This window comes from Spea bombifrons, chromosome 5, assembly GCF_027358695.1.
Source record: "Spea bombifrons isolate aSpeBom1 chromosome 5, aSpeBom1.2.pri, whole genome shotgun sequence".
NCBI lineage: Eukaryota > Metazoa > Chordata > Amphibia > Anura > Pelobatidae > Spea > Spea bombifrons.
In genome coordinates this window covers 23,203,034-23,491,391 of record NC_071091.1, presented here as the reverse complement: position 1 = coordinate 23,491,391, position 288,358 = coordinate 23,203,034, and the positions used below count along the sequence as shown (strand labels likewise).

Below are 288,358 nucleotides of genomic sequence, written 5' to 3'. Positions count from 1 at the left end.
CTGCGCGTCTAAAGCAGTTCCTAAGTACTAGGGATGTAGGGGACACAGCTCCTATTTAAAAGAATAAATATATATTTTGTATAATCATGATATAGGCGATATCCCTGTGTCCTATGAAGAGCTCTCCTTTCCATGCAGTTTGCTGAAAGACACACATCAGTGTTATGAATAATATTTATAATATACATAATATGTATAATTTACCTAGTCTTATTCTGTATCAGAACGCTAATTTTTGAAAAGAGGGTCAGAAGAGGGGGACCAGATTGATTTTAGGTTTAATCAGAGATTCTTTGAATTTTTCCATTAGAAGAATCCTAACGACTTTCGAAAAGTTTAAACTGAGCATGTTAAAATAATTTTAACTCTTTTAGGTCATAACCCTGGTTTATCATCCCACTTTTCTTGTATTGGGTGTTTGTATTTTCCCCCAACCGTGTTGATCAGCCAACCATCAGATCTTCAACTTATTTAATAGTCTTGATAGGGTCAGGCGATTATGACCATTTTTGAGTTGCATGTTGGGTTATATTTAAGAGCAGTTATTATCCAAAGTGAAGGAATCCACTGGAACATTGCACCATTTTTCCCAGTTTATTTCAGAACTCATCTTTATGTGTATCCCCTACAAAGTATCAGAAGCTTCTAAACGCAGAACAATAGCTGGGTAGCACATATGCATTTCCAACTGTGGTACAGCAATGAACCCATCCTCAGAGAGCAGTACATAATAACACCATATACCGTCCCAGAGTACATCATCTATAATGGCAGGGCCTATTCCAAGCAGCAGGCGAAGAGGCTGGACCGTATATATTGCTCTAACTGCCCTCAGAGGGCCTGTTACCTGATGTATTTACAAGCTTTGCAACCTTTCACATCTGTGCACAGGGGATGTTGGTTGCAGTTGGTTGCTGTGACTCCAGGTAGCTTCTGATCTTGGGGAACATGTCGGGATGTTAAGCTCTCCCCACTCCATCTCGTTCGGCCCACTTACCTCCTAACACTCATTCCCAAGCCCTGCCGAAGAGACTCCTAGGCCAGCATACCCGGGATTCTACATACTCATTTACACAACATTTTGTGGCCTCTCCACCAGTGCAAAGAGTTTTTTTATATGACTTGGCCACCTTAAATGCCATATGGGACTGCCTTGAGCTACTCCTATCTACGCAAACTGACACCTCATTAACTTTAGTAAAAATATAAGTGTTTTCATACAAATTGTCATAAAATGCTGACAGGGAAATCAGAAAATAAAGCTTAATTAAGTACATCATAGATAAATTACAGGAAACCCAGACCTAATTATTAAAGCATTTCAGAACTTTGACTCTAATTCATGTTTTCAAAACAAAATTTCAAGCCCTAGGGACATAATGTGTTCCCTACACACTAAATGTACTTAGACGACTAACCAATTGCCTTAAATTATGAAATACTCCAACCCAATGATGGTTCAAATGGTACTTGTTATCAAAAACACACAAGCCATCAGGCTCAGTCTTATCTTGTGTGTAAGTAAGAACCTACTGGAACCCTAGTAACTGTATCATGAAAAATGAGATAACAAGTAATTTTAACATAGATAAAGTAGACCAAAATCTACAAATTAAAAACAGACCTCTTGGAACTTCGGACAACTGGTGTGTATAAGTGTATGTCGTTGATCCGATGCCATAAAGCAATAAAACCTACATTAATGTGTTTAAACGGCAGTAAATGTGAACATTAATTCATTTACGGAGATAAAACACTTAGCCTTTGTCTAAATGATGTCCTTAATTACATAAACGGTTATGAATAGATTACAAACTCACCTAAAAATGGTCAGTAAGGCCAGGAGAACCAGCTTAAAAATTATTAAAGGGATAATCTTTCAAAGAAATGTTTTTGTAGCACAATGTGTGCATTAGGAATTCTCATAGAGCTCTATTTATACAACCATATGTTCACCTCATTGATGGTAGACTGTATATAGAAACACATTGCCTCTCATGAGCGGTGCCAGGTATTAATAGGAAGGTTATTGGGGTACCAGTCAACAGACAGTGTTATATTCTGGCCCATGCTAAAGGCAGCAGGTCCAGTAGCAGTAGCCCTTTTGCTGGGCTCCCCTGGGTGTGATAATGGGTCAGTTTGAGAAATCAAAGACCACCCTTTAAATTGTCCTTACACTATGGAGGTTTGTGCTGTAGTATATCTTCTATAGTATATCTTCTCATACTCTGTGTGAAGAGTTGGGTTATGAGATCATCTCCTGACATGGACCTCAAAGCAGGTCTCGGCAGGGTGCACTGCCCTGGGTTCTGTATTTTGGCCTCATATGGACACCATGGCCAGGGCCCAGCAAAATATGGCATTTCCAGTCTATGGAAAACTGAAACTATGCTTTACAATATCTTTTTTAGAACACCCCCCCCCCACAGTGGCATATAAAGCGGCCTTCATTTATTATATTATTTTATTTGCAACGTATACACTGTAGTCTTATCCACCTTACCAGGGGACATAGCACCCTAGCATACAGAATAAAGGCACCATGGTTTACAATTATAGTAAATTCAAGAATTTCTCTGGGCAAGATCCTGTAAAATGCAAAGTTACAACGCAAAGCCCCGCATTAAAAACCTCTATGCAGTGTTTAAACTTTACAATTGAAATAGTGACGAGAAACACATGAACCAAAAGAGGAGCTCAAGTTTTAATCATGGTAAGCATTGGTGCCTAAGCAAGCTATATACCGGGGAGGAATATCATGTTACATGTTCCAAGGGCATGCATGAATTCTCTGTGGGTTTAGCTGCAGGTATTTACATTGTAAACTGAGCAACACTTCATATTTTGTGACACTAATTACACTGACTGCTTTGTAGCTACAAAGAAACTGGAATTCCCTTTTCACATTAATGACCTTTGGAATCCACAAGAAAGCAGTCGCTTTAAATATTTTCCAAGGTAACCCCTGTGCCTGTGAGAGCCATTTATGCGATTTACGTGTAATTACTGTACTTTGCCAATATGATTTTTACCTATGTTATACCAAATAATGAGGCTGTGGAAGTGTAATATTATATGAGGTTTCCTTTCGCAATGAACAGACATAAGATTTAATTTGCTAAGCGCTAGAACTGTATTTCAGGTACACTTTCTTATGTTTTATTTCACAGCGGTGTTATTAGAAAGAACCATCTGAGGAGTGTGGAGCTTTAACTCAGATACTGCAACGGTATGTTTTTGTCTGATTTGTCGGCATTTTAAAATTCGCCCCAGGCGGCATTTTGCCTTGGGCCGGCCCTGGGTGCTAAACATAAAAAGAACCCTTTCAACGCAATATAAAAAGACTCTTCAGTTGTCATGATTATTCTACATGGGCTTTTCAGTTCTCCATTTGAAAACTTTTATCAAGTTGATATATCCCCACAAACACACTTTTTATAAGAAGACCCCAAAGTCCCCATTTATTGATTCTTTTTGTAAGTATGTATGTAGTATGTTGTGTATGGCGCTATATAAAACGATAAATAATAATAATGTGCTCGTCATGCACATTTTTCTTTTTTCTCTCTCTCACTCTCTCTCTTTCCCCAATTTCTTTTTTCTCTCCGTCTTGCTAATTCTTTCTCTGCCTTTATTTCTCCCCTTTCTTTCCTTTCTGTTCCATTCATTCTTTGTCTTCCTCTCTTCACTATCTCCCTCTCTTTACTCTCTCCCTCCCTCTTTTTTCCTCTATCTTTCAGTTTCTTTCTTCTATGATAGAAACATATACTGCAAGTTACCTACATCAATGTGGGGGTTTCCGGCGATGTCCTTGGCTGGTAATGTCATCTGACAGTAATGGAGACCTTCCGTGACTTCCTCCATCATGTGAATCTTCTGAGGAAGTGGGTAGCTGCAGGACATGCCCGCTACTTCCCAGAGACGTATTCTGGCCTAGCATCTTTTAAGGCAGTGCCGACTCCGACGAGAAGGTGCAGCTGTGGGGGGTGCTGGCCTAGTCTCGGCCTACCCTGCAGTTTGCAGCCACAAGATCTTGAATCAGCTTGTGTATGCAACAGGTGCACCCACATGACGTCACTGACCCCTGGTTTACCTTTTGTACCTTTGGATGACCTAGTTTTTCACCTGATTTTTTTGTCCTATTTTAACACTGGGCCTTCTGTATCAGTCCGCCCTTTGTTCATGTAGCGTTGTTCCAGCGATGGCAAAATAGTGATAGCAAAAGGCAAGATCACCTGGAGAAGAAAGTCTGGCGACATACTCATGGATGATCAAGGTTGTGTAGTCAAACATTAAGCTAAATAAACTGTATTTGGTCAGTGTGTTGCTGTGGTTTCTTCTCTGATTTACATAGGTACATGGTTTATGTAATATGTAGGTAAATGGAGAAGAACACATTGGGTAACAAGGAGCTTTTAGTTCTCTAGAACTTCATTGAACCAAAAGTTCCACATTGTAGCTTTCTTTCAAACCCTAGCTACATCTTCTTTCCCTCATGTTTCTCTTTGGGACATAGTGGGACCTAATCTTGGCCAGGATATGTCAGTGACCCAAAGGGAACCCACCTTAAAGGTCGAGAGAACAACTAATCTATACATTCCATTGAGAACATTCAAGGAAGACCACCTTCTAGTTGGATTTTAGAGGGTAAACTGTTAAGATTGGGGGGGTGATTTGGTGGCTGTTATATTTATTTGTGTTTGAAGATTGTTGGTTCATTGTTGGTTCATTTTGCAGTAGTAAGGCCAGGGATGAATTACTCTTTGCATTAGAGCATGTCTGATATTGAGTTTGTTTCTACATATAATGCATAGTATTTTTTTACATGTAATGTGTGGGATTATTGGTGACCTAGACAAATTAAGACTTTTCATGCACGCTTCTTAATCGTGAACCTACACAAATATAAAAAGATTCCCATACAATGTCCTGTAAGCTATACAATCTTGAATTGAGTAATTTAGCCTGTTCTGTTATGGTTATGAGACAATGGGATGTGTATTGAGCTAGTGAAAAGCAACGTCTACAAATTCAGATGACGGGGGTTAACATGTTAAAGCAATTCTGGCAACCTTCATTATTAAGGTGATATGGCCACTTTTCAAACTGCGCATCAGAATCACTTTTTATAGTAGTAAAGTTTAATTACGGAAAAGAGGATACAATCAGATGAGGTTAGTGGCACAATGGGATACATCATACTCCCATTAGAAGAGGCAAGTAAACTAATATTTTATGCTGCTCCAAATATCTTTAAAAAATCCCATACAACGAGTTAGAATGTTAAACTCACAATTAGGCTTATTATTAAGCTTTTGGTTAATACTAAGTTGCTTCTTAGGTGACAACCACTTTAACACCATGGTAAAAATTCTTGTGATAACTATTTTTGCATTTACTTATGAAAGTCTATTTATATGCTTGAAGTTCTCAACCATATAAACCTCGTTCTTCTTCTCTTTCCTCCAAGCTATACATATTGTATCACCAAATAATCCTGCTTACAAACCACAACAACCCCACACATGGGCCAGAGGGCTTTTCCTTCTACAGTATAGTAGGTGTGAAAAGGTCAAAGGTGACCAGGTGAAAAGAAAAATGTTTTTTTCAAGGATACAATGAGGAGCTTGATCAGAGCTATCAAGTGTCACAAAAGGAAATCTTCTGAGATAATTTGTCACTGGACACTGTCGTAAACCCGAGGAAAAAAAAAAAGTCCAGCTAGTTTTGTTATAAAAATAAAATGCAGTGTATGAGGCTAGGAACAAAATGTCTATTTCATAGTGTCTTTTGTACCTAGACCACATTAATATGTAATATATTTTAATATTTTGGGGACATTTAAAACAAAACAAGAAATAATTGGTGTAATGAAAAAAAATCTAAAGAATAACGTATAGAAAGTGTAAATGAACATGTATAAACTTGTATGGTCTGATATATATCTGTAACTAGGGAATGGTGTATATAATATTATGGTATTTAAAGAAAAAATTAGCCAACTTTTACATTTTCTTTGGGGTTTAGGGGATCTTTCCTCAAGCACGATACTTGAAAATGGGGACATCTGTCCACCCTTGGCTAGCCTACATTTCTTGGATACTTACTAATGATCTTTTCCCAATTTATAGCTGCCAGCATTCTAAATTAGCTGGAACAATCCTCTTAACTATACTTGTGCCTAGACTGATGGTTAGTATAATCAGGCTCCAACTGTGCATGTGGAATAGTCACATTGGGTACGGCATACATGTAGAAGAAACATTTTTCATATGTTCTGCATGAGGAACATACCTTAACATCACTTTAGAAACGTGTATTGAGAATTAACCAGAAATGAGAAAACCCTGTATGAAACTGTTGGGAACCCTGTGTATTTGTTATAGAGTGTAAAGATATTTGACCTAATCACAGATGGATTGTTCGTATTTGTAAATGTGAACATAGTTTCTTAGTCAATATGTCCTCTAAACAACCAATGCTGGCACACAGACTGAGAAGAAGACATCATAGCTGCATCCTGGTTTAAAGCCACATGAGATTATAGGTTACCCTTAAAAGTTAAAGTTTAAGATCCTGATCAAACAAAAACAAGTAGAATGATCTTCTGATTCAAAGCTAAGTTACAGCAATTTCTCAATGAATACAAATATCTCATCAGACAATATATAAGAACTATTCTTGCAAACACATGGTCTTTGGTTAAAACAGAACATCTCTACGCCCCTTGGTGTCCAAACCATTCAAAAAAAATTAGCAAAAATTGCATCTGTTAATCGCTAATGGTCAGAGGTCAGTCCTTCCTAGCTGTTAGCATTCATTAAGTTCCTAATCACAGCGACTAAGCAGTGCACACCTGGAATCAGCCTTTTTTGGAAAGAAACAGGTGTTTTTCTTAAACTAGGAATTCTTTTTAGATGTGTGTTTCTGAAGGTGTATATATAAGTATATCATTTCAGATTATTCTTATACTGCTTCTCACTTAGCTATACGATACTCACATACATATATTTTTACCATACAGTTAAAAAATACAGATGGCTCTATTATTTTTTTAACTAGCCTTGTATGAACAAATTGCAGAGACTTAATTGTATTTTTTTCTTTTCAAGTCATTTTTTGAATCCTTGCTAACAAAGAAATATATATTGTATTTTATATTTAATGAACGATATTATAAAGACGACTTTTTAAATCCTGGGTTAGCAAACAAATGTAATATCTTATAACTACTGACTTGTACTCGTTATAATCCTGCTTGCCTAATTAAAACGTGAACACCAATTTATTTGTAAATTGGCTAAACAATGTTTTGTTTTATTCTTCCCCAAACATTAAAATCTGAATTAAGGCTGCCAAAAATGCTATAAAATAAAAGAAATGTGAATAGAAAATGTTGAGTCAACTATCTAAAAGTTTTAAGAGGTAATAATTGAACTTTTTTTCTCCGTGAAAATGTTGTGAAATAAAACACACCTGACTCTAACTGAAAGCTGAATAGCTCCATTACTTCTCCCGTATTTAAGTGGGATCGTTTGTGAAAACACGTGTACATCTGGTCTGAAAAAATAAAACACCGTCGCCTTGTAGGTTACTTAACGGGATTTATGAGTTTTAGATTAGGGCCATATCCAAAAATAAACCCGGTCATACAAGAAAACCTACAGCTTATTTGTCCAGCCTAATTTTCTTGGGGAGAATTTTACTTTTATATAGGTCAATATCAATGCTATTTACCATCTCATTTACCCTCAAATTTTCTTGGGGAAAATTTGACTTTTATATAGGTCAATATCAATATCAGTTACCCCCAGAGCTATATCTGTTCTAGATGCCTGTTAAACTTGTTGTGTATGTATGAGAGGAAGATATAGTAACTTACATTAAGATACAAAGATACATTGGTTAAAAAACGTTTTCATTGGATTGTTACAAACAATTACTTATTACTTATTTATTGTTTAGGCTATTATATATATATATATATACACACAGTCATGTGAAAAACAATGTACACCCTACAATTAGGCAAATACAACCTCAGATGAACAACAACACATGACATATTACACAGTGTCAAGTTTTATTCAACAAAAATAAAGCCAAAATGGAGAAATCATGTGTGAAAAACTAAGTACGCCCTTACTGCTTCCATACGAATTAAGACAGGTGGTGCTAATCAAATGCTCTTGATTAACTGATCTTCAGCAAGTGTGACCACCTCTATATAAGCCATGCTGGTCTGGAGCATTCAGGTGTGTTTTAACACAATGCCAAGGAGGAAAGACATCAGCAATGATCTCAGAGGAGCAATTGTTGCTGCGCATCAATCTGGGAAGGGTTATAAGGCCATCATTCCACAGTAAGAAAGATTATTCAAAAGAAAACTTTCAAGACCCATGAGTGGATAGTTTGTTTAGAATGGTTGCCAGAAAAAAAGCCTCTTCTCTCTAAAAAGAATATGGCAGCACGGCTTAGGTTTGCAAAGTTACATCTGAACAAACCACATGACTTCTGGAACAATGTCGTTTGGACAGACGAGGCCAAAGTGGCGATGCTTGGCCATAATGCACAGCGCCACGTTTGGTTAAAACCAAAAACAGCACATCAGCACAAACACCTTATACCAACCGTCAAGCAAGGTGGCAGAGGGATGATGATTTTGGGCCTGTTTTATAGCCACAGGACCTGGGATCCTTGCAGTCGCTGAGTCAGCCATAAACTCCTCTTTATACCAAAGTATTCTAGAGTCTAGAGCCATCTAGAGCCATCTGTCCGACAGCTAAAACTTGGCCAAAATTGTGTCATACAACAGGACAATGATCCCAAGCACACCAGCAAATCTACAACAGAAAGTCTGAAAAAGAAAAGAATCAAGGTGTTGCAATGACCCAGTCAACTTGATTGAAATGCTGTGGCAAGACCTTAAGAGAGCTGTGCATAAACAAATGCCTGCAAACCTCAATGAACTGAAGCAACATTTTAAAGAGTGGGCCATGATTGGTGGCATAAAAACATAATGTGGGTCTGGTTGGTATCAATATGCAAGGGTGTGGGGGCATTAATTCACAAGGGGGTGCTGGCATCACATAAATCAATACTAAAGGATGGCTGGCTGGGGGCATAAATACACAATGGGGGGCTCACTGGAGTGCAAAAATACACGTGGGGGCTGGCGGCATCAATGCACAATGGGGGCAGCTGGGGCCATCACATAAAACAAAACAAAAGGGAGGGGCAGACTGGAGGCATAAATACACATAGGGCTGGCTGGGGGTGATACACAAGGGGGCAAAAACACAAAAGACATAAGCAGTGTGGAAATTAAAAAAAAACCATATATATTGTTAGCTTAGCGCGTCTGGATGTGGGTGTCAGTGTGGCAGAGCCTGTCCTGGTGTGTGTGTTTGGATTTTGGTGTGGCAGAGCCTGTCCTGGTGTGTATGTTTGGGTGTCGGTGTGGCAGAGCCCATCTTTGTGTGTTTGGATGTGGATGTCAGTGTGGCAGAGCCTGCCCTGGTGTGTGTGTTTAGGTGTCCGTGTGGCAGAGACTGTCCTGTGTGTGTGTGTGTTTGGGGGTCGGTGTGGCAGAGCCTGTCCTGGTGTGTGTCTTTGGTCCTCTGTTTCCTGGCACGCCCTCCTGAATTTGTAGTCACTTTAGAGGACAAAACTTTCTAGGCCCAAAAATTAGTGAGAGGAAAAGTAAAGGTTTTGTATTATTTAATCTATTTCAATCTGCATATTTTATTAAAAATGAATAGTGGCACTAAATTGTGGCTTCAGGCATCCCGTGTATGATTACTTTTAGTTTTAGTGTACTGATGTATTACCAATCCCATCACATAAGAATCTATCTTATACTATCTGCCGAGCACTGATGTTCTCTTTAACACTAAAACATAGAAAATTATAAATTAAATTGATTATATAAAATAAATTGCATTTTCTTCTTCTATACATCTTAATTTTCTAATTGGCTGCTAATAGGCTACAATGTCACATTTTCACACCTTGAGCCACATCCCTTAAACTAAAATGAAAATGTTGGTATATAGAATAATTCATTTACCATTTTACAGCTTTTTCTTTGATTTAATCAACCCCTTAACAACCATATGTATTATTATATATATAAACTTCAACAACAACCATTGGCATGTAATTTGTACTATGTGTATAGGGTATTACTATACGCTAGGAATTTTGCCAAATATAAATAGCTTTTTTTAGCAGTAGAACAGTTTCCATGAAAGAAACTCTTACCAATATTGTGTTTCTTTTCAATTGTCATACAGTTTTTTTAATATAAATATTATGTTATATGTATGTGTAGGAATGTAGCTTAAAATTAAAGTCTTACTAGTCCTTAAAAAAACAATATACTAAACACGAAAAAGGGCAATTGTGGTTAAATACAAATTGCAAATAAAGCTCCAGTATTCTGGGTGTAAAGTACCCTTGGTCTTGAAGTGGTTAATATATCAAAGTCAAACAAACATAATTAAAAACAGTTTGCCTTTCATTTTGCTGCAATCTGATAGTAAACTTTAAGCTTTGAGAAGTGTTGTGGAAAATGTAGCCAACAACCTCATGTATTAAATTCTACAATTCTACATAATAAAAGAGTTCCTGTAGAATATTATTATTATTATTATTATTTTAAAACGGGTGCACTTTGCAGTAAACCGTCTTCCATTGTGCATTCAATGGACATTGAATAAAGATATTTATTTTCCTTGCTAAACTTGAAAATGGGCAACTTTCGAGAGATTTCATTAAGTGTACTTTGTTAATAAATTGACACAAAGAGGAAGTGATTGTCAGTGTCATTGCATTGTGATGGGATAATACTAGTCTCCCGCTTTGAAAATAAATGGCCCAGCCATTGCTCAGCATTTATTTTCTATAAATGCCACAGCAGGAGACCATTAACTTGTCATTGTGCTCTGTTCGAGCAGTATTATCTCTGAATTCTTCCAGGTGCAGTGTTTGGCTGCGGATCAACAATCCAGTGTCCTGACGTTTGAAGGATTACTTATTATATTATATCTATCACTTTAAAGGCAAAGCAAACATATTTAAGTCAAATGTAGAAACCACATGAAAATAAACTGGAAATATTTTTTTAAAGAAATCCACCAATAATGTGTTACAAAATGTGTTATAGGAAATTTACTTTAATATGTACTGTATGCTTACAAAATTAAAATTAATAATATTATGATATAATAATAACCGCCTTATGCGTTTACCTTGAGAGCAGATATTTTAGCCTCCTTTTTTCAGGATTCACATAAAAAATATAGCATGTGGCTGCACACATGGCTGGCATTCTGATGGACCCTGCACCAATTGCTCCAGGACTCTGGCATTCTGATTGGTCCATACCTATCATCTGTCCCAAGAAGCGACAATCCAATTGGTCCCGCAACTTGCGCCAATCATTATCCCTCAGTGACACTGCGGGCCTGGAAATGACACCTTAAAGTCTATAGCAGAGGCTTTTAGACTTAACCTTAATATTTTCTCAAATTGAGCCATCATCAAACATTAAAGTATAGCATTTGGTTTTTGATACCCCTAGTAACCCCACCAGAGTATGTTTACACAAGATGCAGACATCTGTTCTGGTGTAATTTTATATGTTGTATTATTCTTAGAAGATTCGGCTTAACACATGTACCCCATTGAGACTAATTTGTTCTTTGAATTGGTCTAGAAATAAAATAAACAAAACTAATACGTAATAATAAATATGAGACAGGTAGTTCATTTAAATATAACCATTATTCTCCCTGAATAATTTTTTGTACTCTACAGAACCAGTCAAAGGTCACTATATATTCCCATTACGTGCATGCATTATGCAAAATGCCTAAATATATTAATGGTTTCCTTTACTTATGTCTACATTTTCATTACCCAATGGTTAAAAATGATCTAATAAATTACTTATGTAAATTACATGTTTGTTAAAGAGGCAGTTTACTGTCCCTAACATCCCCACTTAAAAGAAAGTATTTTGTGAGGCCACCCACCTCCTCCATGGTCTATCCTGATTCTGCTCTTTTTGCACATGCGCACTACTTTCCCTTTGTTAGTCTATTCTACTCTTTCTCAACTAATTGTATTAACCTTTAACTGTTACAACCATGTATTAGGCAGCCACACAGTAGCTCAACAACTGTGAAACTACAACCTTTAGTTTTATTAAATTTAAGAAAGGGGTCCATTGTATATATTGTGGTTCATTGCGTAAATTCCCAGAAACATGGGGTTATGGACAGTTTCTTGATCTGTTTTTGGCAGGATTGAACCACTTCATCAACTTGACTACCAAGTTCCACTGGGAGAAAGGTGCTATATAAACATACAACGTGTCTGCCATCTTACAGAGAGTTAGTTTGAAAAACATAGTATCTTACCTATTCACAAGAATTTGAGTCAAGTCAGTAGTTGAGCTGAAAAAGCACTCCAATTGAATTGTCTCAGAAATCATTAAACTCAAATAGACTAAAAGATTCAACCATCAACTCAACTTGAATTATATCACCAACTTGACTGACAACCAACAGCTATTCATCAACAAATAATCTCAATGGAAACTCGCTAGGTGAAATGATTCAAGTCCCCTTTGTCACGCCTCTGACATCTTAAATTATACTTAATAGACCTTGATGTAATAACAACAGTTTACCCATAGCTGAGATCTTGGGTGCTGCTGTGATTTTATTTCATTTAATGTAGGTTACTATTTTGCCTGTTGATAAATGCAAACAGAAACATCCAAAGAACCAGAATCTGGTTTCCTTATACTGACTCTATGGTAATAATAAGGAACGACTGTAGTGCTGATAATATCTTTAAATCCCAGACATTACAATGGGGGAAGGAGAAATTTTCTCGATGAACATTGCATTATAATAATTTCTTGAACTAATGAAAATGTTATCAGAATGGGTTAATACCTTCCATTTCAATAAAATACTTTTTTCTTTATATTAAACTTTTCGGCCGTGTATAAGGAACTGACCGTAAAACCTCACACCCTATAACATAAAAGTAAACATACCCAGTCTGACTCAAGTTATTTTATGATAACTTCTGAAAAGCTGGTTTTCATCACAAAGAACGAGAATAAAATTAATGGGGTATTAAAAGAACTGTAATTCATAAACATTTTCTTTCTTGTAGTTAAAGTATGTTCTCCATATGCCCCTTTGCAATCCCACTGGTTCATCTGGTTAATTACAAACCATGATTGAAAATGTTCTCCAATCACACAATTTTTTTTAATAGTAATTAATATCAATAGTAATTAAAAATAAAAAAAATAAAAAAGCATGAACGAAAACAACAAAAGCCACTTGAAAGAAACTCTGTCAATGTAAACATTACATGGGAACGCCTAACAGCGTTGGCAGTATACTGATTTACTAAAGTCATTTCATGAAAATGTTGCAGACATTTGTTGACTCTATTCCCAAACTTGTGGCTCACCCACAAAAGTAAATATTCTCAATTCTAGTAATTAATATACATATATTGTCACATTATAGTATAGCTTATAATTAAAGGAGGAGTTGAATGTTTTCTATAACATTCTTTGTTACATGCACCATGCGGAAGCCACTATTCCTTAAATTATTTTTACTTCATCAGGGACCAGGTTTTCAATGTTTATGTACTGTGCTCTGCTCTATATATAGTTATCAAATTATTTTAATCACTGAAGTTGTGTTATATATTGTATCTCATTAAGTAGACAGTATCTGACTATGAAAATAACATAAGGAACGTTGACTATATTATGCATAAGTAACTATTTGTGGTGCTTACATGAAGGTGAATCACATACAAGGTGAAGATTAAGTGTGTTGGTTGTATTTTAAATAACTTTTTTTATTTTTGTCTAGGAAAACATTGTTGGGAGGATTAAGTGAAGCAAAAGTTTAGGCAGAGAAGTAGAAGAGAATAAACCTGGTCAGTGCTGTATTATAATGGACACCACCGGCTCTTGACAAAAAAGATCCCTCAGGCAAGATGCCACTTTGTTGCCTGCACTCCACGTGCCATGTATCTTTCGGATTTATATAGGCATAGACCACTTGTCAACAACGGAGCTGTCCCTGGGCCATCCAAAACTTGGACCAGTCCACTTTCAGAGGAGGGAGCACAGTGGGGTCACATTAATGCGACATTACATGGCCCTACGATAAAAGTTCGGCTGCTTCCACAGTGTGCCAGCAGGTATAAGGAATGGCTCTGAATAAGGGTACCAAAATTGTACCTGTTTCCTGGGGCAGAAAGTGGCAGCCTTCTCTTGTGTGCAGTCTTTAGTTACTACCCAGGTCAGGGTTCCTTAGACAGTTTCCAGAGTTGCCTGACACTAAGAATGGTCTTCATAAATGGCATATAGAAACCAGAGTTGGGGTACTTTATTTATGGATGACTCACACTTCGTCTAAAATGCATGTAATTAGCCTATGTTAACAATTATGTCCTCTGCTGCAGCCAGGGTTACAGAGAGAGGGAAATAATATACAAATATTTTTTTCATTAATTTTGTTATACTCAACTGAAAGAAACAATGAAGCAATAAATCCCTTCTATATGCTAAGGCTTGGATTTTATTGCCTGTAATAAATGTATCACTTATTTTATCTCAGATTACTCCCACAGGTTATATTGGGCAGTTTGAGATGAAAAGCCATTGTGTTCCCTGTTCATAAAATAGTAAGTGATACAGTTGAGGCATGTGGGTGCATCGAGCTTCTATGCAGAATTCAGTTATCCACTTCAGAATTAAAAATACGTGTGTCAGAAATGGTTATTGTTTCATGTTTAACATTTTTTTTTGCACAAGCTGCTTGTGGCAGTTGTCAGGAAAGATTTGGATGTTTGTGTATCAGGTACCTAAGTGCCTCATTGCCATTTAAGATTTCAATTTGTTTCACTCCTTTGTGGGCCTGCAGCCTTTTATATCAGATCACATTAAATCTGTCAGAGGACATCATATAATTCTCATATTGGTTGGAGTTTTGTCTAGGAATAAGCATTATCTGTGTGCTAAGAAAATTGTTTAACAATGACCAAAATAATAGGATATTCTACCAGGAGTCCTCTCGGTGTCATATGTTTACAAACCTGTCTTGCCCATCTTCCAAAACAAAAAGGTCATTTCTCATTGCTTATTATATTTGTAACGACTTTGACACTGGGGACCTGCCCCTTCTCCTGCAAGGCGATTGTTCTCAAGGCATCTGTGACATGGTTCTCTCCTGGCCCAAATACTACTGTTCTCTATCTATACCTCGTGTCTTGGATAACTAATCTCTTTTTGGACCCCAATACAATCTCTATGCCCAGGATATATATTAACCTATCTTGCATCTCTTGACCTCCTATCTAAATGGCCCTACTTACTGTCTCTAAGATCTCACACCCAGGATGGGATTCCGCTACCTAAAGCTCAAAATCTCCCAGACGGAGCTTCTTGTTATTCCCCCATCTCCTCTATTTGGATATCTGCAGACCAAGTTAGCTGTCTTTGTGTTACACACGGTTCTCTCCTTCATCCCTCATATCCAGTCACTCACTGTTATGACTGGGACCAAGAAGGTTCTGTAGCCCCTTCCCTTGTGTTTACCCTGTGGTAGTGGAGGTACTGTACCACTCTGTTGCTTTATGTGTCACGGATGTTGGTGGCATATGTCAATATAGGATGTTGGGATGACACATTAATTTAAATGCATTGCTATGTAGTAGATAAGAGCCAACAAAAAAGGTAATTAATCAGATGCAAATTGTGTTTCCCTTATGCCTCTCTCCTGATTATGTATTTTCCTCTTTTGTTCTCCTTTTAAACATTTTTAAAATGATTAATAATAAACAGAAAATAGGGAAAATACGTTATTTGCCATTTGGTGTAGAATACAATACCTGCAGTCATGCTGTAATCCAAACCCCATTATCTGGACTGGAAATGGCTGATGGTGATTCTGTGGACTTCACGCTGTGTCTATGGACCCATTGTCTCAGGAATGTGTAATATATCTGTCTATTTTAAGAATAATGTACTTTATTAAATATTTTTAACATGAGTAAGTTCTACTATTTTTTCTTGTCTTATTCTTTAGAGATTTCCGAATAACAAAGCCCTTATTTGATGATTGATGCTTTGAGCATGGGCAAGTAACCATTTTGAAATACTGGGCTATTGCTGCTGTTACATGAGCTATTCATGTAACATAGAACTGACCTAGGATGACTTTATTGCCCCAGCCAGTTCCTCTTCCAATTTGTTTTAGCTTATAGTTTTTATAATGTTGGATATTGTAAGGTCTGCAGGTAGATCTGGAGTTCAGATGCAAGAGAGATGCACACCTGTACAATATTCCACTATAAAAGAGGTCAATAGGGGATCAATGTCTCGAGTAGCAGATAATAACGTAGCTGCAAATCCAAACAAGGTATTGTTAAGGAGAATCCACAAACAATGTCAAACACAGTCCAAAGGTGAGAGCTGGGTGTGCAGCTTCATATATGATGAGAAAGCCGAGGTCAATTATCAGGTTGAATAGCTCAGGGGAACAGGAGACGTATGGTGGGACCAGAGATAAACAAGGAATTTGCACAAACAGGTAAAGTTGAACTATAAGAGGACTTGACTATATATTTCATGCAGCTTGACAAATATAATACACCTGAACAGAAACACCAGACACATGAGGTTGTTGGAAAGTATAAGGCCAGAGCGCTTTATTACTGTGACAAATTAGAATAAAACAAATAGACTATTACACATGCATATAACTTGTTCTTATAAAACAAACCTGACTGAAATCTGGAAATGTAACTGACAGGCAGGTAACATGAGATAGGCTATACTAGTATACTTGCAAACCATGTCAAACAGAAAAGACACAACATTCTGTAGGGATATCCAAATGCCAATGGTATCCATTGGGTCGGACTCCCTACCCATAGTAAAACAAAGAAGAAAGCTTACCAAACTTTATTTTCTCGCCCTACAAATCAGTCATTAATGGTGTCAAACCAGAGTGTATTGGTTCTTCAGGATGGAGAGCTAAGTAAAAATAGCTATTGTTCACACTTAAGAGAATATTTATATGTTGTAAACAAAGATTATTAAGGCTCCAGCTGGCCAACCTAGTTCCCTGTTGAAGGAATATGTCTGTAATTATACCTGCCTCTTGTATTGATACATTTTCTTTTTTATGAACAAAATAAAACTATAACATACATAAACTTTCATCTCACTTTATAGATATGTACTCGTAAATATTTGCCCCGCCAGCCACCTTCAACACCTTGATGTATCTCTCAAGTGAGGCACTTGAGGCACAAGCGAGGAAGCTTTTCAGTGAAGGTAGAGTAAAGATGAGCGCCTCTTACTGCATGGACCTATATCATTTCCTCCATTGTGGTTCCTGCTAGCACTAAAATCATACAAACATCATATCACAGCTTTTACACTATATGTGATGCACACGGATTACAGGTAAGAAAATAGAAAGACAATCAGTTCTGGAAGAGATCTTCACCGCCAAGCCCAATATGGGGCAGTTATTGAACTGCCGCCACTCTGATCTGCCGTACCTGACTGAAATATTTTATATATATATATACATATAATAGTACTGCATTAAACTATTTTTTTGGTGGCTCTGTATCGTAGGTTAGTGTAACAATATATTCATATATATTCAATATAATCAACCAGATGCCCCCTGATACCTCTGTGCAGTTGTAATAGTGGCTCATGTTACTTGGCTTAGAAATCTGTAACATATTACATGCCATGTATCGTGATTGGTCCAGATAAATATATGGGTCATGCTCATCAGAACTCAGAATTGATAAAAACATTTTTGAAATAAATTATCTTTGTAATCCTTAGCCTGCAGCACATATTTCTGTATTAAACCAAAACTTGTTTTATAAATGTTTGTTCAGCTTTCTATAAACACAAAAATATTTTTCCAACAATTACCTTAAAATTGGTTAATCGCGACTAGATAACTGATCAAAGACACTGTAAATGTGACTCATTTGGAGCAGCTGGTGTTTAGCAGTCCAATGTGTTAGATACCAAGGGAACCTTCAAAACAGGAAATCAACCACAACTCAAGAGAGAATTACTGCAATGGATTTGTACTCTACTGATTTGTACAATGAATTACAGATGTCCTTTTCACATTGTGGCCAAATCAGAATTGTTTTGAACTCCTTTTGCCCTTAATGTAAAGAAGACCTGGTGAGAATGGATAAATATAGTAATTTTTACAGTTTTACCCACAGAAACTATTTTTTAGGATTATTTATGCCAACTACCTGGGACGGAGTGGGAATTGAACTCCACCCTGGCTCTTTAAGGGCAGTGGCCAATAAATGGTGTAGGTGTGAAAGCCTGATTGATACATGTGGCAGTATGCTAGGATCTTGCACATTTGCAGTATGCAGCTGAGCGTATCCAGCCAGTGCCGTACCCTAAAGGATGGGATCTTTCGACAAGTGGAAATATCAATTGGGTACCACCCTATCGAGCAAAATGCCCAGTTTGCCTAGTGGCCAATCCAGACTTGCCAACTTTTTAAATGACTGATATATCTAGCCAACATAGCTTAATGCTTGTTGCTAAGTTGATTTGTGGATTCCTACTCAACATGAAGCGTAATTCAAGTGTTTATATAATGTGGTTGCAATATACTAAAAAATAGCAAGAAGCGAACCGTAAATCTGTAGGCACCTCATTGATACAGCAGGAGTCCAGCATTCTGCTCATTGTAATCATGTCATTCTGGTGCATCTTTTGGAAAGTAGACCAAAGTGGCCACCAGTGGAACAGTCTGACCATCAGGTACATTTTATTGGCTTCCATGGTGATGACCAGCATACCTGGGAATGTCCAACCAAAGGCTACCCAGAGCTTCCCCTCTTCTGGGCCAATGGCTTCACATAGAGACTAGCCCAGTGTGAAGGAGAGGCTAGTCACACAAGAAAAAACTTGCTTCACAAGGGGCTAGTATAGTTCCTCTGTGGAGATGGGGCTATGCTCGGACACCCTTAAATTAACTAGGAGTAGGAAGGAAAGGGCAGGGGGTGGGCATGGCCAAAATGCTGCTCCTCTACCCAGATAGATGGAAAAATGCTAACTTCAAAAGAACTTCAGTAGTACCGTATTGGCTCGGATATAGGCCGCCCCCGTATATAGGCCGCACCCTAAAAGTTTGGTGCTTTTTTAAAGAAAAAGTTTTTTTCTTTAAAAAGCACCAAAAAAAAAAACAAACATTCTGCCACTCTCCCTCCCCCCCCGAGATATGCTACCACTGTCCTCCCCCCCGAGATATGCTGCCACTGTCCTCCTCCCCCCGAGATATGCTGCCACTGTCCTCCCTCCCCGAGATATACTGCCACTGTCCTCCCTCCCCGAGATATACTGCCACTGTCCTCCTCCCCCCGAGATATGCTGCCACTGTCCCCCGGTGACCGTCCAGACGATGCGCTTAGACAACCTCCCGTGCCGGCACCCCCCCCCGTGGAAAGTGCTGGCAGGGGAGGCTGTCTGAGGACATCCGAGAGTAGGATGCAGGTCCCCTGCACCGTTGCGGGGGATCTGTATCCTAACCCCGCTGCCTGCCCGGCGCCCGGGACTGCATGTCCCGGGCGTCGGGCACTAGACCGCGAATATAGGCCGCACCCCCACTTTAAAGTCTTAAAGTGGGGGAAAAAAGTGCGGCCTATATTCGAGCCAATACGGTATTTTTCTGTGTATTTTGCAATAATCCAAATGGGAACAGTTAACTTTTTGATCAGTATTAGAAGTTTGAGGTTATACATTTCAATTTACATAACCGTGTTTGATTTATGTAAAAGACACTGGTGAAAGAATGTCCAAAGTTATAAATCTGTATCCGATGACGGATCGCAAGAGATTGAAAACCCTGGTTTAATAAAAACCTTATTAAGGTTCATATCAAGACAAAGTGATTGAGGATTATACGATGCCGACTACAACATTCCATTATTATGTAGATTATGACTGCTTTATTGGAAATCCAGAAAATGAACCCTGATAGAAATCATTTTATTTGAGGGGCCTGGGTTACATTACTTCTTATGAGCTATATCATTTATAATGTTGTCTCTAAATTCTATATACTGTATTTTGGAGAAACATAGAAATATTTCACAGCAGATAAGAACCATTCAGCCCATTTAGTCTGCCCATTTGTCCTGATGTCGAGACTAATCAGTCCTTGGTCTAGCTCTATGCCTTTTCCATGCATGTTTAAATGCCCTTGCCCTATAAGCCTTTACCACTTCTGATGGGAGGCTGTACCATTTCATTTTAGTAAAGTAAAAGTTCCTTACATTATATGTAAACCTCTGACCTTGAAGAAAATGCTATGCTGCACATAAGTGAATAGAAAATAAATTTTGACCAAAATATTCGTTCTTACCAATTTGTATACGACTTTTGTTTCTCACAAATGTATATGGTTATAGTTCTGTTTGTCCTAGATGCACTATGAGTCTCGATAATTCGTATAATTTGACATTAGGAACACTGTGAACTGCTATAAAAGCCACAAAAAGATCAAAGGTTAGAAGAGAAGGCCTATGAATCATAAAGTACTGTGCTGTATAGAGTTAAGACATTCTATAGAGCTGTGATTTGGGTTTACTTTTCCTGCTCCAACATCACACTGGAGTGCTAAGTAGTCCTATCCCTCACAGACTTTCATTAGTCCAGCTGGGTAATTAATCGTGAGCCACTGTAATGTTAGCCACAGGCAGTATGATAAGGAGTCAGGGTGTTTGCCTAGTAGTTTGGGCTAAGATAACAGAGCTAGAACACATACAAGTGGCTAATATCCAGATGTCTGAAAACATTATATTATGGAAAAGCTAGAAATGGTTAAAAACACAGTATTTTGAAACATATTTTATATGGGATACTTGTAATAAATACATTTGGTTGGAGCCGCTCTTTAGACCTGTGAATATCCATGGTGTAAACCAGGGCTAAACTATGAAGACTATAACTTGGCCAAATAGGGCAACAGCGGTATCTGACATGTTTTGGTCTGTTCCTTCTGGATTCTGGCTCTTATCACCAAGAATGTGCTTTAGAATTATCCAGTATTTTGGAAATCTCATTTTGATCAGAAGATTAATTCCATGGCTTCCTTTATTGTAGTGTAACCCCTTTTTTTTACCTTGCTCCGCTGTTAGGCTGGTAGTTCCATATTTCAGTGACGCTGGTGACAGAAAACCTGAGCCTCCGCAATTGCTGGGAGATCGGGACATCTTCTTTCTTTACACAGTGCCTCCACTCAGTGATTTGTACTATGTTGAGTAGGGGAACCCACCCACTTAGAAATGACCCCTTTCACACAAGAAAATAATACACACAACCAAAATTCAAATTATATATATAATATATTGAAATAAACAGGTATTATAATATAAGCACCCAGCTGTTGTGCCTATGCAGTTCAGTTCTAGCAGTGGGTGCACAGTCCTGAGAATATATAACACAGACAACTGATTCATTTGCAACCCCAGATGTCCCAGTGTTGTTGCACTGTTGAGGCCCTTGATGCATGTAGCGCTACCTGGGGAGACAAGGATATATGTGTTGATATATATATATATATATATATATATATTAGTGAAGTACCTCTCCTTAATGTCTTCAGGCAGCTCTGGGATGCTGCCCCTTTACCTTCATGGCTGAGAGTAATAACTGTCTTCCCATACAGATGTCTGTCTGTAGCTCTGCTTCCACCTCAAATGTACAGGATGCAGGACTTTGACGCTCTGGGTACTTGCAGTCTCTCACACTCACTCAGAAAGCATACACACACTAAAGGCAGCAGGCTTACTTCAGGCCTGCTTACAGGGAGGGCAGTCTGCCTCTCTTCCTTCATTCACTCCCCTGCTTAGCTCTGCTCTTCCAGAAGCTTCTTCCTAGATCCTCTACTCTGATAGGCTGAGAAACATTTCCCTAGCTCAGGAAGACTGACATATGTCCCAAAGACATCCTGATTGGCTCACAGGAGACAAGTGACCTGGTGCTGGAAGGGAAGGTTAGTATCCATGACAACCCAGCTGCAATGTTATTAGACAGAATGACTGCACTGGGTTACAGCGCACCCACTGCAAGTGGAAGCAAGTGAATTATTACTATACACTCTTGCTTTATATAAGTCAGTACATTTTTTTCATAGCAATTATGATTTAGCAATTGTGATTGATTTAGCTAAAATTCTGTTTCAATATTCTTCAAGCTTCTTGTATTAGTTTTGATTTTTGTGGCTTATGACCTAGTTTAAACTTGTAGGAGGTATTGGAAAATGTTTGCATGACATGAAATATTGTTCAATATATTGTTTAAGCTATTTGTGCTTCAAATAGTGTTTTTAGTAAAGTATGAATAAGTGAAAAAAGGATGAACAATTATTCTGAATGGTATTGTTCTACTTTTTGCTATGTTGGGTGTAGGATAATGTACCTTATGGGATCCAGTGTTTACATATGCAGGTACAGATAAACCCTAAATAATAATAATAATTTGTTAAATTTCTGATATTTAGTATGGCTTGGTCATTTCTATAGCTAGACTTTGCCTCGGTGGCGGGGACCATTCCAACAAGACTTTTGTATAGGACAGTAGAAAAAAGTGGATGATAAAGCTCTGGTTTTAGTTAAACTCTAGAATGGTGCATGAAGGTCAACACTTATTAGATGTTTCTAAACTTCCCAGGACATGCACCATAATGGTACTTTAACGTGGAAGTCTGACTTCCTAAGCCAAAAAAAACCCAATTAATATTTTGACCCCAATTGGTTAAATACTGAATGTAAGATAAGTTTAGTTGAAAACTTGGCTTTACTTTCCCCAAAAGGTACAAGATACAAGTGGGGAAGATACATTTCTGAAGGTTGAACTGTTGGTACCAAGCCTTTCTGGTTATAGTTCAAAAGAACAACATGTTGGACTGTTTGAAAAAAGAAAATGGAATTGCAGATCACCAGACTAAATGAAAATGATTTTGGATACATATCTTGTCTAATTAAGCTGGGCTGCAAGGTTTCCAGAAAATAATGCAAGGCTGACTATTAATGTAATCGGTGAAAGAGTAAAATAAAACACTTTGTGTGACAATTATGTGTCTAACTTTTCACTGACTGCAAGCAGAGATGAATACTTTTTTTTAAAAGATAAAAGTATGTCCTAGTTTATACTGTTGATCAATTCATTGAAGCTGTCAGTTTACATTGTGTGTTAATTGTATCTGATAATTACTCAATGTGGTTGTAATGTAAAGTAAGGTATGTTGCTTGCCACGTGTTACAAAACATCAGAATCAATATCCTTGACACACGCTTCATTGTTTCCAATGTTATGAGCCCTGGTTTACTCCAGAACCAGAAACAGGAATTCTCTCCATGATACTGTGTAACTCTTAAAAGGGGTGTCAAGGGAACGTCAGATGTCATTGAAATGTCAAATATATTTTACTGGTGCAAGGGAAAACAGCAGCTGTGTTTTGTTTCCATATTGATAGCTTCCAGATTATCACTTCTATATTCTAGTGAATTAAACAACCAGCCCCGTCAAGCTTTGAATCCTGACATATTTGATTAATTCCCAGATGGATGGCATGTAAAAGATTCTGTAAACTCTGTGATCTCAGGAGAGAAAAAAACTGGAAAGAATACAAACGAATTGCTGTTCTGTCCAGATACGAGCGTTAATATGATACGTCACTTAGTGATACATCACAGGCAAATACTCATTTACAGGGGGGGGGTGTTTTATTAAATAGTACTGTCTTTCTATGAAACCTTAAATCTCATGCCTCTTTGAATAGTGTGAATATATGGAGCTCTCATTAATATGATGTCGATTTGGATCTATAATACAGCCTATTAGCATAAGCGTCTTTTATTTTTGGAAGAACACTGAATTTGTATAAACTTTCCAAACCAATGCTCTCACTTTGACATTAATCTGAGTGACAGTTGCAAATCTCTAGATAAACTATACACAGTCATTGGCGTCACTGGGCCGTCCTGGCCACATCCCGCAAGTGTAGGCTCCGGGTAGCCGGAGTCCACAAGTTTCCAGGTATGAGGATACTAAGCACATGGCTGCCTCCAGTGCTTCAACCTCTGTCTGTACTGGTAGAGATAACATAAAGGGTTAAACCATCCCTCTGCAGGGAATCATTAGAATCTCTGCAGGTTTGCCTTGATGAGCATATAATTATTATTATTATTATTTTATTTATATAGCGCCAACAATTTACGCAGCGCTTAATGCAATACATATATTCAAGGGGTATGACAAGACTAAAATTGACAGACTAAGACAAACCGATACATTAGGTGGAGAGAGCCCGGGTCGCAAGCTAACAATCTTGAGATCTCTCATATCTTCATGATTAGCTCGTCTTGCTGGCTGTTTAGACTTCATATTTGATTTTATGGGATTACAGACGCAAATAAAACAGCAATTTTTACACAGTGTGTTTGAGTCTTGATCTTGTCAGCGTTGCCAGTGTTTATTTGTTTTGCTGCCCTGATAAATGTGGCCGAAAATAGCAAGTTCCTTTTATCCATATGTATGATAAACATCTCCTATAGAGTTTTAGGTAAGTGACAATTTATCTGAAGCAACACGTTATAGCACAACTTAAAAGTTTGCATATAGATTATATTATAAAATATTGGTGCGTATTTGGAATGGAAATGGGCTAGGTAGTGCGCATATGTTACAGCCTATTTTAGAGGCCATTAATAAGCTTTCAATCAATGTGCAATATAAGTAAATGGTTTTAATGTCCTGATGTGTTTTCACTTAACCCCAAGCCATTCACCTGAAAAGTACAACCTCACACATATAGATGATTCTGTGGCTGTATGAGCAGAGCAATATTCATACATGAGTGGTGGAACTTTCCCCAAGTGTAGGTAATCCTTCTGCTTGATGTCCCATGTAATAGAACAAGGCCTAGGCATGGATCTCAGGGTGGCCATATTAAACAAAGTTGTGCTGGACCTTCTAAGGCTGGAAATAAACTAGTCCAACAACTTTGGAAGGCCACCAAGCTATGGATCCTCAAGATTGTTAGCTTGTGAGCAGGGCTCTCGCCACCTAATGTATCGGTTTGTCTTAGTCTGTCAATTCTAGTCTTGTCATACCCTTTGAGTATATGTATTGTATGAATCACTATTTAAAATATAATAATAATAATAATGTATTGCTAGAAACTTGAAATTGTTCTTCCAGGATATCCTTCAACTGTGAAAATATATATATATTTTTAAATGGGAGAGTTACTTGCACACATGGAGGAAAATCTTGAATTTCTTGAAATTGCTGGACTGCTTGGGCTGTCTGGGGGTGCCATCCCATTGCTAGTCTAGTGTAAAGCTAGTTGATATTTTCTGGGTGATTTTGAGTTGGCCCTTGTTGAGCTGACCAGGGTGTAGTCATAATATTTGAGGTACAGCTTGCAATTACAAGTTAAACTTTTCAAGCATCTTAACTGTATCGTCATGGCTTCACTGTTAAAAAGCTGGATATACATTTATATCCAATATAAATGTACTCTGTACGCCTTATAATAGCCATAAACAATGGAAGCAATACGGGTAATCAAAACAAAATGATGGCAGAATATAACCTTGTGTTTTATATAATTGGTGCTGCAAAAGAAATGAACCGGGAATCCCATTATTAAAAATTCAGGTTATTATAAATATTGTGAAGAATATTTTATTGGGATTGGAACTGGCTTTTGAGACAGAGGAAATCAGGGATATATGCCTCTAGTGTTTCACATCTTTGAGGCTATTTCATCTCGTTGTGTACATTGCCAACAAATTAAAAATTTGCAGAGAACTAAAAGTGGCAGACATTTGGTATTATCTGTTAAATAACACTAAACTTAATCTTAGCAATCAGACTCAATGTTTTTAGAAATGGAGGTATGAACATATATTGATAATTATATTTCAGAATCTGGATCAAGAATTTATGCACATTAACAAGCATTATACACCTGCTAATCGTAACATGTGTTTCTCCGTTTAAAATGTAGTTCTTTAAGCATTATGTTAAAATATCAGCGTGCCCTGAGAATTTAACTTGAGAACCACAACCAAACTGAATTATGAGAAAAATAATTTACATTTCATACGCACGGCCCTTTTGGCACAGATTACAACTGACTGCTTGCCAACACCTTGCATTCCGGACTAATATGGGAGGTAACCCTGTTATTTTCCAGAAAACAGATGAGAAAACATATAAACAAGTCACCAGACGACTGAAAATAATCCACAACAGGATTGAGCAACATGGAATCCATCAGATGTTCCTGGACTCCAGTTCCATTAGGGCCAGTTTCAGGTTGATGAGAAGAGAAGCCCAAAAAACAAAGACACTAAAGGGACATTTAGTGAGTTTATTTTGTAAATTGTCATAACAAATGTATAGCTATAGCATATAAAAATCGAATGATCGTTATGTTTTAGATGAGGTTCAATTGTTTTTGCCTTGGCTAACTGATTAAGTCAATAGTCACGAAACAGCATTATTTAGGTGAAAAGGCTATAGGGTTTGAATCTTACCCAAAAATGTTTGATTTTCTTCCAGCAAACAAAGGCTGAGTTAAGATCTTGTTCCAGTGATTTACATTTCGAAACAAAGCAGCTCACTAGGCTGCTAAGGCCAACACCATAGTATTAATAAATAACATAGAATATTATGGCTATTCTTCAATTCTGTATTCCTTAAAATTCCTTATTTTAATTGGAAAATCTACATATATTAAACAATTTGTATTACATTTTATTTATACACTTGGGAGGCAGGTTAAGCTGAGGATATTCCCCTGGGTAACTAGCATAGTTCATATAATTCACACACTCACTCTAACATACACATACTAAAGTATACTTACAGTATTACCTCTCTCACACATCACACTCATCATACCTCACTCCATTACACCTCACACTTATCACACCTCACTATGTCATACCCTTGCCTGGAGCTTTTACATGATAGCTGCTTGCAAACGGTGTGAGCGGCCACAATATTATCTCACTGTGCTCTCATGAGCGGGTTGGTTCATGGCCGGCCCAGCCTGCTCCTGATATAAGGAAAATTCCCTGCAATGAACGGAGAATGCAAAACTTTACAATAACATGATGAACACATATAATACACATTGGAACAGAAAGAAAAGACAGTCTGCTCTTGTGAGCTTATAGTTTATTATGAGGTTGAGGGGGAAACAAGATACTAATTGGACAAGGATTTGATATGATGCAAAAGTCATATGCAAATATCAGTGGACTAGAGATCTCAAATATGGGGTTGTAAATGGTTTTATTGCATAATGCAGGTTTTGGGTTATTAAAAGGATGGACTATATACTGAACGAGTAGACTACAGTATGTAGGGGAGAGTCTGGCAGATCAAGGTAGAGAATTCCAGAGAATAGCTACAGCACAGGTAAAACCCTGGATATGTGAGAAGAAAGAAGATGTAATAAGAAAATGTATTTTAGTATTTTATAAATGTCAGACAATTTTAAGAGATATTTTACAGGTGAAACTGGCAGATTTTGGCCAGTAATTGGCTGTGAGGCATGAAAACTAGTATTGGATTCATTGACGCTAATAGACTTTATTGATTTCTACTAATATTGTCAACTATTAAAAACTTGTTTAAATGTGTCTAATTGAGTCCAATGAGCTATGAAGTTAATTTGGATTGGTTTAAACCAAGGTTAGTGACCTATTCTGCCTAGTGAGGTAGATCTGTGGGGACAACCCAGGGGCAGATTGCCTGTTGGGCAATCAGATTCCCTGATCCGCCACTGCTCAGTGGAACGGTTCCAGATCTCCCCAACCAGCCCAGTTACATTATGAAAGAGTCTATAGCACACTGTACCGAGTGCTAAGGGTCCTAAAGGCAGTGTCCAACACAAGTAGGTATCTGCTCTAGGTCCAATCAAAATCAAATGTTTATATGAAGAATAATCATTTCATGCAGAAAAAAACATTATTATTAATATTGTTTTATGTAGCGCCATCAAATTCCGTAGCGCTGTAAATACAAAAGTTTTTTATGAAAAAGACTGAGATGGGCAAGCACTGCCCTTCTGAAGCCAAAATGTAATGGACGATAGAGAAACAACATCGTTAAACAATGACTAATGCAGTAAGTACCAATTATAGAATAACAAAAATAATAAATAGGGGCAAAAAACATAAACCCTGTTATGGTTAAAATCTAGCACACTGAAGCATCATTTGTAAATAATTATGTTGTCCTTTATTAAGGGTGGCATGCTTTCCCAAATATGGCACTTGCAAATGGGGAAAAAAATTGTAAAGATGGTAACAGACGACCACAGTGGCATGTATTCTGGCTAAATGTATCTAGGTGAATGTGGGGGGGGGGTATGTATGTCTGTGTATGTATGTATGTATGTATGATATATGAAAGCTATAAACCTGAATAAATTAAAAATGGTGCAATGATAAAAACAATAATAATACAAGGGTTGGTTGGGTTTCGTGGATTGAACTCCAATGCATTTTATTGCATGAAAACATTCTTTAGTCACTGAAGTTACAAATAAACAGAGGGAGCATTTCTCAGTATGTTTGTTGCATGTGTTCAGTAGAACTGATATCATAGACAATTGGAGTAGCAGCAGAAAATTACATATTAGCTATCTGAACACTAATGTTTTGCTAGCATACATGTGATGATATGTGCGAGAAGCTTCTTGTTTCAGGGTACTAGACGTGTTCCTTTAACTACGCTCTGAATGTTGTAATACACCAATGGTGTGTGGAATATAAGGGGTTATTTGGGTCTAGTACTTTTAAACTATGCACATTTGAAATAGCTACATAATTAAGCAAGTTGACCACATCTTTCGATTCCCCGACGTAATGAGAAAAGGCTCTAGGTGGAGCTGCTGCAAAATAGTTTGGCCCTTCTACGTCCCAGTAGAGCACTCAAATGCTTCGTCTGTTCTCTTTTAGAATCCTAAGGCTCAGTGTAGCAATACTAAAAAGCTAAATAAACTGCATCGTGATCCTAACCATGCATTCTTTATAGAAGCATGTCAACAATCTTAAAATTATGCAGTCAACTTATAAAAGAAAGAAAAATGTTAGGGCATGCTAATTAATTACAGCAGTAAGCAAGCTGAAGAAACACCCTTTACATAAGTAGAGAAGTGAAAAAAACAGTAAGTAGTGAAAATAGAATCCTTTTAATGCCAACATATGGACTGTACCATATAAAAACACTTTATTACGAGTTACATGCACTTATATATCATTATACCACATTAACAGCCATTTCCATATGGATGGCTTCTTATCCAAACATATATCCTAATATTCAAAAATTCCAAAAAGGGGTTGGAAATACATCAGGAAAATAAAATACAGAAAACAAAAATGTCATAACACTGACGATAGTTAATAATACACTCACAAGCCTTATAAAATTAGAGCCCAAAACTAAACCAAATTAAATGACAGACTATTCACATTTACATAAATTGTGGGGAAATAATGTATATATAATACTCAACATACTCAATATATCTGTGCATACAGCTGTATATATATATATATATATATAGTACACAGACATCAAAACAAACATCAGTAAGAATTAAAGTAACTGTAATGAGCTTCTGCTGTGGCAACAACCTGCCCTAACATCCCTAACATAAGGAATCAGTGCAGACTGGACTGTGATTATGAGATACACTGAATAAAGATCCTGTTCCACCTACTAGTTTTTTGAAATGTGCTTACTCTTGTTTTAAAAGACACTAATGTTTTTCAGTAATTTGCTGAGCAAATACATTTCTGTGGGAGGAAACCCATCAGCTCTAGTCTGCTAAGCCCGCCCATTTATGACATCATAGAAGGGCGCTTGTGATTAGTTTCAGATAGTGACACGCAACGCTATTAAGTTCATTTACATTCTATTGCTGCTTTTATGAAATTGGGATTGTGGAGAAAACTAAATGAAAATAAGTTTTTGCTTATTTTCCCACTCTCTACATAATGCAACACTTATCTAGTAATATTTTATTCTGCCACACAAGGTAGAACAGAGCCTAAAATATGTATGTGCATTTCAGCATTTAGCTTTTCATATACCCTGGGAATTACATTTCTTATTTGCGAGTGTGATCGTAGCAGTCTTCATTTTCAGCTAAAGTCAGGCCACTGAATTAAAGTCCACTATAACGGAACTTGTGAGGCAGTTTTAAATCACCATTTTCCACCCCTAAAGACATAGAAAATTTTATTTTGATTTTAATATAGAATCCTCTAGAGTGTAAGTTTGCAAGCAGTGCCCTCTTTACCTTATGTATGGCTTGGTCCATATGAGTAAAATGAAACATTACCAAACAAATACTACCAGCCAGTTTCATTAAGGGTAAGCAGTTAACTGGGAATTCTCAGGCATTGACCCAGAGTCTCTGGGTGAAATGCAGCTTCCCTGGGTCTTCGGGTCAGTTTGTTCTTTCTCCAGGTAAGGAAGCAGTGTTCTCGCCCACTCCCCACCAACTCAATGCTGTATGGGCTAGCTCTTCCCCTACGTATAGCTAGCCCCATCTACCACACAGCTAGCCCTGCCTCTTCACAAAGCCACTGCTTTAGAAGAGGGGGAGTCTGGGTAGCCTATACTTGGATGTTCCCAGGTATCTTAATATGTTAAAACGATATAACATACCTCTAGTCCGAATAAGAATGCTAAATGCCATTTTCAGTAGCTGGTTCACATTGCTAGTATTTTCTTAACTGTTTCTGTGATATTTCTTATTGTGCTTATTGTGGTTTTCATTTGCAGGCCTAAATGTATTAATGTATTAAAAATGATTGAAATAACCATAGGATGTGGTGTTGTTATTGTTATATATGTATATATGGTTGTGGTTTTTATTTTATGAAAGTCACATATGTTGCTAAGTGTGACTTAAAATGTAAAACACGCAAGTGACCTGCGATATGTTTTATGGGAATTTTGACAGATTCAGAAGCTATATTTAAAATGAAAATAGCTTAAATGAACAAGCATGCATCTGTGTAAATGTGACAACTTTGTATGATGCTGAAAATGTAATAAATAGGTACAGTGCCATGAATAAGTATTTGCCCCCTTCCAGATTTCTTTTATTTTTGCATATTTGTCACACTTAAATGGTTCAATTAGACAAAGACAAATGTGAGTAGACACAAAATGCAATTTTAAATGATCATTTCATGTATAGAAGGAAAAAGGCTATATTTTCTACTAAGCATAGCACTATAAATTTTGATGGATGCTGAAATTGATCTTGGGATATATTTTTATAACAATCTCTCTCCTCTCTTTATTCCTATTGTTTTGTTTTTTTTTCTGTAGCCATTATAGTTTATTTTCTTTCTCTCTACTCTCTCTTTCGAATCCCCATTTCCCTTCGATTTAACCGTTCTTTAAGACATGTTATTAATGAGTTTCCGCTTGGCAGACATGCTGGTAATAGCATGGTTCTCTGTGCGGATATGGTAGCCCTTACTTCCCATGAGCATGAGAGGTTGTGGCTTCCACTTGTTCTTTATCAGTCAATATATGATGGACTAGCATGCATCAGTATATTTCACAGCTCTAAGCATGACCCAAGGCAGTGTCCTCAGTCACCCCGCCAGTGGCTGCTGTCCTTACTGTTGTGCGCTTACAAGATCTCACTTGTAATGGACCCATTGAGCAGCTGTGCGCTGAGGAGCATGACATTCCTATATGTTAAATGGCATAGGGGCTGCTGCCCTCCTGAAACTACCACCCTAGGCCTAGTCTGCAACCCCTGTGGCATGAACATGCAACCAAGTGCTATATACTGTATATATCCCAATCATGCATTTGTAGCACACGATATGGTACATTCACATGTTAGCAGTTTTCTGCAGAACACAAGTAGAATAATTCTGATCAGTTATACCTGTATAGGTATGTTATCCTCCATCTATGAACTACATATAATAATAACGCAATGTTGCATAACTAAGTAAAATGCTCTATTAATTTTAGCTGGAAATATAGAAACGCAGCCAGGTTATACTGCTTCGCACACAGACCAGCCTCCTTGTTCTTACAGATTTGCTACTCCTTTTTCTCATGCACCGTGTTGGAATAATTTCTCAGGTAGACAATTATCTTATTTAAGATATTTAGCTTATAACAGTAATTATCACATTCACGGTGACACCGTTTTAAATTCCATTGCTGTCTTCCAGCTAAACGCTGCAATTGCAGAATTTATGGGTGCCAGGATGTGGAGCTAATTCTCTTTCTATTATTATAGAATTTCACACGTCTCACAGAAACACATACATTCGCGGCGGCTTCCAAGCATCTGCACGATAATTCTTCCCAAGGTGCATTTTGAACTTTTATTAACTATGAAATTGTTGTTATTTCAATTGAATTCATATATCTATCAACAAGAAATGCTGACACCGCTTCAGACCTGGCAGATTTTATCACCAACTGCATTTCTGAAAATGGGGGGAAAAGGCTTGTGAAAAATGGCATGTTAATTACAAAACTTGCGGAAACTAGCATTTTTTCCCCTTTAATGTCTGTTAGGAAAATAAAATTAATGAAAATAATGGTAAACTATATTTTTTAGGTAAACACAGTAGATTGGATTAAAATTACAGGTGGATATTTTTTATGAAACAATTAATATCCCATGCATTATTTCTGTGCTAACATTATAAGGAATATTATATGTTTGAGTATATTAGCATGTGTTTTTATATAAGGAAGAGGCACAGTTGTAAATATGGGAAGACAGCATGTAGTTATATGTATGTTCTACCTCTCAATTACATTTTTTAATCATTTTTCTCAGAATTAAGGCTAGTTTATATTGAGATGTGTTACAATTGTTTTAAGTGTATTTTTTGTTATTTTGTTAATGGAACTTTTAATTCAGGCCAAATGTATAACTTAGTTAATTTAAATATCAATATGGGGTTTTTTATCTATTTTATGGAACATTTGGCTGTAGTAAATTACAGTTATTTCTACCAAAATACAGTGAAAAATGTATTAACTGTGGATAATCTGATAAGTTTAAATTTAAAAACACACTAGAAACCCCCATTCCCACAACCAGACATTCACACTAACACACATGCACACAGACACCCACACTAACACACCCAAACACTTACACTAACATACACAGTGAGACACAACAACACACCAAGATACACTAACACACATGCACTTAGACACACATACTAGCATACCCAAACACACAAACATACAAATACGCACGCACACACACAATCCAAACCCAATTTTTAGATATATTTTTTAACCTAAAATTCTTGGCTGCATGAGTATATACGGTACAAATATTTATTTCCACATTTCTACATTTTACATGGCCCTCTTTATATGCATCAGTTTTCATTAGTCTCTTTGATTTGTGATTTGTTTTCTCTGTGTATTCGGTAAAGAGCTTTGTAAATCATTGGCATTATATAAAATGTGATATTATTTGTCACTTTAATGCGACAATAAAGAAAATGATATTGCATTTTGTCATTTTATAATATAGTTCAATAAAACATTGACATTAAATGCAGACTTTGTAAGTATATATTTACAGATACATACACAATAGAATTTTTTTATTTTGTATGTTTTTTTTCTTTGTTTCGTCTTGATGAAGTACATCATAATTTCTCAACCAAACGAAATGTCTCACTCCAAACTTTGACAAAAATACTTTTCATTGTAAAGCCTGCCACCTAGTGTCTATTTGCATTAAAGAGCCATTTGCCAGAAACCACTTGTTTAAAAAGTATTTATCGTTGATAGAAGTTAAAAGTATCCCTCAACAAGTGTTATTTTTTTAAAAAACAGTTCTAGTTTTACATAATAATGAAAGCCTATGGAGGAACGGGCTTCACTAGTTAACTTAATTAGCACTCCCATAAAAAATCAGCTCAATGTGGTGTTCCGGCAGGGAAAGTCATCCAAAATATCATTACTGCATACAACGGCTGACTCCAGGTCTAAAGGAAGCTTATTGTAATAAAATGTATTGTATACGGTTCTGTATTTAATGCTCAAAAGACAAATACTTGTTTTTCTATTAGCTTTTCTCCTTTTACGATATTCCGCATGGAAGAATGTAATTCCTTCTGTTAAATATCACAAAAAGTATAGTTTTTTCATCTTAATTATTCCATGATCACTTTTATGTGAATACTTATTTTGTACTTGTATGGGAGACATTTTTTTGTATTTGCCCAAAGTACCTTTTTTATGCAGATCTTCAAACCTCTAGAGATCCATGGACTTAAGAATTGCTAAATATACTATATAGGCCAGCATTACAAATGAAACTAACGATATACAAAGATACCACTGATTTTGAGAAATATAGTTCTGTAAATCACATATATAATATAAAAAAGGAACTTCCTATTTAAAAAAAGAAATAATGTAACAATCTAGAATGTTATGTAGGTTCCATGTAATGTTCCTATCATTATACCTGGTAATTTACCGGGGAGCAGATGGGGAGCGCGCATGGCCACACACTGCTCCCCTGACCAGAAACTGAAATAAAGAAATCATTTTAAAGTTAGATTAACTATAATTTGGACAAGATCTTGTCTACAAATAATGGCTAGTTGTTTCCAAATGTGATCCACCCCCTATCAGAGGGTTGAAATCTTTGCATTAACTCATAGCTCATTCTTAGTTAGATATATATATATATATATATATATATATATATATATATATATATATATATATATATATATATAAAATTACATAACTACAGGTGCAGAATGTATTTATTGGTACTAATAACTAGACATAACAAGACAATGAAGACAGACTACAGAGACTTAATGACTGTCTTGTGGATGTTTGAAAAATACATATGAAACCATTTAACAAATGTGGTTATGAAGTGTGCGATTATGATGTAACATAAGCAACAGACAAGTCTAAGCAACAGAGAAGTAACATAAGCAACCCAACGTTGTCTAAACAGAATACATGTGAAATAAAATCAATACCCTATGCACGTCATGAAATTCCTTTGAAATTATTTGCACTTTATTTCATTTAAAATTTCTGAGTTACAAAAAAGTTAAATGTTAAACTACTGATAAGTGGATTCAAGGTGTTTAAAATCATTGTTGAAACTTTAGTAGTGATTAGTAAATTGTTGGTCCCGTCCCTTGCTCCAGTTATTATGGTACATATTATGGTATTAGCCCGGGGCCGACTGGCGATGATTGGGCAGGCACATTAAGGTCAGCCTGATGATGTCATTGTGGCTGATGGTTGGATATGCATGGGCGTATGCCACAGTTGTATGTAGCAAGCATATCCAACTGCTGGCCACACGCTGCAGCACCCGATCCACCACTGGCACTAGATAGCAAATCCAGGCCTGGTACACTACCTTGGTGTGTTACAAAGTCTACTAAATGTAGTAGGGCAAATGGCACACACTTGGCTGACAAGTCACCCACCACCAGCAAGCAAGCAAGTCTAGTCTATTCATCCATTTGCTAGTATAATTTTTGTTGATTTGGTATATTTATACATTTTTAATATACTAGAGTTTAATTTACTGGCTGTTAATGTATTGTGTCTCAGATGTTAACATTATTTTTTATTTTTTTTAACAATGCTTGTAATGAAGTAACTTGATTTTATGAGAACATGCATCTGTTCTTTGTGAACTGTGTAGCTTTCATGTCCAGATGTTCTTTGTGTATATTTCCAGTATTAGTTTTCTTCATAAATTAAAAAAAATACTAATAAAATGTCTACAGAGATCATTTGTCACATGCCATCTTCCATTTTTCTACCCTAAGCAATAAAAGCTTTGGTAATTTTAGTTTAACAATTCAGTTAAATGTTTGTGCAATTTTCTGCATTTCGTTGATATTTTCAGATATTGCAAGCTCAGGAGATGTTGATACTTTAGTGTGGTACATATATAATCCAGATAAAAAGGCGGTAAAAATAATCCAATAGGCAGCCACATTTCATTAGTTACCATGGTGATTATATCACTGTAATTGTCTTTATACATACTCCCCCCCACGCTTCTGGAGGCCATCCTTTTAGGTGTTGTTGCGGGCTCAAGGGGCAACTGATTTCGGCCCAGGCCTGGCCCAAGACATTGTGCTGCCTGGGTTTAAGGATATAATGCTGCCCCCCCCCATACATTTAAAAAAATTAAAAAAAGTAAATATGTCAGCCTCAAAGTCAAGCAAATAAATTAAATCAAACAATATTTTTTATATCATCTATCCTTCTTTCTCCTAATCTCTTCCCTATCTCTTTTCTTTCTCCTCAGGTCTTTTTACCTTTCTTCTTTGTTTATTTCTTCTTCTCTTTATCTCTATCTGTTCCTCGTTAGTTCTCCCCTTCATCCCCATCTCTCCTCTTTCTCATTATCTCTCCCCTTTTTTCCCTATCTCTCGTCCTTTCTTATGCACTGTGGTGGGAGTGCGAGGTTTGTTCCTACAGTGCTCCATTGCAGTGCACTCGGCTTCAGTGCTAAGCGCTGGGAAAATGCTTGGTGAGGAAGCAGTGAAACAGAGGTCTGTATAGACTGATTTTGCACTTTTTTAAAATTTTGGGCTGGTTAGAGGTCCCTCTAGTGGTGGGAAGTCCAATCCACCTAGGGAAAGAGCTGGAAGGCTGGCGGACACCTGACGACCCCTAAGTGCCTCATCTGTCAAAGTGCCACCTGGGTCCTTTGGGCCCCCCAGGATTGACTGGACCCGGGCCAAGTGCCCCTTTTGCCCTGCATTAAAGACAGCCCTGGACCACAGTTCAGGTTTGGCTGTTTTTAATTAGTGAAATTAGAAGAATGCACTGTGCATTTCATATCTCATGTACCCCTAGACCAGCATCTCCTTGTACTACACACTTCTTAGCGTAGACCACATTATCCCAGAGTAGAATTCTACCATTCTATTATTTCTTTAGAATACAAAGCCACAGACAGAAAACGAAGGCAATTCACAGATTTTTTTATCTTAAAGTTTGAGATGTAATCGTGAAGTGGAAGTAACTATGAGGGCTTTTAGGGCTCTCCCCTGCTGCCCACTCCCACCCTTTCAGGTTTACATTTTGCAAATACATTTTAGACTGAATACAGTGGAAGTGAGCAATGAGATGTTTTATCACTGAAGAAAGGTCTTTTGTCTGCTGCACCTGCCTGGTCTTTGTAAGGGTGAGCACATGTCCTCATTTTTCGAGGTCAGTTCCCTGATTGAGACATCTGTTCTCGGTTTCTGTTTGTCCCTGGAATAGTCCTCTGAAAGCAATTAAAGTCTAAAGGATTTTTTTTCATGTAAAGTGCTTGCTTTGCTTTAAATACCATTTAAGATGTTTACTATAGTGAATGACTTTTTTGTTTATTAACAATGCAGTTATTATTGCTTACATAAGAACATAACTAAAGAAGTACTCTTCTCTTAAACAGGAAGAAAGAACTCGTCTCCTTGATATTTGGGCAGCCCATGACATGGATATCAAGGGCATCATGATAGGGGTAGGAGCTATGTTTAAAACGGACATGCAGGTGACATTCACCCACCTCACCTCTGTAATTGCTATACTTGCAAAGGTCACTGGGACGTTATGACCAAGGTGGCAGGTAAAGCTGAATGTCCCTTGGCCTATTAACCCTCGAGTAACTAACATATGCACCAGCACACACACTTACACACATACTCACTATAATACATATTCATTGTTCCTTACGTGATTGGGTTATGTGACCCAACTGGACTCCTGACTCATTGAGTGGACCACTCCAAGTAGGACTGGTCCTGTAAGAATAATTTGTCCTCCTGGACATCCTTGTATACTAAAACACACGTTAACCTTTTGGGGCCCTGAGAGAGAAACATAAGGGTACCATATTACCATGACATAGAAAGTGATAGGTGCAAAGTTCAAATGTCTGCAAATATGATTTTTATTCTGGAGTTATACACACCTTCTAGACCAACTACAGACCCATTGTTGATATCTCAAATCTTTCCAGACTATTATGCAGAATTGTATAATGGCAAGAAAGTTACTGGATCAGTAGGGATGGAGGCCCTCCTTCTTGCACACTTGCAACTTACCTATTTCATTAGGACTCTCGAACTAGAACATTAGAGTTCTCCAATTTCAGAGGAGGAATGCTATGAAAGATGCAAAAACTAAAACGTATTGGTTCCCCAACTCTTAATATAAAACCTTTAAATAATTGCTGGCCACTTGCTAATTGCATTTTTTGTGCTATTTTAACAGCCCACTGCACTGCGAGACCTCTTTGCTGCCTTCATTGTCAAGATCCTCAAGCTGGGCAAGGATCACAGATACTGCCATAATTACCAACCATCATGTTCTTTAATGAATGGCATATTAAACTGCTAACTAAAATTCTGGCCAACAGATTGAGCCCTTGTACTTATACCAGAGCGGATCCGACCTGAACTGGTTGGGTTTGTGAGAGGTGAAGCCTCAGGTAGAATAGAATGTTTTTTCTACCTCACCCATTTTGTGCTTCAGAAAAAAATCCCTGTGATGCTATTATTTTTGGAACATGGAAAAAGCCTTAGATATGGTCTTATGGTCTGAAAGGGTACAAGTTTGATTCTTTATCTTTGTTTGGTTTCATTGACCTTTCATCTTAGGTCTTAGAGCCATTTATACTCACTTTTCAACAAATATTAGGACAGCAGGGTATCAGTTTCCTACGATTTAAAATCTTACTAGACACCAGGTCTCTATATTGAGCCACTGGCCATGCATATTAAGCAGTATAAGAAAAGTCAATATAGGAATATATATATATATATATATATATATATATATATATATATAGTGTCACAAAACGAGGGCTGCAGAGGACTGTTTACTTGGTTTAGAGTTGTTTTTTCCAATGTTTCCCTGTTCCCATAGGAGTATAATTGCACCTTTTTGTTAGAAACCCGTTGGATCACAATTTCCCTGTCCCTGCGCCTAACCAGGACCTAGACACAAATCCATGGAACTGTGCGGTGGCTAGGAACCGACATTTGGAATGGAGCTGCTACGGACACCTGTTCTCCCACCACTCTTTTGGGGTTTACTGTGCTCGTGTTGGGCAACAATCTGAGGTGGTTACAGAGAAGGAGCTCATTTGGGAACCCTGGTTTTATTACCTATCTTTAGGACCGGGGTTTACCCAACCGTAGCTATGGAACTCTGGCCCGGCTAACGTGCAGACTATTCCCAGGGACATTTCCGACGCTGTCGCTCAGGGTCCCAACGTCGGATCAAGTCGCTATTAGGAATATAACATCCTTGGACCCTGAGCTCTCCATTGGTACCCAGGATTGACGCCACTCCCTCTGGATCACCCCAGAATAGTGGCTCCGTGTCCCAAACTCATTTGCGCTGGGCAAAAGTGCAGCTCGCAAATTCACTAAAGCCATCTCATACAAACTTAATAAAATACATTAATATTTTCAAAGAATAATCTACAAAAATGAAACAAGCGTCCCCAGGACCCCCAATTAATGTGGGGGTCCATGATTGCTTCTCCCACCCTCTGTGCAGTGGAGTGGGAGGTAATGAGATAAGCTTTCGGGAGTTTAGACCATACCTACCCCCAAAGGAGTAAGATGTCTATCTTTTTGGGTGACAGCAACTGTCCATCATCTTGGCATCGTAAAGTGGCCGCTGGTTGTGTATATGTATATTTGGTCCATTGATTGGAAGACTCATTGCATTTTCCACTGTGTTCAGTGGGTCCCAATCAAGTCTAAGGACCCCTTTCATGTCTATGGGTACCCCATTGTCAATGGAGTATGCAGTGCATCTTTTAATCAATTTGGGCTGCTGGTGTATGTTAACATAAAAGAAAGTGGTAAACTAAATTCTTTCTCAGTGAGGAGATATCTTCTCCAATTCACCTCTCCGGCATCAGATAGACGTCACAGAGGGACGTAGAGCACACATTATGGGCTTGCAATCTCCTTAGATCAGTTTGGGGATCCATTAATGGTTCATTTAGAAACTCTGATACCCAGGCTCACAAATAGGGCAATAGATTAGCCACGTCGATATACCTATACATGGCGAGGTAGTGGAAAACATCATGTCCTTTACTCCAAGATATTATAAGGAAGGTCCAATTCTGGATAACAGTGATAGCTTTCACACGCTATGGTATCCCTAGGTAGAACAGGCTTCGCACACTGGCATGAATAGGTTGGGAAGGGAACAGATTTGCTTTGGTGCTTCACGAAACACTCACAGGGAATCAGGAAAAATGACCTCTGTGTTTAGAGAGAACAGCTCTCTGTGTTCTTTACCAGATCACTGAAATCGTCACAGGCAATGCATCAAACATGCCTCTGGCCTATAACATCGAGATCTCTACACATAAAAGTTGCAAGACCAAAAGACATCACAGATGGTAGTTCAGAGTCTGCTTATATTCATTTATTTTTACTGCGCTTTGCTAGAGATTGATTAAAATGTGAGATGAAAATGCCTATAATAGAGTAAATAAAGGGAATAGTTAAAGATAAAAATAAATCATTTTTAAATCTTCCTTTGCACAGCTGCAATAAAGGAAGGGCTTATATTTACATAATATATGCCTCTTCCTCTCTATTTCTATAGAAATTGGCTCCACACCAACCAAGAAAAAAAAACATTTCAATTGTGAATGAGAGGACAGAGCCTGTGTGGGCATGCGGGGGAAGGCACTTCATACAAAACCCATCAAATTAAACATCTATGAACAGGACAAAGACCTTACAATATCTGTAAAAGATGCTTGTTAAACAGCCATCCGGAAGTCTGAGACAGAGGCCTTACTGGCGACGGTAGAACTAGGGATACTGTATTATTGCCACTTTATTGGGGTAGTTTTATCTACTGGATACTCCTATGGAAAATAATATAAGATCGCCCAAAATACACATAAAGGTGCTCTTTGACATACTTTAAGCAATGTAACACTTTTGTAACTAAATGCAACATTACAATCAACATTCCCAGTACTAGTCATAAGTTTAAGAAACACTTAATTGTTTGACACAAATTTGGGTTTATTCACAGAGTTAGTTTGCAGGAGAGTTGCAGTTTCACCTATCTTACTTTACATTACGAAGGACCAGCGCCAGTGAGCTTCAGCTCCAAGAATAGCTTGGATCGCTCTGTATAAAGCATTTTTAAATCAATGAAATTTCTGAAAGTTACATCACTGGTTGGACTATGCATTATTCTGGGCAAGATAAGCCCTTCCAGAGAAAAAAACAGGGTATGGATCATTATACTGTATAGAAAATTCAGCAAGTTGAAACCACAAATCCCCTGCAAACTCTACTTTTTACTTTAACGGAAAAAAAACCCTCAAAAAGTAGACTCTGATTTTGCCAAAGAAATGGAAAACACTTCTTAAAAGTTTTGTATCTGTAAAATGACAGATCTACTATGATTTATACGCGTAACATACAAAAGAGTGCAATTAATACATTGCAACCAAAGAATATTGGTTTTGAGGACATACATTAAATGTCAAAAGGCAATAACCCATTCATGGTCTTGTCTTACATGTGTTTGTTGGATGTTGGATTTTGACATCCTTTTAACAGAAGAGTATTTCTGGAACACTGTCAACGTTCTATGTAAAGAATTGGTATAAACTTGTAACGTGCAAATTACCTGTATCATTAGTTTTTAAATCCTTTACTAGAAACTTAGAAGTTATTTGTTTAAAAAAATCGTTTGAGTCGAATGGCAAGTAACGCCTGGCACACTGCCAAATACAAATCATTCTGGAAATCCCTACTGACCTCTACTAGAGGCAAACGAGAAGATAATTACTGTGATTGACATAACCTGAAAAGTAAAATCCACCTCTGGCAATTTGCAGATGTAATCAGTTGTAATTATTGAATACTGAAGGAAGACTGTTCTAGGCTCAGCTCAAATGGTTCTTTCGCATTAGTGCATCGACAGGGCCGAGCAATTGTTGTTTTGTTTGTGTTGTTTTTGTCCTTTGGTTATTTGCAGCACCTCGAATCTAAGTTCTGTGTTTATTAAAGTTCCTTAATATTCAATGAAAGAAAATATTTATTTATTCATTTACCATTAAAGGGCCTTTTTGTCTAGTCTCCATCGCATTTAACCCCCCCCCCAGCCCCTGGACTTGCAGGAAATGTGTTCGGCCTAACATCTCCTGCTGCCTGGGCTTACTTGGATTACTCAACCACCAATCAACCCTAGCGCTGGCTTGGTGAGTATTCTGGGGAGGTCATATGAAACTCTGTATGCTCATGTCATCATGGCATGGAAATTGGACCATGGAGAGTGAGTTGGACTGCAGATCTGAAGCTGCAGCTTCTCTTAAAGATAAGTAATGTAATGTTATTTTTGCAGCTTAAATTCATGAATATGAGAGTACTTACAAAGTACTATACCACTTAAGGAAATGTATCCAGATATAAAGAGTGAATATATACTTAAAAAACACCATAGAAAATAAATAAAAATGTATGTACCTTCAAACAAACACACTACCTGCACAATAGTGTACCCGGTCGGGAAACACAAAAGACTGCTTTAAAGAAGGATAATGTATTGTATTTACACTATTTCGTTTATAAACACATTTCTTGATGTTTCTATACCGATTATTGTGACTTTAGAGCTGTAGGTATATCATACCTCCAAACATCTACCCCTGGGATGCTGGGGGACAGAGCTTGGGAGGTGAAGTGTCAATGACACTGACAGCATTACTGTCCATGCGCACAACTATGCACATGAACAGTTTGCATTCTCCAGTGTCCCAGACCTTGGAGAATGAAATCAGGAGGGCATGACTGCTTTTTGGGACACAGGTAAAACCTGACATGACAGCTTTATCAGGTACAGCCATACCCATGAAACATTATGATGTATGTAAGATACATTGGAATGGGGGATTACAAGCCAAAAGTTGGACTGTCCCTCCTAAAGAAGGGCACATGGTAGATATGGAAAGTAGTCCATTTAGTGAGATACACCATAGGCATAAGAAAGTTTGTATAAGATCTGTACAAATTTCATGAGCACTATAATTTATTAAACAAGACAAATGATTTGTTTTCAATTTGGTTATGCATTTTAACCAATAGAAATCATATAGGGAAAAAAATAACCCAATGGGCATGCTGGCTAATGGATCTTGGCACATCTCTTAATATATCCATCTCTGCTCATTAAAAAAAAACAAATAATAGTGTTTTACTGTTTGCCGCTAAAGCCAATACTTTTTGCTTTTTTATTTATTTAAGTTTATTGTAAATAATAACTCTTCTACTGTTTTCTTGGTACAATTTTTCATTGAAAGATAATGTCATGAAACGTTAACCTATCATTTGGAAAAAATGTATTAAAGAATTATGTGTTGAGCAAAGAAAATTGTCTAATTCAACGAACCAGTGATATTCAAAACCTTGTTGGTGGTTTTCTTTTGCAAGTATAAAATGATAATGAATAGAATAAGTATGTTTTTGCAACTGGAAAATATATATCACAAAACCAAAGTTTCATTCTAATGAATCATACATTAGAAATTGGCCAAAAAGGGATCATAAACAAACATAACCCTAAATGGGGCATGCTGGATTCTCAGAATATCTTTCTTTTCTCTGCATTTTTCTATTTTATTTTTGTATTATATTAAATGTATTAACTGAACTAAACTAAAAATAACAAAAAAGTTCCCTAATACAATGAAATGCATAGGGCATTAACAGCATAGACAAGTATAATTTGTCACAAAAAATAAACATTTGGACAACTCTAATTCTGTACCAGGAAGTTTTTTGATACCTATACAGAATAATTTAGACTCATGAGTGGGGAGACAAACATCAGCACTGGCGTAATTACAGGGCGACCCCTTATTCCTCTGTCCTCATACCGATTCAAAATAGTTTAGAAAGGGCCCTTCCGTCCTGGACTGCTCTGCTCCAGGTCGAAAGGGCCCTTTCTAAACTATTTTGAACCGGCACGGGGAGCCAGGAACGTTAAGTCATGTGACCCCAAAGAGAAATCGAGGCTGCCTGCACAGCGTGGGAGCAGCTGGATAGTAAGCTGCAGGAGCGGTGAGAGGTAAGCGGGGGTGTAGGGTTGTTTGTTTTTGTGTATGTTTGAATGTGAGCATGGATGTGTAATTGTGTATGTGAGCATGGATGTGTACTTGTGTGCGTGTGTCAGCATGGATGTGTACCTGTGTTTGTGTACTTTTGTGTGTGAGAATGGATGTGTAATTGTGTGTGTGTGTGTGAGCATGTTTGTATAAGTAGAGTGAGATGGAGTGTGTGTGTTAGAATGAATGTGTACATGTGTATTAGTGAATATGAGTAAGTGTATATAAATTGTGTAAGTGTGTTTACATATGTGTGCCAGCGTGCGTGTTGGAAGGGAGGGCAAGTCGCAAAGAATGCACAGATAAGATGTCTGGGGGCAATGATGGCACAGACCGGCTGTTGGGGGGGTTTCTCACTAGAGCCCTGTGGTTTCTAGTTACGCCCCTGAACATCAGTATGGCCAACCCCCCACCCTCAGTGTTTCATTCTGGCGGGTTACCTCCAGCAACTATAATATTTTGCTTTTTTAATCAATTTTTTTTTAAATGCTGTAGTGTGCAGGAAGCCCATTAAGTGTAACGAGCTGTCTGATGTAGATGCACTCACTGGTGCGTGACCAAGCACATTTGTGTAAGTGTGCAGGGTTACATGACATCGGGTGACCTATTTCCCCATGTGCACTTCCATACAAGTGTGTCATAACTACATAGGACTTCATACAGAAATACTAAGCAGGGTAGAGGGAGGTTGACGTTCTTTTTTCTGAAACTGATGTAACTGGCAAGATGTAACCCTCTTTATAACATGCAGCCCCTGTGTTCTTATATGGAATTGTATGCAGTGCTTGTGGACCCATCGAGAACTATTTTGTAGTTTCTAGCGTTTCTATACGTTGTGAAACTTGTCGTGCTACCACTCATCTGAATCCCCTCCCACTTCCTGTTCTCTGCAACAGTTACAATATCAAATTTACAAGCTACAAAGACCTAATACACAGCTAAATGAACAGCCAAGCAGTAAGGGGAAGTCAGTTCAATCTGAGGATACAGCAAATAGCAGAAACAGGAATAATGCAAAAATAATGCATCACTGCCCCTCTGCCCCCTTGGGGGACAACTGAAATGGTGGGATAACTCTTCCCATTTCATATGTGTATTTCCTCCCAGCAGTACAATATCAGTTTACTTTACCGAGATTTGTTTATGTGACTTTCTATGACTATGCACTTTACTTAGATTTTTAAGACTATAGAAAACAATGATATGCTAACAAAAAAAGAGGGATATCAGGGGAGGAAAGAGGTGGATGGACTATGGACATTTGGGTTCGAAATAATAATTATTAGTAGTACTACAAGTAAAGGACTGCCATATTTGGGAACTACCTGGAGGGCTAGCCACTCATATGTATGATGCTATTCCCAGCAGGCGGGACGTGGAGTGGGTGGAGAGTGGGAGGGAATTGGGCAGGGAATACATAGGAAATAAATAAACATCGCTCCTCTGGCTGGAGAAAAAATAGAAACGGACTCAGCGACCAGGATGAACAGGGCTTCAGATGGACACTCTGAGTCAAACCCTCAGCCTTCCCGTGTATGGGGACTGCTACTGTGGGTGACAGTAATATAGGCCTGGTGACCACAATGTAAGATACTTAAAGTCTAGTACAAACCTTTATGTATAACTCTTATTTCCAACCTTCACACTGTCTGCTGATGCTATTGGGTAACATAGTTAATAGTTGGCTGGCAGCTTTGCATTGTCACATTTCATTTACTCCAGAAACCACATAAAGGTTCAAAGCAATTGGCCCTTAACACCATTGACTTCTTTCTCTGGTACATTAACAAAATAACACGTTTCTCTATCATTACAATTTTAAACATAGATTTTTCTGGGAATAAAGTTGATCAAGTGTTGTCTGATAATTTTGCTGCTGTGCAGATGATAGGAGGGGGAAGGAAGTAAAGGGGAGGAGTGAGTGTGTGTGTATGTATGTGTAAGTGTATGGTGTAAGAGAAAGTGAGTGTGTATGTTGCCATATGATATTAGAGTGTGTGTTAGTGTGTGTTAGTGCATGCTATTAACATGTATGTTTAAGCATATGGTGTTAACATGTGTAGTGGCGCTGGGATGTTAAGACAGGGGGAGAGAGTGAACAGGAGAAAGCGTGTGTAAATGTATGTGTAAGTGAATGGTGTTAGTATGTGGTGTTAGGGTTAGTGATGAGTTTGCATGTTAGCCTGGGGGGCACAGATATAGTGCACCCAGGCACCACTAACGCTAGGCTCACCTCTGGGGATGCCAACCATATCTCACAAGTGGAGACATCAGGGTTGCAGGAAAAACATTTCTGTAGTGTACTGAGCTATCTATTGCCCTTCCCCCTCATGCTGCAGACTTATTTATTTAACTATACAATTGAGATCTTCCAGTAACATACTGATCAACAGCATCAAATAGCTGAACATATTCTAAAATAAAATATATAGATTTCCCTAGGTAAAGTGTGAGCTATATGGTTGTCATCTAAACCTTAACCATAGCAAAATTATGGAAATTGTGCCAGGCTCCCACAAGGATAAATCTGTCCTCACCCCTGGGGTTACTGTCTACAATTCATAAGAACTTTTCTATTTCTATTTTCATTCATCAATAAAAAGTGACAAACCTTACCTTTGTTGTGTCATGTTTACATTCCTTAAGTGTTTTAGTAGGTTTAGGACTAGATGTTTCAGACATTCATGGCATGGAAATCGAAAACAAGTTTAATCTTGCCTAACTTGTCATACCTGGTGAAATCAATCTTTGTTATAATAAAATTCTGATGACCTTAGAATCTTTGCCAGAAGAATACAATTAAATGTTAACCCAGTAAGACCACGATAGAACATCTATGGACCTCACAATAGGACAGGTAAACAGTTAAGTAATCTATAGTGTGACTCATGGGTACAAAGTTGAACAAAGCAATCAACTCACAGCTTCATCACTCTGTGAATTGCAAATGTGAGATGGAAACGAGCTGCCACATAAAAAATAATGTAAAAGAAACCAGGGGTCCCTATGCCCCCAGTTGACCAAGGATGGATGACAACCAAACCTCTTTCCCCACCTCAGGCCTGTGGTCTGTAGAGAGGCATATACCCCATCTTTTACAGGGGGGGAAATCACGGGGGTTTTATTCATTCTCCGTTTATTGACAGATGAAATAAAAAAATACGATACATGGGAAAACCTAAGTATCAAGTAATTGTACGTACAGATTTGATGCAAAGTACAAAACAAGGTATCAATACAGTACAGGCGAGATGTTTGACAGGCAAAGGATCGGCAGAGACCGACATAAATGACGCAATAATAAACATGACGAACATTTGTAAATTAGCCGATCACGTCAGGTAATCAATAATGTCACAATCCCGAAGAAGTATCGTAGTCAAGCCCTGTTGGGTGAGACAACAAACGGAGCAAATAACTGAACCAACGAAAGAAAAAATAAACAAAACAAACAAATTAATTGGTGCAAGGCGAGCCAAAAAAGACTGACAAGAGCTGGTAGTAGTTTACCAGATGCTGGACATAATGGAAATAGGCCTCCCAGTTATGAGAAGTACAGGAAGGCAGCAAGGAGACACCGAGTGGGTAACGGATATTGCGAGGTTTCATCTTGAGGGTTGAGAAAACCAAAAGATGACTCATTAGTGAGAGGATCACTAATGGGCGCACTAAGCTATGCTATGGGCCAACAAAATCGTGCCAAGGGAGCCACCTCGATGTGTTCCCGCTGGCCAAACCCCTCGAGGACATAGTCAAACGTTCCATCTGACAGACGAATGACATGCTACTAAGCCATGCCCCGATAGGGGGAGAGCAGGACTGTCTCCAGAACCTGGGTATGACCGACTTGGCCGTACTAATTATATGGAAGGTGAGTGAGCCTTTATAACTGCCATACGATATATCGTTATGATGGAGGATAAAAGCTGCAGGAGAGGCCTGGAAACCCGGATCCCCAACAATACGAATAACTTGTAAAATCACATCCCAAAACACCTGGATAAGAGGGCACGACCACCAAAGGTGCATGTAGGTACCTGGGGCAGAACCACATCGCCAACAGAGAGGGGACACGGGGGTTTTAAACTACAGTCTTTCTTGAAGAGTTGAATTTTTCCAACCACATAAAAATAAACCATTTAGTGAATAAACCCTTCTGGCACACTAATAAATTGGGACACATTTAACACAAGGGATTAAAGGCCATTGCATTGAAATGAGTTTAATTTTTAAGACTGCATACGTCAATGTCTTTAGCACAGTACTAAGAACTCCTGCCAAGTGGTTCTGGTAAGTGGGCCTGTGTAGGGTTCAATGCCCTATAAACTGAAATTACATAAACATAACATCCAGCCACAATTAACACAATACCCTCAGGAAGTATCATTAACCTTCACCTTCCAGAGATCCTAACATGTATGAATCTCAGAAATTGGTTTGTAAAAATAAGTCTCTAACGTCTGTCTGCATCATCCATCCATGACCATCACTATATATATATATATATATATATATATATATATATATATATATGTTTTCCATGGTAACAGAAATAAACAATTTTTGAAATGTGTTCTGACTTAGTCTCATTCCCTTCTCTCAGCGCTTACACTGGGCTTAGTTCCAACATTCCTCTTGTATTAGATCTTAACTATTCATTCCAATTTCCTCTTTTTTTCCCCTTGCTGCTACGGCTCTTGGGATTACGGCGTAATAAAACATTGGGTAGAGCCCAAGTGTGGCCACACCTCGATTTCACTTTTTGTGCCCACGATACATTATTACAATAGGCTTCTATAATCTTTATTTATGCATTCTAGTGTTTTAGTTTGATTTATGTTGTCTGGCTATGGCATAGGTTATAGGGACAGGGCTAGCCATAGACAGTGTAGGAGGGAGTAGATCTGGCTAAGCACCGCTCCTCCTGCCTGGCGAAAGCGTGCTTCACCCGAAGACTTAAGGTCAAACTAGGATCACTAATGGGCGCACTAAGCTATGCTATGGGCCAATTGAGTATAAAAAATAAGAAAAAAAAGTCACCCGGGTAATCTTCTTAAGCAACACAGAGAACATTTTTTTTGACCAACTGCAAAATCTCAATGAACACACCCCTAGGCAGATGCTATTGATGGCTGCAAAAGAACATTATTCCTGGGAAGCTGCCTATCACATGAAACTATAGGTGCATGAAACTATAGGGCTGCCTCTTTTGTTGTATCCAAAGTAGTAATCTCATTTCTGATTCATTATCTAATTTGTACTGTAACAATTAATGTATTTTCGTTTACCCTGGATAAATATAAAGCATTACTCACTTCAACAGAGAGCTAAATTATACTTTTTTTGCCAGAGCAAATAAATTGGTTTTAGAAAGTAAATTATAGGGTTACTCTTGTAAAAACGTTTTCATGAGCTAAGCAGAACTGCAACTTTAAGTAATATACTTGACATAAAAAGCATCTGTCGATGGATTCAAAATAGCTAGATTTTATTGCTCTATGGAAATGATAGTAGAACATTGGTTAAGTATATAATAAAGATTCAAACAGACTTTTGAATGCACATTACATTAAGCAACAACTCAATCATGCTTATATTAAAGTTACACTCCAGTCATCATAAACACTTGAATGCATATAATAGCGTTAACTCATAATTTATGTTTTTGTGTATTCAAGTGTATAAAAAGGTTCTTCAGAATCCTCTCTATATACTTTCTGTCTTTCCTCGACACCCAGATATTTGCCCTGCAGAAGACGTGTTTGACGTGACGCATGTCCTGCTCAGCAATTCACATGTGCAGGATATTTACTATCAGCCACATCCAGTGATGGTCCCCAAGAGAGTTCCAGGGGGTCTAACAAGATCACATGTAGATGCATGGCAACCAACGTCATTAATTTCAGTGGGAACAATGAAAACTGGTGTGAAATCCAGAGAGCAAAGGGGGCTACAGAGATGCATCGACTTCTCCTAGATAAATAAATACATATTACAAAGTACTTTAATATGCATTCATTGTTTATGGGGAGCTAAACGTCCCTTTAATTATAGTTCACAATTGATAAAAAGATAACATTGCCTATTGGGCCCCATACTTGTGCGCTGTAGTGTCTGGCAAATGGCTGGATATGCCTGACCACATGCTACGTGAGCTTAAAAAGCGCTGGGCAGCCTTGTGATTACCTGTCTGACCCTGCCCTGTGGAGATGTGAGAGGTGTGTTTAATGTGTGTATACAATATACAATATTATGTGGAGTCATTGCATAATAAATATGTGAATAATATTTTGTAGGGTTTTTTGTTGGCCATAATTGGTGCCTCAAAAGTTCCTCTTAAGTTATGAGCAAGATGCTTATTTAAACCGGCTCCAATATCTGTTACAGTTATCTGAATTATATTATATTATATTACAGTTTCCTGATCCTGATGTATTTTTTTTATATTATACTTGGGAACTTACTGACTGTAAATGGACTCTAAATGGAGGCCTCCCTCTTCAGAGGGGTGAGGGAAGTGGCTAGCCTCCTACATGTACACAGTCTATAAGACTGGGCTTATAAGGGGTGTGGAGGCAGGGTTCCACCTAACCATGATTTACCTCTTTATGTCCCAAAAAATGATGAGCTGATGGCCATGTTTGTCCACGCTCGACAATTGAACAGATTGGACAGTATTTGGACAAGTGAAAGTACCACATTTACCAAGGTTTTGGAACTCATATGAATAGGAGGAAAATGATCAGTGTATGAATGAAGGGTTGATGTGCCATGTGTTCTCATGCTTTGGTATCAAGGTATGCATATGCTGGAGATAGTAGATTGAGAAGGTGACCAACAGTCAATGGAGGTGGGGCCTCCATGGATGCATTTTGTTGCCATGTGTTCTCCAGGTAAGCGACGCACATACACACGCCCATCCACGTGATGTAAAAGAAAACATGATTCATCAGACCAGGCCACCTTCTTCCATGGTCCACTTCTTATGCTTTTATGCCCATTCTAGGCGCTTTGAGGACAAAATCCTTAATATATCCTACCAACTGACAGGTGCCATGATACCAAAAATTATCAGTGTTCACCTGTCAGTTTTGTCATGTGTGTTTACCAAGGAAGATGTTCTACTCGACCTCTCCAAACTAAAATTAGAAGAGTCCATGGGGCCCAAAGTTACTAAAAAAGTTTTGAAGAGTCCTGGCAAAACCATTGGCAGACTTATTTAACCAGTTGCTATTAACAGAAGCAGTTCTAGTTGATTACAAGCTGTCAATTTTGGTACCACTTCACAAAAAAGGTAGCAGGTAAGATTTATAGACCAGTAAGTCTTACTTCAGTAGTTGGGAAATGAATGGAAACCATGATAAAGGACAAGATTGTTAAATATCTGGATGTAGGGTTACACGATCAGAAACAACACATGTTTAGTCCAGGGAGATCTTGTCAAACTAATGTAATGTATTTAGTTTACTGGGTTATAATAGACCAGAGAAGAGCACTAGATATTACTAGACTTGGGCACTGGGGGAAAGTTCATTTTAATGTTTTTTGGGGGGAACATTTTCTTCTCATTTGACTAAATTTGTTTTTCTCCATCTTCTGTTCGGACGAAAGTTATCCAACATTTTCATTTTCAGAAATCCGAATTGTCTGTGTGATTGCCATGGAAACAAGGAATAAACATGTAGAAGAAGTTTAACCCCTTAAAGACAAAATGTCTAGTGGAGTACCTCAAGGATCTGTATTGAGACCCATACTTTTTAATATTTTTATAAGCGATATTACAAAAGATCTTAATGGTGAGGTATGTCTTTTTGCAGATGATACAAAGATCTGCAACATGGTAGACATTTCTAGTGGAACACGCCAAATGTCAAGCAATTTATGAAAATTAGAAGAATGTGACAGTTGCAGTTGATGTAAATGTAAAATAAACCACTAATGATGTAAAAATCCAAAGGCAGAATATATCATTGGGGACACTGCTCTGTCAGTGACAACAGAAGAAAGCGACTTGGGAGTAATTATTTCTGAGAACTTAAGGGCAAGCGGCCAATGCAAACAAAGCATTGCAAAAAGTAAATAGGGTGCTTGGTTGTATTGCTAGAGGAATTAGTAGCGGGAAGAGGGAAGTGATTATGCCACTTTACAGATCCCTGGTCAGACTACTCCTAGAGTATTGTGTAAAATTCTGGAGACCACATCTTCAGGAGGATATTGACATCTTGGAGAGAGTTCAGAAGAAGAAGAGTTCAGGCTACCAAAATGGTGAATGATTTCTAGGATAAAAAATATCAGGAACGGCAAATGGGACTCAAAATGTACAGCTTAGAGGAAAGAACATTTATGATCAGCCCTCTCTCCACTCTGTTCGTGGTGGGCATACCTGGGAACTCTGGGGTCTCGGGTCACTCCTTTATTTCTTCAGGCAGGTGAGCAGTATGTAGCCACTCCTACTCGTTGCCTAGTTCCTCTCCCACTTTTACCCAATGTTTAGCCCTGCCATTCCCTCCCATCGCATGTCTCACTGTGCCCCTTCCATTGGTAGTTCTGTCTTTGCGCTTCTTTATCCTCACCCCGTCCCTCCCAAATCTCTGCATAGCCTGCCCTGGGGAGTACCTATGAAGCCTGGGTGTTGCCAGGCCCAGGTATACCTTGCTTATGATGATAGGGTAACTAAGTAATAAAAGTTACTACAGGAAGCATGGATCCCATCCTGTACCTCCTACTCATTCCATATTCTCATGCCAGGTAGGATTGAAAAATTCTTGGAGGGTAAATCTGCCATGTGAGATGGAGGAGTTTAACATTCAAGATACATTTTAAAAAACGACCCACTCCTCTATCCCTCAAATAGTGGGATGACCAAATTTCATTTGAGGTAGAAGTGACCATATAAATATATACAATAATATAGAAATAGATGTTGAAAATACCACTGAGCAGAATTGTACACTTTAATTTAAACACAATTTGATGAACAAGGTTTCACATGGGGTGATGAATTGGTAACAGGTTTCGCATTACTGTCTCACTCAAGCAACTGTAAAAAATCCAGGATGTTGTTAGGATGTAAAATTTTACATTATGGAGTTTAAGAAAAAAAATCTTAGTATTGCTGTTTGTGTACCTAAAAGATTAATATTTTTATTAGAAACTATTTATCCAAGTGGGAGCTTAGGGTTACTGACACCTGAGTACAGTATTTCTTTGGTCCCCCCATAACCAAAACACACACCATACTCCCACATGTTCACGCTAACATCATACAGTAACACACATGCTAACAGTAAATATTAACACACACTCATGCTAACACAGTATGCTAAAACACACACACATATGTGAACAGCATACACTTACACATACATGCTAACACCATATACTCACACACGCTAGCACCATACACTGACATATGCACACTCTAATGCCATACACTAACACACCCTCACTTATACATACAGTGCACACACCCCATCCCTCTTATCTCACTGGAGCCTGGTCCACATTAAACAAGTATTTCATGGGCAGGCATTGGCAAAGGAGGGCTCAAAATATAAAGCTAAAGTGGCAAATAAAGTAAAATCAATAAAGGCACCACAGAAGGGAAGAGGACATCATTTAAATGCTAACTACTAACCCCTTCCCAACCCGCCAACCGTCAAACCAAACCATGAAGCTTAGGTTCTCCTGACATCCTAAATCACTGTGTTACTTCTTAGGAATAAGAAAGCAGATTTATATTTTTCATTTTTATGGGATTTTTACAAATGCGAATGAAACACTTTTTGTTTTATTCAGCTGCCAAAAAACTACTTTAATTACACAGTCCACTGAGTATATTTTATATGCCAGGATCTATTTATGCTTAATATTTTACCAAATGAATATGCTGAATATTATTTTTCTTTGCCCAACACACATCAACTCAGTTGACATTATTCCCTTAAATGTCCTCTGAATAAATTATTTGAGAAAAAGACTTGCGTTGATATTGACCACAAAGATCAAGCTTTTGGCCCTGCAAATGATTTATTTTAATTTAAGGGACTTTAGTAATTCTTCAGGAAGAACTTCATTTGGGTAGACCTTTGGAAAGAAGCCTGAACCACAATCGCCCCAGTCACTCAATGTACAATGTGTTGAGAGAAATTAATTGTTCAAATTCCAGTAAAATAAATTGAGTGGAAAAGTTTGGCACCTGAGCCAAGAAACACCATAGCAACCAGAATTATATTGTGAATTATGTGCCGTGATGTACCAAATTGATATCCCCCTGGCTTGAATTGCTGAGTTTGTTCCACAAATAGGGTATGCAGCATGATCAGGGTATTTTTTCAAACACTTGCAAAAACTACGCCATATGGAGTCACATATTTGTTTTGTATTGTGATCGCAAACTCCCATCAGAATAGGTGTTGTAGAGGTTACTGCACTGTGCAAATAAGCTTCACATTGTTCTGATTTTAATATTGGCATGACGTTCATTTGTAAATATATTAACATTTGCTATGTTTTTTCTTTTGGATACAAAAATGGCTACTAATAACAATTTTAGCAAAAAGTGGACAGATGTGCAAACAACTAAAACCTGCTTTAAGCTAAATAAATAATAATTCACTAACAAGCGCTATATATATATATATATATATATATATATATATATATATATATAGCGCTGCGTAAACTGTTGGCACTATATAAATAAAAGATAATAGTAATAATGTGGTTTTATTACTGTTTGCAAACATATAGATACATGCACATTTCTTGTACATCAATTATAACCACAAGGCTTATGACTATACCTGGGAACTTGTGGGCTCCGGCTACCAGGAGCTTACCCTTGCGGGAAGCGGCCAGGACTGCCCACTGATGTCAGTGGGTGGTCCTGCTGACCTCAGTGGGCGTTCTTGCTGACATCATGGGAAACATAATGAGAAAATGGGCAGGGGTTGGGCGACCCAGAGGATTTGGGTGTTGATCTGTTCCGCCAAACACGGAAAGTTCCCAGGTATGCTTATGCCCTACCAAATACAGGAATACTTTAAGGACAGTGATTTTAAGGAGCCTTGCGGGTAAGGACTTAGTGGCAGCACAATTATTCCCTTATTCATGTACACTCTCTTCGTGAGAACAGGCATATAACAGCATGATGCCAGCATGTTAGTCCATCTAAAAAGTGCAGTACATGCATTGATATGTGAAAAAAGGTAGTGCTTCACTTTAAGTACATGTTCGTTTTACATACATGCTCTGGACCCCATTGTTTACGTTAATGTGGGGTATGCCTGTATGCATGTCTCTGCCCATACTGTTAAACTACATTTTAAGCTCTGCAGCTTTGATATTTGGTGTGTTATTTTCCACAGACAATGTATATGGAAGTTTGACTGAGAATAACTAGCTGAGATGCAGGAAGATAGTGACAAGCAGACTATAAAGGACTTGGGGATCTTTAGGGGTCTTCTGCAGGAAACAGATCAGCAAAGATTGAATGAATTACCCTCTTAACCCAGGAGAAGGGCACCTAGAACATCACCTGGACATAGCATCAATGGTGCTATCCAATAAACATAGCATCAATGGTGTTTAGTGTGACTCCCTCTATGGACATTTATGCATGCTTAGGAGGGTGTGCAGTTACAAACACTGACCATAGCGCATCATAAAAGAAGCTTTGTTCAAAACTCTGAAAAACAAACTCAAAGACACCTGTGTGAGGAAGTTCCTCCCTTACCACTCCTTTTTGTATGAATGGATTTCATATGGATGATGCATTGAAGAAGCTTGGCACCTAATGTGATCTGTTAAGGACAACTGAAGAGGGAACAGGTCAGAATCCAAGACTGTCACAGGGTGATCCTTAGCTTACTTACAGACTATTCCACCATCAAATGTCTTGAGGAGGACCTTGGCATACCTCTCTTGCCCCTCTTTGCCACTGACTAGGACTGAGTAGCCAGGTATTATAGAGCAACATGGTGTCTACAAACAATGTTTTGCTTAGTAGGCACTATATTGCATACATTCATGCAAAGGCGCTGTGCAGAGAACACCTAAGTGGATAATAGATAGCATCCAGTCAGCATTCCTGTCCTTGTAACATTAGACACTCTGGTGGCAATATGTGGAATTGCAATTAACATCAAAGAAAAAGCTTTAGGCAGTGCCATTGACAGACTTATGGAAAGAAGTCACATCATGAAAGAGTCAGGTATTGAGTCAATGTCAGCTCTCCTGTTTATACTTGGCAGGCAACATGTTTGCTGCACACTAAAAACAATAAGCATCCAGACATGGTGATACTGCTGCCTAATGTTCTTGTTATTCTAGGACCCCGGTGGCTGTATGTGGAATTTGGCAGTGGCCCATAATTATGTCAGCGCAAGGGGCAATGTGCCTCATACTAGACCTCCCTTAGCTATGGGGTATTTCCCTTCCTTTTATTACAGCTCCCGCCCCATATGGGCATTATTATTTATTTTTACTAACTGCCGTATTTGGTCTGGTGTCCCTAAAGTCCATGAGTACCAGCCATAAATCTCTACTTATGGCTACACAATGAGACTTGACTTGATAAGTTTGTCATGATAAACTACTGTTGCATATTTTTGAAGAAGATTCAGTATTGGGAACTAGGGCAAAAAGCGTTATTTAATGCTTTTATTTTTCTAAGTTAAATGCCAAGATGTTAATTCATTTTGTAAATGGTAGTATTTTAGCAAATCATGGAACCCGTGGGAATATATGAATGATTTCTGCAGGTCCTCAGAACATGCTAAATGCAATCCATTGTAACATTTCACAAGATTTGTAGATAATGACCACAGAAAATGACAAGAAAATTAGTACAAGCTAGAACATTACAGTGTGAGATCAGATCTGTTGTTCTATGCTTTTAAATTTACCTGAACTACATATTTGATTTTTGGTTTGTTTGAAATGCTTGTTAAGTTCAATAAATAAACCATGTGTCTAGATACAGTATACTACTCGATGACAAAGCTAGCTAGAGCTCTTAAGGTTTGGTAGCAGTTGCACACTGGCCATAGTGCACATTGTATGGACAATTCCTTCCATTGGTTTGTATAATCAAGATTGTGCTGGAGCTGACTAGAAGAAAATATACCAAATGCAGCGAGGTGTGATCAGGAAGAGGTAAGAGATGGGGAGAAAGGGCAGTGTGTGTGTATATATGTGTGTGTTAGTAAGCTTGTGTGTGTGTTTGTGGGCAGGTGTACGTAAGAACAGTATAGGTATTTGTAAGCTGGTGTGTAAGGGCAGTGTAAGTGTGTGTGTGTGTGTGTGTGTGTGTGTGTGTGTGTAAGGGCAGTGTATGTGTATATGTGTGTGTAAGGGCAGTGTACGTGTATATGTGTGTGTGCAAGGGCAGTGTATATGTGAGTGTGTGTAAGGGCAGTGTATGTGTATATGTGTGTGTGAAGGCAGTGTATGTATATATGTGTGTGTGTAAAGACAATTTATGTGTATATGTGTGTTTATGGGCATGTGAAATGCAGTGTGTAAGGGTCCTGGGAGGGAGGCTAACATCAGCCTTTTTTTATTAAAAAAAATCTCTGCTGCTGTGGAATACTCTTCCAATGATGCTCAGCCAGCATTGTGGTGAACACCTGGCTGGCTGAGAATCATAGGAATTTTAGTTCACAGCTAGCATCTGCAACTTTACTGTTGCTTCACTTCCCATGACGCTCATCCAGCGTCATGGAAGTAGTATGTCTGGCTAAGCCTTCTAGGAATTCAATTCAATCTGTTGGTTATTTTTAACATGCATGACTGTGCTGACAAAAACGAAGCGTGTTTTAAGTGGAGACATTTTAAAATGCAAAAGCTAAGCAGTATATGTGATCATTTGGGTAGGTGCCATGTTGATGTCCAACTCTCAAGTGTTTTGTATGGCCCACATCCAACCAACAATTCCCATATGTACAACTCAATTACATTCTTAATACATACACTTACTGGTATCAATTAGAAAAAATTGCTATAAAAAAAGAGACTCACAGGGGATTAACCCTACATAAGTAGAACCCCTGATGAAGCCGCTACCTGTCAGAGATGTTTCCATTCCCCTTATTCACCTGCCACGAATATTTCTATATTTTTAAAGATTTAGCTAGGTTTTGAAAGGCAGGATTATAGTGAATTTTGGTTTTCTGCCCTACAGGTTCTCAATTAGGAGACCTGAACAGGGGAGACATGTTGATGTTATACACAGGGAGTTTGTGAATTAGTTGGTAGTTTAAATTCCCTGGTTGTGCAACACCTCTAGCTTTATGGTTATATCCTTGCTTTTTTCCCATTCACATACATTTATTTTAATATTTATAATAAAAGTTATATTTTATAGAGAGTTGGGAAGACCACATATATTTTTGGTAAATTAGTTTCTGGTATTAATGATGTTAATGTTAACGATACAACTTCTGAATATACTGGCATGGCCTATCCAAGTCAAGCTGGACTGCTGTGTGGTTTGCAAACTTTTTAAGAGAAAGCATTCCCCCCAAAGCAGATTTTTGTCAGTGCTCTTATGCTTCTGGATGAAATTATATACCGTATTTGCTCGATTATAAGACGACCCTGATTATAAGACGACCCCCCAAAATCTGAATATTAACTTAGGAAAAAAAGAAAAAGCCTGAATATAAGACGACCCCAAAGGAAAAAAGTTTTACCAGTAAATGTTAATTCATGTAAACTCTTTTTTTTAATAAAAGCTATGATTGAGAAAAAGATTTCTTTTGTTTTTATTTCTTGTATTTTCCAAACTGTCCCCCAGTTACGCACATCTGCCCCCAGGCTTGCCACTCCAATATGGCACTGTGGCCCATGATATGCCTCTTAACCCTCTATATGCCACTGTGCCCCATGGTATGCCTTTTGACCCCCTATGTGCCACTCTGCCTCCAGAAATGCCTTATACCCCTATATCCCATTCTGGCATTTAGGGGGTTAAAATGCATATTATGGGGCAGAGTGGCACATAGGGAGGTATAAGGCATTTCAGGAGGCAGAGTGGCATTAAGGGAGTTAAAAGGCATTGTATAGAGCACTCTGCCTCCAGAAATGCCTTATACCCCTATATGCCACTCTGCCATTTAGGGGGTTAAAAGGCATATTATGGGGCAGAGTGGCATATAGGGAGGTATAAGGCATTTCAGGAGGCAGAGTGCTCTATTAAATGCCCCCTTAACGCCACTCCAGAAATGCCCTATGCCCCCATTTAACACACACACACCCTATAACCCCATTTAACTAACACACTCTCTCTCTCCTCTCTCTCTCTCACCCCCTCTCTCTCTCCCCCCCCCTCTCTCTCTCACCCCCCGCTCTCCCCCCTCTCTTACCGGTGCTTCCAGCCGGGGCAGCGGGTTGACGTCGCCTTCTGCTGCAGCCGGAAGGAGGTGTGGCTAGCAGCGGGGGTTTGTATGCGTCCGTCGCGTATACTTTCCCCGACTCTGACAGTCGGGGAAGGTCTATGCGACGGACGCAGACAACCCCCGCTGCTAGCCACACCTCCTTCCGGCTGCAGCGGACGTTGTCTACGCGCATCGCGTAGACGTCAACCCGCTGCCCCGGCAACAAAGCAGGAAGCACCGGTAAGTGTGTGTATGGGGGGGGGGGCGGGTGAGACAGGAGGATCCAGGTCCCCTGCAGCGGTGAGGGGGATCTGGATCTTAGTCTCCTAATCAGACCTCTATTTGAGGTCTGATTAGAAGACGACCCCGATTAGAAGACGAGGGGTATTTTTCAGAGCATTTGCTCTGAAAAAAACCTCGTCTTATAATCGAGCAAATACGGTATATATATATATATATATATATATATATATATATAGTATTGGCTCGAATATAGGCCGCACTTTTTCCCCCCACTTTAAGTCTTTAAAGTGGGGGTGCGGCCTATATTCGGGGTCTAGCGCCCGACGCCGGGCAGGCAGCGGGGTTAGGATACAGATCCCCCGCAGCGGTGCAGGGGACCTGTATCCTACTCTCGGATGTGCTCAGACAGCCTCCCCTGCCAGCACTTTCCACGGGGGGGGGTGCCGGCACGGGAGGTTGTCTAAGCGCATCGTGCGGACGGTCACCGGCTGACCGTGCGCACGATGCGTTTTACCTCTGCCCCCAAGACTTACCAGAGAAGACTCTCGGGTGTGTTGCGGGTCGGCGGGGGACATCTACGCAATACGCGTATACAACTTCCGGTGCCGGCACTCGGGAGTCTGCTCTGGTAAGTCGGGGGGGGCATAGTGGCAGCATATCTCGGGGAGGGGGAGGAGGAGGACAGTGGCAGCATATCTCGGGGGGGAGGAGGAGGACAGTGGCAGCATATCTCAGGGTGGGGGAGGAGGACAGTGGCAGCATATCTCGGGGTGGGGGGAGGAGGACAGTGGCAGCATATCTGTGGGGGAGAGTGGCAGCATATCTCGGGGGGGTGAGACAGAGTGGCAGCATGTTTTTTTGGTGCTTTTTTAAAGAAAAAAACGTTTTCTTTAAAAAAGCACCAAACTTTTAGGGTGCGGCCTATATACGGGGGCGGCCTATATCTGAGCCAATACGGTATATATCCACAGTGTATGTTATCACACACAATAATCTCATATCAGAAAAGAAAACCCAGTAGCAGAAAGTTTAATTGCCATAGCATTGTGCATGAGGAGAGGTCTCAGGAAAATGATGCAGCTAGCCGTGACATCATAATGCTAAGATGTGTTGATGATGTACCTGTAGTTTAATGGCCTTCTAAATTATGTGAAGTCACAATGACCTGTGATACAGGTGAATGTGAAATCCTAATGCAGTGACTCATCGCTGTATGTATCTTTTTTATTTGTGGTATAGAAGTGCTATGTTAGACTGTCAGATGTTTACAAGAAAGAGGTAAGGTGATATTAGTTAACACTTGCAATTTCTTCTACATGATTTTCTACTATAATTGTTTACATCACCAGCAACAGGACAGAGTGGCAGTTTGTCAGGACAGCGAGAAAATGTCTCAAAGTGGGACTGTGCTGTGGAAAACAGGATATTTGGGATGTATATACTGTGGTTTTTACCTGAATAAAATATATTTATTATATTTTCAATTGAACTTTGTCAGAAACCCCAACCTAATAGGAAAAGAAGGCATGATGTCTGTGTGGTTTATATCTGCCCATACAGGGGCTGTAAATATCCTTAGCAGGCTAGGTGGTTCAAGCAAGCAGGGGTAAAATCTCTAGTTTTATTCACTGTGCCTTTTTTTTCTGAAAAAAAATCTGAAATCTTTTGAATGCTATTTATTTTAAAAATAGATAATTTTAAAAATATTTGTATTAAGAAAGAAATTAATCAATAACTTTACTGAGGTCCATCAGTACTGTTCTGTTTTACCAGACCAATCTGGTTTATGTTAATAGTTAATTGTCGGTTGCAGGTCAACAATTTGCCTGTTAATCTAGAGATTTTGGAGCTGAATCTGTAAAGAGACCTTACCACGGCTAAATCAGGGATGGGACAGTAGGGGTATTTTCTCACATGCTCCTCTGTGTAGGGACCCCCAGCCTCACACACAGCAGGGTAGCACAGAGGCTATCAGTTTTCTCAATGCATATGAGAAAGATATAAAATAATATATGATTAATGGTTTGCAGAATATAAATGATCAGAAAGAGTAAGTGACCCCTTAGATTGTATGCTCTCGAGCGGAGCCCTCATAAGCCCACCATTCCTGCCAAAACTTTGTGTGTAAGTACTAGACTTGGGCACCAGGGGGCTCTTCGTCTTCGTCTTCGTGCTCGTCTTCGGCAAAAAAAAAGTCTTCGTATTCCGGGAATATTCGCCTGTTCCTGTCTTCTCTTCGGGCGAATATTTGTGGACATTCTTTGTGTTCGTTTTTTCTTCGTTTTTTCCAGTTATGGGGTTAATACGGGGTTAACGTGTACCGCAGCAGCTCTGGCGCCAGGAGTTTAAATGTCCGTATCAGCAACTCTATTGGTCGCCACAGGGGGCCTCCTGCTGGCGACCAATGAGCACACTACCATATATAGCTAATATATTCTCGGGCAGAATATTATGCTACTCAGTGTAAAACCAACAGAGGGCAGCATTCTGTCTGAAGATATATTAGCCATATATGGTAGTGTGTTCATTTTCACTCGCGGACATTAATTCTGTCGAACTTGCAAACTCTTTTTTTTCTATTTATTTTGGTTTTTTTTTGTATTAAACTGTTAGACGAAAGGATCATGGGAATATATTTTATTTGAATAAATGCAAATGAGCACACTGCCACATATGGCTAATGTATGTTCGGACAGAATGCTGCCCTCTATTGGTTATACATTGAGTAGCATTGTTCCATATGCTTAAAATCCAAAGTTATTATGCTACTTAATGTATCTAACCAACAGAGGCAGCATTCTGTCCGAACATATATTAGCCATATATGCTAGTGTGCTCATTTGCATTTATTCAAATAAAATATAGTCCCATGATCCTTTCGTGTAACGGTTTAATACAAACAAAACCCCAAAATAAATAGAAAAAAAGAGTTTGCAAGTTCGACAGAATTAATGTCAGCGAGTGCGGACATTTAACTGTTGCAGCGGGGAGACCAGTGGATCATGGGAATATATTTTATTTAAATAATTAATAAATGAAAATGAACACACTGCCACATATGGCTAATATATCTTCGGCCAGAATGCTGCCCTCTGTTGGTTTTACATTGAGTAGCATAATAACTTATTAAGCTACTCAATGTATCGTACCAATAGAGGGCAGCATTGTGTCCGAAGTTCTAATAAGTTATTATGCTAAGTTAAATGTCCGTACCAGTGACTTTGTTGGTCGCTGGCACGGTCATTTAACTGACACAGCGGGGAGACCAGTGGTGTCCCCGCTATGTCAGTTAAATGTCCGTACCAGCCACTTTGTTGGTCCCTGGCACGGACTTTTAACTGTTGCAGCAGGGTCCCAGGTTTTTTTTTTCTGCATAGCAACTAGTGGTAAGGGGCCGTGGGAGTGAGCCTATTGGTCGCTTGCACGGCCCTTTAACCTACGGATTTCTGCTCTCGTTATCCAACGCAGCATCACAGGGGTTAATGGGAGCGGAAATCAGGAATTAAAAAGGCCGTGCAAGTGAGCCTATTGGTCACCTGCAGGGTCTTCCTCTGGCATCAACCAGGCTCACTCTCACTGCCCTGTAACCCCTGACGGCGAACCTGCGGATTTCCGCTTCAGTCAACTCCTGCGATGCCGTGAAGATAAGGTAGGCTAGATGGGGAAGGGACCAGGGAAATTAGTAGACGAAGATGAAGACGATCATGAAGAGTCTTCGTGTGTGTGTCTTCATCTTCGCCTACGTTTTACCAGCACTGTCTTCTCTTCTACGTTTCTTCGGAACGAACAAAAAAACGGACTCTTCTAGACGAATGCACAAGTCTAGTAAGTACCATACGGCTAAATGGCAAGCTCAAGGGCAGAGTTCTCAACTCCTGATGTGTTTGCATGTATTAATGTATATTTGTTATGTATGTGTTAACTGATCTAATTCAATTTTATAGCACTGCATTATTTGTTGGCACTAAATAAAAATGTAATAATAACTTACTGCAAGTGATTGTGATTAAACCAAAAGTCTTATCAAATTAACGACAGCCAACTCACATTAGCACTGAAGTCACATACACTCACCTACAGGAGAGGTCAAGTCTGTGCAAGTTAAAAAAGGGTATTTATTAACATGCATTTTCTACAAGTTACAAGTGCAGGGTTGGAACTAAATCTCATTCCTGGTGAATTTAGTTAAACTTCTAAAATTCAAATAAAGTCTTGAATTAAATCAGGAACATCAATCAAGTGCTTGAACATAAAGGCAATCTAATCATAATTGTGCAACAGAGAAACCCCCTCCCCCAACAAAAAAACATATACAATCCGCACTGGATTACAGAAAGTGCTCTGGCTGCTAGTTTGGCTCATGTGGTGCACAAACAAGCCAGCTATGGCACAGAGAGCCCCCTAGTGCATAGTAAGACCAATTACACCACAAACATTCTAACTGGGTACAAAACCCACAAAATAACTTATTTTCTTTTACTAAATTCTGCAGAAGCAGTCATTACACTGATTTCCATGAGTAATCTTTTTGGCCACTACAAAGGATAAGGTGGAGAGAGATTAATGGTAACCACCAAGTTGTGCCTAACATCAACCTATAATGCATAAACTCTGCTCCATTATGTCCCATTCAGCAAACCAAGACATTTTGGACAATGCTATGCTTCCAACTTTGTGGGAACAGCTTGGAGAAGACGCTTTTCTATTCCAGTATGACTGTGCCCCAGTGCACAAAGCAGGGTCCTTAAAGACATGGTTGGATGAGTTTTGTGTGGAAGAACTTGACTGGCCCGCACAGAGCCCTGATCTTCACCCCATCAAATACTTTTGGGATGAACTGGAACGGAGATTGCGAGCCAGGCTTTCTCGTCCAACATCAATTGCTCTACTGGATGAATGGGCAAAAATTCCCACAGAAACACTGCAAAATCTTGTGGAAAGCCTTCCCATAAGAGTGGAAGCTGCAAAGGGGGGACCAACTACATATTAATGTCTATGTATTTAGAATGCAATGTCATCAATGTCCCTGTTGGTGTAATGGTCAGGTGTCCCAATGCTGTTGTCTATATAGTGTATCACTTAGATTCTGCCCATGAGGGCAGTCTGGAAACGAAATGAGAGACAAATTTATTTTGCATGATGGAACCAACAACCCCAGATGTGCATTTTTCTATTTCCTTTAAGCCTGGGGTAAACTTTCATGTGGTGAAGAAAAGTGAAATGGTGCTCCATATGGTAAAGCCACAGTGAAAACCATGTCCTCAATCGTCTCCTTTCTCTTCTTCACGGGATATGGTCTTTCATCCCAGACCAAAGTCAAAGGAAAGCCATATCTTCTAGGGCCGCCTAGGGCAAATCCTGTATGTGGCAACCCCCAATTTAAAATGTAAAGACACCCACAAAAAATTAATGTTGGCAAGAATATGTATTTCACAAATATGTAACCTGTATGTCAGTTCAAAACTAGAAATTAAAAAAAAAATTATTAACTTATAAATAAGTTTAAATAAATAGCATTAAATAAATAGCATTTACTGAACAGATATGGTACAACATAACTCCCATCACTATATACAGAAATTAATGGTGGTACAGCCCATCATTATACACTGAGCCAGACATTGATGGTAGTGCAGCATAACCCCCCATCAGTATACACTGAGCCAAACATTGATGGTAGTGCAGCATAACCACCATCATTATATACTAAGCCAGACATTGACGTGGTAGGCCTGTGCCACCTCTCCCCCTGAAACAGCCTGCCTGTGCAACCTCTGACCCTCTAGCAGCCTGCTTCTGCCCCCCCCAAACAGCTTGCTTGTGCCACCTCTGCCCCCACCTAAACAACCTGCCTGTCCCCGTTCTGCCACTAAACACTCACTTATTCATTTACTCATTCATTCACTCATTCATTCACTAATATCACCAAAGACACATGTTCACACACTAACATACCCAGATATACATGCTAACATGGCCAAAGACATATGATCGCATATAAACATACTCAGACAGACACACACTAATATACCCAGGCAAACATGCATACACTAACTCCCTACTCCCAGAGCATGTCTCATCTATCCCGGGGGGCAACAGGGCAATTGTTCCACTCGTGTCCAGGAGGCTCTGTAAGCAATGCAGGCTTCAAAGAGACAGACACCCAAGTGATCCCACCCACTCAAGTTCACTCACTTAATTTCAGCCAGAAGAGCAAGCAGAAGATAAGTTACTGTCTCCATGGGCCTAGGCACAAGTGAGACAAGGAGGTCCATGTCTGGCCTCACATTAACACTTGTGCTGGACTTTTGGCTAGGATCAAGTGAGTACCCGTGAGCGAGGGAAAGCTTTGTCCTCTGGCCTTAAGGCTGGCATAGCCTGAAGCCCCCAGGTAGCTTTGAAGCCTGAAGACAAGGTCCATGTCTTTGGCACATGTCGTTATAAGTGTAACTGTGAGGGTCACACAACCTGCTTTTTTAGCCTGGGTGGTAGAGTAGACCTTGCTCCAGAACCTTATACCTCATTATCTCATTTACTACCCGCAGACAGGTAATGTTACATAGCATAGCAAATGGGTATATAGACAGACTCGATGGGCCTGTCATTTTATCCATTTCTATATTCATGTTTCATGTGAAATTACGATGCATTACAGAGCCATTCTATACCACACATTTTCTTGATTTTGTACATCAAACTATTTTTTCTTATAGTCTCAAATTCACCCATAAACATTGTAGCCCTCCTCCTACTAGCATTTAGAGATATTTAGAGATATTAACTATTACGCACTAAAATCTGTTATGAATTCTGCTGGGTCGCATTAAAATAAATATGTAAATCTAGATTCTGCGCCACATTAAGTCACATTTTTGTGGCTTAAACAAGGGTGAAAAAGTTTTTTGGCATCACTCGCTTGTACTGGATGATTTATTTGGTTCTCACAGCAAATCCATGTACGTATGCGTTTCTATTTCATCTTTCTAAAATCTTCGCATCGCCATCTTCTCTGTTATTAAAGTAAACAAAAGTGAGGGTTTTTGGAACGTTTTAAGATTGGTTTTAATGCCTTGAAACTACTTGGCACAATGTTCACTGCTGCAATCGGTTTCACTTTAATGATTGACATTGCTGCTTTCTGTACAGTCTTTCCCTCCCGTGTTTGGTCACATTCTTTCTGATTAACATAGAATTTGAGGGCCGATAAGAACCATTCGGCCCATCTAGTCTGCCTGCTTTATCTGTTGTAAGCACTCAGACTTTAATCATTCATTGATCTTGTCCTAGATTCAGGATAGCTTTATGCCTATCCCAAGCATCTTACCCTTACTTCACTATATTAGCCTCTACCACTTCTACTGGGAGGTTGTTCCGCTCATCTATCACCCGCTCTGTAAAGTGAAACTCCTTTACATTGCACGTATACCTCTGATCCTCCAGTTTCATAGAATGACCTCTTGATCTACCACATCTTTTCCTTTCAAATAAATGTTCCTCCTGCACTCTAAGTGGTTAAATAACTGTTTCTATCATTTGCCTTCTTCTTTCTCTCCTCTAAGCTATATGTATTGACATCCAGTGGTCTTTCCTGATCATTTTCTATCCTGCTAATCATTTACCATGTTAGCCGCCCTCCTCTGAACCCTCTCCACAATGTCCATGTCCTTCTGGAGTTGAGGTCTCCAGACAGGGCCGGCCCGACAATGGAGCCGAGTGGGGCAACTGCTCCAGGTGGCACTTTTGAAGGGGCGGCACTTTGCCTTTTTTTTTTTTTTAAAGTGGAAGAGAGAGAGGGGCACCGAGTGGTTTTCGCCTACCAAGTTGTCAGTACCCGCTCGGCGCCCCTCTCTTCTCTGCGAGCCCTCTAGCTCGGTCTCGGCTTGTAATGCTGAGCGCCGGAAGATTACCTCATTTCCGGCGCTCAGCATTACAAGCCGGCACCGAGACCGACCAGGGAGACTCACCGCAGGACTGCTGAAAGGTAAGTACAAGGGGGGGGAGAGGAAGGGTAGATAATGGGGGGGCGGCAGGGAGGGAGAGGAAGGGTAGATAATGGGGGGGGGCATTTTAAACTTCGCCCCAGGCGGCATTTTGTCTTGGGCCGGCCTTGTCTCCAGAGATCTATAAAGTGGTGTAATCCCCTCTCTTTTCATCCTGCTTGCTTTTTCCATCACCTGATCGCATTGCCTGCTTACCTTTATATCAGAAAGTGTCTGTTAATGGGTGAACACGTTAAATCTGAGCGTTCCATCTTTTCTCCCAGTACCTTGGACAGGGGCCGTATCATGCATGAGTGTTGGCCCTGGAGTCCAGCAAGCACCAGATGCCAACACAATGCATGAGAACAGTCTCGTAACCCAAATGTCACAGGCTGCCACATTTCTAGAGGAACTTTAAATGTAACCCATAATCACACCAATATTTGTATAAAATACTGTCTCATTTAAAAATGTTAAAGGGGAACATCCATTAAGAAGCTGACGCTGATAGGCTGTTGCCATAGAAACAGAAATGTTTATCTTATGTGATTAAATAGAGAAAAGGATACAATGATAGATCTAAGGTTTATTTGTTTACAAATATAATATAATAAATATCAACACAGGTGTTTTAGTTACATCATGAACTCTTGGGTGCCCATATTTCTCTAGCAGGCAATTCTGTCAGAGCAATGTATGTACAATATGTATGTATATGTAAGTACAGTATGTATATGTATGTACAGTATGTATATGTATGCATGTGTGTATGTATGTACAGTATGTGTGTATGTATGTGTGCATGAATATATGTACAGTATGTAAGTGTGTATGTATGTAGGGGCCACACGCCGTCTATGACAGATAGCGTGGGGTTTGAATGTTCCCGGGCCGCCGCAGATGCTGTGATTCTGCCCCTTTGAGAGGACATTGCCCGGGATAAAACATGCCCAGAGGCCATATAACGTGAAGGAGCCTGCGCTGGAGACGTATAGAAGTATAGGGGGTGCAGCAGCAGCAGCAGGTTGCAGCGGGGAGAGCCCGAGTCAGGTGGAGGGGCAGAGCTGTCAGTGTCTCCGTCCAGCTGTGAGGGCTGCGCGGGTCCCTCCTCCTGTCCCAGCTGCAGCTTCCCCCTCCCCTTCTCTCAGCTGCTCCCCACCACCGCCTCCTCCGCTCCCGACGCCTGAGCTGCCTCCTCCCCCTCTCCATCCATCCCTCCCTCCTCCAGCACCGGCTGCCATCCTCTCTCCCTCCATCTCTGTCCGGCTCCCACCCCGCAGCCCTTACGGGACCTCCATGCCCACACCATGATGACAGGCATCGCCGCCGCCTCCTTCTTCTCCAACGCCTGCCGCTTCGGAGGCTGCGGACTTCACTTCACTACCCTGGCCGAGCTTATCGAGCACATCGAGGACAACCACATCGGTGAGTACCCCTATCCGTGCACAGGAGGGACCCTGCCGCAACCTACAGCCCCTGGGTGCCCACCTGGCCCCTGCGGGCTGCGAGGTATTCCGCCGCCGGGGTGCACACTTGTCTCGGAGAGAAGTGCTCCAAGGGGGCTGTCATGCTCACGGTACCCCGGTGCCCCTCAGTAACCTGCATCCTCAGGACTCCCCCGGGAGTGCGATCCGTGCAGCCCGTCCAGAGCCGAGCAGCGCCAGCACTCACCTACCCACCCCCACTGGTAGCCGTACAGCTGTGCACTGCACCCCTTCCTGCGCGCCCTGCTTAGGTAAAGTCTACGCCCCCCAGGCTTGGGGGTGATTTCGGTGCCGGAGCCACCCTTGTTGCCCCCCTGATGGCGGCAGCCATTGGTGTCCTGCGTCCTGTCAGCTGCGTTGCTAGGTGTGGTGGGTGCAGGAGACAGGCTGGAGCTGTCACCTCTGACAGTGGCTGCGCCCTGGGGCAGAGTGTGGGGGCGGGGAGGGCAGCAGCGCTCTGCGGGTCACACATGGGGAGTGGGCACAAGGTGTCCCAAAGCACTGTCACCCCCCTCCTTAACCCTTTTGTGGCCAAGCCCTATGGCACCCAAATGGTTAACGGTAGTGGTGCGCGTGTGCCCTGTGCTGCGCACTCCGTATTCCAGCGGAGGGAGGACGGCGGGTATGTGCGCCGGTACATGTATGCGTGTCCCTGTGCACGGGGCCGGGGGCGGCTGCCTGCCTGCCCGCTCCGAGCGCTACAATATCCGCCGTGCCGCTGCCATTAGAGGCTGTGTCGTGCTGGGGCTAGGCCCGAGGAGGAGGAGTAGCAGGGGGTGTGTGGATGCATGTGTGGGACCACGCAGTGCCCCGTGCGGGTGACACGGTCTCACGTGTGCCGATCGTGTGTATTCCTGAGGCGGAATAGTCTTGGTGACGATCCGTGTGCTCCGGGGAGACCTCCCGGTTTGGGGGAGGGGGGCTGGGGATGCAGCCCAATGGGCTAATTACTCTTTTACTTGGTGGGCTATAACGGGGACTGTATGTGCCTTTATGTTAAAGCGACACTCCAGCCGTCATATGCACTTAATAGCCCTTTATGTCATTTCCCCTTCCAAGTGCATCAGGGGGCATTTGCCTTCTAACCCCCCCCCCAGCTATCTGCCCTGCAAGCACATCTCCTGACATCTACCTACAGTGAGCTCCTGCATGCGCTGCAGGGGCATCTAATGAGACCCTGTGCGGCATTTGCAGCAAGTGGGAGCACTTTCCTGCCAGCGACTGGCTGCTCCAGGAGGAGGAGAGCTGCAGCTTCTTCTAAAACATTAATACTTATTTTTTCGGGTTTAATGAATACATGTGTAATTGCTTACAGGGTACCTTATCATGCATTACATGTTGAAGGGTTGCCTGGGACTCTAGAGCGTCCCTGTAACATGTAATAATTACAAAGTGATATTGTTCTTGATAGCGTCGGGAGGAGCACTTGCACCGCAGACTTCATAAAGTCACAACTTATATACTTTCTGTGCAGCATCTCCACTGTATGTGTACGCGACCGTGGCACACGTGTTGCCAGTTTGCTTTCACGTGTTCCCACCGGAAGCCGTGTTAAGCAGCATGGAAGCCGTGTGGCTGTAAGGGATACGCATCAAAAAATAACAAACTGATTGAACAAATTGCAACATCTCAATGAAAACACAAAAGCTAGAATTTGGTTAAAACAGGCCTTTTATTTAAGTTTCCATAAAACAATAATAAAAAATACAAAACCAACCATTCAAACAATAACCATACTTAACGCTCTAAGCACCCCAAACCATTTTTTTGGGCAGCAACTACTGGTGTCACCCCGATAAAAGACCTGATAATATTTAATTTTATTATCATTATTTTTTTATTTTTGTTTTAAGGGCTGGGTGGCATTTATAAGCGGTTATTGACTGATTTGGAGAGTCGGGATGTTTCATATCGCAGACAGGACTGGATACCCCGTGAATTTCTCCTTACAGATCAGCCAGTGTGTGACGTGGGCATGTAGGGCAGGAAGATCATTTAGGTGGCCGTTTATTTTGTTTTAGTAAATTCATGGCTAAGGCATTTTATTTTTTTTTACTAATTTTAACCAATTATAATTTTGCATGGGTTCCAATGTATTGAAGTTACTTGTGTCCATTATGGTACAGTATGTATTGTAGTACTTGCATACCTGTTGGGCGCAGGTTCGGGGTATTTGCACCATTCCATTGTACAGGTGTTTGCCCTTATATGGTTCTATTTAACTATTGCGGTGCCACTCTTCTTATGTTATAGAATGGGAGAATGAGCCTGGCTGCCTCTACTGAAAGCAGCCAGTAAAAGTAAGTGGGCTTGCTGCACATGCGCTGCTGTGCTTCCATTGAACAACGGAGGCCTCTATTTCTTCAATGGGAATATTATAGCCCATGCGCAGAACCTTATTCAGCCCTTGGTCTTGTCTTTAAAAGTATCCTGCAAACCATTCACCATTTTCTCAAGCCTCAAATTATCCGTTTAGCGAGTGTGACATCACGATGACTTAATAATTGCTGATAAGGCCTGCAAGGAAGATGTGGTGGTTGCAAATGTGAACTTATTTTAAACCAGCCTGAAATAGTGTATATAAAAAAGTTATATTTTCAAAGATCAGAGGCACCTTAACCGGTTTCAAACAAACAAGCATAGGATGAAGAAGGTAGAAAGGAAGAGTCAGTGGCCAGCCGTGCTGTGCGAGTGGAGAAATGGGTAGAGGGACTAAAGAGACTGATTTTAGGTTTGGGAAATGGTAAACATTTAGCTTCAGTTCATTTATTTAAACTACCTATAGATTTAGCTTTGTGTCATAGATACGTGGGACAGCCTGCCAGCAAAAGTGGTAAAGGTTAATACAGTGAGGGAATCTGAACATTCATGGGATACGCATATGGCTGTCTTGAAGGCAAGACCAAGGACCGGTTGAAGGTTTGAGTCTTTACAAAAGGAACAATGGATTAACTGCCGAATGGATCTTATCTGCTGTCTGTGTAAAAATGTAGGATTTTGGAAAAGCAACATATCTAAACGCCACTTTGATAAAAACAGTGTGTAGGACAAGAGTAGTGAGAGTCTGACAGCGTCATGCCTCCATCTGGGCCACGCAGTGCCAAACCTCATCAATTTGGTAAATGGAGCATCATAGTTTGCTAGCTTTTTTTTGTAATTTCAACATCTGTTTCAACATCATCTAGTGGTTACGCTGTGAATAACCACGGCTTCCACTTCAGCGAGGACATACACTGCCGTCAGGCCTATAGATGAAGACTATATATATATATATATACAGGGCTCGACAAATCCCAGGCGCCAGGTCGCCATGGCGACAGAGAATTTTGTCCTGGCGCCTAGGTTTTGTCAGCCTCTTACATCCAGAAAAAATTGTGGATGTAAGAGGCTGTCACCACACGGGGGCGCTGCTGCTACTGTCTGCCCAGAAGTCTGGGCAGACAGCACAGCCACTCAGAGCCCGCCCCCGAGCCTGAGATCACTCCCACGGAGTGATCCTGTAGGCTGAAAACGCGGTTGCTGGAAAAGCAGCAATCGTGTTTTCAGCTGCCACAGGCAGCCTCAGGGAAGGGGTTTGTGTGTTGATTGGGTCCCCACACAAGTCTGGGGACCTCACCCAACACCCCCCAGCTGCCTGATCACTCCATGGGAGCGACAGCGCAGCGTTAACCCCTTCAATGCCGCGATCGCGGCATTTAGGGGTTAATTCCCGTTTTGGGGGCATTGCTGCTGGTGGTCTGCCTGGAAGCTCAGACAGACCAGCAACAGCAAAAACGAGCCCCCACAAGCCCTTTGATGACTCCTGTAGGTATGGAAGCCTACAGCAGTCATCAAAGAGACTCCCTCTGCAATGGCTGGTCCATAGACCAGCAATTGAGTCCCAGCTGCCAGAGGCAGCTTCAGGGACAGGGGAGAGGGTTCTTCGGTCTCCACATGAGTGTGGAGACCAGCCCCAACACCCCCCGCTGCCTGATCGCTCCCTGAGAGCGACAGTGCAGCGTTAACCCCTTCAATGCCGCGATCGCTGCGTTTTAGGGGTTAACTCCCGTTTTGTAAGGGGCTCTGCTGCCGGTGGTCTGCCTGGAAGCCCAGGCAGACCAGCAACAGCAAAAAAACGAGCCCCCACAAGCCCTTTGATGATTCCTGTAGGCATAGAAGCCTACAGCAGTCATCATAGACTCCCCCTGCAGTGGCTGGTCTATAGACCAGCAATTGCTTCCCAGCTGCCAGAGGCAGCTTCAGGGACAGGGTGAGAGGGTTCTTTGGTCTGCCATGACTGTGGAGACCAGCCCCCTGCTGCCTGATCACTCCATGAGAGCGACAGTGCAGCGTTAACCCCTTCAATGCCACAATTGTGTAGGACACATTCGTGGCATTGCAGGGGTTAACATTTGTCCCCACAAGCTTTTGGGGACTAAATATCTGTCAATGCTGTGCTCCAATGGAACATCAGCATCGAAAGAGTTAAAAAAAAAAAAACAGCACTGACCTGAATTCCAGGGTGCTTCCAGGTCAAACGCTGTGAGTTTAGTAAATGGGCTGATGATGATCGGATCCCTCCTGACCAACTGTTAGTTTAAAAAAAATCCTGGCTCCTAACTTTTTTACCTGGCGCCTAGATTCACAACAAATTTGTCAAGCCCTGTATATATATATATATATATATATATATATATAGTGCATTAAAAGGGACGCTCCAGCCATCATTTATACTTTAATGCATATGATAGCTGAGAGGTCCCTTTAAATTTTCATTGTGTCCCTTTTGCAAATGCATGGGAGATCCATTTAACCCTTTGTCTATCCCCCAGGTATTTGCTGTGCATGTGATATACTTACTGCCTGTCAGCTCCAGCGCTGGGTGTGGAAGTCTATTCAGACCACATGCATGGAAATGCTCCCATTGATTTCCGTGGGATCGCTTTCCTGCCTCTAAATTGAGACACACTGCAAATCAGTGGCAGGAACTGTTGGACCAGGGAGGAGATGGCCGGGTTGATATTTTTCAGGAGTCTGAACGAGGCACACACATAAAGATCATTATAAAATGGAACAAAAAGTTAGGAGCTATGGTTACCAGAATGCTGAGATTTATCAAGCCCTGGAATAATGGATTTTTAGCGAATAGGCATGTTTTCTCCCCCCCCCCCCCGTTTTACTATGATATTCTATATGGCATAATAAAGTTTCAGGAGTTTATCCTGAAAAAATAACCTGAACATTGTCCTAAATTGAATGAGGTTTTGTAATCAGCCTAAAGACCTCATATATAGTCAGACACCATACTTTCCTCTGCTGTGGTCGCTGGCACCCTCTGGTCCTCGCTGGAGCATTTGGGACCTTATTGACAGCCCAGACCTCCTCTGCGTTATCCAGTAAGACCCAGTAAGTAAGACCCTTATAATGAGGATCACCTTGTCGGGCCTAATCTACAAAGTCTAGTAAAAGTTTTCAGAATTTTATTTTTTATTCTTTTTTTTTTTATATTAGACATGAAAAATTCTATTAAATATCTTACCGAGTTAACGAAATGACCTCAGGTTTACCTCTGGTAAAACCGCAAAGGAATGCATGAGCCCTTACATTCCACCTACTAACATTTTGTGTGCTTAATGGCAAAGAGATACTTGAGGGAAAACTGTGAATATATCACAGATTACCCCCAAACTATTTTATGCAGAACGCTTAAAGACTGGGCCACCCACCAGTAGCTAATGCTACCAACACTGGTTGCCAGTGCCCTTCCTTGCTTTGTTGTATATGAACGGCCTGTAGTCACTGGCCCACCAGAGACAGATAACATGGAGCCTATACGCTGGCCACACTCAGACAGGCTGCGGCCCACATGTGATATGACAAGTCAAAGTTCTGGCAAGTTGGTAGTGGGATGGCCATGTCATTGAACTTTTCTACAGTGATCACAGGACTAATTACATCGTCACCGACACACTAAAATAGTGTAGTTTGTTTGTGTAAAATCAGCAGTTATACGGAAATTCGGACTTTTAGATTTTGTGTCCCCTATACTACTACTACCCATGCATCTACATTATTAAATGTAAATTATATCGGAATATTTTCCATAGCATTCACTAGAACATGTCCTTCTTAGCATTGCCATCAGGCTTACATTTAGCTACACTGCTATACATGTTTTCTAAAGCAGACTCATGTATAATGCATGTTTAACTTAGTACATTTTAAAGTAAAATTTAACACAGATGTCATGTCATTTTGTACTTGTCCAGGGAAGGGCTGACACCTTCTGGCCCAATGGGCGGTTAAAGCCAAAGGGCCTCCTGACCTTTGCCTCCCTTCCCCTAACATATACACACACTATAACACACACAAGGGATAGAGAAAAATACCATCTTACGTCTATTTGTTAACAACTACATATATGCTAGTTTTGATATTGTGCAAGACTTCGAAACATAGAACTTGACGGCAGATAAGAACCGTTCAGCTCATCTAGTCTGCCCATTTTATGTTACAGTTCGGAGAACATCTAAAATCTTACAAAATTAAAAAAAAAACAGAAGTTACCACCTCTTTATCAGGAGCTAAAATCTGGGTATCTACTGAAAATTGTGTGTGTATATATATATATATATATATATATATATATAAAAGTTCTTATTCAAACCATATTATAATATACATATTTTTTTAGTGTGACATTCTACTGCTACAGTTGTTTGCCTAAGGCTATGAATACACAGTGTAATTTGCCACAGCAGCATAATCACTGTGACAAAGTACACGGTTCGGCTCAATGGAGTTTATTCACTAAAGGAAGTGGTGACAGAAGAGTCTGCTGGATAGTTGTGGTTCCAACTCCTTGACCTCAAAATACATTATGAAGAGCAAACCCCAGCGAGCTTCTTGATTTTAATAGAAGAAAACAAAACAGAAAAGACCTATCGGGCAACCCTGAGATTTTTTTACATTGTTTTGCTAGTAATCATTTCACCATCCGTGCTTCCAATTCTGTAATCCTTATTTGTTTTGCAAACTCCAATACTTTGAGGTATGAAACTTCTCTAGTTATAAAATATCTTTTGCCATGCATCTTACTGACATACTCAACCATAAGTCATTGTCTGTGTGTTGGCCCGGCTTGTGGTTTAGAATGTCCTTTCTTTGGGGGCTATGCTCCTCAAGTCTCCCAGTGTCAAGGATTCCTTGCAGTTGATGAGGCACTTGGTAGAAGTGGCTGTTCCCCAGAAGATCAGGCAGTGATTCCCTAGGCCTGACCCTAGCCCCTCTAGTGTTGTACGTCTTCTATGTTGAGCACCTGGGCATGATGTCATATGCTGGCACCCCTCACACTTAGCGAGAAAAGAGATACTACCAAGGCAGCGCTTCATTGAATAGTGTAGTAACAAATGAGTTTAAAATTACTTATTGTGTTGGGATTTCAAAAATACACTAATGAGCATCTCTGAGATGTTGCATTGATCTCTCGGCTGCTCCTGGACAAATGTCTCTAAAGCAGACCTTGACTGGCGGTATGCTTTATAAAGATAAACATAAGGCATTGTCAGGGCCGGCCGAAGACTTAACGCCGTCTGGGGCGAAGTTTAAAACGCCGCCCCCCCCGCCGACGCCGGGGGGGGCGGCGGCATTTTAAACTTCGCCGACGCCATTATCTACCCCCGCCCCCCCCGGTACTTACCTTTAAACAGTCCTGCGGCGAGTCTCCCTGCTCTGTCACGGTGCCGGCTTGTAATGCTGAGCGCCGGAAATTGACGTCACTTCCGGCGCTCTGCATTACAAGCCGGCACCGGGACCGAACAGGGAGACTCGGCGCAGAGGAGAGAGAGAGGGGCGCCGAGAGGGTAAGCGAAAACCACTCGGTGCCCCTCTCTCTCTCCTCCGCTTCAAAAAACAAAAAACAAAAAAAAAACGCTTGGGGCGGCAAAGTGCCGCCCCTTCTAAAGTGCCGCCTGGGGCAATTGCCCCAGTCTGCCCCATTATAGGGCCGGCCCTGGGCATTGTCCTACATACATATTGCATGATAGCTGCTGTGCTGCTAGATGGTTGGCAATTAACAGGTCGCTTTCCACTAGCCCTGAGAGCTAAAAGTGGATGTGTCTACCTCTCAGCTACAAACTACACTTTCATCTATGTTTTACGTAGATTGATAGTGTAGATGTTAACTACATCCCCTCTTCTGTTTGTGAGCAAAAGCAAGCAATCGGCAGAACACAAAGACTGCTCATTCAGCCTGGGTCTGCAGCCCATCAGCAGTCAATTAGACAGCCATACAAAGTTAAGTTTTAGAGTAGATACACCTTGTTTTCTGAAGTCCCTAATGGAAAACGTTGGCATCGAACTTTTGAAACTTTACTGGTTCTTTAATGTGTGACAAATCTGATTGAATATTCCAGGGTCTTATAGTGGTTGTAGTCCAGCTCTAGGAGAAAACTGCTCTTCGTATTTGTTGAGCCTTGCTGCAGAATAACTTTTCACAGAGCTTTGTGGTCAGCTGCTGATCTAAAGTGATAGACTTCTATATCAGAAATCTAGTAGCGTTTTGAAATCAAATCAGGAAAGTGGTATTGAATCTTTGTAACTAGGGGAGTAACCGTAAAACACAGGGCTTCGGTGCGGAAATTGCCCGAATTCACCAAGCAACATGTCACACAGTGCCAGCTTTGCCCACAAACAGCTTGTCTATGTCATCTTTGCTTTCAAACAGCTTATCTATGCCCCCAAATAACTGGCCTGTGCCATCTTTGTCCCCAGACAGCTTGTCAGTGCCCCAAACAGCTTGTCTGTGCCATCTTTGTCCCCAACAGCTTTTCTGTGCTATCTTTGGCCCCAAACAGTACCCCCCAAACAGCCTGCCCATGCCATCTTTGCCCCCAAACAGTCTGCCTGTGCCACTGCCCACACCACTTACTTGCAGGTCTATATTCCTCCGTGCTGTGTGCACATTGATCCAGTGTGCAGGAAGTGGATGTGAAGTCACTTCCTGCCTGCTGGATTAGTGAGACAAAGTGTGTAGGGAGATAGTGTGAGAGTTCAACCGATTGGATGCATCAAGCACTGGATGTATTACTTGCGCCTAGCGGCTTTAAAGGGACGGGCAAGGGGCTGTGACCATGTTTGTTATGCCCCTTCGTGTGACAAAGTTGGTGGGGAAACTGAGCTCTACATACCAATTCAATTAGCCAACATAATTTTTAGTCTCTTACATCAGAGCATAAACTGGTCTTCATTTTGTGAGGAACACATATTTCACAGCACATGTAGCATCCTGCCTTGCAGTGTGTAACCCACATAACTGAGTAAGACATTCTGCATACAGCAGGGGGCAGCACTTTACATGTGTTGCCTGTAACATGTAAAATGTACTATGTTTTTTATATTATTCAAGTTTTGATTTCATAGACTGTAGTAACTTACAATAAACTTTTGAGTTGAAGAAAATACATTAGAAATGTGTTACAACTTATATTCAATTCCGAATTGATCTCCAATTATTGAAATGGCTCCAGTTCATGAAAATAATTAATTAATATTAAAATAAGAATATATTAACTGGATACAATATGAAGAGAAAATACTCCTAACAAAAACAATAACCACTGGCCTTGTTTCTACCTTATTGTGAACCCATTATTAATATCACTTGTTAAGTACATAAAAATGAAAGGGAAAAAATAAAACTATAATACATAGGATTGTTACAGTAGCAAAGATATACATTCATAATTAGATATCCAAACTTAGCTACACATAGTACATGGTGTATATAGAAATATTAATTACTATTAAGTCAAGAAAAAAATCCCCGAATACCTCCATGGTGAAATCTGCATCTTATCGGTAACCTACAGGACAGAAAAAAAAGAATTTGGTAAGAACACCATCAATGTGACTTTTCATGGAGTAAGAAAAGGAGTTTTCATTCTGTTGGGTTCCTAAACTGAAAGCCTATTTGTCTGTGTATTTGGAGTTGCACCAGGTCCCAATCTATCAGATCCAAAGTGTATTACTAGTTTCAGATCTGCTGCACAAATGTAAACAGAACGATTGTGCAGTTAGCTCTGCCTTCCCCTCTGCCGAGAATTTCATCTCCCATATGGTTGTCATTTTGCATAAGGTAAACATAATGAATCTATACAGAAACAACTCTACCCTGCAAGCCAAATCATTCAAATTTGAGCAAATTCCTGTTATTACAAATCGTTTTCGCAGACACCAGTATCATCATTAAAGTGTTCATAATTGGGAACAAACCATTTCTGAAACTCCAGCTGTTGAGAGTGACAGCTCCTATCATCCTGATTCAGAAACAGTTGGATCGGAATAACGGGAACTATAAACCACGGTAGTTTATCTGAAGATGTTGGTTGTTGATCACATCAGATACCATTGTGTAATCATAAAAAAGACCAAACCATGTCATCACATTGCGACCTAGAGCTAGAAGAAGCTTTCCAGATTGTTGGCCATGTTGCTCGTATTGTAGAAACATAAAAACATAGAATTTGATAGCAGATAACAGCAATTTGGCTCATTTAATCTGCCATTAATCTGAGCTATAGTAAGATTTGAAGCTTCACAGGACATTCTTCTGCATGTTCAAATCCTCTAATCTCTATCATTTAATTGTGTTGTTTAAAAGTTGGAAAGGAACATTTTGATGGTTGTCTACTTTGAATACAGACTTAGAAACTTGTATCATCAACACGATGATACAAATAACAACATCAGTATACCTGAATCGGATTAATTAACCCCTTCAGGACCGGGATTTTGATACTAACGTGTCGCTAAAGGACCAGAGCCGTTTTTCTGTTTTTGCCATGTCTTTCTTCAACTGTAATTTCTCTCTTATCAATTGGTGCACCCACACAAATCATATATTTTTTTTTTCAGCACAAGTAGGGCTTTCATTTGAAACCATATTAAGCTGGGTAGTACATTGTTTTGTTTGAAATAAACTGGAAAAAGTGGGGAAAAAATGAAAAAAAAGCATTTTTTTACAGTTTTGTATACATACAAATTGTACACACATTGAACCAATGGGAAAAAATTATCCCAAATATATTCATTAAGTTGTCCTGATTTGGAAACCACCCAACATGGCCAGGATTTTTATCTATTTTGACCAGTATAGGGCAAATATTGCAAGGCATGCATCACGTTTTTGAAATGTAATTTTTTTCAAATTTGGCATGGTAGTCTAATAACTGCAATAGTTGTCACAGATACTGATTATCCCCCCAAAATTATATGTTTATGAACAGTAGATAAGTCAAGGTGTACAACTAGGGTCATTTTGACACTTTTCAAACAGGGATTTTATCGCCAATTGCTGCCAAATTTTGAGGTATTTTTATATTTTTTTGGTTTTTTTGCATTTGTTGCAATGTTGCTTTAGATTTTATATTATATTTTGTATAGAATATGTGCAACTGCAGAACAAAACACCAAATTGTGTTCACCAACATCCCCCGGTTCCAACAAGGCCTCACATGCATGGTTCATGCATTTTTTGAGGAAGCTATGAGGGCAAAACTGGAACATGCGCATTTTCCTTTTCAAATTTGGAATTTTCAGAAATTGGTTTGCTGAGCCCATATCCCATTTGGGACATTTTGGAAGCCCCCCCACTGTAAATTACCCCATAAAAGTATATATTTATGAACAGTAGACAAGTCAAGGTGTTCAACTAGGGTAGTTTTGACAGTTTTCAGCCAGCCATTTCTTCACTGATGTCTGCCAAACTTCACAGGGAAATTATTTGATTGCATTTTTAACGCATACATTTCAATGTTGCACTGAATTTCTTGCACACCATAAGTGCAACAGTGGAAGAAAACACCACATTTTGTTCACCAAGATCCCCTGATTCCAACAAGGCCTCACATGCATGGTTCATGCATTTTTTGAGGAAGCTATGAGGGCAAAACTGGAACATGTGCATTTACATTTTTAAAATATTTTTTTTTATCAGATTACTTGTAAGTGACAGGTTTAGGCCGCTGACATCAATCAGGGAGACCGATCAATAATCAGCGATTTAAAATGTCACCGACAAGTGATCAGGTAATAATTATGATTTTTTTATTTATTAATAATTTGTGTTTTTTCATAATTAACCTAGATGACCCCTCTCTCTTTGTAGAGCAGGGTCATCCATGGGCTGCCATAATGATCCGATCACTCCTATTGGCTAGGAGCGATCTGATCAGCCCAGCCCAGCCCAGCCCAGCCCAGCATTTGACCTGGAAGCACCCTGGACTTTCAGGTCAGTGCTGTTATTTTTTTTTATTATTATTATTTTATTAATTATTTATTTATTTTTTAATTTTTTTTTATTTTTCTTTATTATTATTATTTTTTAATTTTTTTTTAACTCTTTCAATGCTGATGCTCCATTGAAGCACAGCATTGACTGATATTTAGTCCCCACAAGCTTGTGGGGACTAATATTAACCCCTGCAATGCTGCGATGGGGGGTCATACACAATCGCAGCATTGAAGGGGTTAATTGAGGAAGAGGGGGGGTAGGGGTTAACTGAGCAAGGGAGGGGGTGGGGGGGCTGGTCTCCACACTCATGTGGAGACCAAAGAACCCTGTCTCCCTGTCCCTGAAGCTGCCTCTGGCAGCTGGGACACAATCTCCAATAGACTGGAGATTGTAGGGGAGGAGTCTCTCTGATCAGTCCTACAGGACTGATCAGAGGACTTCTGGGGGGTCGTTTTTGCTGTTGCTGGTCTGCCTGGGCTTCCAGGCAGACCACCAGCAGCAGAGCCCCCTACAAAACGGCAATTAACCCCTTCAATGCCGCGATCGCGATCAGGCAGCAGGGGGTGTTGGATCAGGTCCCCACACTTGTGTGGGGACCCAGTCAACACCCCCTCCCCTTGCCTGAAGCTGCCTGTGGCAGCTGAAACCGCGATTGCAGATTTTTCTGCAATCGCTGTTTCTGCCTACAAAATCACTCCGTGGGAGTGATCGTAGGCTTGGGGGCGGGTTTAGACAGGCTGTGCTGTCTGCCCAGGAGTCCTGGGCAGACGGCAGCAGCAGCGCCTCCACGATCACCGCGATTGTGGTGATGTGGGGGCGTTTTTTGGAGGAGACGTACCTGGTACGTCCCGGTCTACCGGTGACTGTTAACCAGGAAGTACCAGGTACGTCCCGGTACGGAAGGGGTTAAAGGTACGTTCTAGCAATCATGTTTAATACATATGATAGCTGAGCGTCACCTTTATGTTTTACTTTTTCCATCCAAATATCTCTGTTCGTTAGCTCTGTTTCCCTGCCTTTCCAGCTATTTGCCTTCAAGGAGATTGCACAGACACTTATCTTCAGCACTGGCTCATGTCAGATATCAAGGGGGGTCTACGGAGGACCCTTCAGCGCTGCCATTGATTTTAATGGGAGTGCTTTCTTGCCAGCCAAAAGAAGCAGGGCTTGCTGAGAATGGAAGGGATAGTACAAGTCCTCCACGTTACAAAATGCATATTAAAGTACTTTCTTTATGTATGCATTCATAATACGTTTTTGGGCCTTGAAGATGTGATTTTGTTTTCCCTTTTGCACCATGAAAATCAACCAACTTGTGCAAGATGGACCCAATCTGTCCTGCATAATACATCATTGGTAAGCTGAAATGAGAAGAATTAAGTGTGCTTTATGCAGAGGGACACAGCCCGTCTTGCAGGAAAAATGTTGGGTCAGATTAGCTAAAAAAGAACGGCTGTAAGAACATTGAGACTTTAGTCCCAAATAGGTTTTCCCTCTGGAATGAAAGAGTTATTCATAAATGAGGTATGCAATTAAGTCTGCAATATCACCACCATGTCAACCACATTATCCCTAGTTCCATGTCAATCTTGGTGAAGTGACTGTAATTGGGACAATTTAAATAATTACACTTAATAGGGCATTACATATTATCCATTGATGAAACGTCCTAACATTTCTATACTGCAGATTTATGTCTGGGTTTAAAGTTTAAGCGCATATTGCAGAGGGCTTTTTTTCTGGCTTCTCTGATTAATGGCTGTGGCTAACAAAAGGATGGGCAAAGGAGTATATTTATTGTAGTCCTGTTTAATAATATATAGATAAACCAGTAAATTAAAAGGAAAAAGAGAATGTAACTCAGCATATATGTGCTATGTGTCCCATGTGCATGCCTCCCAATTGCCCCGGTTTACACAGGACAGTCTAGATATTCACGCACTGCATCACGTAGCAGCCCCGCTGTCCTGCAGTGGGTGTCATGGGCCGGTTAAAGGCAAAGAAACAGACGAAGGCTCAGAACTTAAAGTTGTGAAGTGCTGAGCCTTCGTCTGTTTCTTTGTCATTAATGGTCCAAGTAGAGCCCGGCTCGAGCACCTGTTGATTTTTTGGTGCTGCTTACCACCTCTATTATTGCAGGCCGGTTAAGGGATCCTCCCTTGACTGGACCGGGGAGCTGTAAAATCAGTGGAGATCTCACCTTTTCTGCACCATGTTGGATCCCAAACAGCTTGCCTATATCACCTTTGTCCCCAAACAGCTTGTCTGTGCATATCTTAGCCCCAAACTGCTTGTCTGTGCCATCTTTGGCATAAACACCTTGCCAGTGCCATATATGTCCCCAACAGCTCATCTGTTTGTGCCATCTTTGCTCCAAATAGATTGTCTTTGCCACAAAACAGCACGTCAGTACCCCAAACAGCCAGCCTGTGCCATCTTTGCCACCAAAAAGATGAGTAGGAGAGAAAATTCAGGTGGAGATGCTGTCCCCAAGGTGGAAATGCAGAGTAGCAAGAATAATGTGTTGTTTTGTAAACGAGACTGGTTATAAAAGTTGTGGTAAATTCGTAAAAAGTAAGTATATTTTTGAAAGTAGACTTTTGTATCAACACCGCAGGATTTAATTACTAACAATGGAGATTAAGTTACCCAGTCTAGTTCTGCTCGAACCAAAAGCCAGCTAAACACCTCCCGACCTTCTGTTCTCAGACTTCCAAGTGGACACTTGTGAGGACCTGTGCAACTGGTCAACAAGTCTAGCCTGATCTATGTGGCAGATCAGTTTAGATTGTGCCTCACATGGCTGGCTTGCCCACCTCTAGCAGGAAAGTAAGGCAAAGTTCTATCCCTATCGATTTTACTGAATACATAGCACATTCATGAATGCATAAGCTCATTCTTTAACCGAGCTCCATTGCCAAAGAAAGATAATATCTCAACTGTGCTTTTTCTTACAACTTAATGACTATACTTCAACATGGTCAATTCACTAAAAAAGAAGAGTCATCATACTGATATAGCCTGTATGCACTCACATGCTGAAACATGCAAAGCTATTTGAATATTCATTATTATTTGAGTTGAATCTGAACCGGTGCAAAATCTTGTAAATGTAAAAGTTCCAAGTCCAAGAAAGTTCCCAGAGTTCTACCATAAGTTTTACTCAACTGCATACTCTGATATCCTTTACTGCAACTCACAAATTCTAAATGACAATGTGACGTCTTATAACCTTTGGAGAGGCATGGAGCAAACCCATTGTGCAATTTGTAAAAGCAGTTTTAAAAGAAAAAACCCAATCACATCCAGCTAAAGTTTTCTAAAATCTGTCTTGGGGGTTCCAGATGAAGTGTGTTCATGTGAAATGGGCAAAGGAGAAAACAGACCCAACAGGGACCAAGACAAAACAATACGTTGAAGACTCTGCTGGTCAGAGGCAGCTTTACTCCCACACGTTTTTTTTTTTGATGACTTTATAGGGAAGTGGAGCGGAAGACAGGAAATGTTGGGATACTTTAAGACGCCCTGAATCATGATTTGTTGATATTTGTTGATATTGGATACATTTAAGTTTGTTTCACATCACACAAAATTGAGATATTTAGTGAAAAACACAGCTGAAATAAGGCAAAATTTGTAATAAGCATGTTTAAATTGAAAAGAGTTTGAATTACACTATTTTAAAATGATGTCCCTGGAACACATATGCTTCACATTTTGCCATGCAGACACAGCAATTACCACTTAATTTCATACCATTTTCTCTCCAATGCAAGTAATGATACAAAATACAGCAAGCTAGATTCTGAACGCATTGGCAGATAAAAAAAATGTATTTTGCCGTTTTTTTGATAGTTCTAGTTTTTGTATAATATAATGTTTGCAGTGAGCTGCATATTAGCCATTTGTATGTGTTCTAGCTCTGCTATCTTGGCCCAATCTACTAGAGCAGTGATGGCGAACATTTTTGGGCCTGAGTGCCCAAATATCTGCATTAAACCAAGCAGACCTCAAAGTGCCAACACTGCACATTAAACCATACCTTCCAACAGTCCCAAATTTTGGGGGGTCCTGTCCTGTCAAATTTGGGTCTGTACAGCCATAAAAATACTGCCTGTGCACAGTGCATTGCATTGTTTAACTCTTTCTTTTCTCTTAACCCCTTGATGACAATTGACGGTCCAGGCACGTCACGTGAAAACAAGCAGTTAACGACAAGTAACGTGCCAGGACTGTCATGACTTCAAACGCGTGCAGAAAGTGATCTACATTTGCTTTCTGCACCCAAACGGTGTTGCTGTAATGCCTCGATGTCAAGGCATTCAGCAACACCAAGATCGCCATGTCTGGCCCCTCCCCGGGGAGTCAACATCCACCATACACTGTATGGCCAGCTTTAAAGACACTCGAAATGGGGGAAGAATTACCAGATTTGGAAAAAATGGTTTTAAAATAGCAAAACGTCTCACACCGACGTCAGCGGGACCTCACGCCGACCTCATGGGACTGCCCGCTGACGTCAGTGGGCAGTCCTGGCCGCGTCCCCGCTCTGGGTAGCTGGAGCACAGAAGTTCCCAGGTATGCTGAGCACTGAGATATGGCATGTTATTCTAGCGCACATCAGGAATAGCTGGTGCTTCGTAAGGGAGCAGTCACTGGTTAATTTTTCAAATCGGACCAAAATAAAGGGAGCACTACCTTTATTTTAAGACAATTAAAAAAAATCAACTGGTGAGGCAGGAACTTGGCCGCGTGCCACAAACAGGAGTGATCTTCTGAAGGAAGGGCACGTGGCTGAGAATTATCTTGGTCCCTACTCTCAGAAGATCTAGCACAGCTTATTCTGTACATAAAAAATATATTTATATTTTTGCATTTCCATAAAGCACTCACTTCGGCTAGTTCTCAAGTGAAGTATGTGTGAAAATGTGTTTATCTTTTTTGCCAAAACTATGCTGAATGTAAATAAAGAAATCTTACTAGACTAAAGAACCGTGGCTGTGATCCTGACCAAGGACGTATGGAATTCACATTCCTGAGACCCCCTTAGACCCCATACCACTTACATTATTTTACTGCCTGCTTGCCAACTACTGTGATGAGAACAGACTAATGGTGAGTGAACAAACATACCAATGGTCTCCCACACTTCAATGACCAGATTTTCAGTTTGAGCAGAAGTACATGGAAAGTATCAGAGGGTTGCTTTATACTTATGGTCTCTCTGAATTATGTATTTTGTTGTGCGCTAAGGTCTGCAGCAAAATCATATAGCACCCACCATGAGGAATTCTGCCAAAACCTGGTGGGGAGTAACATATCCTTTCGTAACTGCTTGAAACATTATTAAGAATAGCATTCAGATTAGGCAAAACATACAATTTTGCCCCGATCTGCATTGTCAACTTTTATATTTGTTTTACAACATGTCCAAAAGTTAAAATGAGGACTGCAGACCATGAAGGAATAAAAGATAGCTGATATCCCCTATCTTGCCAGTAGGTGGTGCTGTGTTCCATTTACGTTTTCCAACATTCTTTGTATATGAGACATTAGAACAGAATTTGATTTAGGACAGAAATATTTCTTAAAAGACTTACAAAATAATATTTTCATAAGTACAGTTGTAAAATTGCAGGTCACAATTACTATCAGAGAGCACTTTTTGGTAGATTTTCGTGTCCAGTGAACAACAAATTGAAATAATAGCAAAGCCTCATCAGTAGTGACCTCACAGTATTAACTACCAATACTCAATATTAATATGATAAAACTGATACAGTTATATGTTATTGCAATTGTTCTCTTTTATTTATATAGTGTCAGCTGATTTCCCACAGCTGGTAGTAGAACTAGACTTATTTTTGTATCGCACTTCTACCACCAGTTGGTTTGGAAAACAGGGACAGGAGTTTAAATTAAATGAGGTACAATAATAATAAATTTGGTCTGAGATATACCCCATTGTGACTCTAGGGGTAACAACACATATTCAAGAGTTTAGAAAGAACAGATATATTACAACTAGAAAAAAGCCCAACTGTTTCCGCTTAAAAAAGTATATTTTAGATCCACAAAGAGATACCCAGAAGCTATGCTAAAACAACCAAAGGATGGGTTGGTGAGCCCGTCCATACTCAAGCCACTGTCTAACTCATTCCAGCTTGGAGTGGGATTAAGGATCTTAAGTGCTCTAGGAACGGGTACCTATGTGTATCTTCCAGACCTGGAAACCTGCGAAGGACTTGGATGTAAAATATCCAGTTTTAAAAGACGTTATAAAGAAGTTATATTCACGGGTAGCATTAAAAGTCTTCAAACAACTTGCAAGTGTTTGGGAAAAGCAATATTCTGCTTATAAAATGTGAGCTGTGTGACAGTGAAGCAAGTCAGGAAATTGCAAACATCTATTATAAAAAAAAGAGAGACCACCTCACATTTTCCACTGTTGAGACAAAAGTATTGCATATCTTTAACAACATATCACTTTAAAGACCTGGGCATCGGACATATATTGAAAGTACCTAACAGAATTCCAAGAAATATACAGTTGCTAACACTTACATTTGGTTATTTTCTAGGAAAAGTCTTATTTTTATAGAGAAATCATGGATATTGCCATACTAGCCCAAGAGAAATTGGAGTCTTGGGTTGAAGTTGAAAAAGATGTAACGTTACATAACCGTTCAGGGCCTAAGAAGTCTCTTCTGTAAATGCTTTCCATCTGAAGAAGAGACCTCTGAGGTCCTGAAAACGTGTGTATGTTTACATCTTTTTCAATGCTCGTCAAATAAAATGTATTGACTTTGAATAAATACCAAAAATAGAAATGTGGTACATAACTCTTTACCCTTATCTGTATTTCTAAATTGCTACTATGATGGGATTAGTTTGAACATCAATCTGAGTGCATCATACTCACTATTACATCTTTTAACTACATTCCCATTGTACAAAATAAACAATAACATGATCATTAACAACACACAATATCAATAATGAGATTAACACATGCTAATCTTATTATTAATATTGTATATTGTTAATAGGGATAAGGGTTAACAGATGTTAATACATACTGGTAGAGAATGAGAAGAGCCTCCTACTCTTGTAACTTTATATTCTATTATTAGGTTGAGGAGGATTGAGAAAGAAACTGTCCATCCATTGTCTGGCCTATTTTCTAAAAGCAATTGTAAGGTTGGCAATACGGTGAAAATGCCTGAAAATATATTAAAGTCGTCTGTAGTGTTAACAGATTAACCAAAACATAAGAGGGGCAGTCTTTATCGTCACTTTTTTACGTGGGAGTGATGCATTCTGTGTAGGCTTCGCTTTAATGTAATTTCAGTAAAACATATTTTCACAATATCTTAGTGTTTACCATACAAGCAGCCACAGGCATGCACATTGTTGCTTGCATGTACACAGGCACGTGGAACATACCTTAATGCACATCGAATGCCTTTTTGCACAGAGGCTAAGCGTATGATTGAAAACAGTGGCACCCATTATGATCTCTGCATGGCAGTTTGCTAACCAGGTTTACCACGTCAAATCGCAGGAAAAGAGGATTATGGCAGCCAAGAAGAATGTTTGACACGCAGGTCGATTAACCAAGGTTTGAGTTGTCAGTTGAGTAACCTCTGTAGCAACAACTTTTGACTAAGTCAACTTCAACAGCAGTTTGTCTATTCACAAAAAACAAGTTGCTGTTAAGTCTGATATATTGGGAATCATATCGAGTTGCCATTGGACTTGACTGCAGTTGAGTTGAACTTGACAGTTGTCAAGCTAATCAGCTAATCTGTTGTGTGGTGCAGTCCTGTTGGGTTTTTATGGAGTTCTTGTTCAGCTAGCTGTGTCCCAGGGAGTAGAGTAAATTTTGTCAACTTAACTGACAGCCCTTTCATCTTTCAGAGAAATGACAAGTCGCTATGATTTTCAGTGTGGTAGCGTAGCAGTAGACTAACTTGAGTCAACTTGGCTTTCGCCAAAGTCAAAGTTCATGGACGAATTGCTTTGCTTAAACCAACTCAAAGCGGCCCAAACAACTTCACTGTCAACTCAATGCAACTCAAACCTTGGAGAAGAGATCCTGAAAAATCACACTGCCGCACGCCCTTCAATACATTGCAGCCAATATATTTAAGTCACAGGGGGCAGCATGTTTTTATGTCTACAGTCAGCAAAATGGAGGATTACACTTCGTGCTTTATCAGTAGATTAAAATATCTTAAGTATGGTTATATTCTAAAATGTTCCCAACCTGTATTTTGTTACATCGGTATTTGAATTATTTTAAAGCCAGTGATGAGTACTGAACATGCATGCAATTTCTCCGTACATGTTTTAAGGATTGTCCTCTTATTAACCGTGTTATGACTTAGCATGTGCATTGTGCAGCCCCCGTTCTCAATGCACATAAACACCCGTCTCGGGGAATATGACCCATTGAAAGATAAGGATCAGAGCAGGAATGGCAGGCATTTATTGCTACTCGTACATAAGTTCATTCAAGAGTCAAACTGTAGCGCCAAGACTTCTGTATGTCCATAAACACACTTGTATCTGTATCCCCCAAGTGATTTCCAAAACAATAGCTAGATCTGCCAAGTATACTGTAGCCCTGACATACAGCGTCACTCCGCTGCAATTAATCTGCCTGTCCACCAAGAATGGATCTCATAGCATTGCTTTCTAGAGTGTTAATCCTGATAAAGCAGCTCTAAGCTGCCAAAGATATGGGTCAGTTGCCCTTGGAAAGTTAGAGAAAACAGATCGCTTTACATTTTTAAGGATATGATTATAAAAAGTAAAGTAACCTTTAGGACACCGTCTGCTGGCAGTGACCGTTACATTCTTATACTTAGGCACCCAGGGAGCATTGGAGACTGATAGGGAAATACGTGTTGTTGAGAATACTAGTGTTTGGTGCCAGGTAGTGGCTCCCATTTGGTTATTTTTTAGGTAAAGCAAGATTCTTCACCACTAGCATTTTCTTTGATGGAAATGTACCTTCATGCTAAATCTTTTAATGCCCCCTAGCTACTTGGTGTTGCCCCCTTTTACTTGATGGTACAGCAACATGTAAAGCAGGCTACTATGTTGTTGTGCTGGGTTGGCTCATTCTTGAACCCTGGCTCTAGGAAAGTATACATTGGGAGTAAGAGAATGCATGAGCCTAGCTCAGGGGCACACTGGCTCAGGGTGCAGGGGGACAACTGCCCCCTAGGTCAGTCTGAAATTATTCAAACAAGATCAGTACAACCGTATTGACCCCTAAGTCAAACTGAGGCTGCTTGCACAGCTTAATAGCAGCTATTAAAGAAAAGCCTCCTAACAAGGTATGGGGGTGAAGGGGTAAGAAAGGGAGGGAGAGAGTTTTTGTATGCATGTATTTTAAAGTGAGTGTGTCTGTTAGCATGACTTTATATGTGTAAGTGTGCGTTAGCATATATGTGTATTTGTGTGTTAAAGCGAGGGTCTGTTAGCATGAATGTGGATGTGTGTGTTAGAGAGAGTGTGTTAGCATGAGTGTGTGTTAATGGAAGAGTAGTGGTACCTTTGCAGTACCTTTGCCCTTGATCCAACACATAGACTTTTTCACTGCATTAAAAAACATGCAGCGCCTTTAAGGCACGTAGCACCAGGCTGTGATGTCATATACTAACGCAGTGTATGGAGTGTATTCAAGGCCGTCTTATAATCAGACCTCAAATGTGATACGCACAGACAACCTCCGCTGCTGCCAGCACTTCCACCGGGGCTTCTATGACTGAGCACCGGAAGGTCACGTCACCCCGGTGCTCCGTCATAGAAGCCCCGGCAGAACTAACGGGCAGCAAAGGTTGTCTACTCGCATTGCGCAGACGTCCACCGGCTGCCCCCACTAGACACCAGAGAGTCTGAAGTACGAGGAACGAGTCTGGGGAAGCATTGGTAACTTGGGGGGGGGGGCAGAGTGGCATATGGGGGGATATAAGGCATTCCTGTAGGCAGAGCGGCATATAGGGGGTTAAAAGGCCTATAGTGGGGGGGCAGAGTGGCCTAATTGGGGTTAAAAGGCATATCTTGGAGGCAGAGTGGCATATAGGCAGGTATAAGGCCTATCTGGGGGCAGAGTGGCATATAGGCATATAGGGGTGTATAAGGCATATCTGGGGGGGCACAGTAGCAAGCCGTGGGGCAGATGTTCATAACTGGGGGCAGGTTGGCAAATAAAAGGAAATAAAAATAAAAAATAATAATTTTTCTCAATCATAGTTTATTATTAAATATGACAAATAGTTTACATGTGAATTAACATCTACTAGTAAAACATTTTTACTATAGGGTCGTCTTATATTCAGGCTTTTTCTTTTTTTCCTAAATTAATATTCAAATGTTGGGGGGTCGCCTTCTAATCGAGCAAATACGGTAATTTCAGTCATTTGAGGGTTAATGTGAACCATGTACAAATAACGCTGCACTGTTACAAAACTTTGTACTACGTAAGAAAGCAAATGCAGTATTAAGCTACATCATTTAACACTAATGCCGCTTTCATTACAGTGATATACAGGAGGCATGCCATTCTTTTGGCAGTATTTTCCCCTTCATGTCATTAGTAATATAATTTAACTTGCCCATTTGACCCTTACCATTTGGTAAATATGGGTACATTATTACTAGCTATCTAAGCTGCAATTTTATAAGTAAGACACCAGGGGGCAGCAGAAGATAAGATTTGGCAGGAAAAATACTCCCACTTTCATTGGCCAAGCAGCTCTTGTGGATGTGGAAGAATGTGTCTTTCTGATACAATACACCATATATCAAGCAGTCTGGCTGTAAAGAATCAGCAATAAAAATAATTTCATTTGTTTCATGTTGTAAATAGTATAACGAGAACATGAAAACTATTAGGAAGTAATGTATTGTTGGTCAGATTCCTTGGTTCTGCTTGACAAGAAAAACATTAATTCTAAAAATGTTTAGCTATTGTAGCTGATGTAGGAATGGCTAAATATTATTGCCCCTGCTTTTGTGATAACTTTTTGTGTTTGTGTTTCATGGTTCATGTTTGGCTTCCAGTCAAGATATGCCATATGCCTGTCCCATGCATGTCCTCACTGTATTGACCTCTACCACCTCTTTCCTCTCACCTACTTAATTATGCATTATGGAGGGTCACGCTTGGCAGCCCTCCCTAATCTATAGTTAAATCTCTGAAAAGGTCTCCCAACATTAACTTTTTATAATGCAGGGCCAACGTAACCCTTCTTGTCTGGCCCAACATAATGCATTATGGAATGAATGTAACACATTGGAATTGGCTATTCATCACTATAATGAATGTTTATAAAAAGCTATTTAAAAAACAAATATATATATATATATATATATATATATAAATAACACCTGTTCTTAGTTTTATATATATATATATATATATATATATAACTAAGAACAGGTGTTAGCAGCGACTAACCTTGTGCATCTGTGCTTTTGTTTTGTTTTTGGAATGAACCATTTTTGTACTAGCAGTCCTTGCAAATTATATTGCATTTGGTTATATAAATGTCATTTCTAATCTCCCACTTCATCATGAATAAAATCAAATAGAAAGGAAAATTAGAGGTATAAAAAATAATTGTGATCACTGCCCCCCAGTGGACAATATTGGTAGTTCAAAGGTTTGCATGATCCAAAGTTTGCATGATCTTATGCCAGAGCCGTGGGCAGCACATTACAGTTGCAAGTTAATACCCCGTATCTCTCTTACAAGAACGACTAATGATCTTCTGAAAATGTTGACATCCATTTTTTTCTAGATGCTAGGTTAGAAGATGGATATATATATATAAATAGCTTTGTTTAGCAATGCTGTAGAAGTGTGTTAAGAAGTATATCAGGCCCGGTGCTTTGTAATTCATTAAAAGCCTTTTTGGCAATAAAATATGAATCTTTCCTAAAACACTTGTTTTGAAGTGCACTAACCTGAACTCCTTGGAGTCGAATATGTTTTTTCTCATAGTTATTAAACGTGCTGTCATTTTGTGGCTTTTGGAAAAGTTTCAGATTTGATCCCGTGGTTCTGCCCATCCACAGCGTTACAGCATATTTTATTCCTAGTTAATGAGACGTCAAATTTATGGCTGCAGTGTGGATGGATTCGCTGTTCCCGTTTTGTTCAGCAGTGGGTTTCTCGTACATATAAAAGCCTCTTATTACAGAAGGGAGTAGGTACTGTGGGACTGGTAATTGCCCCAACGAAATTGCATCTCTGGTCCCAAACAGCTCGATAATAAATGCAGTCTCATGGTTTATGGCGACACAGGGCAATTTGTTTTATTTTAAGCTTTTTATCTGATCATTTCTCCCGTAATGCTACAATTAATTAGGAAATAATGCGCAGAGTTCTCAGACCCATGGTTTTAATCCTGTCTGGCTTCACACAGGGATCAATAGCAACCTGCTAAGATGGATAGTGCTTTCACTGCCGTCATCTGCTTTGAACAGTCTAGCTCATTCTGCCTCAAAGCAACATGTTCTCAAATAAACGCACGATATTCCCGTATAATGATACCGCGCCACTGGGTTATTGAATTGTACTCTGCTCTTTAGGAGAACATACAATTAGAAACACCTTCCCTGATCTCGAGCCAAAGTGGTACGCAGCAAAATGCCCCTGAAATGATTAACCTGCCCGCTTCAGATGTCCTTAAGAACTGCAGCTGTGAGCACTGGGAGTTGCAGTCCATTTTCGGCTGAAGGGTTGCAGGCCGCCCATTAATTAGTGTTATCTGATTAGTTGTGTATATTAATACTTTGATATGCAATCTAAGGATAAATATATATTAACCATGCCACATGTACAATAAAATAAAAATCTGATGGTTTTGCCTGCTGGTAAACATTCCATCACGGTCAATTTAAGTAAGGACTGTTTTTCTGTAATTAAGGTTTATTGCCCCAGATTTAAAAAAATGTTGCCCCCCCAAAAAAGTTTGGGTGTCACTTGAGATGCATGATAACACTCAGGCTCATCTTTTGAACAACTTGGTTATTATAGGATATAGCAAATCTGATAAACGCATTTATTCTTTAATACCCTTAGCCCCTTTCAGCATTAAAAGCATTTGCCTTCAAGGGGTTAATTCCAGCAACTCTATTGTGTGTGAAGTGTGTTATTATTTATTATAACCCTTTGGAGCTCAAAATGGCAATTGGGATAACTATGGTAGGTGGGGGAGGATTGATAATTTGTACACCCCACTGACACTGAGACTATGGCCTCCGGTTATTCTCTTTTGGATGAGGTCGGGGTAACTATTTACTGGATCATGTAACAATGATATAAAAAATGGGGTTGTAACAAAATCGAACAAAAAGAAAATTATACAGACTAAACTAGTAAAATATTGTAATATATTGTTACCATTTTTCAGTAATTGGGCATATTTGGCATATTTGAAGTCAGAATTGAATATAAAAATTATAAAAGTAGTAACATGTAAATGTGCAACTATTTTTTTACAGATGCTTTGGAAAAAGGACTTTGTCTAATGCAATATATTTGATATTATGTTTTGATATTTTTATACGTAACCCCTTAATCACAAAGCCCGTAGATGTACACTTTTTAAATTTACATTTTTTTTCCTAAATAATGACTATATGGTTGTGAACAATAAATAAATGTAAATTAAAAAGACCAATTAAATTAAAAAAAAATAATGTTCTGTAACTTTAACTGTTTTAATAAGTTTTAGTTAACATTAGTTCATTATAGGAACAGTCTTTTTATCATTCTGCTCCTTTAAATGAAAAATGTATGAGCCCCCCAGCCTTCCCTTGCTCTTCAGAGCTTTTATGTATGAAACACTCTGAAGGGGTTTATCAGTTCACCTCATTAAGGTTGGTGAGAAACCTACATGCACACCCTGTTTTCCAAAAAAAAGTTCTATACAAAGCCAACAAGAAAATCCAAAGTTACTAAACTGGATATATTTTACAAACCAATTCTAGCTTTATATTGCGAAGCCAGAATTTTCTTGTAAAACCTTTCCAATTTCTTAGTAAGCGCCCCCATAATATCACGTTCAATAATACTTATGGAAATGTCTCTTTAACACATGGATCCCCAATCTGCTCATGGGGAACGGGGCTCATGAGATTGCAGTAACGATGAACACCATTTATGAACATGTTTCCGCTGCAGGTGTGGGCAACCTGTCTGGGGTCTCTGACACCTTCTAATGTGCTGATTCTGCAAATGGCCTTTATTATTACAGGTTATATTGCTTTCTGTGAGCTGTTCGAGATTTTTTTTACATATATTCCCCTTCCCTCGAAGCAGCCCCAGATATTTGCACCGGTGTACGGCAGAACCTTCAGCTAAAGAAGGCTTCTTGTAAGACCGCACATCTCAGCACTTCAAATGGTTCACGTGCCATTGTGACCTTACACAATGTAACACGTTTTCTGCTGTGTTATATATGTTACTGTGACATTTAGGGCCATAGAGCACTGCGAGACGTTCATACCCACCACACCTTCTGATATTCTAGAAAAAGGGATATTAGGGAAGGAAAAATGGGATTTGGTTTCAAAAGAGGGACACTTGGGAAATACGAAGGGGTATTTTTCTAATCATACTTTCTTCCTTGTCTCTTGATCTGCAAGCTACACATATGTACCATACATGCACATATCCATAGATTTCCCGGTGTTTCCATAGTGGATTATTCTTGTATATTGGGATCACATACATACCATATACATACATACATACATACATACTTACATATAGACCACTTATAAAATGCACGTAATGTTTTCATTGTAAACAGACTTCTTCTTTCTGTAGAATCGGGTATCTTGCGTCACGTTTCTAGGCGTGTGAGAAAGGCTAAATGTATTATTTCTGTCTTTTAAGGAAACGTGCACTGATGTGAGCATTAAAGTGAATGAAGCTTCGCGAGACGTAGCATAATTCTTTAAAGGAGATATTTTCCAAATCCCCAATAGGCCACACGGTGTCAGCTTTACTTTTACAGCAGCCGGCGAGTCGATCAGATAAAAAGCTTGTCAAATGAATTGGTTATTAAAAGCAGAAGCAGAAAATGCTAATGTTTTCTTTACTGCCGGTGAGTGCAGGGGAGCCTTTCGCCTGCCTGTTAATTATTTATGTTTCTTAACATTTAGATTTCACGTGGGGTTTTGCAAGAAAAATCAATTTTGAGGCTGGATTAAATAACCTTGCAAAAATGCCTGTGATTATTATATCAAAAACGTAATGTGATCTTTCAACATGTGCTCCAGTGTGATGAAAGGGGCTCTCTTGTTTACAGATGCAAAAAATAAGTCTCTGAATGCCACACTGTCTTCTGCAGCTGCCTCTAAAGGGGTTTGGGTTTCTTTAGCAAATTGAATTTTTTCCATAAAAAAAACCAAACTGATGTAACGTTACTCAGTTCACTATGGAACATACATAATTTGTTGTTGTGGTGAAAATGAGAAAATAGCTAATTACAAAAAATAATTGCCTATAAGCCCTGAACAATTATTATTATTATTATTAAAACTAATGATATTAATATTTAGCATTCTATAAATAACCGTCAACATCAAAATTAACAAAACAATAGGTGAGAATTAACATAAAGATTTTTGTTTTATTTTTTCGGATTTATATAGTGCTATCGTATTCCACAGCACTTTACAATGATAAACATACATATAAACATACATATAATAATGGTGCAGATCCGCCTTATGTGAACCAGGATCTGCGCTAAATCTGCATCTCCTGTGATTCTTTAAGTGGAATTATGGGATTTGTAGTTCACCAACAGCTGGAAAGCTGCATTTTGAACCCTTTCTCTAGTTCAACCCAATTTTAAAATTAATTATAAAAATATACTACGGTATATTACATTTTTTGCAATATTATCATATAATGGTGTATTTTATTATAAGCAGTTTTCCATATAGAAAATCAAGAATTTCAGGTACAGGTGCATGATACATTGGAAGGCAAAAAAGGGTTAAAAAATAATGGAGCAGGTGAAAATTCAACATATGGAAACACAGAAATATTAACTCTCGAGAACCTGTTACCTCTCTAACAATGCACGGTGATTTGATCTTGTAACAGATGGCTGCGGAAAGGAATTGATGCAACAAAGTTGTTGCCTCAACGGTTAGAATATGCAACAGCTCAAAACATGGAAGCTAATTTCCTCTCCGGGCTTGATCGGAGTGGAACGTACCCCCAAAACCCAAAACGGAAGTAGTAAAATTCAAAAACTTTTTATTTTTATTAGCACCCACAACAGCTGCACCTGGCCATCCTAATTGCATTCACCCAAATCATTATTCAAAGGCCTGACGTTTAGCCACCGACAGCACTTATTAATGCACAATTGGAATTTACTTGTAAAACAGAATTATTGGAACAGTGTGATATCATAAAGAGCGAGGTGCTGACATCTCCCGATCGCGAGCATGCATGCACTTTATTGGCTAGATACTCCATCAGTCATAAATCAACATCGATTTATCAAAGTTCTAAGCAATATTTGGAATGATTCATTAAGATGTTTTTTTTTCTTTTGAAGAATAGCATGATATGTTTATAGGATCCTTCTGCATTAATAAGTTGCACAAAACTGGGAAAAGGCAGGCGATGCGGTTGGTTTAATGGGTTGATGCTTTAGCCAAGTTGTTATCGTTGGTTTCTGGAAAGATGTCAAAGCTCAGGCCGTAAAAAAAAAAAATCCTAAAAATTCCCTCTTTGGATCAATTGTGTGAAAAACCAAAAAGCATTAATTTCGTAAGACCTCAAACTTTGTGTGTGTCAATACGATTCAAGTGATTAATGGTTACAGACTTTTACCAAGCTCATAAAGCCAACCTGATTTATTATGTTGATGATGACATGATGTATTTTAAGGACGGTGAATTTACATGTGGTTCAAGCAGCTTTCAGGCTCCATCAGAGTCCATCTTATTAATGCGTTGTCAAAGTTATTTCTGAAGCTTGTCTTTAATGTATTCCTTTCCATTAGTTTTTAGCGCTTTTCCAAATGTGAGCACGGATGACATTTCGGTTGAAAAGAACAAAAATCTTGGGCTTTTAATGCCTAATGCTTTGATCTGTAGTAAGTGATTGTTATATTTGGTTTTATCTGACTGCATCGCTCTTAATGTTCTGAGAAATTAATAATTTATTCCGTTACTAAGTGAAGCACCGATGTATGGATTCTGCTGTGTAAAACGTCAAAACTCATTCTGCAGCTATTGTTTTTCTCTATTTTTTTAAATGTGGCCACAATTAATAGGCATGCTCCCAACATTTCAGGTGTCCAAACTGGGAGAGCTTTGTTGAGGGTGGGATGCAAGAAGCATTGGGGTAAAAAGCAGAAAGGGATGGGACTATCTGCCCATAATACCCAACAACCACCTCGGCTTCAGAGCGTTGGCAAGATGACCATGTCTTAGCTGCAATGGTGATCTCCAACAGCGCAAACCTCCATCAATTTCACAGCTACCTTGGCTGGTCTGGGGAAAATAAATAGAAAAATATAAAATAAATAACATTAATTACATTGTTATTACTAGTTTGTGACATAGTAGAGACTAGCAGTGACTCTCCACTTCATAAAATGTAGCAGGTTACCCAATACTTTATAATGAAGTCAACAAGCTCCAACCATTCACTAGCGGAGTCCGGTATAGTAGCTGCAGTCATCTGTAGACATAAAATAGACTCACATTTTTTTCAATGCCAGTGTAGTCCTTGCTCTGATCACCCTTTAATGAACATGTATATTTTCCCATGTATCTGACTCTTTCCAGGTTTATAAGGGTACACATTCTAGTTTTTTCTCCTGGGACAAGTTATAGTCAGACTGGAATTACTATCCGATCCTGTAGACAATCATTGAGTGTGTGTTACCATCCTGCAGATGGGAAATAAAAGCTCCATACGTCTGGAACTGTGCCAAGGGTTTAGAATTGCAAACATTCCACCTCGGAATGCTGTTGCAGGCTGGGAGAGCCACAGGCTACCACAAACTGCCATGAGCAATGCCATTGAAGTTTCACGCTATCTCCATAAAAGAGTGGAAATAACAATTAGACAAGCAGTACAAAGACATTCAAAGAAGGCATCCGGCTCGTGGGTTAACTTGGCTAGGTGAGTTTGAAAGCATCCATTTAAAAGTCATCTTGCACTTCTTTTTAATTGGCTTCAAGGCAGTTGTTGAACATTTGGCCTGATAAGAAGCTTTCTTGGCTTTCCCAAAAGCCATAAAATCAGCAGAGCCAGGCATCTGTTTAATGCAACAGTGGCGATGTGGGTTCTGTCACCGCGGTTTACGTTAGGCAGAGTTTGTCCCTTAAGGCAGATGTAGCACACAATAAAAAGGGAATTCCTAAAACCTAGGTTCCTGAGACTTGGGCAACCTACAGCTCTTCAGCTCTTGTTTGATTCCAGCTCATACAGACCCAGCTGGTGACCAGGAATGAAGGCTGTTTATGAAGGTTACAACCAACATGTTGGTTGGAGATGATGGGCTTTTCAGTAACACTGTGCCATCATATATGGCACTGAGGACCTCAAGTTTTTAATAGTAGGTCCTCTATTTTCTAGTAATATAGGCAGGGATTAGTGCATTCTTGAAGAATTAATATTCACTAGAAGCACTTGAAGAATGGGGGCCCCAGTTGTGTCAAAGTCCAAATTACCTACTAGGTAACTTATGATGTCCATGAAACCATAGAATGTTTTTTTATACTTGAAATGTATTGTATCTAAATATGAATTAGTATCAAAGGCACCGGCTCTCTCTGTTTTGACAGTAAAAGGTCCTTATTGATTATAAAGATTGTAAAGCTGATGTTGGAAGAAGTGTCTATTAGTGATTTGAGTTCTGAGTCAGGGTTAGCGTGGGTGTTCTGTAATAAATGTTCAGCAACGTGTAGCACACAGACAGCTTTTAATCAGTTTTAAAGCTATTTGCTTTATAGGGGAGAGCTGGAGATTTCTAAAATTGAAATGAGCTTTGGAAATGTCCCCACAGTGTCATAATAGAATTCACCTGCCCAACATGGGATTCATATCGCTCCACATAACCGCTTTATTATTCTCAGAGCCTGCATAACTCAAATGTTCAAAACAGACTCATAATGCTGCACCTTTTCAGAGGAAAACCTCGAACCTCCTGGCTCTGCGTTTTTATTTCACTGAATATGCGCATGACGCTCCCAGTGTATATGTATATTAAACATGCTGTTTCGCTACTGCATTTCACGCGCTTATAACTAAACGCAGCATTAGGAACATCGCTTTTTTATGGAGGGCAGAAACCCTTCACAGAAATAATTCTTTAATTAAGAAAAACATTCCAATTTTTTTCTGGGAATGCTTGTCATACAACACAAAATTGGGCACTGATAAGCTGTTGCTACATAACAAATTCTGTGTTGTTCTGTGTGATTTAACCTTTAGAGGAAATAACATGGTGGATCTGCTAAGGTGTTTAATGTGTCTGAGATCTCAATCAATGCTTTGTCTAAGTGGACAAAAACACTTAAGGGAAATGGATGATTAGGTTCTGCAGATCTCTGCTTTAAGTCAAGGCATTTCTTCAGGGTATCATTCAGTGACTCCCCAAGTGGTCCTGAGGCACTGCAGACTTGAGTTTGCAACATGATCATACTTCTCAACCATCCTGATATGAGCAGGACAGTTTTCATGCAGTGGGCAGATTAGAGGATCTCCTCTGACCAGCCCACCAAGCTGATACTAATATGTCAGGTGGCCAAATGGGGACACCTGTGTTGAGGTCTGTGACACGAGGTTGAGATTGGTGGGACCAACCCTGTAAGTGGCAACAGCACAGACCTCCATTGATTTTTCACCTCCCTGGACTGGTCAAAGGGAGATCAGAGGATCTACTCAACTGGCCCATGCACCTCACTGCCCTCAAAAGTGGGACTGATGGAAGGTATGGTGAGTAGGCAAGACGGGATGTTGGACATAAGAGAAATAAAGGGATTTCAGGTGTAAAACAAGATAAATTCAATCGAATAAAAAAAGGGAATTGTCCTTTTTTGAGGTCTCCAAAGATTATGTAACTTTACATCTTTCCAGTGGCATGTCTTACACAGGGGCAACTTGCACCTAGGGCATCATGTGTGGGTGCTAGTTGCCCCTGTGCTTCCTTGAGGAGCTACATTAGTCTACCGGATGATCTCCCTGGTGTGCCACTGCTACATTCCCATCTGAAATATCCCTTTTTGTTAGCAATACTTTCAAATTGCTTTGATGGGAAAATCCACATTAACGTTAAATAGATTATAATTTGAGCATTCCATTTTCTAGAAAGTTATGTTACTTCATTGTTGGTAGCCATGTAAGACTTACAAACCGGTGCGTGCTTTGAATGTGGAAAAATGACTAGTAAGTAGGGGTAATTTACTGAAGGCCAGTACAGAGTTCACTGGAGACTGGCAAGGTACAGTTTGTAGGTTCCCATGTAAAGGTAGTCTGTTCATCCCTTCATCTTTCTGAGGTCGATAAATGAGTACCAACAATTGGGTAATAATTATTCAGCTGCCGATTCGGTTAATTCCGATAGCATGCACCAAAAAAGAGCTCCACTGGGAGAAAGGCTCTGTATAAATACTAGGTGTTACTAGCTGCTATGTTCATGTTACTAAAACTATTTGCTGGTTGTAATGTGTATAGGTGTGTACAAATAAAACAAAGTCTATTTCTAGCAAGTCTATGAAAATAAGTGATTGTGTGACCCCCATCTTTTTAATGAGGCGACCAGTTGTAGATCTTTCCGTTACGAGACACTTCATCGCTATGCGTGTGCTTTATGCATTTTGCATTAGAAATTGGATCTTTGACCCTCTCATCCGTACGTTTTATGGCCACGGAGTCCTGACAGTGTTGTATTGCCATTAATAATCTGTAATTTAGGACCACAAAATCCCCAAGAGAAAAAAATGTGTAAATAGTCGGTTTGAATAGGCAAGTCAAGCCAAAGGTATTACACATGGCCCACAGCTCCCACATGAAAAGATCCACTTCCTGGGTGGTTTTAAGAGCTAAGTGGGATACGACTTGGGTTGGATAACACTTGCACTTCAGCGGCTGTTGAGCTATGACCCCCAATAATGTTTAGCCACCCAGAAGCATAAATAAATATTAAGGACCGATTTTCAGCAGAAGGCTTGAGAACGTCATGTAGTAGGTGGACACCAGCTAAGCCAGGGATGTCCAAACCTGCCCTCTTTGCCAACGACACAGTATTCTTCAATATTAGACAACACAGTGGCTATAATTCACAATGATGCTTTAAGCCCACATCTCGGTCAAAGTGATGGAAATTTATGCTTGCAACAGTTTATAACAATAAAATCTAGGAAGATTAGCAGGTCAGCGACAACAGTGTCAACCCTCTAAACACGTTGGATTTCTGTGTGTGGTAGCCAAAGCACAGCCTAGTCCTAAAAACAATGTTGGCAAACTAACACTATGAATTGTCATCTGGCGGTATCACAACTCAGAACCAAAAAGGTATAAAGGCAGCACACAAGTCTTAATAGAGTTTAATCTGGTGGTTACCCTAATGCCTAGTATCACAAGCATTGTGACTGTCCATGCTTTATGCCTCCCTGCATGAAAGTAAGTTGATCTGAAGCTAGTAATGAACAGCCCTGAGCTAATCCATTATTCTTTTATGTTCCTTAAAAAATTCAAGATAACACTTATGGTTTTCCTTCCACTTCTGGTTTGAAAGCCATGCTACATTACAGCTATTGCTTTTGACACTTATATATTGATTATTAGTCACTTTACATTATGCATATCCACCATGTGCACCTAAACATCTACATTGTTCTGCAAAGTCAAGACGTCTTGACATACAGCGTCACCAAGCCACGTCTGCATTAATCAGAGTTTAACTACAAACAAACTGCGACAATTTTGCGAGTGATTTCTCCGATGCCCTCGCAACCTCTTCCAGTTTTATGAGAGTCTCCTGCTATAATCACAACTAGCATAAATAATGCATGGAATGCATGTGCATTTTAAGAAGAATCCTAAAGAACGGCATGTCGGAATTCTACAGTTTCGATTTTATCATTTGTATTTCACCCTGAACTTTTAGCCCTAGCACCAGTGTTACGGGTGGTATATGTTTTAAAACTGATATGCGAATGTTGACTTTTTATTGTCACGGTTTTCTGTTTGCGTTGCTTTCAAACCGTTCATTTATTTGTTCCTGTGCTTTGGATATCGTAAAAATGTCACCAACGTGGTTGAACATTAAGCACCTTTCCATTTTGCTTTGGGCCGTTGAAATAAATGCAGACCAGGTGCTCTTCTTGTACCAGGAGGCCTTGATGTGCTGCAATAATGAGCTGGGAGGCGGAAGCTGTCAACTTTCAGCTGGCTTGGAAAATGCAATTAGAAAACATTTAAAGTCACCAAGGGACCACATCAAGTAGATGCACTTTTTGCAAACCAAGGGTGCCATTTTTACCTGTGTTGTACAGTAACAGCATGAAAAGTATTCTACAGACGTTTTCATTTTTAATTGTCATAAAAACTGGATGCCTTTCCACATTTTACATGCGTTCATTAACATTGCATTTATGTCTACATTAAAAAAAGTTGGGTATACTACCATCGACGTGCATTTATGTTGGGCCCAGACGCCAGCAACCCCCACTCAATAGTCTCCATCATTACTGCTGACACTCTTAAGAGCGACAAGTATAGCTTGCTATAAAACACTATGCAGGGACATTACCCCTTTTTGACCTTAGTATTCCAGCCTTCATGACCGTACCTAGGAACTTCGTGGATCAGAATATCAGGAAACACTTAGTCTTCGGGGGGGGTTGCTTAGCGAGGTGGCTAGCTGAGTATGCGTGGGTGGGGCTAGTTTGTGTAAGCAGCTTGGAGACAGAGCATGGTGGCCCGGGGAACCCAGAGACTCCGGGGGGAACCCAGAGAATCCCCAAGTGCGTGTTTTGGCACCAGGTACCTTTGGGTTCATTAATAAGTTAGGAAGCCACCTGTGGAGAGGAAAATGAAACTGCATATAACTGGTAATAGTATGTTGGGGAAATTTCCTCAGCAGATCTGACATTTTATTCTTTCTATTTCTGAATGCTTTTTCTTTCAATTTCTATGGTAACAACCAATCAGGCCTTGCTCATGAAAAACTATGTATGAGGCAAACATGTATGAATATATTTAATAAGATGATGGAAGAAGTGACCCTAAATAGGATTCTTCAAGATTTATCACAATGTTACATGATAATCCAAATGAACGTGTAGAGTAACAAACCAAACCATGTTGTCACTTATTGTTCCCACAACTATCAAAAATGCTAATATGTCCAATTCTGTTTTTTTGTAGCTTAACTTAGAGATGAACAGGGATATGTAAACAGGTTTTTGACATTTTTGTACATGGCACTTTGTGTTTGCTTTTTTTTTTTTTTTTTTTTTTTTAATGTCTGTTCAACGCCGAGGGCAATTCCAAAATGGAATGTTAACCTGATTCGGCCAATGGCCTTCAATGTTTACTTGGCCAGTCTGTAGCCTTCAGCACCCTTAAGAACATGTCCTCCTATCATTCCTACCTCTCACCTGCTGGTGCTGCCTCTTCATTATTCAGCTCTGCAGGACATGCAGGTCTTGACTCACACAGATATTATCCATGGTACTCCAGAGGAAGGCTTTTAGCTGAAACATTGAGGGTTTGTCCTGTTTTCTATATGCCCTTGTCTCTATTCTATACGTGACCTTTTTTGCTTATTTTTGATTGCACATTTTGCTTTGTATTTGTTCAGTGTATGCAATTGCTGGCTTATTTGACAATATTGGTTTTGGTATGTATATTTTTGGAATGATAAAACATTTTCGTATAGTTTTTATGGTTATGCAGCTCATCTTTTATTATTTGATATTGATTTTGCAGTTGTTGGGGAGAGCTAGCACCCTCTCTTTTTGTTTAATTGTGTTGGGATTGCTTTACCATTATTAATAATTATTGTCTTCGGTGCTGTCTGGGCAGTTTTTGTATACCATAAATCCTTCTGTTTGAGTGGAAATTGGTAAAGTCTGATATAATTGATAATGAAACGATAATTAAACACACTCATATGTTTTATAAATAGGAAAAACATTAGGCTTTTGGCATATTGGAACATAATTTTGGGTAAATGAAAAAAAAAACAGCTGACAAATACAATTACTTACAGAAGGATAGTATGATAGACACAAGTAGGGCTGCAACTAACGATTATTTTAATAATCGATTAATCGGCCGATTATTTTTTCGATTAATCGATTAATCGGATAAAAAAAAACAATATGCAAATTTTTCGTTTATTTAAAAGAATTTAATGAACTGGATGTTAAAAAACAACTTAAAATTTACATTAACATTCTTATTTTGTTATGATGTAATAAAAAACAATATTTTCAAAGTACAAGAACCCAAACACAATATTTATGAAACAAAATAACCCCAAACATTCTGAAAAGAGGTGGACTATTACTGTTCAAGAAACTTTGCCCCAGCACTTTGCACTTTGCACCCAGCACTTTGCACCCAGCACTTTGCACCCAGCACTTTGCACCCAGCACTTTGCACCCAGCCCTGGCACTTTGCACCCAGCACTTTGCACCCAACACTTTGCCCCAGCCCTGGCACTTTGCATCCAGCACTTTGCACCCAGCATTCAGCACTTTGCACCAGCACTTTGCACCCAGCCCTGGCACTTTGCACCCAGCACTTTGCACCCAGCCCTGGCACTTTGCACCCAGCACTGGCACTTTGCACCCAGCACTTTGCACTGTGCCCCTGCACCCAGTCTCTAACTCTGCCCTGCACCCAGCCCTGCCCCCACATTCTGCCCTGCCCCCACACTCACACTCTGCCCTGCACCCACTCTGCCCTGCACCCACACTCACACCCTGCCCTGCATCCCCACCCCCACTCTGCCCTGCACCCAGTCTCCCACTCTGCTCTGCACCCACACTCACACCCTGCATCCCCACCCCCACTCTGCCCTGCACCCAGTCTCCTGCCCTGCACCCCCCACCCCCACTCTGCCCTGCACCCCCACCCCCACTCTGCCCTGCACCCCCACCCCCACTCTGCCCTGCACCCCCACCCCCACTCTGCCCTGCACCCACACTCACGAACCGCTCTGTGCGAATGGAGCCACTCGCACAGAGCGAACCGCTCTGTGCGAATGGAGCCACTCGCACAGAGCGAACCGCTCTGTGCGAATGGAGCCACTCGCACAGAGCGAACCGCTCTGTGCGAATGGAGCCACTCGCACAGAGCGAACCGCTCTGTGCGAATGGAGCCACTCGCACAGAGCGAACCGCTCTGTGCGAATGGAGCCACTCGCACAGAGCGAACCGCTCTGTGCGAATGGAGCCACTCGCACAGAGCGAACCGCTCTGTGCGAGTGGAGCCACTCGCACAGAGCGAACCGCTCTGTGCGAGTGGCTCCATTCGCACAGAGCGATTCGCTCTGTGCGAGTGGCTCTGTGCGATCCGTGCACATAGACATGAAGAATACTTACCTCCGGAACGCGTCACATCCGTCACGTAGCTAAAAGAAGGCGGAGACTGCAGAGCGTGTAGCAGAAGCGGGGAACGCTCGCGGAGGTAAGTAAAAGGAGCCGAGTGCTCCAACAACGAATTGATCACTCGATTAATCGATAACGGAAATCGTTATCGATGATTTCCGTTATCGATTATTATCGATTTTATCGATTCGTTGTTTCAGCTCTAGACACAAGCTACAGAAGCAAAATTAATAACCTTAGAGGCCAAAGGGGTAGAAGACACATGAGGCATGGGATTATCAAGGGATACTTAAATTCCCTGATGCAAACTGTACTATTTTTCAGCAGGATCACTCCAGGTGACTCAGTGTCTTTCAGGGACATGTCTGCATGATAAACAATTGAATGATACCACTGCCTTTTCATGAGAACTCTGAGTGATCTCAGTGGGCATAGTCATCAGTGATGTCATAAGTACCTTGCTGCAGTACGGAAAGCACAGGAGCCTAGCACAACACTCAGTGACAGCCACAGGATGAGATAAGCTGTTCCCAGTGGCTACAGACTGCATAAAGAATAACAAACCATGGTTTGAAATAGGGCTGCAACTAACGATTATTTTAATAATCGATTAGTTGGCCGATTATTTTTTCGATTAATCGATTAATCGGATAAAAAAAATGAATGTAAATTTTTCATTTATTTAAAATAATTTACTAAACAAATGATGTTAAATACAAACAGCAGAATAAAAAAACTTTGATAATAAATTTCTTGTCTTTATTTCCCAACCAGCCCCCCAATATATGCACATTTGAGCCCAGGCTTGCTACGCTGCCTCCCAGACATGCCATGCTGCCCCCCCACATATGCCACGCTGCCTACCACAGCACTCCACGCTGCCTCCCACATCTGCCACTCCACGCTGCCTCCCACATCTGCCACTCCACCCTGCCTCCCACATCTGCCACTCCACGCTGCCTCCCACATCTGCCACTCCACTCTACCCCCCCACATGCCACTGTGCCTGATACGCCTTATACCCCCTGAAACACCACTCCATCCTCCCCAGACATGCCACCCTGCCCTCCCCACATATGCCACGCCATGCTGTCTCCCACATCTGCCACTCCACAATGCCTCCCACATATGCCACGCTGCCTCCCACATCTGCCACTCCACGCTGCCTCCCACATCTGCCACTGTGCCTGATACGCCTTATATCCCCTGATACCCCACTCCATCCTCCCCAGACATGCCACCCTGCCTCCCAGACATGCCACTTCTCTACCCCCAGATATGCCACTCTACCCCCAGATATGCCTTATACACCCTGATACACCACTCCGTCCTCCCCAGACATGCCACACTGCCCTCCCCACATATGCCTTATATACTGTATATGCCTTATACCCCCAGATATGTCACTTCACTGCCCCCAGGATTTAGATTCCCCTAAATTAACCCTAAACTCCCCATTAACCATAACTGCCCCTAAATGAACCCTTAACACCCCCTTAACCACAGCATCCCCTAAATTAACCCTAAAGACCCCATCAACCACAGCATCCCCTAAATTAACCCTAAACACACCATTAACCACAACTGCCTCAAATTAACCCCAAACACACCATTAACCACAGCTGCTCCTAAATTAACCCTAAACACCCTATTAACATAACTGCCCCTAAATTAACCCTAAACACCCAATTAACCATAACTGCCCCTAAATTAACCCTAAACACCCCACTAACCATAACTGCCCCTAAATTAACCCCCACCTCCCCTAACTTTCAGTAGCCCAAATATATATATATATATATATATATATATTACATACATACACATATATACATACATACACATTATATATATATCTATACACACATACACATTATATATATATATATATACATATACTTACAGTTAGATGAGTGTCACAGCCATGTGGTTCTGGCCTGGAGAAGGAAGGGGCGGGGCCAGTTGTCACAGTGATTACAGGGAGGGGGAGTAAGTAGGAGCTGCTGCTGTGAGACGGTGAGTCAGACTAAACGGATTATATAATGAGGGGGATTTTTCAGAGCGTTTGCTCTGAAAAAACCCTCATTTTATAATCGATAATAATCGATTCAACTAATCGATAATGAAATTCGTTGCCAACGAATTTCATTATCGATTATTATCGATTTTATCGATTAGTTGTTGCAGCCCTAGTTTGAAATGCCTTGTGTAACATCTACTTTAACATCATAAAGTGACATCATAATGTAATATTCAATAGCTTTGGTATTTAGTGAGATGCTATGGTTTGTAAAAAGTGATTTAGTACTATTGCTGTTATTAGGTATGTGATTTGGCTTGTGACTAAAATATTTGGTGCGTACGTTTGCTTTATAGTGCTCTATATACCTCAAATGCACAATATGTATATAACCCACAGGACGCTGTGTGCAAATTGTGTCGTCTAATTCTTCTGAATGCCTTATTCGGGTGCATAAACTATGTAACAAAACCATGTGAAAAACTCTCCCCCAGCCGTGTCTGTAATCAAATACCATAAAACTAAAAGAGTTCCTTTTTGGCCAAATGAAATGTTGGAGATACAAAAGTTATCTTTTATTATTTCCTCAATTAGCAGTTGATGAAACCCCTCTTCTTTTCTAGTTGGTCTATAAATCACAGGCCATATAAGCCTCTAGGTTCCCCAACAAACTTGGTGGTATTGTGATTTTTTCCAGCTGCACTGTTGTACTGGACTACTGAACTTCCGTGTATTTTTTTTCTCTTAACATAGATATATACTAGACATTGTTTTATCTTCTTTAAGCAAACAAATTAAGTTTTTATGTAATTTCTATGTGCTAAAGTCAAACAGACCTTTGCACAGTTTGAAAACTCCATGAAATACCGCAGGACCTGATTTTACTCTTGCTGGTGTAAAAGTTGTTATTTTAAACTCATCCTAATCCAATAATAGAATGCCAGAAGTAATATAGTGTGTAACTGCGGTGGGCCTTTTCGTGGACAAAACAGAAGATAAGTAGGAGACAGTCACTCTGAGTAAGCTTAGTGGGGATCAGACGCTCCTTTCTGCATGGTCCTCTTTATGTTTTGTTTCTATATGTCCAAACTGTCATGTAATACACTACGTTTGTCCTTGCACCTATTGTACAATGCTGCAGAAATTGAAATAAAATGCCTTAAAAACCTTTAATCATACCTTAAAAACTATATCAGATGTTCTAAGCCTATAGTGTGTGTACCTCCTAGAGTAGTACTTCTGAGGACAGGTGGTCTTTCGGTTTTTATTTGATTTTCTAATTCCATTGAAGGGTACTTAATGAGTAAACTATTTTTTTATAAAATTTCTTGCTAGTGGTACTTGCACCAGACCACCAACATTGCACAAGACCACCAAGCATTGGCTAAAACCATTCCTCGTTTTTCTTTTTTGGGGGGTAAAGAGGTGTGTGGTGGAATATACGCTGAAATATACTTCCATAAACCCCTATCCAGTCTCCTTTTCCATTTTAGATGTTTCTACTGCCGTTGTTCAGGACTAGCCCAATATATGATCAAGTTGCCTGCCTTGTCATACCGTAGTACCCCTAGAATGCACAAACCCATATGGCCAGTTTGTGTATCGTAATCCTAAAATCAGGACAGATTTTCTGAAAACAAAAAAAACATACCAGGTGACCCAGCTTTGATCATTGGTCATGGTTGGATAGACTTGCAGTTGTCCCGTGCGCTGCAAACGTCTGATGCATGCTTAGGACACTGATGTTTATGAGTTGCCTCCCTTGCTATACTGTCCCTAAAAGGAGCTTGGCTGGCAACCATACCTACACATTTTATAAACGGCATGAGACTCCTCAAGTAACCAGCTAATAGTTCATCACAAAGATTCTATTGCAGTGACTTGCCAATGGTGACAACCCAGTGTTCCTACTTGGCGGGTGGTAAAGACATTTTAATTGGCACCTGCATTTATTGAGTGATTTCTGTATACCAGTGAGAAACCCACAACAGCCGTGAGATTAACCCCTTAATGACAAAGCCCGTACATGTACGGGCTCAAAATGCATTGTTTTCAATGGGTTTAGGGACCGCCCATTGTCCTTAAGGGGTTAAAAAAAAACCTGAATCTAAATGTGAAACCTTTAGAATTTCCAGATATGTTGCAAACCAGAGAGACACTGTTAAAAATCACCACTGCTGACTTACAAATATATTCTAAACCATTTATGATGAAAGGACATCTTTGTGTTGCGTGTGTGGTGCTGGACATAAAATTTAACAGTAAACAAGCGTTTATGAAACAGCTTAGGTGTAAGTGGTAGAATCATAAGAGGGATGAAAAGCATCGAGTGTAGCCAGAGTGCTCTTTGACAACCGGTGTGGTATTTAGCACATAACAAGAGAGTGATTTTTGTGGTGTTGTGTGGATGTTTCTCTCGTTACACTTTGTCATGACATGGTGTCTCGCTGGAATCCCTGTAACTCAAGACCCGTAAACTCTGAAGTGTTTATTTTTAATAACGCCTATACTTTAGAAAAGGAAATTGAATTTTTTTTATAGTGAAAAAGTGTCTGATCATAAAACATTATGTTGGCACCCTGCTCATTCTCGGGTGGTGCGGAATATAGATGTGTGGAATCTGCATACCCTGTATTTATTTTGTAGATTAAACTAAAAGTTATGGCAAAGTCGGAGCCACGAAAGAAAAAAAACAAAATCATTGGTTGTAAAAAGGAAACCTGTTCAAAAATTATTTCTTGGGTCAATTTTTCATTTGAAAAAGCTTATAATGAAAGGTCTACATGTAAATGTTAAATGAAATTTAAAGAAATTTTAGCGATACAGATTTCCTTCCCAGCCTACCCGTTGAAAAGCAAAACAATAACTGACTTTTAATATTTAAAGTTGCGAAAAATACATTTCTATTTCTACTATATATATATATATATATATATATATATATATTATATATCTTGAGATAGAGGTGTTAGTCCCGTAGTCTAAATTAAAAAAAATGAAATGAGTATTGCAATATAAAATAATACCTTTTTATTGGACTAACATTCCATTTTAAGGACGAGCTTTGGAGAGTATAAACCTCCCTGTACTGAGCATTGCTTTTGACTTGACAAAGAGGGGCTTATACTCTTGAAAGCTTATGCTTAAAATAGAATGTCAGTTCAATAAGAAGGTATTATTTTATATTGCAATACTCATTTCAATACTCATTGAAAAATGTATTTTTATATAAATATATATATATATATATATATATATCTTTATTTACAGAATTCTGTAAAACCCCGATCATGTAAATATAGTATTCTAGGACACAGAAAATCATTTTAAAGCCTCCTCAGAGCAGCTGTTATACAATAATACTATAAACCTGATTATTAGTAGGAAACCATTATTCATGTGTGATCATGGCGGTATAATGGCTGCCTTCTTTTTCCTGAATGTAGAGGTAAAATGTGCACATCTACAAATGAATAGTTATGAGTACAAAAGGCGACAGGGGATGACACTGAGATAGTTTTATGAATCCCAAACCCTAAGCGAAGCGAGGATCTGCGAGACAGACTGTCTGCCTGTCTTTTATGTTACCGACAGGGCTTACTTGACTGCAAGACACCAATGTGATTCATGGCCTCTTCCTGGGATTCTCTCTGTACCTGAACATACATATTTGATGATATTAAACTAATCTGTTTTAGGAGGGGCTTTACTTCACTATAACACTATTATTATTATTATTTATTGTTTTATATAGCGCCATTAAATGCCGTAGCGCTGTACAATGGGTAGACATAGGCTTGTGACTATCATTCTGATCTCCTACACAACTGGGACATCAGGGGATGAAACAGGGACAGGGGGATTAGGGACTGTCCTCCCTAAAAAGGGTCAGTTAGAAGGTAAACGCAGAGAAGTCTGATGGCCTAAAGGTCAAATTTATTAAGAATATTTTGTAAAATCTTAAGAACCATCCGTGATGACTTACATAAAATCTAGGTATTCATGATTAAAGGGCAATATTTTGTTATTAATGTTCTATAATGATGTTCACATATAAACATATTACTTTGTTTATTAGCATACAAAATTCATTATTGATTGCTTTAAATCAAAAGATCGCATTAACCTAGTCCTCTACATTAATTTCTTACTTGTCTGCTCTGCTTTTTATGTAGATATATTAATTCATTTTTATACATCTGTTGTGGTTAAGGTGTGGATCCCCCACCAAATAAATAAAAGGCGATGGTTGTCCTATTTGACCTTGTTCTGCCCACCAGCAGGATGCTTCATGTGCACCTGGTGGTTCTGATCATCCTACGGGAGTTGGTTGACTTTTTGCCAGTCTCCTGTTGCAGTTTACAGTTTCAAAGCAGAGTCTCGAAACAAATGATTCATATGACCCAATATAGATCCTGATATTTACACTGGAATGGTTGTCAAGGAGGTGGCAAAATGTTTTAATCCCTGTAGGTACTATAATCCACTAGTACAAATGAGGAGGCTAGTCTGCTTTAGGGTCATTTATACACCGGGTTTGAGACACTTTGTTATTGGCAAATGTAGAAGAGATCCCTAAACCTTTTACCAGGCTTTTGGATCTGATAACACTGACATTGTTAAAACGGTCTCAGACCCAGCACTTACTGGATAACCATCTTTAACGGTTCCCTGCTGACTGAAGACTCCCTGTTTGCCAGCACTGTCAAATTATGTCTTATTTTTGTGAGGCTTTAACAATTTAGGAACCTGGCCACAAGAGAAATGCCAGAAGGCAAAAACCAAAAACAAAGTCACAACTCACATATACAACTTCCATTTAATTTTGACCCGACTCAAAGACCACCTAAAGGGAAAGGCTTGTGAATCACACTGCTGCCCTAATTAAATATCCTCTTCCCTCTCACCAACAGAATCAGACAGCATAATTCTCCTTTTCTTCTGGGCGGCATATTCACCTAACCTTTTGAGCAAAGCACATACATTACTTATTACTATTACTATAACATACTTCCTAACTGTCCCACTTTAGGAAGGACAGTTTGTCCACCCCCCCCGATGTCCTTTTCTAGCAGCTCAGAATATTTTCTGGGTACATGTGTATGACAGTGTTCTACACCCCTAAAGGTTCTAGTTCCATCATCTCACCACTCATCTCACCACTCATCCAATATCATCTCAGTTACACATCATGATTGATTACATATCAACTGTGTTTTTCTCTTATGTGTAGGATAACTGTCTGACTATAGACACCTCTGATAATCAGATCTCCTACCTTCTACCATCAGTGAAACCTAAAAGTCCACATGAGTATCAGAGTTCTGGAGTGTCCACTATTACTGTGCAGCGGGTCCCTGTGAATATACAGCAGTGGTGGCGCCAAATAGATGGTCTGGTGCTTGTGTAGAAATGTTCCATGAAGTGGATGAGCTCTTTATTCCAGCCAACAACACTGGAAGTAAGAGACTCATCTCTTGAGAGACAGCCAGGGGCAGGGATAGGTTCTGGCTACAGCCAGAGTAATTCACTCCAAGAAGCAGAGGCAGACAGTGATGTATCACCAGAATGTTTTAGTTATTTGTGTGTACTTATTGTATATATAAAAGTAATGCTCTGCTTAATCAAAACGTTAATTGAGCTGTCTGGTATGCTACGCAACTAAAGATCTACTCTTTTTTTTTTTTACGTATTAAAAAAAAAGAACAACAGATTCTATAGCAACAATTTATCAATGGCTGCCTTTGTGTCAAATGACAATAAAAGGGGCACTCCAGCCATTATGTGCACTCTAATGCATATGATAGATGGGTGTTACCCCCTTACAAATGCATGGGGGATTCTGCAGAATCCTCCTATTTGCCCCTTTCCTAGCCTGGCAGGAGATGTGTTCATTTCAATGGGAGCACTTTCCTGTCACTGATTAACGAGTGGTGCGGTTCATTGGAACATTGTCCCAGGTCAGCTCTTCTGCTGCCTGCTCCTTTGTAGTCCTCACTCAAGGCTTGCATCTTAGGCGGAGAAATGGTGTCTTACCATGTACTCAAACTCAGTGCACTAAGGAAGCACGGTATGCCCGATCAGGGGGAAGGGGATTCAGCGGGGTTTGTTGAGCACTGGGTTAGTGGAGAGAAGGAATTAAGATGGAAGCGTTACTTTTACTGAGCCCTGTAAGTTACAGAGGCTTATTACTCGGCTATTTACAAGTTAGTCCTTATTGAGATAGCCTATGTTGGAATTGTGTCAACATATGTAATGTACAGCATTAGGTTTGACTCTTCACCTAGTGTGATGATCCCCTTTTACTTTTTAATGAGGACTCGAAGTGGAAACTGGACTAGAATGAGGTTGTTTCCTACCGGGAAAAAGGCACCGACAACCCGGTGATGGATATTTGACTTTTGACGAAATGTCCCATATGAAACAAGGCATGTGCCAGGTTAGTATTTATATGGAGGTACAAATTCCACTGTTGTGTACAATACACAGATACACTGGACATATATAATCGGTGTCAGTACAGGTTTAAGCTTTTAGTATAAATACGTATACTGCTACATAAACAAAGTCTATGAAATGTTTTACTAGTATGCAGGTGCGTTACGGTGTGATTGTGGCTTGTCATTGACTTGAATGTACTTCGTTTTGCTCCCAGGGGCCTATAATATATTCAGGGTGGTTAGTCATGTGGCAAACTTAAATACTTCCAGCTGAGCGTTTGTGTTGCTTGTGTTGATACTTTAGTGGTAGCCGGATTGTGGTTCGGGCAGCCATATTTTTTGTTGGCTCTGCTGGCATAAACTGTGCCTGCCTGGATCAAAAAGGCATTTCTTCAGCTTGTTGAGAAAGGGTTTATTTTGAAGAATTCTGGCAGCCGCAGGTTGCAAGAAAACGTGTTCCAATTTTTCATAAGGGTCCTTTTGATCTCGGGCTGTGCAGCTGCGTTTTTCACCCATAATTAAGCTTCCTGTACTTTTATTAGTGCCTTTCTTGTGCTTCATGGTGTCTTTAGTGATGTGGGAGGGGGTGTTGTAGCGGCCTTTGTAAATAAGACTACTATAACCCTACCTTGAAATTGTTTCTGTGCTTCCGTTATTGATTTTGTATGTCATCTAATAGCCGAGCAGGAAACTGTAAGGATGGATTGTGATGATTTGACACAGGAAGGGTTTTGTTACGGTCTGTGCATTTTTCATGTAATGGTCTACCATAGATATCAATAGTGACAAGAATGGAACCGATGGTTAGATTACCAGACGGCTCCTGTAACTTTTCTCTGGTCGTCCCAAACAACACGGTACATTTTACTTATCAAGATATATACCCAGTTCCTTTCCACGCCACATGCTGATTGACCTCCTCCTGCAGTTCAAAATGAAGTAGGAATAAGAGGCCTGGTGAAAGAGAAAATGTAAGGTTCACTGTGAACCCTTTTGTCTAAAACTCATTCTTTTCAAAAAAATGTTATTGATCAGTTCGGATCTCATCCCCACCACTGCAAAAACATTAAAATATTGGGAGAACCTATAAACATAGGAGCTAAATGCTATAAAGTGAGTTTATGAAACAAGTTCATATTGAATGTTGATAAACTTGACTCATACCTGCCACAACAGAATAGAGACTCATCTATCCAAATTCAGGTTACTTTATTCACAAAAGCAATGGCCAAAAAGGGCTGTGGCCCTAAAGATGACCTAACCATGATACCATATGGATCTCAGTTTCGATCAACCTTTACTTTTATTCCTGTTATCTTAGCCAGTACCTTTGGCATGCCTAGGAACTGAGGTGTTCATTATTGAGTCACCTGTTTTTAAGCAGTAGTTTCCCTCTAAAACTAAGAAGACGTGCGGGATTTCAATGGCCACCGATTAATTCTGAGGTTCAGGGTCTGATCTTGAGCGTTTACAGACGTGGCTACAGGCGCTAGGCTGTCATGTTGATTGCCAAGTGGCTGACCCAGCTCTGTTCCATGCAAACCTCATATAACCTCTGGCAAGCCCACTGGTGCAAGTCTCTTCCCTTTCCTTGCGTTTACCACCAATTAATGCCCATACCTATACAATTTTATGACTCATAAATACCTTTATTTACTGACCAGCCATAAAACTAGAGTTAAGAATTACGCAGCTCAGTAAACAGGCTGAAAACTTTGATGAATTCCCTCCCAAATTGCTGTAATTTATAATATATAATCAAGCAGGCGCACAGGAAAGGAAGCGTCTCAACATATGGATTCACTTGTAATAAATTTCATAGAGAAACAAGGTCTGTTTTAAGTCTTGCAATAGATGTTCGGCTGCTGCCTAACAGAGGCCCCGCTATGTAATGCCCTGGCTTAGTGGTCACGCTGATGTGGGTAGGTTGTGTCTGCAAGTTCTCTTTCTTCTAAATAATCCAAGTATAATAAGCAGAAACACACGTGTAACTCCAAGGAGATACACACATGCGTACCTCAATGAGAATAGTATATGTATTACTGAGCCATGAAATGCTTAAGGATTTAGTTTACTTTTTACATAAGCATTGGCTCCTCCAAATATCCCTATTATCTGCTCGGAGCTATCTTGTGTTTCTGCAACTGTCGTAAAATAAGGCAAAATAAATTCTAACAAAGTAATGGTTTGTGCAGTATTGCATCACCGGTGAGCTCGAAGCCCAAATGCTTTTCCTTTCTTGTACTGTATCAAGCAGGTCCGGAATACTAAATGACGTGATGGGAAATCAAATAATCCAGTCAATGTTGAAATCAAATAATCCAAGCTCATGTTCTATAGTCATTGTTATTTAGTAAATAGGTATGCATGTTTTCTTTATTAATGTTGTAGACTCCTTATAACATCAAAGGGCGCCACTTAGATATTCTATTCCTCTTGAGATCTCATCCGACCCCAATTATAAGCCTTTAATTCAGATTGCGAGATCTTATAAAAGTAGCAGACAACAGGGAAAAAAAATAACTACTGCTGACCATATTTTTTGAGCTTTGGCCATAAAAATAGGGCCAAAAACACTTCCCAACAACAGTATTTCGGAAGCATTTTTACTCGTTATCGTTGTGTCTGGCTGTAATTATTGTTTCACACATAAAAGTAACATGGGCTTCTAAATTGTTAAGAAAAATGTTAGATTTGTTTCAGTTCTAAAGCAAATAACAGTCATGCGAAGTGGTGTACGCAACATACATCTGTCTAATCTCATTCCACGTAAGCGATTAGGTGTCACGCTAAAAGGAGCAACTTGAGATGTACTCCAAACTTTATTCAGTGCTTTTCTATAATCCAATAAGTACCATGTTAAGTATACATTTTAAATAAAAAATGCTTAAATCAGCAAAATTGATATGTAGAAAAATGTCATTAAAATAAAGACTAAATCAGTAAAAAATAAATTATCCTAAAATAATAAATAAAATGCATAATAATATATATACTAAATTATCAATTTGAAGCATATGGTTTTCCGTAATGGCCTCACTTTATTAATTTATTGTCCTTGTAAAGATTTGCAATTTTAAAGGTTATCATGCTGACATTATATCATTTTATGCTGAGTTTTGTGGACCTCCTTATGCATTTTACTTGGATTTTTACTTTACTTCTAAATGTTTACTGATATTTTTCCAGTAAGCATGTTAAAATAACAGTGCCACTATGGGTTTTTATGGTTGAATCTCATATGCAAGGGTTAATGTTCTTGGAATTTGCGAAAACCAATATATAAGAACATGTGTTCACTTGAACTATGCATTATGTAGGGTCGGCTCAACCCTTCAAGAAATTTGTAATGAATTTATAAAGTTCAAACCATGACTCTCCTGGAAGCTCTACTGGCAATGTCCTCTTTAGTGAATAAGCCCCACAGTCATGTCACTGCCTGTTCTTGTAACTTGAGGGTTAAGCAGTGAACTTTGTGTTAAGCAGAAGTGAATTCCATTAAACTGGAAGCCCTCTGCGTGCGGATAGTGTGGAGAGGGAGTTGGTTTGCCTTGGAAATGTTGTTGGTTACCAACCAAAGTAGACATAGCAGGGTTTGAGGGAAACGACCAACGCTGCAGGGAAAAACTTGCAAGAAGATTTAAAAGTGTGTGTTCCCTGCTTCATTCCCAGATGGGAGCGAGCACTTCAATTCAGTTCTTGCTTCCTGGTGGCTGGCAGAAGAAGCAGGCACTTAATCTACTTTTAATATACATGTATGGCTCACCACAAGCTGAAATACATAAACCCGAAGTAACGCATTGTAAGGGCAGAGACGTTTGGCTGTGTTCCTTTTGGGTTTTGGGATTGAATGCCAGGCCTTTGCCCCTACAGTTCTTATTGTCGGATGCAGCAGCTGAAAGTGGTCCCATTAATTCAGTTTGACGGCACTTTTCCTTCTGTCAGCAGCAGCCGTAATATATTATTGCCGTCAGCAGGGAGAGTGTGTCGCGGTTCCCTGTATTCTGTCAATTCTTTGCTGTACAGACACATTAAATGCAAAACTGGCAATACGATTTACTTTAAATGATAGAAATGACAATAGAAGGGCAAATTAACAACGGCAGATGAGTTTGCGGGTGGTGTGGTTACCACCATGTGGCCCTTGTTATCAGTTGGGGGATATGGTGGCAGCTTTAAGAAGTGTTAACACAAAACCCAGGCAGTATTTTAAGGTCTAATGATGAGGAAAAGGAGCCAGAGGCCACAGTTCCATTCCACAAGATTGATAACACAGCTGTAGATCAATGTATATGTGGGTGATATGTATAGATTTATGGCTACTCATGATATATAATAGGGTAATAAAAATGCAACATTATGCAGAAGTAAGATTTAAAAATAAGTATATATGACATGGTGAAAATTGACTAATATAAGTCCAAAGGGAAGCAAAACGGTGACAAAATTTGTATTGTAAAAAGAAATTCACCAGAGCCAAGAAGGAATGGATACAAAATAAATGTTGCATATTTAGACTTATCAGTTAATGTGTATGAGAGTTTATTGGGAGAGATCCCTTACAAAAAAATTACTGCAGTTTTTCTGAAGTAATACTGCTATTTTTTGGACATGAAAAAACTGCAATACTGCACATTTGCTGCAGTATTACTGCTCATTTGCTGCAGTATTACTGCATTTGTACTTCACTGTACTGCAGTTGTACTGCAGTTATTTTTGTACGGAAGTACAAATGCAATAAAGCTGCAGTACTTTGAATTACAACTGTAGGTTTGCAATATAAAAAAAAAAAAGTGCGGTAAATGTGCAGTAAAACTGCAGTACAGTGAAGTACAAATGCAGTAAAACTGCAGTAAATGTGCAGTAATACTGCAGTAAAAGTGCAGTATTGCAGATTTTTCATGTCCAAAAAATAGCAGTATTACTTCAGAAAAACTGCAGTAATTTTTCGTAAGGGATCGTCCGCTCTTCTTAAAATGAAATCTATTAGAAGAGTGGAGGAGCTGGTACTGAGCGCAGGGTGGGTGGTCTACAGCATGGCCGCAAGTGGAAACAGATGTCTGACTTACCTAGGGGCCCCTGGTCTGCGTGAGCTTAGTGTCGTCATCTTAGGAATCCAAGGTTGCATCTAGTTCTGTTATAATTTCCTAGGTCCAGCACTCCCACTCTTTTACCCCCGTCTGTGGTTGGGGTGGCAGTTGACATGCGCTATGACGTGTGGATCGCGCGGCCTACGCCCGTTGCCATTATCCATTAAATCAGACCATACGTGGCTGGACGTTTACATGTCGTGTATATTTTACATATTCTATATCTGATTGTTCTGATAATTGTTACATGTCACCCTGTGAAGACTTTATATCTATGTCGTTATGTGAAAAACAATAAACCCAGATTCAATTTAAAAAAAAAGAAAGGAGCTTTGATAGAAAAAAAATAATCATTTTCAGTTTTGTTATATACATAATATACAATCTTGAGTAGTTTCTAGACTATAGAGATTGGTACAGGCTATACTTATAGTATCTGTAAATCTAAATAAATTAAAAAGTGTAAAAAACAGCAAGTTCCATCGACCTGTACTTCAGAAGTTAGCACGCTTGTAGCTGTTTAAACTAGAAGGCATTTTAAGGCTGGTGCGTTTAATATTAATGCGATCCCAATTTATGACCGAGAGACGCTCCAAGCAAATGTCAGATGTCTGTGACAATACAAAACACGAGTGTTAATCTTTTTCTTGGCAGATGATCTTTCCCCAAAGTGCAGAGGAATGTTTTGATGGGCACATCGGCCGGTCGGAATTATTTTACTACAAAAATTACACCTCTCGGTGAATATAAAGGATGAATGTTTTCATGCCTGGTTTGAGCCTATGGTTCAAAGGAATAAAAATTGATTTGCTAGCGAAAAAATGTAGGGTTTTGCCATTCATATAATGGTATTGACTACATGATAGGATTTATTAAATGAAGAGATTTTTCAATACCTGCTTTATGGTTTAGATTTTTTTAATAATGTGCTGTGTTTAAATTGGATTGATGTAATGATGTAGTTTATATTGCAAGCTATGGGGGTAATTCTTCATCATAGAGTGAAGGCAAAGGGTTAACTAGGTTACTTCCTATGGCCCAAGGATAGTGAATTATTGTGTCATGTAACATGTCGCAGCATGTGTTGTAGGGTCCCTATGGTCCAATAAAGGTCTGGGGGGGTAAGCGGATGGAGCCCTAAATCGGTGCCCAGAATAAGCTTAGGAAGAATTTTAAATTTTGCCTATTTGAAAAATCTATATAGTTTTTGCCAAGTTAGTGACACATTATCTTGGTTTCTTTTCCAAGTTATGCTTCATTTCCTGTAATTTATTTCCAGTGTATTTTAAACATTGTATATAATTTCCTCTTATTATTCTCTTTTATTGCATATAATTTTCCCTTTTTACTTACCTGCTAGGTAATCATCATACCTGGGAACTCTCTGGGTTTGACCCTGAGATTGCCGGGTGAGTGTTGCTCCTCCGGTTCTCCGGGTCAACACTCGAATCCTCCGGGTCGCGGGAGCAGGGTCTTGACACGCCCTGCTCACCGCCCATTTTCCCTTTAAATGGGGGTGTTTCCCACTGCCGACGTCAGTGGCACGCCCGCCGACGTCAGCAGGACCGCCCACCAATGTCAGCTGACGTCAGTGTACAGTCCTGGCCGCGTCCCGCAAGGGAAGGCTCCGGGTATGGTAATCATTGTCTCTATTTTACTCCCTTGCTTTGCTTTCGTTAAGCTTTTCCATAGAGCTCAGAAGACGGCACACTCAGAATTACTTATAGTGGACTTGTTATCTGTGTAAATATATATTGGGAATTGAGGGAGTGTGAGCCCCTATAATAAGAAACTCTAGATTGTAAGCTTGTTTGAGCAGGGACCCCCTGGCCTTTTGTTTCAGTAAGACCAAATTGTTATGTGATGCACTACTTGTCCCGTTGTACAGCGCTACTGAATATGATGGTGCTATATAAAGCAATACATAATAATGTGAGGGTCCTAAGGAGGTATCCCTTAGCTCATTTCCATTGAAGAGAGGACGAAGTCATCCAAACGGTTGGTATAAATAATGTCCAATAAATGGAATGAAACCTTTCAGGAGGATATCATCCTTTTTGTCTGCGGCAGTCTTTTGCACATCACAATCAATCAGCACGCCTCGGATCACTTAGTCTCCGAGCTGAACTTTCCTGCTTTTGACTATCTAGGTTGCTGTAAATCATAGGTTTGCTTTCAAGCCAGGATTCGTTTGAACCGTCGTGTCAGATCTGTGAGAGTTCAGCATTTGCGGTGAGTGACATGAGGTGTACTTGTGCCAGACATATCATATATATTAACATTCTGCCTGCTCTTTTCAAATGAGATAAACGGAGAGGTGAAGCTCTTTATTCAGGACATAAAAACAGACTGTCTTGCCGGTATTGTTATCATGAAAAGCATTCATTTAACCCCTTTATAGCTGTTTTTCTCATTCAATCTATTATTATTATTTATTGATTTTTACCGTATTGTCTCGATTATACCCTTATATCCTTATAGTTTGGTGCCATTTTAAAGAAAAATATATATTTTTAAATACACAATAATAGAAGAGTATTTTCTTACTCTCTTATACTCTCGTTGTCTTACACTGTCACTCACACTCTTTCACAGTGTGCTCTGCTTCTTCTCTTGCCTCTTCTTCTTCTTCTGTCTTCTTTCTTCGTCCTCTTCTCCCCAGGCCTCCCAGAGTGTTTCCGCAAAAGGGCGGAGACTCCGGGCACAGCCTCTCCCATGTTTCTCCAATCATGTTCCTCCAATCATGTTCCTCCCGTGTTGTGCACCCTGGCGCCACCCTTTTTGTGGAAGTATTCACCGAGAAAGAGAGGTGCAGACATTCTTCAATGGTTCATAGCGCTAACATATTCTGCAGCCCTGTATAACCTTTATATTTAAAGCATGTACATTTTCACATAATAGAAGTCCCACCTCCTCTGAGGTGAGCAGTCCAGCATGGAAGCAGTTAAAGGATCCTAATGAGCGTTGTTCCTGTGCGACCTGAATGATTTTTTTTCTGCTTTGAGCTTTCCTGTTAACACTAGTGGCGATGGATCAATCAACTAAGTGGGATGACTGCTTACTACTTCTAAGAGGATGTGTTAGTTCTTACCAGGTTAATTTGTCACAAGGGACATCTGTGGGACACTTAGAGGGACTGAGACCATGTCTTAGTCTTCTCTACTCCATACTCTTTACGGCAAATTTATGTAACTAAAAAAGCTCAAAATCCATTTTGGTTCTATTCTGAAAACCCAACAATTTATTAGAGACTTTCTGTGTAGAAGTCTATCTGGAGCCCCTTTATCCTCAAGTGTGGATCAAACTATTATCTTTACTGGTAGACCTAGTAGCTGTTTAGTAACTTAGAAGTTAATTCTGAGGAAAGCATTTATTATATATAAAATTATAAATTGTGGGTTTTTTATAGCACTAGATGTTCTTTCACGTGCCAGTCAGGACACTCGACATCCTCCAAAAAGAGCTGGCACAAGAAGCCACATAACACCTGGCAGCGGTGCGTGTCTCTCCCAGCTCCGCACCAGAGGACAAACATAAAATGGTCAGAATTTTCCTTTAAGCTTCTTCCCGAATGAGCTCACCGCAAGCTTTTGTGTGATATCCCACAGAATCCTGTTTATGATTTCAGGCTCTCACATTCATATTTACTTATTTCCCCAATGCTTCCAAGTAGCCTTTTTACGACTCATTCCAAATGTAGCTACTTGCTTTTTATTTTTTTAAAGCTAAAGTTCCTTAGATTTGGTAAAAAGTAAAAAAAAACAAGTTCTTTTACAATTTATAAAGCCACACATAGAATATATTTTATTTTTTATTTGTTTCCCTTCCTTGTGCAGTCGCTTACTATATTTGTAACACTGCAAATAGTAACGTTTGCACCTTAATACCAAGATTTGCAGACAAAAATGTTATTTCAAGTTTTTTTCCCCTATCATATTGAGTACTTTCCAACATCTCACTTGAATAAAAAGCAACACTTTTCAATTAACCCCTTCACGACAAAGCAGGCTCACAATGCAATGTCATTAATGGGTTTAAGGGGTTAAGGAAGGAATAAATATTTGTAAATCAGAAAAAAAAGAATACAGGTATAGATCGTATACGTGATTTTTGGGAACATTGGTGCTGTCAACATTCCAACTTGGTTTGCGACATCATATAGCGAAATACTTTTTGGTGGCGCCTCTCGCGCCGAGTATCTTTTAATACAATCCATTAACATCCATTTATTGTTAAACTGTTTATAGTCGTCAGAGTAACAAAAGGGGCTCTAATTACAGATAAAGAAGAAACAATACAGAGAGTATATTTACAATGTGCGATCTTGGTGAGTTATGATCCTATTAGCTGTATAAAGATGACAGAAAGCAGAAACATTCAACGTTTTAGCCTTCCATTATTAAGCGCAACATAGATGGCGCGCAGGAGGTTAAGGCTCCTTTTCCCTTGCCGCTTTCAACATCAAACACAACGTGCACTCTGATTGAACCTGCAGTGTCTAGAGTGCCTTTCTGATACAGAAAAAAATGACAATATTTTTTCTTTACAACCAGCCCACACCAAAGTGTTTATTTTCTCTTAATAAATCACACTTTGTTGCCACTCACCCTTTTCTCCAGTAGATGGCGCAATGGTTCTTCCTTAAGCGCACAGGCAATATGCTTCCTTTTCCATCTTGTCCATGGCATTTTTAAATGCGTTCCTTATGGGCGTTGATGGCCATAAAAATGATCATTTCAATCTGGTCCTCATGGAATTGAACTTGACCTCTTGCTAGGCTCTGGAATTCCAGCTCTCACAAACACACACATATAGCATGCCATTTGACTCTGGGTACTAAGTGCTTTGCCTTTTTAACAAGAATGAGTCAAAAAATAGTGTGTGCAAATTCAATCTGGAAAATAAAGACTAGAAAACGAATGCTCCAGCAGGACATTGTAACCATAACTATGCAGTGTCTTCTTCATAACATCCATTCTTCAATATGAATTAATATAAGAGCCACTCTTAACGCGGAGCTGTTTTTTTTTTTTTTTAAACGTTGTAGCCTTTTTTTAATTTAGCGACTTCGGTTATTTCAGTGTCTTTACCACCAGTCACCTTTCTGCCAGCCACATCTACCCTATGAGAATATATTGCCGATTGTGAGACGTGACATAGCAAGATAAACTTTTATTATATTGATTTATAGAGTTGTTTTCCATGAATATATTTAAGAAATCGTAAAAGCGAGAAATAGCTGTGTGTTGTATGTAAGGGCATACGATTTGAGGGGAACTGGAAGACGTTTCAGCGCAACGATGCCAGGTAGTTCTTTGTGTTCTGTTAAATTGGTTAAATGTTAACTGTGTTCTATTAAATGAGTTAAATGGAAACTGCCGGCATTGCATCTTTTTTTTTTTTTTTTTTAGCATAAATTGATTTATTTAAACCACTTTTTTTCCCGTGAATGCAGTTATTTGGAGATGTTCAGTTTAATGGTTCGCCACAGGGAAGATAAGATCTGCACCACAATGTGGCACAACTATAATTAATCATTTTCGACATCAATCAGCAAGTTAACAAAGGTGTCAGAGATAACCTAATGGGGAGGAATAATCGTGCAGTTCCTGAGGATCTGGGGAAAAGTAACAGATCTGCTGTAATTACTTAAAAACTAGTTTAGGGATATTTTCTTGTGGAAATGCTTGCTGCTGGCTAGCTTTATGTTATTTTACCAGAACTTTTACAATAGCTAAAAAAAATGCTTAAATTGTTAAACGATAAACTGACTTATTGCTCTTATTGTAGGACATGGCTTCGTGTTCAGTGTTGATGCCCAAGACATTCTTTCCCAATGATATTGCAGCAGCCTTTCCTGCCACGCGCATTATATTTGACTAAATACCGTATTGGCTCGGATATAGGCCGCCCCCGTATATAGGCCGCACCCTAAAAGTTTGGTGCTTTTTTAAAGAAAAAGTTTTTTTTCTTTAAAAAAGCACCAAAACAAACATGCTGCCACTGTCCTCCCTCCCCGAGATATGCTGCCACTGTCCTCCCTCCCCGCTATACGCTGCCACTGTCCTCCCTCCCCGCGATACGCTGCCGCTGTCCTCCCTCCCCGCGATCCGCTGCCCTCCCTCCCCGAGATCCGCTGCCCTCCCTCCCCGAGATCCGCTGCCCTCCCTCCCCGAGATCCGCTGCCCTCCCTCCCCGAGATCCGCTGCCCTCCCTCCCCGAGATCCGCTGTCCTCCCTCCCCGCGATACGCTGCCGCTGTCCTCCCTCCCCGCGATACGCTGCCGCTGTCCTCCTCTGCCCCCCCTCCTCGACTTACCGGAGCAGACTCCCGGGTGTCTTCAGGGCCGGCGAGGGACATCTACGCAATACGCGTATGCAACTTCCGGTACCGTTACCGGAAGTTGCATTTGCGTATTGCGTAAATGTCTCCCGCCGGCCCCGCAAGACACCCGGGAGTCTGCTCCGGTAAGTCGGGGGTGGGCAGAGGTAAAACGCTTAGATAACCTCCCGTGCCGGCACCCCCCCCCCCCCCGTGGGAAGTGCTGGCAGGGGAGGCTGTCTGAGCGTATCGGGGAGAAGGATGCAGGTCCCCTGCACCGCTGCGGGGGATCTGTATCTTAACCCCGCTGCCTGCCCGGCGCCCGGGACTGCATGTCCCGGGCGTCGGGCGCTAGACCCCGAATATAGGCCGCACCCCCACTTTAAAAACTTAAAGTGGGGGAAAAAAGTGCGGCCTATATTCGAGCCAATACGGTATTTGTTCTATGCTTTGTTCAGTTGCATTCTAGAATAATAGGGGGCCGCAGGTGACTTGGTAGGTGTGTGTTTTGAAGAACACTGTAGTTCATTTAAGCTTTATACTTTAAATGCTTAGGAGAAGTAACCGCGGTTTTGTGCCTAGGGGCACCTGGGATATTAATTCATCTCGGCAGAAATGGTTGGGCCACCTCCACTCAGTGTGTTAACTGTACCCTGTCTCATCAAGATGTTTCCTTTTAAATCTGCAGCGGCATAATGTTACAATTACATGCTGCACGGAATGATGAATGTCTTCTCTTAGTCTCCATAAGGGAATGCTCCCCTCCGCAGGTGTTCGACAACGTATATAACTGGAAACGTCAAACTTTCTTCGCTTTAGGCCGTTCGCCTCCATCAGAAAAAGATAAATATGGTTTTACTTAAGGAGAATAATTTGTCAATATAGGATAAAATGTTGTAATTGCTGTCAATGTATCGTCATGTGCCTGATGTTATCATAATGAAGTACAATTTTTCTTACGGCTTGAGACTTTTAGTACAAGAAAAATTGTCAGAGAGTTTTAGAACGAGTTGTCCGCACCTAATATTTAATAAGTTTTTTCTAGCTGCGCCTGGAGCTGTCTTCGCTTGAATGTTTGGTAACATGCTTTTCTACAATTTATGTCCTCCAATTTCCGTGAGTGATTATATGGGATTGGTATTTCCAGTTTCTTGAAAGAGTTGGGCATAATTCATCAAAGGTCTACACCCTATTTACCAGCCAGCTTCAGGAATTATTCCAACACTTACAAGCAGTTGGTAAATACGAAGTATCCATCAACCTTTCAGCCGCTCAGGGAAAAAATACACTGTGTGGTCCGCTTAACCTTCCCAGCGCCACATGGGGTTCATAACCTACTTTTGGTGAACTGAAACCTACTAAACTGTGAAGAAATCGGTTAATACATTGAGGGAATTGAAACATTCAGGGGATAGGCATAAGGTTGTCCCATATATAAGACAAGACCAAGGACCAAATGAGGTTTGAGGTTTTTACAGCCCGAAAAGTAGGGCAGGGATGGATGGGCTGAAGGGTTTTCATCAGCCGGCAAATAAAGGGCAAGACATGCCCTGACCTGATGGGCTAGTGTGTGGAGACAATTGGCTGCTCTTATGTGAGGATTTTGGCCATTTGTTCAATCTATGTAAAATTGGCCAGTTCCTCCCAGTGTTTCTACAAGGCTGCCTGGTCCTGCGCAGTCCAGCTTGATGACGTATTATTGTGTATGCATAGGTCGGTCCTGAACTCTGCTACAAGGGAGACAGAGACATAGAAGTGCTTCCAATGACCATGCCTGGGAACTCCTCAGGTTTGACCCAGAGTCTCCTGGTGAAGCTATGCTTCCTTGGGTCTCCCAGTCACTTTCCTTTTTCTCCAGCCAAGTGAGCGGCATTTGGCCACACCCACCCCAGTCCACTTCATCCCTGCCCACATAAGGTTGTCCGGGGCCACATAAGGTTGTCTAGGGCTAGCCCCACTTCAATGCAAGGCTTCTGCCGCCATGCATGTCTAGCTCCACCCCCTCATGAAGCCACTCCCCCAGAAAAGGAGAGCTCGAGTAGCCTACCCTGGAAAGCTCCCGGGTACTCCCAACATCTGTGCACCTGCATGCGCAGTACAGTAAAGCATAGGTTGTGTAGATGAAAGGCATTAGTGAGGCAAACACTGTTTGCTGCGCTAATGCCGAAAAATACTTCTTGGCTACCCTTATAGCTGCTGTGCTTCCCCCCATTTCTATTAAATGTATGTGTCTGTGGACCTCACCCTGTTATCCCTTAATGTGAATCTCAGAATAAGCAGCAAATGTATTTGTTAAACATTGACTTTTAATAAATGCAACATTCTGCGGTTGATTTTATTATTTGTTTTTATAAGCGAAATGCAATCACCTCTCCATTAAATACTTCTTTTCGACCCTTCACAATATTTTGTAGCGTGTTGAAGGTTTGGCATAAACCAAGGCCTTTCTCCACTGAATTCATTACCCTGATGCTGTTATGATTATGCCACCCAACATAATATCCTGATGTTTAGCAGTAAAAGGGATAGCAAAATGTTGTAAGCCAATGAAAAATTCTGTATATCAAACAAACGATGCCTCGTAGTGCAGAATTCTATTAAATAATGTTAAACTCTGTTCTTAACGGTAATTGTAAATACTTGTTATTAAGCCAGTTATGGAACTTCACCTGCATAAGTTCGCGTGCCTGTGGACCCCCTTATAGTTATTGACCCCCACCTTGCCGCGCATCCACCATACGCATTGCCACGCCAGTCATATCCACGCCTTTGTGCAGGAGCTGGAACTGCTGCATGAATACATTTAATAGTACGCTTCACCTTCTACAAAAGGCCGTTAAGACCTTATATGACCTCAATGCAGAAAACTGGGGCACACAACTGTTCATTTTTCTAAAAGTTACAACATGCAAATAACCCATTTATCCTGGTATTTGCGGACACAATTCAAAGCAAATGCAGATAGCAAAGAATAATTATGGGCTACACAAAGTTTGGCGTCTCTGTATCCTAAATTAGCATTGAAATATTGTTTATTCATATATCTGGATATAAAAACTAGAATTATAATACAAGACAAAAAAAGTAAATTTATTGCTGGAATCGAACTTATTATTTATATAAATTTCATAGTAATAATACCCTAGAGCAGCACTTATGTCATGCAGGAAGACAAATCTGCTCTGAGCATCCGGTTTATCTTACCCGTGAAGCGTCTTCTTTCTGGAAAACTTGATACACTGACAGTAATATGTTACCATCTTATCGTGAAATCACTTTTTTATGATAAGCTAAAGAAATTCCCTTTAAAAGCTGAAGGGGTCTCTTCTGGCTGGTCTGGCAGAGAGTTATCTTTATTCAACAGCCCAGGGCATTTTAACCGCATCATTGAGGAAAGTCCTTATACCCAAAGGGTTTATCCTCTAACCGCCTCCTTCTGTGTTGGATATTTTTGGACTTATTTGTATGTTGGAATGACTCAGATTTCAGCTGACCTTTATGAGGTTATGATGATACCACTGAATATATTTGTTGATTCTTCTGTGTAGAGCACGTAGTCACTGTAGGGGTGAATATCTTAAAGGGACACCAGAGCTATCATATGCAATTTCATGTGGTTCCCGCTGCAAATGCACAATGAAAACATAAGAAATAAATGATCAACATAAATGCTCATAATGAATGTATCTACTGGGTGTAATAACACCAAAACACAAAATACAATAAATCAACATACCAATAGGATATGCAAACAATGCAAACCTTTGTCTGCAGTAGGATCCCTACCCAGCCAAAACATTGGAGGATCTCAAACTGGGTGTCCGCCTATTCTGTCTTTGTGTTGTTGGTATATCATATTTGTACACTATATGGAGAAAAGTATTGAGGTACCATTACACCAACAGGGACTTTGATGCTGGAGGGGACATACCAAGACATTTTGGAAAATTATATGCTTCCAACTGTAGGAACAGTTTGGGGAAGACCCTTTTCTATTCTGGGATGACTGTACACAAAGCAAGTTCCATATAGACATGGTTGGATGGGTTTGGTGTGGAAGAACTTGACTGGCCCACACAGAGCCCTGACCTCAACCGAACCAAACACCTTTGGGATGAACTGGAACGGATATTGTGAGCCAGGCCATCTCGACCAACATCAGTGCCTGACTTTACAAATGATTCCCACAGACACACTCCAAAATCTTTCTAGAACAGTGTAATAGCTGCAAAGGGGGGACCAACTACATATTAATGTCTATGTATTTAGAATGCAAGGTCATAAAAGTCCCTCTTATTATGGTTAGGTGTCCCAATACTTTTGTCCATAAAGTGTATGTTGGAAACCTTTTTTGATTTATTGCATATTGTGTTTTGTTGTTATTACACTATTATTATTACACATGTTGATGTATTTCTTGTGTTTTTTGATTGAAGCCTTATACCTCTCTACATTACCATTATATCAGGTGCTTGGAGGGCACCTTTAGGCTTTAGCACCCTTTTTTATTTATATTAGCAACAGTTGGAATGCAGTTCTGCCTTTGATAAAAGAGAAACATAGAACAGTAAGTAAATAGTACTAGAAAATATGTATAAAGGTCCTAGAGTACCTGTTGCTACATGTACCAGTTGTAGAATTGAGCATCACTCCGTATTACAAGGATCTAATGGACCTCTGGACACAGAGCAGTGGGAGATATCAAGTCATACCTCTCTACAACGTTATCCGATGCTGCAAGTCAAAAAGATATGAAAGCTGCATTTTATCTTCTCAGCTCTTCTAGGAGTAAATGTCTTCCAAACAAAAAAAGGAGGAGATATCCACAGTATCACAAACATCATAAAAGCAGTTAGAACTGGGTAAACCGGCTGGGCTTAAGGTAGAGCCATGTTGGCTAAATAATAACTATTCTTCTGTCGCTGGTATAAGCTGGACGGCTCAGCCGCCCATAAGGATAGTTAATTTAAAGTGTTGGTAAACTATATACCCCTTAAAAACAAAAGTGTCCCTTCTTTCACCATCATGTTTTTAAAAAGTAGTACTGGCATGCAGGATTCTTATAACATATATGAATGGTGAGAAATCTGAATTATGGTGACTGGAAAGTGAATTGAAGTCTATTGATTTGAAAGTCAATCAAGCCGTGCTAACAGAAACACACATTTCTAAAATAGCAAAGTTATCTGAAATCTAGGTTTTAAATTAGTTATTTCAGATCTACCAAAAAATCCATTGTAATGTATTAACGTATAATTTTGATATTATCTATAATGTGCATACCACCCCAGTGGTATAAAAGTGCTTTGTAATTCATTTAGTTGGCAAACAAAATCACATTTCTTAAGGAGAAGCTGCAGCACCTTTGTATCCTGAAGTTTGGCCAAACACATCTCCTACACTGCAAATAGTTGGGAGGGAAAAGCAAACGCATATGAATGGATTCTGCAGAATCCCACCATGAATTTGGAAGGGGGGCAGCATGAAAAGTTAAAGGGACTACTCAGCTATTATATGCATTAAAGTCCATATGATGGCTGGGGCGTCCCTTTAATCCTTTTTCACTAAAATCTTTATTCAGTAGCAACGATATTAAAAAAATAATAAACAATAATAAAAAATAATAAAAAAATAAAATCTCCCATTTAAAAAGAGGGTTAAAGGAATCACATTTTCAGCATTTGAAGTATGCATCCGTAGTGTACAGTAAAGAATTGAAACATTTGGCGTGTGCAGAATTCAGTTTAGCTTTGAACTGAGTCACAATCCCAGTATTAGCCGCGGGCCTCATGTTTTCCTGTAGAAGCACACTTTGGGTGTAGTGTTGAAGGAAATGGCCACGTGTATTCGGTTCTCAGGAAGATTATGTACTTGAATTGTTATACACACCCAGCGGGAGGTGCTCTGGCTTCTAGACTTTCTAGTGCGTTATAAAATAAATCTCTGGAAACCAGCCCTTTTATAAATGAACTTGCCAAAAGAATGCGGCCGTGCACGAGAACTAAAGCTCTTACGCGCATTTGCTGTTTCTCTTTGAAAGGTTACTTCTCTTGAGAGTTTGGCGGTAATTCTAAATTATGCATAAATATTGAAAAATTATACATTACATAAACAATATCATTTTATTCAACTAAAGGAAGTAAATGGATCTCCCATGCCCAATGCGGCCAGCATTTATGTGATTAAACCCTTATCCAATCTGGGGGAACCAGAAAGGTTTCAGTGAAGACTTGAGGGAGATTAGTCAACTTTAGACCTCTATCCTCTAGTCGATATTGTTAACTTTTAGCCCAACTAAATTAATTTATTAAAGCTACCTATAGCTTTTGAATGGTAATCGATTTGTATTGATTTAAATATGGCTGACTATTTGTCCTAAGGGTGGTGGAAGTAGCATGCCATTTACTGTCCTGATGTCATCCCCTTTTCTCCCTTCCACCCTTTTAAAGGCGTCCAAAACGAATCAGGTTTTAGCAAATGTGAGGAGAGCTTTAACAAAGTGGGAGGAGTTAGCCCCAGCAACAGGAAGTTAAGATGTGTGATGTCAGTATACAGGAAGAGGCCTTCTATTACATAAAGAATTAGCATACATTGATTTACTGTACTGACCTGCTAATGTAATTTTTGGCAAAGGAGACAAATCCAACCTTATATTTAGTAAAGTTCAGCAACAAAAACATAGTTATAAACATAATTATATATATATATAAATTCAAGTAACCCTGTAAATATATATATGTGTGTGTTCTATAGATTATTATAGGCTAGTGTAGTCTCAGAACAGATACCTATTAATAAAGAAAAAGTGATACATCCATATGAAAGATCATTTATAATGAGCAATGTTTTAAAAACTTTGTTTTTTATGTATGTATAATATTTCAAGTGAGAGCTGTTGCTTTAATTTATGTTCAGGTCTGTGTGAGTAAAATACTGATGTGACTTACCACTAGATGGCAGTATAGTACTGTGGGCAGAATCATCACTAAAGAATGAATATACGTGTATATATATATATATAATTATAGTATATGATATATTTATAATATTGCGCCTAATATGATTTAAGAAAAACGTTTCTTTGATAAATGTAATAAATTCAATATTTAGTTCAAAATGAGAGAAATTCAAAGCAATCTCTTTCATAACTTAATCATACTTTGCATTAACAACACATGCGAAACCTGCTCCTGCCAAAACCCTGAGAAATTAGGATTACTGGTAAATGACATTCATAACGGCAAAGAGAGTAGACCTGAATTTAGTTGTTTTGGTTTTCTTTCCGGTAAATGGTAGATGTTTCTCGGGACTTAGAAATATCTGTACTGTTGTACTTCACCTGACAGCACAATATACCCATTGCTGGGAGATGTCTCTTTGAAATGTCACAACAAAACATTTTTTTTTTTTACAAACTATGCATATTTGTTTTTGTTTCATGTTGTTCATAGTGCCCGTGACAAATTATATATTCATAAAATCAACAGAATTAAATGCTAAGCATACTACTAGGGATGTAACTTTATTTCAGTAGTCACATTTTCTATAGATTATTGTTTCACTATAATATATTTAAATAGAAAAGTTGCTAATATTTTCCGAAATTAAGGAAAGCGTTTATTTTTTTAATGGGTATATTTTTTCTGCTGATGCTTGTCTGTTTTGAGCCAAATTATCTCTCTGCCGCTAATTAAAATGGAAAATAAAGATACCTTCCTCTCATGACTCCACCTGTTATAGCCTATGTTTTTAGCAACATCTATATATTTGAATACATTCTTTAAAACAACATAGCGTGGAATATATAACCAAAACAATTTCTGTAATATCAAAGAATCAGGTACTTTTAATAACCATTGGAGCCTTAAAACCCACTACCAATATTTTTTTCTCATTTGAAATACTTCAATACCGTAATAGCTCCTTAAATATATGTTTCTGGAAAATGATACATTCCCCTCTATAGATCCCATGCTTGCTCAAGTAATTGAATCGCAGAATTTGATGGCAGATAAGAACCTTTTTCCTTATGTGGAGAGCCCTTAATCGGTCCTTGGTCTTGTCTTAGACCCTGGATAGCTTTATCCCTACCACTTATCAACCACTCTTTCAGTAAAATAAAATGTCTTTCTGGCAAACCAGCATATAAAAAAAACTAATAATATTAATGATAATAATAGTAATAATAATAAACATAACATAATTACCAGCAGACACGGGGCAAACTCCTACTAATATGAATGGCAGTAGGTTTAGAAATGTAAGCCTAAAACCTACCCTGGTGAATAAAATAAATATATAACACATTTAAAGCCTTGTGTATTTGAATATTTTTATTTATAAGTAACATTAAGTTATTTGTTTTTGTAAAGCCCTAATAAGTTTTTTTTTTTTTTTTTTTAAAGCCGAACAAAAACATAAACAACCTATAAAAGTTTGCTGACTGGAGTGTCTTTTAATTTTAGTCCCGTAAAATGACAGCTGCCATAAAACTTACACTGTCAATCTATCTGCACCTGGTTACCGCGATACCCTGCTGCGTGCACTAAGCTATGTAGCAGAACACGGCTGCTGTACATGGGAAAGACATACTGTATTACCAGCTACTTCTCTGCACACACTGGGCCATTGTATCCAGCACAGAATTCCACTTTAAACATGGAATAGAACTGTCGGCTGAGGCAGTCTATTTAATCCGTGTACTATATTTAGTGAGCGCTCGATCGTTTCGCTTAGTATAATAATGTATTATATTTGGGTAAGAAGCAAAATATATGTGTGTATTATGCAGCATTTCAAAATCACCCAAAATACCCAATTAAACAAATTGTGTGGGTTGAATGACTGCTTAACCAAAAGAAAAAAGGAAAATGATATATGATGATGCTTATCATATGAAGGTAATAAGCAGGACACTATAGGATTCTTATAAAGGAACCTTCAAACACACACATTCACACACACACAAATATTTATGTGTAATTGGTTTACAGCACACACGTTTTAATACATATTTTAAATAAAATTACTTTGGAAGAACATGTGATCTCCAGAGAGCTAATTATGACCAGTTTCCATGTCACATGCTAAAATATTTATATTTAAAATATGCCACGTTACAAGAATACAATGAAAGTGTATGTTTTGCTGAATTGAACATGGATACTTGTAGCTTTGTGAAACTTAACAAGACTCAAAGTGTTATCATATAAGTAAGTCAGGTCTCCCTAAGTCTTAATTATTAATTCAGATGTTAATACCTATTAGTTTTTATTTCGCAACATCTACCAACCAGGATATAAAGCCTCGGTTACCTGCAGGTAATATTTTTATTTTAACAGCAGACTGGTCAAAGGAATTACATCCAATACACTAATATTAAGCAGCCATATTCTTGGAATCCATTTTTGTCATGTGGTTTTGTTTACTACCATTATCTCGCCTGTATTTCTAACAGATTTCTGAACAGAACTCTACTAAATGGGAGTTTATATGCCTTTATTTTATATTCATATACCATAGAAGCCATCATTGTGGCTAACCAGGACATTGCCCATACTTCACATCCTTTATTGTGTTATATATATATATATATATATATATATATCATTTTTTTTTTGTTAGGTGTTGTATATATCATATGTTATTTACAATCATATGTTCTACTGTATAATAATGAATACAAAAATAATGTTATGTTTCAAGTGACAAAGAAAAATATGTTTTCTTTTCTTGGGTACATTGTAGGGGCTAAAGATCTAAGCTATATTAAAATACATAGATGATTTACCCGGCTTGTTATTGCACCTTAATTCTGCAGGTCTTATGTTGCCTGGTCTGATTAATGAATGTTTTGCCAAACTGAGTTGCCCATTAATAAAAGCCATGGGCCATGGAGATAATTACAAACTTTAAATCAGCCTACATTAACATAAGCTACAAAAACATTACACCATGTAAAAAGCCCTAATGATCTCCTAGTTAGCGACTTACATGTTTCATTCTCTGAGAGCCGCGTTGGCTTCCGTTCAGCTTTTGACCTTTTATTAAATTTGGTTTACGTGTCATGCAGAATTATAACGATGTTGCTTGTACACTGAGTACAACTCAACGGGGACATTTTCTTTATCTTTTTAAGAACTGTAGCCAACAGAAGAACATTTATCATGAACCTCGAACATAGTAGATGAGTATGCGCATTGTGTGCCTTCGGCATAAATTGAAAATTATATTGTGTTCCACAAATAGAACATACTTCATAGTTTAATTTGTGATGTAACGCATCACAGTACTTGTGATTTAAAATATTTTGCTTTTTTAGAGCATTATCTATTTCTTTTTTCCTTTTAAAGACATGAAGGTATTTTTCCAGAAAACGCCCACATTTTCTTTCAAAATAAAATTGTATGTGTACTAATCAGATATGCACTGTCCCCGTTGTGTTGTGTACATGATGATGATCTGTCTATAGCACCAACATGTTCCATACCACCACATAATGGACAGACACGAGATGCGGAGGCTTCTGTGGGCTTTGAGTATAAGATGAAATTATACCGCGGTGTTCCTGGCTAGTCAATACTGCCTTCATGCATTGATTAATGTTCGCTTGCATTGCCAGCCTCTTGCTGTTGTCTTGAGTCCCTGTGTTATTAGAAATAATATGCACGGGTTTCCCTAACACACTTATATTTCATTTTAATTACATATTTGAAGCAGCAATGACAGCTGTAAAGGTTATAGTTAGGAGGGATTGTTCTTACGTATGCAGCAGCTCATCTCATTACAGCCGGGTAATAATTGATATCGAGGAGTCTTGTGGAACAGCGTGGACGCACATAATTTGATATGATGAAGAAATTTTTCTTATCATTAAAGTGACAGAAGCTGAAAAACCAGTGAATGATTTACCGAGCGTGATTTAAATAATAGCAAAGCTCACGTAGACTTAGAATAATTTATAGAAAAAGTCCCGGGGATTTTGTGTTTCGCCGGCCTGAAAAGTGCAGCGTCAGGCTGTTCCGCTGTAAGTCAGGAAATCATTAGCGATAACTACATTTATCATTATTAAATTAGCTCAACCCAAGCGTGTGCAATTGTTTTCTAGAGCCGGATGTGTAAGCTACACACCCCTGTTCATTTGCACCTGTGTAACTAGAACAGGACAGGGGAACCTGATTCACTTGGATGTTGTAGGACCACAACTCTCGTTGTCTCCTTGGAAGATGGGAGATGTAGAATCGCAGCAGCTAGAATATCTGTGCTTAACATACACCCTGTGAAAAGTTTGGAGTATCACATGGAGAAAGCTTCTCAGCACTTTGATAGGCTTTATTTTTTCAATTAAGCTTATTAACCCCTTAAGGACAATGGGCGGTCCCTAAACCCATTGAAAACAATGCATTTTGTCATTAAGGTGTTAATATCCAGAGGATATTGAAGATGCTACAGCCCATTGGTCCAATGGCATTGGCAGATATATTCCGTCTCTCTCTTAGCCAGCTAACCTCAGCTCAACTTGTAAAGCCTGACCTTGTAAAGCTTAGACAGCATCAATACTCAAACCAGAATACCACTTAATCGCATTAAGAACCATCGAGAGTATGTAACAACTCCATTGTGAGCCAGAATATTATTGTTTCATTGATGGATATAGCTTCATCACTATTCCACTATATTCCGAGCTGCAAGATCAACCGTTTTTAGCCAAATTGTTTACAAACCTTCAGCATGGAAGGAGTAAAGTCATTTGGAACCTTGGGCAGGGAACAGATACAGCTCGACAGTCAATTTCAGGCAGTGATATATGGACTTTGGAGCCCGGTTGGCAGAGTAATAAAACAGACTGAACTTATGAGGAATATGTGTGATTCAGATGACATGTTTTTTCTAGGTAGCTGGATTTAGAGGCAGCAGACCTGCAGCACCCTGGTACAGGGCACAGTTTGATAAAATGCCGAATGAACGTTATTTGCAACTGTCACAAAGCACAAATCAAGAAAGTAACAAAAAATGTATGTTCTAGAGTGCACATTATTCGTTAGCTTATTTTCCATTGCTGATATATATATATATTTTTCTTGCCATCCCATGGTGTAGACAAAAGGGAAAATATACAATGGGATACAGAGACGTATTTAATCAGGAGTCTAATGCAGAATTATTGGGTAAATCCAATATTGCTGTAATGGAGATTAAATTAAAAGTCCCCAACCTGTATATTTGAATCAAAACATAAAAAAAGGTTTACAAACTCTGTTAAAGGTAGAAACCAGCAGAAACGAGATATGTTAGCATGTAACCCGTTTTATTGCATGGAGTTGATTTATATTGACATATAATGCCATGCAGGGAGATCTGTGTTAAAAGGACTTGTTCATCTGGGTCCTTTCAAGACTATCATTTTAAGGGTACTTGTTTAAAAAGGTTACACCTCAGTATCATTTGGTAGGATTAAACTGAACAATGTATACTTAACCAAACGCAACAAAATGCACAAACTGCAGCTAGTCTTAATAAATAAATGTAGGTATGCTAAAAGTTCTAAAGATGATATTTCACCTTTAAGACATAAAATGAAGAGCTTCAATTGATACCTTTAAGATGCTTGGTGTTTATTACATTAGACCTCTTATATTGTCAATTAAATAACACATTATTAATAGAGATGACTTAAAGGTAGAGTCTTCAAAAAAACATGATTTTATCCAAAGGGTAATGAAATGGAGGGAATGTGACTTGTTAACAGGTGTTAATATGCTTACTTTCTTTGCTGTCTCAATAGAAACTTAGTAAGAATTTTCTTTTCCGTTATAGACACGGATCCGCGTGTGCTGGAGAAGCAGGAGCTACAACAACCAACATATGTGGCTTTGAGTTACATCAACAGGTAAGGCCTTCATTATGTGCATAGTTTGGAACTTCCCATGGTGCTTCCTGGAACTCTCGCTTCACAGAGAAGGAAGAATAGCCACATGTTGGGGTAGGAGTAGCCCCATACAGCTTTCAGTGGGTGGGGAGTGGGCATGTTGTGGGCAATTGTTTAATCCAAATTTACAACCTTAAAATGTAATTCCTAGGACTGCCGAATGCCCAAAGCTTTCCCAGACATAATTATTTAAGGGGACCCATACAACCCCACCAATGAAGAATACATAATAAAGTACGCTGAAAGCTCTTTTATATGCATTCATTAATGTATGTATTGTATGGAAAAAATGTAAAAGCTTACTTTTAGAAGAAGCTGCAGCTTGAGAGCTGCAGCACAGTGTCCACTCCAATGACCTACTTTGTGTCACCTTTGAAATCAGTGGGGAGCACTTTATGTGCGTGTGAGGGAGAGCGGTCTCGTTAGGATCACTGGAGTGCACTGATGGACGGTGATCGTAGCATGTAGACAATTTGTCAAGCAGGAGATGTGTTCAGTTTACATCTTAAAGTGTCCCTTTAATCTGTAACGTTTTGTAGTTGTAAAGTTTTGTTTTTGTAGAAATGTTGCAATCTTTATTGCAAGCATTATTTAAGTCGAATTGTCCTTTTTTTAATTGAATAACAAAGCTGCATAGTTAAACAGAGCCCTTAAGACTATTTCTATCTATGTTACTATAACTATTGTACTGGAAAAAATAGATAAAAAGGGAAATGTTAGCCATATATAAGAGCTGGACTGAATTTGTTTGACAAGAGGCAGAAACCAATGGATCAAAGCCACGCATCCCTCATCAGACCATAATTCTTGCTTCTTCCTATTTCTATGCTTATGGTGACCATGCTGATCGTGTGTTTTTATTCACAAACTGAGATTTCTACACTGTGCTATCTGAGCTCTCTCTCTAGACATGGCCGTAGACAAGCCTTAGAAGATAAATTTGAACAAGATGTGCAAAAATGGATTCTAGGGTTAAGGAAAAGTGAAACAACTCATGTTCCAAAAAGATTTATGTATATGACTTTATTTTCATTTTTTTAAGACAATATGAAGTCTACAGAAATGTATCATTCCTGAATTTGATAAAACCACTTGACTTTTTTTCCATCTCGGTAGTAAAGATCAAAACAAGATTAAATTGGGCCTAATGGAGAAAATGCAATATAAATATTGTGTAGTAAGTACAATGGCCTTTTTATCACTTAATAAAAAAACACATGGAGAAGGTTCTATGTTCTTCAAATAGTAATCATTGATGTTTTAAGGTTTCATTATATGATATTTGCAGGAAATACATATTGTTCGCCGTATGTACCCACACTGTGTAATCTGCCAGTTATATTTTACATCACGCATAAGCCACATTTGTAGGGTCTCTGGGAGAGATTAAGGAAGCGCTATTATTATGGATTATCATTGTAATATATATATATATATATATATATATATATATATATATATATATATATATATACACATATTCATCATATCTAAATGGATGTCCCCTAGAACAACATAGAATACCTCCCAAGTATCTCTCTTTAGGTGAGACTTTTGGTCTCTTTTGGTCTTCTATGCCCCATCCATCTTTCCTCCTCTGATGTCCCTATTTTCTATTATCTCAAAATGTTTGCAGGGTATTAGCATATCCCAATGAATTTGAATTATATGGTTTTATATATCAGGGCATAATAACATTCATCTGTTCCTTAGCAGGTCTAAAAATTAGTTAAATACAACCTGAGATGAACAACAACAACAAATATTACATATTGTCATGATTTATTCCGCTCAAAAATAAAGCCGAAATGCAGAAGCCATGGGCAAAAGTGTAGAAGCTGTTGTAGCTGCAATGTAATACCCATTAAATTACATCATTATCTTTTATTTATATAGCACCAACAATTTATGCAGCGGTTCTTACAGTACATACATTCAGAGCATATGATAAAATAAGAATTGACAGACTAAAACAAACCAATACATTAGGTAAAGAGTGTCCTGCTATAATGTTATGTATGTAAAATACATGGAAATATTAAAACTCTAAGACTCTTTAGGTCAAATCGCGACACTAGTTGTTTTAGAATGCTACTACTTGTCTTTACTTTGTAGTAACCTTTTGTATAAGTATATGCTTTTTTATTTTATTTCTTTTTTCTTGAGACGCACCAACCATACCATAAAACAGATTACCAGCAATATATGGATCATAACATCTTTGGAAACAGCATAATGTATATTTTAGTAAAACATCTTGGAAAATGACAGTGCTGATTGCGATAAAACATTAATGGTTTGCGTGCACTTGGTTTGGTTGCCCCAGTCTGACTTCTGAAAGTTTAATTAGTTAATACCCGAGGGCTATGGATGAAATCTGTTTCAGCTCAAGTAGAGACTCATTTAAACTTGATAGCAAAAATAATAACTTTCCATTAACTTTAACATACATTCTAACATACATTCTAAGCCAACACAATGGCCAGACTTTTATTAAAAAAAAACAAAGATTCAGGGCTAAATAAATTTTCAGCCACATTAGTCATCTTTCTAATGCTTAGCAAATTTCACCAGTTAAATGCGCAAAATGGGTTCCATGAGCTGTCTGGAATGAATATGTGTAATGCAGTAATATGCTGTTCATTTTGTTAAGGCAAATATGGTTGTAAATCACAGCTCGGTCCCTGAATAAAACCTTACACAATCCTGATTTCTGAAGCTTAGTCGAAAGAAGCACTTTAATAGCATTAATTAACCAATATCTTGAAGGGATAATTACTGCTGTATCTTCAATCATCTGGTTTGTGTCCACCTATTCAGCCAGGCCACTTTTGTTCAGCACCCAGGCAGTATTATCAAGGTAAAGATTCTTTACCGCTCGTATCAGCTTAATTTACTGTAGAAGAGGACAGAGAGCTGGAGTGACCAGATCTCACAGGTACCACCTAACAGTCTCAGTTTTTGTGGAACAATCCTGATTACCAGGCACTGTCCAGCTTTTGAGGGCAGTGGCAATCATAGTCCAGCCGAGGCTGTCTAATCAACGGAGGTCCGTGCTGTCTTAACAATAACTTTTGGTTGTATGGGAGACGTTTAGTGTCTCTTTAGAAGACATTTGACTAATTTCACCATCAAAATATAGGAATGTCATTTATGATGGCTGAAGTGACCCTTCAAGGTCAGTCCAGCATATTTGGAGAACCGTGTCCAGTCCTGCCAAAATCTTAAACTAGACATGCATATGTTGTTCTTTTGTATAGACCATAGTGCTGAATTTAGAAACTTATTCCGCTTTGGAAATCCATGTACATCAAGCAATATGAGTCATTACACGAGCTATGCCACCAATGATCACACAGGAAAGGGACAGTGCCAGCACTGGCGGCCACACTCAAAACATTTAAGCTGAAACCGGTTGCCAGGGTACGAGCTGTGTTAATGATTTCCCAGTTGCAGTGTAGTAAATAAACTTATACATGCTGAAAGTACTTATTAGTATAAGATGGTGTTTAAGCTTGGTGGAGGAAAGTTTGAAACAAAGGCTGTATTCACTAAGAGCTGAAATAACCCAAGAAAAGTCCCAAGATTCGGGATTCGGCCCTGAACTCCCAACAGCTTGTTATGTCAGGAGATGCTCGGCAGCTAGTGAATTTGGCTAGTGCCTACACACACTTACCACTGCTTATTTTGTCAAAAGTTTAAAGCAGGGTTTTAGTAAACACACCCCAAATTAGAAATGTAGACGCTGTAGGGTACTACCTGCACCGATGAGCCAAAAATAATATACAGTGGCTATGAGAAAAAGGATATGGGCTACTTTGAAAATGCAATACATAATACACAAACTGTTAATAAAGATGTGTTTTCAGAATTTGAAAGTATCGTAAGAATGTGGCAGTTGGCCATTGTGTAACCCAAGTCCCGCGAGGCCTTGTCCTTCTGACCCAAACTTGTAAGAGAGTGTCCTTTCCAATCTAATCAGAGAATGTGTTCTCAGCAACATGGCCCCTATAATGTATTATTACAAACAGTAAGAACACTATGGCTTTACAGCCTTGCAGATATTTAGGCTCTGAAGGTTAGTATGAAGGCTGGGACCAAGGTAATATTATGAAAGTCCATAAAATTGTACAACATAGACATCTGAACTAAGTATATGCTGTATGTACAAACACGTGGAGGTTCACCATTTAATAATAACCATACCTGGGAACTCTCTGAGTCTTATGGTTATTACTCAAGTCTCAAGTGGAAGGAGCAAAGTCTCATTCACACAGTCTGGATCTGACTCATTAATACTCTACATTATGATACGACTACTAATTAGTGTTTTTGCTACCAGTATGTCTTGGTTGATATCCCTCGTTGATGTCACACAACTCATTGTAGCTTTAAGTAATGACAAAGTTTCCATGAGAACAGGTATTAGAGTCATCTGGTTAACACATTTGATGAGTCTCTACATAGAATCTGCATGACTCGCCATTAAATGGTTGATAGTTAAAGAGTCTCAGAATACCAGTCATTACATTTTGCCATTTTGCCATGTTTGTTCAATGGCCAGTTCGGGCCTGAATGTAACATCCTTTAGGTGTCTGCTCCTCTTTAAGTCTATAGACACGCATGTTAGAACATTACAGTGATAGCCTTCATGGCCAAATGGGTGTCCATTCTATATGCCCGTGCCCTGGAATTCTCATTAACGCTGCTGTAACTGGCAAGGTTTACACTAGGGTTCCACGAGCAGAGTACCCTATCTAGGACCCAAATCCCTCTGTCCCTCTTTCCTCTACTAACGTCCCTCTTTTCTAGGAGCTCAAAATGGTTGGCTCACGAGTCTATGGTAGTGTCGTACATCCATAAAACCCATCGTAATCTGTATATAAACTATATAAAATATGGTTATACATTAACTTGTGTAAGGAACATACATCATTCTTTTTAGAACCGCAATAATAGGCCACAATGAGCATGTAAAAACTCTTGACTCTGTCCCCTAGCCATTTCTTTAATAACACTCCTAAAACAAGAGTGCTTCAGTAACTCAGTTTAGGATACCTGATTACTTAAGGCTTTGATGATTGTTAATAAAATCATAAGAGAATCTGTAGAATCTATATGATGGTCTGGTGAAGGGTCATTATGTTTAAGGTATGGGGTCGGTTTGAAATTGCCCATTTAATCTAATGCTGGTGTATATAGCCATATGAGCCCAAGAGAAAGCAAAGCCTTTAGTTGCATTTGATACCTTTCATTGGACCAGAATAGAAAAATAGATGTAAAGTTATGTAAGCTTTCAAGACTTTGGTGCTCTCTTCTTCAGATGGAATCATCCGAAGAGAGACTGCCGAGGTCTTAAAAGCTTAAATAAAGTATTTGTAAGATATAGGCAATGTTACCTGGTAAGATAATAAAGGGGTATAATTTGTTCTCCTATATAAAATCCCAAATAAATTCATTAGTATAGATTCTTATAGCATGTTATGGACTCATATCTGGGATTTATATTTCCCTGGCAGTCTGTCTTCAGTGTGCACATTCTCCTTGAAAGGCACATAAAATATATTTAAACACTGCAGTGCCTCTTGTAATATTTTACTATTTCCATAAATTGTATGGCACTAAAGTATAAAACAACCCTTGGTTTTTGTAGACTAGCTGTAGTGGATCCATATAATCTGTACACATTTATAAAGTCCAGTTGCCTGGAAAGGATATAAAATAAAAGGTCTTAAAACACAAAGCACTCCTAAGGTCAAAGTGCTTATCTAAAATTCACATTATTTCGCTATATAAACTGGGAAAGTAACTATTCTTGCATCAGGTACTGTCTTATCGTCACGTTAGCCGTGTCCTCACCAAAACTATATTGACTGAGAGAGGCAGGCTTTAAAAGAGATCTGTCCCCATTAGAACTTTTAGCATAACCAAGTTAATATATTTTATAAAATGCGCCAGATGGAAGCTGACATCTGTGTCTGAAAGTGACACCAACAGCATTATCTGATCAATTCCCTCATAGCATTGTAGACCTTGAGGATCTGACCCTTTACCCTGAGACTGGGGGCGAAAACCCTGAGACTTGGGGTCAGACCTTGAGGGTCCCCAGGTATAAAACTTTCCAAAGCACATTTGGGATTGTATGAGGTGACAAGCAGATAAGGACACAAAGTATGCCACTTTTTGATTTATTCCCCGTTGTTTGGATATGTCCCTCCATACAGGAGCTGCGTAGACCGGAGAGCTCTTGCTGGATCTCATCAGTGCATGATAGGAGCAGCTCAGACGCATGCTAGTTAATGAACGGCACCTGGTCACATATTTATGTTTATAGCTGGCAGAAAAGTGAAGACAGCTCTACACAGTGCAGCAAGCAAGATAAATAACGTTTATGCCAATATGGACATGCCTGAACCAATCCTGCTCTAAATTCACCATTACATTATATGTGCTGAAGTAGCGTGTACAACTGTAGGATCTGGGAAAGCTGTGAATGCAACAGTTTAAATAAAGCCCTTGGGATTTAGTCCTGAGGGGGTCTACTCCTTCTTGTAAGTGGCACCATGAGGACAAGCAGACAGTGCCAGCTTTTCCATACGATAGCTCAGGCATTTGCCTGCAGTGCTATTTTTATGAGGAGGACTGAAAACACGTAAACATAATGAATCAAACAGCCAGCGTTCCAGCAACAGAACAAGCTCAAATCCAGGAACTCCGGCAGATTGACCCCGACGTTCAGCGTTTTTACTATACTTTTCAAAGCATGAGGATGAATAAGCGGTGGCTTTGTTCACGTTCTGCACTGAGCAGATACCTTTGCGGTTTATGTCGCTTACTCATAAGCCTGGCCTGTTGGCGTGAGAGCCACAAGGCGTAAAACATAAAGTCATTTGCCCAGCTTGTGTCCCGCCATGGAGGTGAGAAATCAACAGAGCTCTATGCTGTTGCTCAGATCTCCACTTCAGATCCTGCTTCGGGTATTTGGGGATGGCGGGTCGGTGTCCGTGTCTCCCACTCGCTCACATCTTGGTGTGGTGCTGCCCCTCCCACCTCTTGCCACCCCCCCAACACAGGTATCCCAATTTACACACCTGAAACATTGGGTGGGATATGTCTATTTTTTTCTCCACTTTGGGAATATGTTGACTAACTACAAGTTTCTATATTTTTTTTGCTGTGTCGTGTGAGGAGTGGGTCAGAAACTACATGTAACTTTAGACTGTAAACTCGTTTGAACAGGGCCCAAATTGTTATGTTTTTTACTACTTATGCCTTGTCTACTCATTGTACAGCATTACTGAATATGATGGTGCCATATAAAACAATAAATAATATGTGGCACTGGAAATAATACTTCTTTCGGCTGTAGCGTGACAGCCATTTTGTTTTCCTGGAACAAATACATTTCCTGTGTTGCAGGCCAGTCTCTAAGCAGGGGGTAGGAAAAAATAAACCACGAGGGAGAGTAAATGTGTTACTGACCTCACTGTTCAGCAGATTCACAATTTAATGCATAATGCAAATGTCCCGCTGCGTTAAGCTGTAGTTATTAAAATGGCGGTGGCTACGCTGATGCCGACAATTGGCTTTATCGTTATGTGATGGTAATATTAAAAGGTCAGCTCAGACCCACAAAAAGCACCTTATTTATTTGTGCCAGGTGCATTATAGGAAATTATGTACAGCGATAGGCTCTTGTTTTTTTCCGTGTGTGTGATAAAGCTCTAATTGAGGAGAAAAGCTTTTTTTTATTAAGTAGCCCTGTTACATTAATTAGCTCTTTCTTTGCATTTTTGTACTGAACTTGCATAAGGCAATTAATCATAGCACTAGCAAGCTGTCAGGGTCACGCAGAATATAAACTATGAATAAAATATTAAGTGCAGCTTCTTCCTGAACTGTGCATTATATCTGCTAACAACGAGTAACTGGAAGGCAGCGTAACTTAAAGGAGAACTGCGGCCATTGCTTTTACTAGTTTCAAAATAAAAATCAATTTTCAAAAAAACCAGCAGTGATTTATGACACCTATTAGACGGTTACCTTTGTTAGACTAGAAAGATTGTAATAGAATTAGAATTAGTATGTAAGTGTGTGATAGTGAATATGAGTCAGTGTGTGTGTTAGCATGTGTGAATTTGTGTAAGTGTGTTTACATATGTGTTCCAGAGTGTATGTTGGAGGTAGGGCAAGGGGCACAGACAAGCTGTTTGGGGGAAATGATAGGAAAGACAAGCTGTTTGAGGGCATGTTTTTTCGCCCCGGGCCCTATGGTTTCTGCTTATGCCCCTGTATGTAACTGTAGCCTCTCCATTATTCTTTTTTTCACAGCTTCTCTTTTTACAGTCTAGATGGATTCCAAAAAATATTGTAATATTTTCTTAATTTACAGCCAAGCAAAAAATTTTGTACCTTGCTATTTGTGATCTTTGGGATTTATGTGAAGCCATGTTAATAAATTCAAAACAGTTACCGAAAATATGACTCGGATTAGTTTCGGGATGCACCAAATTAAATTCTTTCAGTTGTAGAACTGAATGTCAAGTCCACAGACTCATAACTTTTTGGTTGATCGCCAGGAGAATTTTTACCTTAAAATATGTCATTATTGGAGAAATCTGGAGGAGCTCAATGTGGGGAATTTGTGGAGACCTCAAACAACAAGACAGCAGAGTTTTTGCTGACGAGACGTTGGGTTTGGGACTGTTTGGGTATTGTAGATAAATGTTACCAGGATAATCAGACTGTGTGGTGAAGGAGTTTACTTTTCTTGGCCACATTTTGCTGGGAAACTATGGGCAGAAGAGAAAAAAAAAAAAAGAAATAGAGCAATGTTTAAAGGTTTGTCTGTTTTGGAAAAGAAAAGCGGACATGTAGTTTTAGACATGAAAGTCGACTTTGTGCTCAAGCAGTGATGTGAACAGCAGGTAGTTAAAGTAAGAACAGACACAGTTTGCGTCCAGATTGTGTTAAATGAACGCTTCAGGGCTACAGTGCAGAGGAAATGTTGCTTAGTGTTGTTAGTTGCTATATATATATATATATATATATATATATATATATATATATATATATATATATATAGAAAGAACTTTCTGAAAAGTCTCCATTTATTAAAAAACGTGGAATAACGTAGTTACAATTTTGCATGTTATATGTAGTTTGCTACCATCTTTTTAATTATTGGTTAATTCTGTGATCATTTGAGATTGTAAATAAAATTTTGCTTCAGAAGAAGCAGTTTGAGTACAAGAGACGGCTGTCTTTTTGTATAACATGGTGTGTGAGGCGCTGTATTGAACTGGGATTTTAGCAATATTGATAATCCCCTGATTTATACCATTTTATAAGCAATATGTGATCTGCTCGCTAAGCGATAAAACTGGATCCCTCTGGTCTTATTATGTTAATATACCCCAGAGGATTGTATCTGTACACAGGATTAAATAATTGTGGCAGGCGGGATTACTCACTTTGAAAGGTAATTAAGCACACGTTCATCTAACAGAAGAATGTTTGCAGGCTTTCTACCATTAAATGCATGTATAGACGCCATGCCTGTTTCTCTACCTGTCTCTTCCAGACATTCCTTGTTCAGTTAAACCCATTGATCTCATCTAAAAGAAAATCATTAACCTGCCAATGTTTGCTAAATATAACAAATCTAAACTAGTATAAACCCATAATATTGGACTCAGCTCTTGTCCAGAAATACAACAAATAACGTAATTCTATTTATTTATAGGAAGCTATCATTATACAATATACAAATTTTTGTGTACTTTGTGGGGATTTTCTTCCAAATTATTTATAAACTTGCATCATTTGATACTTCATTTCATTATGTGATTATTTTTAGTAATCATGATGTAATAATTAGAATAATAAGCACGGGGAAGCAATATGCTGACGCTACCTTCATTTCCTGTCACGATTCATGCAGCAGCAGGCTCAGAGATTGGCAGGTGTAAATATATATTCCTTCCCCCAGCAGGCACTGGACACATGCATCTGTATGTAAAATTCTAAAAATAGTATACGTTCATATATTTTTAGGAACATTCCTACATATGTATATTAGTTTTTTTATCTGTTTTGTTAATTTCGTAGGCAGAGCTGTAACAGTCTTTTTATCTGTTTGCTAGACTGCATGGCATGCACTTTTTGTATTTGCTGAGTATTTATTTCTTTGTCAGAATTATTTATTTTTTTCATCTGTTAAAATTTGTCTCCGTCAGACAGTAATGAATCCACTTCTCACACTATTAGTTGCTTGTTAGGAGTAAAAACGCCTTACAGTTGCCCGGAGCTATTATTTTGGCTGATTGTACATTGCTTCATAATTAATTTACACTTTATTTCGACGGCTTAAGACAAGCTATTGGTGCGAAGAACTGGAGTAATTGCAGACACGGCTTGCGGTACCCAGCTGAGATTACAGAGAATCGGAGAACAATTCATTATCACACTTCCTTTTGTAGGCACTCTGTTTTAGTTATTGTTGCATTAAAACCTAGAATGTACCGTAAGTGAATAGAACATTTTAACAATAGCAATCAATGATTGCGCTGAATTATACAATAGCAGGAAAAACACTCACTAACAAACGAAAGACGGAAGAAAATGGATGAAAGCCCGGCACCCCAAATATGTGGGTAGTTGCGGACGTTGCTTTATTTAGAGAACGACCTCATATTTACGCATCAGGGTGGTTGTTCCTGAGCAGCTGTAGAGCCTCAGACCGTTGACCCCTGTTTTAGAGTTTGGCCCTTGTTAGTAAAACGTATTAGTCTTTCGGCCATGCAGATTAAGTTACCACCATGTGCTGGGGTGTTTACATACAACAGCGGTATCCACATGCAGCTCTTGCAAATCCCATGATTCTCAGCTAGACATTTAATATAGAAAGCTGAAACATCATAAAAGCAGGGGGTACTTATAATTGCAATATATTGCAAGCGCAAATAGGAAATTATCTATCAAGATTATTTATACATCTACTAGACAAAGCTGGCCTATAGTATTTCTAGGTAATTATTGTGACTTCATTACCGAAGAAGATGTACACATTCGGAGGAATTACGTGTCTCGTGACAATCAGCCGGATCGGTCCACCCAAATATCTTCTCAAACGAGTACTTGATTTGTAAGATTTTGAGAAGCTCTGATTCCGCTGCCCGTGCCAATTTAAATGTCAATACAGAATTCTAATGTCGGTATGAGTACATCAGGGATTCGTATTTAAATAATTCTAGACAAACTCTCTATATGCTTCTAAGATATTTAGCTTAAGTAAGGAAGAGAATGGGAGAATGTAACTTGTGCACCATCTGCCATCCAACAATTTAAATGCCAGTGGGGTAAGCGATGTGGCTAAAGGCAGACCTTTGATGTGATGCTGTGACCTATTGATAACTATTTGGAAGAAGAATGTATTTTATTTACATGTCATGCTGTTTTATATACATGTAATTGTGACATTTAGAGCTGCAGATCACTGCGATACACTCATATCAATCAATCCTTTTGAGTTCCTAAAAAAGCGGGACAGAGGGATTTAGGTGCCTTCAAAAAAAACCTAAAAGGGATGTCACTGTGTCCAAAGAAAATGGGACAGAAAATTATGTATGGCCAATATCTTAAAAACTGCCTTATAACGAGTTAAACGTATCACAAGGACATGCGCTCTATTGTTAATTGATTTTATTTCTTATATAACGACTTATTTATGCAGTGGCATTTAGTCCCAGTGTTGGGAGTCCATGACGGTGACCTGATGTCATATGCATTGTGGCCTGCAGGGGGCACTGTCGTATTGTGTTATGCATAGACATTTGCTTCAGGTTGGAAGGGGGAAGGGAATGGTGCCTCATATAATTCTTCTAGCAGTCTCGCTTTAGTCTGGTAAACAGCCTAGAATTGTGGGCAGTGTCCGTTCTCTAGGCTGTGCACCAAGTATGAAATCATATGAGTCAGTCTGGGCTACAGCTGTCAGATGGTAATGGTTTTGGAGCAGCAGCAGGAGTCTACAGAAATAGGCATTTAATTGTCAAAACTAAAACCGCTGTATTGTAATGTTGTTCTATTGCTTTAATTTCAATAATGTAGCCGAGTCGTTCATTACGGCCTCGTCCCTGAGCAGTTGCATTGTTGAAATGTTAATATCCTTAAAAACATAAAAGATCCAGTGCTGTGTACCCAGCTCCAATTAATGTTAAATGAGTCAGATTATATTTTTCCATTATTCCTGTCGCTGGGTTCTCCATTAGTGTTTTAATAAAGATTGCCGTGCATTGATTTTTCCACGTCTTAAGCCCTTTACTGTATTACTTTGTGTGTTTCGAGTGCCTTAGCAATCTGGCTTTAAAAAGCGAATGTGGATTACTTAGTGCCCCTCGCATAATGAAAAAAAATTAAAGAAAGAGAAGCAAATGAATAGCTGTAGATCCTGCTGTCTGACTAATAGAAACGGCAGACTCTATGAAAAGAAAGATCAATCCGGCTGCTGACTACAAGTCCCATCAACCTACAGCGCAACTTCCGCTACCACAGATGACGTGAACTATAGCTCCCATCAACTCATTTTTGGCTGACCTGATGTCCCTCTTTAAGACACTTGCGCCACAGGTCTTTCTGAGGACTTGATGGGAGTTGTAGTCCTGGAGCTGCTAGTAGGCAGTATTTCGAGTGGCTTCTCTGGTGTAGATCTTCTTATAAAACAAGTGATAAATATGTACCCTAATGGTGTGTGTATCCTTGAAATATAAACAGTGTACTATCTGCATTATGAATAAAAGTGAAGCTTGGAGCCGGTTTAATACCTGTAAAGAAAGTTAATTAGTGCAAAATGCAGCCCGGGGACCAGCAGAGTAATAAGTCTACCTGCTAATGCCTGCCTCCATTATCTCATCTGCTCCCAGACATTGCTCAGCTAAAACCTTGGGATAATTGCCAGAGTCTCGCAAAGGCTTTGCATCGCACATCAAACAGCGATCGGCGCGCTATTTTCTCTTTCAGTCTCTGCTTAGATAATAAAATAGTAAATTTCATTTAATTAGGATCACTCGTCAGGTACACGGAATCAGAGTGCACTGACACAGTCAACCAAATGATAAGCCGCTTTTAACATCATCCCGATGGATGAATATTAATATATCTTTTTTTACGCTAATATTTCTTAACTGCTCTAAGAATTCCACCATCATTCCAGTGGCATTAAACTGAGTGAAACAAACCTGCAAGATGAGAAAGAAAAGTTTGTGGACGATTTACCTTAAAACTGTGTTTATGGAGCCGTTAAATCTTAAAATTATTTTGAATTCTCTGAAAGAAGCCAAAGTTATTTTTTTTAATTACTGGAATTTTTTTTTTTTTTTTTGGGACTGATCAGAGTTCAACAAGCAGTCCATAGATTTATTTATATTGGTAATATATCACTATTTTCACTTTACATTATTTGCATTTTTTTTCTTGCTCTGGGTTGCTTTAGAAATAAAAATAAAAAACACTGCCAGCTTTGCCAAGAAATGGAGACGGGTTCGAGGAATACAAATTCTTGGTTGCACCTGCTTTGCAATATATATTGGTTTATTTTTAGGGTATCGTTGCCAGAATCCCTCTGTCCTTCTGCAAACTCACTGTGTCTACACACCAGAGATTGGTAGCTCTCCAACAATCATAACTCCTACAATGCTTAGTCAGTGCCTCCCAAAAAACACTGTGCCGATGAATACCTTTGGAGTAATAGCAATGGAAGCGCACGTTCTGCCCCTGGACTAAGCTAGTCTTGAGTTTTTAAGGTGGAATTTACCTTTTTCATGTATTAACGGTGCTGTTCCACTTGCACAAAAAGGGATTTGGTATTCTACATGTGCATTAGGTTTCTAATGCTGTGTTTAGCTATACTTAGTTTTAATCCAAGAGCACCGGTAAGTGTTTTTATCTTAAAAAGCCATAAAGAGTATTTTTCTGACATGTTTTATGATTTTTTAATGTGGGGAAATAAAATGAATTGCATTTGCGATTATTGTGGCAAATTCCTTCAGAGCTGAGATCCCGTGGACAGTTTTCAACTTACCTTCCATTAACAAGCAAAGCCAAACTGGATCCATGTTAATGAACATATCAAATGAAAATACTTGTTGTTAACCTAGTACAAAAAAAGTCAATAAAAATATATCAAAGTTATGTTGAAGAGCTTTAGAAAGGAATGAAAACCTTGACACCGCAAGTCTGAAGCCCTGTAGCAAAGAGCTGCGTAAATTGTTGGCGCCATATAAATTAACGGTAATAATAATACTATATCTTTCTGTCGTAGATTTATGACCGATGCAGCGCGACGTGAACAGGAAACCCTAAAGAAAAAAATCCAGCCAAAGCTCTCCCTGACATTGTCAAGTTCCGTGTCCCGTGGGAACATCTCCACTCCCCCTCGCCATGGAAGTGGCAGCCTTACCCCGCCAGTCACACCACCTATCACTCCATCATCATCATTTCGCAGTAGCACCCCCACAGGTAAGGCAAAAAAAAAAAAGACGAATTCTCTGCCGTTCCGTGTGAAATATTCTGAAGAGCTGCTTAGATTTTTTTTCAGTCTAATTGCCCTCTATAGCAAACTTGTGTGCCATTGGCACATATGACCGCCAGCAGGGTTCAGGAACATTAATGGTAAAAGTAAAAACCAAACACATCAAAATCAAAACTTATTTGATTAGTAAAACATGGATATTTTTACTTTGTGACTCAAATCATTACTTCATTACAAGTGACACATATATATATATATATATATATATATATATATATTGTACTGTATGAGTGTGTAAATATATATATATATATAAGAATGCAAAAAAACCAGAATGTATATATATATTGTACTGTATGAGTCTGTATATATTGTGTGTATATATATATATATATATAAAATCTGTTTGTAGACAGAAATCTAATAAATCAAAGTAAATTATAGCGTCGTTATAATATTTGCCCTTTTGGTGCATAGCCTCCCTGTATTAAAATGGGAGACTGAAGAAATCAGTGAAACTGACAGCTACGTTTGTTAACACTGCTTCTTTCCTGTATGAAAACAAATGTAAAAGTAAGATTTCGCTTTTCTAGTTAATATATTCATAAATCCAGAAGCATAATATAACTTGGATTAGAAATGGTTGAAGTTAAAGTTAAATTTAAAGTATATGCACATAAACCTGGTTTAAAGCATGTAGCACAGTAGCCGTCTTCAATGGATGGCAAAGCTTTTATTTCCCCAGCTTTTATCTTTTTTATGTTTAGCAGTAGCTGAGTTGTTATATTGTTGCTTTATAGTATTTAATAGTCCCAATAAATGAAGGTTAGTGTGGAATGCTGAATTGGCAGTATATGACTGAGTGCCAAAGGTAAACTGTATTTCTCAACCCTACAAATATGTTTCTTTAGAAAGCATCCTGATGATTCAGTTTTTATGTACTGAAGGTGGAAAAAGAATTGTCTTCTTGTAACTTACCTCTAAAGGGAGCAGCTAACGGCAATTCTTATATATTTGTGATAAGTGATTAATGGAACACCACACCCGATTCTCCATTGAAAGGGAATTTTCTTTTAAAAAATATTTTTCTTTGAGCATTAAATACAGTATTGTACACAGTAACGTGGCTTACCACTGAATTAAAGTAGTTTTTTTTTCATTTTGTTCCAATAAACTATATGTATTTCCAGGCCTGCGGTCACCATTGTTGTCGGTTATGTCATATCTAATATTTCCCTGCTCAAACACCGCACTGAACCGATTTTGTATGACAATACTAATGAAGTCCTTTTCTACATAGAATGTCATTATTCTGCATGAAAGTTCCACCCTCTGTGTGACTAAGACTGGGACATTCTGTTTACAACAAGGCAGTAAGATAGGTCTATTCAATCGATAGCAAGTTGGCAAAAAATTGCCAATAGTTTGCATTGCAAGACTTGAAGTCCAAGTAGAAGTCCAGCTTGCAAGTTTCCTAACACCAACTCACATTTGCACTAGCATAATCACACATATCTACACTCTACCATAGGAGAGCTTGCATATTCACAGCGTTATGGAGGTGTTTGTTCCCTGTTTGATCAATGAAATTTCACGCACACATGAATTAGGTTACAGAGAAAGTCGCTTCTCCTGTCCAAGATTCAACAAGAACCAGGTGGTGAGCCTGAAATTATCCTGGTAAAAAAGTTGTCCTGAGTGCACTCTTTAAAAAAAAAAATGGTCTTTTAAGTGAAACCTCCAAATAAATATAAAATATGCAAGTATGGCAATAGTATCAATAATTGGTGCAATTATGTTTTAATAATTAGAATTTATACCCAGTTCTTCTTTATGCAAAGTAGCCAATACTAAAAGGGATGAACTTAATAGAAATTAGAGGTCTGGAGTCTTGTACATTTTTCGTAAAAGAATATGATAGTGGTAGATAAGGGTTACCCGTGTTTGCAAATCTTGTGGTCTTGTCGGTGGAAGGTCCATGAGGAGAATCGGAAGCCAAATCTAAACTCTCACAGCCACTGTTTGCTCCAAGTATGACAATTGGATGTATCAGAACTCAGGGATATCGCCAGATGTCCACACAAGGCTAATGAACCCACATGATTATTATTATCAAGTAATTTATTAAACTCCTTAATGGGAGATGGTGTGTCCAAGGAGTAGTTAGAACAAACGAGGCTTCAACATGAGTGGTCAGAATGTACATGAAGACACGAGACAGAATTCCTAAAAAAGGGTAGAGTAGGCCCTATTAACCCAAATATCTCTGAGGACATTACATTGTTCTAAATAAGTGACTAAATAAAAAGCACAACTTGCATTGGTATTTTGAAGGGAAATATACAACCTACAATACACATCTTAAAACCTTAAAAACGTGTGTTAGTCACTCTGGCTCTTTAATCTATAAAAATTATACCATACAGTTTTTGGGTCATTCTACCAGTGCTGATCAAACACTAACCTGAGATTCCATAAGGAATAATCCAAAACCTGCATTGCTGGGGATCCGACTCAGGAATGTTAGTGTAAATTCTCTATTACCAGTGAACCATGCAGTTTATTTCAATTTTAGGAAAAAATATAATATGCCATTCTTCATGCGTCTTACACCTCTAAAAACCCACAGGAGCTGGTCTGTGACCTGTTGGGGGGACGAGGAGTGAGAGAGGAATAATTGAACAGTCTTATACCAGACATGCTAAGCCCTGCAGATTGGAAAGTCTTATCCCACATTGCTTCCCCTAGAAACTGCTACTCAGTCTCGCCTTTTCATATCTGAATATTTTCGTCATAAATTCATCTTTTTTGGCCTCTAAGCATCACTACGAATCATGCTCATTCTGGCCTTTGGTAGTTTTTTTAATGCTCTGTGTGCGATATATAATGACTTTCATATTCCAATGTAAACATTTCCTTTCCTGTAGAATGATTAGAATTTGGAAATTGTTAATCATGCAAAGAAATTTTAGCAGGACTCCAAGTAATATTTGCCAAAATGTATATATTTTACGACCAAGACCCTCATCGGATAGTTTTATCAGTTTATGCAACATAATTAGGAAAATGTTATATGTTTTCACTTTGCTGCCAACACTTGATATTCCAGTACCACATAGTGTAATATGAACATAGTGAAAGGGCCAGAGTGTAGACATAAAAAGTGATGTAATGCTTCTTTGAAGGAGTAGTGGATTGAAATGTGGCCTCTTTAAAGAGTTAGCATGTATCAGTGTAGGAAATAGGGTTATTTATAACAGTACAAATCATACAACGGAATTGCATGCCATATGGAATCATGTAATAATATTACTTTATATCCAATGCTAAACATATTCTTTCCTTCTAATGTCTTCATACTCCATATATTACCCTGACGAGTATTCAGAATTCTCCATATCAGTTTCTTTATTCTCCAGGGAGGGGAATGGTTTTGGTCACGGCCACTCCCTGCTCAGGTTCTACCTACTCCCTGCTCAATCAAAGTTAAGTATGGCTGGTCCTGGTCCTGTTGCTACATGTAGCTAGCCCTATCTCTTGAAGGATGCCACTATGCTAGAAGTGGAAGAGTTTTGTGTAGCCTTCAGCAGGAAGCACCCTGGTATACCCTGAGCGATGTTGGGACCACTGGTGTTCCAGAGACCTCAGACTGAGAATGACTATTTTATAAACCTTTTATAAACCTTATTCTAAACTTGATGGTTAGGCTTGGAGTTGAGGTACTTGAAAGGCCATCTTGGCTTCACTAAGGTATACAATGTATATTGGTAAACTAAACAAAACTTCTTAGAACCTATCTTCTTGTATCATGACATCATAAAAGTCCATTGTAAAATGATATGGATGTCTCTTCAATGAAACACACGTGACTACAATAAACACATTAAAACAAAAAAATGCAATGGGTGATAATTTGACTGGGTGATTAATGGAAGAGTCATATAAATTAGCGTTTAGCCTCTCATTAACATTTTATTTATAGTGTCTCTGCTTCTCTGAATAATTAATTGCCTTGTTGAAGAACTTACCACAATAAATGAGGAAGCTTGACATAGTCTTTCTATTTTCATGTACAAACAGTATATAATTCTAGCTCTTCATTCTTCATTTTATGCAAATGATCAAAGCTTCCTTTGCTTAACATGTCTGTTGAGACATTATATTACAGCTGGTGTTCTAGCTTCCAGTAGCATCATCAGTGATGGCCCTCAATACTGATGCATTTGTCCCACGCATTGAAATAATAACAATTGTGTGTTTCTATCCAGAACCACCCTACACACACACACACACACAAAACATGTATACGTGCTGCTATGCACAATGCACATTTACTTAGTACAGCTTTTAAAAAAATCTCCATTAGATAAGGCCATTGTCTATAAATTGTTAGTAATTATCTTTTCCTTGTTGATAAAGAAGTTGGAGGTGGGTTTAAATTATGCTAATAAAAGTATTGTTGAAAATTGAAAGTGCCGGTATATTAAATAGAAGAGTGAAAGACTCCCCCTCTCTGGTTCTTATGTTATAATTTGGATGGTATAGGTCCTTCACCAACGAGATTTAGGAATGTGTTTTGTGTGCCGTTAAACTTTTTTAAGTGCATGAAGACTTAACATTAATTCTTCTTCTGGGTTACAGTTATATGAACCAACAGAAGAGCAGCTGAATTGTCTCAGGACACTCTCTGCTCCTTTACAGAATGAGGCCACTTTTTTGTTGCAAACTAGAAATAATAACATGTCAAAACCACCAGAAGGCTAATGGAGTGTAAAATGAAAACATCATAATTCTGTCCCGGAGATTTAAAGTTCAAGTCTTTATATAAATGTCACTTTATCATTTGTGTCAGGGAACCGTCTGCCCCTTGTTCTTTTAACCCCTTCTTTAAAAGCGTTCCTAGCAACACTGACATGCATATTTTCTGCAAATTATTTTAAAGTGCACTCTGCCTAATCATCTATTGCGTCTGCTTCTTCTCTGGCAAAATTATATATATTTTTTTTTACCAGTGCTCCTTCACATGGCCATTTTTAAAGGCCTATTTATTCGAATTCTGAAATACCCTTTTGCTAATATTTTCTATGTAGTCCCCTTTTTTGTGCACCTGCTTCTTGCGTCATGGAGGGATAGAGATTTAGTGTCCTTGGAGGCTCTGAGGGTTAAAAAAAGGGTTTTATTGATTACAAACTACAATCAACACCCATGAAAGTAAAGCTTAAAGAAAAGTAAAAATTGAACTGATGGCACTCACTGGCACATTGTTTTGTAAGATAATAGCCAGACAAATTGAAAGAAATGTTAACAAAAATACATAATGCATCAACTACGGTAGTCTGTCCCCATCATCGCTTTTAGAATTGGCCATTATGTGTCTGGAGTGGTTACTATTAACCCTACTGATCAAGACTGGTATTTAGCATAGAATAATATGATGTTGTTCATCTTGTTCCAATATAGTTATTCTAGTGAACTAACAACCCATTTATGCTGCGGGAGCAAATAGTGTACATAAGAAGTCCGTTTTTCAGCCTAGTTGGTGGGTGTTGTAATCAATGAATCACTGTTTATATGGTCTCTAAAAGCACATGATTTGATGTCCTTTGGGATCAAATAATTAATGGCACTGATTGTGACATTGGGTGGTGGGCTTTGGGCAAATAATGAATGGATTCCATGTTCAGAGGACCATAGTACCAATATGCTTGCTGTAAGGGTGGAGAGAAATTCGGTCCCGACTACTGCCTCATTCATCAGCAGGCAGCTTTGTATAACCTAAAGAGGTTGTTTTCGAAGAGATGTCAGTTTAAGCTCATAGAGTCTGGGTAACACTTGTATAAGTGTTGGTACAAGATAGGGAACTGAAAGTTTGGGTTTAAAGCCTTTCGTTTATTGTAGCAATATAAATGTGTACACATACACCATGGAAGAAACTTGTGGAGTCCAAGACCACCCAGGATTCTAAGGAACATTTGGCATAGTCACATTTTCAAATGCCTTTTAAAATATGTTGTTTAAACGATCCGAATGCATCCATAGCAGCACCAATGGGTGCCAGACGCTGGCTCAGTACTGGAGTTTAGATGCTTTCATAAGCCTTAAATGATAAAATTAGAAAAGGGATCCTACCGCTACTTGAAATCACCCCTTATTAACTGATTGATGTTAAAACCTCTACTCATTTACCTCCTATAATATTCTTCTAATCATCAAAACCACTGGAATGGTTCACTGTCGTGAATGTATATCTTACCCTATGAATACTGGTCCAGTAAAAAGCTATAACAACCTCTTTGGGCTCTCTTATATGGCACATATATACTGTAATATTATTTTTGTGTCTTTTGAGATTGTATGCCCTGGAGTAAATTCTCCTATAAACCATTAGATAGCGGATATATTTTAATATGTGTCTTACCATGGTGTATTAATTTACCATGGATTAATATAAAACATTTACAATATGATTAGCTGCCATTCATGGGAAAATTCCGTTTGGCCAACTATGTCGTATAATGTAGTTACCAGTCATTCAGAGGCATCATATGAGCACTAAGGTATGGTAATCACAATTTGTTGAAAGAAATATTGAACTTGGCACCACAAGTATTTACTTCTCAGTTGACTGCTATTAATTACAAGCATATGTTCTGCTGTACTAACTACATTACTACATGAATGGATTATTCTCATGATGTTCCCATAATTCTTTCCTACAGTATTCTGCTCAGTCTTTGACTATGACTATGTTAAATACCAGAAAAAAGAAAACTATATACGGTATATACTTACTCAAGCATGAGAAAAAAAAATGATTAGACTTGGAAGAAAATGAAGAATTCAGATGATTCTCTATAATGGTTAGCTGGTAGCACAACGACAATATACAACGACAACAGAGACGTTTACTGTTATTACATAAAGGAGATTTTCTTTCCACGGATAACATAATAACAGCCTCGCTTGTTATTAATTGTAATTAACAGCGAGAGGGATTATCATTCTACTACACATTTATGGGTGTATAAAAGTTATGGAGAACCCATCATGTTTTTCCTGTAATCGCTTAGTTCTATATAATTGTATCAGCAAACACATTTAATGGCAAAGACGGTTATGACCAGGCAGTTAACATGCCCTCAAAATGTAAGCGTACTAAATATTTAATAATTGTAATAAATAAGGCAACTTCATTCTGCTGTTGAACATTTAACATATTTACAAATGTAGAGGAGATCATTGAAATAATTGCAGTACTCCAGCATATAAAGGGTTAATGGAGGCACAGCTCGCCTCTTAAAAACAAGTATACACTCTACAGCAGTGACGGGGATTCTCAAGAAACACTTTTAAATCTCCAGCAAGTCTGCTCAGACATTATAGGGTACTGCTTACAAATGCGTAACATACCATTATATTAATAAAGAGAAATGGGAAACCATAATTGAGCCTGAAAACCATTTTATGTTTGTTTTTGTCCTTTATTATTTTTTAATGTTTAATTGTTAAGTTATAATTTCTATTACATTATATCTGCCGTCACCAAAAGGGGTGTTCCGTGCGGTTTCCCCCTCCGTTTCCCATGATCGTTCGGTTACGTTTGCATTGGAATCCTAACATCAGTCCACATGGGATTCTATCGTACTTCCTGTGCTCTTGTTTTAGCGGGCTGCCCAACAAGTAATCCCAAAATAGCACAAAAATAAATCTAGTATCTAGACAGAAATTATTATTTCCACTGAAGTACAGAAATACAACAATGCCCTCAAAAGAATGCTTAAAGAGACGTTCCAGTCGTCATGTGCGCTTTAATGTGGAATTGCTATTCTTGTATTCTGCAGAATCGTACACACACAGTTCTTAAATATACATTTTTCTCCAATGGGGTGTCAAGGACATTAAACCATGCCTCTAACAGAGTATCTTCAGTGTATCAATTAATGTTTCATAATTTGAACTCCAAGTAAACCATCCAAGTAAGCCTCTATGTTGCAATATGAACACTTCTTAAAAAAAACAATGCCAATCTCTCCTTCAAAAAAAGGTGATCATTGTTGACCTTATTTGCATTCGCATACCCAGAATCCCTTGTGGTTGTGCCAGCACCATGGGATTTCTGGGAGAAAACAAGCCTTCTGGCTTGTTTGGAAGATGTGGAAGAGTGTTTAATAATTCTTCTACAATCTCTCCTTCACGCAGCTAGTTAAAGAGACACTCCAGCAATCATATTCCTCCTTTTTCATTACCATTTTCCCCCTCTTACAAATGTGAGGAGGGATTCTGCAGAATATACCCCCATATATTTGTCTCTCCTCCACCCCAGCCCATAGGCCTGCAGGAGATGAGCTCAGATGAACATATCTCTTGCCAGTAAGCACAGGTAATATGTCACCACCAGCCAACTCCAATGCATTCTTGCATTGAGATACTGTAGAGATATACTGTAGAGGGAACTGTCCAGTTCCATTTGGGCTATCCCTTTTAATCTTCGAGAAAGCCCCTAAGTGTGTTTAAAAATTATTAATATTATTGCATTTATTTATAGAGCACCAGAGGATTCCAGGTAGGTTATCCTTGATGTGTGCAAGGTAGAGGGGGTGCACGTCATAGACCATTTTGTACTTTGTGGTTTAGTGAGTTGAGGTAACATGATGTCCCAATATTGAGAATGTGTACATAATTCATTTATGACGCCGTGTGTGAATTATGATTATCAAGTGCCATACCAGTGGAAAATAGAATAATACGGTATTTGCTCTGGTTTAGGGACTCCTTCAGAGCCTGTTGTTGTGGTTTGGGATAGCTATGATAGGCTAGTGGTGTTTATTCAGAATATTTTTGTACAATCGTGTAAGTAAACATTTAGGTGGTATTCCATCTAGACAGAACATTAATTCCACGCTCTAGTATGTTAAGCAAATTTTTAATTTTAATCTTTTCTTTGAAGGTTTGATCACTTATAGATAGCTTCAAAACATATTTTTGGAACAATACCTTTGAACAAGTTTTTGAATCGTCAGCCAGCACTCAATCGCTACAACATACTCCAACTTCATGAATTGGAATATAATTCGTTCAAGATAATTCCTAGGATGCCATTTTTTAGGGTGCACCATGCCATAAAATCCAATTTATCACATGATCCAGGGCTACCCATGCCACGGAATTCCTTACAACACGATAAAGACTATAGTGATAATAAATCAATTTTGCTGAAGGCACAACCCGTCGGTGAGATGTTGGTTAAGATGGACAAGTTGGTTGCAAATTAGGATCTGTATTAAATATTTGGTTTAAACCGTCATTGATAACTCTGTTTATGTTTTTTCTTCTATTCAGATTATTTAGCATATTATTGATTAAACTTGGTTTTGTACAATATTACATCTTTAAAAGGAAACAGTCAAGTATACATTTGGCCAAACTCCACAGGTGATGTCTCATTGCCACAGTAGGGAGAATCCTTGTAGAACAGACGTCCAAATCTCTAATTAGTGTTTCCAGTCATATGCAGCACTGACATCAAAGGACTTCAAGTGGAATTCTACTTTCAGGGCTTTTTACTTTCCACTCTTTATGTTGTGCAGGATACATAGAGCATATGGACCTGGCTGCTTACCCGTTACACAAAGATGTGTTTTTTCCCTTCGTTTGATGACTGTTTTATTTAAACAACCTTTGAACAATGCAGAAGTTAGGACAATGTGGAGAAAAATGTAATTATTACTTTGCTTATAATACTTTTCCTTATATTCATGTAAATTTGTAGCCGTGCCGCTAGGTTTACATACAGTAGGATTTAATTTCAATATACACCTACAAAAAAGGAAGTTAGTTCTTGAAGATGCTTGGGTTTTGGGGTCAGGAGATATGTTACTGCGGTTGTAGGGGATCTGCCAGGTACACTGTTGGAGATATATAATTTAAATGGTGGAAGACATAGTAGTTATAATAGGAAAGGTGATCTTTGCTGTTCTATTTAGCCCTGGTTCCATGCACGTGAAAACTATAAAAATGCACTGTTATGACTAATGTGGATTAAAATGCTGCATAGCACAAGTAGCATGCAAACACGTGTATATATCCATTTGTTAATATTATTTGCTTTTGCTTGCCTGCCAGTTAAGTAACCTGCTTGCTTATGAAAAGGCACCCAGACGTTGTGAAATATTCTATATATTTTTCTGTGGAATTTCAGAAACCAATAAAGACACAATTTAGACACAACATATTTGAGGATTTAAGATTTTATGAAATCTGACATTTGTATTAATCTAAATATATTTAAGTAAAAGTGTGGTATAAGGGGCTCATTCTCCCCCAAGCTACATGTTCCCATGGCCACATAGCAATCTTAAACCGCTAAATGTAGTTACACCAAAGCACCTAGCCAAATGCCATTGCAGAAAACCAATTGTCATTGAGGTTACCAAGAGCAGGTTGATTATTTTGGAACAACGGCATGATAGAGAGAGAAGCCAATGCATAGTGGCACAATTACCAGATTATCTAGAACACGTGCATTCCTTTCCATTCCAATCCGTGCATTCCTTTGTCCCTCTCATCCCTCTTATATTGCCTGTAATGTCAGCTGACTTTCTTGTGGTAGCACCAATGAGGTTAGATTTAGCAAATCTTCTCCATCTGATTCTTATTCAGAATCTTCTCACATAAGCACAGGTGGTTCAACAGGTATTTCAGACATGTTATATATCAACTATTGCATAATATTACATTTATTCATAGAGCACCAGCAGATTCTGTAGCGCTGTTACAATAGAGGGACTGTGAAATCTACAGACCATTAAAAACATATAAAGTTGACAGGACAACGAGAACAACCAGAACAGAAAAAGACAGTCCTGTTCACGGGAGCATACAGCCTACTACAACTATTCAAGCAAATTCTCCCAACACCCGTTTCAGTGCTACCTGAGGGACTAAATGGGCAATTGTTCCATGCTATGAGCTAAGCTAGGCATGTCATAATTTCTTACTTAAAAGGACACCATTTAAAGCACACCTTTTATATAAGGATGTACATGGAAGAAAAAAATATATCTGCATATAAAATCAGAAGACTGTATGGGGGCAAACACACACGCTATTCATTTTCTGGTGGACTCATCTCCATCGCAGATGATCCAGTCTACCCAGTCCTACTACTTGCTTGCATGCCTCAAATCCAAGGTGGGAAACTGTTCTTTTTGCTAAACAGATAAAAAGGGTTAATATAATTACAATAATATTTAATATTATTATCTGATCTGTGATCATTGTAGAATCCTAGTAGGTATTCAGCAAAAACAGTCAACGCACCGTGCACCGTCTGCAATATGCCTCTTCTAATTGTTTCTGCTGAGTCTGGTCTATTTCAGTCATACAATAGTCTTCCTCTGAATTTCTGCAAATGGTTGAAGACGTCCTCGTAGTTTTCTAAACAATTGGACGGCTTCTTTATATGAGGCTGGGGAGTTTGTAAATAATCTTATTCAAAACTGTGTTTCTGTCTCATAATTACACTCTCCAGTAACAAATGCCAAAACCACATTAATTAGGGGAGTGCTTCATAGGAGCGTACAGTATAAGCTTGTAACAGATGTTCATTTTTCTCTTCCCCAACTGTTTTTAATTTTTGGTGAGTGTTTGATGGAGGGGGTGGACTGGGGATCGTTTAAACATTTGCCAGAGTGCCATTAACATGCCGTGACTGAGGGTGGAAAATGTCCTTCTTTGTTTTTCCTTAGCTATACCATGTTTTTTCCTGCTTATGCCATAACGTGGACAAGGGATACATTACACTGGCATGGATTTTATAGCCACAAAGTTCAGTTTTCAGAAGGGAGAGGCCTCCTGTAACTTGTGTCTCCTGATTTTATGCCTGTGAAATAGAAAATCAAGCCACTTAACACTAAACAGCAGCTTAAGAACAGTAATAAAGTTTTACATTTTTATTTTTACCATTTGTTTAAAGAATCAGTATATTTGTTGTTATTGCACTAAGTTGTAAAACCTTTTTAAGGTTAACACTTGGAAAATGTGTGTTAAAAATGCATTGTTATAATATATATATATATATATATAGCTATAGATATTTATACATTTCCTTGTTTTTGAATGAAAATAATATCAACTGGATCAGAAATACAGTGTAGACGTTGTTAAAGCTGGAATATCTTCCATCCTGTGTTTCAATGGCACCTTGTAATGGCTAATCCAAGGTTAAGTGTAAGAGAACAGCTAAGTGACCCCAAACTTTTATTATTATTATTATTATTATATTATTTTATATATATATATGTATGTGTGTGTTTTCACGTCTGAGGTAGTGTTTATTTTCAAGATCTGCACTTGTCTGGGGTTTATTCATTGAAGGTTGAGTGGTCAAAAACCCTTAAGGTACCCATTAAAAGAACATCCAGCCACTTTTATTACAAAATTTATTTCCAAAAGTGGTACCAATATATACCACCACGCCCATCCATACCATCAACAACTGTAGAGCTTTGATTGGGGAGTAATGAAGCACTGCAGAGTATTACTGGAGGAATCTTTTCCGCAAACTGCTCTAGCTTGGGTAGGTTCAACTGGTTCAATCTGGGTAAAAATACAATAAACGTACTCCCCTCCACCCCGTTAAGCAATATTGATGAAAAAGGAAGTGAGTGATGTAGCAGTGGTACCAGTAACATGAAAAAAATCATACTAGGAAACCAGGAGGCCTGAATTTACTCATTCACTCGAGCAAAAGTTTTATGCTACCATGGACATAATTGCAATTTTATATTCAAAAGAAAAATGGAAATAACAATATTGTAGTGGACCAATGTGGAAAAGGATATAAAGTCACATCTGAAGAAGAGGCCTTTTAGCTTATATAACTTTATATTGTCCAATGCACAACGAAAAGTCCCAATAAAAGCTATAAACTTCAACTAAAGACTCTATATTCAGAAGAGCAGGTAGAAGGGAATTCTGTGCCAGTAGAGCATAAACAAGTATTGCATGTGATAAACTGCAACATTTTTAAATGTATAGCTCAAAATTATTCACATCCTTAAGCATGTGAAAGAAGAACCTTGCAAAACAAATTATTTCAATTTATATGGGAGTGTTCATCATTAGGAGGTTAAAGCCATTGCAGAAGTTGTGTGGCTGCCAGGAAGGAGATGTAGAGAAATGTTACTGCCTCATGCTGTGAAAGAAATGTTTCAGGAAGCAATTACAGACCAACCCAAGGCTTAAATCTGAAACACTCCATGTCATCATCAAGATGCAATGTCTCAAAGAGCACCATGGAATGCATTTGTCTGCTAGGAAGAGTCCCTTTCTGAAGGAGCCGCAAAAGAAGTGTCTATACTTTTGCCAATTGTCAAATCTCAAATGTGGGACAAATTTGAATGATTATATAAGTAAATAACTGTTGTGGCTACCAACTTGTTAAGTTGGAGATGGACCCCATCTCAATGGCCTAATATATTTTCTAAATCTAAAACCTTGTTGCTCACCCAGCAAATTCAACGCATAGTGACCAGTATGGTCCACCAAATAATGAGCAGACACCTAAATAAGGCGGATCGCTAGGTGGTGGGAATTCTTCTTAAACACAAAGATATATCGGCTCTCTCTGTTGTGGAATCCTTCATTGCCCTAATTTTGTTTAACAAAGCAGACATGGAGTAGTTCATGGCCCCACTTTCCACTGTGAAAAGCGAATTTACCTGTAATATTCATAGCCCAGTGGATTTCCAAGACCGTGTGGTGTTACTGAGAGTATGATTAACAGCATTTTAATTCAATGGTAATATTAATTCATGCAGAGGCTGAAACAGTATGTTTGCTTAGTGTGAACTGTCTATACTCGGTCCCAAAGACAACGGGCATGCCGTTGTACAAATTATTAATTTATAGTAAATGAACAATATAAAAAATGACAAGTTTAACACACATTAAGACGTATTGGTACAGAGGGAGACCCTGTGAGCTTACAATCTGTTATTATTTATTAGGAAACACTTGTAGGATAATGACCCTCGGGGGATGGCTTAAGTATTCCTGACTGAGATGATGTTCAAACAAAGCAATACAGTCATTTTTTATGATTGGACAAATTAGTATTAATAATAAGTAGAGATCGAAGATTAATTACATTGGCGTAATTACATAGTATTACAATTGGGTCAGCATGTCAAGGACTCTGCCTCATCCACGTCACCTGCCGCTGGTGTTGGTGGAAGGTTAATACTCAGCACACAATTTATTTAACCCTTATAGATTATAAATGGTATATAACTCAGGGCCCTACTTTAAAGACTACCCTGGATTTTCATTTTATGGTTGTGTGTCCCCACCTCCAAGTTCTCATAAAAAATCCCATGGGTGGTTCACTAAATAAGGAGTTGGCAGGAGAGTTACAGTTTCAACCCCAACACTTCTATACCTCTATACATTATGAAGGACCGGCCCTGACAAGAAGGGTTGAGCTGGCCCTACGTAATGTATAGTTCTATTGGGGAGCAGACTTTGAAGCAATCTCACCAAGCCAAATTAAATTTCACCGAGTTAAAATGTTCACCTCTCTTTCAGACTGCCTTGCATTCTAGGTTACCTAAGCTTCAAATAAGTTGGCGATGTAATGTAAAACACCATCTATTTAGGATCACAAACATTCTCTCTGACTTTCAATTAACTCATTTTTTTGTGATGTGAACCATATACCTTTTTATTAAGGCTTCTGTTGCCACATTACTGTTTAATCTAACTCTGAGCCATACACAGACAGCAGGACTTAGTGTTTTGATCCCTGCCTTGCTTTTGATTACAGCGCAGTAGTAAAACACCAGCATTCCCAGGCCTCCCCCTCCGGCTCCCTCCTTCCGACAGTTTGATTAATTCACTTAAACACAAATTGAAATGAAAAAGAGAAATTAGCTCCAGGTGTCTGAGCACCTTATTCTGTGCTCTTTGAATAAGCCAGGCCAGCCATACAATGCCATTCATTGCCACACCTGAGGGACTATGCGAAGCAGCCATAATTGCAGTAACTCTTATTAATGTTCTGCCATAATTCCTATTAATTCCAGGGGGCTAGTAAATGCATTAGGACTTGTCAACATATTATTTTACACGGTTTATGATCTGTAGAATTATACTCTTCAGGATTGGCCAGTGCAGGGGGAAAGCCTTAAATAATCAGCTCTGGTCTTGTTAGAGAGAGAAAAGCGCTTTTCACTGTGGTCAGCTGCTGTTCCCAAGGTGTTGAAGTAGCAACTTTAATCAATACCCAGCACTGTCTTCAGTGTTTTACACAGAGGAATGATTTTATGCAACTTATGCTTTTGCTTTAAAGGTGCTGTTCCACCTAAAAAAAGGTTATTCGAATATATTAAGCAAATAAACATTAGCAAAATTTGCCATAATCATATACAAAAACTACACAGAATTTTTATTTTCCTGTGGCAGCAACCTACACTATATGGACAAAAGTATTGGGACACCTGACCATTACGCCAACAGAGACTTTTGCATTCTAAATACAGAAACATTAATATGTAGTTGACCCCCCCCTTTGCAGCTATAGCAAATACTCTTCATCTAGGAAGGATTTCCACAATTTTTTTGGAAGTGTTTCTGTGGGAAATTTTGCCCATTCACCCACTAGAGCATTTGTGAGGTCACTGATGTTGGATGAGAAGACCTGGCTCGCTATCTCCATTCCAGTTAATCCCAAAGGTGTTCGATGGGGTTAAGGTCAGAGCTGTGTGCGGACCAGTCAAGTTCTTCCACTGTCATGCTGGAATAGAAAAGGGCCTTCCCACAAAGTTGCATGCATTCCATTAAGTAGCGTTCATCTGCCAAATCCAGAGCCATCCACCAGATGATGAAGCTTGATTGATCACTCCAGAGAACGCATTTCCAATGCTCCAGAGTCAAGTGGTATTGTGCTTTATACCACTCCAGACAACTCTTGGAGCGCATAGTGATCTTCGGCAATGAAAACCCATTTCATGAAGCTCACAGAGCTTGTGCTGATGTTACTTCCAGAGGCAGTTTGGAACTTTGTAGTGAGTGATGCTGCAGAGGACAGGTGATTTCTACACACTACCCTCTTCAGCACTCAGCAGCCCTGGTCTGTGAGTGTGTGGGGTCTACTGTTTTGTGGCTGAGCTGCTGCTGCTACTACCAGACATTTCCACTTCATAATAATAGAACTTACAGAGTACCGGGTCAGATCTAGCAGGGCAGAAATTTCAGAAACTGACTTGTGGCAATCATATGACAATGCCATATTTAAAGTCACTGAGCTCTTCAAAATAACCTATTCTCCTGCCAATGTTTGCCTATGGTGAGGCCGCCTATATGCTTGATTTTATACATCTGTTGACAGGTGTATATTGAGTGTGGCTGAAACCCTAAAATCCAATACAATTAGGACAGGTGTCCACATACTTTTGTTCATATAGTGTATTAGTGTTTGGTCTTCTATCAGATGTTAATTAACAGTTCCATTAAAAATATAAAATGTCTTGTCAATATCTTGGTCTGGAGCATTTTAACACAACACAGTTAATGCATGTACATTGATAATGCATGGATACATACTTTCCCACTATAAATATTCATACACTTGTGTAGCATATATACAAATTGGCTGTCACATGTTCCTTTTGGGACACTGGATATTGTGTAGACTTCTCATGCCTTTGGGTGTTTTAGAAAAGGTAAACTTGAATGTTGGTAAGAATTTACTGGTTTAATCTTTAAAAATTTGGTAGGGGCATGTAGACTACAACAGCAAGTGCATTCTATGAATATTTTTACCTAATTACCTAAGCATGCTTTACAATATGCAGTATTATAGTCATCGTTGTTGACTTTACCACTTTTCCTGACTTGGTCTTTTCTTCACCAGGAAGTGAATATGATGAAGAAGAGGTAGACTACGAAGAGTCAGACAGTGATGAGTCGTGGACAACAGAGAGTGCCATTAGTTCTGAGGCTATCCTCAGCTCCATGTGCATGAATGGAGGAGACGAAAAGCCATTTGCCTGCCCTGTTCCTGGATGTAAAAAGAGATATAAAGTAAGATGGATAAACAGATAAACCTCATTTGAGGAGCACATTTGTTAACCACACGGGGAACATGAACAGTATGCGTTTTGGGTCAAAGCAAATGTATCCAACAAGTTGCTGATTGTTGTTAATAGGTTCAAACAGTCTTTGTAAGTATGTGGTGTAGAGAAGGAAGATAACTTCGAGACAGCAACTTGATGCTTTCTGTTTGGTCCTGTGATCTCAGATTCCATGAGGTGAAACTTTAATGTAGAAATGTATTGCCATTAACAAGGGATACAAAGTTAATAGAGAAGCAGATATTTCTATTAAGAAGAGTGTATTGTTAATTTGGATTCATTTATTTAGAAAAAGACACATACAAGTGACTTTATCACAGAATATAAATAGATTTGAGGTCCATATAAGGCTTACTTTAGGAGAAACCTTTACCCCAACAACAAAGCAGATAACCACAATATATTGTGAAAAGAGGACCTGCACTTCCAACATAAACTGAGAAGGGCATCAGGGCCACAGCTCTACCAAATAGACTATTAAGAACACTGAATGCAAAGGGTGTAGGGAGTTTCTTAATTAAGGAGCAGTGAAAGCTGCATCCCATATAGTTTTGCTGGCTTCTATGCCTCATTCCAAACAATGAAGTTTAGCTGACCACATGCAGTCCTATAGGGGGGTTGCAGATGCTCTAATAAGCAAAGATGGTCATCCAAGGCCCCATCTAGTCCTTTTTTAGAGTATTGGAGCAGCACCACAGACCGATATGTCTCCTTACCTTGAATGAAGGGGTTCTACGGCTGCTGCTCTGGCAGTAAAACAGCGCCACTGGAGGCAGATCATAAATACTTGTATGAGTCTTTGGGCAACTACATGATAAAATAGCAGTACCACAGCATTTGCACTGGGTGGTCAACAGCGAAGGAATATATCACTAAGTAATGGTATGATAAAGCCATTGTTTCACAGACTTTAGCATGCACCTTACCATAGCTGCCATGCGTAATAACAATCCGGCGGCGCTTGAAAATATGGCAATGCAGTCCCTTCCTGGTTCAGCCACATGCCCCTTAAACATACAGTCTTTTCATTCTAGTGTATATTTGTTAAAACAAAACCCTGGATTTCAGGATTATTCTGCTACGATTATTAATCTTGCTTCTAATTTAATGAAATACTTTTTTTTTTGCTGGGAATGGCCTATTGGTTTTACTTGACATTGTAAAAGGCGCCATTTGTTTTTTCTGCTAGGACAACGTTTGCAGTTGTCCCTCTTTTGCCTAGAGTGAAATTCTATATTTAATATAATGTGTAGAAGAAAGAGCTTGCAAATAAAAGCACATTAAAGCTGCAATTAAAACTTTTCCCCGAGCCCCTCCGCCGGCAGAGCCGCTGTATGTGTATAAGCCGCTTGCAGTCTCTTGACTCTCTCACTAACACTTGTGTCTTGCACCGTGTTTATTTCTGTCCGCAGAAACCTGTTAATAGTGTGAACATATTTATAGTGCAGGCAGATACAATAAATGAGTGTTAGCCGGGTATCACATGGCACACCCGGGCACTCTGCTCTATAGGGCTAATTATGCCACAATCGATGATTCTGGGGGAGATTTTCCTATTTAAGAGCCTACGAGCCCTATAGACATTCTGGAGTTTAAGGTCTCCAGAAGAATAGGGCTTGTTTATGAGGAAAGTGTTGTCAGTGGGAGGGTGTATTGTAAAAGCTGCAATATCTTAACTCAGGAAGCAAACAAGCCATTGTGATTGCAAGAAGGGTCCATTATCCCAGGGGGCATCACTGCACCACTGAGAGTTTCTTTAGAAGAGAAAAGCGACCAGCGGAGGCCTGTAATTTGCTACATCCTGTCTGTTCTCTGTTTGATTGCCAGCCGGCCTTTTATTGCCCAAATAAGCGCACTGTTCCTGCCTGCTTTTCCTATCACACCACCTTCATCTCAAATGCGCAAGGACTGTCTCAAGGATATCTTGCACGCCACTAAGTCAAAAGGGAATGAAATTAATGACCCACGGGAACATAGAGCAAGAAGCAAATAAAAAGTAATGATTCCGAGACTGGAATAAATAGAAGGTGCCCCTCCCCCCCTTTTTTCCCTCCCCCAAGGCTTTCATGTGAAATATCTTGTCAGATGCCAGATACAATATTCTGGCTTTTTTTCTGGCATAAAGTATATTTATGCCTCCGCCTTTTGGAACGATATGCCCCTGCCCACCAAATATTTCAGATTGTGTAGTGCCAGGAAATATCTAAAAGGAATGGTCATGTCAAAGTGTAAATGCAATATGAACGTTTCTTCATGCTTAAATCAAGCAGTCCCCTCCCATACTCTGTGGAATGTTCCTGATGCCCTGAATCCTGATATTAAGGGAGAAACCATTAGGCACGTGGAGGTGCCGTCTGCCAGGAGGTGAGCTGTAGCGGCTGGGACCCTGTTTCTGTAAACACCATAGAAATGCATCAGTGAAACACACACACACAAACACACACACACGTATCACTGTCACTTTTTTGTATCAGTATTATGAATTTATTTATTTTTATTATGACAGTCATAGACATTCCTGATTCACATAGGATAGGCCAGTGCAGGCAAACCCCAGCATTTACAAATGGACTACGGCATTCCAACACCATTCTCCGTCTATATATATAATATCTTTATTGTGACTCTTTGCGTTAATAATCTGTTATTGTATGTGGTGCTGTGGTGCTGCATTCAATTCAACTTTCCAGGGATGCTGTATCCAATCTCCAGTCCTAGAATCAAATGCACATGGTGCTGCAGCTATTCCCATTCACATCACTGTGTTTCATACTTGGCCCAATACATTGATTACAATGCAGAATTCATAGAAACATAGAAAGTGACTGCAGATAAGAACCATTCGGCCCATCCAGTCTGATCAATAAGGATCACAGTAAACCCAGAGAGGATTTGCATGATATGCTCTGACTATACCCTTGGCGGAGGTAAAATCATTGCCGGGAGACATCTCTGATGAACACTTTGCTTATTGTGGGAAGGTTTCCTATAGGATAGGTCCTGACCTCAGTGGCACCATCAATACAGTTTTGTAGGATCCCTCTAACAAAGATTTGCCAAAAATATACAGACACTAGACTAATTTTTTACATTCAGTTTTGGCATTGCCATAAAAATCAGCTTTTCACAGCATGTAAGTAGTCTTTGTGATCAAGCAAAACTTCATTGAAAACTAAAGAAGTTAATTTGCCATATTCCAGAATAAACATCAGGAATGTTATCGTTTTGATGGGAATGAGCTTAACTATCATAGTCACCAACTTACCTGGTAATTTATCCACAATGCCAGCTGCATGCGACATCATAATATGGCTCCACAAGTATTTTACTTACACTTATACCCACCAATCATCACGAGCTGCAAGAAAAGAGGGAGAAAGAGGCACAGATCGGTTTGGGACCCAAAGAGGAACTGTCCCTTCTTCATCATTCTTAAGAAACGTATTTAAGCAAGTGCAATAGCCATTGAATTAAAGATGTCTGACAGTGAGCTTGAAGAGCTAGGTTTAATTACTCATGTCCTGTCTCAAACAGTTTGGTTATCTTTTTCCATTAATTCATAATTCCTCCAAAGATAGGTCCCGGGCATTTATAGCGTAAGATAACAACAACTAAGAGGAACATGTGATTCCCTGGGTGAGAGTTTTGAATTCTTCGTTAATACTTTATATAATATCATGTATCCCATTTTTTTTATTGTATCACTGATATATCTATATGATATAAAACATTAAAAAGCAAGTGACGCTACTGGAAATATTTTTACCTTCAAGAACATTTCCCATGTGGGTTAGTGTGCTGTCAGTGTTAAGGGCTCATTAATCTTTGTTATGGGTCAACTAATAAGGTGTCCAAAATGTTATGTGGAGTAGGAAGAGATGTTATTACAGTTATTTATGTTAGTTATATATACATAACTTAAATGTAGTGCTGAACGTCGAGAAATATGTTTAAAGTATGTGTGTTATTATAGATATAGAAATGCTGGGAAATGGCCTGTTGCTAAATGCAGATACAGAATTCAAAAGGAGAATAGAATAAAGAAAAAAAAACTGATATATGCACAAAATGCTACAAAAAATAATACAAACAAAAAATCATTTTTATCTTCGAGTGCGCACATATGCATGTATCTTAGAGAGGACTTATTTATTGAAGATATCATGGAATTTTGTTTTTTTTTAATGTTTTTTTCCCCCCAATCACACTCAAGCAGGGGGATTTTGTATTCTGTACCATTTGTCCAGGTAATATGTATTTTATTTAGCCGCTTTTTTAAAGCAATACCTGTACCCTCAGTATTTTGTGGTTCCCATTGAGGCAGAGACGATTGTTAGGCGTGCCATTCACACTGTAGTCTTGAGCTTTTTTGCCACGGTCTGGCAATTATGGTTATAATTTGAGGAGGTATGCTTTATGAATTAGGTCTTCTATGAATTAATTCTTCGTGTTTAGTTTTAACTGGATCTAGTTATCTCACTTTTACTTCTATGCCTGTGTGTACTTATAGTCTTTATACCCAGCTCTTTAGCCATCATTGAATTATGAATTTACTATTCTATTCAATATGGAAAAAAAGAAACTTTTTTTATGGCTGATTGACATTAGTGGAACTTCAATCCTACCATGACATGTACCAGTCCAGAGCAGTAAAACCATCATTCGGGATTTCCAGTGTTTTATCCCTGTTTGGTACCTTCACACCTTGGCGAACATTAAAAGTTGATGTTAGCACAGTGGAAAAAAGAGGTAGCAATTAATTACAGCGAGGGAATTTATTTCTCTGTTACTCACATAGATCCGGCCTCACCTTGACTGTGCTTACCCCCTGCCTGTTACTTGCATGCTCTATGGCTTTTATTAGGGCTGAACTAAATCTTGTCTTTAGTCATAATTCATTTTCACCCCTTCTCCACAGGTGTGGCTTCCATTGGCAACATGACCCACAAAGACTCACTCATATACCTCTGTTTATTTATTACCATATCCGAGTTTCTAGACTTTCCCTTATGATGTTTAATTTGGACACTGTTGCAGGAGTTCTTATAAGCCACGGGAAAATGACGAACGTTTAATATGTTGCACCGAGTTTTATACTTTTGAGTCCTACTGGGCTCAGATGTTCAGTGGGTTAGACAGGAATCTTCCTTCTTATACCCAGTCAAGGGCATCGCAAGGACCCACCGCCAGTGTGGGGAAAAAGGACTTAAGCCAGTTGTGGCCCAGATCTGGCTTGTTCTGCTTTTTCTCTGGTGGAGCTAGACCAAGCCAGTCACCAGACAGCAGGCCAGAGAAAGAACAATGAAGTCTCCGGATGTTTATGAGCCAGAGGACCATGTGATTAAAGCAAGGATATGGGCAAATGGCTTAACAAGGACAGAACAATAAAACAATCAGCACATGTGGTGAGAGGCAAGTCTCAAATGACTACCTAAAATAGAGAGCTCTTCCGAATAACCAGTAACATGCCAGAATTGCTGCAGACTTTCCTTTTTGACTGTATTTGTAAAGATCCCCCTTCTCCTTGACGGCCCTGTGTAGGTCTCCCTGCATCCGACCACATATGTGCTATCAGCATGCAAAGTGATCAGAATAGGAAGAGAAAGCAACAAAGATGGAACCACCTGGTGACATTACTATGACATCATCAGGTGTGATCCTTTGGGGTTCACAAAGGCCCTTAAATGGGATCTTAAGTCATGATGTTCAAAAAAGCTAGTAAAGAAAAGTGTCCCCAAAGACCCCACACCCCTAGAGTAAAACGCTTTGTAAAGGCCATTTACTGCTCACCAACCCAAATGTAATTAACAAGAACCGGCTCTGTGTGTACAGGAGAATTTGGCCCATTAATCCCCCCCAAAAAACAGTGCCTTGCTTTGCTATTGATGGAGTGGAGGGAAAAACGTGGGTCCCCTCTTGTGGGACTTCACACTCCGTGGAGATTTTCAACCCCTTCCTCCATTCCTTGGCGAAAAAGTAAACAGGGGGGCCAGGTCTTCTTGTCATAGACAAATCTTCGTATTTCTTTAAAAAGAAAACTGTAAAAATCTGAATAATGGGTGTTATTTTTTTTTCCTTTAGCCATTTTTCCTTTTTAATAGTAACACATATGATTGTGATTTTCTAATAACCTAAAATGCATTTGCCTCCTAAAAATTCATATTAACGCAGTTCTACTTTGGAATTATTTGCATTTACTTCTGTTTTACTGTTTTATGTGACGTGTCCATACATTTGCTGCAAAAGTTAAACACTTTTATTTCAGATTTATGTCAGTAGTTTCGTATGCCACTTGGATATATATCGTTTTAGGAAATAACAACATAGTATAATAAATACCAGGGCTGACTACCTGCCAGGAGGATGCCTCCAGCAGCATTAGTGAACATATTGCACTAGTCTAGCCTGGTCGTCTCGCACGAACAAACTTTGCTTTTATGAATTATTTGAATTTTTGGCTTAGCACTGACACGTATGGCTGCGTTCATCCTGTATCATCACTGGTAATGATTAAGCCGCATCTCGACAAATTCCTATATGAATGGTGTGCGCAGCACATGATGTGTGAACAAGTACCCTTTCACAACCAGAAACAAACAAATAAAAATCATCGCATAGTTATATAAAAAGGACAAAACGTTCTGCTAATGTGACATTATGTGCAATAAACTCTGCAGATCATAAATGCCACTCGCTTGTTAAGTCTGCCCAGATGCAATGATCGCTCAGCTCAATTATTTTACGGCTCTTATCAATTGTGGCCTCTGACTCAAAAACAATTAAGTTCTCCACTAAAAAGGGGTTGTAATAGTGGCTTGATTGTGTGATGATGCTTAAAAAAATGGGTTGTTAGTTAACCCCCTACTTAGCTTTAGGCTTACGTAGGCTGTGAAACGGCGTCCCTGCTAGAGAAGGCAGATGTATTTTTTACATTTTGCAGTTCTGTGCATTGAATAAAGCAGGCAGACTACATTGGCCACATGGTTCTCGTCTGCCGTCAAATTCTAGGTTTCTGAGCAAACCTATGCAAGATTTAAACAAGTAATATATATGTGTATGCCCACCTTATGTGTGTACCGGGGATAAACGTATGTTAGCATGGCATGATCGCTCTTGCCTATTCACTTATCTCTACCCTGTGATAGAAGTTGCAGGTTGCTTTTGATTGGTTCAGGCAGCCCTTTTAAAGTTGGAGAACTTCAGGACAGGATATTGATTAGATGCTGGCCATAGATCTTCTATGATGTGAACATTGACACGGATTACCAGATGTATTAATTAGCATTGGTTATGCTAAAAACTCCCCTTTAACCCCTTAAATATCATATGTTGAGACTGTAGCCTTATTCAAAAACTACCCCCCTCCCAAAAAAAGTACGCTTCTGAAAAAGCAGAGAACCTAGGCTGTTTCACGAGGGTCATTCTATGACTATTCATGCATCCATGTGTGCATTATTCCAGCCATTTATTTATTTATTTTTTACTAATAAACCTGGCTTAGGCACAAGTAGTTGAAATTATTTTTACACTTTTTTTAAAAAAAAAAAAAACACCTTTTAAAGTTTCCCCCCCATTTTTGAATTATATTGCAAGACTGTTTATCAACATGCCTGGAGACCCCAGATATAGAAGTCTATCATGTAGAGATGTAGTGTTGCATAACAGTTGGAATGTCCCAAACACATGCAGACTATGCTATATGACACATATTTAAAAATGGACAGATATTTAATCTGTTTAATGCTATCCTTTACCTGCAAGTCATTTTTTAGATAGCAGGTAGAGACAAGCACACTCTTCTAGCAGTCGGTTATCTTTTTGGTAACTTGGTTTGTCATTAGTACTAAAATTGTGAAAAAAAGGCGCTTAGTATTTCCAACACAAAACACAGAGACCATTCCATGCCAGTCGTTTTTTGGTTACAAATCCATTTTAAGTGCAGGAAAAGGAAGCAAAGCATCCGAATGAGGAGTGGGTAAGAAAAGAAGAATGTTCCAACTTTCTGCACATCATCGATACTGTGAACTCTGACACAAGGCAGCCAAATCTCAATGAGAAAGCATTTTGCTTGGTTCTACTCATTTACTTGAGTTGTATTTGAGGGGGGGATTTCTTACATGGCTTTTAGAGTCTTCTGGAGAGGCTAAAAAAATTTAAATTTCCATAAATAGTATCCCACCACTGTCCCAATGACTTTTTCTTTTAAAATACTGCTGCTCTTTCCAACTCAAAATTTCAAAACTGGCCTTGATAAGTTTCTTGATAAAGAAGAACTGTAACTATCACATCTTTTAACATAAGTAAGTTATTTTATTGAAAGGACCTATAGTTTTTTCTCAATAAGTAGAATTGTTTTGCGATTTACATTAAAAGTTTACCTTGTGGTATGTGATAGGTAGCAGCCAGCTGCATTATCTAAATTAACATTCTGTCTTAATATTTTCTCTCTCCTTCTCACCCACCCTTAAAAAGAAGACTGAACCAAAAATATCAGCAACTTAGGGCGTAGATATGTTAATTGGGCCATAATCATGTAGACCCCGAGCATGGGAAGCTGAAATACCTTTTGCCCATATTATACTTATAAGGCGGGTTTTTAATAGATATGTATTGTTTATTTTAATTCGTAAACACCATTACATGGGTTTATTAAGTGTATAAAACTGTACTATTTGGAAAAAAGAGATCCGCATATAACATTTTGCGTAATGATGTGACCACCTAGGACCTGTTCTTTGTAAAGAATGTTACTGTTAATTGGTCTCACGGCCGATTCAAAGCTCATAATGTTAATCCTCACTCGAATCTGACAAACATCTGTATTTTCTCTTCTCACCCACAGAATGTAAACGGTATTAAGTACCATGCCAAGAACGGCCACAGAACACAAATACGAGTCCGTAAACCTTTCAAATGCCGCTGCGGAAAGAGTTACAAGACCGCTCAGGGTCTCCGGCACCACACAATCAATTTCCATCCTCCTGTCTCCGCTGAGATTATCAGGAAGATGCAGCAATAAAAGCTGAAGCTGTGCCAAGAAAACCTCACCAGCAGAAGCTGATTTTGAAAACAGCCACCCTTCTTTTTGATTTTATTTTTTTTTTTGTAAAGAAAAAAAAAAAGAATTTCTGTTGTATTTCAGGGGAAGCACTCAAGTCCTACGAAACCCGAGTTTCAGTGCATGCTTTAATCAAAGAATTCCAGTTCTTTGGAATGGTGTCTGTTCATATAAGTAATTCTTTTGTACATTTGCACATTTCTGATCACCATACCCATTAGATTTTTGAGAAGGTGCTAAAAAAAAAAACATTAAAGACAAGGCGTACGCTTTGTAAGGGGGGAAACAATTGTTGCCTTGTCCCCACAACAGACATAAACCCTTACAGTACCGAGCAAGAGAGGGCAAAACGGTTGAGCGGTCACCCCCCCCCCCCCGGCACTCAGAAGGTATTATAGTAAATTAGGTTGAATGGATGTATTGCTTAGTTGTGATATTTCGTGAATGGGAAGCAATCCTGGCATGGATATCTGGGCACGAGCCCCTTAAGGTGGCCTAAAGCCGCCTTATTATGAGAGAGAGGCCTGCTGAGCTTCACTAGCTGGTAAGACTAAGCAGCGCAAGGCCCGTGACGTTCATTTGCTCGAGTTCAGCCTTTTCTATATCGATCATGCAAGCGTGTGTGACTGGGAGTGTGGAGCCTTAGCACCTTTGAGAAATCCAGGCCTTGTTGTCGCTGACAGTTTTCGTAGCACATTAATCTCCTTCGTTGTGAGAGTCCACTGATGAAAGGAACATAATGTGCATTTAATACCAAATTACCACCACTTTCAGACTCGTTAACCTGCCTTACTTAATAAACTTAGTATGTTTGGTAACAGTTGCGTAGGTAATGGAACTATAAATAAGATTGTTTTAACATATAATAAAAAAAAATATTTTCATACTTAAATAACATACATATAAAAGGTTGTGCTTGCCGTATTTCCTATTATCTTGCTTATACTATTTTTGTTACCAGCTTAAAGTGCTACAATTCTTGTCTGCAACTAGCAAAAACAGAAAAAAAGACAAAAAAAATAACTTCAGTGTTACAACTGGTTACTGATTTACAGAACAAGGTCTAGTAATGGGTTACAGCCAACTTTTTTTATTTGTGGACCAGGTCGCTAGGTATTTTCTCTTTTTTTTTTTAACCTGCCCCCCCGAATACGCTACAAAATAAGGTTTTCTGACTTTATGCATCCTTGCAGGTTTCGACCAAAATTTAAATGTGAACTGTACCATACTTGGTATTTTAATCAATGAAATCTGGAGGCCATGTTTGTTATTCAGTGCCAAACTGAGCACACCTTACCGTACATAACCTTTTTCTTATGGTAAGGTGTATACACGTGTAGTTAAAATTTTAGCTTTTTACCGTTTAAAGCATTTTTGAGTGAAAGTGAAGCCTTTGGTAGGAAGAAGCTAGTCGAGCCCCTGCATTGTATTTCCTATTCATCACATACACACCCTTTTATACCACAACCTAAAATCTCCCCTGCAATCACAGGGATGAACTGAACCAATGACTCCAGCAAGAGTTAAAACTAACGGACTCTGGAGTCCAACAAAGGTTACAAGTTTGCCAGCATCATGGCATATTAAAGTGATCTGGGTAAGTTTGACGTGCCATTTTCAGGTTACCTAGTAAGTGATGACAGCCCGAGACAGGGTTATAGTATCTACGCCCTATCATACTTACCGATGGCAAAAAGTATAGATCCTTAAGCACTCACATTAAGTATTTACAATGGTATGTTTACAGTTCAGAATAATGTATAGGTCACGCTGGTTCCCCACCCCTGAGATCCTGCCTCCCAATCCTCATTGGGTGAGGGATTGCTCAATTACATTAATGAGAAATAACATAAAAGTCATTGAATAACCCCTAGGCATTCGGTTTACTGAATATCACAATATCATTTTGGAAGCAATCAGTAATATTTATTTGTCCTCAGCCACAATAAAAGTGGAATACTTTACATTTTTTTTATTTAAATTATTAAAGCCTAAATTTGTGAATCTTTTTGTTACGGATATTTTTTGCTATTTACGACGTGTCCACTTGATGCAAACCTGCAATGCTGCTTCAAGTGTAAATTTCATTTTTGTTATTATTGGTTTACCTTATTTGTAAAAATACAACTCTTCATCCTAGGATGGGGCTTTAAACGCACTTTGTAGTTCTCTATTGCCAACAAAGTTAATGCTGCCTGCATTGTCAATAAATGCAAATATTGTGTTGCACATGTAGGCTGCGTCCCAAGGGTCTCAACCCATTGAATGAAGGCATGGCAGTTGGAAGGGAATTTAAAGTGGTTCTCCTTTGATGTTCACAGTCGACTATTTTAAAGTCACTTTTTGTTATTGTACTTTCTTTTAGACTGCCCTGTAATATTCATTTCATTTATCTGTTTAGCCTTACAGGCCACTTTGGTGAAATGACAAACCATATAGTTGAGCTAAGTGTTGCCTGCCGCAGGTGGCTGAAGCCAAGGGTCACCTGTCTTGCGTTAACATGTCTGGATCGTGCTCTACACATATAAGCAGAGACGGAGAGTTCTGAAAACAGCATTAAAGACCGTCTTAGATGTGGGTTAACTGAGGGGCTCTTCTGGAAGTTGAGCAGAGCCACATCGTTATAACACCTACTGAAGGGAACCTAAATGAAGGATAAGCAGCTGAGGAAGACCAGTCTTATGATGGTGTTGAAGATGAATAGCTGCTAGGAAAGACAGTATATGTAAAAATAAGTTTTGGGCAGGTTGACCCATTTTCACCTTTTAACTGGGAACCCTTATGGAAAATGTGTAGTTACATTACAGTATTGCATTAAACTTATTCAAGCTGGTAATTCTAGTTATCTACCTAAACAGCATTTCAAGCCATATTTGCCGATTCCATACAGAGAAAGAGAGTCTGGCCTCTGCTAATAGATATTACCCGTGAAACAAACTTTAACCAAAGTCAGCGGCCGTGTTGGCTAAATAATTGGTAGATAATACAAGATTAAGTGATTACACTAGAATAAGTATCACTGTACCTGTATCTGTTAACTGAGAAAATCAATATTTAGACAACAGGAGAATAATGTGTATTTTTTGAAGGAGGTGTCTGGGTGTGAATCCGGCCATGGCAATTACTCTTACACGCAGAAGGAAACCGTACTTAAGGCCGTGCCTTAATAGTTCTTTTATTTGCACAATTCCTTCTGTGCTTGCAAGTCGGTTCCAACCACTAAAACCTTAAATACGTGGTGATGCGCGTACCCACCTCTGTAAGCGTATCAGAACGCTAATTTTATAAACTAGTAAAGCCGGTCTGAGTGTTTGGATAAAGAAACACAAAGCAGGACCTTGGCTCGAGTAGAACGATCCAGACGTGGATGAACGACTCACAATGCAACAGGCCCTATTTGGCTATTCACTATCTGCTGCAGAATTGGCAGCACTTCAGAAACAACAAGTATCTTTCTTGGCCATGTTCTTTATATTCAAGGCAGGATGTTAGCTCCTCGGCTAAACAGTTGTAAAATAATGTCATTGTTGCATGTAAATTCTTTTCGGCTATAAACTGAAACTCCATTTTCTATTTACCTACTCATTGTGACAGTATTATTAAACAGGTAAGGATGGGACTATTTTGTTATATTGTGTATAGTGAATGTATTGTACTGTGTCTGTGAAAAGTGTGCTTAAATTATATTTTCATATGTTTTTTTTTTGTTGGGGATAGAGTACATTAAGTCTGAAGGTGACAGAGGTTTTATGTTTTTGAATGGAAGGCAACGTAATGAATCAAAGCTCCTGTCGAAGCTGCTTATAAATGTAAATCAAAGTGAAAATAAACTGCCTCTGACTGAGAATTGTATAAATGCCTCTTATTTATGGATTTATTTTTTGTTTGTGGTCTTTTGAAGATAACTTTGGCCTGCACATGGTCTCAGAAGAAAGATTGAAAAGGAAACTAAACACAATATAGTATATAGTATGTATAGTAAAGTGCATGACAACCGGAATCAAAATCTTCAAGAAACACCATAGGTGGCTCCTTTGGAATTGTTCCAGTTCCCATAAAAATCTTGATTTATTCACTATGGATAGAGTTGGAAGGAGAGCTGACGTTTCATCCCCTGGATTTCACATTATGAAAGGGCAACCCAGGTGAGTTTTAGGACGTATAAAGCACATTTAAAACTGAGAATTCTTGAAAGCCACTTCGCTGATTGAACCACGTATAATGAATGCAGGGCCAACACTTCCTACCAACTCTTGCCTTAGTGAATAAACCTTAACATGTTTTTATAGACTGGTTGTATTTACTGAAGTCAGAAATACATGCCCCATAACAGAGGTCTTAAAATTGGCGTGGTGTGGGTTGCTGAACTTTAAAGTCATATAGCATTGAGCGAATATTATGAAAACTCGCTTAATGAATCGTGATGAGGGCAATAAAAAGGATGACACCAGAAAACAACAGCTATCACCCATGGGTTTCTACGTCATCATCAAACTTAGGATATGGCAACGGAAACCTTACCCCACCAAACATAGTAATGATCTGTAGCATGGGCGCCACCATTGTCTGTAACCTATAGAATGTTTATTTGAATAGCACATAGAGTCAAACAATCATATTGTCTCCTTTTAGAACTGCAGCTTCCTTGCGTTATTAGCTGTTGTATTTAAAAACAGTGGCTACATAGGTAGTGTGTATACTTCCCAGATGCCCTGCAGCCCATTGCGTTGGGTTAACTCATCATGACTCCAGGCAACAAACAAGTGATTAAATACACAGGGAATGTCTGCCTTATGAATACATACTCACTGCAACTATTCAGGACAGGTACATTTTACCCTTTAAAGTTGCATTCTACCCCCACCCCCTACTTGACTTCATATGCAGTTTCTTGGAAGGCATTTTAATGGGATGACTTCACATCATACTATTACAATAAAAACAGAAACAGACATATATTGATTTTCCTTTATTGAAAACAGGATTGCAACAGAAGGAAAATTTGAAAAGTAAAGGGATCATCAAATACAGACTACTATTGTAGACATGTACTATAATATTGATGCTGCCATGGAACACATTTTCGCACTAAAATCTGAGACAAAGCAAAGATTCCTTTTAGAACAAAAACACGTGAAAATTTAAATAATTTCTAATTTATACAGTTCAGTTTTCAGTGTACCACCAACTAGATAAGCTGCACGAAAATGTATTTTGTATTCTCCAATGACTTGCTTATCAGGGGGTACATCATACTGGGATTAGGTTATTAATCAGCCACCAATTCCAGAGCGCTTCTCCGGATTTCGGCTCTTTCAAGTGCTCGTGATAAAATGATACAGCAGACCGTTAAGGTTTCTTTGCAGGTAGTTAGAAAGTACATGGTCATGGAATCCCACGGGGGTATATTATATCAAACGTCTGCTTGGCTACTAATGTGTAACACAAAGCTGGAAAGAGTTATTAGTGAAATGCATGCTGCAATCTGCCACCACTGGTGTGAAAATAGAGCCTTTCTACCAGTCCCATGCAATCTGCTGTAAGGGTTTAAGCCATACAACCTCATGCAGTTCTGTTAATAGAAAGCTGACACATACCGATAAAATCCATAGTCCGTAGCATGTGAGATTACAAGAGATTTACTTAGGACTTGCAAAAAAAAGAAACGATTATATTGCTAGGCTGTTCCAATTATTTAAGGTGCACTTCTTACAATCACAAAGCTATTCAGACACTGACTAGAAATTTAAGACGCTCCCATCGAAGTGTGTCTGAACATGCCTCTCGAAGATCTGCTGGTCGCAGTCTGGGGGAAACTGCTCATTGCACATGGGGCAAATCTTCCAGTGACTCTCCACATGAGCTTCAAACTGGGTCTGATCATAGTTAGGAGGAAACACCACAGAGCAAAGAGGACACTTCTTCTGCATGGTAAATCTGGAAAACAGAGAGTTATGTCACTAGATGAACATAAACATAAACAATCGGTTTCATGACACACTGGGCTGGACTCGATGCTGTTGATAAATATATAAACAGAAAGCAACTACACCAATACTGACAAATGCTTTTAAGTGAAGGCGCACATCTAGTTACAGGGAGCAGCCCATGCCTCCATAGTCACAGTCGATACTCAAAGAGATCTCAGTTTAACTGTAATTACCTCGGATCAAAGCAGAAACCAGATTGTTCCTGTCCAGAAAAGCTTGGAGGATCCTGCTCCAGTTCAAAGAGGACCAAATCCTTAAAAGAAAAAAAAAAATATTGAGGATATACACATCTGTAAATAAAAACACCATATTGTCAATCTACTTTGCTTCGGTGGACACGAGACTCAATACTCAAGAAATGATGTCTTGAGTTTGACACAATATATGTTTTTGGAACTTTGAACTGCGTGGCATACTGTTGCGTGTGGATATGAATCTGCATTAGAGCTGCTGGAAGTCTTCGGTTGGCACTTGTTATATGTTAGCATGTTTTGGGGTGCACCTAGCTATCCATGTACCATGGCCAGGTGACCTCCAACTCTTTGCCCAATTTGTTTGCTTCTGGGAACAAAAGTATTGAATATAATACTATTATAGTAACAGAAGTTCTTTTGCTCTGAGCAATAATGAAAGTTGGAAAAAAAGACTAAAAGAAACAATTATTTTAAAGACTGGGCTGATTCCAGTAAGTCTTATTCCTGTAGACATTGGGTCTACATTATTTTTGGCAATGTAGGGGACACGGAATATTGAGAAAACAGCTTAAGCCACAAGCCATCTGTGTTATATCTTTGCATGTGATACTTAAATGATGGTACATGAAAAGACTGGAAGAAGAAATGGCTGGCCTTTTCAGAGGGAAAACCTAAGCATTCAGTCAAAAGACCTAACTGTAAAACGGATCATGTCTTGCCTTAAGCTAGCAATAACCTGTCACATCTCAGTACCATGGCATGAAACCGTCTAGTAAAGCAACATAAGACACACAAGCATATAGCATACCTCCCAACTGTCCTATTTTTCCTTCCCAGTTTTTAGGCACTGTCCCAGAATAATGGCCCAATTAGCAAGATCTTTTGACCTCCCCTGAGTGGCATTTCTAACCTGAGCATCACAAAGCGGTCCTTCAGGTAGAAAAACACACCACCAGTGGCATGACAAGCCCCTGCAGGGCAAAGTCTTTGGACATATAAATGCCAGCAAAAAAAAAAAAAAACCCCAAAACCAATCCCTTAAATATATGCAGTAATTATTTTGTTAGTATTCCTTAAATTCAGTTGATAAATTAAAAACACAAAGTTTGCATTTATAGAACAGTCTAAGAAGTGCCACGTCGGAATAAGTTTACATGTAGGTGTATAGTTTATATGGATTAACTGTGAACCTAAGGCGGCTGCCATTATCTCCCTGCCCATTTCTACTAATCTTTATATAGGACAAATACTATTATTAATAATAATAATAATAAACTTTGTGTTCCTTTAGCACTGTAGTAGAAGTAGTAGAGGGGTCATTATGCGCGGCAGGAACAGTAGAACATTATGCTTCTACGTATCTGCCAAACACATCTGTTTGGCGGTGTTTCTTGCAGGAGCTTCACTCGCTCCAGCTATGGATGCAAAATAACGGTGTCTTGCTTCGCACATCCACCAAAAAAGCAAATGCTTTCATAATGCTTTATAAATCAGATTGAGTCCCTGCCTCCATTAACCCCTTAAACACCAGGCAGTTGAACAAAGCATTGCTTAGCAATATAACCTGTTATAACCTATTAATGAGAAAACCGTCATCTTAAAGTCTTTAAGCATAACTATATTCATTGATCAGAAATATCCGGATCTTATGCGTTCTGTGTAACAGCTGTGTTAAATGTTTTGAAGATATTTACTGTTGCAAGTCTAAGGGAAGTGGAGATCTTAGGGTGTTAAGTGGCCAAACCACCATAGTTAGATGATTTCTGTCTTGGTCTTCTTTCTCCTCATGCCACAAATAATCAACTTAATGGCAAGGAATATTCGTGCTAATTAGATACAAAAAGAAAGATAGCCTGCCTTGTACAACAAGAGTGTCTAATGTGTATATATATGTGCGTTTTTTAAATCTGTAAACTCTATTACATATACTTATTTAGTATACCCCCTTAATGACCCCCTTAATGACAAAGCCCGTACGGGCTCACAATGCATTGTTTTCAATGGGTTTTGGGACCGCCCATTGTCCTTAAGGGGATACAGAATTATAAATTGTAGGATCTGTGAAAAGTGAGAGAGTAAGTTGTGTTCTGTTTTTCTGCATATGCTGGTGCTGTGTACAGAAGAAAAGCCTTCTTTTCTTATTCTTTCTTGACTTATTACACTGCCAAAGCGGTGCCAGCACAGGAACGCAGACCCATGGAGCAGTTTCGCAAGGGTTTTTCTGAGAGCAAAGCGTACAGGTCAGAGAGAACGCTCTGCTAATTATAGTGCCCCAGATGACTAGGAGTAGAGACTGTCTGCCATATGTAATGTCTCTGCCAAAAGTAGCATGATTAGGTATGCAAAAGAAGAGTTACAGGGTTAGTACTATCAGGGAGCTAACACTTTAGAGGCAGCAAAACTTGTGACAGCTTCCTAATTATCTTCAGTTACAGACACGGGGACTCGGAGGAACGAGGAAGGCTTTTTTTTCTCCATTATGACTGCTAAGTACCAAAGCTAAAATCCTGCCTGTCTAAGCACTGTTCGGTTTCTGCAAAAGGTTAATAGCAATTAAATGCAGCAAACTAGAGTAAATGAGAAGCAGGTCATGATACTGCCGTGCTGCAAAGAGCACAACGCTCAGAAGATAAGGATTTTTCATCGGGAGTGTCTAGTCAAGACCGTGAAGCCCTGCAGCAGAACACAATGACATTTCAATTTGATCCAAAAGTACTACTCTTAATCTAAAAAAGAAAAGACAAAAAAACCAAAAACTACTTGTCCCGTGTTCCCCACAACAAGGTCGCAATTACCAACTGTGTCCATATGACAAAGGGAAACTATTTCACTAATCGTCAAAGGGATTAAAGATCTGGACATTTGCAAAACATTGAGAGCTCTTATTTAAAAAAAAAAACTATTGGAAAAGTGACGGTTCTAAAAGTGGTTTATTCTCCTAGATATTAAAACGAGTCATTGATCTGCGGCTATACTGTAACCAAGAAGAAAGCTATTAAGTTAGGAATGTTACATTATATGGATTTCATTTGCTCCTCTTTTTTTTCCCCAGACACAAGATAAATGCAAGTTTCATTCTTTGACAAACTACATATTAAAATACGCTGATACTTGGGTGTCACTTCTTTCAACCCCATCCCTGGACTTGTGATTTAACTAGATTCCCATGCTGTCCGTAAAATGAAAAACATCTGCTGGGCAGAGGCTGGAGCCTCGGCCGTCGTCTCCTTGCTAGCAATAGGATGAGCTCTGGAACAGTCATAGCGCTTTTGAAAATTAGCTACTTTTCCCTTCATGGGATTTTGAAGTCACTTCATAAATCCTGTTACTTTAGCCGGCAGATCAAAGATTTTTGGACCATAAGTTCAAGCAACAAAATATGAGCAACGTCTACAGAAATAGCAGAAAGGGGAATATTTTTCTTTTCACAATCTCTTATCTGAAACTGATATGCACTAATACACTAATCTGATAAAGATAATACAAATCTTAACCCCACGAGTTGGCAAATTTACAGCCTGCTAATGTTTCTCATTGACCAGGCTTACGTTATTATCGTCTGGATCTTCCAAGCCATCCGGGCGGCTGAGGTTGCGAGCAGGTTGACTACACACAACTCTGCCTTCCAGACTCCATGAGGGTGGCCTTGCTGGTGGTCCTACAGGTTGAACCTGGATTTCATCTGGGTTAAAAGCACCATCTGCTCCATCTGAGATGAAGGAGAAATAGAGATTTTTTTTTTAGAAATAGAAAACATATTAAATGGAACAAAGTTGCTAATGCTTTTAGAAAGTTTTTTGGTGTTTAACTCCATCACCTCTATAATAATCCTGATAATCACAAAGCATTTAAATGATCTGCGAAACACAGCAGAAACTGCCCCAAAACTTCCTCTCCATATATATATTGAGTAGATGTCTGTCTGGCATAAGCTCTACTTCAATAAATCCTCAAAAACAATGCATTTTTACTACAGATATATATAAGGTCAGAGTCAAAGGGTAGTTTAAACGTTAAAGATTTGGATTCTTTTATAACCAAAGGCTAGAAATCCCTATGTTAATATGCTACACGTTCCCCATACCTCTCGTTGCCTGCGTTGCATAAGGATTTCCAAAGTGCAGAACAGGTCCCTGGACAGGGATGACGGGCACGTCTCTGTGTTCTTCACACGAAGAGTTAAAGAACTGCAAAAACTGAGAGCCGCTTGGTAAATTGTGTTCAACTGCAGCTCTTTCCGACAGCTTCTCCAAGTTTATTTTAAGCTCCTATGGAAAAGGCAATAGCACAAAGAAAAAGAAAACACATTAGGGGATGTACGTGATTTCAAGGCTTTAAACTGCATTTCCTAGAATATATTAAATGGTACTGTACGATTCGGATAACGCTAGGATACCATACGTGAGAATAGCGGCATGGCGAAAGCTATAGTAACAGAGTATATCGATTCTCTGATCAGAATATAGCGCATAGAGGGGTAAACATGAGCAGAACTTTGGTTGCTAATGTGAAGCAGATTGGCAACCCTAAAAATCGCCTGTCTGAAGTAGTTTTGTGTGACGTAGCTATTACATATATAAATAGATTGAGACCAATCTGCAATGTTCTTTTTAAAAGTAAAATAGTTCCAAATCCAAGATTCCAATATCTCACCGTAATAGAGTTCTCCAGCCTTTTCTTTTCCGTGAGGAGTAGTTCAACCTTACTTGAAAGTTCTGCTATTTCCCGGTCTTTTTCTGCGGACTGTATCTTAAATAAAAAAAGACAGCAAATGGTATCTTACTAAATGGTAAAAATATAGAATTGCATTACAAAACTATTTGAGGTAGAACAGTGCAAAATGTCTAAGCGGCAAAGAAAATGTTAAAAATGCAGCTGTGCTTTCAGTATAATGTTCTTAAAGGGTTGCTATTCCCTCCCTAGTGGTAATATTCAGCTGAGATGTTCAATAGGATCGTGCCTAGATATTACTAATGAGATGTGAGCTAAAACACAGAGAGACAACGTAAATAAGTCATCACAGAGAGGGGAGGGGACACTAAAAATGTGAATTATGCTCCCATTAAAAGCCCAAAAAAGGAAAAAATAAATAAATAAATAATAATAAAAAAAACCACCAAATGTGCATTTTGCCAACTGACAAAGCTTTGGCTACATAGATTTTTGCAGCGTTTGATGGGAGCGCGATTAGGCCACATTAATCCATGCCTGACATACACAATCATCAAGGGCCTCTCTGGTAACATGTAGTCCTTCATCTGTTACTGAACTACAGTTCCCATAATGCTCACCAGGGAGCAGCTGTTACTATCCACACAAAATACAACACAGAATGTAATGTAAGAGTCTGCGTGAGTGTCCAGGTCAGCGGTAAACTGAACAGCAGATCCCATGCCTACGCCGAACCGAGAAGCCCTTAATAAATGATAACCTCATGTGTAATGACATGCGCAGCCTCAAGAACATGACATCGGCTGCTTTTTTTCTGTTTAGACTTATATATACGGCCTAAAAGCCATGGGATTAAAACATACCGGAGTACGCAGGAGACAGATTTAAGATGCATGTTTGCCCCGTCTGGCCTTTGAGTCCTCGCAGTGTCCCACAGAGAATGCGCTCAGCGTGAAAGGGAATACTTAACCCGGAGACTTAAAAAGTCTTCACGGCAGAAAATGTGATAAGATTTAACGGAATAGAGCTTTGCACTTCTGCCACCATGACACAGAAAAGAAATAGATATGCCATAAAAGAGAGGCAGCTTCGTAAATAGCACAGAACCAGACAATCTATTCGGAGGGCACGGAAGTACGTTCTAGATTTTACCAATTTACCTCTTTTTTAATAGAGAATAGTGAATCCTTTCTTATTTCTTAAAGCAATAACCTACATAACTACACCCTAGCTCTAACCTGCCTTCCAGAGGCAGACATTCCAAACCAGATGGACATTCGGATTATTACACGCTGGTAGAAGACAAAATTAAGATAGATGCCAAAACTTCAGCACGCCGTTTACTGGAAGGCTACAGAAAATATTTAAGCGCTAGACGGAAATTGCAATGATATACATGCTATAACCGGTCATAAAATAACCACCTACTTTATATTGGTCTTCAATAGCTAATAACTGCAGCTTTATGCCTTCGTTGACTTTCAACTGTTCCTTCCATTTCAGTTCCATCTTGGCCACGTCATCAGCATAAGCGCTGGACCTTGCCTTCTCCTCCTAATCAGGAAAGAACACACACAACAACATTAAACACATATCTGCTCCGTATGTCACAATATTCTACCATGCACTTGGGTAGGTCAATATATCAGGAGACACATGGGGATCTTTATATGCATAGCTCGGAGGAGTAATCATAGAGACATTTCAATACATAAAGGGGAAAGGTTAGAACAAGGTCATAATCCAGAACTAGAGAGTCAAGGGGTTAGGCATGAAGCTATTCTGTATTTAAAATGAGACTAAGGCCTGATGAAAGTTTTAGTCTGCGGTCAGATTATGTGGTTCTGTGTTCTGTTATGTAAATGAAGCATATCTGTGGCAGATCTGCCGATGGGATTTATGAAGCAGCTGGGGGTATAAGGAATCTGTGGGGTGTGATATTTCTACAGGCAGAAGAGACACTGGAAGCATGTCGCCACACAATGCAAAACTTACCGCCAACATCTGTTTACACTTCCGAAACTTTTCAGTTTTTTCAGTGATTTCCTTGTTCATTTGCAGCACTTGCTCTTTTATGACAAAATCAGGTACAGAGTCTGATGAATATGGACTCGCTGTGAGAAAAGAACAAAAAAACGACAAACATTTTATCCAATGTCTACAAATATATTACCGTAGCAAATATATTGGGCAGGATATCATTTTTTTTTGGCCAATATCATTTGCCTAATTCTAGACCATTAATGAAATGATATTTATTATTAAAAAAAATACTCGATATGGACCGGTTCTGCGAGGCTTACCTGGTGGAGTAAACGGTTGCACGTCAGCTGCTGCTATTGCTGCATTGACACTTATGTCTGTTTTTTTCTGTTGGTTTTCTGCCTCTTTCTGAAAAAAGCCAACACGTGCAATCGAGTTAGTATGAGATTACACACCACACACGGTCATCGGATACACGCCTGAACAATGCGTGCGTCCACGTGTCAGGCTGGCCAGTAATCAGAATGTTGCAGGTGCCTGTTTACCGTGCAGGCTATTCCGACCTCTGACAGGTATTGTATGTAAAGAGGAGCGATTGTCACATATATTATGCACAAAATAAAAGCAATGATCTCAAATGGTAGCCAATTAGTCAAAGGGGCTAGATTGCTGCCTGGAGAGGACCAGCAATGGGGGAGAGCGGGCACTAGGCTGCGATGGGGTATAGATTTGGGTGTATTTTAGCTGCAGTTCCACACACAGCCACCGGGGTGCCTATAGCAGTAATACAGCATTTGGCTGATGAAGAGAGCCCTTATGTGCTTTGAATGGGTTTCACTGACTGTGCTCACATTAAAGGTACACTCCAGCCTTCATATGCACTAGAAGTGTTAATATATGCAGAGTGCAGAGAGGTTCCCGGAATCATTTTTAGCAGGTTTCCCTGCTCTCAGCTCCCGTCCTTGCAGGAGATGCGTTCAGCTGAACATATCTTCTGCTCAAATCCTTGGACAGCATTCAGTTCCATAAGCACTTGCTTATACAAGCTTTCTGGAGGGTCACGCAAGACCCCCCACCATGTATGCACATCTGGCGCTCCCACTGATTTCAATGGGAACCCCTTTCCAGCCCAGTGATTCGCTGCATCATGAAGAGCTCTGCAGCGCTTGACTAAGGTGTGTGATTTATTTTCTAACTTATACAGTAAGTCAAATGCGCGGGTTAAAATTAAAATAAAGTTACAATGTATTGCTGTTCGGCGACTGTGTCTTTAAGAGCCTTTACTTGTAAGCGCACAGGGTACTGAGCTGGATCCTTAAATGATAAACTTATCAAGAACAAGAAACCCACACAGCAGGTAACGGTCAGACGGGGTGAGGTTAGGGCATCTCACATAAAAGTTCCTTATGTTCTTTATTACTGTATGGACACAATCCAATAGATCAATGAGCAGCTCCATGGATATTTACCTGCCTTCCAACAAATAAATATCACAAGCAACATTCTAAAAAAAAACAACAGTATCTGCAAATAAGGTAAGCAGGTACTAAACTACCCATTTAAATCGGGAGTATTCAGCGGGGCATCATGTACCACCAGTTGAGATTCTATCATCTGCATAGTAAGCATTTCGCTCCGCTCCTGGGCTGATATCCAGCCGCACAGTTAAATCCGTGTCTCACAGCAGGAGTGTCTGGCTTGAGTTGCAAAACAAATAATAAGAAGCCCAGTAATTATTAACACCATATTACTGTAGTACACACTACACATTACTGCAGTCATCGGGCCAAGTCCCCACGTACGGCGAGATCAGGTGATGTACTCCGGATCTGCGTTCTCACGTTCTGGAGCAGGGCAGAGTCGCAGCGGCCAGATTAAGAGCTATTGGTGTTATATATGTCATAATTTAAGCAAAAAATTTTAATTTTACCCCCCCCCCAGAAAACGAATACTTTGATGTTGCACTAATTATAGTGATGTAAATATTACATGAAATGTATATTTGATTATTTTAGGGAAAATAGGTAATCATTTTAAATTCTAGAGCAACAATGGAAGAAAATACAAAATAAATAAAATCAAACAAGATCACGGAGCGAAAATAAATACAAGTCACGTGGGAAGGACACAGTTTAAGTAACGGTGTATTTCTTTAATAAGAGAAAGCCAAGAGGGGAGACTGCGTCTTTACTCAAAGTCCATTCCAAGGGCCTGACTAAAGGCTTCGGCACACCTGATGGCATACCATGCCACAGGTTGCAACTATTTTACATCATAAGTATGTATAATCGTTTAGAATAACAGTGAGGGACACAAGCAAGAAAAAAGTAGTCAAACAGGCACAATGTATGTGATATGTTTTTTAAAAGTAAAATAAACATTGTCTGGCTGTTAGTGTTCTATGTAATATTTAAACATTTTTGACCCCCAAAAATTAGGAAGTTTGTGATAGGAAAGAGGCAAATTATTTCAGAGAAATCAATGATTAAGTTGGTTTCTGACAAAAGTGAACTATTATGCTTTCCTGGTTAGATGGTACCCAATTTACTGCCTTCAACAAGTGTGAGATAATGTTAGAATTGTAAATCGATGTAGTCAGGTCTCATACGTTGTATGATACTTACAAGCCTATCTGTGAGTTGTGTCACTTGCTTCTGGAGTTTCTGGCTCTCTTTAAGTTGTTCCTTACAGTGTTCTGTTGTCATTTGCAGTCTCCGCTTCAGGTCCTCAACCTCTTTGCGAAGTTCTTGCTCCACTATTGTATTTTCTGAATGCTGGCAAGGATAAAGGGTGAAAGGAATTAGCCACCAAAATAAACTTTCTATGGGCACCAACCCAGGAGTCCCAACACATTTTGAAAAAAAAATTGCAAAATGTGAGAAGAGAATACATAATCTAAGAGAGTGATGTAAAAAAGCTGAGATTGGTTGCAAGGTTACCGGTTTCGTTGGTTCCTTTTTCACAGAGGCCGTGGAGGATTTCTGTAAGTGAACATCCCGTAAGCTGAGCTGGGCCAGCGCATCAGACAGCTGCTTTCTCACACTCTCTGTCTCAAGGCGAGAACTGTGTAGGTCGGCCATGGTCTTATCACGAATATTAACCGCATCGCTTAGCTCCTTAGACATTAATGACACCGCTTGCTTGCTGGCCTGGTGCTCATCTTCTAATTGGCGTAGCTGGTGCTTTAAAAACATTGTGTTCTCCTGTAGAAAATAACAAGCGATCCATCAGCACATAGATCTACATATTTTCAACATGAATCCTAAAGATCTACACAGCCATCACAGAAAACAAAACACATTTTTATTTTTGGGATGATCCAAGTTTGATATTAGAATATTCATATAAAAAGAAAATAGAGTTAGTCCTTAGCATCTTATTTGGTGTTACATATTCTTATTCTTATTTATAGGCATATAGAATGTATGTATGTATGTATGTATATATATACATATATATATATATATATATATATATATATATATACATATATATATATACACACACACACATACACACACACACACACACTTATATGCGGCACAGATATATAAACACAGTTACACAGATTTAGATTTTTAAACTAAGGCAAGAGTTGGCAGGAAAGTTTGGTTTCAAGTCCTTGAGTCCATCCCTGGCTGCACGAATAGCTCAGCTAACCCTGCATAATGCGTGGTTCGTTCAGCCAGGTAACTTTAAAAAGCCCTCACTGAATTAAATATGCTTTATACAGAGCTAGCCAAACTTTTCTTGGAACAGAAAGCCACTAGGCTTGACCCTTCATAATGTATGATGAAGTCAGAGAGAAGAAACTGCAACTCTCCTACCAGATCCCTCTATAGTGAATTAAACCCATTTTGCCATGTTATGACTCCTACAAGATGAAATGTGCAGTCCTCACTTTTTCTGCAGAATTCTGCAGAAGTTCTCTCTGCAGTTTTTCCTTGTCAGACAGGCAGATCTTCAGTTTGCTGATCTCCTCTTTGTAGTGATATATTAGGTTTTCCTTGCTTGTGTCCAAGTTCTTTAACGTCTGCAGCTCTGTGTGTAGCTTAGTATTTTCAATTTCGGTATTCTTTAAATGAACCTGTAAGAAGATAAAAGTATATTCTATTATTTTCAAAGCTGGATAGGATGTTTGCCTGTACAAGACAAATACAGTGTTATCACAAAACGCAATCTTATGCAAATACAGGGCCAGGAGAAACTGGTATAGAGAAGTAAACCAAAAATGATTGTAATGAACACACGTGTCACTTAAGCATACGGTTATACAGTAAGAACTAAGTGGAACGGTAGACTACGAAAATATTACTAGATCATCACAACCCCAAAATGTTTTTCGAAATGTCGATCCTTCCTGGAGTGAGAAGGTCATCATTTGTTTTTTTTTTTGTTTTTTATTATTATTTAATGCAATATGATTTTCCAAAGAATGTGCTTTCTAATTTTGCTTTAGATTAGTACAATATACTGACAAAAAAACAAAGCAAAAAAGCTGGAACTCATGATCCAAACACACTGTGTCCTTGGGTAACACGTTCCATATGTTACCCGACCTCTGTGTGTAGAGCCCTGTTCTTACTGTTCATATAAACCTTTCACCTTTTAATTTTAGGTCACGACTTATGGTTTTAAAAGTCCCCACTGGAGAAAACCTTTAGCTCTTAAAATCGCAGTGCGTTTATTTCTCTCAAAACAGTTTAATAATTGGACTGAAAAGAAAAAGAGTTTGTGACGGTGTGATGAAAGGATAAGCGATGGTTATATTTATATTATGAAACCAACTAATGGTATAAATCCTGCCAGGGGCAAATCACATAGCTGGGTGGAGGGACACTCATAATACTCACTAACAAATAGATTTGTTACATACACACATGATAAGCAATCCGATTAGATTTTTTGCATGTAGATAAAAACTATTTCAAGTACTAAAACCATACAGGGATCATAACGGGTACTACAGTCCCACATGTGACCTGGCGCAAGGGTGATTTAGTGGGACGCAGTCAAGTCTGTACCCCCACCAGCTCCGTCTACGGCTCTCGTGTAGCAATGAACTCGCTAAGCAGCAGTTACGACTTTGTTAGCCACCATGCCCTTTGTTTTTGCAAAGTCAGAAGTAGGGTTGCCAACTCTGGACAAGTCATTTACTGGACACTCTTTGAGAACTTGCATTTGGGAGGTCATTGGTGTTGTTTTACATGTGACAGCTAAAATGTGACAGCTTGACTTCATGAAGAGAACATAAAAGGATTGAGAGAGAGAGCGAGAGAACGCAAAAGGAGAGAGCAAGAGCGCAAGAGAGAGAGCGAGAGAGAGTAAAGGGGAAAGATAATGTAAAAGGAGCGAGAGGGGGAGAGAGCGAGCGAACATTAAAAGGAGAGGGGGGCGGAGGTCAGGGAACTTGAAGAAGGAAAGAAGTGAGATAGAGGAGTGGAAAAGGGGAGCATTGGCAGTAGGGCTGCAACAACTAATCGATAATGAAAATCGTTGCCAACGAGGACTGAGGGATAATTTAAAAAAAGTTAACTTAAGGTGCAGTTAGATGTAAAAGGGGGCAACTAAGGGTAATCTAAATCCTGGGGGGGGGGAGATTAATCTTGTATTTATTTATAAAAGCATTGTGTCACTCTGCTGTGAGCGGGTCTGTGACATATCTGGGGGGTATAAGGAATATCTGGGGAGGACGGAGTGACATATCTGGGGGTATAAGGCATATCAGGGGATGTAAGGCATATGTGGGGAGGGCGGAGTGGCATATCAGGGGGTACAGTGGCATATCAGAGGAGGACAGAGTGGCGTATTAGTCGGCCAACTAATCGATAATAAAAAAATAATCGTTAGTTGCAGCCCTAATTGGCAGAACGTCATTTCTCTCCTTCACTACATACAATGAAGGTCATCTCTCCAGATGTGTTCCAGTACATCCTGCCACAAAATCTTCTAAGAGAGAAAAGGCAAACCCGGAACATGGAACCTCTTTATTCTGCGACTCGCAGCTCATACTGTTCCCACAATGGTATTGGATTTTAAGAGCCAAGAGAAAAATATTTTTTTACATGGGACTTCCCCTTAAATTATGTGTTGACAATTGATGACTAAGCAGTGAGAAACACATTATTTTAAGAAATTCTGTAATAAAGGGGAGTGAAGGTTAACATGTTAGCACAACCATATTTTATCTCCTGTCGCTTGGCACGTACTTAGAAATAATTCTTAAGATATAAATCCTATATCAAAAGAATACATTTTCTGGAATAAGCACAAGTTAGATAATATTTTTCCACCACTCCAGTATACACAACCCAAATAAACTACTCATTTTGTGTCTAAATCTTTGCATTTGCCGTTATTTAACAACAGTTTCAGGTTATGCAGAAAATGCATACATATATTGAAATTAAATCATCCACATCAGCGCGTCTTCACTTTTGTTACTCTGACATCCCTTTCATCTATAACACATACATACGTATGATCCCTTTCTATTACATCGTTTCATTAGTTTAGTATTTGCTCCGGTATATTTATATCCCAAAAATAACAAGTAACCCTTAACATGTTTACCTTGTACAGTTCCTTCTCATCCTTCTCATTCTTCAGTTGACATTCCAGTTGTTCTTTCTCTAGCATTACTTTACTCAGCTTATCTTTTACACTGAAATGTACACAAAGAGGAGAAAAGTCTTACCATGTTCTATTAAGGGAGATACAACTTGTACTGGATACAAGATGTCTACATATCACACATAATACAGTACCTGTCCAATTCAGTTTCCTTTGCTATGGCCTTCTGAGTGACAGCCATCACGTCCTCTTCAAGCTGGAGGATTTTAGTAGACATCTCCTTACATTTTCTCTTCAATTCTTCACTTTCAGCTTTTAGCACTTCAGACTTGTGATTTAATTCCTAGAATATACAAAGAGACAAGTCAGTTACCAGTTATTTGCCTAAAGAAGGTTTATGCAAGAATTGCTCAAGAAGATCAGCTCAAGCTCAGTTCCTATATTCATCAACCTAAAAAGTCTACCACTGTGTAGGGTGGCCATCAAAATCTCCATGGGGTTGTGAGTGCTCCGGGGGTCTGTTGAGAAAAGCGCTCCCATTGATCTGAATGTGATTACTTTCCTGAAACCAATTGGCTGCTCCAAGGAAGAACTGTCAGATCATAGAGGAGGAGGAGGGCAGCTGCACGGCACATGAAAGCACACACAGAGCATTTTAATATGCAGTAAACTGCCCCTTTACATTTACACTGTTAACTGGGGAAGGTCCTCAAAGTAATAATAGAAGACTATATTCTATGGAAATGACAAGGACTTCATAGGCTCCTACAGAATATGACGACATAAAAGGATTACCGTATTTGCTCGATTATAAGACGACCCTGATTATAAGACGACCCCCCAAAATCTGAATATTAACTTAGGAAAAAAAGAAAAAGCCTGAATATAAGACGACCCTAAAGGAAAAAAGTTTTACCAGTAAATGTTAATTCATGTAAACTATTTTTTTTAATAAAAGCTATGATTGAGAAAAATATTTTTTTTTTGTTTTTATTTCTTTTATATTTTCTATTGTATTTTCCAACCTGTCCCCCAGTTACGCACATCTGCCCCCAGGCTTGCCACACCAATATGGCACTGTGGCCCATGATATGCCTTTTAACCCTCTATATGCCACTGTGCCCCATGGTATGCCTTTTGACCCCCTATGTGCCACTCTGCCTCCAGAAATGCCTTTTACCCCTATATCCCATTCTGGCATTTAGGGGGTTAAAATGCATATTATGGGGCAGAGTGGCATATAGGGAGGTATAAGGCATTCCAGGAGGCAGAGTGGCATTAAGGGAGTTAAAAGGCATTATATAGAGCACTCTGCCTCCAGAAATGCCTTATACCCCTATATGCCACTCTGGCATTTAGGGGGTTAAAAGGCATATTATGGGGCAGAGTGGCATATAGGGAGGTATAAGGCATTTCAGGAGGCAGAGTGCACTATTAAATGCCCCCTTAACGCCACTCTGCCTCCTGAAATGCCTTATACCTCCCTATATGCCACTCTGCCCCATAATATGCCTTTTAACCCCCTAAGTGCCAGAGTGGCATATAGGGGTGTAAGGCATTCCAGAAATGCCCTACACACACACACACACACACACACACTTACTTACCGGTGCTTCCAATTTCCTGGTGTATTGCCGGGGCAGCGGGTTGACGTCTCATTCCGCGGCAGCCGGAAGGAGGTGGAGTTGGCAGCGGGGGTTTGTATGCGTCCGTCGCAAATACCTTCCCCGGCTGTCAGAGATCAGGAACTCTGGAACAATGATCTCTGACAGTCGGGGAAGGTATTTGCGACGGACGCATACAAACCCCCGCTGCCAACTTCACCTCCGGAAGCACCGGTAAGTGTGTGTGTGTGGGGGGGGCGACGACAGGAGGATCCAGGTCCCCTGCAGCGGTGCGGGGGATCTGGATCTTAGTCTCCTAATCAGACCTCTATTTGAGGTCTGATTAGAAGACGACCCCGATTATAAGACGAGGGGTATTTTTCAGAGCATTTGCTCTGAAAAAAACGTCGTCTTATAATCGAGCAAATACGGTATATCAATATGCTGAATTCAGTCCCGTGTCATTTCATTTAGCGATAAGGGCTATTGTGCTGGAATCATTTCAATGTAAAACCGGATAAACTGGTCAAGCACTGCCTGTTACGTGAAGAACTTCACTGGGGAGATAACATAACTTGAATAAAAGATCTTGTATACTAGATTATGTGAGCTGGAAACCATAAAGGGCTGGTTAAATCTGGATTTTAGCTGGTTTTAAACAAAGCCATCACGTTCATTTGCAACCATACGGTCAATGACGTCTGCGAAGGAAACAGTATTTTGCATAGTGATATACTATGACATTGAAAGGGTTAAAACACCGCTCATCTATAACATTGACAATGAGACCAAGCTACAACCATTACGCGTTCTCACTCAAAACGTAGCCGGTCTGCAGACAAATCAGTCTGAAGCTGTAGCCATTGGCGCCCACCATTTTCTGGATGCATGTGAAGGGTACACTAGTAGATTGCATTGGATATCAATTTTACCAGATATGTTAATCACACATCGACGTGGGAGGTCTGTACGCAAGACATGGAAACCAGGAATTTAATTTCCATAATCACCATTCTCAAATACAGAATTACCCTGATGCACGACTCCTTGAGGACCTCAAACACCACCGTTTCCGGTTATTCTCCTCTGCCCTCTATCACCTTGTCCTGTTGAGGGAGGTCCACTATACTTTGAACGGACATACTAGCTGAATATGATAAAAGGAGCTAAAAGTTCTGTATAATATGAAGCATGTGTAGGGAGTGTCTCCTAAGTTTGTCCCGACAGCATCTGATGAGGAAGCAAAGCTACTCATTTGTTTCCCTTTTTTCTGAATACATGAGAACTGGGGCCAGAGAAGGGCTGTTAAAGGAGTCTGATGGGCTGGTGGCTTCCAACATATGAGAAAGCAAGTTATATATCACACTTCAAACTGGGTAGAGAAGTGTGCAGCAGGCCCATAGGTTGTGAACCAGCTTCCTTTGCCCACACCATCTTGTGCGTTTATCTGAGGCCTATGGAAAGAGTCTATGGAACCAACTCAGAGCATTCTCTTTCAGTGATAAGCTGATGGGGATTTTATTGGCCACCTGTAGAATTGTGGACCATTGCAGTCCATTCAAACCAGATCAGCCTCCCATTGTTGGATATAAGAATGACGGGTGGGGGAGGCAGTTAAAGTATTTATTGAGACATACAGACGGGTGATCGCCTGCTGGGTCTTCCTCCCTCCAAACCAAAGAACGTCCAATGTCGTGGAACCCAACAGACTGCACAATTTTTTTTAAAAAAACAAACAGCTGTTTAAATTGTAGTTCCAGGAACTACAGGCTAGTGTCAGCAGCCACAATTAGCAATTGCGAGCACATCTGGCACTGAAAGGGTCAGACTAACCTGCCAATTTCCCATACTGGACAACATCCAAGTTAGCTCTCAACTATTTGGGTACAATAAAATATAATGAGGGCTGTGTTTACCCATTAATTGTGAAAATCATGCTCTGAGCTACAGTAATTAAGAAATCAACTTTTACAAGCACCCAGGGGTAGTACTCAGACGCACCGCGTAACAAGTCTTCTCTCCAAACTTGCACTTTCAACTTCTAAAAGCAAACATCTAGTGACAAAGAATGTGACTCAGGACCACAAGCAACACAGTTACATTCTAAACCAGAAAAATCTTGAACCAATATCCACAATGAAAAGTACAGAACCCATAGATCCCAACAGTGCCAAGCTGTTGCTGAACAGTCCCTATTCCAGGCACCGTAACCCTGTCTGGGTAGCATAGGCTGGTTGGGCTGATTGATCCTGAGGAGGAAAAAAAAAATCAATGGAGATCTGCTGCAGAACCATATATGTGTTCTTCTACCTACGCTAATGTAACACTTTTTATCTAAATGCAGCATTAGAAACATAATTTCTATGGATAATGACCACCCAAACATCTTTAATCATAAAAACTTTTGCCGGGCAACCAAAATGATCATGTGACACTTAAGCCTAGGTTGAGGTCATAGAAGGTGGAAAAGCCTCTGAGTTGTTTTTTTTTTTGCAATGAAACCTTCAGAAGAAAATAAAACATCTGCTTAACCTACTTTAATCGCACAATTACAGGACATATACAACATGCTGCACAAATTCAGATTCTATTAAGAGATTCCCAACTCTAAATGTATAGACTGTAAGACTACAAATAGGTTCTCAAACCCAATTTATTGGGAGAGATGCCGCCAAATGAGTAATGAGTCAAGCGCTGTTCTAATCAATAGAAAAGATATAAAGAATCTGTTACCTCTATTGAACATTATGTTCTTCTTTATAATAATTATTTTAAAAAAAACAGCCAGGCTTATCACCAGTCGGGATTATACGAAAAGAACAAAGATTTTGATGGTCCAACTACAGAGCCTTGCAATAAATAAAAATTATTACCTAGATTGCATTTCAACAAAAAAAATACATATTTGTACTTCAGGTTCAAAGCAACAATAATTAATCTGACACCATTGTAATAAAATACCCAATTAATACAAAAATAATAATATTTGGCAGGGCATTAGCAAATAAATCACAGGTATTCCTTAAAGTTGGCTTTAAGACATAGAAACATAGAATTTGACAGCAGATAAGAGCCGTTCGGTCCATCTACTCTGCCTGGCATGATCCTCACCACACCAAACATCACAGCCATTTATTTATTTAACCTTGATGTTGCCAGCATCGCCGACGAAAGAAGATAGATCTGCAGTCCTTTGAAGATTCCTTTATTACCGCAAAACAAGAATCTGTTAACCACTCAATGTGATGCTCTACAATAATCATCACCGAGTTTTCTGCTGAAGAATATTAAATACGCGTTGCTGTCGACTGCCTGGCGCCTATATGTGAAATTGCAAATAAAACATAAAACAAAAGGAGGATTGGCAACATTCAGCCCAGGGGGCAATTCTAGTCTAGTGGCCCAATACTATAACAGGCCACAACGACACACTAGCCAGGGCCGGAAAAGATGAAGTCAAACCTAAATTTTGCCTGAGGTTCTTGTTGCTCTAGATAGCCCAGTGGATATATATGGAATAGCAAGTTAAAGATACAAAGGCTTCCGGCAGCGGCCCTAAACCCTCATTAGAGCAGCCAAGGGGGAGCTGTGCAATTTGAAAGTCCCGTCCGGACATCAGCATTTACGTTTCTCGTTACAGACCCCATGTTGGGCATTTGGGTGAGACATGGCCCTAATGTACTTTGTCACTGGGATTGTCCCCTTGATGGTGTAGAATATAGAACTTTAGACCAAACATATGGGAAGACATTTTTCGAGGAAATTGGAAGTGGCAGCCTCTATGCAAGTCTTGAAGCACTCTTTGACCACAAGAGGGCAACATAAGCTCAGACTTCTAAACCCCCACCTCCCCCATCAATAAAATCTGATGTCCATGTCCAGACCAGGCTTACTGACAATTCAATGATGCAAATAAAGCAATATGACTCTTACCCGCAACCGAACGGCAGCATATCACACATGTACTCTGTTGCTTTATTAGAGAGGCTTTAAACCGCTTCATGAACACAAGCACCTAATGTATCAAGACAGCACTATTTTTGCTTTTCTTTAGTTACATTGATCTCAAAGCCCTGAATGCATCAGAGTCTCCCTCGTCATGATCTGGTTTCATGGTCATCCAAAACATAAGACCTTCTGCTTAAAACTAGGCTACTATCCGATAAACAACAATTAAGAATCAAGTGACTTTAATTAAGGGTCCCATCTAAAAGCTCTTGCCTTAATCGCATCTTACAGGGTCTAAATCACTCCAGATCGGTAGTGGGGCCTTATAGGAGTGCGTGGATTCCAGCACTCACTCACTTTCCATACTCACTTCCGTATTGTCAATCGAGGAGAGGTCAAAGGGCTTTAATCATCCACCAATGCTCTATATTTCTTTCATAATTAGGCAAGCAAAATAAATTGCCGTCTAACGCTGTCCATTTTGCTGGCACATATAGGTTGCGCTATATTTTACATATAAAGAACCTTCAGACCAGCACAAGTCCTCCAGGGCCACATGCAGACCCCAATGTTTGGGTAACCCAGCATGGGAACAGGTACCTCAGTTAAAAATGTACTAAACTATGCGTTTCCAGACAAGGGTACACATAATTCCAGTCTCCTCTGCGGCCCCAAGGACTGGAGATGTGTAGATCTCATTTAGGGCGTCATATTCTAGAAAAACGCTTTGCAAATGTTAACAGGATTTACCTGTTTATGGCCACTAAAACACCTTCGTTGTCCGTTGGAAACAATAGTCCTTGGGGCAATTAGCGTGACTCATCCTTCCAGGGCAAATTTACCTTTCTACGCAGTTAAATATAAAGCTGCTGCCGGAAAGGACATTACGCTTTTTGAATCCTGTGTTTTATCACTTCTGACGTCAGCCCGGATGTCAGTTAAGTTTTAGATAAGTGCTGAAATGTTAAATTACCCGATTTATTGCACGCTACTCCACTGTAAACAAGGACGTTAAAATTGCTATTTAGAGGCATTATGCCAACAACACGTACAACATAAGAGAAGCGCAAATAAAAAAAATAGCGTACGACCGAGAGGTGTTTGTGATAAATAATAGATACCTTAGTATGATACACAGCACTTAATTACCAGACACTGAATTCAAATACAAGTAAAAATCTACCCTGCAGCTGAAGAAGGTTTTCTTATTAGGTTATTTTATTGTTTATTGATTATTATTTTATTATTGTATGTCTTTTTTTTGCTATTTTTACTTATTTAATAAATTATATATTTTTATACTTATACTTTGCCGGCGCATTGTCTTCTTTTAGTTATATTCTCTGTAATCATAGGTCTTCCCTTGTTAGGAGGAATCCCACATCCCTCCAAGGATTAGCTGCCCTGTTCACTATCACTTAAATATTGAAAATATTGCATCACATGACTCCGCTCAGTTCCTGTTCGAGGAACGCAGAGGGAAACAGCGGCCCCCACGGAAGTCTGCGAGTAGCAGCAGAAGATCTGCAGTTCAGGTAAGGTGGGGGACTAAATGAATGTATGTGTGTGTGTGTATGTATGTGTGTGTGTTAGCATGGATCCATGTGTAGGGGGCACAGGGAGGCGGAAAGTGATGTGCATGTACTGGCTGCCTGAGCATGATAGGAGTGCGATTGCTAGCAGCTAACATCAATCGCACTCATATAATGCCCAGGCAGCCAGTACAATAACTTTATGTAATATTGTTTTTTTAAAATTTCGGCCCCCAAAATTAAGGAGCGTCTTATACTTGGGGAAATATGGTAAATTTTTTTAGTTTCAGATTTAAAATAACTCTTTATAGGCAAATCACAATAAAAAAATGACTCACAATACAGCTACACAAACTAATAAAGCAATACCCAAAAGGCAGACTACCAAACGGCAATGTCTCCGCAGGCCGTCACGTCCTCGCAGCAACACATCTGGAAATGGTTTTGGTCCGAAATTGGTACCAAAATCCTGATGCTTTCTAATCGTTTCACAACATAAAAGCCAACGTGTCAGGAGGTTAATAGAATTAACCTGCACTCTGTAAACACACACAGCCCATGCACTTTATACTATATGGCTTGTCATCGTACCTCTAAATCTGGGTCAGGGCTTAGAGTTGCTAGCGTGCCACGAGAGCCAATACCATAGTCGTGAATTTCATTCAGATCTGAACACTATGAATATGTAGGATTAGAAATGAAATGCAAGAATATGTGCAGAGGAGACTAACTACGGCTGACCTGCGCTGCTCGGAAAGACATGCAGTTGCGGATACAGGCCAATGGGGGTCATCAGGGAGCATGTGTTAGGATTATTGTGCAACGAGAGGATGTGCGTGCAAACACATGCACTACTAACAAATGTATATCGGATATCTACTTATTTCCTAAAGGTAAAAGTATATAACACTTTGCCTCTAATATAAACTTCCCTCCTGTAATTTGTTAAGTATTTAAATGTTTCTTTCACATCTCCTCTCTCCCTTCCTCCAAGCGTGACCGGAGCGGTGCTTAGGATTGCGATGGCCGAGTTTTTATTTGTGGCGGTGAAGCATATAAGGCGCTGAGTATCTACGGGGCTCGCGGTATATTCTGCAGTGGAAGAGGAACTTGTCGCTTTTTACCTCTTTCTCCAGTGCCAGTGCGGCCGATTCCTCTCTTTTCTGGATAAGCTGATTCTCCAGAGCTTCCGTTTGTTGCCTCAGTTCGGCCGTTTCCCTTTCCAGCACCGCAGTCACCTTTAACAGTTCCTCCTTTTCTTTCATTGTTTTTTCAATTTTTAACTAAAAACATAAACATATTGTTTGTCAAAGCTATGAAGAAGTAATAGAAGTAATCCAAAGCAAACATGGAACAGTTTTTAGATTTGATATTTGTTTTTCCCCCATGGATTATACTGTAACTGTGCAGTCAAGAAACTTTAAAAAGGTGCTGTTCCACTTGCACATTAACGATACCCTGTAGCATGCAAAGCAAATAAAATGACAGATCTGGTATATTTCCTCTAAGGATTTAATCACATAGAAAAAGCTTCTTTTGGTTTTTTTTTTGTTATCTGTAGCTGCTTTTGTCACATGACAATTAAGTGATTCCAGCAAAGTATGAATGAGAAAGTTTTACATGGTTAAAAAACTATTTTTGTGGACTGTTTGGTCATACTGTTTAATGCCGCATTTGGTCGTGAAAGTGTCGCCCATCATCTTAATAGACAGTCCACAATCCCTTTAAAAACACATTAAAAAACTTGACTGTGAGGCTCTATCCTTGCAGTAGTGAAATAGTTAAATGAGAATTTTAGATGAAGGTTTTCTATACACTGCCATGAAAGGTAATTTCTAAAACATTACAAAATGTCTTTGGTTCCAGGTTTATAGTCTATACTTAGACTCCCGGTGCTAGGATACAATTTCCATTTTTAGGTCATAAACAGCGCGTACATTGAAACGTTACGGGAAATCCACTAAAAAATAACATTTGTTGTGAATTATTTTTTTTAACTACCAAATGTCACCTTAAAAACATGGTAAAGCAGAATTTTTCCATTAATAAACGTAATTATGCCGTCTCACAAATTACATTCCTGTCTGGCAATGTAATATACATAAAACAGATAAACCCAAAATAGTACAAAATAACATAGGTTACACGGCAAAAAACTTCACAATATTAATCAGTTCATCCACCAAGAAAGGACATGCTAGATATTATGAACACATATTTTGTTCTTCCTTTCCATCATTCACCTCTTACACTCAGTGATGGTTTTATATAAAAAGCAAATATTGGTGCTTAAGAGTTCTTTACAACTGACATTTTATGCGTAGGATGGATGCGCTACACAAAAACATAAGGAATTAGATGCAATGTATATATCTACGGGTACATAGCAATTCACACAGTAAATCTATAAACATCATTACCTCCAGGAGTCCCGCTTTAGTAGTCACAACCAGCATGTCCGAGTGGCCTTCATCTTCCATGGTTAGAAGTTCATCGACTGGAGAAGATGTCCGAAACTGGAAAGGTGTACTCGCTCCACGGATCTCCCCCTTGTGCGTCACATAGCAAAACTGGTAAAATTCCCCATCATCGTTGGGGAGATAGTATCCTAAACAATTAAAGATGCGTTAACTGTACTGTTCACATCCAGAAGAAACCAGCAGCTTTGCAGATGAGCCTTTAGGTTCTCACAGCAGGTTTAGGAAAACACTTGACAAAACCCAGACACCAAGACCACAGAGGGGCTTATGCTAAGATAGCAGAACAACACCTCTTGATGTTAAGAATATGGGGCTTTCAGGGCTTGGTAGCAATAGAAGCATTCTTATGGGATACTTGGTACTCAATGTAGCCAACCAGTGGCAGGAAAGCCTTACCAGCTTGAGGCGAGAACCTTGCGCAGGAGACACGTTCAGATCAAACGTAAAGCTGAGGGGCAGGGAAATACCCCAAATTCTGATGAACCTCTCAATGTATTTGGCCACAAAAAATATATAATAATATTAATAATAATAATAATAAGTACAGGGTAACTTAGCCATCCAATTCATTAAAGTTCATATGATGGCTGGAGTGTACCTTTAAAGATGAGTTTTATGCAGTAACCCAAATATATAATTTATTATACATTATTTTTTTGCATTCACAATATTATTGATTGCATGTATAAGGAGCACAAATGCATGCATATGTTATAAGTCCAAGATACAGAGCACAAGCCATTTTGTCGGACGAGGGGAATGTAAAATTGTACTGGCTTACATAGAAGGAGTAAGGTACTGAAAGGTATTAACGCAAATATTTTCTCTGGAATCAGGAAAGCTTTTTAACATACTACTTAAAAATTCTCTACAAAATATTAACACCGCTAACATTGTGCGCAATCCAGAGAAATGGGACTCTTTAGTAGCAGTTATTTAAACAGAAAAGCAGCTTTTCTATCAACAGAGTATCAGGTTCATAAATTCAATCGTTTATTCTGCGTACTTTCACAAGCACTACACTTGGATGTGAATGCAGGACCAGGTTTAGAAATTTCAGACCAGAACAGGGTCATCGGTTTAGACACACATGTCTAACGGCATTCATTTCAGCGAAGGCTTCATAAAGAGAGCTTACAGAGCTGTATATTCATTGTATAGACTATAGCCAATATGCTAATATCACACAAAAAAGAAACATTATGGGGAGGATCTAAGGTGTTTCTTCTTTTGGTTGAAGTACCTGATTGTTTCGGCTGTTTGATCCATAAAAGAATGGGTTTTCTACAATAGTTGGTAGTAATGCATCCCAGTATCTAGCAAATTGGGCACCGTATGTAATGCCTCAACACTGTAGCCAATGCCCGAGAATGGCCTAAATAAAATATACCGTATTTGCTCGATTATAAGACGACCCTTAAAATATGAATATTAATTTAGGGAAAAAAAAGAAAAAGCCTGAATATAAGACGACCCTATAGGAAAAAAGCTTTACCAGTAAATGTTAATTCATCTAAACTATTTTTTTTTTATAAAAGCTATGATTGAGAAAAATATTTTGGTTTTATTTCCTTCTATTTTCCAACCTGCCCCCAGAAATGCCTTATACCCCCTATATGCCACTGTGCCCCATGATATGCCTTTTAACCCTCTAAATGCCACTGTGCCCCATGATATGCCTTTTAACCCTATATGCCACTGTGCCCCATGATATGCCTTTTGACCCCCTATGTGCCACTCTGCCTCCAGAAATGCCTTATACCCCTATATGCCACTCTGGCATTTAGAGGGTTAAAAGGCATATTATGGGGAAGAGTGGCATATAGGGAGGTTTAAGGCATTCAGGAGGCAGAGTGGCGTATAGAGGGTTAAAAAGGCATTTCTGGAGGCAGAGTGGCATTAAGGGGGTTAAAAGGCATTTCACAGAGCACTCTGCCTCCAGAAATGCCTTATGCCCCCCCATTTAACACTCCCCCCCCCAAAACTTACCGGTGCTTCTGACTTCCCTGTCATGTAGCCGGGGCAGCGTGTAGATCCCACGCACTTACGCTGCAGCTGGAAGGAGGAGTGGCTAGCAGCGGGGGTTGTCTGCGTCCATCGCGCAGACCTTCCCCGACTGTCAGAGATCAGAGTTCCCCGCGGCACCGGCACGGGGAACTCTGATCTCTGACAGACGGGGAAGGTCTGCGTGATGGACGCAGACAACCCCCGCTGCTGGCCACACCTCCTTCCTGCTGCAGCGGAAGTTGTCTACGCGGGGATCTGGATCTTAGTCGTCTCATAGTCAGATCTATTTGAGGTCTGATTATAAGACGACCCCGATTATAAGACGAGGGGTATTTTTCAGAGCATTTGCTCTGAAAAAAAACCTCGTCTTATAATCAAGCAAATACGGTACAATGCTGATAAAACCCGGGTCAATAACTTCGGCTCGAGGAACAAAGCAAAACCCATCTGTTACTTTGAGCGGTCTCTGAAACGTATGGTTTGTACATCTTTTTTCTGTAATATCATGCTAAGAGCATTTTATATGACGCAATTTATTAAGGAAGCAAATCGACACTCAATAATGGTCTTATTCACCAAGACTATGAGGAGTATCTGTCAACCAGATGGCATGTCCACATCTGCTATACATTTTAGTTCTACTGTTTGTAGTAATAATAGCACTTGTCCTGTAATAAATGTACATATTTTTTTTCTCTAAAATACAGTTATAATAGTCACTTTAGCATTTATTTTTTAATGCATATGTAATAATCTATTTTGAAACCAGTGTTGTGGTCTCCTGATTTACTGAATTAGTCTCAGATTCCGCTACCTTAGTGACAAATTGACAAATTAGGTCAACGTGCCAGTAGTTCTCAAAAAAGAAAAATATGGCTTAAAAAAATGTAGATAAAAGCCAATGACAGAGAAAATGATATCACCATAGCGCAAAGGCTTACCTTGAAAAGTCACCACGCAATTACACGTGGATTCCAATTTATAATTTTCTGGCATAGGAGACCAAAGGAATGTGTAATAATCTCGAGCGGTACTCCATCCCACCTTAAAAAGAAATATACAAAACATTAAATGACTGGCAAGAAGCATGGGGAAAGTCTTGTTGAGGTCAATGGTGAGTGGATAAGGTGCTCAAAGAGTGATCTGTGTATGTCTATATGACACCATGGTACAGAGCCTGGCACTAGTGTTCACCTACCTAAAACTTTTCCAGCTGGACCATGCTAAGACACTGAACGAGTACAAGATTCATGCCTCCTAGCATAAGATAACACAGTAAGGGAATTTAAACATGCACACAATAGGTATTAAGCTACCCTGAATCTTAGTCAAATCCATGATTCAAATAAGGTTTAGGACCCCTACGTTTTTAGGATTTTTTAGCGCCGCTCTGTGTCTCTAGGATCACTGTCCTTCCTGATGAAGAACTTCTAACACTATTCCCGCTGGCACCCAACTTGACGTGGTAAGCACGCTTATGTGCTTCGGCCAAGATAGCGTACTAAAATCTTGTTTATTCAAAGTTTGTATTTTTAGGATTGGACTGTATACTGGTAGTATGTCCTTATATAATAAATATATAACTAAATGATTATAATATCTCTAACTGGTTTATAATATACGGCAATTGGTATGAGCAGCTTCTCCTAGAGGAAATTCCAGGAAGCTGAACACTGTCATCACCAGCTCTCAGTTGGAGTCTATTTGATTAGAACAGAATAACATTCACGTAATGCAAGATTTATATAACTTTATAAAGCAGCATAAATATTAAAACATATTCAATTATAAAATAAGAAAACCTATTTTGCTTGTGTATCTTAAAACCATAAACTTTTTCAAAATATGTGCAACTGATCCCCTGTGTTGATCTAGTTTCTGGCATTTTTTTTTTATAACGTAAGTAAATTTAACATTTTCCTTTAATTAGCACAAAGCTGTCAGGGATTCTTTTAGATGATGTCACAAAATAAATTGGTGTTGGTAGCACATAGGGCCATTAACTAATTTTAACACCGAATTGAGACATTACGTTGACATGAAATCTTAAACCCCTTCTGTCTATGTTAATGTGTTTGATCCCCGTCTGTTAATAGAGCAAATAACAATATGATACAACGAAAAACTGCACTGAAGCTAAAAAAAAAAAAAAAAGAAAAAAAAAAGACATTCTTGCCACAGAAATGGAAAATCCTCAAAGAAAAGCAATAAAACTGTATATGTAGCCACTATGTTTATAATTGAGATAAAGGCTTCAGGCCACCAAGATGAATAATTGAAACCATATTGAAAGTTATGTAGATAAAATGTTTCTCCTGTTCACGTAATAAAACCTCAAGACGAAACAGAGCTCATTATTAAGCACACATCTTCTAGACAATGCTATGCTTCCAACTTAGTGGGAACAGTTTGGGGGAGACCCTTTTATATTTTAGCATGACTGTACCCACAAAGTAAGGTCCATAAAGACACAGTTGGATGGGTTTGGCGCAGAAGAACTTGACCGGCGGCACAGAGTCCTGACCTCAACCCCATCGAGCACCTTTGGTATGAACTGGAACGTTGATTTGGAGCCAACATCATTGCCTGATCTCACAAATGCTCTACTGAATGGACAGAAATTCCCACAAACACAAAATCTTGTGGAAAACCTTCCCAGAGGAGTGGAATCTGTTATAGCTGCAAAGGGGGCTAAATATTAATGCACAAGTGCACAGAAGTGTACAGCTTTATTATATATCGACTTCACAATAGCTACAGATCTCTGATGTCACTAGGATCAAGTCCTTTAAGGTGGGCATTTTGAAACAACGCATGCATCCCATGGCTTTCTATAGGGAAGCTAAAGGGGTCAATTTCCTGAGCACTGATGCAATATTATGCCTGTCAGTAGTTATAGTCAAAAGATTGAAGGGGAACTTTAGCCCCATCTGCATGTAAAACACATACTGGAGTTTATTTTGCATGGACTCCAGCGCATTTTATTGTATACAAATTGCATACCTCCCAAGAGTCCTGGTTTTCAAGCCTGTCCTACTTTTGCAGGATAAAAGAAAATGGCTGAATATAATCCTCCGCAGGGGCCAGGTTGCTTACCTGTGCGTTGGTCGCACACACAGTACGAGCAGCGTCTCTTGTACAGGCCAGGAGAAGCAGGAACCCAGCAGAGTCACGTGAATGCACGTAACATGACTTTGCTCTGTACCTTCTTCCTCTGGGCCAGGACAAGAGAAGTTTCAGAGGGAAGAAGCCGAGCCCCTGCAGAAGTTTGCGAGTGAGAGATCTGCAGTTCAGGTAAGGGGGTTTGGGAGGGTGCATGAGCAAGTAAGAGTGATTAAGTGAATGAATGAGCGAATGAATGTTTGCGAATGAGTGTGTGTGATAGTATGGATGTGTAAGTGTGGGGAGGATAGCATGGTTATAGGGAGCCTGTAATCACACTCCTATCATGTCCAGGTACTAGCATGTACTGGCTGCGTGATTGCTGTTTATATATATATATATATATATATATATATATATATATATATATATATATATATGTTATTGAATTATTTTTGTCCAATTGTGGTGTATCACTTATTTTTAATAAAAGTGTGGTTATTTTATGTGTGGGGGTGTCATTTTTGTTTTGGCCAAGTGAATCCTGAATTTTCGGTTTTGGTTCAGAATTTTTATTTCGGTGCATCCCTACAAACCGTATGAGAGAATACACTTAAAAATAGCATAAAAGCTGGCACAGTGATATTTTGGAACACGTAGCACCGGCTAGTAATGGGCAGTTTCCACCGTGTATACGTGGTTAATGTGTATGATCTACAGGAAGCTTGGAACTGCAGCTAGATCCGGAGATTTGTCTAGCCATACTCTTCCAACAAAAGAAGAGCGATCATATAATACCCCAAAGTCACGTTTTTGGGATTTAGCATCAGGCTGTAAAAAGAATAAATATGAGCCAAACAATAGGAAACACATTTTGATCGTGTGTATCTTGGGCATCTTAGGATTTCGAAACCTCTTGCTTAAAGTGTGCGAGGAGCTGTTTTGTAGGTTTTTAAAAGCAAGCTTGGTTCGTCTAGAATGTTGAATTAACAAATTGCATTGAAATGATTATACATTAGGGAGTTTTAGACCATTTCCATCTGTTAAAATGAAATAGAATTGGAAAGACACAGCAACACAAGATTGTCGTCCTCCTGGATAGCACAGCTTTGTCTGTACTGGACTGTACTGGGAAATTGGCTCAGAGAACACACACATTCTCCAAAACACACTGCAATATGCAATTAGGATACTCAATACAAATGTATTCACAGCCCAATCGGCAGAATAATTTTCCTAATGTAACGTTTACCACGGGGTCATTGCACCTGTAACGAACATTGAAAGCAGAAAGAAAAATACACTACGTTGGCCCTACCGTGATGCACTACGGTCCATCAATATACAGCTGCAGCCATGCTAACCCAAGTAAAATCTGTCTAATTGTAAATAATTAATTTGCATATATAAAGCTAGTATCTCAATATATTTCTCTGTGTGAAAATACTAAACAAATAAAAAAAAAATAAAAAACACACAACACACACAACACACACAACAAAAAAACAGACCTGCAGCCCCAACAAGGATTTATTCAAGGTCTGTGCCATTTCAATTAATATTGACCTAAAAAAAAAAAAAAAAAAAAAAGACAAGCGGTACTGTGTAGTACTAATTACGGGAGATTTCCAGCTATGCAACCCGTTTACCTTACAGTACATACTAACAGTAGCCTTTCTTCCTGTACTTTATTGTTCCCCTTGGGCCATCTTCCAGCTAAACTAACACATGCCTTCCTTTCTTTGGCAGGCGCAGCTAAATAACCCCATCGGAACCAGGAAAGACTAAATGCAATAAACTACCCTGCAAGCCATTCTGGCATTTGAGTTCCTGCCAAAAATTTCAAATTCACAAAAAGAAACGCTAGATATTTTTTTCACATTTTTTTATTATTATTATGGAAAATCACTTTAATTAAACTAAAAATACAATACTCTGGATTCTAGCAACTAGAGCTGAAACAACGAATCGATAAAATCGATAATAATCGATAACGGAAATCATCGATAACGATTTCCGTTATCGATTAATCGAGTGATCAATTCGTTGTTGGAGCACTCGGCTCCTTTTACTTACCTCCGCGAGCGTTCCCCGCTTCTGCTACACGCTCTGCAGTCTCCGCCTTCTAGCTACGTGACGGATGTGACGCGTTCCGGAGGTAAGTATTCTTCATGTCTATGTGCACGGATCGCACAGAGCCACTCGCACAGAGCGAATCGCTCTGTGCGAATGGAGCCACTCGCACAGAGCGGTTCGCTCTGTGCGAGTGGCTCCACTCGCACAGAGCGGTTCGCTCTGTGCGAGTGGCTCCATTCGCACAGAGCGGTTCGCTCTGTGCGAGTGGCTCCATTCGCACAGAGCGGTTCGCTCTGTGCGAGTGGCTCCATTCGCACAGAGCGGTTCGCTCTGTGCGAGTGGCTCCATTCGCACAGAGCGGTTCGCTCTGTGCGAGTGGCTCCATTCGCACAGAGCGGTTCGTGAGTGTGGGTGCAGGGCAGAGTGGGGGTGGGGGTGCAGGGCAGAGTGGGGGTGGGGGTGCAGGGCAGAGTGGGGGTGGGGGTGCAGGGCAGAGTGGGGGTGGGGGGTGCAGGGCAGGAGACTGGGTGCAGGGCAGAGTGGGGGTGGGGATGCAGGGTGTGAGTGTGGGTGCAGAGCAGAGTGGGAGACTGGGTGCAGGGCAGAGTGGGGGTGGGGATGCAGGGCAGGGTGTGAGTGTGGGTGCAGGGCAGAGTGGGTGCAGGGCAGAGTGTGAGTGTGGGGGCAGGGCAGAATGTGGGGGCAGGGCTGGGTGCAGGGCAGAGTTAGAGACTGGGTGCAGGGGCACAGTGCAAAGTGCTGGGTGCAAAGTGCCAGTGCTGGGTGCAAAGTGCCAGTGCTGGGTGCAAAGTGCCAGGGCTGGGTGCAAAGTGCTGGGTGCAAAGTGCCAGGGCTGGGTGCAAAGTGCAAAGTGCTGGTGCAAAGTGCTGAATGCTGGGTGCAAAGTGCTGGATGCAAAGTGCCAGGGCTGGGGCAAAGTGCTGGGTGCAAAGTGCTGGGTGCAAAGTGCCAGGGCTGGGTGCAAAGTGCTGGGTGCAAAGTGCTGGGTGCAAAGTGCTGGGTGCAAAGTGCAAAGTGCTGGGGCAAAGTTTCTTGAACAGTAATAGTCCACCTCTTTTCAGAATGTTTGGGGTTATTTTGTTTCATAAATATTGTGTTTGGGTTCTTGTACTTTGAAAATATTGTTTTTTATTACATCATAACAAAATAAGAATGTTAATGTAAATTTTAAGTTGTTTTTTAACATCCAGTTCATTAAATTCTTTTAAATAAACGAAAAATTTGCATATTGTTTTTTTTATCCGATTAATCGATTAATCGAAAAAATAATCGGCCGATTAATCGATTATTAAAATAATCGTTAGTTGCAGCCCTACTAGCAACATTTGCATTTTGTTCAGGAAATGAATTGTTGATGGCTTATACTGGACGTCTTTATTTTAACAGTTCATTAAAATGAAAATAACAGCATACCTTTAAAAGATAAGAAACGGAATTTGTTCTACTCTTTTTTTTTCTCTCTCCATTGGGAACGAAGGCCATCAATAAAATTAAACAAGGCTTGTCACCTGTTGAATGTTGCACAGGGTGCCATTATCATTAAAGGGACACTCCAGCCATCATAGGTACAATCATTCATTTTATAGCCGAGAAGTCCCTTGATCTGGTGTTCCCCTTGCAAATGTATGGGGGGGATCCCCCCTGCAGAATCCCTCCCATATGCACTCCCCTATCCCTGGCTATTTACCATGTAACTGATGTGTTCATCAAACACACGTCCTTGTACGTTACATACTTCCCCGTCACCTCCAGCGTCAGCTCAGCAAACATTGCAAGCTGGGGTCCACCGAGACCCTCATGTTCACCCGTGGAAATCGCTCCTATTGATTTCATGGGAAGCACCTGCCTGACACCAGGGGCGTACCCAGAGTATTTGGCACCTGGGGCGGATCCTGTATGTGGCACCCCCCCCCCCACACACACACACTTTAAAACTGCACAGCTTCTATCTTTATACTGGTGCAGACACTGAAGGTGCTACAGCATTACTGTTATCATTATATACTGAGGCAGACATTGACGGTGGTACAGCATAACACCTATCACTATATACTGAGGCAGACATTGACGGTTGTACAGCTTAACACCTACCACTATATACTAAGCAGACAATGACGGTGGTACAGCATAACACCTATCACTATATACAGAGGCAGACATTGATGTGGTGTAAGCCTACCACTTCACTGTCTGGCTTAGTAGTAGGGATGCACCAAAATGAATTCTGGACTGAAACTGAAAGCATTTACCTGTCCGAAACCGAATATGACTCCCCACCATAAAAAAAAAAAAAAAAAAAAAAAAAAATCACACTTATTTAAAAGGTAAGTAAAACACCAAAATAGGACAAAAAAATTAAATAATATATATATATATATATATATATATATATATATATGATTGTTAACAGCAATCACACTCCTATCATGCCCAGGCATTCACAGATTCCAGCATGTACTAGCTGACTTGGCATGATAGGAGTATGATTGCTAACATTAATGCATTCTCAAACTCATTAATTATATCCCTCATTCAGACAATTCATCCATTCTCTCACTCATTCTCACAATGCATTCACACATTCATTTATTCTCTCACTCATTCTCACTGTTTATTTATTCCAATATACTTTCTACCCCCCCGTCTCACTATCTATCCCCCTCCCTTCTCACTTTAACTGACCGTCTCTGGAGGGGTGCCCGGTGCCGGCAAGTTGGCACCTCCATGATGAGCGGCATCCGGTGCGGACCGACCCCCCACCCCCCCTTAGGTACGCTACTGCCTGACACTGATTGGCTGCTTCAAACATCTGAGGGCAGCAGAGTGTGTGGGGAGCTGAAGCCTCTCTGAAAAGGTAAGCACATTATTTTTATAACTTTGTACTTACAAAGTACTTTCATATGCATCGTTTGCATAGGCGGCTTCTTTAGGACATGTGTGTGTTCCGTTAAGGACAGACATTGCGAAGCTTAGTGCCCAGAAGATAAACAGAAAACAAGGCCATTTTGGCTACAATAAATTAAGACACCTGATACTATTATTTGTATACTGGATACTGAATTTTAATATTAAAATGCAAATGATTATTTGCTTACCTTGAAAATGCCAACCCAGTCTTTCTGGTGTGGATGGATATACTGGGTTAGCGTGTAATGACACTCCAGGGGGGCATTTGGAAGGTAACTCTTTGCCACATTCTGAAAGATCACGTGGGCAAAATTAGTTGCCTGCATCGCGCTGTCTGGAGATGGTACATTGTGCGGCACCGACATATTCACCCTGCAACGGAACGTTACTTTTAGCATACTCAACTGAAACATCATGTACTACGCGGTACCATGATATAGTGTTATACAGAAAAACACAAACAGCAATAAAGCAATATTTTAAGAGCCTGAAGGCTATACATCCATCTAGATCAGCATAAAACAGCAAAAGTCAGATGACAACTGCTAAGAATTGTTCAACATTAAGTTTTATTTACAGGAGTTTGCAGGAGAATTGTGGTTTCAACTCCATTGTTCACTGATCACCATACCTGGGAACTGTCCGGATTTGACCCAGAGATTGCCAGGTGAAGCACCAGTTCTCCGGGTAGCCGAAGCCCAGAAGTTCCCAGGTATGCTGATCACTATGAAGGGCCAATATTGGCAGGTTTCTCCAGCGTGAGCTGCAATCTCACTGATTTAAGTATACTTTACACAGGGTCAGCCAAGCTCTTCATGCAACAGAAGCTCTCTGACGTGGACATTCATAATGTATAATGACATTAAGTTGAAAATACAAATCTCCCGCAAACTCTCCTGTCAACCCTCCCTTTAGTGAACAGGAAGCTCAGGAGTTTGTAATTCCTGTTTATTATGTGATTGAGATTATATATATATATATATATATATATATATATATATATATATATATATATATATATATATATATATATATATATATATATATATATAGTATATATTATTGTCCAAAATGTCGCTCTGACCTAAAATCCAAAATGACCAGTACCTGTTCTCTTACACAATGCGAGGAAGGCAATTGTGAGCAACGGACTGTAAAGAGCTTTTTGAACACACCTTAAAAAAAAAACCAAAACACTAGGAACGTGGGAGGTAAGAGGCTTAAAAAGTTGGCTGACGTTAATATCTCTAAGCTCCAAAAGTGTTAATTTAACGGTTTTGCACAAGAGGATTCTTTAAATAGATTCAAAAAAGTACAAGGTCAATAGAAAAGTATCATGGTCAATAGCTGTGCCATGTGCGTGTCGTTAATTATGACAACATAAAAAACCCTCTGTGTCGACATATATGTTTATTCCGAGAACAGAAGAAACAAACATCACTTGTATTCAATAATATTTCCAAGTTGTCCCCACTGACGGCTGTGTGATTATTCCTTTTCCACAGACTCAGATGGGCCGCTCGCTCATCGAAAGGTTGAGGGCGCTTCATGCAAGAAGATGACTATGCAATCACTGGGCTAGCCATATGGTCATGTACACACAGCTCATATTTACAAAGAGCAGGGGGGAAATTGCATAAAACCCAAAAATTATCAATGATAGAAGAGACTTCATGATTACCGAGTCTTTCTCCAGTTAAGTTTTTCTTTGAAATTGCTGCACACGTAGCAGGACTGGTTATCTGAGCCGCTAGATAAGGTTATCTTTGCAACACAGTAAGAATGCTAGAAACCAGGGTGCGACGTGTACACAAATATCTATGTGCATACACAGCATTCCGCCTTACGGAATGGAAAGCTTAAGGATCACACACAGGTTTCTGTTCTCGGACGGCTCCCTCTCGCCCTGCCCATATTACGATGACACGCATGCAAGGTTTCTGTTTGGAAATGACTCCTGCTTGTGTAATGTCCAGGTTTCCAAATCAGTCATCACGTTCCCTTTTATTGGTAAAGCATGCGATGTAGAGAGCCATTAGGAAAGCTCAAGGCGACTGGGCTTCGCGATGATGTCATTTCCTTTACCCTGAAAACTATGAAATTCACGGGAAGAATAAAACTTCTGGACTTTTTAAAAACAGAAGTAGCACATGTAGATAAACAGGTCATATATATAATATGGCTAGATGGCGGTTACAGGGAGGTACATTAAATGCAGTAATGGTACAGACCCCATGCAAGGGGAGTGAAGTATGAACCTTACAGAAGTGGCTCATCTTTATAACGCACAGTCAAATTAAGAAGGTGTGTAATATATATATAATAAAAGTAAAAAAAAATAATAATATATTCCTAATATGCAAATAACTGCTCTGTGGAATATGATGATGCTATATAAATCAATAATAATAATAGTTGCTTCATTCAATTTAAGTAAAGTTGTCTTCTGAGACACTGATGTTGCGTTATTTATGCTACGCCGTATGTATACATCGTCTGTAAACAAATATTGTATTATCTAAGCCAGACTTAATTCTGATATGGTTTGCCTTCTTCAGGCCCATATGATGTGTCTTATCTGACGTCCTAATAGTTGACGATCTGACCCTTAGGCCGCTTGACACGGTGATGAACATTGTAGAAATGCCATCTGTTACATAATTAAGATTTATTGTTCATGTGCATGCTTCATGCTTTGAAACCTGTATATACTGTTTGCTTACATGTATTGTCCTCTGGCAAATAAACAAGAAAAGTTATCGTGACAGGCAGTGACGCCAATAGGAAGGTCAAGAAAAAAAACCGTTAATTCACATTGTCCAGGAAAATACATCACGGACATTCGAATTATTGGAATGAATAATTTTTACGGCAAAGAACCGCTTCTCTATGACATGGAAACACTTAATCTCCAGGAAGCAGTTGTCATGTCCGTCTGGGCATGGCTGTGTGTGAGTGCACACGCAAAGATAATCGGATTCTTCTGATCAGAGACGTTTAGCCGAGCACTCAACATGCCGCCGGTGCTGAACAACCCTGAGCGCTGAAATGGTTAAAGAGATTAGCGGATCCAGCAGTTAATTCCAAGATCCCCGCTTGGTTTAACAGAGCGGTACAAACACTACCCCGGAACTATAATAATCCTACGGAAACTCTGATGAGGCACGGAACGATGAAAATGAAATAACCTACAACAAATCACAAAAACAACATTGTGTTTTACAACATCGCTAGCTCCGCAGACATCGAGCGGCGATAAATTGCTTTGCTTTAATGGGATATTCAGCATAATCTAACAATCTTTTATTAATGAAACCAGATATTTAAATATCTGTTATGGGCAATAAACATTTTATCGTTACATTTACCAAATGTTCATTGTGTTTATCATGCTAGATTCTATAGTGAGTGCCATCTGAAAAACTATCCCTCCCGTGCCATGCCGCAGCTGGCCCTTAAACACACATGCATCAGTAACTATGGAGAGTCTGTTGGTGCTGATGTCGCATCAACTGCATCAAAAAACTACTGGGGATTATTTTGGTCCACAGGAAAAACCCTCCAAGAGACATATTTGCACCATCATATGTGCAGAAAATTGGGATCACATATTGGTACAGCAAGGCGTATACGTGTATTACATCATCATAATAATTATAATAATGATGATGATGATACAGCTATTGCAATGGGTGTATTTCAACACCCCAAAGAATGGTTCAGCTCCTACTTCTCTCTCTCTCTCTCTCTCTCTCTATAACATACACCATAGATGAGTAAACAATTATGAAAAGTACAACTGGCCTTATAGTTAATACAATTCTATCAAAATAAATTCTGATTGCTTCAAAAGATTGATTACATTTGTACTTCTTAAGAATAAACATTACCTAAAGCAGGTGGCTCGTGCCTCATGATCCAAAACACAGTCATTCACCAGACATCAGTAGCTACACTGTGGCTCAAACATGTTTATATTTTTATAAGCATGAAATTAACAGCGCATGAGCAGTACTGCAATGACACAGTCCCGCCCCTATTACCTGACAGACAGGTAGCTGGAACAGCCATGCATCCCCGCCCCTTCCCCCCACAACCAAGAGTGAGCAGAAAGGTGGAGCTAATAGAAGGCTGTAGTTCTAGCCCGGCCCTCACAGAGTTTTAACGACGCCAGAGAGGCCTGTAGTGACCTTCACAACCCGGGGGGGATTTACCGAGACGCCGCTCAGCATAAGCCAGGGCAGGCGACCGACAGTCTTCACGGAGTAACGACTTATTCCAAAACCAAAACAGTACCCGTCTCTCACGGCGCCCGGCTCTTACCTCAACCTCGCTGGCAGGGAGCTTCTTGTTTGTTTTTAATCGTCGGGGTAACAATCGGTGTTTTGCCGGGACCTGCTGCGTCACGAGCGGCAGGCGACACGGGGAACGGTCTGTTGTGAATGCGCAAGGAGCTGCTGCTTCCGCGTGTCAGCCGCGGCGATTGTTTTCGTTTCGCTGGGAGTCTTGGCTACATCACTTCCGGTACAAAGACCACGGAGTTTTTTTCGGAGGCTGGGTGGAATGCTGAACATCAGCTGATCGCAAGTGACGGCAGCGGTGTGTGCGTCACAGTCAGACTATGTTACCGCTACCTGACGACAATTCCCATTAAGCATAGGGAAGGACGGCGGTGGTGAAAGGCGTGTTAAGCAAGAATGTCTAAAGAAAATAATCTAATTGTATCCGTGTCCCTGTGTAGTAGAGGCAGTCCCTATGCTTTTCTTTCCTCCCCTGATATCCTGCACTTGTAGGTGTTCAGAAGGGCTGGCTGGGTGCGCGACTGTATTACAGCCCCAACAGTTACAAAGTTTATAGAAATAAGGACCTGTTAATCAGTGGTGCCGGCCATACTCTTTTATTTTTTGTGCATTCGCAAGGGAGCACTGACTGACCCAAGCTCTCCCTTGCATTAGGAAGGGGAGGAGAGAGAGGGGTACCAAGGGATCGCTCATAAATACGTTTTCAGCAACTGCTCAGCACCCCTAAGCAATTTTACCTCTAATTTTTCTTAGGTGGTGTGCGCAGAAAATTTGTCTTGTGCAAAAATTTTCCCAGAGCCAAAATTTTGTGCGCACAATATGCAAATGTTAAATTTAAATTGTTATTCTATATTTTTGGTACAGCTCGCTCATGGTTAATAACACTACATTATAGTGTGATAATGTAGTATTAGTTACACAACAGTATTACTTACTGTAATGTTTTTTAAAGGTGAAATTCTCACTGCATAAGTAAATTATGAGCGAATCATGAGTGGAGGCTCCAGGCCGCATAAAGGATAAAAAAAGAATTGGGAAAAACTGTTGTGCGCAGGGGCGTACCTAGAGTATTTGGCACCTGGGGCGGATCCTGTAAGTGGGACCCCCACACGCGCACTCTTTAAAACCGCATAGCTTCTATCGTTAGGCAAACATTGACAGGGGTACAGCATAACTTATCATTGTTTACTGAGGAAGACATTGACGGTGGTACACCATAACACCTATCATTATATACTGAAGCAGACTGACCGTGTTACAGCATAACTGCTATCATTATATACTGAGGAAAACATTGACGGTGGTACAGCATAACTGCTATCATAATATACTTAGGCAGACATTGACGGTGGTACAGCATAACTGCTATCATTATATACTAAGGCAAACATTGACGGTGGTACAGCATAACTGCTAACATTATATAGTGAGGCAAACATTGACAGTGGTACAGGATAACTGCTATCGCTATATACTGAGGCAAACATTGACGGTGGTACAGCATAACTGCTATCATTATATACTGAGGCAAACACTGATAGTGGTACAGCAGAACATCTATCACTATATACTGAGGCACGCACTGACAGTGGTACAGCATAACACCTATCACTATATACAGAGGCACACATTGACCGTGGTACAACACAACACCTATCACTATACATTGAGCCAGACATTGACAATAATGCAGCATAACCCCAATCACTATATACTAAGCCAAAGATTGATGTGGTGTAGGCCTACCACTTTAGTGTCTGGCCTAGTATATATATATAATATATATATATATATATATATATTTATATGCACCAAAATGAAAATTCTGGACCTGAAAATTTAGCATTCGCTTGACTGAAAATGACCCCGCCACACCCACCTTTAAAAATAAAAAAACAAAAAAAAACACTTTTATTAAAAGTAACACATCACAATTAGACAAAAAAATCAATAATATATATATATCTATATATATAGATATATATATGATAAACAGCAATCACACTCCTATCATGTCCAGGTTCTAGCATGTACTGGTTGCTTGGGCATGATAGGAGTGGGATTGCTGTTAACAATATTAATATATATATATATATATGACTGCTATCGAATTCTTCTGTCCAATTTTGGTGTGTTACTTACTTTTAACAAAGGTGTGGTTAACACACCAAAATTGAACAAAAAAATATAATTGCAATCTCACTCCTTAGGCAGCCAGTACATGCTGGAACCTGAGCATGATAGGAATATGATTACAGACTCCCTATGCCATGCTATCCCCCCCACACACTTACACATCCATGCTATCACACACACACACTCAGTTTAAACTACAGCATAACACCCATCACTCTCACACACTTACTAATTCACTCTCACAGGATGTTTTCCTACCTGTCACTTTTCCCCCATTCCTTCTTCCTCTTCTGTGTCCTCTCCTTCCAGTGCAGTGGAGGGGGTGGGCGTGGCTTCAGTGCTGTGCGCCGGGATATGACATCAAATCCCGACGCACAGCATCGGAGGTCTGCATTAACAGACCTCCTGCTCCCTTGATTTTTTTTCAAGACGGTTAGAGGGAGATCCTTGATCTTCCTCTAACCGAGCCTGCACCTCTAGCGGTGGACATTACTGTCCGTCTCTAGAGGGGTGCCGTGCACACAACCAGTAGCGGACCGCCCCCCCAGTTCGGTACGCTACTGGTTGTGCGCACAATATTTGTTCGTGTGCGCTCCCTCTTAAAGCTATGTGCGCGCGCACATAGCGCACAGCTTAGAGGGAACACTGCCCCTAAGTCTCCTCCACGAGGCCTCGGTCGCTGTGCCGCTTCATGCTGAGGGCCAGAATATGATGTCGTATCCTGCCACTCAGCAGTGAAGCCGCGCGCACCGTGGCAGAGCAGCAAGACAGGGGCCTCACATTCCCACCACAGGACTCCACCTGGGTCAATGAACTACAATCGGGGTAGGGGGGAGAGAGGAAAGATAGTGAGAAGTAAGGGAAATAGGGTAGATAGCAGGGGTTGGCCCCCCAGGCGGTCCTAAAGCTAAACTAAATGGCTGTGTGGCCTTCAGCAATTGCGATATGCCGCTTACCCGTGCGTTGCTCGCACACACTGTGAAGAAACAGGAACCAAGCGGAGTCAGGTGAATTTATGTTGTGTCACATGACTCTGCTCCGTTCTTGCTTTCCCCCGGGTGGAACAAGAGAAGTAGTTCGCGCAGAGCGCGAGCAACACAGAGGAAAGCAGCCTCACCTGTGAGTGGCACCGAGAGATCTGCAGTTCAGGTAACCCTGTGGATGCAATCAGGGCAGATATCATACCAAAGGGGGGGGGCATCAAATAAATCACTACTGAGGGGAGGGCTGGGGGGGACATCAAATAAATCAGTACTAAGGGGAGGGCTGGGTGGTGAGATAAATATACAACGTGGGGCTAGCTGGGGGCAATACACAATGGTGTGGGGGCATTAGGATGAATACATCGTGTTTTCCAGGACACGCAATTTTTCCATGTTGCTGAGGGTCGGTGTGGCAGAGCCTGCCCATGTGTGTGTGTTTGGGGGTCGGTGTGGCAGAGCCTGTCCGTTTGTGTGTGTTTGGGGTGTTTGTGTGTGTGTGTGTGGGGGGGGTGGCTGTGATAGAACCTGTACTGGTGTGTGTTTGGGAGTCGGTGTGGCAGAGCCTGTCCTTGTATGTGTATTTGCATCTGTTTCCTGGCACTTCACTTACTGTAGGAATAAATTGAACTATTTATTTTTTACTTATCCAGAAATAAAACACCTTCTTGAAGTCCACTTCAGAGGACAAAACTTTCTATTTAATATCTCTGATACAGGTGACACTGTCCCTTAAATTTGTCCCTGGCAGTAGTGCACGATCACGCACTAAAGGTTGAGATCAGCTGCAGAAGTGATAATAAAGGTACATGGAGGCTCTGGGCCACTGATTATTTAGCGAGTTTGCCTGATTTCAGGTTTGTACACCTGATTGTCTGCTACTCAGAGAAAATAAACAATGTGAAAGCTCACTTTGGATATGGGTGCCAAACACAAGTCAGTGTGAGACCATGGCTTAAAATTGTGATGTATGGTAGGTCCCTAATCTAGAGTCTCAAAATGTAATTCCAAGTTCCATCTCTACTCAGTCAAGATCTCAGCAGGATGGCGGGATCTTATTGTTTCAGTAAAGCCACTCCTGTGTGGTTCAAAAGGTAGGTGTTGCTTTAGTAGACTGAGGGATGCTAAAGAGCTGACCCTTTTGATTAGCCTTGTGGTCACAGAAAGGAGACTCGTTGGGTCCCTTGACCCCTCAAGGTCATCTCCTGTTACTGCTTGACATGTTTAATCGTATTTTTAAAAATACCGTTACGGACTTTGGTAATTGTTACACATATATTTAAAATGTGCTGCTTTTCATTTAATACATGGCAGGTTTCATAATAATCACAGTGAGAGGGATTTGAGTGCCACCACATAAGAGACTCATGGTTGCATGGATGGACTGGTGGTCTGAATTGGCCCTGAAACATTAAAGCCAGGGGCCAATACATGACATACACGCTCTGCTTGATGAATACATGTGGTCACACTCTTACCTCATAACATGACATATTTTTCAAAGGGGGACTTGATTTATGTGGCTTCAATTTCTGTCCCAAAAACATACATACCGGTACAACACAGAAATACATATGAAATTACAAATTGTAATATTTTTGACATTCACACTCTTGTTTCCAAGAAAATGCTACCTTTAAGTGTTACCTCCCTAATCCCTTCACCTCTCCTGTATTCGCCTTTGTTGAATGTGGCAGGAGATTAGTAAAGTGAGGATGCCTGCATAATCCCATGCCATTATGTTGTGTGTTAATTATATTATGGTAGGAGGAAGGTGGAAACCTTGGCCAGGGATATCACACTAGACCACCTGGTCCGCGCTATGCCTTGGTTTTCATTACATAGAGACCATCTGCCTTATCTAAACCAGTTGGAATCCCCTGACCAAAAGTAGCGCCATCCAGGCATACGTTAGTTTGCAGTCACAGTAGCCTGTCATACTTGTGCATGTCATTAATAACGTGTTTGAGTCGCTGTGTAATGTAACTCTTATGATACCATAAAAATGTATTGATTTACTTTCAGAGTTTCACACCTGTTTTCAAAGCCACATTTTTTAAATGTTCCTAGTCTGAGATGTACATGATTGTCTTGCTTTGGAATTTAAACAATAATACAGTTCAATCAACAAGTTATAGTTCTCTTCCTTGTTGGTTTCCACCCTTTTGTTGTATGGTAAATAAAGTGAGTGTAAAGGTTATCTTTATATTAACCCCTTAAGATAACCCTTTTTCACTTGCTTGTAGTACACTTTGAGACAAAGGCTATTTTCACATTTTTGCGGTGTACTTGTTTTGCAGTAATTTTCTTCTTTCTCATTTAGTGCATCCACACACATTATATACCATATTTGCTTGATTATAAGATGACCCTGACCTAACACCGGTGTTACTTCATAGAAGCCCCGGCGCAAGGGCCGTGCAGCAGCGAAAGGTTGTCACCACACAGACTTTCATCAGCTGCTAAGGAGGAGGATCCAGGTCCTCTGCCAAACCTGGTGGCAGCTCACATGAGAGAGACTCGTCCTTCCTAGGTAGGCAGGACTCTATAAGCAAAAGGTGCAAATAATCTCATCCCTTAACAGTACCTCTGTGCTTTTCTGCCTATCTCAGGTAGAAGCACTCTGTCTCTATCATTCCCTCCCTAGGTGGGGTTTTAAAACTGGGCTAGACCTCTAGGTTGAGATTGCTTACTGACCATGTTAAGCCCTTGGTCAATCTTGTCTTGCCTTATTGTGCCCTTTGACTCTTGTTAGAGCATTTGTTCTCCCTTTCCACCTCCTCTGTAACCTCCCAGATATGCTCCTACGCGATGGTGATCCTTTTCCAGCGGTGTGGAAGTCACGCTGTCCGACGGCGTGCACTTCCGCCCATAGTGTACGTCGCTTGTGGTACGACAAGAGGCAGAGGTTTTTATAGGAGCTCAACCAGGTTATTGAATCCAGATGAGCTTTACAACTTGATTTCCTGCTGCCACTTCTATGTTTTATTGTACTTGCTGCCACGTCCACTTCTGAAGTGCCTGACAAACAGCCTAGGAAGACTTCCTCCAAATCTAAACACCTGATATGCCCTGATTGTGGCAAAACTATCCACAGCTCAAGAAAAATTGTGTCCTGCCTTGCATGAAAGCTTGACCCTGACCCTGGAACGGAGCGCTTACGCTAACAAAACACATTCAGACACTAACACGCATGCTCACACTCAAATATACCCAGATACACACACATACTTGTTCATGCACTAACCTAGCCAAACACAAATGTTCATTTGCTAAAATACTAATGCACATACCCAAAGACACATGTTCGCACACTAACATACCCAAAGACACATGTCTACACACACTCTTTTACTAGCATACCCAGGCACATGTATACCCACGCAGACACATGCATATTCACGCAGGCAGTAACACACACACAGAGCTCACTTATCCCGTGAAGCCTCAGCCTGTGTTTGATGTAGCTGGCTCTGTAAGCTGCCTGCTACCCCTGCAGGCTCACTCAAAGCAATGTTGCATAACCCTGCCACCTCCTGGAACCTGGGGAGATAAGTCTAAGTGTCGGGACTTACCTCTTTATCCCTACTCCCGGAGCATTCCCTCCTCCTGTCCACCAATGCTGGGCAAGAAATGTAATGAAATACTGTGTTTATATACAATGTGTTTTTTAAAAATGGAAAAAAACCTACATTTTACTGTAATGTTTGGCATGCATTTGAGCTAAAATGATCAAATAAAAACATTTAAAATCCTACTATATACAAAATACCAAAATATTTTGGGATGTCAACTTCAAAGAATATATACTTTTGTTCAGCAGTTTTGCTTTTTCTAGCCACTGTTGGGGCACGACTCCCAGTATATCGCATTTTAAAATAAAATCTAGTTTGGAAACCATGTCATATTTACCAAAATAAATTAAAATACCAGACATTGAGGTTTCCAAAATCAGGACAAATACTTTAATATATTTTGCATGCTTATCTTTTCATTTGCACTGGCACTGTGTAGTTTTTATAGACGAAACTGTGAAAATGTGTATTTTCCCTCCATTTTTCCATTTTTCTTCATACTAAATGATGGTTAAAGTATACAATTATTATTTAAAAAAGAAAGCTCCACTTGTCCTGAAAAAACCCCAAAATAATAATATAATTTGTGGGGGTGCACTTAATGAGTTAGTGAGAAATAACAGTTGAAAAGAGAGATGGCAAACACATGAAAGTTGCTCTGGCTGTTTTTCGAAAACAATGTAAAATTACTTAATACCCATCCTTAATGGGTTAATGAAGAGTATTGTTGTGCAGGACCATGGACAGAGCCTACATTGGCTCTCTGCCCAATTTCAAACATAGGGTGGACAAGGAGATGGGAAGATTCATAGAAGAGTAATAGACATGAAAACTTGAAAATGTTGATTTTTTTTTTGCAATGCATAAATGATTTTGTTACATTTTCCCAAAACAGACATTCTCAATGGTAGATCTGTGAATGAATAAACAGTTGTCAGGTTGCTAATTATTTTGCAAATTGTGCTTATTATGCACAATACACATCACTCCATTTTACTTTTATGACAAACAGTATGTGGACACCTCTCCTAATTATTGAGTTTAGGCATTTCAGTCACATCCAATGCTAACTGGTATATAAAAGCAAGCACATGCGCAGCCATCTCCATAAACAAACATTGGCAGGAGAATGGGTGGTACTGAAGATCTCAGTGACTTTAAACATGAATACAACTTTGCCACAATTTCTGCCCTGCTAGATCTGCATTAGTCCACTGTAAGTGCCCTTGTAAGGTGTAAGTGTCTAGGAGTTACAACAGCTCAGTCACGAAACAGTAGACCACACACACTCACAGACTAGGGCTCCTTAGTGCTGAAGAGCAGAGGGCATACAGATAACCTGTCCACCCAGTAGAGGGTTCCAACCTGCCTCTGGAAGCATCGTCAGCGAAAATAATGTGGGTCAGAAGCTTAATGAAATGTGTCTCCATACACACAAGCTGAAGATCACTATGTGCAATGCCAAGCGTTGGCTGTAGTGGTGTAATGTCCACCTCCACTGGACTCTGAAGTAGTGGTAACTTGTTGTGTAAGGTGACTAATCACGCTTCTTCTGGAAGTGTGAGGTAAAAAATCTGGGTTTGGGTGATCCCAGGAGAACCTACTACTGGAACTCATCGTTCCTACTGTAATGGTTGGTGAAGGAGGGATAATGGTCTAGGTCTGTTTTTAGGGTTTGGGCACCTTAGTTCCATTGAAGGGTTATGTTAATGCTACAGCATACAAAGACATTTTAAACAATTGTATGCTTCCAACTTTCTTGAACCAATTTGAAGAAGGTCCTTTCCTGTTCTAACATGACTGTGCCCCTGTGCACATAGTAAGGTCCATAAAGACATGGTTTGGCAAGCTTGGGGTGGAGGAACTCAAGTGGCCAACACAAAACCAGGCATTATCATCCATCATCAGTGTCTGACCTCACAAACGTCAGGTGTCCACTTGCTTCCGGAACCATTTAAGACATATGATGTAAACATACAAGCCCAGCCAATGATGTAAAGCCATAGTCGGTGATATCTTTTTAAATGCCATTATTAAATAAGCATACTAACAATATAGTACTAAAATTAAAGAATGCTCTTTCAGAATATTGAGAATATCACAATATTGTTAACCAGAAAAGTGTAAGTTAACCTAGAAAACAAAAGAAAACACTAAGTAATAACACAAAACCATCATAAATCAGTTACATAAGTTAGAAAAAAACAGTAAGTACTTTTTGTTTTAATGATGGAGAATTACATAAAACCATGCTCGTTGACAAATTATCTATGTTTTGATTACTTCTTGTATGTTCATTTTAGTAATCTGCACAACTTGTCTCCCCTTACTTGAATATCAAAATACTTAAATAAAGTGCAACAAAAAAAACCTTTTAATATCACACATGCCCATGTGTTTAATTATATATGGGTAACACACAAAACTTTTGTATACTACTGCTACTAATGCAACATCTAAAACAAAGGAATAAAAGTGCAGAGATGCGAATCCCATTTGTGTATAAGGCTTTAGATACTTTAGACTCTGCTCTCATAGACAATAATAATAATAAGTGACTGAAAGAAGAGCTGACCACTTCTTGTCAACCAGATAAAGCTTTTTTTTTTTCCTGTGGTTGCCAAGAATTATTTCTAGAATGGTTAATATTTCTATATTGTCCATTAATGTAAGGAATGTAAGATATAGATCTAGAAGGTAGAGTATTCTCACTTCGGTTCTTGCCTCTCAGTGAACCTATATCTACATATTAATGGGATGCACTATATCATTTTGTTGATGATCACTTTGGCACGGAATAGTCCCAAGGTCCATAGTTGATCGTGTCTAGCTAGACTTCAGGCTAACCTCTCATCATACATTACGTTGCACTCGTCATTGGACATATTGATTACCTCAAGGACGACACAGTCCAGTTCTCTGGTCAGTCTTACTAGGGAAAAACATTTGATCATTTGACCAATTAGTTTATTAGGACCTAGCTTTTTTTTTTTTTCTTCTGGCAAGCCCGAGGTGCCAGGCTTCTCTGTGAGGGTGCTCTGTATGCTCAATTAAGAGCCACAGCGGAAGCCTGATCCTCTCTAAATCTTCTGACAGAGCACTCCCTGTAGGGATATGCCCTGTCTTCCTTCCCAGACAAAATGTCTGCAAGAGCGCTGGATCTTCTTGGCCCCCCACCCAATACAAGGAGGGGGACCACTATAACCAAAAGGCATCCACCATCACTCCCACTGAAAAAGCTGGAGTCCAGCTTCACTCAAATCCGAATGTGTCGAAATCAAAATCCGTGTCAGTTTCCGTGTTCCATTCTAACGTGTTATCAAGGTAAAAAAAAAATTAAAGTACCATAAGGCTTATTAGCTCACCTGAACTGTTGTTGTATATGTGTGTGTTTTAGTGTTTTTTTTATAAAACCTAACTGTACTGTTTACCTTTATGTGTACATTTTATAGATTGCTGCAGAATATAATAAAAGATCATAATGGATAATGAGAACTCAGAAAATAGCACCCAACTACATAAAACGTTTTTTCACGGTGGGATCAATAAATCTGCTCTATCCCCCATGTGGGGCAGGGGAGCAGATGCAGCTTATGAAGTTCCACTTATAATTCCATTTTTGGGGGATTTCCAGTAGAGAAATGTGGATTCTGGAAATCTGGACAAGGGCCTCAAAAACTTTAACTTCAGTACCCATTTACCTGCAATGATGAGGTGACCAAGGACAGTACACATTGTAAGTTTTAAAGCTTAAAAGGGCTCGGTTTTATCTAATGTAAGGTCTCATCTTTATATAACGTAAGGGGTCAGCTTCATATAATATAAGGGCTCAGCTTTATATAATGTTTAAGTTTGTCTTAGTCTGTCAGTTCTAGTTTTGTCATACCCTTTTAATGTATGTAGCGAGAGGCGCTGCATGAATTGTTGGTGTAATATAAATATTACAGAATAATAAGTCGATAGAAAAAGTGATACCCGCAATAACTCATGAAGCCTTAACAGAAGGTTGCCCTCTTTTGCACTACGGGTGGGGGGGGCACTGCTTCAATTTGCAGCTGCACTGTTTCTGCACTAGGTAAAGGCAATCTCTGTGGACTAGGACCTAAACCGTGCATGACGTAAAAAAACCCGCCTTGTTTATCAGCCATAACCCAGTACCGAGAAAGATATCACAAAACACGCATAAACCTAACAAACCGTCAGTAATTGTGCATTGCGCCTGCCTGCGCTTTATAATAAAGTTTTTTGCATTGACACAATTTTTAAAGGGGCGAGCCGCGGTTCAGCCAATCTAGCGTTGCCCACAACAGGGCAGATCCCAGCCAATCGTTAGTTGGAGGCGCGTCGTCAGCCTGCCTTCACGCCCTCTCGCTGTTGACTCTGCGGCCGGAGCTGAATCACTGATTGGCTGTAAGAGCTGTCAGTCGAATGTAACCCGCACGTCACAGAAGGCGTCTATTCAAGGTGCCTAGAAGTGGAGGTCAGCGGGAGGAAGAAGTATGGCAGCCCTGATCAGAAAGTCTTGCAATGTTCTGCACAGTTCTGTCAGCAGGCATGCACGCTTTACAATGGGTAAGCTTCCGCCTGTGCTATGCTTAATGCTTGTAAATCTGATGGTCCTGTGTCGGGCAAAGAAAATGCTACAAAGTGGTTGCATAACCATTTTATCATATTGAAAATGAATGTTATTCATTTAAGACCCCAGGCTATTGCAGCTTTCACGCTACCTTGCAATGTTATTACAGGTGTGATGGCTTTATGTAGCTTCCAGAAACCCAATGGATGGTTCCATGCAGGTGTCAGGAGTCCTTGCTTCCTCATGACTCTGTTACTCATTGGCTACCTGCGCTACTTTGACAGTAGCACAGGTAGCCAATGAGTAACAGAGTCATGAGGAAGCAAGGACTCCTGACACCTTGCTTGTAGGACCCCATTCTTATAGGCTGATGAGTGAGCAAGGTTAAAATCACCTACACAGACTGATCAGTGAGCGGGGTAAAATCACCTACACAGACTGATCAGTGAGTGGGGGTAAAATCACCTACACAGACTGATCAGTGAGTGGGGGTAAAATCACCTACACAGACTGATCAGTGAGTGGGGGTAAAATCACCTACACAGACTGATCAGTGAGTGGGGGTAAAATCACCTACACAGACTGATCAGTGAGTGGGGGTAAAATCACCTACACAGACTGATCAGTGAGTGGGGGTAAAATCACCTACACAGACTGATCAGTGAGTGGGGGTAAAATCACCTACACAGACTGATCAGTGAGTGGGGGTAAAATCACCTACACAGACTGATCAGTGAGTGGGGGTAAAATCACCTACACAGACTGATCAGTGAGTGGGGGTAAAATCACCTACACAGACTGATCGGTGAGTGGGGGTAAAATCACCTACACAGACTGATCGGTGAGTGGGGTAAAATCACCTACACAGACTGATCGGTGAGCGGGGGTAAAATCACCTACACAGACTGATCAGTGAGTGGGGGTAAAATCACCTACACAGACTGATCAGTGAGTGGGGGTAAAATCACCTACACAGACTGATCAGTGAGTGGGGGTAAAATCACCTACACAGACTGATCAGTGAGTGGGGGTAAAATCACCTACACAGACTGATCAGTGAGTGGGGGTAAAATCACCTACACAGACTGATCAGTGAGTGGGGTTAAAATCACCTACACAGACTGATCAGTGAGTGGGGTTAAAATCACCTACACAGACTGATCAGTGAGCGGGGTAAAATCACCTACACAGACTGATCAGTGAGCGGGAGTAAAATCACCTACACAGACTGATCAGTGAGCGGGGTTCAAATCACCTACACAGAATGATCAGTGAGCGGGGTTCAAATCACCTACAGACTGATTAGTGAGCCGGGTTCAAATCACCTACACAGACTGATCAGAGAGCTGGACGGACCTCAACATTATTTACGTTGCTAATGTAACTCTAAGGTTAATTATAATGTAAATAAATTGGCTCTGACACGTTCTGTCTGTAGGGTTAAGGAGTACTTTGGTAATTTAGTATTAGTCTAATCGGATATACGGTAATTGTCACGTGCTGTTCGTTAGGTTCTTGGTGGGAAAAATGTGTATTTTGGGAAAAATACACATTTATTGTTGCCTGTGTTTTGCTAACATATTTAAAGATATTCTATAATCATTAGCTTTAACTTAACGTTGTAAACATTTTGTATTAAAATCAATCATATATAAGACCTTTTTGTTTTCTTGTGTCAACCCTGGTATTGATATTCGTCTCATATGAAGGTTAACTCACAGCTGCTGGGAGGTATCTCTCTGTCGCAGAGTTATACAGGATATGTATGGAAGAGGAAACTCAAGATGGTGCTGAAGAAGTAATAAATACAGAATATTATGTGAATGTATTATGATATATGAAAATTATATTATTATATACAATTAATTATTATATTACAATTAATTATTTTCACTGCGTCTTCTGTTTTACGTCCGGTCCACTGAAAACAAAAGATACATTCTAATAACATTAAATGGAAAGCAAGGTACCGCAGCTGGCAGCAACTCACTCTGGATGCTTGGCAGCTGTTTGAAAGCCACTATGATCTTGCTTCTTACATCATAATTATCACTATTATCTTAAATCTGATGCTAGGACCCAGGAAGTGATACAGTTAGAATTAACCTGAAGAGCTCCCTTAAAGGGGGGCTCCCACCATGTCTTTTCTTCTCTGTGTGTGTCATAAAATATTGTCAGTAGAACACCTAGCAATGTGTTCTAAGATGTTTTGTGTTGATCAAGCGACTGTCTAGCGCCAAAAATAAGAAATGAATCTGCAGCACCTCGCTTCCTCCTTGGTAAACCCATTAGGGCTACTGATTGGTTGTCCGAAGGAGCCTAGCTTGGTTTTCAGTAATGCATATAATGTCTTATGAACGTGTTTACCCACCTGTATCCAAATCTCTGTCGGCTGTTGAATATTTAGCCATACGCTTAAAGATCATATTTCTGTGACTGTTGGGGCTATCACTAGGGCTACAAATAAATCAAGATTTGGTCCACCGACATGCAAAAGAAAGTGTGTGCAAAAAAACGAAAAGGTCCATTGCTGTGAAGAACGAATAATCCTCAGAAAACCAGTAAAGTCATTCAGAGGGATCTGAAAAGCTGGAGGGTTGGCTATTGATCCTTGTATCTTAAAATTGGAAGAGTGGCAAGACGACAACTAAAAAATACTTACCATACTGGTGATCGGAAAAATGTGACTTTTTGCTGTCGTACGGTAACTTGTTTCCGTTCAACGTTATATAATGGATATATTCTTCCACAACCCTTCAATACGCCACATCCTACGCTTTATCCAAGACTTGAAGAAAAGATACGCTTAGTATCCAACATGATACACTATGAAATGGAAGGAAATAATTTAGCAAAATTGTGTAAACTCAATGTCAGATTCGGTAAGTGCCATTTTTGCGGGTACAGGACAACATTAAAAAAAACGTTGATTTAGGCGGTTGTGGAGAGCCTTTGTAGGCTGTTGTCTATTGTGGCTAAAAGATTGCTGCTGGAGTACTGTATTCATGGCTGTATGTTATAGAGACATAGACCTTTTATACTCTTATTCTTCTTGTTACATTCTTGAAGAGACTAATGCTTGAAGACTTCTGAGTTTTATAATTCCACATTCTTTTCTCAATACTTTTCCAATGTGTGTATGTGAATTATTATTTTAGTTCCTCTCTACTTGTTTTGTTCACTAAGTTAACAGAAAAGAGAGCTTTGATTTCCTAGATGCAAATTACTATCAGTATTAGACCGTTTTGATGCTTTTTGTTGTTTTTCAAGATTACTTGCTTTTCCATTATTGAGCAACTACATACACACTATGGGAAGCAATTTTCAGAATTTTGCTATAAGGAAAGTTCCTTGCAGTGAGGGATTTTTTTAGGGGTCTCTCCATCATTCTGAAAGGGGCCCCTTTATGCTAGTTGGGAACCTGAGGAGCTTCTTACGTGGTTACACCACCGATGGATCTGCCATCTTTGGCAGTGCCATTCCAAATTGCTATTAACTGTGGATAAAACCTTCTTTTTTTAAAAAAAAAACAAGATAGTTTCCTTGGCCCTAATGCTTCCTTGATGCACATAGCTGAAAATGTAAATAAATGGCCAGAATATTTATTTAAACTTAAAACAGAATGATGTAGGTCATTGTTCCCAGTATTGCAGATGACAAATAGTCAACTACTTCACTAATATGTCTTTCTACTGCAATCCTTAGTTTGGTACAATAGTAATTGATTATTGATTAACTTTAACTTTTGCACAGGTAAACTGTTATAATCCTGAATGACTTCTACCAATGTATTCCAAATCTTTACCATCCTTACTGTATGATAAAAGAAAACAAATAAAACTTGAAAAAAAAACTTTGCTTCACAAGAAATCTTATTTCCTCTAACCATGAAACCAAAGAGTAATACCCCTCCTGCTTTTAGATTGTTTTATATATATTGTCCTAATTTATTTTAAATCCAAACATTTACATGAGTGTGGAAAAAAAACAGCTGTAAAGTTTTTTTTTTTTTTTAATCATTTTACTAAAGCAAAATGAGTGAACAGAAGAGAAATCAAATTAATAAATGGTGACCACCCTTTGCCTTCAAAACTGCACCAATTCTGTTAGGTACGCTTGTACGCAGTTTTTTTTAAGAAACGCCCACCTAAAGGTTTTTTTTACAGTACTGTATGTCTTTATACTGTTATAACAATACGACCTGTGTACCTTGCAACAGCCACTGATGAAGGATGCAAGAATCTTTCCCAACAGACATGCTTCAGGCTTTAATTGAACACGCTTTTTTAGATAAGAACCTAACCTTGTTCCACTATGAACAGTTATTGGCGAGTCAGCCAGCAGTGTTGTGGCATGAGCTGAGCCAAACCTTGAGCTGGCTTCCACATCGACAGACAAACCAGCTTGCCCTCCTCAGATACAGGTCCCTGTGCATGTCCAAATGGAAGGCCACTCTTCATCTTGCCCTGAAGTTTCCAAGATTGAATCAGTTTGCAATCGACACAGCTTTGTTGCTATAGAACTTGGCGTGCTTAAATATTTTTAATATATTATGATGGTAAAATGTTTCTGTAATCAAGGTTCAGACCATGCATCATGAAGATATCTGCATTTGTTTTGGAAAATATTTCACATTATTTGCCTCACTAATCCCTCAAAAATGTCTTACCTGCCCTCTTTCATAGCTGTTATGTTGTAAGACACAAGTTCCTAAAGGGTTTTCTTCCTTACATATTCTATAGTTCTGTTAAGCAATCGTGCACAAGACTAAAACAGCCTTATTCAACACACACACACAAAAGTTAGATTGATGTATCTTTGGGCCATTGTACTCTAATTCGTATACTAAATTGTATTTTTTTATATTTAATTATTGTCCGTAGTACGTTCTTTATGGGGAAGTTAAGGGTTGTTTGGACTGCGTATAATTTTAGAGCAACATGCTTTTCAGTGACAGTAATTTTTCTGAGCAATGCTAATGTTTTTTGAAGTGAAGTGATTTGGTGTGACTTGATGTTACAAATATATGTGTTGTTTTTGTTTGTTTCAGTATATAGGTCAATGGCCTCCAAAACATCAGTTGGATTTGTTGGACTTGGGAACATGGGAAATCCAATGGCAAAAAATCTTCTGAAACATGGCTACCCTGTCATTGCATATGATGTTTTTCCAGAGGCCTGCAAGGAGTTCCAGGATTCTGGTGCTCAGGTACGTCGCTTGTCTGCTGCCTTGCTTTTTTATTAAATGATTTTAGTGGTGATTTGACGTTGATCGCCCCCTAGCAACTTTATTCTTAAGGGACTGTAGTACAACCCAGTAAAATAACTGGAAATAAAAATTAAAGGTTAGTGCTACCAAAAGTAGGGAATGTAGTATATGCATACATGTAGTATCAACATTCTTGGGGTGAAATAATAGTTTTGTATAATTGTTATTCAAACACTTCTAAGTAGACGTGGATATAAACACAATGACATACCTTCTTAATCTAATCATTTAGGAAGGCCAGTCATTCCTTAAGATTGCAAATCCACTGTTCCTCCCCGATGTCCCTCTTTGTAGGATTGTGGAACATTTGTTGGGTATGAATGTATCAAAAAATTGTGTAATTACATTATTCTTCCAAATGCCTTGGATACTTGGTTACAAAAATAGCTATAAATAGCTCACAACTACAGACAAAATTCTTGTGGCCTTGTGGAAAAAATGAAGTCAACCAAGAAATAGGTAATGATTTACTTTAATAAGTTGCTGGTATAATAAATCTTTTCAGTGCGCTAGACATCTGTGTCATTAATGTTCTTATTTGTACCATGGACAAAAAAATCACCATTTCTACTTTTTAAATCATTCCAGGCACTTTATTGAAACAAGTCTAACAGGTGAATGCAAAGTAATATTGTTATTCATATACACACCTTCTGTAGTGATCAGTAAGAAGACTACAAACTGATGTTTTCTCTTTATGCCATCTTATTGAAACTTTTCCTAACCAATGTAACCAAAAAAAATGCGTTTATTGCCGTTCTCCACCTGCTTATTGTGGCTATCGTACCCTATAAGTCTGGAACGTTGTGGACAGATTCCAACAGACCTAATTAGCAAGTAAATATTTCTTTCTTCTATTGAACATGATGGTGGGATTAATTGGTAGTAGACACGGCAATGTTCCTTTTCAGTGGATTCAGAAAGGAACTCCCTGCTGAGCCTTTGAAGCGTAGTAGGCATTTTTGTGACTTAAAACCGTGACTTCCACACCGTAACTCACTTGGTAGGAACGTGTGAAGGCCTTGCCACCCTTTCGTCCCAATAAAGCCTTTTCCCAAGACCCCCCTTTCTTCATACTTTATCAACAATATCATTTTACTTTTTTTAAATTAACTTGTATAAGTAGCACATCTGGAATTCTTATGTATTGACTTTACAAACTATCAATTCAAAAATAATTTATGTGCTCGTTTTGTACTTCATACGAGTTACTGTCCAAACTTGTGCCGTTCTGCATCCCCTGCTAAATTGTCAGGTTTGTAGCTGTATTTATATTTGTTTTACTGGATATGCCCACTCCTGCCTATTGCCGGGCAGGCTCCACTCTATTAATAATAAAATAAATAATAATATATCTTTTAAATGCATTGCTCCGTTCCAAACTATGCTTTGCTTTCAGTATCCTTTTTAAATTATTTTCTGCTTCTCTCCTTTTGTTATGCTGGCTTTTTATTTTGTAACACTTATTCTAACCCGCTTATTTATATACTCTAGATCACAGATTCTCCAGCTGATGTCGCAGACAAGGCTGATCGCATTATTACCATGCTGCCATCAAGCGCCAATGCTGTAGAAGTCTACACTGGGTCAAATGGGATATTGAAGTAGGTTCATGTGGAGCAAATTAAAGGCGGTTGGGGTGGGTTTGCATGCAACATACACCCCATAGCGCAGGGGTTCTCAAACTGCGGCCCTCCAGCTGCTGCAGGACTACATCTCCCATAATGCTCCTTCAGCTAAGGGGCTGGCTGAGGAGTATGGGAGATGTAGTCCTGCAGCAGCTGGAGGGCCGCAGTTTGAGAACCCCTGCCATAGCGGCTAGGATCAAGATTGAACCCTGCCGGGATTCAGCCATGCCAATGACACACTAGCCTTCCATACAGGCAAATCAGCTAGGTGGCTCTGCAGAGGGTTTCACACGAGTGCATTCTACGTAGCATGGGGAAGCTGGAGGTGGTGGATTTAGGAATAAAGGAATATTGCTGTGAAAAATAAAACTGCCACCACTTTTTTTTTTTTAAATGGCAGAACTAGAAATCTGTTATCTGGTCTGGCATTTTGCGCTACTTGTGACTGCATGAATGATGGGAAACCGCTTCAGTCTTACTAATCTCCCTGCTACTTTTGTGCTAGCCTATAGAGGAAGTAGTGTGTGTGTGTGCGTGCGTGCGTGCGTGCGTGTGTGTGTGCGTGCGTGTGCGCGTGCGTGCGTGCGTGTGCGCGTGCGTGCGTGTGCGCGTGTGTATAGCTGGGGGTACAAAAAAAATAGGGCAAAAGCATGGATGGGGGTTCTGCTGAACCCCTCCATTTATTTGCAAGGTAAGATGTTAATTTATAGGGAGACGCTAAGCTGCTCAGTTAGTACTTTAATATGAATTCTTCTATATTAGGGCTGCCAGGAACATTACATTGTCCCTTTAAATTTCATATGATGGCTGGTATGTCCCTTAAACGTTCTGGTTAAGCATTACCGCTAAGAAGCATTTAATGCGTATTTCATTTAAGCTTTTAAAAGATAACATTCACCTCTAACAAAAGTCCATTGTAGCAGGATATCGAGCAAAGTATTGAAAGCAAAACGTGTCTAAAAATCAAGGTTAGTTGAAAGGTATGCTGCAAAGATGTGCAAGGAATTTATGACTCGTGATTCAAGAAGCAAGTTTAAGTTATGGCTGAAAAGGAACCTGAGCTTATGACCCTTTAGTTTTCCTTATGTTGGGCATTTTAATGTGTGCGTGTTTATAAAGGAATTCAAGACAGCTTGGCATGTGCATAAGGCTATCCTAAAGAATTCATTTAGATTCAAAATGGGCAGACCAGATAATATATTATTATTAATAATAAAGAATAATATTATTATTAATATCGTTTATTCAGTAAGGGCTAACATTGGACGACGCTGCATAATATTTAAAGATGGGTGGGTAACAAATGCATAACAAATATACATTTACACATATAGATACAGCGGAACACGCTAGCTATAGGAATCTTTGTGTATTAACTCATGGATAAAATATATGGTACACCCCACATTTTAATTAAAGCAAGGTACATGGTTGCTAGTACTCACAAGAGTCAATGTGTATATAGTTACAGATGATATACAGATACATATTATACACACAGATGCAAATATTATATATTTACATAACATCAAGTCTTTCACATAGACATAAATACCACCTGAAATTACAAAATAATCGCCTAAATAGTTAAAGCAACATCATTTAAATGTACTAAAAAAAAATCCCCATGATCATCTAATTTGTAATGTAATATTCTTGTGATTTCAGGAAAGTGAAGAAGGGTTCTTTGCTCATTGACTCGAGCACTATTGATCCTGCAGTATCTAAGGAACTAGCAAAAGCTGCTGAAAAAATGGGAGCTGTGTTCATGGACGCCCCGGTATCTGGTGGTAAGTCTGGCGTTTGGACATGTGTTTAGCACAGATCAGTTTGCCTACCTCTGCCATACAACAGGTTTAAAAAAAAATAAAAAATAAAAATAAGGTGGCCTCATTTATGCTGGTGTGCTTGTTACGTATATTACATATAGTTACATAGTTTATAAGGTTGAAAAAAGACCTAAGTCCATCAAGTTTAACCCTTCTACCTAACCTTCCTACTCTTGATCCAAAAGAAGGCAAAAAAAACCACTAATTAAGCTACTTTGAATTCTGCCATCAGGGGGAAAAAATCGGATTTCTTCTTGGATCAAGAAGCTCTAAAATATTGAATTCTATTTATAGCCCTGTATGTCATGCCTTTCTAAAAAAAAAATATCCAGACTCCTTTTGAAGGCATCTAATGTATTTGGTAACACCACCTCCCTTGGCAGTGAATTCCATACCTTTATTGTCCTCACTGTAAAGAATCCCTTCCTTTGTCGTCTATGAAATCTCCGCTCTTCCAGTCTCAGAGGGTGACCTCTTGTTCTTTGTACATTTCTGTTATGTGTGTGTGCACATCATATGTCTATTATGCAAAAATAGGCTGGTTGCTATAGCAACTGATACATATGAGACCACATTGAAAATACTATGATACAGATGTGCTGGCTAATTGCAGACATTGCTACAAGTCCCTGTAGGCCCCACATTGACCACTTTCCCTGCATTTACTTTCTGTCCCTTCAATTAACTTACACCCTTTGGTATCCTTTCTTTCCAACCACCTGCAACACTATATATCGTTCCCAAACAAACTGCTTCAATATTCCCCAACCTCTTAAGTTCTTTGATATTAAAAAGCTTCACTCAAGGCCTTGCAGGGTAAATAATCCCTTCTTGCAAGGTGCTAGAAGCTAGGTTATAATTGTGGGCGTGTGTGAACAAGTATGTTTGTGCATAACATACCTAAATGTACAGGAAGAGCAATGGGGGTAAAGCCCCAGGGTTGGGGAGCAGATTGTGTGTACTCCCAAGTGCCCTACTAAATCAGTGTTCTACTTTAAAAGTCACAGTAATATGTATGAACACAAGCGTCTATAAATCAAACGGACTAAATAAGACACATTCGTCTCCTAAATGTCATACTCAGTTATATACAATAACTGTGAACAGGTCTAAAAATGACATGCAATATATTACAGCCCACTAAGCATGCCTCACCCCTTCCCCGAGCTGTGCCTCAAACCACACCCTTTCCCCGAGCCGTGCCTCTAGCCACACCCTTTCCCCGAGCCGTGCCTCTAACCACACCCTTTCCCCGAGCCGTGCCTCTAGCCACACCCTTTCCCCGAGCCGTGCCTCTAACCACACCCTCAGGAGAAACTTTCTACCTGTACTCACGGTTTCCATGTCTTCTCTATTCCACACATTCTTCGTCTAGAGGAGTGAACGTGACAAACGTGCATTGCAAGCTTTTCTTTTTAGCTAAACAGTAACGTTTGATCCCTTTCAGATATATTGATAAACTTGACAAGAGTTTTGTTGTCAGAATAACAGTCTGCAGTGGTTAAAAACCAACCAACAATGGTTATAAATGGAACATACCAACCTTTTCACTCGAGAATCATATTTTTATGCCTGGCTCTACTGCCCTGTAAATAATTACTTTATAACCATTATGGAGAACATGGTATGGCTCTCCTGCCAGAAGGTCCAATGATTAAGATTATAAGATCATTTGAGCATGGGCCGCCTTACTTGTTGCTTGTTATGTCCTGTTTCCATATTGAATTTGATGGTTCTAGATGTCTCATCCCACCCAAACTCACTTGTGCCTTTGGTGAATTTATCCCCCATGCTTACAGATTGTTGCTTTTCGTTTGAGTCAAGTGTTGTTGAAGAAATAGTTATTAATCACAAATAATGAGAACAATAATGTGAAATCAGCCTACGAAGGTGCAGGTAATCCCACAGTGCCTTTGACATGGACTGAATCTCTGTGATAAAGCATTTCTGTTTTGATGTGTCTAGTTTCTGTCTTGTTTTAATGAAATGGAAGTAACCCCGGGTCTTCTGGGACCAAAAGAGATAATGATGAATTTACATTTCTTCTTCTGCCACTAAGTGAGGCAAAACACAAAAGGCAATAAATACTCTTGACCAAAACCATTAAATTGAAAAGCTGGGATTTCTCCTGGTCTTGACTCGAAGCTGTTTATTTATCAGCTGGCGCCTAGTCTGGAGCTGAGAGCTAGAGATTTCTATCTGCCTCAGAACTTTGGAGAATTTCGCAAGGCACTTTCATTTTAACTTTAAGGTAACTTGAGTTTATAGCTTTGGCTTTAAAGATTACTAATGATTTACTCATTTCCTTGCCATTTAACCAAAGTGGACTTTTTTCCCAGGAAGGGATCTGTGTTTATTTAGGGCTTTTGTCTGCGGAGGGATTAAAAGGCGGCCCACCTACATCGTGAACTTGATGGCAATAAAAACCCACCAAAACACACCATAAAAACATTCTTACCATGGCATTAATTATACAGTGTTGAACTGCTAAGAAGTTTTCTTCATGCATATTGTGTTATTGAATTTATTTATTTTTTTATAAATTTTTGTTGGAGAGCCATTAAATTTTAGTGGGCTAACATTTTTATTCTGTGGGCTTGTATACATTTTTCCTCTTAGTACTAAAGCCTTCCCAGTAGAATAACCCTTTATTGGGAGAGGGGTTGTGGTGTTAATTAGTAATTAATTTTCATTAATATATGCACCGACATAAATGCCTTACACTAAACCTAAAACTTAAATCATAGCTGATATTTTCTTGGGATTTTTTTTCTGTTGATATTTTAAGTGAAATGGGAAAAAAACCCATGTCAATTTCCTGAAATATTTGATAAATTTTAGATTTAGATAGCGCTGTCATATTCCGCAGTGCTGTAGAGTAGATTAACATAACAATTTGGAACAAAACGCCTTGCTCAAAAGAGCTTACAATCTAATCTACATAATATGTGTATATATTAATATATAAAAATAAATAAAATGTCAGGTCGATGTCAAACAGTTGTATGCATTGCAAGCTCTTCTGCTAGAAATATAGATAAAGCTAAGCGTGTTTGGAACCATGTAATCCAAGCGTGTTAGTATAAAGCATTACACCACAAGATGGCAATACATTCAAACATGCTCGGGGCAGCAGACAGTGTAAAAACATCCATCCTCCTGTCGGAGTCACAGTGCAGGTACTGAGCTTTATTGTGTATTAAACGGGTGTTATAGCACATGTATCAGCTCATCATATTGTTCGGCAGGTAATGATCCCTTTGTTACCATGTAATTATTTTGCACCCCGGTTTGAATTGCTGTTTCTGTCTGTAAAACTCCGATTTTAATAATTTCATTTCAGAGTACAAGATAAATACTCTGGGCAGAGGCGTTAGTTGTGAATAACAAGACATTCTATTATCAAAAGTCTTTCGGTACCTTCCTATAACTTCAGTTGTGTTGCTTAGAATGGCATTTTTTTATTTTGAAATATAATAGAAAATACACATACATGTGTGTGTGTGTGTATATAATATTATATTATAGATAACTTGAAATAGGACGGGGAGAGACCATTTGTTTTTTTATGTTTTGTTATATATGTTGAAACTCTAAAATCCAATGTGTTCTCCGTAAAGTATAATGAAAGGCAATGTTTATTTAAAACCTAAATCTTAAATAATATTATGTAATAATTAGATAATACTAATTGTGTTTTTATTCCCTTTTTTGTTACCATTTTAAATATTCATTGTTTCGCCTTGGCATTGCTGTTTTTTCTGTCATGTAATAAATTTCACATGTTGCACATCTATATTCGAAGTGTAAATGAAGCCATTAATTGAGAGCCCTATAAAGAAATACAAGTTACTAGTGCATGGCTGGGACACCTTTTTATTACACAATTAGCAAATGTTTTTTTTTATTGCATAATTATTACATCTTAACTAGTTAATGCACAAATGGATTGTCAGTTGTTTAAGATATTTTTTCTGTAATTAATTTTTCTTTCAAATTATTTCCTTAATTACCTGCAAGATTTGCTCATGAAACTTCAATGACTGGTAAACTGAAGTCTTACTAAGGAATATGTTTATTAACTATTAGTTTATGTACCGAGTGTAATAATTTAATAACACAGAGCTGAACTGCATTTCTAATTGTTTATGCAGTGCAATTTTTATTAAAGTATCTCAATTATCAGGTTTTTAATCTTTTTTAGCATATACAAGCCACACAATTTTAAATCCGTGTATAATATCATACTGTAAATATAGGGATTTATTGAAGTAGCATTATTTCCAATATATTTATTACTGGTATTATTAGTATTATTATTTAACATTGTGATTTTATTATAAATGTGGCACATCACAGTATAAATATTTTTTTCCCTGGAAGAGTTGCATTGCAAGAGAATTGCGCTGTACAGATAGAACGTGACAAAGCTAGGCACTCTGTTCATTATAATTCTTTTGGTTTAAATGAAAGTTATTTATAAATACGCTTTTATGCAAGTACCACATGTAATATTTTGAAGAATATTTATTTGTCATATGAGTACATATGTTTTCTCAAAAGTTATAAAATAAACACTAGCCGCCAAAATGTTATTGGATATACAGTTCATGCCATTCCATTATGCGTTGTGACTTGAACATAGTTTTAACCTAAATAGACTTATATGTGAGAATATAATGTAAGATCAACTTAGAAATATACATTTACTATAGTAGTTTTTCATGGATTTATTTTACATGGATTCTGTACTGGTTGTTTTTTTTAATAGACTCTAATTTGAATATTGTGTGATAGCTTTTGGTTCTTTTTTTCCTTTTATTTTTTTTTCCTTAAAGGAAAGATTTAAACAGTTTGAAATCTCAAACCGACAAGTTGTAACGTAACTTTAACTGGCAAAACCTGGAAGCAAAGGAAATCTTTGCATGGAAGCAATGTTATAATTTTGTGAACACTTGTGTGTGTGTGTGTGTGTGTGTGTGTGTGTGTATATATATAGTATTACTATTTTAGCTCACTATAACTTGATGCACATTAAAGCACACTAAACTCTGATCACTAATAAAATACATGATCACAATTTATACTTTCACTGTTTGTTTTTTTCTCGTTTTTTTTTTTTGTACATTTTTTTTTAGCCAGTTATATTTTGAAAATGTTTCCATATAAAGAAAACGATATTGTGAATTTTTGTGTTGCATGTGGTAGGTTTGTGTCGAGGAGTGGAGTTTCAAACTGTTGGGTGTAGAATAAAACGTGTTACTAAGCTAACTGCAGGTAGTTGGAGCACTATAATTCTATTTTTTTTTTCTCTTTTGTGTTGTATTATTTACAAAAACAGGCAAAATTAATGTCATATACGTTCCTGCTTTTATCTCAAGGCAAAATGATTATGTATTTTATAAACTGTGATTAAACACTGCTAGGTGAGTCGCCGGGAAAATAGGAAAATATTTTTGGCCTGGTGCCACAGAGCTCTTGCCCGGAGCATGGTTGTGCCCGCTCTCTGTTTCATAGGTTATATCGTAATACCACTGTTTTAAAAAAGGAACAGTCACGTCAACCAACTTTAAATTAATTGATGCATACTAATTATGTTTTATTTTAAGTTTTAAATATTAAGCACTTCAGCTATTTGCCTTATTAAGGAGTTATACCAGCACCATTTATGGGACATCTCTGATTTACCCATTCATTTTTGCAACATTTTTATAACATTTGAGTGAAGAATTGAAGAGAGTAAAGATTTCCATTATAAATTGTATTTTTTATTTTTTTAGATATTCTGTTTAACAAATTTTCCAGTAGGCTTTTAATAATCCAAAGTAGGTCCGATAATATGTAAATGTATACCTTCGATAACATTTATTTTTGTTTATTAAAGAAAATATGTCCTCTTGAAGAGCTGTCCAAGAGCAATAACCGCACAATGCGATGTCTTTCCGCAAAAAACCTTGAATGATTAGTCAATAATATACCTGGTTTTCCAGGACACCTGTGCTTTTGACGTTCAGGATCTGTATGTTCAACACTTTTTGTCAAGGCAGTTTTGATTGGTCCTAGAAATCTAGTTTATATTATCTGGGTAAGTTATTGCGATGAGCTGGAGCTGAGCAGCCTCAGTCGCCTCTTTCATTTTATTGCTTTACTCTTTGAGTGTTTGTATTGACTCTTGTGCGTGCGAGGGCATATGAGTACAGCTTGGCTCAACTACCCACAAGTGCCACAGACTGCCTTTGAATACTTCTTATTACGTAGCTAGTGATAATAAGCTTTAATTCACAGAAACATAGTCTGTCGCACATAAATTTCCTTTGTCCCACTTTATAAACGTCACTGCCGTATGATTTACTTTCCTTTGGTTGAGTTGGAAATGGGCATTTACCTGCTTCCCAGCCATCCAAAGTTACAAAGCATAGGCACACACCCATGGGTAATGCTGCAGGATGCACCTCACACCAAACCTAAGTCATGCCGAATACAAAATTTCCTTTCCATAACCCCCCAACACACCTACCTACATACACACACACTATCTCCGTTCTTCCCTATCGTACATGCTGTACCACAGGAAGTGATGTCATGTCCAGGCATGCAGAGAGACTGGACTGTCAAAAGCTGGGCAGTTGCGATGTATGCATTGATATTAATAGATTTAAATACCAAGCAGCTAGTTTGAGATATACTATTAACCTATTGCCAAAACATATTTTAAATATTTGCAGTATGTAATTAAAAGTTTTCAGAATGTGGAGTTATCTATGTACTCATGTTACCGGGATATCCTCAATTATATGAACAAACAAAATGGGTAGCCATGTTTTAGCACATTTCCAGATCCTTTTCCCATAGAACAGACAACCATACCTGGTATATTACATACTGTATCTGCTTGCATACACTATTTGAGGAGCACCAATGCATTCGCGCCCCAGCAACATAATTTAAGATTGGACCCTGCCAGCACCCATCTGTGTTGGTGACTTGCTAGCCTGCTGAACGGGCTTATGTGCTATAAGTATAAAAGAGACCGAGCCAAGCACACAAAAACACACCGCAAAGCAAATGGAGACACAGGGTGTGTGGATTCACTAATCGTTATGTCACAAAAATGACATCATATGTTCATTTAAAATAGCTGCCTAACAGCATTTATTTCGGTTGTGTCTTTGTGTCCCATAGCGCAGTAGAATTGGGTGATTAAAACATACAAGTTCCCGATGACAACATATTTTATACACTATGATTCATGAAGCCAAAATATCTCTTGCTGGCTGCAGCTAACCATTATTGTTTAAATATAGCAGCCTGAGCAAAATAATGGAGCTCCATAGAAACTTCACAAAATGTCCTACATTCCTCTGTGAAGTAAGAGCATGATGCGTTTGGATGACAAGCTCCCAAGAGTGTCAATTAGATTTGATGTTGGAAATCAGCGGTCTAACCCTGATGCAAACATATCGAGGAGGAAACCATTCCCACAGCATTACAGATGTGAGCTTTTCAACAGTCTTTCTTTCAGTTTTTAAGATTTTTTTTAACCATTTATATGCTGCACTTGAGGTTTGTGTAATGCTCTATAAAGCATATAGAAAATATAGTTTTTAGCCATAGGAAAAGTAAACATATGGGGAAAAAAAAACAATTCTACTTCTCACATTTTTGGCAGTAAGTGTTTTTAACATTTTGTTTTTAAATGACATTTTATTCTTTCAGGACACCCTGCAAGTGGGTGCATGATAAAAAAAATAATAATAATAAAAAAAAAAATACAACCTGTATGCAAAGAGTTTATTTATCTGTATAGTGAATTTAACCTGAGATTTTTTTTTTAATAAAATCTGGATATTTACATATCAAACATTTAATCTCTGTAAAATAACTACCAAAATGGGAAGTGATCAGTTTAAATTTCGGATGATCTGAAATTATGTTCTAATGCTAGATTGAATGTGTGTGTGTATATATATATTATATTTAGTTTGAAATAGCTACATTTATCTATATATAACTTTTAATATTAAGGCATAGGTTTTACGTTTCATATTATGTAAAATTTGTATAAAAATAGTCTTTTTCAGTTAATTAGGAGTTTTATTTCCCTGTGCTTTTTTCTCCTTGTTAGTAGCCATATCTCCGTGCTCTGAGGTTACAGCATGATGTACTTTATCTGCTCTGTTTTAGTTTTACACGTGAATTGTTAAGCAGAAATAAATGAGGTTCTTCTGGCGAGTTAAAATGTGAACTGACTGTCAGTATGAGATGGCTTCTCGGAGCAGTTAGCCAGCATTAATAAGGCACACTTGAGTAATTGAATTTGCATAACAAGGGCCGCTGAAGAAATCTGACAGGCAGAGATATTTGTCTTGCTGGAGTTCTCCAGATGGACATGACCACACAGCAGCTGGACGGCACGGTACACAGCATGGCTAGCAACGCCCAGGCTGTCAGCTGGCCCTTGTGACTGCAGAGCCCTGGCAGGCCAGCTGGTGGCTTCTGACAGCCAGTGTCCCCCGTCAGAGCATCCTTTCATGCTGGCTGTCAGAGAATGGTACCTGTGGGGACGAGGGGTGGGATGAAACCAGTTAGCAGCGAGGGCTGAGAAACCCACTTCTGTGAGCCTAGGACCTTGTTAGCTAGGACCTCTTGAAATGTTGATCTTATGCAAGGTCAAAGCTATGATATCTACTTCTGGAAAGATTTTACTTTTCTTTTTTTTTTCTAGGTCATGGTAGCTACAATCCATTTACATCCAAGGTTGTAATAATGTTATACATACTATATAGATTTATAAACAATGGTGACCCATCTCTCCCATGTATGTAATAAACATACACATGGCTTTGATAGCAAATAACAAAAAGTCTAAAGTGTCTAAATTTACACCAAAACCAAAATATCTGTTGGAGGGTGAGGGGAACTCCTTATAGGGACACTGTAAAAATGTTTGTGTTTGATGTTCAAAAATAACGGGCACATTGTACTAGTGGAATGGCTGTCAAATGTGGAGATCTGTAGAAAGAATATGTATAAAATATTTATTGTATTCCAACTTCTGTTCTGTGCCATGGTGGATCTCCTCTATTTCTGTTTCCGCATCCACAACCCTATGTTCACCATGTCCTAGGTAAGATGCAGAGATCATATATTGAAACCTCTTCTGAGGTATATTCCATTAATGAAATCCTCTCATTTGATACAATGCCGTGCTGTACAGGTAGAGCTTTGTACGCCTTGGGCCCAATTCTTGACTTGGCTTAGCTTGTCATGAGGAGAGGAGATCTATCAGGAGCGCAGCCAACGGAAACAACTCCTCTTCTGTGTTACTGGCCATCTGGTCCGGTTCGGTTAATGCCACACCACAGTTGGTTTGCCCACTTCTACATACAGGTCACAGCCTAAGTGGACTCCCACTGTCAGGACTGTCTATTAATCTATAAAGATTAATATTCTATTCATAGTCTACAAATGGTCAGAAATTTTAATGATTTATTCTAGACAGAAAATATATATGTACTTTTAGGTAGGTTTACTGACATTTTGACAGCATAGTAAAGGCAGAGTCTGATATCTGTACATTAAATTGTGTAAATGATCTTGTGTTGTAACTGGGATTTAATAATTGCAAGTTTCCATAAGAGACTTGGTGGAATTGGACACTCACGGGGGATACATTAAAGATTGCATGGCTATTAAAAAATGAATTGATCAAAGAACATCCAGCAAGAAGAGGGATATACTAACCAGAACCTGGATTTTCTAAGTCTAAGTAGAATCCTAATTTTCCATACTATGTTATACGTCTAAGTTAAATGGAAATATCCATTTGATATTCCTTTTGTTACACTGTGAATTGCTAAGTAATGGAAGGAAGTTTTACTTTACTGAGATGATTGTAGAGAAATGGAACAGCTGCCCAGCAGAAGTGGTAGAGGCTGATACAGTGAGGAAATTTAAACATGCATAGGATAGGCATAAAGCTATTCTGAATCTTAGACAAAGACCATCTCTCAATGTGAACATTATAACTGGACATTTGAACCCATTGTATGTACATATATGATATTCTGTCTACACATTTATTTTAATTAGTGTGGGAATAACTTATCAATTTTCATTCAACTTTTATTTTTTTTGGCATATTCAGAAGTTCTGACATGGGGCTGAAATTGTAATGAAATTCTGTGATTTCATTGCGAATGTGGATCTGACAAGGAGTTTATTTATTCAGTGGGTATTGACAGGGTTGTAATTTTGTCATGGTACGTTTGCAGGAAAATTGAACATTAGTTCCGGTGGTCATATTTCAAAAGCTAAAGAATGCATGGTGGAACCCAGTCAAGATTGTGGTAATCAGGCTACGTTCACTAAGACTGACAATTCTTTCACGTTATTTATATGGGAGGTAAAAAATGTTTGGTTAAATGCCCCCAAAAAAACAGCAAAAAAAACCACAAGAGTTTTATAATTATATTTAAATGGGTTAGTTTATTTAGTAGTTTAAATATAAATTTCAAATATATCCCATATATATGATATGTATCTCAAAGGTGTCTGATGTGCTTGTGGGTTTATTAAGTGTGTATATGTGTGTGTATGTGTGTGTGTATATATATATATATATATATATATATATATATATATATATATATATATATATATAATTATTTAATTTGATATCTTTAGTGACAAATTTGTGATTCTGAGTTTAAAAAAATAAAAAGTCAAAATAAAAACCCACACCATGCCAGTGGTCAGGTGCCGGTCCGCTAAGGTTAAATATATTTTACTAGCATGTTAAACATAGAAGCCTTTAGAGATCTGGTCTTAACTATATAGGTTTAGTCACACACAAGCACCTATCAGTTGCTATTGTATCACATGTCAACAATTAAAAAAATATACATTAAAACCGGGACAATTTTACGTAATCATTGCTGTGAAGGATTTGGGCACTCGGTATTAAGCGATTATTTTTCTAATGCTGCATTTAGTTATAGAAGTGTTAAATTCAGCAGTGCTGCTTCAGCACCTTTAATACAAGCCGAAGTAAAAAGTGTATTCTCATTTTTGGTGTTACTGGACCGAGGAAACATTTACTCTTGGCGATTTTCCATGCTCTCTCTCTCTAACATCTGCCAAAGTCTCTCCAAACTTTCTACCGCTTTAGGCGAATTGATTGAGGTTCTAAGCCAATCCTGGGACAAAATAGGCAGTGTAAACTTCTATAGGGTCTCATGGGTGCTGGGCTATTTTATAAATTCAAAGAGCTTGTCTTTCGTGCCCAAGAGGTGCATGGTATCGTACCTGAAACATGTATGAGGAAAGAGCATGTCTCTAACATAGTCATATAGCATCACTGACCCATAGGAAGTTGGTAGGAACAAAACCCTGCATCTCTCCAGAGTAAAATCTGTTGCATAGAAGGCGTATGTAAACCCATAGAGATAAAAGGAGAAAAAAGATAATTTAACTTGGTGTTTTTTTTTTCTTTGAGTAGTCATTGGTATTTCTTTTTTAATTAAACCCTTGAGCTTTGATTTTATTTGCTGTGAATGGAAGAAGCCAATCGTATGTTTTGCATTAGGACTCTCCAGATTAGGGCCTGAATTGGTGGTAGCCATTTTGCCGTACCACATGTCTGTTTCCAGTTTTAGGTATCACCCTCTCTGTTTCTTGAGAGAATTCTGTCTGGCTCCTGGCTTCACACAGTAGTCGGAGGGAAGTTTTTTTTTTTTTTTCTTTCCCTCTCTGCCCCCTCACATCGCCCTGGCATAACTTTCCCGACTCTCACGCATTCTGTGTTTCTGGCCTGTTAATTATGCGCTAGTTTCCCATAAAATGTCTGCTTTCTCAGGCTCTCTCAGCAAGTAGCCTCCTCAATTGTTTCAGACATTTTCTCTTGTAAATTGTAAAAAGCAAAAAAAAGAAAAAAAGTTTGCCGCCTTTGTTCTTTTTTTTTTCTTTTTGTTAGTGTTTCTCATGAAGTATAAAATAGCATTTTGTTTTTTTTTCTCTTTTTCAAAGTGACCTTTTCGCTAAGAAAAAGACTTTTTGAACACTCTGAAGAAGTCTGTTAGGAATCTTCACTGTCTGTGTGTGAAATCAGTCCTTTTTTTACAGCGTAAAACTCTGATTTAGTGTAACGGCGCCAGTGCCCTTAAACCTTACAGAGGCCTAGATCCTTGGGGTGCGCATTTCCTGTAAATAAACAAGATGTCTGACCAGCTGCCGTAAGCTGGAGGCATGACTTCTGTAACCGGCATTTCTCTATGCTTTACCGCGGACCTGTCAAATAATTCCAACCCATTAACATACTTAATGAGAGATCATCGTCTTTATTACTAAGAATTAACATTTAAAAACAACTATAGTACTTCAATTTGTATTAAACTGTGATAATTGGAGAGATTTAAATGTTGCGTATTTTAAACATTTTATTAATAATAGTGGTTAAAATGCAATACGATATTCAAAACATGCTTACAAGTGTTATTTAACCCATAATCTGGTAAATAAACCTTATAGTCCCATCAAGCACTGAAGTTTTGTAAGAAGACGTCAAATAATTTATGTAGCTGGAAGTATTAATAGAAGAGCTGTTAAAATAAAAGTGTTTTTCATGCAATTAAATTGTCAAATGGCTGATCTTCTTAATTGCTAGTAACACCCATATTCCCATTCCCAAAAGAAGGCTTTTGTACCTCATCTTATGTTATTTACAATTCACTGTGCAGCACCAGCCTGCATATAAAAATATCCGTTGTGCATTAATGCATCTTTTGTATACATTATTCATCTCTCACAATTAGTACCCATAAGGCATCGGGAGTGTTCCTCCTCTTAATTAGTCTGTATATACTCTGCAGGGTATGACTATGAAATTATTAATATTTGCTTGCAAAGAGCCAGTGGTTCCTAAACAGTAAATCTGCAGTTGTTTTTACATTTTAAAGTACAGTTCTCTGTATTTACCGTAAGTTTTTACCAACTAAGTGCGATTCCCCAGTATCGATTATTTTTTAGTAAGCACTCATAATAGCCACTTTACCCAGTGCCACAAAGTTTAGTAATTAACTCTAACCACGATAATGCTGTATTTTTATCACAGGTTCTATAATAAGGTCTCCATTCTATTTTGGGGAAGGGACTCCTAAATGGTCTATAGCATTAATTGTTTTTCACATGACTCCGGTATCCATGTGTAAAAGATACTTAGAGCTCTCTTTCTGGATGGCTACCTTAACTGGTGACCTTGTTGGACCTCCTATGCATTCCCCAAACACTGATGTTCTTCTGCAATTATCTGCAATGGGCTCTTCTCTGGCATGTTTTTAGCTAGTAAAAATACCTTTCGATGCGCGAAAAGCAAAGATGGAAATAACGTAAACATGCCCGTCTGTTCCAAAAAAATCACATTGCTAATAGAAAAAGATTTGTTTAGACTAACTGTACCGTGCGAAGTTTGTTGGAAGCTTCCAAAAATAAAATCATCTCCTTAACCTAGAATGCTCTGTCTTTATGGTCACTATTCACTTACTAGTGTAGAAATGTTAAATTAGCCATTTGTTTCCAATGTGTGAGTTGTCTTTTTTGGTGGTGGCAAGTTTTGCTTTGTTTAGATTTAGATACATTGTTATCTGAAAGAACCAATGTAACTCTAGATTTGTCCTTAATAAAATGAAGGGCATGAGAACCCCATAGGCTGCTCAAAAAAATAATAATCGGGGTTCAAGGTTGTAATTCATTTCACATTTCAGTTTTATAGAAAAGAATCACAAAGAGGACACAGAAACACGTCAGTAGAGTAGTAATAACTGTATAGATTATCTTAAAGCCGTATGCACTAATTTTGTTATGGCATTTGGATAATGGTGGTCTGACTGGGGAATTACCGCTATGGGGTTTATTCACTAAAGGAAGAGTTGGCAGGAGAGTTATAATTTCAATTCCTTTGCTTCATTGTTCATTATAAAGGGATAACACTGGCAGATTTATTTAGGTATAAAGACTCAGCTGGCCCTTCATAGCACATGATTCAATGGGGAATAAGGAAGATAAACTATATGGACAAAAGTATGAGAACAGATGAACATTACACCAACAGGTACTTGTGCATTCCAAATGCATTGACATCAATATATAGTTGGTCCCCCTTTGCAGCTATAACCGCTTCCACTCTTCTGGGAAGGCTTTCCACAAGATTTTTTTCCTGTGGTAATTTTTGCCCATTCATCCAGCAGCGTAAGGCCTGGCTTCCAATCTCTGTTCCATTTCATCCTGAATATGTTCAGTGAGGTTGAGGTCAGGGCTCTGTGCAGGCCAGTCAAGTTCTTCCACACAAAACTCTTCCAACCATGTCTTTATGGACCTTGCTTTGTACACTGGGGCACAGTTATGCTGGAATAGAAAAAGGCCTTCCCTAAACTGCCCCCACAAAGCTGGAAGCATAGCATTGTCCTAAATGCCTTAGTATGCTGAAGGGGACATACCAATGTCATAAAAGTCCCTGTTGGTGTAATGGACTTTTATCCATAAAGTATATCTCAGTATGCATTACCCGTGGCCAGCCAAATTCTTCCTGCAGCATAAACTCACTGGAGTTGATTTTTCTTAATGTATAGTGAAGTCAAGAAGGTGACATCACAATTCTCCAGCAAACTCGATGTAAAGTGTATTGAAAGCTAAACCTTTTTTAGGATCTTCATAATGAGTAGTGAATACACAAAACAATCATACTCTATGTAGTTTCTATTAGAAGTGTTTTTTAAATACACTTTGTGTTAAGTGTAACAATTTCTGAATTCTCAAGGCATCCCAGTTAGGTTGGCAGTTTCCTCCATTCACTGTTTGTTTAGATACAGTATGTTTGGCATAATGCCACATCAGCTCCTTTATATTCAACCAAGGAGCTCCAATAATGCTAATTTTCATCAGCTTCTAAAGTCTGTAAGCTACAATATATGAACTATGTATGTGATTTTGTTAAGACTCCCAAGTGGCTCAGCAATGATCTGTCTCCCACATGTTGTCGAGCTTTGTGCACCAGAAATGGAATAGTTATATCTGGCAACCTAAATATCACAGAACAGAGTTCAACATAGAGCCCCTATGTTCTGCTGTACATTAGAAGCGTTTTAATTATCCATCTTTAATCACAACCTAAATGATTTCTAGATTTTGAAAAGTATCAATATGAGTTTATAAAAAAAATATCTCTAACTGAATATTATTTAGCATATGTTGATCTATTTCTCACAACGCTGCATCGTACTGCACCAAACTAGTGAACTAATTTGAATGTTACAGGAACTACTTCCGTTGAGCAAGAGCTGCAGCTGCTCTAGACACCACAATATGAGGGTGACACATGAGATGCCTGTCAGCAATATACCCACAGTATACTCCTTTCCACTTACAGGAGTGGTTGTGATGTCATCATTGAGGGGAACCTCTGTTCCTACCCAGGCAGTGAGAACCCTAGTTACAGCTCTGACGGTATAAACCACAGTATATAATAGATGATGGCACCAGTTGTGTTTTCTTGAGATGTGTCCATTTTAATTGCCCTATATTAATAATTTATTAAAAAAATGTCCACTGGCTGCCCCTACTAGACACCAGGGAGTCTGGAGCATGGGGGACAAGTCTGGGGATGCATTAGTAAGTCTAGGGGGACAGAATGGCATATAGAGGGGTATAAGGCTTAACTTGTGTGCGGCGTGGCATATAGGGGGGTATAAGGCATAATACATTTTTCCCAATCATAGTTTTTATTTAATAAGAAAAAATAGTTGTGAATGAATATTTACTAGTAAAACTTTTTTCCTATAGGGTAGTCTTATATTCAGGCTTTTTCTTTTTTCCCTAAATTAATATTCTAATTTTTTTTTGGGGGGGTAGTCAAGCAAATACGGTAATAACTAAATTAATTTGCAGTGCCATTGGCCAATGAGTTGGTATAAATGCCCACCACCCTACTGTTTCTACGTCTGAATGAGCAGATGCTCTATGCAGGAATGTAGAGGACTGGCTGCCTGCCCTGTGTAAGGTCTATGCACCTGATGTTTTCCATTGAAGGACAGTAAGTGCCAGTAAGAATATCCCACCGGCAGGGCAACTTGCCTTCCCTGAGGTCAGCAGCCATTAGATTCATCAGGTTGACATTTCATGCTGGCTGGGTCATGAACTGTTGATAATAGCATTAAAAAGTGATTCGGTTGCAGCAGGAAGCAAAACTCATTAAACTGCAGCTATTATATCATTACTGCAAATTCTTTTCATATCCCTGTATTGGTAATGCCAAAGATAGAGACAGATTAAAAATAAAAAAAACATAGGGATATCTGTGAACTTGTGGATTTAACTTTAACTGTCTGCTAATGACCAACAAAAGGTTATAAATAATGGGATGTATTTTTAACCCCTTAAGGACAATGGGTGGTCCCTAAACCCATTGAAAACAATACATGTACGAGCTTTGTCATTAAGGGGTTAAAATTGTGTATTCAAATAAATATAGTTACTATTTACTATGTTCTAGCTCACGTCAGCTGTTTAAGGAAACACATTAGCACGTTCATTTATCTAACACCTTTTATTATTTCTACTCCATGCAGTTATTCAAGAATCCATATTCTAGGTTCTTCCTAAACATTTACAGATCTTTATTTATTTCGGTTTTATGTATTTACTGTACATGGATGGATATTTCCATTGGTGAGCTCGACCCAACATGCGCACAAACTTTCCCGAGACGTTAGGAGTTGTAGTAAGTGGAATTTGCTGCAGATCTCACAGCCTTGCATTAATGCTTGTGTTAACGATTGCACATTGTACGTGCGTGACAAGCAGACAGCATGTTCTGGTCTAATTGGTCTGTGACTTGTGCTTCATTGTTAATAAGGAACAGAAATCTTTGGAGAAGCACGGACCACTAGAGGTCACTCTTTGGTAATCATGTTCTAATGAACTAGAACTGTCACAGAACCTAATAAATTACACTGTGGTTTTTGGTAATTATGAATTCCTAACTAATCATTCAATGACAACTAAGCAGAGGCTGCAGTATCGTGTATATTTCTTGCGCGGTTATGCTAATGCACCTCTATGTTCCTTGAGATGGGGCTTTCTCTCATTAGAGCTATTTATTATTGGAAACAAAGTCATCATAATTACTGATGATGAGGAATAATTAACACTCCTAGCCTCGGTCCCATCCAATGATAGAAAAAAAAGCCTCCGAAATGCTTGATTGTTTTGTTCTATCTTTGTACTGTATTAGAAACTTCTGGGGGTCTGAGATATGGGTAGCATCCAGTAACTGTCCAGTGTATTTGAGCATTTAATCAATCATTAGCTTATTTTTTTCTGAGATAGCTGCTGAATACTTACACGTGGATTTAGTTAAATATTCCAGTTTTTAAAGTACTATGTGCTGTAGTCACAAGGGTGTTTTTTTATCTTTAATAAATAGTCTTTAGAATTGTCCTAAAAGCACATGGTCCATTTTGAGCTGGGCATATTATAGAGTAATATGTAGAAACTAATGTAAAAGTTCAGCTTCTACTTTGGGCATGTATAGGGTACCCATTTTGAAGTTTGCTTCCAGATTTTGCAGTACCCTACACCTGCCAGCTTCCATCCAGATAAAGCAGTGCCAAGAAAGCAACCTGACCTATTTCTAGGTAGGTACCCGCATTATTTCTACCAAAATAGCACTTGAAAACAAGGCTTTTTCAGGACACACCTGGTCATGCAGTCTTTTATAACATGTATTTTGTTGAAATTGGCTGTTTGCCTGTGTAAATGTACCTACGTCACTTCAAATTACTATTTGCTGATACTACAATATTTAAGGATTATTATTGTAAAATGAACTAATTCGGTAGGGCTATCAATCTTGAGAAACCCATGAAAAATGGAGTCCCCCCTGATAAAACTTAAGTAGATGTGGTTAACCTTTATTGCAAAGGTTACAATTGGGAAGTCATATGTCCCAATCTCCTCGCCTTAGGTTGTAATGCGCCCTTTTAGGCTCTAACCTTTTTAATTTATATATATATAATCATGGTGAGCTGGCACAGATGCTACAGTTTATTATCATGGCTCTTGGGATGGCAAAGCTAGCAATGCAAGTTTGGTCCTCGATGTTAGAAGGTAAATCTAACCATCAAACATGGCTCTAAATCTGGCTACACACTTTAACTAAAGTTTGATGATTTTCACTAACTTTGAATAATGACCTGTTGATACATGTAGTTAAATTGGTGGTATTAAGCCCTTTTTGTTGTTGTTTTCACTCTGACAAGTAGTAGATCATTTTTACTATGTGAAGCAAATTACCTGCCTTGGCTAATTTGTGTGATGTTGCTTGAGGGCCCTCCAGCTGAATGGAAGATCAGCAAAAATCAAAAACCTAAGTACATCTTAGCCCTAATGCAGAGAACATATATATTATACACACAGTGTCAATTAAAAAAAGTGAACACTAGCAGTGCCGTCCTAAGCTCATGTATTAAATCCAGTGCTACCTCTTTTGGCTTGGGGTCCCTAAAATAACTGGGGCTAGAATGGCAGCCATCTTTACACTTACTGCATTTTGCATTGCAACATACTTCTTTTTCTCACCCTTAATAAATGACCCGTGCTTTTTTTTTTTATTTTTTTTTTGCTACAAAAGAGCATGGATTGATATGTGTTTATAGATCAGATTTGCATCTTTGAGAATAAATATTGTCTGACTAGAGTTTTATTCCAAAGACTACATTGTCAGAAGTTGTAAGCCTAATGAGCTTTATGACTATTTTTAGCTAGTTATATATTATAGAGCTCAGTATGCGTTACTTGTATCAGCCATAAAAGCACGGTTACTGTGATTGGTTAACTGGCTTGTACTTTTTGTTGTGTTTTCGTATTTCACATCCATCTTTCCTTTTGAATTTCTTCACAATGCTCTGCGCTCCAATGGCAGATAAATTCTACCCTTTAGCTACATTCTGTTGCTTTTTCAGCAGAAGCCGCTCTATTGTGATATTTATCTGAATTCAAACAAGGCTAATTAAAAGAGCTGCTGACAGTTGTTGTGATCTGACTTTGACTGGAGCTTGATGGTCATTATGGGTAAATAATGAACCAGGTCTGCAAATGCAGCAGCTGCCAACTTGGGACACAAGCACGACTATTGCTTCCAATTTAAGGATCTATCGACCGCTCTCCTGCTCCCTGCAGATCTTCTACTGGAAACTAATGCTTTCTGCTGCCGCGTATTGAGGTTTCAGCTGTTTATGAAAACAGCCCCTAATTTCCTTCTTTAAAATTTAACTTAACTCATTATTAGGTTTTTACAATTAACTTTCCTCTGGATTTACCATTTACCATTTACCCTGGTTGCATTAATAATAGACTTAGGAGAATTTATTTTGCATGTTGCATAATAATTAATAAGCTTTCTTAATCTTTATCACGTATAATGTGATCTGTGCGCACTGATATCTATCTGTGTATATGTGTGTTTATAGATAATATATACACATTTTGTTTATGCATATATTTCTATGTTTATGTAATTTATCATTCAACCTTGGGTTTTTTTCTGTTTTGTGTTTTGCTAGAGAGCGGGGGGGGGGGATATGTTAACAAGGGGTTATGTTATGGTGAGTTTATATTAAACTAGATCACCCTATTTCTTAACATGTGTGAAGTCATTCATCTGTGTCACCAAGCCCAAGAGAGCATCTGACATGGACTTTGCAACAGAAACAGTGATCACTTACAAATCAAACATGGCACGCTCTAAACCGATTGTGCATGGCAATCCTTGCTAGAAAAGACACCTAATTGAACATGATAAAGTGTAAAGTTAATTAACACCCTTAAATTTGTTGATTACTTTCACAGGATTATATTGTTCCTCTAGTAGCAGCTTTCTGTCCCAGCTGTCGCCTGTTTAGCGAATGTCGCCGTTAAACAATAGAGACACCATAATACGTCGTAAATGGTCCCTGTGACAGCAGCCCCTTGTGAGGCTGCATCTGTAGAAAATGATTAGAACAATTGTGTTTTAAAGACAGTTCAGATTGCTGGCCTCGTCCCATTGGCCCGCTCTTTTGGTGTGAGAATGGTTAATGCATTTCTGCTCTTTTAAGCAGATATAGTGATTTAGTGTTTATGGTGGCCCAGGGTTAATAGAACCTTTTCATGTTGTTCCATTAGACGTTTTCCAGAATCCCAAACATATTTTACAAAAACGCTCTATGGCTTCTCAACCTCTGTTTAACCTATTTGCATTTCAGTCTGTCTCTTCATTGTGGCCCAATTAAAAAACCCCATTGGATTGAGTTAGATTATTATTTGTATGCAAATACCTTCTCTTACTGACAGTTTAGCATTTTACAGATGCAAAGGATTTATATAGTCTATAAGGTTATTTACATAATGGCCATGCACATATGGTTATATATATTGAACAGCATTTGTACAAGGGTTACCATACAGAGAATCTTGGTATATAACTCCTCTGAGAGCCACATCAATGGAAGTCTCTCTTCGCTTGTGTTTTAAGATTTTTTTCCCCAAGTAACGAGTCCCCAGTTACTTCATGTGTTTGTATATAATCAGTCTTTGCACAAGGTAAGCAATCACACTAAACGTGAAACAGTGTGTGGATTCTGACAATGGTTCTGCAAAGGACTCAATCTGTAAGTCAATGTTTTTATTCGCCTTAAAGTGGGTCTACCAAAAAAATCTAACAACTGTGTACACGAATACATTTTTGTGGATAAATAATGTATTTTATCCGATCTACCATGTAACCACTGCTGAGTTTCCTTTCCACAAACTGTTGAACACAAAGAACATTGACACCCCCATGCTTCATAGTAGGGACGCATACTTTAAATATGCAGGACATCAGGTGAAGGAGGTGTATTAAAGAGGCAGACATTGTTATAAAAATGTAATGTAGACAAGTAGTGGGTATGATTACCAATAACAACAGCGTATGTCCATCTTTAGCCAATTTAGATGTTGGGAGTCATGTTCTAGTCTGCTAAATGGGATGTTTGGTCATGTTTGGCACTAATCGTGCTATAAGGTTTTTGGACACACATCTAGCCCTATCTGAGCTCCCTAACCAATGAAAAAGATCGAGGTGAAGTCAAAAGAGTATATCATAAAACTTAAAAAGTAGTTTATAGGAATCCCCTTTGCTGTTCATGCAAAAGTACAGAGAGTCAGTCAAGTTACACATTGGAATTGTAGCAAAAATGAAACATACGGAAGGCAACAGTTGGGCTCTTTGGAAATTGTTAATGCAAATGTGCAAAAAGACACGAGGAGGGAGTTGAGCAAGGCGCTTTTTGGTGCTATCTGGTTGAGGACCAGCCTAGGCAAAACCCTTTGTGGTAGTACTGAATGTTAAGTGTTGACCTTTTTCAAACCAAAAATTGGCCATATGTCAAATAACCTTGTTTCCGTTATTATTCCTGCATTTATTGTTATGACAGTCTGACCTGTCAGTGTCCCATATAGCTACAGAAGGCATATGGCTAAGGGCAAGCTGTATAATCCAGTAGCTGCTTCTAATATGACTTCAATACACTTGTATAGTACTTGTGAGCCTTTGACTTGGAGCTCTGCCCAGTGCCCTATGGAATCTTAAAGTAACATGACAATGTTTTTGACTTGGCTGTACCTTATATTATGAAGTCACACACTCTGCGAGAGAAGCCTGGAGAGGATAGATCCTCTAGATTGTAAGCTCGTTTGAGCAGGGCTCTCCTCACCTGTTGTCTCTCTAAGTCAAATTGTTATGTTACTTACTACTTGCTATGTCCTGTCCACCCATTGTACAGCGCTACGGAATTTGATGGCACTATATAAAACGATAAATAATATAAGGCTTATAAGATCAATTCTGTCCAGCCTCCTCTCCCAAAGTATTTTTGTTCTCGACAGTCACTTGGTTAAACCTCTTTGGCTTGTCGGCTCGTTACCTTGTGGCTTGTGTATCTACCATATATGATACATGGGAGTCAACAGGGTTTCTTCCCAAACCCACTTACAAAGTGATACAACATTTGGAATATGTGAATGTGCACCCTAATACTTGTGATGAGGTGCTATCTGTCAGGAGGCTGGTAGTAGCCACTGGTAAACTAAACAAGCAGCTGTCCCTCAAAAATTAGAGCAGTATGTGAATTAGGTATTAGCGAGACACACTCTCTGCCTATTCAATCCCTGGAAAGAATATCTGGTATAACCTCTCTTCTTTTCGGTATTGACATCTTAGCACCTGATGTAAATGCATAGCTGCAGTACAATAATACTTTGGAACTCTCCATCATCTTTCTTCTAAAACTCAATTGAATCCCTGTGGTTGGACAAGTAGTGCAGCTTAACAGTCATGTCTTGGGAGGTTTATATTTATGAACACGTGTTAATACAAAAAGAAAGTCATATCTGCTGTTTTAACGAAATGTGGCAAGTCCCAAATAACAACCTCTGTGTAATAAAATATGCCTTGTTCATGATGAATTGTCCTTTATCCTTTTTTCTTCTTCCAGGGTTTTTGTTAAAGTATATATTATCTATTTCCAACTTAAGTGTACGGTATACTATTGAGAGAATGCAGGTTGTTGAAAAATTAGCCAACTGAGAACCATTGTCAGCATTAATTTCAGTCTAATAAATGGCCCTCTCTAGCTGTTAAGTGGCTTGTAATGTAGATAAAAAAGCCCTTGACCTATGATGGATAATACCAGGTTTTTGTTTGTAAACCAAGCTTCAATTATCATCTTAATTTGCTCCAGGTCGTATAACAGGATTACAAAAATTCATTATTGTGAAACGTGAATAAATGTAGCTGAACGATGCATAAAGTATCATTTGCAAGTAATTAATGTGTTTTCTTTTTTCCTGTTGAAGGGAGAGAAGGCTGGAGCATTAGGTGAAAGGACATCCTGAGGTGTATTTGCATGACAAAAATGATATTTAGTTGTCTGAAATATATTTTCCAAATAATTACTATTAACCAAATGTGATTGGAATATTTCTGCCATTGTTCTGAAAGCCAATGGCGTTGGATGCTTTAGGCTAGGTTTATGAAAAACGGTGGAATATGGAGATGGGCCATATCAACAACTAGAATTGTTCCCAGTTGGTCTACATTTAGCACTATGTATCAAAATTGCTCCTACTTAAGATGGTCCGTTGTACTTTATGCTGTTTTTGCTCAGCTCTATCAGTGCTTTACAGTTTACAAGGTTCTGAGAAGATGGTGAATAATTTGCAAGTAGTTGTGGAGATGCCTTTATTACTAAAACTCTAATGATGTGCTGTAACATATATTTAAAGTTATGGAAATTAAGATTTGTAGGGGAAATGGCAACATAAATTCCAAACAATTAATATAAGGGGTATATGGTGTGAATAGTTATTCTAGAGCCACAGACTGAAGAGTGTAAAGAATGAGCAATTTGGTAAGAAAAGAGGTATGGGTAAATCCCCAAAATAAATGAAAAACAGCATAGAAGGGACGCCATATGAATGCTCTCCTAAGTTCTAACCGTGGCTGTGACTATTGTCTGACTTTGGTAAAATTAAACATTTCTTCTCTGCTTGGCCTGTGTTTAATGGTGGGTATTTTACATGTTAACATTTGTATCTTTTTTTTTCGTCCTGCAAGGTGTCGGGGCTGCTCGTGCTGGAAACCTCACATTTATGGTAGGCGGCGTAGAACAAGAGTTTGATGCCGCAAAAGAATTGTTATCGTGTATGGGAGCCAATGTGGTCTACTGTGGTGAAGTTGGCACAGGCCAGGTATGTACAGATTTTGTTTAGCTTTATTATTCAAATAGGAAAAGTTCCCATGTAGAGATATTTGTAGATTGAGCCGTAAAAAAGATGTTAAATGGGAATATCCCACAAAAAAAGGAAACTGATAGCGACGAGAATCCTAGCTGTTAGCACACAAACATATGTAATTAATGTGGTATGTATGTGCGGTAGCTATTCAAATGTTATTCACACCATGCTTTTTATATGAAAAGTAGAAATAAAGGTTTTGGAACTAAAATCATTTTTTGAAAGTTTGCTCGTTCTTTTTGTATTAATTTTTATGCTTTTTTTTAACATTTTTGGGTCAGTGGTGGTTTGTCTTTGTGCTAATACCTGTTTAACACTATTAAAACTTATGTGCAGGCTGCAAAGATTTGTAACAACATGCTGCTGGCTATTAGCATGATTGGAACTGCGGAAACAATGAATCTTGGAATCAGGTATGTCATATGCATAGTTTTCTGCACTTCATGCACACAGGCTGTTGTAACCTACATATACAGCCGTGTGAAAAACAAAGTACTCCCTCTTCGAATTCCATGGTTTTACATATCAGGGCATAATAACAATCATCTGTTACATAGGTTTTAAAAATTAGGTAAATACAACCTTAGATGAACAACACATGACACATTCCACAGTGTCATAATGTATTGATCAAAAATAAAGACAAAATGGAAGAGCCATGTGTGAAAAACTAAGCACACCTTATCATTCAGTAGCTTGTAGAACCACCTTTAGCAGCAATAACTTGACGTAATCTGTAGGACTGTATTCATCGTGGATGAATTTTGGCCCACGTTGCTTCAGTTTATTGAGGTTTGCAGGCATTTGTTCATATAGACCAGCTCTCTTAAGGTCCTGCCACAGCATTTTAATCGGGTTGAGGTCTGGACTTTGACTGGGTCATTGCAACACCTTGATTCTTTTCATTTTCAGCCATTCTGTTGTACATGTGTACTTGGGATCGTTGTCCTATTGCATGACCCAATTTAAGCCAGGCTTTAGCTGTCAGACAGATGGCCTCACATTTGACTCTAGATTACTTTGGTATACAGAGGAGTTCATGGTCGATGGTCCAATGATTGCAAAGGTTCCCAGGTCCTGTGGCTGCAAAACAAGCCCAAATCATCACTACCTCCACCACCGTGCTTAACAGTTGGTATGGCTTTCTATGTGTCTATCAAAGGTAAACCTCTGTCTTTTTATTACTTGTTCACTAATAAAGACAGAGGGACTAAGACATCATAACCCATAAACTTCTGCAATTTTATAATTCAACGTAGCCTGTGGTTTAATAGTGTAAATATTGTGGCCTGTGCGTTTTATTCGTGTGTGGACACCAATGCCACCACAGCCATGTCCTGGTGGGTACATGATCCAGCATAGCCACGTCCTGGTGGATAGCTGTGCGGCCACAGTTTTATTATGTGAGGTCACGATGGCCTCATTTAAGATACATTGTTCTAGACCGACCTGATTTATCTATGGATTTGTGTCACAAGGAGTTGGTCTCTGGATGATGGGTGTTAAGCCCTACCTACCTTCCCCATTACGTTCTCAGCTTACTTGCACCTAACCCCCCATGTTGTCTTGCTTCCACATAAAGAGGGAGGAGAGAAGAAATACAAATGTTCCTAGAAGTATAGAGTCTGATACTTTGTCACTATAAGATACCTCTCCTGGGCAGTTGAATGAATTAGGGAATTGAATGTCTTTAAATCATGGTCAGTCTTCCCTATAACAGCGCATAGTTTTATGAGCCTTTTGAAATAGGTTTTCTGTTGTATGCAGTTTTACTTTATTAGCCTATTGATAAAATATTTATAAATCGTTACTGCACTGTTCTTTTCAAGTGGAAATATGGGATATGAATTGGTCTGCACATTAAATAATGTACCCAATTTCTCTCCTAATTAACAGATCAAAATTGTTTTATTGAAGTATATCATTATCTCAGATGTTAAACTATCTTGACCTATTCTGTTGACACCTGCTAATTGAGATAAAGTAGAAATTTGCTTTGCATCAGTGATAATTGGTTTATCAATATCTTGGCTGTTTGCACTTAAAAACCAAATGCAGCTAAATTGTTGAAAATGATATCTATAGATAATAATACAAAACTAACAGTTAAATGGGAACAACCTTTAAATATGCTTAACCCATCATTGCTCACTAAGCTGAAGACTTTCCCTTGAATATTGTCATAACATTTTTTCCTGCACTGACATCTTCATTCATGTTGAGAATGGAAATCCTATTCTTATGGATTTTTTGTACATATTTAAAACACTTCCAGTAACTTTCTTAGTGTTTGGTTACAGATAACACACTTGGCTATGGCATAATGTATAATGACTTCACCCCATTTGTGCCTGTGTCTTGCCTACAAAGCGTTTCAGTTCATTATGTGTGTGGCCCCAGGAGGGTTACCAATGGTCTACGTACCAAGGATGCACATGGAATGCAAAGGTAGATCTTGTCAGCTTTTTAGAAGCCTGCACTGTCCTTATAATAATGCTAAAAGTTCCATCAAACTTCCACCACTTTAACGTGTTGGGACAAAGAAAGTATTCATACAGTGAAGGACAAAAATGATTTGATCCCCTGCTGATTTTGTAGGTTTGCCCACTGAGAAAGACATGACCAGTCTATAATGTTAATGGTAGGTTTATTTGAGCAGTGAGAGACAGAATAACAACAAAAAAATCCAGAATAACGCATTTCAAATAAGTTATAAATTGATTTGTATTTTACTCAGTGAAATAAGTATTGACCCCTTTGCAAAACATGACTTAGTACTTGGTGGCAAAACCCTTGTTGGCAATCACAGAGGTCAGACGTTTCTTGTAGTTGGCCACCAGGTTTTCACACATCTCAGGAGGGATTTTTTCCCACTCCTCTTTGCAGATCCTCTCCAAGTCATTAAGGTTTCCAGGATGACGTTTGGCAACTCGAGCCTTCAGCTCCCTCCACAGATTTTATATAGCTAGACCGCTTCTTGAGCAACTCCTTTGTTGCCTTGGATGTGGTTTGGGTCATTGTGATTCTGGAATACCCATCCACGATCCATTTTCAATGCCTTGGCTGAGGGAAGGAGGTTCTCGTCCAAGATTTGACCTTACATGGCCCCATCCATCATCCCTTTGATACGGTGAAGTTGTCCTGTCCCCTTAGCAGAAAAACACTCCCAAAGTATAATGTTTCCACCTCCATGTTTGGCGGTGGGGATGGTTTTCTTGGGGATGCCAAATAGCTTGATTTTGGTCTCATCTGACCACAACACTTTCACCCAGTTCTCCTCTGAGTCATTCAGATGTTCATTGACAAACGTCAGATGGTCATATAGGTTCGATTTGAGTGATTGGTGCGCAAACTGTGTAAACTATTCATCACTTTTTATTTATATTTATTGAATAGTAAATAAATTGATGACGATTAATTATGTGCTGCTAGTCAACCAAAGAAACAAAACCCCACTGTTGTTTCACTTCAAACCAAAAACCATACAATAAACACCAGGTGACTGCGCTTTTCACACCCAATAAGTGTGAGCAAATTCAATATAATAAATAATGAATAAATGCTACCTATAATTGTAGTATGTAGAACACCGATTGTAATTTATAAGCCTTCAGAGAAATATGTCAGGATCTCATATAGAAAATAAAAAGATTTTTTTGTTATTCTGTCTCTCACTGTTCAAATAAACCTACCATTAAAATTATAGCCTGGTCGTGTCTGTCAGTGGGCAAACGTACAAAATCAGCAGGGGATCAAATAATTTTTTCCTTCGCTGTATGTGAGAGCCAGATGGTTGTAAAGGATTAAATTCACGAGATATAGTGATGAGACGCAGAGTTCTTGTTTTGGAGAGATTAGTTTTAAAAGTAAGAGACTATTTCACCTCATGGATTATTATTACAGGTAATTCCTTCAAGTGGTCTTCTTGCAATGGTGGCCCAGAATAATGAGTTGTAAACAGATCCAGGTACTCTGATTTGACCAAGCATTAACCGGGGCCAATTCAGTCCTGCGGAAATCACTTGGTTAAAGCCATTTATTAAGAATGTAAAGGGGCTCTACCTATTAGCCAATCAAAGGCCTGGCTAATGTATAGACTATACCTTTAAATTGATGAGTTTAAATCTTTTACTTACTCAGTTTTAATCTGAAGTTTGTGGTGTTAGGGATCAGGGAATATCTGGTATCCCTTTTGTAGAAGGAACCCCATCATGAAGGACCTAAAACAGGTCTCTAGTCAATAGCCCAAGTAAAACCGAGATATTCAGCATCTGTTGCAGCATACTGCTTCCATGAATCTCATTCCAAAATACATAATGTGAAACAGTGTTCTCCTGCATAAAAATCTGCTCAAAATAACTTTGCCATTATTGTGCTTGCATTTTGTTTTGTTTTACTTGCTGATACTTTTTGAACTTCTCCCAGTTGATTTTCATTTTGTTTTCTGTCAGTAGTGGAAAGATTATATTTCAGAGCATTCTGACTCTAGTAAGGCTTAATAGACATCAAATAAATATCACATTGTAAATAAATTGTTAGTGTTGAAAGATTTGATGTCGCTAAACTGGATGAAAAAATATAATAAAACACTCAGAACCGTATTGTAGCAATTAATTATCAACAAAACATTTACGATATGGCACCAGAAAAAAAAATACAATAAATAAAAGGTGCAATCTGCACTTAATTTCTAACCTCCAGTTTTCAAAGTGACATATTTCTTCAAAATGCTTATTTTCTGCCTGAAACCTGTTATGTGTTAAGCCCTTTTCTAACGCAAGCGTACCATTAAAAGAGCAAGCCAGGCGCGTTTTGCATTTTATCTTTTTGAGGATGCTTCTTCTGGCTTCCATATAACTGACAGTGAAAATTAGACATGGTATTAAAATTCGTTACTGAAGGCCTCTGTCTTCCACTAGAACCGAGACATGTAATGGTCTAAAACCAGCTCGGATATAATTGTCATTCAGGGAGAGTCTTACTAAGAAAGTCATGCTTCATTGGAGAAGACTGAGTTTCTATTTGAAATCAACAAATTAATCCGAGACAGGTATCTGAAAGGGCAAGTTTAATAGGAAGCAGCTACTGGGCTCTCAAGCATGATAGAATGTTATTGCTGTTTCCCTGTAAATTGGCTGGGAACATATGATACTTTCTGCATAAGAGCTCCTTTGCTGTTGAAGAGATATACTGCTCAAGCTATCAAAATGATGACAGACTGTCAGTCCTCATAATAACCTGCCAATGGCCGGGCTGTGTGCGCGCAAGTGTTTACAATTGGGAACATTTTCAATTTTTTTTTTTAAAAAATACAAAGCATACACACAAAAAGAAGCTATTATGGTTACAAAATCTGAAATAAAGCATCAAATTAGTTGTCACATTTTCATTTGAGGAAGAGGGAAATACAGTAACGTGTACTGCGGAAAGTAGATTGTAGCAAAAAAATCAACTGTATTGCATATATTTTTTTAAAGAAAGCATATAATGCTGTTTTTAATGCTATTTTATACTATACTACAGACACACGCTAACATCTTATGCTCACAAACATTAATATAGTTAATTAACACACACGCTAACATTCTACTCATGTACACACATGCTTACTGCATACAGTAATACACACACTCTAACACTACATGCTGACACTCATGCTAATACCATACTGTAAAGTAAACAACCCCATACACGCTAACACCACACATGCACACGTACACACACTGGCTTACAGTATACATATATAAAATTACACACTCCAACACTATGGACACATACACACAGAATCTGGCACTAGAATAAGTAGACATACTGACTCTGGCACTGTACATTTACACACACTGACTCTGGCACTATACATAGACACATACACACTGATATTATGGTATATACACAGACGCCCACAGACTGACTCCAGCACTGTACATATCAGGGTGGATTCGATTTTAAATCCGTAGTCAGTAAGACTCGATTTAAATCATGATTTTTTTTTTTTATGTAAAGACTCATTCTTGCTAGTAGTTATAATCTTTTAATGTTTGCAACCAGATGAAGATTTCATATTTAGAATAATAACCTGTCGGATTAGTAAAACGGCTATACTAGAACTGATTTTATTTTAATAGCTTCATCACATAAACTACTTAAATTGTTTTATTTATTTGCTTAACCACCAATGTTTATCAACTGCAGTGGTTAAACAAGATATCTTAAATTAAAAAAAAAAAAAAAAAATCAGCTGGATCCACATGAAAAATTTAAAACACTGTCTTCTGCAGCTCACTCATCTTTATCTTTATTCTCTTGTTTGTTCATAATCTGGAAAAGAAAAACAAGCTTTCCTGCTTTTGCACACATACCTGCTTTACTCATAGGTAACTTCACTGAAATATTCCCAAAATGGGGCTCTTTTTTGTCTTGCTGCCAATTTGCTCCTCAAGGGAGTGAATAAAGTACTTCAAGCTATGTGTACAAATATCCCAAAGTTTGTAAGCTTTGTTTCACCTTCATTTTTAGTGGGATTAAGGTCTTTTTCCGAAATTTATTTATTTTATACCATTTTTGCTGTGGAAAAAGTACATGTTAACTCAGCTTTGATAATTTGAATGAATTTAATTGATTGACAAAAGATGTAAACATTGGATGAATACCGTATTTGCTCGATTATAAGACGACCCTGATTATAAGACGACCCCCCAAAATCTGAATATTAACTTAGGAAAAAAAGAAAAAGCCTGAATATAAGACGACCCTAAAGGAAAAAAGTTTTACCAGTAAATGTTAATTCATGTAAACTATTTTTTTTAATAAAAGCTATGATTGAGAAAAATATTTTTTTTTTGTTTTTATTTCTTGTATTTTCCAACCTGTCCCCCAGTTACGCACATCTGCCCCCAGGCTTGCCACACCAATATGGCACTGTGGCCCATGATATGCCTTTTAACCCTCTATATGCCACTGTGCCCCATGGTATGCCTTTTGACCCCCTATGTGCCACTCTGCCTCCAGAAATGCCTTATACCCCTATATCCCATTCTGGCATTTAGGGGGTTAAAATGCATATTATGGGGCAGAGTGGCATATAGGGAGGTATAAGACATTCCAGGAGGCAGAGTGGCATTAAGGGAGTTAAAAGGCATTATATAGAGCACTCTGCCTCCAGAAATGCCTTATACCCCTATATGCCACTCTGGCATTTAGGGGGTTAAAAGGCATATTATGGGGCAGAGTGGCATATAGGGAGGTATAAGGCATTTCAGGAGGCAGAGTGCACTATTAAATGCCCCCTTAACGCCACTCTGCCTCCTGAAATGCCTTATACCTCCCTATATGCCACTCTGCCCCATAATATGCCTTTTAACCCCCTAAGTGCCAGAGTGGCATATAGGGGTGTAAGGCATTCCAGAAATGCCCTACACACACACACACACTTACTTACTTACCGGTGCTTCCAATTTCCTGCTGTATTGCCGGGGCAGCGGGTTGACGTCTCATTCCGCGGCAGCCGGAAGGAGGTGGAGTTGGCAGCGGGGGTTTGTATGCGTCCGTCGCAAATACCTTCCCCGGCTGTCAGAGATCAGGAACTCTGGAACTCTGATCTCTGACAGTCGGGGAAGGTATTTGCGACGGACGCATACAAACCCCCACTGCCAACTTCACCTCCGGAAGGACCGGTAAGTGTGTGGGGAGGGGGGGGGCGACGACAGGAGGATCCAGGTCCCCTGCAGCCGTGCGGGGGATCTGGATCTTAGTCTCCTAATCAGACCTCTATTTGAGGTCTGATTAGAAGACGACCCCGATTATAAGACGAGGGGTATTTTTCAGAGCATTTGCTCTGAAAAAAACCTTGTCTTATAATCGAGCAAATACGGTATATACAGCTCATAACTAAGCTCTATTCCATACTGAACCATAATGTAACTTACATAGAAAACTATCTTTAGATATTTTTCCTCCAAAACCAATTTTTTTTTTTTCATTTTTTAAAATCAATTTGTAAACCATCCTGATACACCTATACACTGACTCTGACACAAGAGTACATGCACACAAGCTCACAGACTGACTCCAGCCCTTTACATATAGACACATACACACTGACTCGGACACTACAGTATACACACACTGACTCCAGCACTATACATATACACACTGACTCGGACACTACAGTATACACACACACACACTGACTCCAGCACTATACATATACACACTGACTCGGACGCTACAGTATACACCTACACACTGACTCCAGCACTATACATATACACACTGACTCGGACACCACAGTATACACACACACACACACACACTGACTCCAGCACTATACATATACACACTGACTCGGACACTACAGTATACACACACTGACTCCAGCACTATACATATACACACTGACTCGGACACCACAGTATACACACACACACACACACACTGACTCCAGCACTATACATATACACACTGACTCCAGCACTATACATATACACACTGACTCGGACACTACAGTATACACACACACACTGACTCCAGCACTATACATATACACACTGACTCGGACACTACAGTATACACACACACACACACTGACTCCAGCACTATACATATGCACACATACACACTGACATTTTAGTATATACACACACTCACATACACTACTCCCTCTCCATCTTCTGCCATCTTGAATCTGGCATTTTCCTGCGGGTGTGGGGTCATGTAGCGTGCAATATATCACCCCACTGGGCACCTCACGGCATCCACAGGCAATTCAAGATGGCAGCCCTGCAAAACCCTGGACACCAGGAATTGGTTTCTAGTCGCCATGACGACCTGGCATCTAGGGTTTGTTAAGCCCTGAATTCAAGTGTTAAGAAAAGGGGGTGGGGAAGCCCTTTATTTTTCCAGACAGCTACTTTTGTAGGCCTTCATGTACTCTTTTTCTCAATTAGTTCCCTAACATCCCAGACTGTTGATTTTACCACTCTTAATATTTGGTTGCCTCATGTGTACAATAATCAATATGTAACACTTCTAAAATGTTGGAATATACAGTCAAAAGTGGCAGCTACGTAAAGAGGAAATATTTAATGGGAAGCACTTTATATATAGTTACATAGTCTGCTGATTAACTGATGTACAGCACATTTCAGATAACAGCACTTATAAATGTGAATATACAAGCAAAACAAATGCTTACTTGATTTCTGCAATATATATAAAGTAGGATTAAAGTGTATTTATTCCTACTGTAATAGCTAAACCACTCCCTAATGGCTTGTGCTGTGAGTGAGATGAACCGATGAAAAGATCTGTACAAAAATGCAGAACCAAGCAACCCCCAGCTCTAACCTAAAACTATGGTGACCCCATTGAGACACGGACTTGATATGACGCCGTTAAATGGATCATGTGTTTGTTCTTGGTATAAGAAAGCCTTTCTTTATAATACCTGTTGCAACTTGTCAACTACACAGATCAGACTTACAGACCTACAGTTACCTACCATGTCTATGGACATAAACCATTCCCATCATGTGATCTTTTTCCATTGTTGATAAACAAATATTGGGATGAATCTGTATCTGTCTACCCAAATACAATTTTATTTTATTTTATTTTTTTTACATCAAAGAATTTGTTTGTTTTTTTAAACCCTGTGCGCCACAGCAGACATCAGTTTGTGCCACAAACCTAGTGATAGAACAAATGATGTTTCTGCTTGGGCAAGCTTTGTTTTATTAGGATCAGCAACCTTATCAGCAGATGACCCAGAACGATAGTGCATGTCTGCGAATGGGAAGAGAACATATGTCACATCTCCACGTAGCCTGCCTCATGGGCAACCGTGTTTAATGAAGATTTAATAACAAGCATTCATGCCATTTGAATCTGGATTCCATTTTTGAGGCTGCTTGCCAGCATTTTATTTTTGGAGATTTTTTTTTCATTGTTTTTGTGTTCGGATACAAATATACAAATTAAACTTTTAGTTAGTTATATAAGATAGCATTTCTTTTTGTGAAAGCATTTGCTGTATGCACCTATTTATCCTTTACTACGTAAAATGGGGAACTTCATACATTTCCCTTGAAAATATGCAGGTAATTGTGCACCAGCTGTGCTAAAATTGTCAGTGGGAGTTATAAACAATGCAGCATAAATAACACAAATGACAGATTTATGTGTTTTAATTTATATTGGTTACTCTATCTTCCATATCGATACAATACCGTTTTTGAGACACATAATAAAGTATGAAAAACGACATTGTGTTTCTCATGTGTAAAACAAGTCATCCATATCTAGATGCCTTTTGACATTAATATGCTTTCCTTGACCCTTTATAGATTAGGGCTTGACCCAAAGCTGTTGGCCAAAATCTTAAACATGAGCTCAGGTCGGTGTTGGTCAAGCGATACCTATAACCCTGTTCCGGGAGTGATGGAAGGAGTGCCATCTGCAAATAACTACCAAGGAGGATTTGGGACCACACTCATGGCAAAGGTATGTGCAAAATGCTGATTGCATAATGTAATGGAAAAATACTCATGATATGTTCTAAGAATACTTAACAATAAATACCGTATTTGCTCGCTTATAAGGGGAGGTGTTTTTCAGAGCAAATGCCCTGAAAAATATCCCTCGTCTTATATTAGAGGTCGTCTTCTAATCAGACCTCAAATAGATGTCTGACTACAAGACCAAGATCCAGATCCCCCGCAGCGCTGCAGGGGACCTGGATCCTCCTCTCTGGCAGCCAGTGGAGGTCTGTGTGATGCGCGCAGATATTCTCCGCTCCTGCCGGCACTTCTGCCAGGGCTTCTATGATGGAGCGCTGGCATCACATGACCTTCCGGTGCTCCACCAAAGAAGCCCGGCGGAAGTACCAGCAGCAGCGGAGGTTGTCTGTGTGCATCCCGCACCCGGTGAACGTTTGCGGGATGCGCATAGACAACCTTCGCTGCTGCCGGCACTCCCGCCGGAGCTTCTATGGTGGAGCACCGGAAGGTCATGTGATGCTGGCGTTCAGTCATAGAAGCCCCAGTGGAAGTACTGGCTAGCAGAAACGGAGGTCTGCATCGCACAGACCTCCATCGGCTGCCCCACTAGACACCAGGGAGTCTGAAGCATGGGTCACAAGTAAAGGGATGCACTGGTAAGTTGGGGGGGGTAAGAGTGGCTCAATGGTTTTCTGGGGTTAAAAGGCATATCAGGGAGGTAGGGGGGCATATAGGGAGTATAAGGCATACCTAGGGGGGGGTGGCAAATAGGGGGTTAAATGCATGTCAGGGATGCAGAGTGGCATATATGGGTGTATAAGTCATATCCGAGAGGCAGAGTGGCAAATAGGATGTTAAAGACATATTTGGGGAGGCAGATGTGTGAGATTAATAAACTGTATATGTATTATAAATAAAAGGCACCCAAATATGTGCTTACAAGAAACAGTAGAAACCTTTTATATAAATCTGCTGTTATTTATTAAATTGTTCTTTCTTACAGTGACTAATATGCCTTTTAATACTCAGAGTGAATTTGTAAAGACTAAATCATATCTAAACACAGATGATTTTAATTCAACCTTTCTGTATTTTCTGCTCCATTGCAGGATCTCGGGTTAGCGCAGGACACTGCTACCAACACCAAAAGTCCAACCCCACTGGGATCCCTCTCCCACCAGATATACAGATTAATGTGTGCCAAGGGCTATGCTCAGAAAGACTTCTCGTCTGTCTTCCAGTTTTTACGTGAAGATGAGAATTTGTGAATAGATATCTAGTGAACTTAGATTTAAATCACTATTTTTGGAATATCCCTATTACCCTAAAAACATAGTAAGCAAAGTGAAAGGTTAAAAGTGAGTTGTCCAATGGTGGTTCAATTTTGTCTTGTTAAACATGGCAAAACGATAGATTTCTGTTTAAGCATGGGACAGGCAACAAAAGTAGTTTAAAAACAAAATGGCTGGTTGAATTTCATGGCGTAAACAACTCTTAACCCGGTGAATATTAACATTTGTAGAGTTTCTTACAGGCCTACACCTTTTAGGGTTAGTTCATTAGAGCACTTTCCTGTGAATCTGGATCCGATTGTGTCAGAATCTTTTGACGTGTCTAGGAGGAAACGTCCATATTTTCAGAACAGAGAAGAATCCGTCACTTTTTCTAAACCCTTCACTGAAAAACGTGCGTTTTACCTTATCCAACACTATACCATAAGGTGTACAGAGGAGTTGTGGCTTATCCTGTATTAAAACTGTATTAACTAACACAATCTTATTGAAACACTGTGATTAAATACTTTCTCCCCATTTATGAGTTTGCTTATTGTGTTTGCCAGAAAATAACTATATTCCTTCTGGGCTGCTGTGGATACACACACACACACACACCTATTCGACATACAGATTTACATGTCTTTAATATTCAATTAGCTGATGCTAACGCAATTCTTAACCATCCAATTCATAACCAACCAACCAAACATTTGGAAGACCAAAAATCACCAAAACTCTAAGAATAACCCCCCTTCTAGTCTCTAACCGCTTCCATATATTTTTCTGTTTCCTACAACAGCATGGCTCACAATGGATATGGTCACCCGCCTTTTATATAAAGAGATTTTGTGAAATGAACTTCTAGAACTTAGACAAGGACAAGAGACCGTTCTGCTTTCTCTATATTGCTAATTAAATGCTAGACCTTTGATGTCTGGTACAAGGTGGGGATTTACAGGCAATCAAATGGAAGCAGTGATCAATAAAACACAACCTTAACACATTAAACAATCAAGCAGAAAGAGGGGAACATCTAAATACAAGCGGAAACTGCATCAGGCTGTTAATAGTGTATATAGTCACTTATATGCCTGCTCGCCAGGTATAGCTGAAGGACTCCATAGACACAACAGTATGCTCAGTTAACAATAACACACGCAAATAACATAATTAATTTTGTATATTACATATATTTGTTGGTTTGAGGAGTTTATAAAAGATATTTTCAGAGAATATCCAATGAAATACAAACAAATGTGATTTATTTTTGCAAATAAATCATAAATTAGTATAAAGGCGTGTAAGAGCAGGAAAAAGTTTCAAGGGTGTGTTGGGGGGGAATTTGTTCCACTTGTGGGGGCAGTCTACCATTGCAAACATTCTACTTTATTATTATTTGTTTTGTATAGCACAATAAAAATATTGACTTACAGAAACCAGGGCTAAGGATGGCACTGCTCGAACAAGCTTAAAATCTAGACTGTGTTACATTAATATCCATCTTGTCTAGGTGCTTAGCTTGAGGGTTTTATTCTCTGAGGACTTGGGCAAACTGTGATTTTGGTCCCCAATCTAATTTCCATGTTTAAAATCCCTGGTATTTTTCTTGGCTCAGAGATGTGATTTTAACGGTGTGACAAATCCAAACAGTGTTCCACAATTAGCTTGTCACCATCACTTGAAATGTAAACAAGAGAAAGAAAAATAAAAGTTTAATTGATTTTTGGGCATACCAGGCAGCACTCACAAAAAAAACTTTTACATGTTCAAAGGTACAAGAAAACCAAATTATCCTGGACACTGAAGCCATCCTTGGTTTTTGATTTAAAATAATCAAAAAAGCACAAATAGATACCCAGCTTTGCATGTTTCATTTCATTGTCATAAATGACATGCCTAATTTAGCATTATGACCCATCGCTCTTGCATCACAGCTGTAATAAAGTGTTACAAGAATACATTGCGTGGAATGTTCTTATTCTAGTAACACTTTATATTTAAACTGGAACAATTTATGAATTCACCTACTAAGTACCCTTCTCCAACCATTCAAACTTTAACCAAATGTCCCATGTTATGGAAATGGTGTAATTTGAATGTCTTATTCCTACTGAGGTAGCAGACATAGGCAAATGAGGTTCCCTTGTACCCGTGGGCTAGCAATCAGAAAATAACATATATTAACTGTGTCCTTACCGGCATGTCTTGTTTTGAATTCAGAACAACGTTGTTTCTCAAGATGCCCATATTGCTATCAGAGCTGTCTTTACCTAATGCTTGCTTTGTCTTAGTTCAGTCAATTCTAATTTGTACTGTAAGAAGTGCTCCATAAATTGTTGATGCTGTATAAATGATAATTATTAAGTGTATTTTATATTGATGTCTGTACTATCTCTGTGCAATCATTGCCTTCCAGGGCACACGTGGAAATGAGACCTATTGTAACACACGTGAACATACATCCCATGGAGCATCTACCACAATTCAGCTCCCCCTTGTACTGACATTTTCTTGTTTACCTTCTTATTTAGCTTTGATCAATGATCTCTCCAGAACCGCGTTGGCTATTTGAGAGACAAGTCCCTTTCCCCAAGGTATTTTTGGCACATAAAATAAGCCGCTGCATAGCTTTGTTACGTGTACTGAAAACTGTCAAGCTGGCATCCTGTTGGGGGGCCGTATACAAATCCCCAGTCTGGTTGAGAACAGCCTTGCTTCTTTTGTATAACATCACATTTATTGGAATCAGATCACTAGCCTACATTACACCGAGTCTGGTAATGAAACTGTTAAAACGTCAAAACTAAAAACCCTTAAGATTATGGAGATCACCAATACTTGCTCATTTTGCCCTCAATGAATAACAAATAGCAACCATAGCTAAACAATTAAAAATAGCCTTTGCCCATGGATTCCGAGCTCAGATAAAGGATATGCTTAACTATTTAAAACCCAAAGTGGAAAGTTGTCTCCAGTATGTGAGTCACATGACTACTGAACTTTCAGGCAAAGGAAGAAGAGCATGCTTTCTTGGGCATGTAGCAAGTGTAGTCAAAATCTTGTATAATTGCTTCTTTGTCCACCGCAAGGCTTGCGTACTTAAATTATGTTTAAGTTGATGCCATAGTGTATGTTAGTGCTTTTTACACCTCAATGCTTTATTAATTTTGCATTAAAAAGGAAACGGGGGTACTTTTAGTATGGACTATAGACAATTAATAAGAATATTGTTGGTGCAATAGAGGGGAAAGGTTTTCTTGGCACTAGTATCACATAAAATATGTTTTTAAACATAGTGTGCCATTTTTAAAGCAGTTTTTCCATGGTATATTTCCAGATAGCCGTATAGTAGCCATTTGCATGTGTTCTAGCTGTGTTGTCTTAACTCAATCTACTAGGCAAACAACTACTTATCATACCAAGCTAAGAAATAGAATGGTTCAGTTTTAATAATCCACACACTAGCATTCTGGCTAATGAGAGTCTACGGAAGAAGGAACCTCATCGAATTAATTTAACCCCTTAAGGACAATGGACGGTGCCAAAACCCATTGAAAACGATGCATTTTGAGCCCGTACGGGCTTTGTCATTAAAGGGGTTAAATTGTCATAAGCCGTCTGTTCACTGTGGTGGTTGAGCAGGGAAAGTCACACAGAATATCACGTTACTGACAACAATGGCAGCCTCCAGTTCCAGGAGGTTACTGAAAAAAACAGTTTATGTAATGCTCAATAAAGAGCATTTGGTTTTCTGCCCCCCCCCTTTAGAAATTAAGACTTTACTGATGAGCATTTCCATCATACATATGCCGGGATTCAAGTCGCATAGTTGTAGTTATGCAGTTACATATCTTGATATACATCATACTGATGTTTTGGGAAGAAACCTCCAGGAAAGTAAGTATTTTAATGAACCGATAAACCATTATTTGTAATGTGTGTAAATGTATTAAAAGCTTGATGGGGCATGTTCAAGGGAAATTTGCAAAAACTGTCTTATACATTTTATCTAAGTCTTCTCATCTTACATCATTAAAAGCTATAAAATTAGCAACAAATTATCCGGTGGAAATGACACAGAACACTGTCAGTGGTTCACTTATAAAACAAATATACTGTAAAAGGGTCAGTGGAGCTAAAAAGTTAATGTAACTTTCACATAGGGAAGTTCAATTGAATACAATTGACACGACAACATAGCAATTGGACTATTGATGTGCTTACATTATTTTTTTTTATGATATACATTTAGATGCCTTGATTCCAGCTGTTAAGGACTCTGCATGTTTATGAGTATTCAGACACATGACATCACACAATTAGGCACCTTATTGCTAGTCGAAGTTAATGTACAATACTCGGTCCGGTTCCTTCAAAAGCATACAATGGGATTGCCAGCCATCTTGTTCTGGTAGAATCGTGATCTGAAGAATAAATCTTGAAGGTCCTGAAAGTTTATTCAACTCAATAGGTTTGCCCTAATAAAACTTAGCTTCAAATGAAGACTGTTCTCTCTTGGTAGAACCAAGGTATGTCTTGAATCTGTTATGATTCCCCCAAAAGCATTTCATAAATACCAACTTCATACAAGAATATTTTTCAAAACTGCATTTTTTACATATATCAAAATGATTTCCTTTTCAGAATAAATTCAATAAATGGCTTTTATTATATTCAATAATAAGCCCCATCAGTCTTATAATATTTGTACTTGTTGTAAGTTTTACCCCATACTATAAATGTTGCTTTTGCTGCAGTTTACTGGTAAACCAATAAAAGATAAAATGGACACAAACATGTATCAATCTATATTCGCAATCCTGCATATACACATATTTGACCGCTTTATAGAAATAATCAAGTTCAGTATGTATACACATATATGTATACATTCGTACAAACATTTTCCATGTTTGATGTTTAAGATGTAACGTAGCCTCCAGCCAAAAACAAAACAGAGCCTCGACGTAAAGAAAATAAAATGAGTACAGCTCGTCTCGGTCCCCACCGAGTATTGCTCCAAAAAGATTTGTAAAGGTTTTGAAATGACTAGGGACAAGGCTTGGTTCTGATTAAATCATATAGGGACCTAATTATGGATTTAGCAGAGAGAGACAGAGAGAGAAACACACCTTCAGCCAGGCAGTTTCCCTGCTGGGAGAAGAAAATCTCAGTGAACCATGAAGAAGAGACAAGCAGCAATAGGATGAGAAATATACATTTCCTGTGGTAATATGAAAGCCTCCCAAGAAGCTTGATTCTCATGCCATCGCCGGAGGGCAGAAGACTTCCCCTGTTTGATACGGAGTAAAACAGGCCTTTGTGAAAGAACTGGAAACACGGCTCTGCTCCCAGAGGCGTTAACTAGGCTGCGCTTAAGCCTGGAGCAGTAAGCGGAGTAACAGACATCACACCTACAAGTAAAGGGATAATTAGCCTTAGTTATGAAAATACACAGCAACAAATCTTCTTAAAGACTTCCTCAGTGGGAAAACCACCTTTGACTAGAAAAAAAAGGAAAGAGATCAAGGAAAGTGCACATTTACATGAGGGCAATTAAGTATCGGCGATATTCAGGTAATTAGGAGAGACGGTATGCAGAGTTGGGTCGGGCTTGGGCTTGGGCTAAGTATAATCAGTGTTTACATAGTTTGGAATGGTTTTAGCAAGGATTAAAGCTGTGATAAAGCACTGATTTTTAAGGAGAATATTAAAGAATAAGTATTGGTTGATACCGGTGCAATACTGAAAATGCCGTTTGCAAGGGTCATGATCTCAACTTCAGGTGTTAACCACGGGGGCAGCCATTAGCCCACATTTGCAAATCTGAACAAAATACGTAATCAAATTATTCAAGATGTATAAACAGAATACGTTAATTACCTTATTCACACCATGTGAAATACTCTTTGTGAGGCATTACCAAGGTATATACGCATATGGCAACTATTTTCTACTCTGGCAGTATTGGAAATCAGATCTTCGCAGTTCCTATGCATGGTCAGCCTTGCCATACATCCCCCCCATTAAAGAGTAAATGTATGAGCATAGGACATGACTTAACGTATAGATATTGACATTAATGTCTGCCTGGAAACACCTCTGCTGAACTTCACTGAGCATCTCTGCTGTATTATGGGTGGGCTTGCAAGCAGTACCGCCATCATTACACAGGGCAGAGGAATATTTACCAGTGAAGCACCAGGTATGGTGAAGGAGGATGATTAAATCTGGTGGGGGCTGGAGACAGTTTGGCTGGTGAGCTGAAAACCCCACTGTTGGCCCTTTCTGGCTGTCGATGCTATTTTCACCATGTTGTAGTGTAGCGCTAAACCTTCAGATTAATAAAATACACATCTTTATTTTCTGAACATGGCTTGAGCTCAGATTCCGCTGAGTGACACATTATTTAGCCATGCAATGCATGTGACATACAGATGATGGTCTATACCAGTTTTAAAGCAGTCAAAAAAAAAGATTTTTGCATAGGCAGTGCTCAGTGTCCCCATTGTAGGTTAAAAGGAAATCCTATGAATGGGAGACATAGATGTACAATAAAGGTATCATATTGTCTCTATTCCTTAGTAGATCATGTCTGCAATAGGTCCAAAAACATATTTGAGTAAAGTGACGCAGCTTTATGTAATGTAAATATAAAAATCTTAATATAAGAGGTAACACCGCATAATTGGAGCCTTGGTCTGTAAGACTACGTGAGTCCTGTCCATGTTTCTCAGGCCTTTAGTAAGACGCCATCTATCCTACTGAGTCATCTATCTGCCCCAGTGCCAAGTATGACTCAATTATTTACTTGGGCCATCATGACCTCCCTGAGCTTAAGACTCCATCAGCCCCACTGTAAAAACTTCATAGTTCCTGTGTATCTCCATCTGTAATAGACAACAGAACAAATTATGGACCCTTATTCCTGTACATCCACCAAAACCATCACAGTAATATCCAAAGTACATGTTCCTTTCCAGCTTGGAAGCTGACTACCACAACCTCTAGGCACTAGAAACTTCTAGGTGCCAGGATAGGACAATTCTACTGGCAAATAATGTAAGCAACATTTATATACTTCTTTTATGAGTTATCCCGTGGCATACCCAGCAAACAGCATCCATAACCACTGTTTTGCTTGTGTTGCTTAAATGAACGCTCCATCCCTATTTTCATGCTATCTGCATTTGGACTACATTTTACTGCATGAACGTGAGACTTCTGTCTTGATTTCCTACTACTTCTTGACTGCAGGAACTGAAAGCCGGAAGCATACTTGAGTACGCATCCTGCTCATACTCAGTAGCACCCCCATTGTATAATTGAATAATAATGATTGCTGATTGATGGATGTGATTGGTTGCTGCTGTTGGGATTGCGACATAGCATGTGCAGGAAATGTATGTAAGTATGCATCCTGTCCTGGTTTCAGAAGCTGGAGGAGGAGTAAAATGAGGCAGAAGTCTCATTTTCTTACTATTTTAACCAGATCATCTTTGCTCTGATTTGCATACAGTAATATGTATTGCACACACATTGGACTTTTATAGACTTGATGGTAAATTTGCTTCATTTATTACTTTTTTGTTTGCTAAACTTTAATATTGTTTAAGTAAAACACTGTTGAATGATTCCCTTTACTTGCAATACAAACATTATTCACAGGCCTACTGTGAGTATTTCTACATGTAATGATTTCCAGTTAACTCCCTGTAAAATGTAGTTTAAAGTTTTTAAACTCAGCATCTAGTGTTGATTTTAACTGTGCTTTGGAGAAAAGGGAAACATAAACCAGACTTTATACTATTCACTGTGTTTCAATTAATATGTTAATAGCAGGTAATGGCTGCATATGACCTGCCATTGCCGTGTCATCTGTACATTGATTTAAGTCAGTATAAAAAACAAATATACTTTATTATTCTCATATGTCATGCGCAGAGAGGCAAACATTTTTATCCTTTGGCAGAGAATTTATCTTATTTTCTTTATTTCAAAATATTGGTATATGTAGGATAATCTGAAAGCACAGGGTATCAGGAGGAAGCGCACTTCTTGTAATTGACATTCTGCTGATAATTAACATGAAGTAGAATTTTGATAAAGCATACCAATGTTTTCTTTTTACTGCAATTTTAAGGTACACCAGATATGAATTGCAAAGTGGAGGGTGGTGTAAGAATTAGATGACGTCATAACTAATTCCACAAAGATGCATCCTTTTGCAAGTTGATAACCCAGTTCCTTTTAGGGGCAGATTCGCTTCACAATCTTTCCATGAAGTTGGCGTCCAAGTTATAGTTACATATTGAACCATCTGGGATAAGCAGGTTAAATGACATCCTTGGACTGTTATCTATTATTATAAAGTTACCCATTCATGATATACTAAAACGTTTGTGTTCATACAGTAAGAAATTGAGTCACAGCTACGTCAATATTCAGTCTTGTGCATTATACTATGTAACACTGAATAAATACATTGATTAAATGCATGGTCA

The 288,358-nt window shown here is 39.2% G+C and overlaps 3 protein-coding genes and 2 long non-coding RNA genes across 5 annotated transcripts; 3 read left to right on the top strand and 2 right to left on the bottom strand.

The window, feature by feature from the left end:
- The first annotated feature begins 69,092 nt into the window (after positions 1-69,092).
- JAZF1 (JAZF zinc finger 1) lies at positions 69,093-181,189 on the top strand. Its single transcript, XM_053466271.1, has 5 exons — positions 69,093-69,357; positions 140,007-140,079; positions 154,436-154,632; positions 171,558-171,727; positions 180,620-181,189. Exons 1-5 carry the CDS (start codon positions 69,240-69,242, stop codon positions 180,794-180,796), a joined length of 735 nt encoding a protein of 244 aa, XP_053322246.1. The 5' UTR covers positions 69,093-69,239; the 3' UTR covers positions 180,797-181,189.
- A 4,600-nt stretch (positions 181,190-185,789) lies between these two features.
- On the bottom strand, positions 185,790-187,256 carry LOC128496476 (uncharacterized). Its single transcript, XR_008354239.1, has 2 exons — positions 186,999-187,256; positions 185,790-186,772 (listed from the first exon to the last, which is right to left on the bottom strand). It is a non-coding gene; the product is annotated as an uncharacterized LOC128496476 (long non-coding RNA).
- Positions 187,257-190,450: 3,194 nt separating this feature from the next.
- Positions 190,451-224,445, bottom strand: TAX1BP1 (Tax1 binding protein 1). Its single transcript, XM_053466111.1, has 16 exons — positions 224,247-224,445; positions 220,112-220,295; positions 212,759-212,861; positions 209,751-209,938; positions 208,455-208,613; positions 200,441-200,589; positions 200,247-200,337; positions 197,575-197,760; positions 196,613-196,876; positions 196,298-196,447; positions 193,994-194,081; positions 193,686-193,804; positions 193,119-193,244; positions 191,673-191,768; positions 191,104-191,287; positions 190,451-190,728 (listed from the first exon to the last, which is right to left on the bottom strand). The coding sequence occupies exons 2-16, from the start codon at positions 220,286-220,288 to the stop codon at positions 190,541-190,543; spliced, it is 2,268 nt and encodes a 755-aa protein (XP_053322086.1). The 5' UTR covers positions 220,289-220,295; positions 224,247-224,445; the 3' UTR covers positions 190,451-190,540.
- Positions 224,446-235,328: 10,883 nt separating this feature from the next.
- Positions 235,329-280,388, top strand: HIBADH (3-hydroxyisobutyrate dehydrogenase). The gene is made up of 8 exons (XM_053466383.1): positions 235,329-235,487; positions 240,542-240,699; positions 242,254-242,363; positions 244,056-244,177; positions 267,903-268,036; positions 268,418-268,494; positions 278,425-278,581; positions 279,687-280,388. The coding sequence occupies exons 1-8, from the start codon at positions 235,415-235,417 to the stop codon at positions 279,843-279,845; spliced, it is 990 nt and encodes a 329-aa protein (XP_053322358.1). The 5' UTR covers positions 235,329-235,414; the 3' UTR covers positions 279,846-280,388.
- Positions 280,389-281,314: 926 nt separating this feature from the next.
- Positions 281,315-285,375, top strand: LOC128496959 (uncharacterized). Its single transcript, XR_008354269.1, has 2 exons — positions 281,315-282,448; positions 284,107-285,375. It is a non-coding gene; the product is annotated as an uncharacterized LOC128496959 (long non-coding RNA).
- The last annotated feature ends 2,983 nt before the right edge of the window (positions 285,376-288,358 follow it).

Excerpts from the sequence above, each read along its gene's own strand:
- JAZF1 (XM_053466271.1), top strand. The coding sequence starts at position 69,240 with ATGATGACAGGCATCGCCGCCGCCTCCTTCTTCTCCAACGCCTGCCGC. Across the intron at positions 69,358-140,006 it reads CATCGAGGACAACCACATCG|ACACGGATCCGCGTGTGCTG; the intron begins GTGAGTACCCCT and ends TTTCCGTTATAG. Across the intron at positions 154,633-171,557 it reads TCGCAGTAGCACCCCCACAG|GAAGTGAATATGATGAAGAA; the intron begins GTAAGGCAAAAA and ends TTTCTTCACCAG.
- TAX1BP1 (XM_053466111.1), bottom strand. The coding sequence starts at position 220,288 with ATGTCGGTGCCGCACAATGTACCATCTCCAGACAGCGCGATGCAGGCA. Across the intron at positions 209,939-212,758 it reads TTGCGTGGTGACTTTTCAAG|GATACTATCTCCCCAACGAT; the intron begins GTAAGCCTTTGC and ends TTAATTGTTTAG. Across the intron at positions 191,769-193,118 it reads CTATTGAAGACCAATATAAA|ATACAGTCCGCAGAAAAAGA; the intron begins GTAGGTGGTTAT and ends TTTTTATTTAAG.
- HIBADH (XM_053466383.1), top strand. The coding sequence starts at position 235,415 with ATGGCAGCCCTGATCAGAAAGTCTTGCAATGTTCTGCACAGTTCTGTC. Across the intron at positions 244,178-267,902 it reads GGACGCCCCGGTATCTGGTG|GTGTCGGGGCTGCTCGTGCT; the intron begins GTAAGTCTGGCG and ends TCGTCCTGCAAG. Across the intron at positions 268,495-278,424 it reads ACAATGAATCTTGGAATCAG|ATTAGGGCTTGACCCAAAGC; the intron begins GTATGTCATATG and ends GACCCTTTATAG.